Here is a 288,358-nt window from a genome sequence, read left to right as displayed (position 1 = left end):
CTAGTTGGATATTACAGGCATTTCTGAGAGGAAGGCAGAATGGCGAAGAATAAAGTGGGAAAGCCAGTGCCTCACCTGCTGATTGAAATACACCACAGAGAAGGTTTAATGTGTTCAGTATTCCAACTTCTTGTATCATGAATTACTGTTGACAACTACAAGTATTTCCTAGTGGATTGAATAATGTTCAGAAATAAGTGGGGAAAAACCACTGGGTTTCAAAAATATTGTCACAGAACACTTACAATGCATTAGCCTCCTTTCTTGGTTTATTAAATCCGAGAAGGATAGGATGGTCTAAAGCCAAGCAATGGCACTTTGGATTATCTGCTTTTGGAATTCTTAACAATAAAGTACCTGCTTCGAGGAACTATTTTTTTCTTTATAAAACTATGACTATTTTATAAAACATCTTCAGTGTTTTCTCAAAGTGTTTCTAGGTCTGTAGTCTCTAGGATACACGACTAAGTTCAGGATTCGTTTTCAACATGTTATGAACACTGGAAAAGCATAAGTTAAGTAGGAAGAAAAAAATACTGTACTTAGCACTATTTAGATTCTTTTCTTCTATCTTTCCTTCCTTGTCTATTAATGTGTATTCAAATATCAGACCACAAGATGTAGTGATTTGGAGAAATTATCTTGGAATAATATATCCCCTAACAATGCCAATTTTAGCTAGAATCTGGGGCAAGTAATGGAACCTTTCAGAGACTCCAAGGAATGCTAGGCACCTACTTTAGCTCGTTATGATTGTTATCAGAAACAATTATAAGTCTGTGCATTCTCTCTGAATATTTGTAAAGTATCAACTAGATACATGGTGGTAAATATAAACTCCTTGAGGTCAAAACCATGTCTATTTTAAACTTCTCTATATCCACTTGACCAAGCATAGGGTCATTTGTTGTATAAATGAAGCAGTCATCTGGTAGATAGCCTTTCAGTTAAGGGTGTTTTTGTTTTTGTTTTGCAGTACTGGGGCCGTACTCAGGCCGCCACACTTGTGAGACAGGCACTCTACCATGTAAGCCATACTGCCATCATCTTGGTTATTTTCAAGGTAGAGTCTAGCTTTATATCCTGGCCAGCCTGAGCCATGATCATCTGCTTGTGCTTTCCAGTACCGTTGGAGCTCACAAGTATTTGCTACTGTACCCAGCCTCTGTAGTTCCTCTGCAGCTAGTGTGACAGGCTGTAATATCTCACCCAGACATTGGTTGAGAAAGAGTTTTGCAACCTTTCAAGCTTAGGCTGGCCCCAATCAGCAGTTCCTTGATCTCTGCCTTCTAAGTAGCTAGGATTATAAGTACGAGCCAATTCACCCAGCTTGTGGACACCTTATCTCATCACTGGTCCAGTTTTTATACATTCCATTGTGTTTCCTGCTGAGGAAAAACATGGGGCAAGATGCTATCAATTTTCTGCTTCCTTCATTTTCTATATTTTAGTGCGTCTATGTTTGTGTGTATGAGAGAGAGGGGGGAAGGAGAGAGAGAGAGAGGAGAGAGAGAGAGGGAAGGAGGGAGGGAGGGAGGGAGAGAGGGAGGGAGGGAGGGAGGAGAGAAAGGAAGGGGAGAGAGTACTGAGGCTTGGAATCAGGGCCTGGCCATTGTCCCTTATATATTTTACTCAGGGCTGGAGTTGGGCCTCTTGAGCCACACCTCCACTTCCAGATTTTACTGGTTCATTGGAGATAAGAGTCTCGTGGACTTTTCTGCCTGGGCTGGCTTTGAACCATGATCTTCAGATCTTCCTGAGTAGCTAGGATTCCAGGTATTAGTCACAGGTGCCCTGTGACATTGTGCTTTTGAGGGCATTCATCTTTCTGTTTCTTTAGTTACTGAGGCTTTTATGTCATGCTGTGCACTTATCAGGGAACCAGCTATTTCTAGAGGGAATTTTCAATTATCCTGTGCCATAAGTATGCCATCCCATACACTTTCTGTTCTGAACTGGGATTTGAACTTGGGCAGGATTATGGATTTGTCTTTTTCCTGCAGATACCCTGCCAGGTGCCACAACAGCTAGATATGCTTCCATATTCTTCAGTGTCCATATTAAATAATCTTTAGCTGTCCTCTGGAGAGAGCCCAGCCACCCCTCTAAGTTCTACAGTTGTCACTGGAGACATTTTGAATCTATATGATTAAATCACTCGTACACATGTAGTGACCTTGCCTCAACTTCCAAGATAATCTCCCAATCACCACTGTGGGCCCTGGTAGCTCAGAGAACAAATTTAAAAACTATACAGAGAAAGAGCATAGCTATGTGAATGTGCTTTACAAATGAAGCTCACGCTTAAAATAATAATTGAGGATGCTCAAGTCAGAAGATCACATATCCAAGCCAGTCCACGACAGAAAAGTTCATAAAACTCTTATCTCCAATTAATCTGCTAAAAACTAGAAGTGGAACTGTAGCCCAAGTGGTAGAGAGTCAACTTTGAGCAAAAAAAAAGCTGAGGCACAGTGCCTAAGCCCTGATTTCAAGCCCCAGTGCTGGCAAACGATGATGATGATGATGATGATGATGATGAAGCAGAATAAGAATAATTGAGGATTATCTGAGCTACAGGTAGAAGCTAGGCAAGATACATCTCAGAGGAGAAAGTTAGTGAGGATTATCTGAGCTACAGGTAGAAGCTAGGCAAGATACATCTCAGAGGAGAAAGTTAGCTAGCTATTGACCTGTCTTTTGTGTTCATATAGCCTACATTACAAAGGAGGAAGCTACTAAGTTTGTAGATTTTGACTAGTTGCTTATTCCAGTGTTTTGTAGCATCTGTTGCTTTAGGGCCCATTTGGGCAGGCACAGAGCCCAACATTGTTCAAACTTTCAGAAGGTTCGGGTTGGTCTTCTGCAACTCTCCCGTCTTCCTTCGAGCTGACCACCATGGGATGTCACTGTCTTTTCTCAGGCTTTTACAGTGCTGTGTGTGTCCACTGTCTCTCCACTGCATTCCCACTGTCTTGTATGTTGGGTTGCTCCATAAATGCTGACTGGATTATTGTTCAATAAAATTTCAGTTTAATCCATAATGTCAATCACATTTCGTGAGTATTTATTTACTTATCAACAGTAATGGGAGTTGAGTCCACCAAAAGTGGGACCTGTAAGAGGTAATCAGGTCATGAGAGCTTTGCCTTCATGAGTGGATTAATCCATTCATGGATTCATGAAGTTGTGGGTTATCTCAAGAAATGGGTCTGTTATAAAAACCAGTTTGGCCCAGTTTGGCCCATCCGTGGGATTCTTTCCCCCTTACCATATGATGCCCTGAATTGCCTTGAAACCTTGTAGATAGTGCCCATCAGCAACCCTCTTTATAAATTGCCTAGGCTGTGGTATTGAGTTATGGTAGCAAAAAATGCATTAAGATAGTCTAAACAATTATATAGATTAAAAGGAAAAAATAGAAATGAAAATAAGGAGCATAGCTTCTCAATGGACATCTATGATATATTTCAAAGCATGTACTTTGCAGTCAGGTGAGCCTGGATTTGAACTCAACAATTCTCCCTGTGTGCTTTTAAACAGAGGACATTATGTCACTCCGAACTGCATATGGGGATAAAAGTACCTGACATGTGAAGGAAAGGTGAGGCGTATTTTCAGTTATTAGAGTCAAGTCCTTTTCCTAAACTTGTCACCAGAGATGGGCCAGCTGTAAGGATTCCTGAAGTTTAGAGAGATTAACTTCCTTAAGTGCTCCCTGAATTACCAAGGACAATTACCAAAGACCCTTTTCTTGTAATGAACTAGGGAAGAACTTAAGGGTTCTTCACATAAAAGTGGATCAAACCCAATGTTTGGCAATGCCAGTTTTCTAGGAAGAGTTGGAAGGTGATTTTCTGGCCCCACATAAACCCCACAGGAAAGACAGGTTTTCATTCATTCCCTTATTCATTAAACAGCTATGTGCCAGGCTGAGAATAGAAGTATCAGGTTATACCATTTTCCACTATAAAGAACCAGAGATCTTGAGACAAAAAGGCTATGATTATCCCATGGCTTGGGCAAGGAAGGTTCAAATTAAGCCTGGGACATTTTATTGTGCCAGAAAGTAGGCAAACATCAGCGATGTCTGGAAGATACAAGAACCAGCCTAAAGAGGTAGATCTGAGGGATAAATAAGGACTGTAATATTTGATAGTCTATTGAATAAGATAGGAATCCATAAGTGTATTCTATGATGGATAAACAGACAGACAATGGAAGGGGTCTTTCTCACAGTATAATGCCAACTGATAGATGTAGAAGAAGTGGTAGATTTGTAAAGTGATCATCTTGTCTGGATAAGAATTATTAATGTAGTTTCTAGCTGCTCAGGAGACAGACGCAGGAGAATTGCAAGTTTGCCATCAGCCGAGGCAAAAGGTAGTAGGATCCTATCTCAAAAACTAAATTAAAACAAAAGAGTTGGAGGTATGCCTCAAGTGGTAGAGTGCTTTCCTCATTGAGTTCAATTTCCAGTTACACTTCTCCCCTGCCCCCAAATCATCAATAGATGTTAAATATAGAGTTGTTTGATATGGAGCAGTATATTCGTGTAGGTTTAAAGCATCTTCTCATATTACTTAGGTTGAGGGTGGGTGAATGGTAACCATGTAGTACAGAAAATGGACAGCATTTGTTTTTTCCCTTCCCCTCCACAGATTATACCTACCTCAAATACAGTGAAAGCAGGGGTTATACCATGGGAGAGGGACATACAAACCACAAATCGTTTAAATAGGGATACAGGTAAATCCATTGCAACAATGAGATGTACAAGTAAATATGTGGAAAAACGAACTTTACAACTTTGGTGGGGGGGGTAGGAGGGTTGGGTGGGGGGTGGGGGGTGAATGGGAAGGGATGGGAAGGGGAAACAAAGGAGGAGGCTACAATGCTTGATAAGAAATGTACTCATTACCTTGCCTATGTAATTGTAACCCCTCTGTACAGTATTTTCACAATAAAAAAATAAACTAAATAGAAAAAAAAGAAAATGGACAGCATTAGTCCAGGCAATAAGGTTAACATGACCAATGAAAAGCAGACAGATATTGTAAGGCCTACAAGACATCTTGGTCCAGGTATAGAACATTGAAAGGGATACATTGTTGTGTAGTATTTGCCGGGTGTGCAAACCTGAGGCTACTCACAGAAAGGAGGAACATTCTGTATAATTACTGGTCTACATCCTAGACAGGTCCGTGCACAGAAATCAAAGCTGGGCAAGTGTTTCAAGTTTAAAAAGACTACAGACACATGACGACTATATATAGGAAGTGTTTCTGCACTTGGTTTTATGCTGGAGGAGAAAAAAATTTGCAATGATAGACATTGTTGAAAAAACTGGAATGTGACCTTTTGATAAATATATGTTATTGCAAAATACTGCGTATGTATTAAAATTCATTTTGAAGTATTAAGGGCATAATGAAAGCACATTACTTTTCAGTTACAAAGCTGTCACAAAGATGTTGAAATTGACAAATTTGGGTAAAAAGGGTGTATAAAATTTGTGTAGATTCTTCTTACAACTGTCTTATTAGCTTGAAATAATTTCAAAATGGAATGATTTTTTTCTTTATTTTTGTTTTTAGTAGTATCAGGGTGCAGTAAACAAGCACAGCTCAGAAGTCTACCCCTACTTGATTGTCTTATTTTGGTGAAGTTATTGAGCACATTTGATCCTAGATTTCCTTGCCTTTCAAGTGGAGATAACATCAGCCCTTTCATCAGCCTGTGTGATAGGCTTTCTACGTGTCTAGAGCTGTGGACATCTTTAGAGAGGTTTTAATCTGAGCATGTCCACACATCTCAGGTTTTGTAGTGATCGTAAGGCTTTGGTCCCTTCTCAGTGCAGTTGCTTGTGTTTATAAACTTAGAGATAATGAAACAGCTAGTACAACTACTACCAATAATATCTAACACACTGCTCCATACCCTTTGTAGTGCTTTTTGTGTACCAGGCATTTTGCCAGACTCTTCACACCTATATTCTTATTTAATCCTTACTGAGAACCATGTTAGGTAGGTCTAGCCATCCTTCTGTATCTGAGTGGGATTTCTTTCCATCCCACCATGAATTCTAAAATCTGTAGAAAGCACATTACATAACATGGTATAGTATTTGCATCCTTGTATACTCTACTCTTCCCTATATTACTAATAATACCTAATCCGAGGTAAATGATCTATGAATAGTTGTTATCTTGTTTAGGGAATAATGACAAGACCTAAATCTGTACATGTTCAGTACAGACATATTCCTCTCTCCCCCATCTTTCCAGTACAGCTGCATTCCTTGCCCCTGATATTTCCACTCTTAGATTGATTGAATCTGTGGATGAACATTCTACTATATAAAAGCAAACAGAGGTGAGAGGAGGCAGACAAGGATTCATTCCAGCCACTCTGCTCTCAGTTTACATTCTCAATCATAACCCTCTAGTGCATCTGGAAGCTGTGCCCACCCCCTTGCTTGGCACAATCTGGAAAAAGCCTGATAAATGTCTGTGCACGGAATAGTGGGAAAGAGTGTTTTATGAAGTGTGAGGGCTCTGGAACTATCTGGACCTGGCCAAAGATCTTCGCTCCTTCTTGAGGAACTACACCAACCCTTCTGAGCCCAGCTTCAACGTTTGATATAGACAGTCTTAGCCCAGAAGATCTTTTCTTTCTTATCTATCCTTTTGAACATTTCTGTGCGGATAATGTTAATACTATGTTGAACCAGGAGTACTTTCTCCTGCTTCTATTGTGATTTTTACAAACTATTTTTATGGTCATGGTGGTGTCTTATTGTGCTTATTTACTTTCTACCTCCACTTAGCTGAATTGGCTTGAGGGAAAGAGTCAAACCATTTAAGAGTTTGTATCCGTTGCCCAATGCAATGCATAGCCTTTGGAGCAGGGCAGCTGCTAGCTCATGTATCACTTTTGTGAGATTTTGAAAAATGTACTTGCTCTATCCAGATACTGCTCCGCAGTCAGGGTGATTGCTCAGTGGATATCTTTTTTCTGCTCATGTGGTACTGAGGAATTGAACCCAGAGCCTCATACATGCAAGACAAGCACTCTACCAGCTCAGTGGATATCTTTAAAGAAAACTTTTCTTCTCTTGGACAGCCACAGTCCTAGGCAGAGCTATATCCCACCTTCTACTATTCCTTGTAGATAGGCATTTGTACAATTTGAAAACTAAATAATTATGTGCAATAGTCAAGTGTTTGAGCTACTCAGGAAATGTTTGTTGAATGAATAAGCAAACAGAATCCTTCCCAGATTCTTGGCTCTTGACAGCCTCCTGTGGTATTACTATTTATCCAGGAAATTTTCATGAGGCAGCCTGTTACACTGTGGGAATTAGCTCCTCTGTAACAGTCTTTGAACAAAAGCTCCATGGATGTCCAAACCTGAGCCATGCACCAGTACCCAAGCTCCAATTGTTCTTCCCTGATCAGAACAGATGGTCTTGGCATGCATGGTCTTGGCCCTAGCACAGGGCTGTAGGCTTGGCAGCCTTGTCTAGAAGAAACCTATAAGATGCTGGTCAGCGCCCATGAACTCTGCTTAGTCTTCAGACCTCTCTCAAAGCATTCTCCCCAGGCCTAGGTTGAGAAAAAGAGATCATCCGGTTACTGCTGACATTAGCAATGCAGATACTAGGTAATAGCTCTCCTCTGCAGATTAGAGATGGAGCCATATATATCTGGCTGGTCCTATTTGAAGAAAGAATTTGACCTCATCATTCAATTACAGAAAGGGTCATTACCACTTTCACTTGTGATTCGTGATTATTCTTTGTCAGTTAAAATGATCTTGAGATTGCAAAGTGCTAAATATTTGTCACAGAAGTGATTCTAATACAAACAAAAATGAAAGAATATTGTAATCCCACTTAGACATAATCATAACCGATATCTAAGGACATTCTTTCCATCTTTCTCCATACACACACACACACACACACACACACACACACACACACACACAATCTAGTTTCAGTTAGTGCATTTTGGAACAACTTGGAAATTTCAAGATTGATTGATTCCATTTGTAGAAATGCTCAAGTGATCTGAAATGCAAAGTATTATTAATATGATGGTGATGGAGATGAGAGTCTACCTTAAGTTCTACAGATATATGCTTCTAGTCTATCATTCCTGAAATAAACTTGCTGGAATTTGAGCCTTTCTTTGATGCCAAACATACAATACACAAAGAGCCTACTTCCCAGGAGACTGGCTAAACCAAGCACATTGTGTTCCATCTTTATGATGAAATACAGATTTCCCATTAAAAGGAAAATCTCTTCCTTTCAGAAGGTTGAAAAAGATGATACTTAGGAAGAAGGGAGGGAGGACAAAAAGAATCCCAGCTGGTTAAATTTAGGGCGCTGAAAGAGATCCAATTGGCAGATAATCCCTGGCCACTGGCCCACAACATTTTCATTTGATTGTGCATTGGATACATTTTCATTCATTTTAAGCCCTTGCCTTTCAGTATTTTGTTCCTTGGAGACAGGGAAACTAGTATCAATAGCTCTTTTGGCCTCCACCAAATGGCTTGATTTACTTAAATGGTATATTTTGTTATTCCAGTGAGGAGCATCTTGTGTTTGTTGATACATTTCTGAGAATTATTGTGTAAAGAAATGCTACAATTCTGACCCTATTTCTTCCTCTGTGCTCTCACTGGTAACCTTGTCCGAAGCTGAAAGATGTGGAATGAAGTAATGAGCATTATACACCAGGAAGAGGTCGCTGTGGAGCCACAAGCAAGAGACCAGTTCTTCACCCAGTTCTTACATAAACACTGTATAGTGGTACAAGCCATGGCCAAATCTGCCTTGGACCAAGGATCCTCAGATCTCAACTCTTTTTCTCCTAGCAAAGTGGTAAAGGTCAAATGACCTCATTGGGTGGTTCCCAACCTTGGCTGCATATTAGAATTACTCAGTTTGTCACAGTACTCTTTGCTGCATCCGGTCACTCACTGGTGACGGCTGTTGATCCCCTGTAACTCCACATGCTACCAACTGCTGCTTACATGGGCCATTCCATCCTCCCTTCCTGTGCTTATCCTTATTCTAGCAAATATACCTAGCAAGGATTTACTGGTTCTACATTTCTTTGGTCCTTTATTTGATAACTTGGAGCCCTGGCTTCCATATTCTAACCCTTGAAAGGATAGGCCTTACACAGTAACTCTTCTTCCCATATGGGATTAGTGAAGCAAACTTAACCCACATTGGCAATTGCTTTTTATGTAGTGTACTAAGGAGATTTCTTAGCAAAACATGTGGGAAGCTACAGTGAGGAGAGCACTCTAGCTGTAATTTGGTTCTCATGGCAATTCCAGTCCTTCTACTTTGGAAAAGTGGGGAGACCTTAGGCCAGATATGGTAAAGGAGACCATCTTCTTCTTGTTCTGCTCAGACTCTCCACCTTTTGGGACCTTTCTGACATCTTGTGCTTGTGAGAAGGTCTGCATCAGGTACAGAACATTCTCAGCTTCTCTCTCTGCATTCATTAAAAGTATAGCCCAGAGCCATCCTCTGTTACACGTCTTTAGTGACAGTTTCTGTGTGCTGGTGTGTGGGCTCTGGTCAGGTGCTCAAGGCTCATGGTTGGCTCTCAGGACACAATCTGTAATAGTCAATTAATAAAGTACCCACTAGTTCCTTCTCCCTGTAATATTGTTATAAAGTTTAGATGATCTGTAGATATTTGGGCAAGAAGGGAATATCTTCATGGTATAGCTGTTTCTAAAATTTTCCTCCATCTTTTTGTCTGCTTTGCTTGTGAAATATGGCTTTCCACTTTGTTTGACATTGGCATGAAATCCAAAAATATTTTTATTGATAAAAATTGAATATATTTGTGGTTTACAACATGATGTTTTGATAGATATATCATTGTGGGATGGCTGAATCTAATTTCATCATAATAATTGAGCAGAGTTTTTGTTTGTTATTCCTGTTTAACTTCTAAAGCAATCTTTGAAGAGAGATATTATCATTTCCATTATTTTGGGGGACCTAAAATAGGGAAATTATATGGCTACTAAGTATCAGAGGTGGGATTTGAACCTAGATCCTCAGATTCTGAATCATGGCATTCTTGTGTACGAGCTGGCTATGTGTGTTACAACTGTGGTGGTCCTTACTTTTCCAGTAACCAAGATGGTCTGGTAAAGAGGGTACCGTAATGCCAGTCAGGAGCGTGGCAAGGACGGAGGTGGGGTATTACCACCTGACTAGTTGATGGGGTTCTCTATACCTATCACCTAGCTGAAGCTTTACATTGAAGCCCCAGGTTGGCCTAAAGCTACCAACCATGATGAAGCAACAAACCAAATTCTTCCCGGCAGTAGAGACAGAATTAGGCTGGGAAAAGAATCTTGTGGGAAAAATAGATTTACCTCTCCTGACTTGGGCTCTCCAGGGCATTCTGAGTCCTCTCTCAGACCGCCGTCTCGGTTCCATAGCGATAGGCGTCCTGAGTAAATACTCTGATAGACTAAACACACGTTGCCCATGTTGGCCCAGGAGCAGCAGTGCAAAAGCGCGCCCAGTATGGTCCCCTGTGTGGCAGCTCAACTTGTTAATCATTGCATTGGCAGGCTGGCCTGGACAAGGCTATTTAGCTTGGGGCTCATGCAATACCTTCTATGCTAATATGAGCATTCTTAGAACTATAATTTCCATCTGACTTCCATGGACAGTCCTTATAGGGAATACAGACATAAAACAATTCTTAAAATGTCAGGAAGAAATTGCATCTAATGGTGAAGGTACCTCTGCCAAGGAAAACATACTTCAGTTTTAAGGCATTCCCATCTAAACAGGGAAAATTGAAAACTACTCCTGGATCTGTATTGAGCCTAGACAATTTTTCCTGGCCCTTTAAAAATGTATAATGCACATACTAACCAGCTCTATGCAAGCCCCTCTGTACCCCCGGACCCCAATGGCTGCAGAGGGGAGGCAGCCCATAAAGGAAGAACAGAAGATTGGAGGTGACAGCTGAGACTTGTATGAACTGGTACCAGTGACAAACCCTTCCTGGGAGATTTACAATGGGGCAGATAATCATTTACCATAGTCCTACCTGCATCTGTTACCATGGAGAATCAGATCCCCAGTTGGGTCTTGAACTCTTAGCCTCCTTGATATCTGATACCAATGCTTAAAAAGCATGTCCTCAGAGTTTTGAATGTGGAGACACACAATCTGTCTTCTAAAATTGTGCTTTTGAGTAGATACCACTTACAAATAATAATACTACATTGATAATAATTGTAGTCATTTTGCGTGTTTATAATATGCCAAGAATAAGTACTTTTCCTAAATGATCTCATTCTACCCCTCCCAAATACACTGCAAGATGGGTTCTGCTGTTATCTTCATTTACAGAAAGTAGAGCACAGAATGATAACTTGTCCCTGGAATTTGAAAAAAAAAATACTCTAAGGCTCACACAAGGTGATCCACTGGGATAACAAAAAACAAAACAAAACAAAAACACAGAAGAGAGAGTATTAGAATTTATATTTATTTTAGAAATCTCATTCCTCAAATATTTCCTTTTATGTACATGTTTTATAACATATACTATAATGGTATAGAGTGACATATATGTATATTTAAGTTTGGAATATGTCACTATCTTCCTAGGTATCTGTCTACCAAGCATCTGCCTATCCATCCATGCATCCATCCTCCATCCATCCATTTATCCATCTATTATCTATCCATCAAGGATAGAGGTTTGTGGTCAAATATTTCTTATTGATTGGGCAGATTTGGAGAGTACTAAACTTAACTTTTCTTTCAAGTTTCATTGAAAGACGAGACTTAGTGTTTTGCTGAGTAGCTTGAGATTGGTGATATTATGGAAAGTCGAAAGTCTCTAGAGGGCCAAGGTCCTTGGAGGCAGTCTTGCTCACCACTGTTTACTTGAGATAGAGTTAATGCCTAGAAGATATTCAATATGAGAGATGTCAGCCAAGTTTGGAAGCTGATGCACATATGTGACTTTATAAACTGAATGTCTGCATCCCCTCCAAACTCCCATGTTGAGATATGAATTCACAGTATATGGGTCTCTGGTCAGTGATGAGGCAAGGGTGAAATCCTCATAAATAGGATTAGCACCCTTACAAAAGAAGCTGCAGTGAGCTCCTTCCCTCCTTGCCTCATGTGAGGTTTATAATGAGAACAAAACCATCTATGAACCACCACAAGTACACAGGCATCAAACACTACATCTATCAGCAACTTGATTCTAGACATCTGGTCCTCCCGAACTGTGAGAAATAAACTTCCTTGTTTATTAGCCACAAAGTCTTTGAAAGTAGCCCAAACTAAGATACATAGTAAGTCCATAATTGGTATTTCATTTTAACTTATGACATAGTCAGTGACATTGTACCATGTGTTGAATGATCCTCCTTCATGAACAACACATGCTCATTGTGCTGTGCAGAGGGGAAGTGCAGGTGGTAGACTTTCATCATTCCTCACACAAACATCTGGACCATTCCATAGAATGAAGGGCTTTTTATTTATTTATTTTTTAAGAGAAGGAAGAAGTCCAAATATAGTGCCATGAAGTGATTTTTCCTGATGAATCGACAGCTTTCCTTTCTCCACTCCATTCATCAAGAGAAAGGAAAGATTGTGCTTTAGCTGAGGCAACAGGGATTAGGTTCTATCAAATCAAAGTAAGATTTGAGCCTGGCTTTGGTTATCCAATCGGCTAGTCGGAGAGAAGCCACATTATTTGAACAGTGCTTGATCCACAGACTTGAACTTGTTCTGTTCTGTGAAGTAGACTGGTCTTGAAGTGATTCTGCAGTTTTCCCAAGACCACAAAGTGGGCAATTTGCCTATGGGTGCTCCTCTCTTTCTGCCACACTCTAGCCAATCCCCCACCATGTGTTTCCAGCCTATTTAGAGTGTCTGTAATCTTAGCCTGAGCTAAAATTCTTCCAACGCTAGGAGCTTAGTGATTCTCTTTCAGTGGCCTGTCTCCCTCAGAACTAGAAACATTTCACACTAATTACAGAAATGCTTAAGTTTCTGAACGGGGGTTACCTGGGAACTTGAGGACTTCTGCAGTTTTTCTCTGTTTTTGAATGTCCCAGTCTAGCCAGTGCTGTAAGTTGCACAAAGGAAATTGGATTTGTATATTGGAGGTAAAGGGAATAATTTCATTTTTTTCATTTAGCAACACATAAATTTGCTTGTTGGTCCAATTGTTTTGATCTTTGTCTTTCATGATGATGTGAGCTTCTTGGAATCACAGCCATTTCCAAACTTGGCTGTACGTCCAGATCACTCCAGGCCCTTATTCAGACCTGCTGGCCATTGGAGGTTCAGATAAGGACTGAGGGAAAGGCCTCAAAAGTCTGTTTCTGGTAAGCACCACAAATGAATGTGGAGAACAATCAGATTTAGGAACCAGAAGGCTACCCCACACTTTAAACACAAGTGAATAAACAGAGTCCTTCAGGGGTTAAAGCATTTTGAAACCACAGAGAAGGGAGCAGAAATTGGCAGTGAAATTTCATCCAGGCAATAAACCTACGAAGGCAAGATCACTATTCATTATGTATGAGAAAATGTGATGAAATGCCACCAAAAGCCTTTATGTAACAATCTGTCTAAATTTGCTGGGAAGTTGTAGCATCTCCAAGAATAACATGTCAAATAAAGCCTCAAACTTTGCATTCTATGCAAGCAAGAAATTTTCTCTGGAAAGTAGAACGTGGTGGCTCACACCTGTAATCACAGAGTTTGGGAACCTGAGGCAGGAGGCTGGAGAGTTGAAAGCTAATCTGGGCTGCATATGGAGACTGGAGACCCTATCTCAAAAGGAAAAAAGAACACAAAAACAAAAACAAAATAAAACAAAAACTCCAGAAGTCTCTATAGGGATTTCTAGGGGATTTTTAGAGTTAGAAAACAATCTGAAGGAACCCAATGAAGGCTAATAGTGATTCATTGTTTGTGGTCATTAGCAATTGACGAATCATGGATCACTTTTCCAAAGGTCAAGCATAGCAAGAAAAAGAGGCTAGTTAATTTACTGAGTCCCTTTGCCCTGATCCTGTTCATCATTTGGGTTTTCATAGAGCGTGGGAGTGGCCACTGAGCTCTTTGTATTTTGCAGCAAATCTTTTTAAAATTTTTATTTTATTGTAAAGATGCTGTACAGAGGGGTTACAGTTACATGAGTAAAGCAATGAGTATATTTCTCGAGAAGAAATGTACTCAGCGCATCTTTTATAGAGCATGACCATATGACAAACATTGCTCTAGGCATCCTGCACTGTTGAACCAGACAATATCCCTAAAAGTGGCATTCTTGAGGTTAAGACAGACAATAAACAAGTAAATGAAATACTAATAAAGAGCATATCTGTTCATGAAAAGCGATATAAAAGACATGAAGTAGTGTAATGGAGTGGGCTGGGAGAACTCATCTCTGAGACATAATGTATATGGTGTTCTCACCTGGAAGCGGGGAAGAAGAGAGAGGGAGAAAGAGAGAGATGGAATATATGCAGTGTGTAGAAGTGTTTTCCAGGGAGCCACAAACACAATGCCCTTGGCTCAACTTTACACAACTTCTCCAAGGTCCTGAAAAGGGTCTAAGCCTGTTTGAAATTTTTCTTATAAACACATCTCACCCACCTACTCATTTCTGGTTATATAGGTTTCAGGCTCCATAATATTTTAGTCTGCCTTTGGGAACATGAAGTACAAAGGTCCTGAGGTAGCAATGAGCTGTGTATGTCCTGAGACCCCAAAGAAATAAAAGTTAAGAAGTTAAGAGAGGGCTTGGTCAGCCTAGTGTGTGGTGATTCACTCCATCATTCCTTTATTTAGCCAATCTTGGTTTATTGAGTCCAGGCACCACTTTGAAGAAAGTGAATCAAGTTACTGTTCTCATGGAGCTTCTAGTCCAGAAACAAAATAAACACAAATTTAAAGCATCATGTGGTAATGGTGGAAAATAAATGAGATCCCCTTATATGTTTCTTAATTTAAATTTGTCCCAGTGGAAGGTGTTTCTTTCTTGCTACTTCCTGGTAGCAATCTTTGACCTAATCTGGTCAAAGAATTTGTTTGGCTAAACTTCCTGGCAAAAGAACTTCTTTGGGTTTACTAGAAAGCGTTTGTGACCTGCTAGATAATTTTTGTATGGGGCCAGGCTCCATAGGTAATGTAGCCTCTTATCTTCTTTTTAGTGGCAGGGGACACCCCAGATTCATGCCCTCAGATCCACTGCTGTGCCTGTAGAACTGAGTGTAGAGAAAGGCAGGGCATGGACAGTTTGCTGTTGCTTAAGGAATGAACCAAGAAGTTCTCTTAGAAGTTCTAATGGTTCCAGATCTGGAGGAGGCAAGCATGTAGGTCACATGGAGGAAGACTGTATGGGGTAGAGCTAGGTTATGGAGGAATTTTTTTTAAATAAGTCTTTTATTGTGAAAATACTGTACAGAGGGATTACAGTTATATGAGCAAGGTAATGAATACATTGCTTATTAAGCATTGTTGCCTATGCAGGATCTTGATAAGAAATTTGGGTTTTACTTTTAGAACAGTTGGGAACTTTTCAACGATTTCTTTAGAAATTTAAAGAAAACATTGGAGGTCAGAAGCCTGAGCACTGACTTCAAGTTGAGTCTTGAAGGATCCAGTAGAATAGCCAGAGTACTACATAGAAAGAAGATCAAACAGGAGCCCAGGATGGAATGGGAAAAGGCACTTGTCTGGGCATGTTGACAGACAAGTACTGCCTGTAGTCTTAGTCTTTGGGCAAGGATTAAGCATGAAGTTGCAAAGGCCAATTTGCCTGTATCACAGACAGCCTTGAATATTTATAAATGTGAACAAAACCATGGTACCTCTAAAATATTGAGGAGTAGTCCACAATAGTCCACAATGCCTCCAAGCATCTGGAGGGATAGCTATCTTGTTGGAAGTAAGGGTGATGGAGAGGGACAAAGGGATTTGTACAGAACTGGCAAGCAAAAGTTTTTAGCTAGATCGTGCATTTTCTCATGGATGCTTTGAGGGAGGGAATAGTGGTAAGGACCTGAGGTCCTGTCCAAAAGCTACATTACATAGCAAGCACACTGTTTTTACTTGCATGGGTAAGGGGTGTGGGGCAGTGAAAATTATGAGGGCTTTATTCTTGACTCTCTACTGAGGGGATTGAAATTACATAATGAGAGCTGTGATTTAGAAAGGCTCGCAATAATGAGTATGGGGAGGCCTTAATTCATTCACTCATTCATTCATCTTTCTGTGTAATTATGTACTGGATAGTCCAAGGTGCCAAGTGGCAAAATGGAACTTGGATATTCCCGTGTTCAAGCCACATTCCTATTACTTAGTAGTGGTGTGATTTGAGTAAGGTTTTGCTTAATCTCTTAGGCCTGCCGCTTCCTTATCTATAAAACAATATTGTTAATATCTGCCTTCCTGGTGGTTGTGAGTAGAGGTAATGAGCACTTAGTGTTCAAGCCAGTGCTTAGCATGTAGTAGATGCTCAGTAACTGGTGGCAACTACTGGGTCGCAGTAGATAGGGGGCATTGTAGGCAGAAAATGGTTACCATGGCAGTACAGATTTGCCACAATGAAAGCCTTCATTTAATGATGGTGAGATCTGTAGGGGAGGGGACATTTTGAGGGAGGGGACATCATGAAAAGGACTTGGGACCTGAAAGAGAAGGTGGACTAAGAAGTAACATAAAGATTTTAAGCACAGAGAATGTGAAACTAGATGCTCCCCTGCAAACGTAGGGGGAGGGAGATTGGGAAGAAAGTATAGTGGGAAATAAGTCACAGTTAAGGTTGAATCTGGGAGAGCTGCCAAGTAGAGGGAGTCTCTAGATTTGTGGGATACTGTGAATTTCAGTAGGAAGACTTGGGCTAAGCAAACAGATTTAGTATAATCATGACTGTGATGGTGTAATAGTCAGGATATAAATTTGGTTGCTAGAATAAAGACTCCAGACAACAATGATTTATATGAGAAAAGTCAGAGCATAAGCCATCCAGGGCTTTAGCTTGTTATCCTGTAGCTCCATCTTGCCATTTGGTAGGCTTCATGCTAGCAGAGCTGGGATGGTTTGCCACTGTGCTGGCACCCCATTACCAGGTGAAGTGTTCTATCCCACCCTTTTCAGATCTCAAGTCCTATGCAAGGTGTTCTTTCAAGACCACGAACTGTTCTCTGCTCTGCAGATCCCACTGTCATCTGATGATACCCTCCTTGTGGCACATCTGCATTGCCTGGGTCACTGCAGAAAATACAAAGGGAGTTATTGGAGAGCACACTCAGCCCATCTGAGGGCAAACCTGAGTAGCACAAGCATGCTTTGTACATCTCACAGGCCAGGTATGGTTGGAAGGTCATTCCTAGCTGCACGGGAGGCAAAGCAGTGTTTATTTTGCAAAACCACATTCTTAGCTGCAATGATATTATTTTTGGAATAATAATTTTGGAAGAGGGGGACACCTGTGTTCAGAGTAGCTAGCAGTCTGTGCCAGGTAGCGTTAAACAGAAACCTGAGGTTGGGTGAGATCACAGACAAAAAGCTTGTAATTGATGTAATTATACTGGAATAATATGCTGTAATAGGGTTAGGCCCACTCCATAATATAGCAACTCAGGAGGTTGAGACCTGGAGGATCACAGTTCAAAGCCAGCTCAGTCAAAAATGTCTATATGTCTAATATTCAATCTCCAATTAATTAATAAAATACTGGACTGGAGGCATAGGTCAAGTGATAGTATGCCTGATCAAGAAAGTCAAGGGAGAGCAGGAGGCCCCGAGTTCAAGCCTGGGTACAGGCACACAGACAAGAAAAGACTCAGAACTGTCAGGGAATAGCAGTGGGAAGGAGGATTGGCCTGCTGTATCTGATCCTGAAAGTTCTGGTGACCTGGCTCTGGTGTGTAGGAACTTACTGAGAGAAGACTGATCCAGGGTGAACTGCAGAGACAGGGAGTCTGTGTCAAGCTAGGCAGTGGGTGTGTATCACAGTGGAGAGGGTTAGCACACAGAAGACCTTGGAAGGGGTGGAACCCCAGGGTCAGCCAGGATAAGTGAAATGCAGTTCACATGTCTGAAGGGTTTTACAGATATTAATTTTACTTTTTTTAATTGGAAAGAAGCTTTTAAAGCAACAAAAAAAAAAAATCATCTTTAACTGGGAGGAACGAATCCTTTTAGGGAGTTTGCTAATGTGGGCATAAATTTTTTTCTTTGGCAGTTTTTTTTTAATTCCTCTCTCTTTCAGATAATCTTATCTCAATTTTGAATCAGAAATCTTATTTATAGCTTTTCTGAAGAGAATTATTTGAAAGAGGGCAGATTCTTTGCCCTTCGGACTTATTTTCGTTTTAAAAACAGATAAGTTATCCCTCCTTTTTCCTGGGAGAGACAGTTAAAATATTAATTTAAAAACAATGATTGTGAGCTGAAAGGGGGTGTAAATCAAAGCCGGATGAATAAATTCAGCTGCTTCCTGTTTTTGTGGTTTTTCTTTTTCTTCTTTTGGAGGGAATCTAACAATGCTGAACTCCGTGTTTCCCTCAGGACTGGAACGGAGCACAACACTGTTTATATCCTGAGGGAGGGTCAGGGGAAGGTATGTTCTTCTCTCAGTTCTTCTCCTCTCAGCCACTGTGCTGATTATGGAGAACTTGGCCTTCAAGGCTTTTCAAGCCGCTTAGCATATACACTGGTCACAATTAGAAGTCATTGCAAGTACCACTGCCAAACTCATACTGTGTGCATGACATCACATTTTGAGCTTCCTGATTTCCTCTCACCAGCCTCTTTCTGTTAACCATTCATGAAGGAATGGTCCAAGAGTGCTCTCAGCTTGTGGTGCTGAGCATAGACAATACTTATCCAATGCTGCTTTTAAAAAAAATGTCTCATTGACAAAACTTGGTCAGATAGCCACGTCTAGTTGTAGTTAGAATGGTCCTCTACCTTCCTGAGCAAAAGTAAGGAATAAAAGAAGCGTTGATGACTGAGTAGGCTGCCTGCAGTCTCCACTGGTGTGATTTGATTCCTGGTTTAGGTGTTTTATTTCTGTAAGCGCTCACATGTATGTAATGGTACTTGCTTCTCACAACAGAATTGTCAAGAGGTCTTAGTTCATTTACCAACTCTGTCATCTGGGGTTTGACCCCCTTCTTCTTCAGGATCTTCTCATGAACTCATGCTTTCTAAAGGGACAAGGTGTCACAACATACAAAAGTGTTTCAGGCAGTCAGAGTTCCTTTTTCCTTCCAAACTTACCTGTTGTATGTGCTGTCTCCCCTGGGTAAAGTTAGGCTTGTCAATGAGTACACTGCCCCATTTGTTAGGACACAGAAAGACTTGGGAAAAAATTATATTAAGTGAAGTAAGCCAGACCCAAAGAAACATAGGTCCCTTGGTTTCCCTTAACTGCAATAACTAGTATATGTCTAGGACAAGCAGAAAAGGTCAAAAGCTATGTACATATGACCATATAACCGGATGCTAAGCAAAATGAACCCCAAGATAGGGACCTAAGAGATTTTATCTTTCTTGTTTTTTTTTTAATGTACTTATAATGTAGTATGTGATTTTTTTTGTTTCTTTGTATGTTCTTCGCCCATGGTACAACCCCTGTTGTCACTGTATTTGATTCCAGAGTCCTGCATCTTGTATATACATTTTTCTAATTTGGGGAGGGGAAGGGAAATAACAAAATGCTGAAATAAGGATACAGGATGACCCATTATAACAATGAGATGTACAAGACACTATGTTGAAAACGAACTTTACAACTTTGCGGGGGTGAGGGGGAGAGGGGTTGAGGAGGTGGGGAGGAAGAGGATGGCAGGGGAAAAACAAAGGAGGGGTAACAATGCTCCATAGGAAATGTACTCATTACCTTACTCATGTAACTATAACCTCTCTATACAGTATCTTTACCATAATGTATATACATATATATATATATATATATATATATATATATATATTTTTTTTTTTTTTAAATGAGTGTGAACAGAGGGGCTGAGGACTACTGGCTTCACTTTCCGGCTCTGTTGGCCTCTTTGCCCTTACAAGGTGAAGTCTACTAAATCTCCACCCTTGGATTTAAAGTGTGCTTTTGTAGGTCTGGGGAGCATCTCCTTTTGCCTGGAATGCCCTCCTCATCTTCAGGTCACCTCTTCTGCAGAGGCATACTCTAGCATACTCTGCTTATTTTAAGTTGCATCGATCAAGCATCAGCTCACACAGGAACCCTTTTCTGATATCCTCTCCTCTGAGGTCCCAAAGTTCCACCAGTGACTGCCTGACAGCATTTATCACTCTGGGTTATCATTGTTAATGTATGAGTCTGTCTTCTTCCACTCAACATAAGCCCTTTGGAAGACAAGACAGTGAGTTTGCCACCCACTTTTCTCATCCCTAGAAACCATGTTGCTGTGTGTCAAGTGAATATAAATACGACTGAGTACTTGGATGCCCTGTTTAAGAAAGATTTTTCCTGGTAGGGTTATCTTTGTGGGTGTTAGTGGCAGGGGGAGATATCTTTTGGTGATCTTCACCCTGAGTCATATTGTGGGTGAAATGATCGCTTTCTTCATCAATGAGGAAAGCATGCCTGGGATTACTGCTATATTAAAAATTGCAATAACAGTTCTGTGGTCAAGACTGTCAAGAGAGAAGGTTCTGGTTTGTGCAGCTGAAGGCACCACCAACTTGAATAAATGCTGGGCTTTCTCTAATGGTTTATTTTTGAATAGGAATAGGTCCTTGGCGGTAATCCTATTTGAGTCCTAGAGCTCTGTGGAGCAGAAAGATGAGCCAGAGACCTCAAGTTACGTTTGTTGTTGAAGTTTGACCAGACACTTGGGCTAAGTGTGTGTCATGCTTAAGTAATTAACATTCCTGTCAGGCTCCCTTAAAGAGTCCTGTGTTAGAGCCTCTCAAACAGCTAGTTTAGACCTTTGGACTCTCAGGCTTTCCATTCATTGCCAGTTGCTGATATGATGCTGAAGTTTCATTTTTCCAAAGAAATACAAAAAGGATTAGATTTTTCTAGGAGAAATGTTTATTATTAAGAGAACCAACCTTGGATATTAGAGTGATCTCAAAATGAAGAGAGTAATTGTAGAAGTGACATTGGAGAATATTTTTTTTTGTGGAGGGAAACGGTCTAAAAATACTTTTTAAATTAAGAAAATAGAAGACTGAAATGTGAATATGACAGCAGCCGTCAAATAATTGGGGGACTGTCACAGGCAAAGTCATCTGATGCAACGAAGGACTGAACTACTATTTTCTTTTATTTTCTCTCTGTTATTTGTCCTTCCTCCTTTCCTTCGTTCCTTCCAATTTCTGCTTGGTACCTTTAAGAATATAAAGTCTGTCTGAGTTGGAGGTGGGTACTGCTCAAACACTGATCAAGCATCAGTCAGACGAGGGGGTAGAGAGAAGGCCTTGAGTGGCATCACAGATGAGCCAAGGCTGGAGATTATAGCATCATGAACCCCAGCTCTCTTCTGTGTATGGGAAAACTGAACGCAGGCAATAGGGGCCAATGAGAGAAGAGTCACTGGAGGTCATATGATTAGCAGCCCCACTCTATTTTAAATATATAATGGTTATATAATAGGTATTTCTATTATGTCATGACTATATGATACATAATTACAAGAAGTAGATTCTTTCTGGACAGATAGAATGCTGATGTTAAGCAGGAGAACAACTTTGTACCTATATGAAGGTTATCTTTGAGGGCAAAAGATAACTCAGACTAGGTACAATGTTCAGAAGCCCAGATGAAGGCTAAACCATGGATATTTATTGTAGAAGTTGAGTTTAAGAAGTATTAGGGGGTCTGGGAATGTGGCTTAGTGGTGGAGTGCTTGCCTAGCAGGCATGAAGCCCTGGGTTCAATTCCTCAGTACCACATAAACAGAAAAAGCCGGAAGTAGTACTGTGGCTTGAGTGATAGAGCACTAGCCCTGAGCAAAAGAAGCTTGAGGACAGTGCCTAGGTGCTAAGTTCAAGCCCCAGGGCTGGTATAAACAAAGAAAAATAGAGAAATATGAGAGACTAATACTTGAACAGCTTAGTTGACAGTGGGTTTCTCACTAGTAGATTCCATATGTAATCATTAGATCTTCTATGCCTGGGTAATAGCTAATATTTGGCAATGTTTTAATTTTTCTATCTATCTATCTATCTATCTATCTATCTATCTATCTATCTATCTATCTATCTATCTATCTGTCTGTGTCTGTCTGTCTGTCTGTCTGTCTGTCTGTCTGTCCACCCATCCATCTACCTATCTAGTATTTATCTATTTTTATGTTGATACTGGGACTTGAATTTAGGGTCTCACACTTGTGCTTAGCTTTTTTACTCAAGGCTGGTGTTCTACCACTTGAGCCACACCTCTTCATAATTTTTGCTGGTTAATTGGAGATAGGAGTGTCTCATATTTGTCTATCTGGGCTGGCTTCCAACGTCTGTCCTCAGATCTCAGCCTCCTGTGTAGTAAGGATTACAGGAGTGAGCCACCAATTCTGGGCCTAACAAGGTTTTAATTACAGTTGTTTGTCATAGGGAGCATCTAGTTATTAATTATAGTAGCTTACACATCAAATTTTCCAGGGTGCTATATTCTTCTCAATAAAACAGATCTGGCTTGAAGCTTGCCACCATATCTGTCTTAGTTTCTTATAAGGAAGGAATTCACTTTTCTTGAAGCTATTTGCTTTCATTTAAATTTTCCGGCTACATTTAGCTGAGCCTAGTTTTAACTGGATCAGTTAGAGTTTTGATGTATTTGTTTTCATTTGGCTTTAACAGCAACCCCGTAAGATATTATAGTAATCATTATGGGATAGGTGAGGAAACTGTGACTCAGAAGCATTATTTAGTTTCTGTAAGTGAGAACAGATACCTACTAAGTCTTTTGACCTAGGTCAGCACTGTTTTCTACCACATCAGACACACTTTTCTTAGCAAGCAAATGCTGATGAAATTTAATTGATGTAAACTGTGATGTCTTTGTGTATCCATATTGGATTGGGTTTCTTAATATGCGTTCAATGTCTATGGCTTTTCTAGGATAAATACAATTTATCTGTGGTCCATCTTACACACTCACGCACACATGCACGTGCGCACTCGCGCATACACACACACACACACACACATGAATACACATACACACACACACACACACACACACACACACACATGAATACACATACACACAGAGTTAGTTCGCTGGTGTAGATTCAACAGCCAACCATTGATTAAACTAGTAGTCATGTCTATGATTGTTGTGTTTGTATTGAGCATATATAAACTTTCTCATGACATTATACCCTAAATAATACAGGATAATAGCTACTTATATAGCACTTACATTGTATCAGGAAGAATAAGTAATAATAAAGATGATTGAAAGTGTAAGGGAGAATACAGATAGGATATTTGCAAGCATTTTGTGATTTTTTTTTTTTTGTCGGTCGTGGGGCTTGAACTCTGGGCCTGGGCGCTGTCCCTCAGCTCTTCAGCTCAAGGTGAGCGCTCTACCACTTGAGCTACAGCGCCACTTCCGGTTTTCTGGTGGTTTATTGGAGATAGGAGTCTCAGGGTCTTTCCTGCCCGGGCTGGCTTTGAACCGTGATCCTCAGATCTCAGCCTCCTGAGTAGCTAGGATTACAGGCGTGAGCCACCAGCGCCCGGCACATTTTGTGATTTTATATGAGGGCCTTGAGCATCCTTCAATTTTTATAGAGGGTCCTAAGAACTAAACCCCCAAAATACTAGTAGCCATTGATTATGGAAAAACTTACATAGCAGTCTGAATTCACTCAGTTCATCCTATTTATCCATGTCTATTAATGAAATTCTTATGTATATTTAGTGCTGTGCTATGAACACAGGAAATAACTGGAAAATAAAACAGTCCATGCCCCATCAAGAGCTTAAGGTTGACCTATCAGAGTTTAGAAGGAAGAATTTCTGTGCAGTCTTACTTCTGAGATGAGGCCAGCTTATATGAAATGAATTGACCAAATCATTGAGCAGGACAGGTGGAGTAAGATCACTTGACTTTTCAGCACCTGCTCACAACAAGAGTTGCCACTACTGGCAGGTTAGTATCATTACAAACTTCAGTAATATACTTTTCCATATAATATTTTTGTGATATTATACTTGTTTAGGAAAATACCAAACTTGTTAACCTATCCAAACTAAGCAATATTTGTAATATTTTTCTTTCTTTAAAGGAAATAGGTTTCTGAAAGCCCATCTGAACAATGAAAGGGCTGTTTCCACTGGGGACTTGCAGAGTTGTATGGCAAGTCCTCTGAGAATTACAAATGTTAGGAAAGGTTATTTTATTCTATTATATGGCTCTGCCTCATTCAGCACAATCTTGAGTTCTCTTTCCTTGGCCAAGGAGCTTGAACTTAATGAGATCAGATAAATATTGAAAAAGAGTTCCTTTGAGGAGACTTTTCGATGAAAGATTCATTGACCAAACAACAAATTAAACTTGGGCAAAGCTTGGAGTAAATTTGGGAGGCAATAGTTGAAGCAATCCATTCTACAGAGGCTTTGGAGTCGGGTAGATCTGGATTCTGTTGTCATGTCTCTACTACCCATATGGCCTTGGGTAAGTCATTAAATCTCTCTAAGACCATCTTAGTCTTCTTTAAAATGGGGGGATGACTATGACTGATTGTAACCCCTCAAAGGATTACCACGAAGTTTAGACCCTATGCTGAACTTGAGTGTAGTGCTTGACAGCATATACTGAATACGTGTCACTTATGATCCCTTATCATTCTGATCATCATGCTCTGTCATGCAGTGTGCTGGATGTGGGTTAGACTAGTTAGCTCCTTTGGAATTTGTCAAACAGGTAGACAGGTATAAAATGTTGAGCAACTGGAGATGCTGTGATTTTGACTCAGTTACACAGAACTGTCATGTAGCAGCCTGAATCCCTTTCATTGAACATCAATGCCCTGTGTCTCTGACAGCAGGGTATATCCAGCTTGGTATGTTGACTTAGTCATCATCATGGCTTAATTCTCTTCTGTGTTGAAACCATTTGATTTTTGCACCGAAAGTTAACTAGTCTGAGGTCAGTTATTGAAAAGAAATAATACAGAATGACTGGATAATTCTCTTAAGATGTTAAGACCAAATCCTGTACCTCAATTCTTCTTCATGTCACAAAATAATTGTTTTCTCCCATCTCTCCTAATTTAGAGCTGCTGGGATTCTTTCTGTTGTTTGTCTTTTGGTAATGAGTTACTTTTTTGTTCTGATTGGCTGCCTCTGTGAAGTTTATAATTGAGAAATAAATAACATTGCCTCTGGTCAGTCAAACTATTTTTTTCACTTCGAGGAAAAGAATTAGTATGATAAATGGCAAGCCTATTTTTCTTATCTAGAAAATAGCCAAGCATCGAACTAGTTGGTCTGAAAAGTCCTAACTTCAGAACAGTCTGTGGCTCTAGATGGCGTGTCTTGTTTTACAAGGATAATTTTTTATATTTATATCTTTGATATGTATACACATATATTTTGCATACATAAATGTATGTATGTAGACATAAAATGACAGCCCAATATGATTTTTCATTTGCTCCTTCCCATTTTTATGTTTGCAGAGGAAACTCTTATCTGTTCTCCTAAATGCTAGATTGGCTAATGCTGACTTAATGTGCTAACCCTCTCAGAGATGTAGTAACTAATACGCACACTTTGCTATTTAAGTATTGAACACCTTCAACCAGTGCAGTGGTTCTATATTATATATATTGTAAAAATATTGTACAGAGGGGTAACAGTTATATGAGTAGGATAATGAGTACATTTTGTAGCAAGCATTGTTACCTCCTTTGTTTTCCCCTACCATCACTTCCTTCCCCACCTCCCCAACTCCTCCCATCCCCAACCCTGACATTGTAAAGTTCAGTTTTCAGCATAGTGTCCTGAGATCTCGTTGTCACAATGGGTCAGCCTGTATCTCCATTTAAGCATTCCCTAATATCCCTTCCCTTCCCCAAATTGCAAAAACATATATACAAGATACAGAACACCGGCATCAAATCCAGTGAAAACAGGGGTTATACCATGGGGGAAGAACATATATAAAAAAAAAAAAAGAATCACATAGTGCATACAATGATTTTTTATGTTCCCATTTACATGGTTACATTCTCCTCTGATTAGGTGATGCCTCAGCTGACTGGACTCTCTAGACTCTATGAGATGGCCCTATTAAGTTTAGATTTTCTAAAATTAGATCTTAAATAAATTACTCCAAGAAATGGGCATAGAATGTACCTGGCACATAGTAAACCCTCAATAAATGTTAATTATTGCAGTGATAACAACTATTTTAGCCACTTGGGGAAATAAGTTTCCATTCCTTCTTGGCATTTTAAGATCCAAGGTTGAGGAAAAAAAAAACCATCCTGGTTAAGTTGGAAATGGTATATTAAAGATCATATTTTATAGAGAAAAATGAATATCATAATTCTTGTAACTCCTATCAAGTTCTCCTCCATCCCCCTACCACTATCATCAAACAAAAGAGAAAAAAGAAAGAAAACAGAACAGAAACATGGCTGACAAGGCCCTAAGTTTCTAAGTCCAGTACCATCAAAAGTAGTAAAAAATAATACCAAAGAAAGAGGGATATTTGAAATGCTCGAGTATATGTTATTTCCCATTCTACATTTCCAGTATTTGATAGAGTACTAGCATGTAGAAAATGTTCAGTCAGCACTTACTGAAAGTAACCTGTGTAGTTATCATTCTGCCATTTCCCGTTGTGTTACTTTATCACTGAAGTGATGAAATCCGTTTTCCTTTCTGAGCTTGACTCATTCATTCAGAGACTGGAAAGTGTAGTTGGATGATAGGATCTGTCCCTGATACTTTATTCTTCCTTGTAACATTTGGGTATCAGTAAACTGACAGTGTACTGTAACACTATGTGCTAATATTCTGATGAAGATAGCGTATAGTTTCCCACAAGTTTTTTTTTAAATTCTGGCAAATAAATTAGGCAAAAATTTGTTCAGTAACTTCCTCTTGGAAGTTACATTTTGTACTCTTTTTAAGGCTTTTAAAATTGGTAGGAACATATGTGAGTATGTCTTTCTTTTGTATTAAATCTGTACATACTTGTATATCTGTTTGTAATTTACAGACAGATGTCAAAATTTTTTTTATCAGATCCAAGAAAGTTAAATAGTTATGTCTGAGCTAGTAATTTACTCTTAAGAAACTATTACCTAGAATAAATAGCTTAACAGTAGATAACAATTTATGGATACGATTATATTAACAGCAATCTTATTTATAATATTAAAAAACTAGATATAAAATAAATGCAATCTCAGCTCTTTAAAAATGTAAATATAAAAGTAGAGACTTATGAGATGGTTTTCAGCTTATGTTTTCCTCCTTCTGGGGCTTGAGTTCAGGGTCTGGATTCTGTCCCTAAACTTCTTTTGTTCTACCACTTGAGCTGCAGCTCCACTTTCAGCATTTTTGGTAATTTATTGGCGGTAAGAGTGTAACAGACTTTCCTGCTCAGTTTGGCTTCAGACTGTGATCCTCAGATCTCAGCCTCCTGAACAGCTAGGATTACAGCATCTAGCACCCAGCATCAACTATTTTTTAAAATTATCTTTAGCTAGTTGTACAAAGGAACTGCCATTTATCAAGCACTTTAAGAAAGCCATCCATCTTGAGCAATGTCACCTCTTTCAACATTTGCGATACTTTGTTCTTTTGAGGTTTTTTGGATTACTTTTGCAATCACTATCATTTGATTTGTGAGAACATTTTTATTTTAAAATCTTAAACATCTAAAACTGTGCATATTCCTGAAATGAGCACTAGAAACAGCAGTGATGTTTTCTTTGCTGTGTGGGAACTGCCAGGGCAGAAAAGAAGGGGATGAAGTATTCTGTTCCTGAGTTCATTGTATGCACTCACCAATTTCATACTTGGCAGATGGACCTGCTCTGAAAGGTCCTGACTATGGCTTATATCAAGCTCCTTGGCTGAGATTCATGTCCACAGCCCTTGTAGTTTTGGGTGGAAAGAGAAGGTCGCTCTGTAACCATTTGCCAATGAGCATAGGAACACAACCTGTAAGAATTACAGTGCAGACCTAGGAGGTAACTGACTGAACATAACTTCCCATTAGGTGTTTATGATAGAGTATTAAGTAGGGGTTTCCTTGGAATACTATCATCAATGAACTGGTAGAGAACTTTCCCTGTTATCTATTACTCCAAAAGCTGGATGCTCTGGGAGAAATCCTGTTAGGAATTAATCTAGGCTGTGGTGGCTGGACTACTCTCTGATTGTGTGGCCTTGGATAGTACACTCATTCACATGTATTGAATGCCAGGCTCTGGGCCAGACCTGAGAATAAAATAATGAACAAGATGGAGGCCCAGACCTTTGAAGTTTATCATCTTTAATGTTTTGCTTCTTTCCAACTCCTGTTTTCTTTGCTTATCTCATAAATTCTACTTTCCTCATAGTTTGGTCTTGGGCTGTCTTATCCCACATCCAACAATCTCATATGAGATTTACAAAGTGATGACTTTCGATCAGTGCATCCAGCTTAGGTGTCTTCCTGAGCTACAATCTCATATAGCTGTCTAGTCATTTGGGAGTCTTCATCATCAAAGCTTGGCTTGTCCAAAACATTTTGGTGTTATGTACTTCGTCACCCAACCAACTTCATTTCCTTCGTTTCAGATGGATGAGCCCATAGTCCATAGTGTCTGAGCCAGAAATCTCCATTCCTCCTTTTCCTTTCCTGCCTTCTATAGCTAAACCATCTACTTGTGTTGACTCTTTCCTTCTTACTTAAATATTGTTCATCCCAGTCCCCAGCCCTTGCTTCTTCCAGGTTCTCTTGCTGGTGGGCTTATTCCGCCTCTAGTCATTTCTTGATATTGCAGAACTGAACAGATCTCCTTAAACAGAGTGCTGGTTCAACCTTCCATTGCCTAGAGTCTCCTTCAACCGCACCTTGTCCTCTCAGGAAAGTCCACTGTCTATAAGCGAGCTCCAGGATTCCTCCAGTCTCACCATCTGACCCCTTTCCCTAGGTACTTGATAACTACTTTTGTTTCTCTAGATAACATTGAACTGGGCATAAAGATAAGTATAAGACCATAAAACAATAACAACACAATAAGAACAATGACAAAATAATGAATTGTGTTGTTCTCTTGCTCCTTCCTTAGACCAAACCCTGATTTTGACTCTTTCTTCCCTTAGGAAGCTCTCCAGCCTCTCTGACAAACAAACTACAGGTGATTCATTCCCCTGATATATAGGTTATGCCTGGATGTGTATGAATGCTGGAAAAACAAATATGCTGGAATAAAAATTCAGGGATGTTGTGTAATATGATCAGAAAATGGGTAATACGATATGAGATTGGTGACTAACATTTATTGAATACTTCTTAGATGCTACTTTCTAGCTATTTATAAGAATGGTTTTGATCTTCTCACTGACTGTATGAATTATATTTGCCTCTTTTCATTGTACAGATTGAAAACTAAGGTCTAGAGAAGTTACAAGCTTCAAAACATGTGACAACTTCTGGGCATAGGGCAGCATGGTAGAACCAGCTTGGGCTATATAAGTCCAGGTGCCACACACATGCTGCCACACATTCAAAGCTCTTCAGGAATATTTAGTTGGGTCTTTGAACAATTAAGTACTACTCCTGTGAGTCTGGGTCTTCCTCAGACACCAAATCTAGTTGTCCTGGGACCTAGTCCAGATGAATCAGTCCTTATCTGGCAGCCCCAAGATCCTATCCTTATTTCTTAAGTGTTCGCATTCTTTGTGAAAGAAAATGTGGACCCTGACATGGGTACAACAGCTCATAGTTGTAATTCTTACATTGTGGTTTAAGGCCAATCTGGGCAAAAAAGTTGGTGAGACTTCCATTTCTACGATAAATTTCTGGGTGCAGTGGTACACAGTTGTCACTCTAGCTATGCATAAAACACAAATAGTTGTATTGCAGTCCAGGCCAAAACAAATAAGCCAGCAAATAAGTGAGACCTTATTTAAAACAAAAACAAAAAACAATGAAAACCAAAAGGTCTGGGGGCATGACTTCAGAGCCATGACAGAATATCTACCTAGCAAGTACAAGGCCCTGAGTTCAAACTCCAGTACCAAACTGCCACTTACTAGGTAAAAGACCTTAGGCCAGTTGTTTAAACTACTATCTCCACTCCACCCTCCCCCCCCTCCGCTCCACCACAACTCCCATCTATACAATGAGGATAATATTAACAGAATCAGAATTATGCTGTAATGATTAAAGGAGTCAACATATAGAACAGTTAGGAAAAGGCTTGGCATATGGGAAGTTCTAAGTTTACGTTCATATTTTTAAAATTTAAAATAATCCCACTTGTATTTGCTCAACTTCCTGATAAGATGATTTTGATTACTGAAACGCCAGGGTAACTTGGTGACTGAAAGAGTTGTAGAAGCTACGAGTTCTTTCATCTCATTCTGTATAAAATATATTACCCTGGAAGACAAAAACAAATCATCTGCAAAACGGCACTTGGAAGGTTTTCATAAATCTTGGAAAAGTTTGGCCAGATTTAAAGACGGCTGCTCAGATGGGGTTCAAAGCTCCTGTTGTGAGCATTCTGATGGGAAGCTTCTAGAAGTTTCTAGAAGGGGTGGTGTGGCGGTATGTGTGGTCGTTGGAATCAGTCTTTATCTATCTAAAGCATGGAAGGAGCTGGCTCAGGCTCAAGGAAAGTGACTGGGTGAGAAAATACTTGTTGTTCATCTCACTAAGCATGCGGTTGGGAGGGAGCATGTTGTGTGGTGGTGGAGTATGTGGACACTCGCTAGTGGGTTCTTAGTCCTTCAGGTTTCATACTCATTCTGACTGATCCTAACATATACCACTCAACCCTACACTCCTTTTTGTGCTCATACTGTGACCTAAAGCTCCCTTTCTAGCTTTTGCTTGTTAACTGGAGGAGTCTTATGGATTTTCCTACATGGGCTAACTTTGAACCACAATCTTCAGATCTTAGTCTCTAGGGTAGCTAGCATTACAGGCATGTAATGCCTCTTCTACTACTTAGGATCTCCTCAGTAATTTCCTGATTCTGTCTTTTGTCTCAGGTCTCGTTCCTTCTTGAAGCTTTATCCAAGCTCCTGTCAACTGGCTGTATTTTCTTTCTTTGCTACCTCTCATTCTTGCTTTTCACTTTCTATCTTTGGTGTACTCATAGGAAATCTCCCCCCTAGCATGGGCTTTTATCTGCCTTTATTTGTTCACATCTATTCTTTTATCCTTAAAGCATCCTTGTGAAGTAAGAGCTCACATTTCTCCACAAGGAACGAAGAACCCAAGGCTCAGGGTGATGAAGGTTTCTCTAAAGACACAAAGCCAAGTGAGACTGCAGCACTGGGGCTTTAGTGCTTCACCTCCCACGCTGTCCTTGAAGTCAGCTGATACGTCTTGCTCCATTTGGTATCTCTTGGCAGTGCCTAGCACAGCTTTTGGCTCATTAAGTTTCTTTCTTTCTTTCTTCAATTTACATTGATTAAATCAACCAAATGTTACTTAGGTGTTGGACATCCGCATTAAACAAACTTGGATAGTTAATGATGTAGAACAAGGAAAAGAAGGTGATATTTTAATGGCATGTGTGCTTTACTTAGGGAGGTTGTGTGTGACTTACAAGTTAAATGCCAGGTGGGACAGGCAATGTAGAAAGAAGGCTGAGTGTAACCCATTGAGGAAAAGTGTGGGTTCTTGCTACCTGGACATCATCACTCTGTCCAATGGAAATGACCACAATTTACCTTCAGTCAGTTAATGCCATGATGAGACATGGACCTCAGATTAAGAAATGTTCTTTTTTTTAAAACAATATTTAATTTTATCATCAAGGTGATGTACAGAGGGGTTAATTACTTACGTAAGGTAGTGAGTACATTTCTTGAACTTGTTACTTCCTCCCTCATTTTTTCCTACTTTCCCTCCCTCTCAATCCCCCCTCCTTTTTTTTTCCGAGCAAAGCTGGAAATCTAGGGTCAATATAGCCAAAATTCATTAAATGCATACCTGGCAATGTGATGAAGCCCCTTACTACGTACAATTTAATATATGCCAACAAAACATTAAAAATAAATAGGAGGGGCTGGGAAGGTGGCTCAGTGGTAGAGCGCTTGCCTTGCATGCATGAGGCCCTGGGTTTGATTCCTCAGGACCACATAAGCAAAAAGGAAGAAGCCGGAAGTGGCACTATGGCTCAAGTGGTAGAGCACTAGGCCCAGAGTTCAGGCCCCATGACCAGACCCCCCAAAAAATTAAAAAAATAAAAAAATAAAAATAAATAGGAAATCAAGACTTTGCTTATACAGTCCCCCTAGTCAATGCTGGCAACTACTTTAGGTAGATTATTTTGTTTTTTGTTTTTGGCCAATCCTGAGACTTGAACTCAGGGCCTGGGCACTGTCCCTGAGATATTTTGCTCAAGGCTAGCCTCTACCACTTGAGCCACAACTCCATTTCCAGCTTTTTGGTGGTTAATTGGAGAAGAGAGTCTCACAAACTTTACTGGCCAAGCTGGTTTTGAACCATGATCCTCAGATCTCAGTCTCCTGAGTAGCCAGGACTGCAGGCATGAGACACCAGCACCCAGCTTTAGTTTTTCTTAAAAGACTGAATGGCTAAAGAATTCATGACTGATGTTTACCACATGTCACCATGGAGCCATGTGGGAGCTTCTAAGACAGTGCCCAGTACCCAAGGGCAGAGGGCTGCTTTTCCCCTTCCTTGTCCTCAGTAAGCCAGATGCAGGTGTCACTCACCTGCAGGCCTATTCTGGGTTTGCAACAATTACCATAGCTGCTTGCCCTCTGCCCTACTGGCTTGATTTGTTTTCCATCCAGGGCTAGAGAGTGCCCTCTTTCCTCCCTCTGTAGAGATCCCCTGAATTGGATCTTGCTCTCTAATTCAGCTTGCTGTATTTATTGTGATAAATGAGAGTGAGCAGATGACAAGCAGAGATCACTAGGTGGAAGATCAAACGCTCCCTCTGGGCTGCACAGCATATTTACGACTTCACTGTCTCAGAAGCTCCACCCATGATGTGTGGTACTCAAAGTGAACTTCTACCCCCTGGGTACCTCTCACCAGGTCCAGTGGGAAAACAGAGACATGGAAAGGTGCTACCAAAGATCTCCAAAAGCAGAATCCATGGCAACCTGTGGAGAATTTTCCCTTGGGCTTTGTGACTGGGTGTTGACAAATTAATAGCTACAGCCATTTGAAACATTAATGGGGATAGTTGTGTTAAGTATATTGTACCAGTGAGTTGTATAGACCTCAAGATTGGTGCCCAGGATTCCTTGAAATAAGTTTGGCAGACTACCAGCAGTAACTTTGCTGAATATCTGCTAAAAATGTTGGATGTCACCCCTGACCTAGGAGTCTGGGGTCTGGGAACGTTCGTTTTGATGGAATCTTCTGAGATTTTTTTTAAAATTTGATTTTTGAAGTTTAATGTTTGACTTTCATATGGGTCTCCAGTGTCTCAGTAACCCACTAAATTCACAATTTCCTGGCCATTATTGCTTTAGTAATAGCTAAATTTATTTAAATAAATACAGTGTATCAATTTAGAGGGAAAGATTAAGTGAACCATAGTTTTGGTAGCAAAATCTGAGGGTAAAACATGAAGACTGAAGGTTAAAAAACATTTAGATGAATGAAAAAGCTCTGTAGTGAGCCAGAAGATTTGGATGTCAATCTGGAATTAAATCCTTACCAGCTGTGTGCCCTTGAGCAAATCCCTTCACCTCTCTGAGCCTAAGCTGCATTCTCAATAAAATGAAAATAATAAAATCAGCTTTGGCTGGGCTGTATTGGAAAGTATACAAGAAAGCATAAATAAGATAACACATAATAGGTACTAGAATATTGTTGAATATGAACTTTTCTTGAATATTCATAAAAGTTTAATTGACTATGTATCTTTAATGTGGCCATTATTTGGCTTTTCCTTAAAGTCTATTAGAAGTATAAATTCCTATTTCCTCATGCCTTTTTCTGAGCAATGTCTTTACTCTCCTTACTGAATGGTAGAAGGGGAGAGCTTGGAGCTGAGAGTCTGCAAATTTGGGCTTTCTCTTCAACTCTGCCTCTAGATATCTATGGGCTCCACCTCTAGGAAGACAAGTTTTACCTTGTTGCACTCAGTTTTATAACCTATAAAGTGAACTAAATGATTTGCAAGATTTTTCCTAGTCCCAGCACAAAGCTATATTTTTATCATCACAAAAGAAGAGCTCTTGAAATTCACATTTTATATCATTTTAGCCCCAGTAGGTGATTTGTCAGAACTACCCAATTCATCGGGTTCATTTCTCCTGGTTCTTTGGAGGTGCTAATGAATAGAAAAGCAAAGTAACTGGTAGAAGGGAGAGGAAAATGGAAGATACTGAAGCAAGGAACGTGGACTATTCTCAAGCTATAAATACGTATCGAATATCTACCATTCCATAGATTGGCAATGTTATATAGCTTATAATTGAATCATTCTATCAGTGGACTAGAGAACAAAATGAGATGTATCTAGTTCTTCGTGCCTTGAAATAGTATTGAAGTTTAAATTTTTAAAGATTTTTTTAAAAGATATTCAGTCTATAAAAAATTAATAACTTACTAGCCAAGATGGTATAATTAGCTGCTAAGGTAGCTCTCTGAAATCAGCTTTTCTTTTTGGTCAGCTTTATTCTAGTTAAGCAGTTATGCAGACATTTTTCTTTTTCCTGTCCGGAAGTATAAAACAGAAAAATCATGGGATAGTGAAATTGCTGAACACACACGAAGTGGTGCCACAGTGTCCCCACTCCATGCCAAAGCAAATTTCTGAGTGTTATGTAATTTCTCCCTGTCTCTGAGATCCCATGATCCCATCTGAAGCTGACGTGGTACAATGTGCTAGGCTGTATTCTGTCAAACTGTTCCTTGGTGGGTGATATCTTGTCACCATTAGTGACCTGTGACTGGGATTGATAAGAAATGCTCTCATCATTTCTACTCACATTCTGTGACCTGTTGCCTTCCAAAATTCATGCAGGCAATTGCTAAAACAGACAACATTTACTGGCTGAAGAGTAAATCACAACTTGCAAGGATACATTCACTCATTTGGAAAGAATTTTTGATCATTCACTAGGCTAATAGCACCGAGGGGGATTCAAAAAATGTATTTTATATGGTTTTAAAAACAAAATATATGGCAGACTTTTTGCCCTCAAGGAATTTACAGTCCATCAGAGAGGCAAGGAATGCATTTATAAATTAAATAACAACATATATGAAAACTAGACATCCGTGCAATGCACCAGAGGTACCAATGACAGAAGGAACTGTCATGGAGTGGGGGTTCTGGTTGGGTGATCTTGTCTAGTGCTCCTCTGTTCACAATGAAAACCCAAGAGAAGAGAAATAACCAGGACTGACTTGAAACCACTAGAAGAAGGAACTCTACAAACGGTCTCTCACTCTATTAATGTACAATCAGCAATTTCAGAAAAGTGTAGTTGTTTAAATGAGGAAGAGTGGCTCATTTTAAAAAGAAAAAACATCCAGCATTATTTCCAGGCAATGAATAAAATGGTGAAACATAATTTGACTTAGAAACTGCAGTCCACATCTCTCTAGTTAATGCTCACAGTGTGCCAATAATGAAGTAAACACCCTTGTTAACCTGTCTACTGTAAAGCCATCACCAACTTTCCACCATTGGACAGATATTTCTAATAGGAGAACATATATTCCTAGTTCCTCAGTGTCTTCTCTTGTCATCTGAATTTCATCAGCCATTAGATTTATTGTGCATGAGCACCTTTGAAAGGATGTAAAAAAGAAAAGAGAAGATTAAGTTGGGTGCTATTCAGCAGCTCTGGAAAAATATTTTACCTTCATAGAATTTCCTCCCCATCAAAATAGACAAGTACTGGATTGATCTGAGAAGAAATGCCTTTGTGCTGCCTAGAATGGCACCAACCACAAGGCAAGCGCACAACCTATTAGTCTGTCTTCTGTGGTGCTTCCTCTCTGTTAGTTAGCTTCTTGTTATAATCAGGTAGAGATAGTTTTGGAATATCAAGATCAGGTGGCCTCATTTGTTTGTCTGGGTGGTGAGGGCAGGAGTCTATGTTTAGGGAACAAGTCATTTCTCAAGCAGGAAGCAGGAGAAACTCAGAAAGTTCTCACAATTCTTCTCAAAGGGCACACCACTATGACCTAAGAATGTCTCATTAGACACCACTTCCTAAAGGTCCAAAGTACTTCACCATACTGCCAAGCTTGGGAACAGGCCTTTATCTCTGGACCTTTGGGTGACACTCAACAAGATGTTCTGAGTATCTGCTTTACCCTCATCATCGCACACGAGGGAGCCTTGCTTATCCTTGCTTCTGACACACACTACCCTGAAGCTACATAGTTGTGATATGCACACCTATATCAAAATTTTTTACCTTTGTAGAAAGAAAACACATCTTTTCTATGCCTTAGATCTAATTAAGAGTATTTAAGCTCAGCCGCCCCAGAAGTTGCCATTTTTACTCTTATGAGTGCTCTGTACAGATTTCCATGGCACCAAACACTGGGAGTCCCTTAGGGATCATCAGTAGCCACATCCTTTTGCAGATGAGAACACCGAACCATGGAGATGATTTCTATCCATCTGTGGTAGGTGAACACTAGAGGTTTCCTGGTTAGGGGCCAAGGTAAGATTAGAAACCAAGAATCTTGACTTGTTTTGTATCCAGGAAATAGATGAAGAGAATAAATAGTCAGTTCACATTATCTATAGAAAAGTTGATTGGTTAGATGTTTATTGGATGAGTTTTCAGGACATCCTTTATCTTCCTGGCAAAGAATATCCTATAATAGCAAAGTCATCTTGGTTAAGATAGTGAAATCACAAAATTATATTAATGTAGACAATAAGCTGTATAATTTTGGTTTCAAGAATAAGTGTGCTTTTATTGGGCACCAGTTGTGTGCCAGATGCTTTCTAAACTTTGCTGCTGAAAGTCTGACATGGGAAGGGATCAGAGTTATTTTATAACTAATTTTGTCTGTGGTTCCCAAACGTAATAGCTGGCACATGGGAGACCCTCTGTACAATACTAAGATGTGATCATTTTGTTAGAGCATTCTGTTTTATAATGCTAAGGGTTGATTTACCTTATGGCCCAGAAATTTCACTTCTGGATATGTAAACCAAAACAAGTTCACACATGGTCCAGCAAGGGAACATGTATGTGTGCTCCTTATAACGTTGCAGATGGTGGCTGGAATTTAGTCTCTCTGGGTGCTTATGTGGCTTCATCAGGGATTTTCAGAGAGATGAACCAATAATACACATGTGTCTGTGTCGATGTATCTGTGTGTGTGAGATATAAAGACATTTATTACATGGAATTGGCTCTCAGGGTTATGAAGTTGGCAAGTATAAAATCTGCAGGGTGGGCTGGCAGGCTGGAGACCAGGGAAGAGCCAAGGCTGGCATTCAAGTCCAGAGGAGACTGATGCAGTTCAAGTTGGAAGGGGATTTTCTGGCAGAATTCTGGACAGTCTTTGTCTTATTCAAGTCATCAACTGATTGGATGAGGACCACCCACATTATGGATGACAGTGTTCTCTGCTCAAAATCTGCCTGTTTCAATGTTAATTTCATCCAAAAACTGCTTGTTTGAGTACTGTGGCCCAAACAAGCTGACACATAGAATTAATCATCACACTATTTCTGGAAGGTTATATTGTAAAATTTAATGGATTCACATCCTAAGGTACAGTATCAAGTAAGTACTCACTAGGAAAGAGATAGTATCCTCAAAAGAGTTCAAATGAGAGGGGATGTGGCCAAAAGGGAACCCTACTGCACTGTTGATGAGAGTGTAAACTTTTTCAACCACTTGGAAGGCAGTAAGGAGGTCCCTCAAAAGACTACACATAGAGCTCCCCTATGACCCAGCAATCCCACTTTTGGGCATTTGCCCAAATGATCACAAACAAGACCACACTAAAGCTACCAGTACAACTATGTTTTTGGGGTTTTTTTGTCAGTCATAGGGCTTGAACTCTGGGCCTGGGCGCTGTCCCTCAGCTCTTCAGCTCAAGGCGAGCGCTCTACCACTTGAGCTACAGCGCCACTTCCGGTTTTCTGGTGGTTTATTGGAGATAGGAGTCTCACGGTCTCTCCTGCCCGGGCTGGCTTTGAACCGCGATCCTCAGATCTCAGCCTCCTGAGTAGCTAGGATTACAGGCGTGAGCCACCAGCGCCCGGCAATACAACTATGTTTATCACAGCATTATTCACCATAGCTAAGATATGGAACCAACCCAGATATCCCTCAGTAGATGAATGGATCTAATACACACACACACACACACACACACACACACACACACACACACACACACACACACACACACACACACAGAGGAATTCTATGCCTCCATCAGAAAGAATGGCACTGCCCCATTTGTTAGGAAATGGAAAAACTTGGAAAAATTATATTAAGTGAAGTAAGCAAAGTCCAAAGAAACATGGGTCTCATGGTTTCCCTTATTTGTAGTAACTAAGTCACGCATAAAAGGTCAAAAGCTATGTACATATGAACATATAAGATGATGTTAAGTGAAATGAACCCCAAGATAGGGACACAAGAGGTTTTATCTTTCTTCTTGTTGTTTTTAATATATATATATATATATATATATATATATATATATATATATATATATATATAATACTATGTGATTTGTTTCTGCTGCTTTTGTATGTTCTTCCCCCACAGTATAACCCCATTTTCACTGTATTTGATGTTGGTGCCCTGTATTTTGTATATACGTTTTTCTAATTTGGGGAGGGGAAAGGAAATAACAAAATGTTGAAATAAGGATACAGGTTGACCCATTGTAACAATGAGATGTAGAAGACACTATGTTGAAAATGAATTTTACAACTTAGAGGTGGGGAGTTCAGGTGGGGAGGGGAAGAGGAGAGGGAAGAGATGGTAGGGGAAAAACAAAGGAGGAGGTAACAATGCTTGATAGGAAATGTACTCATTACCCTACTCATGTAATGGTAACCCCTCTGTACAGTATCTTTACAGTAAAAATATATACAAAAAGTAAGAATTAATCTAAAAAATAGTTCAAATGAAGAGAATTTAAGGAGGGTAATACTTCCAATGGTGGACTGCATTAAAGAATCAGCAAAGATAAGAATTGGGTACATAAGAAAGTATCACCATGGCTCCAAGTGGTAGAGTGCTAGTTTTGAGCAAAAAAGCTCAAGGACAGTGCCCAGACCCCCAAGTTTTCAAGCCCCATGACTAACTAACAGAAAAGAAAAAAAAATCAGGAACATGAGATTCAGCAACTAGAACTGAAGAATAAGGAGGAGAATGACATTGTTAGGGCCCAGTAAGACATGAGGCATATGATAGCAGCATTCTAGCAGAAGCTGAGGCCATAAAAGCTGGCTGCCAAGTTCGCTGTAAGACAAGGAGGAAGGGAAATGGGGAGTCATAGAGAAAGCATTATAAATTTGGGCAGTTTCTTTCTTTTAAAATATTCTTATTGTAAAGATACTGTACAGAGGGGCACAGTTACATGAGTAAGGCAATGAGTACATTTCCTATCGAGCATTGTTATCTCTTCCTTTGTTTTTCCCCTACTTACTTCTTTCTTTTTTTCCTTCCTTCCTTCCTTCCTTTCTTCGTTTCTTTCTTTCTTTCTTTCTTTCTTTCTTTCTTTCTTTCTTTCTTTTCTTTCTTTCTTTCTTCCTTCCTTCCTTCCTTCCTTCCTTCCTTCCTTCCTTCCTTCCTTCCTTTCTGCTTGAACTGAGGACCTTATGCTTATGCTTTTTTTTTTACTCATAGCTCATGTTTTACTGCTTACACCATGCTTTTAGTCTAGCATTTTGCCGAATCATTGGAGACCTATAGACTTTTCTATCTGGGCTGGCTTCAAACTTCAGTCCCTGTGATCTCAGCCTCCTGAACAGTTAGGATTATAGGCATGAACTACTGCTACCTAGTCCATCCTTATTCTTTTGTTTCATGCTTACTATTAGTCAGATATGCTAGAAGCCAGGGGATAGGGGGCTCTGAGCGATGTATTTGCAGATATCATGAGCACAGAACTGGACAAAGAATGACTGAATGCTCTAGAAAGGTCAACAAAGACCACTAGAAGTGGTATGCAGGAAGTAGTGATAATGAAGTAAATACATTCACTATAATACAAATGAATCTGAAAATGTACTGAATTTTAAAAGAAGTAGACTATTTAAAGAGCTGAAACACAATTCCACCTATAAAAAAGAAATGACACATCAAGCAACAATGCTCATTTAGAAACAAAAACAGATATCAAACTTGGGAATGGCTGCTTGTGGTAGGGGAGAATAGGGATTGAAGGAAATGAATAAAAAGATAAAGAACAGATCTATCTATTCAAGGATCAGTGATGATAATGTGTCACGAATAGAGGAGAACAATTAACTTCCTGTAGAAATGTCTAACTTAGGAGGCTGTGCTGGATGTAGTGGTACACGTCTATAGCCCTAGTTATTTAGAAAGCAGAGATCAGAGGATTCTGGTCTAAGACCAGCAAGGCAAAGGTAGTGTTAGACTCTGTCTGAACAACAAACTAAGCATAAGGCCTGTGGATCTGACTCAGCTGGCAGGAGTGCTTGCATACCTTGCACTGGCAATGTGTAAGGCCCTGAGTTTAATGCCTACTGCTATGAAGAAAGAAAGAGGGGAGAAAAATCGATTTGGTGTTCATTTTTCTGGCTGTGAGTGAGGAAGAAAAGGATGAGAGCTTGAAGTTGGAGGCAGGTGGGCATTCTGTATGTTTAGCCTCTTTCGTTCTACTTCAGTTCTATACTCCACTTCACTGAAACACTTGATCTACACAGCATAGTGATTGAAGACCAGGACCTTTTCTTAAAAAAATCATATTGGGGTTTGAACACAGAGTCTATGCTCTACTATTTGAGCCAGACCTCTAGTCCTTTTTGCTTTAGTTTTTCTTTTCAAATAGAGTCTCACACTTAGGGACTATAATCCTCCTTTTAATACTTTCCTACATAAGTAGGATCCAGCTTTTAATTAGTTGAGGTGAGTCTCACTAATTTTTCTTCACAGACTAGCCTTGAGCCACGATCCTTCCAATATCTATCTCCTGATTTTGGTAGGAGTACAGGACTGAATCACTGTGCTTGGTAGGTCTGAGCCACTATGCTTGGCAGGATTGGACCATTTTTATGTTCTGGCTTGGTGACCAAGAAAGAACATCTCCAAATAGTCATGAACCACTTTCTCAGTTTGAAGACTGACTTTAGGAAAATACTACCTACCGTTGATGTTATACCTAGGCTTAGCTGCAATCTCCATAAATGGTGTCATTTTGAAGACAAGGTAATTGTCAGGTGGGGCCTTTGCTGATATCGTCCTGGCTGTAATCTCCAAGGTTGCTTCAATCTGTTCCTTTACCATCTGTCAACAGGCATCTCACTTGGCTTATGTGTATGCACAGTGGGATTTGGGATTAATCAGAGGGGATGGAGAATGCCTGGCTCTGGAAGAGCAGTGGGTCTGGTGCTTGTTTCTAAGGTTGTCTTTACACTAGCACCATCTTCTCCAATGTACAATGCCTGAGTGAGGCTAGGTAATAAGTGAGTTCACTCAGTGATAAGTGCAGCAGGTAGATCTTGCAAACTAGTCTGATGCTGGCCCCCCTGGTGTCCTGGTACTCAATGGCCAGGCTAGAAGGCTTTCTTGGTCCGCAAGGATAGAAAGATATAAGACGTGAAAGGCAGGTGAAGATCGGGACTGACCGATGAATGGACTTAGGTAAGCTTCTAGTGAGCAAAGGCCCAAGTATAGATGTGAGCACTCCTGGGCTGGCACTTCCTTGTTGTCCATCCCATTGGGGTCCCGCAGTCCCTCCGTTCCTTTGAACCTGTGCCCCAAAATGAATAAAGAAAGCCTCATTTGACTGCTTTTTCTCGGTATTTGGCTTTTTCATCCCTTTTCATTTTTTCTTAATCTGTAAGGATCGTTTGACCAATAGCAAATGAAAATAAAAATGAGCATGAAAACTAATAGTGAAATGATCATATGACAGTATTAATAATTGGTGATCAGCACCATTCCAGTTGCCTCAGTTGATGGTCTGCATAGGTTTATAAATTATTGTCCCCGTTGGCAGACAAAGAAACTGAATGTTGGAAAGGTTAAGAAATGAGCTCAAGGTCACACAACTAAAATGTGGAGGAGCAGGGAACAAAAGAACCCAATCCTGTTTTCTTTCAAAACTGGAGATTCTTTCTACTCAGCCACATTGCCTATAAAATGGGGAGGGCAATGTCAGTTGCCCTGCTTGCTTTGCAAGCCTGTGGTGGGGGATCAAATGAAACTGTAATTGGGAAAGCACTTTGAAAATTGCAAAGTGCTATATAAATATATGGTATTATTCTAATGTATCACTGGCCTACAAAAACACCGCTCAAACATTTCATTTAAGAGAAGACACACCAGGCCATTATTCAATAAGATAACACCACATGTGATCCTTTTATCATTCTAAGAATGTTTATGAAGTCCACAAAACCAAAGCCATTAGGAAGGTTTTGTATTTTGGGTAGGCTCAGCAAACTTGGAGTAAGCTCAAGAAGGCTTTAAGACAGCCAGGAAGTATAACTGAAGAGACTACATTAGGTGTCAGAGAATTAATTGTCTTTCACAGGCTCTGGGAGAGGAACTTGCATACTTCTGATACATTAGACCATTTGTGGGAGTTGTATTCAAGGCTATCATGGGAAACCTCACTGTTACTAAAGAGAGATATAACAGTAATACAAAATGATAGCAGTAATTTCAACCAGTCGAGCAAGGTGGACAGTGTAGGGCATTCAGCCAGAGTTTTTTTTAGTAGATATAACCTGAGCAAATTACTTAATCTTTCTGTGTCATTCTTAGTTTCATATTGGGAAAATGGGAATAATAGTAACACCTACACACAGGCTTGTCCTGGAATCTTTGAAACTGATCTCGGCACATAGTAAGTACTTAATGAAAGTTGCCGCGTGCTCATGCTGTTGTTATGCTTAATTAAACTTACAACATGTTCATAAATAACACAAGGATGGAACGATGATACGAAACTCGGCTGTAATAATTAAAGACCTCTCATATGCAACGCTAATCATCTTAACAACAATCAAATGAGAGTTTATCACACCAAGCCATTTTATAGATGAGGAAACTAAGGTCCAGAGTACTATTGTGTAATAATTTGAATCGCTCAAATGAGAGCAATTATAATTTCTCCAGGCTGATGGCTAATTGCAAGTCCTCTGGATCTGGATCTGATATTGAGAATGGGACAGACAGTTTAGTGTCTTAATCACTGCCTCTGTGTGTGTGCGCATGTGTGCGCCCGCGCGCCCGAGCGTGCATGCACCCATACACACTACTGGTACTTGAACTCTTGGTGCTGTTCCTTAGCTTTGTAGCTCAAGGCTAACACTTTTACCATTTGAACCATAGCTCTAGTTCTTGCTTTTTGGTGATTAGAAATAGGAGTCTCATGGACTTTCATGTACAGGCTGGCTTAAAACCACAATCCTCAGATTTCAGTCTCCTGAGTAGCTAGGATTACAGGCGTGAGCCACTGGCGCTCAGTTTCACCCACACTTCTGAGAGAAGAACAACAGGAAGAAGGGAGTCCCCTCAAGAAACAATTGCTAAGAAAGCTGTGGGTAGCCTGTCAACACCTTTCACAGTTTGTATTGAACTCAGGAAGATTCTTAAAGTTGCTTCGAACTAAATTTTAGTTTAAGACCTGAATATTCAAAATGGATGGATTATGAGGCTGGTAAAGAATGGTCCAGTTTCTAAGTGAGTAGATTAAGGATGATACCACACCAGCGTGCAGCATTAAAACCTCCTTTAGCTCCCCTTATACAAAAGAAGATACTGCTATATTCTTTAACATTATAGTTAAAACATTTAAGAGTTGCTGCTCCAAAATCTTGGTTTTGAATTAAAGTTAATTTCTTAGAACCACATTTTCCTTATCTACTAAATAATGCATCCTTGCTAGCTAATTTTAATGCTCAAGTAAAATAGAAAATGATGAAGTACACCTTGTCTGTGTAGTGAACAGGTTAATAAATCTTAGTTCTCTTCCTTTTTAGCAAGGTACAGATAACTCTTTTTTCCATATATTTTTTAATTGTAAAAATACTGTACAGATGGGTTACAGTTCCATGAATAGGGTAATGAGTACATTTCATATCAAACATTGTTACCTCCTCCTGTGTTTTTCCCTTACCATCCCTTCCCTCCCCACCTTCCTAACTCCCTCCTCCCCTGAAATTGTAAAGTTAATTTTCAACAGTGTCTTGTACATCTCATTGTTACAATGGGTCAACCTGTATCCTTACTTCATCATTTTGTTATATCCCTTCCCCTCCCCAAATTAGAAAAAATATATATACAAGATGCAGGGCACCGGAATCAGATACAGTGAAAATGGGGATTATACTGTGGGGGAAGAACATACAAAAGAAACAAAAGAATCACATAGTGCATTATAAGTGTACGTTAAAAGCAATAGCAAGAAAGAAAAAAAACACTTGTGTCCCTGTCTTGGGGTTCATTTCACTTAACATCATCTTATATGGTCATATGTACATAGCTTTTGACCTTTTATGCTTGTCCTAGACATATACTAGTTACTGCAAATATATATATATATATATATATATATATATATATATATATATATATATATATACATACACATTTTCTTGATCCATTCATCTACTGAGGGGCATCTGGGTTGGTTCCATATCTTAGCTATGGTGAATAATGCTGCAATAAACATGGTTGTGCTGGTAGCTTCGGTATAATCTTGTTTGTGATGCTGGGTCATATGGGAGCTCTTTGTGGAGTTTTTTTGTCTTTTGTTTTTTTGGGTCCGGTCGTGGAGCCTGAACTCTGGGCCTGGGCGCTGTCCCTCAGCTCTTCAGCTCAAGACTAGCACTCTACCACTTGAGCCATAGCACCACTTCCGGCTTTTTTTCTTTTTGCTTATGTGGTGCTGGGGAATCGAACCCAGGGCCTCAGGCATGCAAGGCAAGTGCTCTACCACTAAGCCACCTTCCCAGCCCTCTTTGTGGAGTCTTTTGAGGAACCTCCATACTGCTTTCCTAAGTGCTTGAACAAGTTTACACTCCTACCAACAATACAGTGGGGTTCCCTTTTGGCCACATCCCCTCCAGCATCTGTTGTTATTGGATTTCTTGATTATAGCCATTCTAACTGGGGTGAGGTGGAATCTCAATGTTGTCTTGATTTGCAATTCTTTTATGGCTAGAGAAGATAAGCATTTCTTCATGAGTCTAATGGCCAATCTTATTTCCTCTTCAGAGAAGTTTCTCTTTAAGTCTTTAGCCCACTTATTAATTGGGCATTTGTTTCTTTGAGGATTTGTTGTTGGGGGATTTAATTTTTTGATTCTAAGAATATTTTAGATATCAGACCCTTGTCCATTGTATGGCTAGTGAAGATCTCCCAATCTGTGGGCTTTCGGTTGATCTTGCTAGCTATGTCCTTTGCCATGCAGAAGCTCTGCAGTTTCATGCAATCCCATTTGTCCAACCTTTCTTTGATTTGTACACATAACTCTTTCTAAACAAGCTTCTGTCTACCTATTATATATTTTTTTTCTTTCTCTTTCTGTGTGAGTTTGCAATATAGATCATGAAGATTGAGGTAGGATATTTGCAGACTGGGCCCAGAAATTAAATCATCTTACAGAATTAGCCTAATGGCTGGGATAAAATGGCCTCCAAATATTGTGAAATGAGGGTGACAGGATAGTAAGTGATGGGGGCATTGGTTAATGTCTTCTCCTGCAGGTTCCCCAGACTTCAGCCACAGACAAAGATCTGGGACTGTTAATTGAGTGCATGTTGCCTCCCCAAGCTACTAGTTAGACCACGGAATGCTTGTCCATCCTTGGGGATATATCATATAGAATAGGATTAAATTACATGTGCAGTGATTGCTTTGGGGCTCAGGCAGAGAACTGTCCCCTAATTTGACATTGGATTCTGGTCCTGTGAATGTTACTAGGGTATATAAATTGGTTATCCCTATTGATTTCATGTTATATCTAATATGTTTCTGATGGAGATCTTATGCAGAGGACCACTGAGGGGCTTCACAAGTTGACTTAGGGGTGCATGGAAATTCAGTGTCTCCTAGAATTGCATTCAAGATCCTGAGTTAATGTGCATTTCACTCTGATGTTTCATTTGGACCTTTGCCATGTGCTAAAAATGGACAGAATCAAAATATAAAATCACTTTGGTTTCTATGGTAACATATTGTTTATCTGCCATTGTCAGCTCATTAACTATTTTACCTAAGTGAATTTTCCAACTAAATGAAGCAATACTCATCAAATTCCAAATTCCAAATGTCCTGCTGTCTAATGGAAATCTTTCTTAATATATTGCCCATACCTCTGATGTCTTAGAGAGGACTACCCTCCAGTCACTGTTAGTTTCTGGATGATACTGCCGTCCAGGCCCTGTTATCCATCCACCTAGGGTTTGTTGAAACCTAGACTGATTGCAGAATCCATTAAACATTTTGTCTAAGCTGTTAAGCTTTCTGAATCATTGGGTTTGTTCTCTGCCCTCAGAGTAGTTTCTAGTTTATCTGCCTCCATCTCCTTTCTTGCTCTTGATTTGTTGTGTCTAGTCCAATCAGGCCTGGGAAATCTGATAACTTAGCTTGTGAAAGTGCATACAAAAAGACTCTTGAGTGAAACCTTTTCTGCTTTTCTAAAAGACTGAGAACTTCAGCACACGTCTGCATTAGCTCACCAAAGCAGTGATCATTCCTGTCTTGGACACTATTGTGTCAGGTATTTGTTTGTCTAATCTGCCAAAGTTGAGTTCCACAAACCCATCCCAATGTTGGTGGGAACCTCCTAATTATTGCCACCAAGGAATTACCTGTAAGTGGCATTTTATAAGACTTTAAGAAAGGTTAACCCAATCATTTCTTGTTTATTGCCAGCCTTTGAACAAAGTAAGCACTGGCTGTTTAGAAGGACAGGTCCCTGCCCTTGTGGTGCTAAAGGTTGGATGGGGAAGATATGTGGATAATCCTAATAAAGACAATCACCAGATGAAAGAGCAGAGTGAGTTTCAAATGGCAGCTGTAATTCCCATGTCTGGAATGTGGGTGACAGGGCTATAAAGGATTTACATGTTCTACTAAAGATGTAAGTTTTTCTCATGTCCAAGATGTCCAAGGAAGGTTCTACATGGGAAGTTCTTGGAAAAGCATAGTGGTGGGTGAATTGTGACATGGAAAGTGGTAAGCAAGTGATGAGCCCTTCAGACATAACATTAAAATTTTATATGTAATTTTCAATTTCATCTGTCACCCTTAATCTAAGAGATTCTACCTTAGTTATCCAGACCATCAATGACTGGTCTTTGGTTTATGGTTTCTTTTTCTTTTTGTTTCTTTTCTTTTCTTTCTTTTTTTTAATTAATTAATTTATTTATTTTTTTGTTGGTCATGGGGCTTGAACTCTGGGCCTGGGCACCGTCCTTCAGCTCTTCAGCTCAAGGTGAGCACTCTACCACTTGAGCCACAGCACCACTTCCAGTTTTCTGAGTGGTTTATTGGAGATAAGAGTCTCACAGACTTTTTCCTGCCCAGGCTAGCTTTGAACCCCAATCCTCAGATCTCAGCCTCCTGAGTAGCTAGGATTACAGGCGTGCGCCACGGATGCTGGGCTTCTGGTCTATGGTTTCTGCTTTCTTTCCCCTTTTCTTTTGAGTGTTGTTACAGCTTCAAGCAGTCAGAACCTGTAGAAGGCACTAGAGGCCCAGGAATGGCTAGCAGATGCCGCAGCTAGTGGCATCTATAGCTTTGCTATAGAATGACGGCAATGGAATTAATTAATGACTGAGTTATTCCCCATGATGTACTTTTTTTTTTTTTTTTGTCGGTCATAGGGCTTGAACTCTGGCCGTGAGCTCTTTGGCTCAAGGTGAGCACTCTACCACTTGAGCCACAGCACCACTTCTGGTTTTCTGGTGGTTAATTGGAGATAAGAGTTTCATGGATTTTCCTGTCCTGGTTGGCTTTGAACCCTGATTCTCAGATCTCAGCCTCTTGAGTAGCTAGGATTACAGGCGTGAGCCATCAGCGCCCCGCCTGTACTTTCTGTAACCTATATTATAAGGGTTAGATAAGATAATGAGCGACAGTCAGACCACATTCTTTGGCCTGGCCCCACAGCACTCACCAAACAACAGTTATTTCTAACTATGTCATCTCTACTTTGTCATGCCACCTGACCACTCTTTGCTTTTTCCCAAGGGCTGTGTGCTCTCACCCCCACTGGACTGTTTGTGAGCTCCTCAACCCCAAAGACCTAGAATGTTCATCTCTGTATCACTCTAACTTGGCTTCATCATGTCCTTCTGATCACTAGTGCAGAGACACACATATGCTTTCAAAAAGCAACAGAAACTCAGTTTGTGTGTGTGTGTTTGTGTGTGTGCACACATGCACTCATGTGTATATATGTTCCAGTACTGGGGCTTGAACTCAAGGCCTGGGCATTGCCCCTTAGCATTTTTGCTCAAGGATGGCACTCTACCACTTGAACCACAGCTCTATTTTTTGGCTTTTTGCTGGTTAATTGGAAATAAGAGTCTCTCAGAAATTTCTGCCTGGGCTAGCTTCTAATTGTGACCCTGAGATCTCAACTTCCTGAGTAACTAAGATTACAGACCTGAACCATCAGAACCAAGCAGAAATTCGATTTTAATTCATCATTGCATGTAAGCGGCAAGAAAACCTGAGGATCGTGTTCCCAGAGGTTTTCGGGAGAACAACATTCTCTTTGCATTCTCAGTGTTCCTCGGTCCCACTTGGCTAGAGCCAGTACCTCTGGCTTCAGTTAGCTATTTACATTCTTCTATTTTTATATAAATTGTGCTATATTAGCATATATTTCACACTGTGACTTAGTGTTTTCCAGATCCTTTAAGCTGGGCCATTTGTACATTAGTCAACGTCAACGGAAGTAAAAATCACAAATTGAGTACAGACTATAGCCCTGCTACATTGCCCGTTCTGTCATGCTGAAATGGATCCCTTGTTCTAAGAAGATTTGCTGTGAAATATAGTCTATTTACATTAAGGAGACCTCTGTATATTTAAGGCGTAATTGTTTCAGGGCCTTCATTAATTCTTGAACTCCAAGACCCAGATTTTCTTTTCTTGTATCTTTTCTATAACAGTGGAAGTCAGGGGGTTCCAAAAAAGAAATAACAAATTGGCCTTCATTAAAGTGGAGCTGGAAATGGTTTTCTGGTAATGTGCTTTACAAACAATGAGAGAATCTGATTGTAAATCAACTCCAGGACCCAGCTGTCTCAGGAGCCAGGCTGGGAAGCTCCAGGATGAAAGGTAGTCTGTATTTTTATGGAAAAATAAAACATTTCTTTTTTATTCCTGTAATTGATGAAGTGCTTATCTTGTCATACAAATTTAGAGTTGGAAAAGTTCTCAGAGTTCATTTAATCCAGCCACTTCCCGGAAAAATAATCCCTCCCCCAGTATCTCTGACATATGTGTGTCCAGCCTCTCACTGGATGACTGCTTATGGCCACTAGAAGCTCACTTCTTTAAAAAAAAAAATTGGTTATAGGTACATAGCTATTGAGCTATTGTGATCCTCTGGTATATGGTTATATAAGATGATGCTAATAGAAATGAACTCCAAGATATGGAAACAAGAGGTCTTTCTTTGTTGTTTTTAGTGTACTATGTAAAGTTATTTCTTTTTTTCCCTTTGGTTTATCCCCTGTTGTCACTATATTTGATTTTGGTACCCTGTGTCTTGTATATACATTTATCTGATTTGGGAAAGGGAAGGGGAACAACAAGATGGTGAGACAAAGGGTGAACCAATGCAACAGTGATACAAGATACTATGTTGGAAATGAACTTTACAACTTGGGAGGGGGGAAGTTGGGGGGGGGGGAGGGAAAGTGGGGGAAAATAAGGGAGGGGTAACAATGTTGGACAAGAAATGTACTCATTACCTTACATATGTAACTAACCCCTCTGTACATAACCTTGACAATAAAATTAAATTAAAAAATAAAAATATTGGTTGGACATTACATACATTGACCGTTTTGTTTATTTTAGGTATAAAATTTAGTAACATTAGTGGAGCTTGAACTCAGAGCCTCTTGCTCAGCATTTTCCAAGATCCATGCCTCCATATCATGATTTTGCTGGTTAAACCAGTTAGAGCTATGTGGGTTTGTCTGCTCATACAGGATTGGAGCCATGATTCACAGATCTCAGTTTCCTGAGTAGCTAGGACTATAGCCACCCAATGCCCAACACAGTCTAGTTTTTGAGCAAATGAATTTGGCTACTCTTAGTACCGCATGTAAGTAGAGTCCTCGAATATTTATGCTTTTGTAATTGGTGTATTCATTTAGTGTAATATGTTCAAGGTTCATTTATCTGTGAGAATTCTCTTCTTTTTTAAGGCTGAAAAATAAACTATTGCATGGTTATATTTTACCTTGTCTATACTTCCATCTATCAATATACATTTGGGTTGCCTTCACATTTTGTCAGTTATAAATACTACCAGGGCCATAGTATAAATCGTTGAGTCCCTGCTTTCAACTCTTTTGGGTACATATACCTTAAATCAATTATGGAAGTGGAATTTCTGGGTTGTATGGTATTTTTATATTTCATTTTTTTTCTGGAATTGCCATACTGTTTTTCACAGTGGCTTCACTACTTCGCCTTTTTACATTCTCAAGAACATTGAACAAGGTTTCAAATTTTTCTAGTCTTCTTATTTTTCTACTTTGTTCTTTCTGTATTTTTTTTAAGAACTTAAAATTGGAGGCAGTCCTGAAGATTAGACTCAGAGCCTTCTGCTTGCTAGTTAGGTGAGCCACAATCCCCAACCCTTTTTGCTTTGTTTTATTTTTAAGCTATAGTTTTGTACTTATTTCCCCCAGGCTGATCTCCTCCTGCCTCTCCCTCTCCAGTAGCTGGGATTACAGGTTAACATAATATAATTGCAAAGAGAATGGACTTGCTTTGAGGCCTAGCTCAGCCACTTATTACTAGATGAATTTAAATATTTAGTCTTTCAGAGCCTCAGAAGTTATTATTATTATTATTATTATTTTGGTGCTGGTCCTGTGGCTTAAACTCAGGGCTGGGTGCCAACCCTGAGCTTTGTCGCTCAAAGCTTTGTTGCTACCACTTGAGCAACAGCTTTACTTCTAGCTTGTTTGGGGTGTTTATCTGGTCTCACAGACTTTCTTGCCTGGGCTGCCTTCAAACCATGATCCTCAGATCTCAGTCTCCTCAGTAACTAGGATTATAGGCCACTGGCGCTGGGCTCAGATTTTTTTCTTTTTCTTTTTTTTTCCGTTTGCCGGTTCTGGGCTTGAACTCTGGGCCTGGGTGCTATCCCTGAACTTCTTTTGCACAAGGTAAGCACTCTACCACTTAAGCCACGGAGCCACTTCCAGCTTTTTTGGGTAGTTTATTGGAGATAAGAGTCACAGAGTTTCCTACGCAGGCTGGCTTTGAACCACAATCCTCAGATTCGGCCTCAAGAGTAGCTAGGTTTACAGACGCGAGCTGCTGGTGCCTGGTTTATTTGTTTGCAAATAAAAGTTTGAATAATAAAGGAGATAATATGAATCTTATTATGAAGATGGGATGTGGAATTCGGAATCTAAAAATAGAAGACGATCAGTGAACACGGTTTTGGTCAGTTATGTTTTGGGACATAATCGTTAAGTTATGCTTTAGTATGCTTAAGTTAAGTTATGCTTTAGTATGTTAAGTATGCTTTAGTGTAACTTCTATAACTTGTATAACGGCTCCTTTCAATTCATCCATCTTAATTCTACTCTGTATAATGTCATGGGGTAGATAATATCCCTTTTCTGTGTGTCATATACAAGAAGGTAGCCAACAGTCATTCATTAACCTTCCTTTGTTTTGGTCAGATATTCTGGGTCCGGTCAACTGTTTCTTAAATGGTACAGTTTCTTGATGTGTATCAGCTAGTTCTGAACTGCAGTCTATCTATTGGAATGTGATGAGTAGAAATTCTCCTGTCTTTCTCATTGCTTTAGGATTTCTCTCTAACAGTGATGTCCACAGGAAAGAGCAGATGGGAGGCCTCTGACATGCCCCTGACCCTAATTTCTTCCAACATGTCTTTTTCTTCATTGCCTAGAATGCTTGATATCTGTGGCACTAACTTTTATTCATGTTAGGACTAATATTATATCATTGTAAATTTTCTCCATTTTGATTTCACTCTCAGCTTAGGAGAAACAATGAGCTGCCTGCTCCTATGTGCCTTCTTCCTTTATGGTCTTTCCAGCACCCAGCAGGGACAAAGGTTTTTTGTTTTTTCATGAAATTAATTTGAGTACCTAGACATGGAACAGTCATGGGATCCTCTAGAGGCATCAGTTGGGATCTAAGCCTCTTCCACTGCTCAAGTACACACATCTAAAGACTTGCCCAAGAAGAGCAGGCTGAGGTGGGTATATTTTGGCTGCAGCTTTAAGGAGCACTTTGAACTTAGGTCTTTAGACATGAAAGTCTAAGGAGTGCTTCACTCTACCGTACCCTGTCCTGTAATTCATTGACTGTAATGCCAAGCAAAATTGCCAGTTTCCAAATTTGCCCTTAGGAGAATGAATCGAATGCCTTGCAAATACTAGTGTTGCTTCTGAGTGTTCCCAAGCATTTGAACGAATTCTACTTATTTCTGATTTACATGCCTCACCACGCTAAATGTCTTTTCTTTATGAGCTCTTTGGACATCCAAAGAGACTTTATGGTTTTATTATGAACCCTTTTATTCCTAAAACCAAAAATCTTAAACCTCTTTTCCTGAGAAGGGAAGTTGTAATTTTGTCAATGAAAAGTATTCCAATGGTTCTTTCTATCTCCTCAACTGTGTATTTGAAAACCTAGTTCCTTGTATATTACTCTCTCAAGCACATGTTTATAGAAGAAAAGGTAAAAGCCAGACTCACTTCCTCTCTTTAAAACACACAAGTGCGTGCATGCGCACTTAAATACAAATATAAGTGCGTGCACGCGCGTGCGCGCGCGCACACACACACACACACACACACACACACACACACACGGGATGGGGTGATAATTCACTTTGTTGGCATTTTCATAAGGCACTCTTACAGTTGAAAGGTATGTGAAAGCTGTGTGTAAAATAAAAGCCCTGTTTTAGTAAAGGATTGGTGGATTCCTTTACAGTTGATATACATGAGTTTTATGGGCTCCATGACTTCTACTTTAACCACTCAGAACACTGAAGAACTGTGAGGCTGTAGTTTACAACCCTTTTGAGATCATCTGGGTTGTCAGAAAGCTGACTTCATGGTTCATTATGTGGTCACGTCTTCCTTCGCCTATTTTCTATACGTGTATATAGAGTGATGTCACATTGCCTCATAATGAGCACCTCAGCAAGGCATTATAGTAGTGTACAGTGCATTAATAATATGCTAAATGGCAGAGAATGGAGCAAACACCTGTGTAATATGTGAATTGTATCTTGCAGCCTTCTGCTTAGGGTATTTGTATTTAAAGGGATGGGACCACATACATATCCTAATAAAAAATCTTTAATGTTAGCTTCACTAGAAGGCATTGTAATGCAGGAGAAAGAACCATAAATCCCAGTCTTATGTGGCTCTTTTTTAGCAGTGACATTTGGAGTGTCACTTTGTAATCCTTGGTTTTGTCATCACTAAAGCACAAATAACACTTGCATAAATTTTTGTGAACACAAATAATGTGCTTTACAAGCATCTACCCATGTTCTCCTCTACTTACCAATCACAACTATCAGCAGCCAAAGATGAGGATGTAGCTCAAGGTTTAGAGTATGTATAAACACCAGACCCTGGGCTCAATCCCTAGTACCACACCAAAAAAAGTAGCTTTGCTTACTCAAAGTAAGCAAAAATGGGGTATTGTTCAAATGCACAGTGCTGAGTGAGCTGGTCACTGGTGGCTTTCACCTGTAATCCTAGCTACCCAGGAGGCTGAGATATGAGGATCGTGGTTCAAAGCCAGTCTGTAGAACGTCTGTATGGCTCCTATCTCTACTAATAAACAATTCAGAAAAAAATGGAAATGGCACTATGGCTCGAGTGGTAGAGCTCTAGCCTTGAGTAAAATGAAACTCAGGGACAGCACCCAGGCCTTGAGTTCAAGTCTCAAGACGTGCTCATGTAAGAGCACGCGCACGTGCGCGCACGCGCGCGCGCACACACACACACACACACACACACACACACACACATTGAGTGAGTGCATGAATACCATTACAAAACTATAGTATGAGCAGCAATATATCATGTACTGCTTATGGGTGCCCAAATTCATCTAGTTCTCAGTACAGAAAAGAAAAGCTTTTTTTCTGCCTAGGTGAGTTCTACTTATCTTTCAAAACACACTCCAGGATCAACATCTGCTGCAGACATTTGCAGATCATTTCTGCTTCCTCCCTACAAAGTCTTATGAGGTGCTCTTCCTCGGGTGACCCATCATACCTAAGAACACTTAGGAATTTCACTTTATTTTCCCCATTCTGCTCATGGTATAAAAATTCAAACATATGAAAGGATATACAGTGAAAAGTAAGTATCTTTCATATCTGGCCCAGAATTAATTCCCTTTCTCAGAGGAAGATATTGTTCTTTTTGCAAAACTCTTATGTGCATATTTTATCATATGATATATCCATTCATGTAAAATGTGTATCTGTAATTTACATAGACATGTGTTATATAGAACATACAAGCACACACAATTTTTAACAAAAGTTATTTTTTCTATATATATATATGTATATATATATATAACAATACTGTGCTGTTCTTTTTTAACTAAATGATTTATTTTGGTTAGTTATTGTTCTAAATGAATACATATACAGTTTCCTTATAACAGTTTATAACAGTTGCAATTTATTTGACTGTGGAGTTTGGATCTCCATAATCCATTTAACCAAACCTCTGTTGTTATTTATAGTTAGTATTATTATTGTTGTTGTTGTTGTTGATGGTACTGGTTCTAAAATCATATACCATTTCATTTATGTTAAAGGACATCTATAGGATTCAGCTCCTAGAAGTATAGTTGCTGTTTATAAAATGTTTGCATTTAAATTTTCATATTGCCAAGTTGTACCAACGTTCACTCTTACCAATATGAGTGCTGTTTCTACATATCCTTCTCAAGAGTGAGTTATCAAATATTTTTTATGTCCAATCAAATTGGGGAAAATGACATTTTACTGACATTTTAATTTATAATTCTTATTGTGAGCTTAACATGTTTTCATGTATTGAAAGCCTTCTTGTATTTCCTTATCTAGAAATTGTTGATTCATAGATTTATATCCTTTTGCACATATCCATTTCATTTGTGTATTTTTCATGCCAATACATAGGAACTTTTGATTCATATGTGTTTTTTAGCTAGCTCTTTATATTTTATATATATAGGTTTTTATTATAAAAATACAGTACAGAAGGGTTACAGATACATGAGTTAAGGTAATGAGTACATTTCCTATTGAGCATTGGTACCTCCTCCTTTGTTTTTCCCCTAACATCCCTTACATCCCCAACTCATTTTCAACATAGTGTCTTCTACATCTCATTGTTACAATGGGTCAACCTGTATCCTTATTTCAACATTTTGTTATTTCCCTTCCCCTCCCCAAATTAGGAAAATGTATATACAAGATGCAGGGCACTGACATCAAATACAGTGAAAACAGGGGTTATACCATGGGGGAGGAACATACCAAAGAAATAAAAAAAAATCACATAGTACATTATAAATACATTAAAAACAATACCAAGAAATATAAAACCACTTATGTCCCTATCTTTGGGTTCATTTTGCTTAACATCATCTTATATGGTCATGTGTACATAGCTCTTGACTTTTTCTGCTTGTCCTAGATATATACTAGTTATTGCAAATAAGGGAAACCATGGGACCTATGTTTCTTTGGGCCTGGCTTACTTCACTTAACATAATTTTTTCCAAGTCTTTCCATTTCCTAACAAATGGGGCAATGCCATTCTTTTCGGTGGAGGCATAGAATTCCATTGTGTATATATAGCACATTTTCTTGATCCATTCATCTACTGAGGGGCATCTATATGGCATTTACCATATCTTAACTATGGTAAATAATGCTGCGATAAACATAATTGTGCTGATAGCTTTAGTATGGTCTTATTTGTGATCATTTGGGTAAATGCCCAAAAGTAGGATTGCTAGGTCATAGGGGAGCTCTTTGTGGAGTCTTTTGAGGAACCTCCATACTGCTTTCCTAAGTGGTTGAACAAGTTTACACTCCCACCAACAGTGCAGTAGGGTTCCCTTTTGTTCCCCTCCAGCATCTGTTGTTATTAGATTTCTTGATTATAGCCATTCTAACTGGGGTGAGGTGGAATCTCAATGTTGTTTTGATTTGCATTTCTTTTATGGCTAGATAGGTTGAACATTTCTTCATGTGTCTATTGGCCATTCTTATTTCCTCTTCAGAGAAGTTTCTCTTTAAGTTTTTAGCCCACTTATTAATTGGGCATTTGTTTCTTTTTTTCTTATGTGGTGCTGAGGAATGGAACCCAGGGCCTCGGGCATGCAAGGTAAGCGCTCTACCACTGAGCCATCTTCCCAGCCTGGGCATTTGTTTCTTTGAGGATTTGTTGTTGGGGTATTTAATTTTTTGAGTTCTAAGTATATTTTAGATATGAGACCTTTGTCCATTATATGGCTAGTGAAGATCTTCTCCCTATCTGTGGGCTTTCGGTTTATCTTGCTAGCTATGTCCTTTGCCATGCAGAAGCTCTGCAATTTCATGCAATCCCCTTTGTCCCACCTTTCTTTGATTTGATGTGTTTCTGTGTCTTTATTAAGAAAATTTCGGCCTGTGCCGAGGAGACCTAGGGTTTCTCCTATCCCTTCCTGTAATGTTTTCAGGGTGTCTGCTTTGACTTCGAGGTCTTTGATCCATTTGGAGTTGATTCTGGTGCAGGGTGATGTATAAGGATCTAGCTCTAGTTTTTCTACAGGTGTTTAACCAATTTTGCCAGCGCCATTTACTGAAGAGGCTGTCTTTCTTCCATTATATTTTTTAGGTCCCTTATGGAAGATTAGGTGGCTATAAGTCTGTGGGTTCATTTCTGGGTCTTTTATTGTTCCATATGAATTTTTGAGTTGCTTCTTCTATTTCATTGAAGAATGAGGTTGGAATATTGATAGGTATTGCATTGAATTTGTAGATAGCCTTTGGAAGTATTTCCATTTTCAGGATGTTAATCCTCCCAATCCAGGAGCATGGGAGGTTTTTCCACTTCCTTAGTTCTGCTTTAATTTCCTTTTTCAGGTTTTTTAAAGTTTTTTTATCGTAGAGGTGCTTCACTTGTTTAGTTAACTCCTAGCTATTTTTTTTTTGTGGGCTATTACAAAAGGAGTTGCTTTCCTGACTTCAGCAGTGTTCTTCTCATTGTTGGCATACAGAAAAGCCATTGATTTTATACCCTGCTACTTTGCTAAAGTTTCGAATCAGCTCTAGTAATTTGGGAGTGGAGTCCATGGGGTTCTTTAAATACAAGATCATGTCATCTTTCCCTATTTGGATCTCCTTTATGCTTGTATCTTGTCTTATTGCTATGGCTAGGAATTATAATACAAAATTGAAGAGAAGTAGAGAGAGTGGACATCCTTAAGTATAATGCTGGCTGTAGTTTTGTCATACACAGCCTTTATTGTATTGAGGAATGTTCCATGGATTCCTAGTTTTTCCAGAGCCTTTATCATAAAGGGCTGCTCTTTATCTTTTAAACACATCATTTTTTTTATTCCTAGTTTGTCAGATGTCTTTATTTTTTCTTCTTTTCCCCTTGAACAATCTTTTTTGATGTAGTCTAGTTAGTCATCTTTCTTTTTGTAGCTTTTAGATTTTTATGTCAAGCATTAAAAGGCCTGTTGTTACATAAATTTTTCCCACATGCTGGAAATATAATTACTTGATGTGGAAGCTAGTGCAGAAGATCAGAAAATATATAGCTAGTGTAGAAGGCTTGTCGGAAGAGACCTGCAGAAGAAGAAGTCTTGTTAGTGGACGATCTCACAGTGAGATCACGACTGAACTCAGGGAGAGGCAGAAAAATAAAACGTATCATTCTGCTTTGCTGTCCCAGCGGTTCCACCATCCACAATACATTTCCTCAAATACCTTGGTCATCCCTGACTGAAAATGACCACATTCCACATGGGGAGAGGATACATCTTCAGTGAGTAGAGCAACTACTAAGAGCACTGTCTTATCTGCTGGAGATCAAGTTGCCCACCTTGATAGGTGATGCATGAGCAAACAGCTCACCTCATTCATCATGTGCACAGTAGCATTGGTCGTTCCTGTTCACTGCAGTTGACTAGAAAGGTCTTCTGAAATGCTGACATTTGACAGCTCTGGGAACAGGAAGGGCCCTCCCTTTTCACAGGCCAGTGACTCTTGGATACATCTGAAGCATGGTCTTATGTTTTTGTGAGTTCCCAGGCCTTCATCTCTGCCCCACCTCCTCACCACCCCCTGCAGCTGGTTGGCTTAAAGATGCAGGTAGAACTGAATTTTATTTCAACATCTGGGAACTAAACTCAACATTTTTTTCTACCAGATTCAAAAATTAATTGCATGGAAAAATTATATTTTATGACTATATGTATACTGGGTGAAGGAAAGACCAAATCACCAAATTTGAATAGAAACTGTTATTGGTTAAGTTACTTATTTGTGTATGTGAATTTTTTTCTAGATCTTTGAAAGCGATGCTTTTGGCTCTCTTAAGTTTGACTAGAGTGCTTTTAACAGATTAGGACAACTAGAGTATGCAGCTCTCTTTATGAGCTTCATAGCAAGAAGAGGAAATGCTTCTTCCATGTGTCTTTTGCCGTTAGTTTCTCAATCTTATTTCAGAATTCACAAGAACATTGGACCTTAGGGTTCTTATCTGTGAGTATGTATTACTCACAAATGCCTTTATGTAATAAACATCCCAAAATGTAATGGCTAAAACAAAAAGCATTTGTTTAGTTTGTAAATTAGTAGTTGGGTGACTCTGGGCTGAATCACGGTAATAATCTCCTGTATTCTTGGAATCAAAGCAAGTCACATGGTCAGCTCAGACCTGATGGTAGAAAAATAAACTCCATCCCTTCATTAGAGGAAAGGCTAAAAAGATGTAGGTATATGGGGGACTAAGGTACAAGTACCTGGTATTTAGGTATCACTTTAGGTTGGTACATGGAACAGGCAATATTAGCTAATGACTCTAGGCAGGAAGGATCAAAGTCCATGATAATCATACTTTGCTTGTATTTAAAGAAACCCAGACACAGAGAACTTGCCTAAGGTTGATTTTACAATCTCCCATACTACATTAGAGGAATAAATATGATAACAAATAAAGAATTAGACTATTATACCACCTATGCATTCAGAAAACACTTGTTGGGTGCTGATTATGTGCTTAATGAGAATATCAGTGGATGCTCTGAGTAATGTAGAGATAAATGCAACCTTGTCCTCAGACTCAATAACCATTCAATCTTAGGGGCACAAAAGCACTCAAGAAATTGCAGGTCATTTACGAAGAGTCTTAAGGGAAGAATAGATAAAATACCATCAGATTTTAGAAGAGAATAAGTTAAGTCTCTGGGAAGGAATTCTGGTCTCAGCTTCTGCTTTGCTTAATGTTTCCCTCTATTTAATTCTAATTATTGATCTCCCCAGGCTATCAATAATGACATGGCACAGGAAACCCAGTGCAGACAGATGAAGCATTTTAAACTGTAACAATTTGAGGCAAATTAAGTGTTTGAAAATTGCCAGCCATCTACATTCTACATGCCCAGGCTAATATGGCTGAAGGAAAACCATCTTACTATATTTTGCAGGATAGTACTAACCCTCCTCAATTTACCTCTCTGATTAATATAATTTTCACTAATCCAAGAGGCCCTCAATCCTCTTAACTTAAACACTTGATCTCCAAGGACAGCCAGAAGGTACAAATTAGACTTTCAATAGATTCCCCTCCCCATCCCCTCCGGAAAATAGTACCACCTTCCCTTTTCCTCCTCACATTTTGAAACTTTGAAATGGCTGAATTAACAGTGTGCTAGGAGTGATAAAAACAGAACAGAACAAAATAAAAGCAACCCTAAAACTGGGTAAGGGACCCGAGGAGCAGTGTAGTAGAGAGCCTGAGTGGAGGGAGGCAGGGCTGGGTGAGGAAGGTCATGGTTATGGTCTTCTGGCAGCTGATGACATGTCAAAGGACCTTAGGCAAGTTCCCTGCCTGAGTCTGGGTTTCTTCAAATCTAGCCAGGATCTGATTATCTCAGGCCTTGATCCTTCCCATATGGAGTCATGAGCTAATAATGCCTGTTTTGTGAACCAACTTTCTTGAAAAGAAAAGTGCTACCTAAATACAAGGTATTTGTATTGCTGGAAGGTGCTTGGAATCTTAATAGCTGTCTCAACTGCCTCCAAAGTGAGCTTCACTTTGGAAATGCTTCAAGTGCCTGGGAATCCAAGCTGAAAAGAGGTTTCCTTCGCCCTCCTCTGTGCCTTGTTTTTAGAGTGTGTCCAGTCTGTCCACTTCATGAAACATTGAGCTCTTGCATACCTCAGAGCATGGTCAATACAATGTGGCATGGCTTTTCAAAGGAATGTAATTTTCCATCGTAAAACCCATCTGGTTGAGGCTTAGCCCAATGGTGGAGCAACTGCCTAGCAAACATGAAGCCATGAGTTCAAACCCCAGTACTAAAAAAAAAAGTCATATGATTAAAAATTGATAGCCAACTAATTAAGAGACTCTTTAAATTGAACACCAACATGGCTTTGAAAAACATTCCAAAGTTACCCGCTCTTTCCTTGGTTAATATTCATTGATCTGCTAAATATGAAGGTTCTCCCCACACAGTCTGCTAATTCCCTTTCCCCTAGATTCTTTTATTCTTGTAAAGGTGATAGGCAGAGGGGTTACAGTTACATAAATAAGGTAATAAGTACATTGCTTGTCACATTATTAAACTAATCAGTTTATTTAAAGCTACATGTGCTTTGGTTTCTATTTCTTTGGAGCATGTCATTATTTTCAGTTTTGCCACCACAATCGCATGTAGGTTATTCAAGGCAATGCGTGATATAGGTGTTGTCTAGGGAGCTTGAACAGTTTACAGATGGAGTGTTTGTTTGACATGTTGCCAACTAGATCTGGGAGTCACTGTATTAGACTTCAGGTTATGGCTGAGGTTGGTTTTAAAAACATAATAAGGTCTTTCCTCAACAATGATAAAGGCTACTTTGTTCACCACCACACTCCAGGTCTCCCTACACAGTACCGGTTATGCTCCTTAACAGTTCTGGCAGGTCATTACTGTTATGCCCACTTTGTGAATGAGGAACTAAGGGTTAGAAGTCTGAAGTGTTTTTCCTAAGGCTATATCTAGAAAGTGGCATAGCCAGGATTTGAATGTGTCCATTCAAAACTGATTTTGTTCATCCTTCTACCATCTTTTCTTCCTGCTGTTGAATTCTGTGATCGTCTGAAAGGGTGCATGAGAGGGGGTTCTTGTTCTCAAGATAATTACTTTCTAATCAGAATGAAAGAAAAAAAATGAATGAATAAGAGAGCTATTTTATTCATGACCAACGAAACTTCATTAGAAAATTAGGTTAACTGAATTGTTTTTATTTCAGTTAGCAATAAGCTGAATTTGTTGGGTTTTTTTGTCTGCCAAATTCCATGGTTGCTATTCTGTGATTTAAACATTGGGTGAACTAGAAGTAGTCTATTGTTTGAAGTTCTCACATGAGAAAGATTTCCTTGAGATAAGCATTATGCTCTTTCAAGGAAATGGAATTTGTTCTCCAAAACATTTTACTTTAGCACCTGTCTTCCCAGCCTTTGGAAGACTGCAGTAGGAAGACCATAAATTTGAGGTCAGCCTGAGCAATATAGCAACATCCGGTCGCAAATAAAACAAGCATTCTCTTTGAGAGTTGCAGGTGTAGCTCAGTGGTTCAATGTTTGTCATGCTTAAGTCTCTGGTCTGGAACCCCAACACTGCCATCCCCACCACAAAATCTGTTACGTTGTTGTTGTTTTGGTGCTGGTCCTAGAGCTTGAACTCGGGGCCTGGTTGTTGTTCCTGAACTTTTTTGCTCAAATCCAGCACTCTCGTACTTGAACCACAGCTCCACTACCAGCCTTTTTGGTGGTTAATTGAAGATAAGATTATCATGGACTTTCCTGGCCAGGCTTGTTTCCAACTGCAGTTCTCCGACCTCAGCCTCCTGAGTAGCTAGGATTAGAGATGTGAGCACTTACTACAAAAGCTGCTTTATATATTGTGTTTCATATCTGGTATCTAAGTAAGCAGACTGGAGTTGAAATCATTTAATCTTTCTGTGGTACCATGTTGAATAAGAAATTATTTTCTCTCTTTTAGGAGCAAAGGGCAAAACAGAAAGGGTCTAAACATTTAGAATGCCTAAGCATATTAGAGTAACCGTTTGTTCCCAGCAGATATTTGCATTGCTAGAGGGATAAAAAGCCAAAAAAAGCTGGGCACCAGCTACATAGGAGGCTGAGATATGAGGAATGTGTTTCAAAGCCAGTGAGGGCCGGAAAGTTTGTGAGATTCTTATCTCCAATTAACCAACAAAGAGCCAAAAGTGGAACTGTGGCTTAGGTGGTAGAGCCCTAGTCTTTGAGCGGAAGGTAAGATACAGCCCCAAGACAACAATAAAAATAAATAAATAAATAAGCAAGCCAGCCAGCCAAAAAGAAAAATAAATAAATAAATAACAAATAAATGTCTTTTGAGACCAATCCAGATACGTGATTAGGACAGATGAAGCCAGATCACTGTAGAACATCTACTGTGGTGATAGGAGTCCTTCTCTCAGCTCATTGTTCACCTGTAAAAAAAAAATCCTATTTTGCTCAAAGGAGAAAATTAGATGTTCTGGGCTAGAAATAGCTCTGTGGACTAGAAATCATCCATACTCCTGCCCTCTTTTGTTATTTCCTCCAAAGTTGACACACTATAGAAAGCTATATACCCCTTTTATGTGCTCCACCCTGGCTGCTTGGAAATTCCTTGATTGTCTCCCACAACTTGGCTTTGGGGATAAGATCACATCTTAGAGTTATGGACAGAGGAAACAACTCAGTGAGAAGTTGGCATCTCTTCTTTCCTAAGCCAATTTCTATCTTAGAATGATTAGGATTTTGACAAAAAAAAAAAAAAAACCCACTTTTGTGTTTGACCGTTGTGAGCCTACTCTACATCTATGAATTGAGGAGAATGGAGCATTTTTACCACAGTTGTGGAGGTTTTACTAGTGGAGTTGATCCTGTTGAAGGAGGCTTTAAAGCCATGCTCTCTTCTCTTTTACATCCATAATTCCTCTACCATGTGATTATAATGATACCTCTATGGAAATCCCATGGATTTAAAGAGCATAGTTTGCTAAACCAGTTCAGAGTGTCAGGACTCACCCAAATGCATGTTTCTAGGACTCAGTGACTCTGGTGGAATAGTCGCTTGCTTCTATTGCACCCAGCTTTTGGGGCCAGTGCACTACCACTCATCTCATGAATGTACCCTGTAACCTCCTATATCACTGCGTTAGAGATACAGGATGTGGATGTGCCATGACTAGGTGCTTCTTGGAAGAGCTTCCAGGTCCAGTTAACCTGCCAACAGCTGAGATGAGCCAGTAATCCTATTCTAGCACAGACTTTCATCAATGAAGAAGATTCATGACTTTATCCCACCTCTTTCCTTCCAAATACCACTCTCACTGTTCTGTCTTAAATATCAAAACCTTATGGTTTGCCGAGTCAGTTCCAAGAAGTCAATCATCAGAAAAACTTCAAAGATAATAGCTCCTATTGATCAAATGTGAAGAACAGCTTTGGAAGTTTGCTCTCCTACAGAGGCTGAGAGTGACAAGGGCCAAAGTTTTCTAAACCATACTAGATTTACTTAAATTGGATAAAACCATATATAAACACTTAAGTTCCTAGAGAATTGGTGACCAATTCAGGAAACGCTCATAAAATTAAAAGATTGGCTTAGATTAGGGAGCATGTGAAATAGTTTTTTGTTTGTTTGTTTTAAGAAAGCATGGCAATTGTATTATTTCAAACAGAGACACAGTGCCTAACCAAGTATGTCCATGCAGAGTGTGGCTTCGCTCTGCCTCACTAGGTGGAGGAGGAAACAGACCAGGCATCATACAAGATGCTTTTGTTCAAATAATCACATCAGAACAGTGTTGTAATCTGTCAGGTTGGCCTTTAGAGGTAAAACAACAAAAGTTAAAAGATGTCATCATCACACACTTCATAAATGGCAGAGATTGATCACTTATTTTAGCTGTCTATTTCTTTCCACTATATATTCTTTGTTTGAAAACCCAGCTACTACTTGGGAGGCTGAGGTAGGGGAATTGCAATCTGAGATCTGCTGGGCATAAGCATGACACTCTATCTGAAAAGCAAACTAAAAGAAAAATACCGAGATTAAGGCTCAAGGAGTAGAGTGCTTGCCTAATAAGTCATGAGGACCTGAGTTAAACCCCCAGTACCATTTAAAAAAAGAAAGCCAGAGAGAGACACAGAGAGAGACATAGTGAGAGAGAGACAGAGAGGGAGAGGGAGAGGGAGGGAGGAAGGAAGGAAGAAAAGGAAGGAAGGAAGGAAGGAAGGAAGGAAGGAAGGAAGGAAGGAAGGAAGGAAGGAAGGAAGGAAGGAAGGAAGGAAGGAAGGGAGGGAGGGAGGGAGGAAGGAAGGAAGGAAGGGAGGGAGGGAGGGTAGAAGGAAGGAAGCAAGCAAGCAAGCAAGGGAAAATAACACTTTTCAGAGAGGTTATTATCCATACTTTAAAATATTTTATCTGTATGATCATTTTACCCTAGAGGCTGAACATGTGGTTATCTGAAAGAATGAATATTGAGGCCCAGAACAAAATTCCTCAGAATCAGCACCATCAGTTAATGAGTTTGCATATTGAAATTATCTTTGCCTTTGCCCAAGAACTGAGTGGTAATTAGTGTCCAGGGACACATGGGGAACAATTTCCATGTGAGCAGTGCCAAGATCTAATCATTTGTCATCCATCCCAAATTATATTCAACAATTCAAATTCAGGTTGGGAAAACCACATAACCTATAGCTAACTTTCTCTGAAGTGAATACTGTAAAATGAAACCTGCATTTTTGTGTAGCTATGAGCTGCAGTAAAATGAAGCTATGAAAATACTGAACGAAATGCTGTCAAGGTCTGTCTTAATCCTACTGCTCCCGCTGCCTTCTCCTTCTTACCCAATATATCACCTGTTCTGCTGTACTTCTGGGTCCCAGCTCCCTCAAGTCTGGGTGGTGAAATGCTGCTGCTTCTTTCTTTCATGTCAGCACCAGGGTTTAAACTCGAGGCTTGGACACTGTTCTTTAGCATTATAAGCTCAAGCTGGCTCTCTACTGCTTGAGTCACAGCTCCACGTCTAGTTTTTTCCTGGTTAATCAGAGTAAGAGTCTCATGTATGTTCTAACCTAGACTGACTTTGAACCTCCATCCTGAGATCTTCACCTCCTAGAATTACAGGTGTGAGTTACCACCACCCAGCTGTGGAGTGCTTCTTACAGTGGGGAGCCATCATAGTCTATGAGCAAGGACTGTCGTGATGGAAGGAGCCAGAGTGGGTGGCAGCAGAAAGGGAGTCAGGCAGAGATGCAGTGGAGTTACATGTGACAAGCCCCATAGGTATAGACCTCAGTCACCAGAGTGAAATACTTGTCTATATGACTGGGGCTTGTTAAAAGCACTATCTTCTATTGTGGCTTAAGATTAAGTGCTCTTTTATTTGTATTAAGTATTTTCAGGACCCCCCTACTAACAATCTTTGACTCCAGATAAAAGAAGAGTCTGGGACTTCTGGGGATGGAGTATGTGTCATTTGTCTACTTTCCTTCCCATCTGTTTCTAGAACAGGGAAGCAGATATACCCAGGAGTCAGAAGACTCTGAATAACCCTTTTGTCTCTGCCAAATATGGCAGGTAGACAGACTGGAAGTGGCCCTTACATTCTCAATGGGTGAACATATGTTCCTGGCAAAGACAAGGATATGGGGTGTGTATGGGCATTTGGCAGACAGACGTCATCAGTAAATAAGGAAGTATGCTTATGTTTGTGAAAGGTGATGTCAGAGGTGAGCTGGAAAAGAAATCTAATTTTCCCACTTTGAAAATAAGACAGGATAGCAAGAGCTGCTGCTGCATTGTGTGCTGGTGGCCACGTACATAGACCCAGATGTGAATTCCAAGTTCTTTCCTTACTGAAGTTAAACCTAGATTCCAACTCAGATCCATTTTTAGTGACTTCTAGAAAGCATTGTGTTGAAAAGCCTCAACAGCAGATACCAGGCTTTTAATAGGTGAAAAGAGCCATAATAGATGCATGATGCTTTCACTTGATTGAAGGAGTGGAGAAGGGTGGCATCTTGTGTGTCATGGAACTGATAACCTGGGTCCTCTCTGATTCACTCTGTCACTAATGTTCTAAAGTTCTATTGTGTGTGTGTGTGTGTGTGTGTGTGAGAGAGAGAGAGAGAGAGACAGAGACAGAGACAGAGACAGACAGACAGAGAGAGAGAGAGAGAGTGCTTAGTTTAGGGATACCCTAAAGAGGTGATAACTATATTAAAATATATACGATGTCATGGTTTAAATGTTTAAAGACAACAGCAAAAACATCATTTGTATATGACCGTCTATTAAAAACCCTTAAATCTTCATAATGTTTTGTGTGTTTTGGATCATTAATTTCTACATTGGCTTAAATTGCGGTGATTTTGAAAATGATCATTTAATTTTAAGGTTAGTTTCCTCAAATGGTTTTCTGTGTTGAAATACTTAGTTTATTTATCTTGACCTGACGTGCCAACATGGAGAAATTAGTTCTTGCCAATTTGCAAACAGGACAGATTTAAAAGCAGCCAAGGAAACTTGGTTCATCTTTTCCATGGGAAGACTACTGGGTATATCAAGAAAAAGAAGACCATGTGTTTGCTAATGTGTTATCACTTCTGTTGCTTTGTTTTTGTGTTCAAATATTTGCATTCATTCTTATTATTATCTTTAAACAGTCGCACAAAGGAGTTGCCATTTAACAAAGCAGTTTATGTATACAGTGTATCTTGATCAGTGTCTTACTATTTTCAATTTTAACTTTCAAAGCTAGAGTTTTCAAGTAAAGGTCTTCTGATCTGGCTTATCATTTGTTCATTTGGAGGGTCTCAAAAGTATAAGCAGCTCTGAGTGGCTACTAGGCCATTCCAGTTTAATTAGTCCTGAATTGGCTAGTCTCTCTCTGAAGGCAGACATTTTGCAAGTCTCCTGTAACAATCCTGTTACTATATTGTATTTAATATCATTCTTGTCTTCCCCCTCCCTTCTTTCTCTTTCCAGAAACAGAGTTTTCAGTCACTGCTGAGTTAGTGCCTACCTCATCATGGAACATTTCAAGTGAGCTCGACAAAGGTACATGACTGCAGGAGTTGGGGGCTGGGTTATATATGCATTCACCGTGGGAACAAGGAGAGATGTGTCAAGTTCCCATTTTTAATCTTAGCAGTTTCATCTTTGAAATCAACTACATTTCGGGTCACCAGAAGGAGATGGTGGCCAAAATAAATTCCCAGCTTACTCTGTAATCATTTAACATTTAATTACTTGGAATTCTATTATTTCTGGAGAGGATTTTTTTTTTTGCTTTCCTTTCCCATCTTCCTCTAAAATGTTCCACATGGTGAAAATGATTCAAGATGTGAAATAGGGTTGTTGCTGACCTTCCTGACACTACATCCACTGGATCTTACATAGAAGATTTGATTCAGCCTGAGCCAGGATTGATCAGAGCTGTTTGGGGGATGACCTTATAAGATGAACATTTGATTTGTTTGCTGGGTTCAGGTTGGAGTATTTGGTTATTTGAGATTGCCTGTGCCTGCAGATGGTGGCTTCGAATGTGCACGTGGAAAACATGTCCCTGCTATGGAATTGTTACTTAGCATTAATTAAGCCCTACCATATGCTAAACTTTGGCTATTCTACAGTGATACTATGGCCTGGACACATTCAAAACCACTGTGGTCTAGCTCAACTTGCCTTTCAAGCCTTAGTAGTAGTAGTAGTAGTTTTAGTTTCTCATGTATATCACTCGCCAAATTTTTATTTCTTATTGTAATGCTATTTTTTTTCTGTATGGATTACCCTTTGTTCTTTGCCTATGCCCAGCTTCTCTGTCAAGACTAAGTATGAATTCTATATTGTCCACAGGCTCCTCTCTCTTTCTCTGCAGGAAGTGGTCTTTATCTCTTGGGAGCTTCTAGAGTTCTTTTATATGCCTTTTCTTGATATTTTTTATGTTATAACATGGGAAGTTCAATACCTATTCATTCTTGTTTCTGCTTTATTTTTCATTACCTTCATGTAGTTATACAAAGGATGTGCCGTTTAACCAAGCAGTTTAGGAACACAGTATATCGTGATCAGTGTCACCCTTTTCACCATTCTCGCCGTTCCATGCTTAAGCTTCAAAGTTCCTTGAAGGTAAAACTTTGTAGGTCTTGACTCCCTTTTTCTCCATTGCCATCACACAATCTAACACAGACCCAGGTTCATAAAGATAACCCTCAGTTAGGACATGTGGGATAATGAGCCACACCTTACCTAGTAAGAGATCTACTCCTCATATTTAAACACATAAGCATGGAGGCATCGTTTCTAATCTGGACAAACTTACTGAGTTTCTACTTCCGTTCAAGCATGACTTTGAGTTCTGGCATTCAGTGATTTAAAATAGAAGTTTTAAAGTCCTTTTAATTGCTAACAGATCCACTTGCAGTTGTATTTGTGTCTGAGGAAAGAATATTTTATAAAATAACACTAGCTGCAGTTATTTTGCTGGCTATCCTTTCATTTGGACATTTTAAGGTGAGGAGAGTATCTTTCATCTTAAATCATAGGACATTTATTGTCATTTTTGCCACTGTTGAATTTAATCTGGATATACTGTTGCTAATAAAGGATTAAAACAAGGGATTGCACAGTATTCTTTTCTATCCCAGGTATCAAGCACAATTCCTAGAAAGCAGTAGCTCTCCAGTAATATTTTATGGAATTTTTCCTACATGGTAAGAAGGACATGAAGTGCAATAAATGTTAGTGTCTGTTTTGTGCCAGGCACCGTGCTGGGTGCTTTCAGTATGTACAGTTATTGTGCAAACACTTTTGTTACCAACAAAATAATATCACTATAAACTGCCTATCAGTGATCAGCCTCTAGTGATTGATACAGAAGAGCATTGATTATGTGTTTAGAAAGGTGACAAAGCTACCGGTCAGACCTGAGTCTGCTGGATTTGGAATTTCTACCAGTGCTGTACTTAGCAGCATTCACCCTTTAAGAAGGAAGTGATGTCAGTAATAGTGAGCTTGCTGGCCAGAGGGCAGGATAGCGCCATGCTCCTTTGTTTGGTTAGCATTCCACAGAGTGTGGTAGCTTCTCAGGGATTATTAACATCCTCTTTTTATAAATGATAATTGGATTGTGATCTCTAATTCCCATTTCAAATCACAGAGTAAGCTATCTAATTCATTCATTTATTGATCCAATTCTTACTGATTCTTATCCTGGTCTAGATACTGTGAAGAGCTAGAATCTATAAGATTTGTTAGGAAAGAGTTCCTCTCCTTCCTGAACTCAGAACTTGATTGAAAACACAAACATCTAAATGAATATCAAAGCCTTCTGGTCCCTTGAAATGATGAGCTCTCAGGGGACATTTTCTCTAATTGCAGGGAGACGCTAATTTTTAGAGTTAAACTCTGAGAACCTGACAGCCATAAACATAAAACCACTTCATGAAAATGCCTCAAATCCCAGTGCATGAAGGTCTCCCACATTAAAAAAGGAAAATTCCTACTAATGTTAAGTATGTATGTATATATGTACACATACGTATGTATATACACATACACGTATACATGCATGTATATGTGGTGTGTATGTATATATCATGTATACATGTGCATTCCCACACCTCATATATGTATGTATACATACATGCATGCAGCATGTGGTGGCACAGAAGTCACCATTAACAGTAGTTAGCTGGCAAAGCACACTGAAGAATCCATATGATAGGAACTAAAGACAGCAGGATAACTTGAGAGAGAAGACAGAGAAATCATAGAGAGAATATGGCATAACATGTCAGAAAAGCAGAGTTCAAAAGGACTTAGAAATTCTAGAATATAAAAATAGTTAAGAAACTTAAAAATCTTTCCAATGAGTTAAACAATCTCGTAGTTATATTAAACCTTGGGATAGTTATGAACCATTTGTTTCAAAACCTACCTCTAATTCCCTAAATATACCATCTCTTTCCATTGTCTATACCTTCGTTTGTCCAGTCTCTTCTGGATGGATTATCCTTGGCCCTGTTATTTATTTACTGGTTAATCGGAGATAAGAGTTACACAGACGTTTTTTTCCCTTGGGCTGGCTTTGAACATGATCCTTAAGTCATCAGCACCCAACTTACTGTGTTCTGTTTGATATACTTGAGGGATTATTTTAAACAGCTCCTAATTGAGTATGTTAAGACTCAGGCATAAGTCTTGTCTTCAACAGTCTTGTCACTTAGTAAGAGAGACAAATATGAGACAATGGCCAGCCCATGAGGTAGAGCAGTATACAGACTAAAGGACTTGAGTTCAAATTCAGCCTCTACTTATTACCTCTTTGGGATTGGGGCAAGTTACTTTTTCTTAAATCTTCAAAGTGTAAGTGGTGCAGGCCTTTCTGGAAAGGGTGTGTTAGGATTGAGAGAAGCTATGGAAAGAGCCTGGCACAGACTTGGCATTTGATAGATGACAATTCTTAACATTTAACTATTACAGGTGTGGTACATCTAAGCCCTGGTGCTGTCCCATGGGGACAGGAGTGAGGACATGAGGAGTTTCATGGGGACCTGTATATGCACTGAGCTTTGGAATATGAATAGTATTTGGAAGTGCGACAGAGGCTAGCAGGGGAAAAGAACCTGTAGGTTCAATGAATAGCTAAGCTATGGAAGCAACCCAGACGCCCCTCAGTAGATGAATGGATCAAGAAAATGTGGAAGTCTATGCCTCCATCAGAAAGAATGGCATTGCCCATTCGTAAGGAAATGGAGACTTGGACAAAAACATGATAAGTGAAGTAAGCCAGACCCAAAGAAACATAGGCTCCGTGGTTTCTCTTATTTGTAATAATTAGTATATGTCTAGGGCCATCCTAGCAGAGGACTACAATAGCTCAAATAGCTATGTACGTATGACCATATGAAGTGATACTAATCAAAATGAACTCCAAGATATGAAAATGAGGGTTTTTAAATTTTTTAATATATTGTGTGAAGTTATTTCTTTTTTCTTTCATTTTTTTGCCCTTTGGTTTATCCCCTGTTGTCATTGTTTTTGATTTTGTACCCTGTGTCTTGTAAATATGTTTATCTGATTTAGAGAAGGGAAGGGGAACAACAAAATGGTGAGACAAAGGGCAAACAGTGAACCAATGCAACAGCGATACTCCCAAAACACTATGTTGGAGATGAACTTTACAACTTAGCGGGGGAGCAGCTGAGGGGAGAGAAAGTGGGAGTAGAACAAGTTTGACAAGAAGTTTACTCATTGCCTTACTTATGTAACTAATTCCTTTGTACAACACCTTTACAATAAAATTTTTAAAATTTTTAAAAAAATCTTTACTCTCACATAGTCTTATAAAATAATTCTCTTCTTTTATAGGTGTGAAAATTAAAGTCTAGAAAAGGACTAAAGATGTAAGGTCACATAATTAGTTTACTCTTTTATAAAGAAGCAATTTCCCTCACTCTATAGATATTGAAGCCAACTGCATAAACCATTCTATCAGGAACTCTCAAGAAAGGGGTGGGAATAGTGTTCAGTTTTCTGTTACTGTAATAAAATACCGAGGATAAGCAATTTAAAAGAAGAATATTTTTATTTTGATAAATAGCTTCAGAGTCCGGGGTTAGTTGGCTCCATGTGTTGGGGCCTGGGTCAAGGCAGCACATCATGCATAAGAAGCACATGGCAAGGTGAAGAGATTCACCTCATGGTAGCCAGGAAGCAAAGAAGAAGGTAAGCTAAAGTTTCAATAGTTCCTTCTAAGACCTGCCCCCAATAACCTAAATTCCTCCCAGTAGGCCCCACCTCTTATAGGTTTTACTTCCTCTGAGACAGACTGTGGCCAAGTCTTTAATGCATAGCCTTTGGAGGACATGACTATTACTAATATTGAAGTTTTCTTCCATCTCTAAAATTCCATGACTCAAGAATTTTTAGTGTCTGACATGAATTTAATGGAAACTGACCCATAACATCTTCCTTTTTCCATCATATTGTGGAAGAGATATGTTATAAAACTCTTATCAAGAGTATTTCAAGTTACCATTATATTATTTTATATGTTGTTTTCCTGCCAGTATTTATGAAGTTCTTTGGAAAGCACAGCTTTGGAAATATCTAATTCAATAAAAATTGACTTGGTTCTGGACAATAAGGGCTATTTTTCAACCAAAGGATGCTCTGTCCAGGGAAAAGTAGAAAGTATGCAGGAGTTGTCACTTGATTGTGGAAGTCAGATGGATGGAGTACTTAGCCATGCTATCCTGATGACATTCCATGCTGAAGGTGGGTCCCTGCAGACTGAGCCTCTAGTGTCAGCTCCTGGGGCAGGCAGCCAACATTCTGGAACAGCTGCCATTTTTCTTGGGTGATTCATGTGTGAAAATGTTTCCCGCATAGGAATTAGGGTCATCTTCCCAGAGCCAGACTCTTATCCGACCAGAAGCATGGACTTATTCAAATGGATACCAGTTGGGATGTCTATGAATCTGAAGGATTGTTATCTGGTCTACATAAGCCATTTGATTTGTGCATCTCATAGTTGGGTTCATTGTGTGGTGTGCTTAATAAAATCGGGCCTGAGAATTTGAAGATGGTTGACATTTTTGTAGAACTTTTAAATAATCTAAAAAATGGCTCTTTACCTCTATCTTCTCAGTTGGAATGGTCTAACTTAGTATTCCTATTTACTTTCGTGAAACTTGAATTTGAACAATCTGTATGTGTGTGCGTGTGTGCATGTATAACATTCTAGCATGTACAATGAAATTCCTCTCTATTGAATCCTCAATATTGAATCTGAATTCACTGCCAGCAGCATCCAAAGACAGTTAATGTTTTTTCTTTTCTTTGCCTAGGTAAAAATATCATAAGCATCCTCCTCTTCTTCCATTTTCATTATACAAAATGTTTTGTTTCTAGATGAGAGTCAGGAGAGGAACTGTGGCATTCTTGGTATCTTACAAGGCAGAACACATTCAACTCAAGTACAAAGTTGGTCAAACTTTGGGATCAGCTATCCCAATCTCCTGTGCCCTTAACAGACATGAAAAGACATTCAGTCTCCAAAATCAAGCAGTGCTTTTGTGGCAGAGGGGAGACCTGTCCCCATTCCTCCCTAAGGGCCTTGCTGTACAGCCTTAAATCCTTGCAGCCTTTGGGGTGTATATTTAAACTGTTATCAAGTCTGCATCAGGACTGTGTCTTTGCTTCCCAATTACAGTCATGTTGTAAACCTTAAGGATTTTAGAACCACATAATGAAGTCCTTAATGAACTACCATTGCTGCTTGCACTCAATTTTAATAGACAGGGATACAGGGATAAAAAGGCTAAAAAAAAATGAGGAAGAGATTCATTTTAAAAGCAATAGCTTTTGAACGAAGTACCTAGAATAGTCAAATTCCTAGACAGAAAGCAGAATGGGGTTGCTGGGGATTGGTGGAAGGAGGAAGAGGGTATTGGTGTTGAGCAGATATAGAGTTCTAGATTGAGGTTATGAAAACTTGGTTCCCCAACAATGTAAATGCACTTAAGGTCTCAAAATCATATACTTTAAATGGTTAAAATGGTACAGGTCACTATGAATATCTTACCATAATAAGAAAAAAAAATTACACTATTCTCCATGTGATTTGGAATCTCCACACCTGGAAAACTGCCTCTGATCAGACCAAAGAACAATAATAATGAATTTATTCAAATTTTTATTTGCCTTCTATTTTATTGCGTTCAAAATTGCCTCAAATGCATGATTGACAAACTGGGAGAAAGAAGATGCCAGGTCTCCTTTTCCCTCATGTACAGCTGGCTAGCCCAAAGTTTCCCAGCTGATAATTAAAACTTGGAGTTTCTGGCTTGCATTCTTGGAACCTCGTAGGCAGGATCTCGTATAAATTTAGTGTGTGCATGTGCCAGAACTGGGGCTTGAACTCCAGGCCTGCTCTAGCTTGATATTTTCATACAAGGCTGGTGCTCTACCACTTGAACCATACCTCCACTCTTGACTTTTTTCTGAATAATTAGAGATAAGAGTCTCTCAGACTCTTCAATCTTGACAGGCTTTGAATTGTGCTCCTATGGCCTCAGCCTCCTGAGTAGCTAGGATTATAGGCATGAGCCATCAGCATTTGGCTTGAGTGTAAAACTTTTAAATTGATGTTTAACATTTTATACTTACTGACCCTGGAATAGGTGTTTGAAGGGTTTTCAAGAACTTTGGACACTGATGTAGTTTGGAGATTTTGAACACAAAAATAAGCTGATGTTGTAACTTCATTGTCCAAACATTTTGATTAACTGGGGCTCTATTATATAGCAATGATCATGACAATTTACTATCTGCCAGATACTGTTCTAGGTGCCTTTATTATACTAATTCATTTATCAAAATATATTATTTCTTATGTAAAATTTATAATTCAATTTATTGAGACTAGTATGTGTTAAACATCTTCCTAGGTGTCCTGTCTATTTTAGCTTATTTAATCTACATGATTATTGTGATCAAAGTAACAAGTATTACTAGAGTACAGAGGTCTCAGAAGATACGTCTGCGGACAGTTGAGAGATAATGACCTATCCTAAGTCAGGATTTAAACTTAGATCTGCCTAACTCTTTACTACTACTTAGATAGTATAGTGTACATCTTTCAAATTGCTGTCATCTCTCAATATTAATGATATCATCTCAGGGCTGGGGCAGCATGCGAGCCAGGATGGTAGTTGACTCAGGATTTGCTTCTTGAGGGACTTCTAAGTTTCACTCTGAAATTCTGGCTGGAAATATGATTCAGTTGCTGAAAGCGAAAGAAATACAGCTTTCACGTTCATGCGCAATTTGCTTTTTCATTTTCTTTTATTATCCGGAGACTTACTGTAAATCACCCTCTCCCATCAGTCCTAGGAGTTCTGATTATATTCATGGGGTCCAGCTAAGAGCCAGGGCAGTAAATTATTGCCAGTTTGTTTGAAAATTTTTTTAGCCACAGTACATTAGCTGCTTTTGTTTGTTTTTCCACTGGTGGTGTGCACGTTTTTATTTCTGAATTTGTGTTTCTTGAATGTCTCGTTTGTGAATAATGTAGCTTGCAAGATGAAATGATTAGAGAAAGGAAACTAGGAAAGAGGGTGTCCTGTTTGGTGTCTGTAGAGTTTTAAGGCATTTGTTGTGAAAATGAATTGTGGAATACCTCTCTCTCTCTCTTTCTCTCTTTCACATATACATCTACACATTCTCTGTATTCTTCTGTTTTCTCCCATTTTTTTTTTTTTTACTTAGCAGCTCCCAAAAATTAATTGCTAATGAATGAGTATAGTGACTAATATCAAACAGCTATCAGAAGACACCTTCTTCTGGACTTCTCTTAGTATTTTTGAGATTGTTAGAGCAAAGGGTCAAGGGTCATGTGTTTTATTACAAAGTTCTGATCCAAATTTCTGAGTATTTTTAGTATTAGTAAATAAGCTCTTTAAGATGCAAAAGTGGGTCTAATAAGAATCCAACCCTAAAATGTTTGTCATTGATCTTGAGGTGCCAACCTTTCCAAAGAATTTCCCTAATAGTTTGACCGGCTTCTCCTGTGGACCATCCACAGAGTGACTTCCAAAGTGACACCTGAAGCCTCTGTGACCTTGGAGTTCAGAGGAGACATCTGTTTACATCTTTTGATTAAGTAGGGAGAAAGAAGGTGCTGACACACCCTAATACCCCCCCCCCAGCCTCCTCATGCTGCACGTCTCGGTGCTCACAAGTCCATCCTGCAGGTCAGCACCGTCTCCTAAAGAAACAGGGGCCTTGGCAGTCCCCTACTCATGAAAGTGAAACTTAACTGAAATGTGCCAGAATTTGCTAAAATGGCTCTGAAAGTTAATCAATCCCTATGACAAGGAAGCAGAGTTTTCATCTTTCTTAATAATCCATATATTAAAAGCATTAGTGCATTTTGTTGGACTTTGTATTCACTACCTTTCAGTGGTCTCCTCCTGTAGTCTGATCATTGCTCCTACAACCCATCATAGTGAGCTTTTAGCAGCTATGTTTGAATTAAGTAACCCTGCCCCTGTGGCAAGAGTTGATTGGACTAAGTAGTGGTATGGCATTGGTCCTCAGAGACAGCCCCTTAAAGTTTATGAGTTGCTTGTAGGTTGCTTGTAGATCAACCTGGAACTATGAGATGGTCATTTACTGTCCACTCAGAGAACTAAGAAAGCTTGTTTGCAAAGACTTATTTAGGAGGATTCATAGAATCAGAGGCAGGAGGTGGAGGAAATTCCTGACCGATGCCTCAGCACCTTTTTGGCTGTTTGTTCCTGTTTCTAATTGAAGCCTAGCCAGATTGATTCCTTGCCAGGGTTCTATAAGAAACCATTGATCTTATCTTAAATCTCTACCCACTTCAGTTGCCCCTCTTGAACAGCTTTGACTTAGTTCCTCTTACATGAAATCAAAGGCACATAACAGAGACAATGGATGCTCATACATGTATACCCTAGAAAACTTGAGTTTATTTTTTCAGATAGAGGACTCATGGTTTTTGCCCAGCCAGCCTCAAACCAATATCCTCTTATGGCCTCCTCTCTTATTGCTAGGATTACAGACTGGTACCACCATGCCCAGCCCTAAAGCATTATTGTTTTTTTATTTTATTATAGGTGCGGGTACTGGGGCTTGAACTCAGTTTGCTGTCCCTTAGCTTTTTTACTCGACACTGGTGTTCTACCAGTTGAGCCACACCTCCATACTCAGCTTAGTTTTGCTAGCTACTTAAAGATAGCTCATGGGTTTTTTGTTTTTGTTTTTGTTTGCCCAAGCTGGCTTTGAGCTATAATCCTTAGATCTCAGCCTTCCGAGTTGGTAGAATTACAAGAAAGCCAGCAGCTCCCAGCTATAGTATTATTTTTAATAATGAAAATGTAAGAGAGAATTGAATATTCTGCTAATAAGGAAATTATTTCATTGTGATCCTTGATAGAAATTTGCCTCCGAAATCTGTCTTCTTTCCCTTAGATTTCTAAGGGTGTACTTACCTGGGACACAAAATTAAGACCTCAGTCACGACCTCTCCATTCTATCTCTGACTTCCTGGGAGGGTCAGCTTTAATTCCTGAAGCCAAGCTCTGTGCATGCCGTGTGTAAAAGCTGTGTGTCAGTGGCCAGAGTTTCCTGCTCACTGCTCCTGGTCTTTCCTCAGTCTCTGCCCAGCCTGTCTGTCATGTCTTTTTGTCTGCTTCTCCTTTATCCAGAACCTTCACCCAAACAAGCAGAGATCATTTATCCTCTGTTTCCCTCACAATTCTACAAACACTGACACGTCTTATTCCACAGAGTGTTCTCTTCCCTTCCACCTCCCATAATCAGAGCAAGCTGGAAAGGGAGTAGAGGGAGGACCTGGGAACTTCCATCTTTGCTATAATCTAACAGTGTAAAGTTAACAAAATAGGACTATGATGAAAAGACATATTATGACTAACTTCTCAGTGTGGCTGGACGAGCTGCCATTGTGACATCTATTGAACACATATTTCAAGGTTAACTGCCCTGCATTGGCAGGCAGTCCTATAGGCAATCAAAAACGTCAGTAATGTCTCCCCACAGAGAAACACAGCAAAGTAGGGATGCTATGGGAAGGGCTTGTAAAACAATCGAGAATTACACATGAGACACATCCGAGGGTGACTATGGCTGGCATCTGGCTTGTCTGCCTTGCTTTCCCAAGTACCTGAACAGCTCCTGCCTCTGCCACCACCTCCTCAGCCTTGCTCTCCCTGCCTCCCCAAAGGCTGGCATGCTTACCACTCCTGGGCAGAGAATGGCCTCTTGTCTCTTTTGTTTGTTCTGGTTATGTTTTGTTCCACATATTTTCATAGGTTTATTTGTCATACATACTTTGCGAGGTCCAGGAAAGGTGCGACAGATACCCCTCACTGAGGGGTATGTCTGAGCATTCCAGTAGAGGACAGGAAGCCTGGAGTTTCTCCACTCAGCTCAGGTCTTTCCCTCCTCTGCCTGATGAAAGGCAGAGAACTACCTGGTCCCTGTGCCGCCACCACCCAGGGACCCAGCTGCCTGTATTTCATCTCCCCTTCCCTCTCTCCTAACTCCTTCAGCATTTAACATCTTATCACATACTTGGCTGTTTCTCCCACCCTAACTGTACTTTCCTCTTGGATCCCTGAAGTAGCTATTCCTCCCTTCATGAGCTGAAGCTTTCCTGAAGGATGCAACCCACATCCACATTAGAAAAGCAGACAACCCCTGTCCGCCCCCCCCCCCACACACATACAAAAGTACTTGTTTCCAAGTATGGTGGGCTCTTTTGTAAATCATTTTGACTAGCGAGGTAACAGTGGTTCACACCTGTGAACCTAGCTACTCAAAAGACTGAGATCTGAGGATCATGGTTCAAAGCTAGCCTGGCCATAAAATTTTCTGTGAGACTCTTATCTTTAGTTAACCATTCAAAAATGGTAGCGGAGCTGTGGCTCAAAGTGGTAGAGCGCTAGTCTTGAGCAAAACAGCAGGACAGAGCCCCATAACCAACAAAAGTATCTTTCTGACACCCCCTGGAATAGAAAATGAATCAAGACCCCTTGTGGAAGCTTTCTTTCTTTCTTTTGCTTTGCTTTCTTGCCTTTCCTTTCTTCCTTCCTTCCTTCCTTTTCTTGCTTTCTTGTTTCCTAGTTTTTTAGTACCAGTTTTTGAACCCAGGGCCTCATGCTTGCGAAGCTTACTTGCTCAGCTGGCACTCTACCATTTGAGCAATGACTCTAGCCTGGCTTTTTGCTGGCTATTTTGGAGATGGAATCTCAAGGAGTTTTCTGCTAAGCTAGCTTCAAACTTTAATACTCTAGATCTCAGCCTCCTGGGTAACTAGAATTACAGGCATGATCCCCTAGCACCCAACTTCCATGAATAGTTCTTTATCCCTGAACATACTCACATTACACTTTATCAGGATGATCTCTTTACCTGCCTGACTCTAACTAGGATATGATTTTTTAGTACAGGCACTTGACTTTGTGAGCTCATCAATTTGTGGAACATTTTACAGATCTGTCCTTAACAATCCTGGAGTAGCTATACAGAGCTCTGATGATAAATAAAGCCTAGAAGGACACCCCTTCCCACAAAGTTCACAGTCTTCTGTGTTGAGGTGATTTTGGCTTCTTGCTACTAAGAAATTACTACTGTCTTCTATGTCTTTTTTTACCTCCATATTTTTCATTGCTCTTCTGGTTATTTTGCAAAAGGAGTAGAGCAGCTAAGCTCAAGTTATTGAATATGTTTCAAAATTTGAGAGCAAAGCCACTGCAATTGTAAGAGAGGCCACTCAGGTGATGGCCATTTAACTAATGGCCTACCATGCTAATAAGAGACCTGAGAAGTGGCCAAGTCAGCAGAATCTTTTAAATTTTGAAATACAAATCTTCCCGAGTGAATGAAGATGCAGGGAGGGGAGAATGGCTTGTGTGTTATTTCATGGTCCCAGAAGTTTATGTTCTGTGAAAACCTGAGCCTGGAATGGCAGCCTCAATGGAATCAAGGTGGAATGTTATCTGACACAAAAAGATCAGGTGCTGTGCAGTCAAGATGGGAGTGCAGAGGACCAAAGATGCTCTCTCCAACTGCACAGACCCATAGAAACAAGAATTCATGGGGCAGGAAGCCACCCAGGCTCTACTTGGAGCTATCAAATGCTGGAGAATTTACTGCCTTAGAGTCAGTCCAAGGTAGTGAAACTACTCATTGGCTTTGTCTTTGAAGGTCCTGGATGTGGCTCAGGGCTCCAAGGAAGGCACAAGTGCACATGGGATATTTTGCATGACGATATAAAAGCAGCCTCCATAGAGAGGAGGTGGCACCACCCCAATGTTCAGCTATCTCCTGTGCAAGGTATTGAGGTCTCAGAGATGACTTATGATGTGTTCTGTTTGCATTGGCTCAGAGCCAAAACCAGAAATGTACTCCAGGCTTGGCTTTCCAGATACTATCTCCAGTCATTTAGAAGTTCATTACACAGACCCACTCATCCTGTCCTGCTCTCGTTAAGGTCTGTCAGCAATTTTCAAAGGTTTATAACTCAACCATTCAGGAGAAGTATACAACTTTCAGATGGCAGGAGTCAGGATTTTGCTTTTTTGTTGCTTTTAAGTTAGGGCCTTACTAAGTTATAGTGAAGTAAAATAATGGATGGTAGATTTGCTATTATTATTTGGTTTGGTTTTGCATGATTGGAAAAGTTGCAAGTCATTTGGCAGGGGGGGCGGGCGTAGATGTACTCTATACTTGGAGAATTTTAGGCAGGCCCATGGATTTACTTACTGTCCTCCTATTCAGCTAAAGATAAGGATGTGGTGTTGTTTGTTTGTGTGTGTGTGTGTGTGTGTGTGTGTGTGTGTGTGTGTGTGTGTGTGTGTGTGTGTGTGTGTTACTGTTTGTTAGGATGGGTCAAGTTGCAAAGGTCAAGAATAAGATTGCAAATATTTCTCCAAGACTCAGGAACCAAGTCTTAAGCCAGAAACATTGCATCCAAAATTTCAGTTGGAGTTTGATTATATATCAAAATGAAGATATTTTCCTGGTGCTTAAGTATGTTTCTGCTTATAACTTTTAAATATTCTCATTATTTTTAGATTGAAATGAAGTGTGCACACATGATAAGTATAACTATGTAATGGATAACCGCTGTCATTTAGTTGACAGTTAAATGACATTTAGAGGTCAAATGAATTGGATACTTACAAAAGTATACTGTATTCAGCTGTTCAGGTTGCTGTAGCAAGATTCATAGTTTGGATAGCTTACAAACAACAAAATTATGTGTGTGTATGTGTGTGTGTGTGTGTGTGTGTGTGTGTGTGTGTGTGTGTGTGTGTGTGTGTGTGTGTGTGTCCCACTACTAGGTCTTGAAATCATAGCCTTGTACTCTCCTTTAGCTTCTTTCCTCAAGACTGACACTCTACCACTTGAGTCACACTGCCATTTCCAGCTTTCTCTGGCTAATTGTAGATAAGAGCCTCACAGATTTATCTGCCCATGATTCTCAGATCTCAGCCTTCTGAGCAGCTAGGATTACAGGCAGGAGCCACCAACACCTGGCTTAAACAACAGAAATCTATTTCTTACAACTCTACAGGGCAGAGTCCAGGATCAGAGTGACAACACCATTGGGGTCTAGTGAGGATCCTCTTCCAGACAACTAATCCCTTATATTGTCCTCACATGGTAGGAGAGGCAAAGGAGCTTTATCTGCTTTATAAGGAACACTAGTCACATTAATGAAGGCTCTACTACTGTCACATTGGAGGGGACAGTTTCAACACATGAATTTGGGGACCACAGACATTCAGTCCATCTCATCCACAAAAACTTATAGCTAGAAAAAAATGGCTTGAGTTATCTAGGTAGTGGCCCATGATTCTCTATTTTTTGTTTGTTTGCTTGTTTTTTGTTGGTTGTGGTGCTTGAACTTGGGGCATGGGCACTGTCCTTGAACTCTTTTGCTTAAAATTAGTGTTCTACCACTTTGAGTCACAGGACCACTTCTGGTTTTCTGGTGATTAACTCGAGATAAGAGTCTCATGGACTTTCCTGCCTGGGCTGACTTCAAACTGCGATTCTCTGATCACAGCCTCCTAAGTAACTAAGATTATAGGCATGAACCACCAGTATCCAGCCACCCATGATTCTTTGAGATGACTTGTTCCTGGGAGGGAAATCAAGGCTTAAGCTAAAGACCATATAGGACCATATGGGGAAGAGGTAAGATCTGGATATATTTAAGTCAATTAACAGTGGAAACGTTCCTTTCCAACAGCAAATCATAAAATAAACAGGTTGGGAAGGAACATGTTGGGAGTCTGGGCAAAAGGATGTGTGATAGAAGTGTATTCCAGTCACAGCCATAATGAATCTACCTTTGCAGAAATCTCTGTAAGCCTTACTATATTCCTCAAGATGGGGCTAGGAAAACCTCACAGTATTCTGATGAGGATAAAAGGAAGGAATACATATGAAATGCCTGACAGAATCAGCACTAAAAGCTTGTTTTTCCCTCCTTCTCCCATGTCTATTATAACTGGAGCACAAAGCAGTCAAAGTGCAGAGTACAGCCATTCTTAGTCTGCATAGATCTTAACTTCTTATTAGGAAAAAAGCAGTTTCTCTGAGCTTTTAAGCATCCATTTACATACAATTGGCCTGCTTATAAAAAAATAACCTATTCATTAAAACATGCCTCTAGGTAGCAAAGTTTTCTTAAACTCTTTTGAGCTGTTCTGTGTACTTACTGGACTTCCTAAAGAGAGACCCATAAAAGCTGCTGTCTTTCCCCATTAGTCCAGATTTATAGGAGTTTTGGTCTCAGTGTACATTTGCAGAACCCTTTCTAATGTGTGGGTGTTCCCTCCCCCAAATAAAGCTATATCTCTGGCCATTTGTCACACAAGTCTGCAGTCATCACAGAAGTCCATTGTCACAGCTGGTCCATGGTTGTCACATGAAGATCCTCAGCCCAAACTCAGCTCAATGCATTAGTACTTATGTCCCCAAGAAAATGTGAATGGTAGACCAGGATCCATCCTGACCTTACTTAACTATCATATTCCCTAATCAACAGCAGCTGTGCTCAGCCAGGAAATAGGTCTCTTCACTGTAGCATCTCTGAACCTAACTGAAGATGTTTAGATACTGGCTAGTCTAGACAAAGTCCCAGTTGGAGAGATGGTCTCATTTATTATTGATCTTGTGACTTCGGGTAACTGAAGTCCCCAGCATTGCTTTCTTCTTGTGAATTACTAGTGTAGTGAAGAATCCTTCTGGGAATCGTTGAAGAATAAATTAGTTACTGGACTTAGCAGAAAGTCACGCAAAAACCCTGGCCAGGAAACAGTAGCTATATTGTTGTGTGCTTGTGTTGTCTGCATAGGTGAATCATTCAGTGGATTGTTTTATTTTTGAAATTTTTCTAACTTTGTGGGGTGTGTGTGTGTGTATGTGTCTGTGTGTCTGTGTGTGTCTGTGTGTGTGTGTCTGTGTCTGTGTGTGTGTCTGTGCACATGGCCTGGGTGCTATCCCTTCACAATTTCCTCTTAAGGATGGTGCTCCACCACTTGAGACACAGATTCACTTTCCATATTTTTCTGGTTAGAGATAAAAATCTCATAGACTTTTCTGCTCAGGCTGGCTTTGAACTGAGGTCCTCAGCCTCCTGAGTAGCTAGGACTACAGATATGGCCCACTGGTATCTGGCATTGGTGGGTGGGTTTTTTTTAAATGCACATGCCTAGGCTCCTTGGATTAATTAAATGATGGCTAAGAGGGGAGGCCATATGTCAGCATTTCTCTTGGAACATTTTTAATATAAACCTCATTAAATCTCTATAACATCTGTCCATTTTAGGGTTGAGTAAACTGAGACTTGGCAAGGTTAAGAGACATCAAGTAAGAGGGAGTGCTTAGATTTGAAGCTAAGTAGTCCAAATCAGGGGGCTATGTTCTTAGTTAATGTCTATATTAAAAATACCACCTTCAGCCAGGTGTTGGTGGCTCATATCTATACTCCTTGCTACTCAGGAGGCTGAGATCCAAGGATCACAGTTTGAAACCAGCCCAGGCAGGAAAGTCCATGAGTCTCTTATCTTCAGTTAATAACAGGAAAACCTGGAAGTAGTGCTGTAGCTCAAGTGATAGAGTGCTAGCCTTGAGCTAGGGTCAGTACCTAGGCCCAGAGTTCCAGGCCTAGGCCCAGCCTCTCTCCCCTGCTTCCAAAAAAAAAAAAAATACCACCTTCAATTTGAGTGGCTAATGGGACCTTAGACCTAGTAAGTGGGGTCACCCAGTGGTCCTGTAAGTGGGTCTTCACACTTGGTTTTGCTAAGATACACTTTACTTAGGCCCATGAATTAAATAAAAACAGAATAAAAGACAGGCACTCTGGCCTCCGCTTTGTATCTGTGTCTGTTGCCCTTGGTTTTTCTCTACAGCAGTTAATTTGTAGCTATCATCCACAAAAGACTAGAGCCCCTGCCAGGTATCAATGACCTGACTTCCCAGTGCTCCGTGTCAGATCGCCAGGCTGCTCCCCTCAAATGATAAAGCATAACAACCTCTCTGGAACCCTGCCCCATATAAGGACTAGGATAATGATGACCAGAACACACCTGTGCCTGGGACTGTTTATGAATACTTCTCTCCTCCCATTCCCAATTTCTTTGTCTACTTACATCTATAACTCACATCTATACCAGAAATGGCTAAGGATGAACTAAAGTGCTGTGTTCCCATGGCTACTCATGCCATGTAGTAAATCTCTTTTCCCTGCCCTCCCTTTTTTCCCCCCATGTCTCCTTGGGGAAATGGTCGGACCTGACATCGGAACTCCTGGAGTTTGGGCCTCAGGTCTCAAACCCTAGTTTCAGCTTTAGCTCCCTGGGCACCTTCAACTCACCCACCTCCTGTTCCTCCCACCTATAGCCTTGTATAGCCAGTGCCCCGTGGCAGATAATGAACTGTGCTCACTCAGAAGTCCCCTGCTGCTTTCACTGATTTTTATTAAACGCAGCTTGTGGCTCCAATTCAAGAATGTGCAAGCTGATTTAGATTATGCTTTGCATTGAGTTTATTAAGATAAAAAATATTTCCCGAGATACTGAGTCAGAAGTATTTATGGTGAAGTGTGTTGAAAGTGGATGCAGGTTGATAGCGTGAACAGAATGTTCTCCCAAAGTCAAAATGTGATGACCTAACTGTGTTTGGCAGCCTTCCTTTATGTGTAGCTAAGCATTTGATTTCATGTTGAGAACCTCTCCCTCTCCTATATGACCATGAAGAAGGCTAGAATTTTGGTGTGTGCCTCTTAACACGGAGGCCCAGGCCCTCAGCCTAATCGGGACGGGCTGGGTTACCATGGCAAAGGACTGTTGAACCTTTTTTTATATATATATTGCCGTTTCTCTCACCTGTCAAAATGCAATTGTAACTCTTGGTCCTGCCTCTCTCCCTGTGGAGAGATGCGAAGGCACTTGGAAAATGAAGTCATAAATGTGGAGAGGGATTTGTGAGCTTGTGGATGTGACGTCTTGTCAAGCAGGTTCGTAATAAATGGGGTGTCTCCAAAGCTAATTTGCCTGAAGTTCACATGAGCCTTCCATTTACTTAATCAACCAGCATTTATTAAATGCCTACGAAGTTCACAATAACACATGGAGTGCCAGGACGAATACAAAAAGGCAAAGGAGGAAATAAAAACCTCGATTCCCAGAGAGCTCATAAACTACCTTATTTCTTTCTTGCAGTTCACTTTTTAGGTTGATTAAGACTCAGGATGCAGGATGCCTGGGCTGTGTTTTAGAAGTTCCTTCTTGGTGATGACTTCCAGTTACGTCAGTAGGAACTAGTGGTGATTTACTTGTTTGTAGGACCAGTGGGTATTGTCATGGGCTGAATGGACTCATAAAAGAGGAAAAGAACATTTTTGTAGTCCTAGTTACAGTGGTGGGAAGACTGTAATTTGAGTTGATTGGGAAATGGGATATCAGATAATTATATGGTTTCTGGTTTTCAAAGTCCTGGGTTTGAATCCTGGCCCTTAATATATTTTGGCTGTGTGACTTTGGGCAATTACTTAGCCTCTCTGTGATTCTGCTTCCTTAGCTCTAAAATGAAGGTAATAATAGCTTCTACCTCATGGGATTATTTTCAAGTTTAATAGCTAACATGTGTAAGATGCTCAGACAGTGCCTGGCTCCTTGTAAAAACACTCAAAACATGAGTGAGCTATGATCATCATGGGTAATGGGGGGAAATGGTACTAAAAGGGTATTGGCATTTCCTTTTCCTATATTGTAAAAAAAAAAAGTGAAGAAAACCAAGTTTTTGTTTGTTTTATCCAGGTGCTTGTGGCTCATGTGTGTAATCCCAACTACTCAGGAAACTGAGATCTGAGGTTCATATTTAGCCCAGGAAGGAAAGTTGATGGGACTCTTATTGCCAATTAACCAACAAAGAACAGTTAGTGGTACAGGGCCAGTCTTGAGCAAAAAAGCTCAGGGCTAGTGCCCAAGCCCTGAATTAAAGCCTCAGTACTACCCAGTACTGGCGTGCATGTGCACTCACACACAGTAACAAAAAGATTTAAACATTTGCCTATATCTGACAACTACTTAGGGTTGTTCTAGACCCCTAAATCCCTCCAAACCACTCTCTGCTCTTCTTACAGTTAAGCATTTGTCCCAAAAGTCTCACAGGAGATTGGTATGCAGAGAGCTGGAAAGGTCAGGCATGGTGAGAGGAGCACTGGACATGGAGTCCAAATCTATTATGGTCTCTGGGAGAACTCATTTTGTCCTCTGAGTTGCAGATTACCACCCAGATTGTGCAAAATAATGGTATGCAAAACTGCTGCCATAAAGCCTATCTGGGCAGAACACTGTTCCCTCTAGTGGCTGTCACTTTCTCCATTGCCACCTTGTAACAGTGGAAATGAACAAACGCAAATTATACTTAAGAATGTCTTCTACAGACAGTTAAGTCTTGACCCTTGAGTTGGTATCTTCGATGTTCCCTGTGGTGAAATGGGACCTCTGCCCAAAACTCTCCAGCTGAACACCCAAATTCTAGTGCTCTGAGTGTGTCTCAGAAAAGCCCTTGAGCTCTGAACTGAATTAACCACTTCTCACTTAAAAGAACATCTGGCTCACTGTGGTTAGCTATGCTTGATTATTTTTGAAATTACATCAAACTAGTCTACTAGTTCAAAGAAACAAGAGGTAGTATTGGTTGCCAATAGTCAAGTTTGAATTTGTGTGTGCATGCAAGTGTGTGTGTGTGTGTGTGTGTGTGTGTGTGTGTGTGTATCAATACTGGGACTTCAACTCAGGAACTTGTGCCTTTGCCTGGCTTTTTGTGCTCAAGGATGGTCCTCTACTACTTGAGCTACAGTTACACTTCCAGCATTGTGTGTGTGTGTGTGTGTGTGTGTGTGTGTGTGTGTGTGTGTGTGTGTGTATGTGTGTGTTTTATTGGAGAGTTTTACAGACTTTTCTGCCTGGGCTGACTTTGAACCACAAGCCTTAGATTGCACCCTCCTGAGTAGCTATGAATATAGGCATGAGCTACCAATCCCTGGCTAAAATCAATTTTTTTTTTTTTTGGCCAGCCCTAAGGCTTGGACTCTAGGTCTGGGCCCTGTCCCTAAGCTCCTTTCATTCATGGGCTACTGATCTACCACCTGAGCCACAGCACCACTTCTGGCTTTGTCTGTGATTAATTGGAGATGAGAGACTTACAGACTTTCCTGCCCGGGCTGGCTTTGAGCTGAGATCCTCAGATCTCAGCCTCCTGCATAGCTAAGATCACAGGCATGAGCCACTGGCACCTAACACTAAAAATGAACTTTTGGCCAAAAACAATTTCCAAAAACTTTGAGCCACAACGTGAACTTGACAAAACTGTAATCACTATGATGCATGATACTGTGCTGCGGTGATTTAAATAAATGTAACTTTCCTTATGTAATTAAATGTGTCCACATGGGGACAGTGATGCAAGTCAGGGATCCAATGATTTCCAAGCGGGCAAAACATTGTATTATAAAACCACTTGTGGGCTGAAGATCTAATCAAAGTGCAGTATACATCAATCCTCCTCCTCCTCCCTCTCCCCCTCCCCCTTCCTCTCCCCTCTTCTCCCCCCTCCTCCTCTTCCTCCTTCTCTTCCTCCTCCTCCTTCTTCTTCTTCTTCTTGTTATTAATTTGGTGCCTGTCTTAGGCTTGAACTCAGGGCCTGTGCAAGCTATCTCTGAGCTCTTTTGCTAGGATAATGCTCTACCACTTGAGCCACAGCTCCATTTCTGATTTTGGGGGTGTTTTTTGTTTTTGTTTGACTAATTGGAGTAGAGTCTCACAGATCTTCCTGCTCAGGATGCCTTTTAACCTCAATTCTCAGATCTTGGCTTTCTGAGTAACTAGGATTACAGGCATGAGCCACCAGCAACAGGATTCAATCCTTAATTAACAGATTGTTGACATGGTTTCAAATTTAACATTACAATTTTAGAAACTCCCACTTGGCAGAAAGAGTGATGGAGAGAATGAGATGGATTGGAATAAAGAGTAAATATGTGTGGAGATGGAACAATGAAATCCACCCCCTATGTAACTAATATAAGCTAATAAACATTTGTAAAAAAAATAAATAACTGAGCCTACTCTGGGGAAAAAGGGACCTACCACTTGCTGAAATTTGGTGTAATATAAAGAAAAATGTGCTAAAAATCTGTTAAAATGTCCCTCCCTTTTCCAAATATATGAGGTCAGATTTTCTTCAGTGCAACCTATCTAAATTAACTACAGGCTGAAGCAGGAAAATATGATTGTTCTCTTAAAGCAAATAATAATATGTAACAATATAACTAATTCTACTCATCAATATTGTGTGTAACATATTTTTTCAGTAAAAATATTTTTGTAATGTTACTTTATATGTCATTTTGACTTACTAGGGTTTGAATTGAGAGTATCATACTTGCTATGCTGATATAATACCATTTAGCTATACTTCCAGCCCTGATTTCCAATGTATATTTTAAAATAGGGTCTTGCTTCCTGCCCAAGTGAATGCCTGAGCCTTAGTCTACCTACTTTTAGGCTTTTAAATTATTTTAATTTTATTTTTAATATAACTTTATTATTGTTATGGAGTTGTGCAGAGGGGTTACCATTGCATAGATCAGGTAATGAGTATATTTCATCTGGGTTTTTTTTTGGACAATGTCACTCCTTCCTTCACTTTCCCCTGGTTAGTTCTAGGCTTTTTATCATTCCTGGGATCACCAGCATATGCTACTGTGGACAGGTTGCCTTCTTGGATGGAAACTTGTGGACTTTTATACCTATGCTGGCCTGGTACTGCAGTGTTCCCATTCTCAGCCTTCTACTTAGTTTAAGTTGTGGCAAGTATTACTGCGCTGTGGGTTAAATAGCAGACTCAAAAACACTGTGATCCTCTTGCTATCACCCTTCCAAGAATTCTAGGCATGAGCCATCAGCATCTTGCTTGCTATTATTTTTAAAATTAAACAAATACTTTAAAACTTTCTCTTGATGAGAGAGACAGAGACAGAGAGAGAGAGAGAGAGGGAGAGAGAGAGAGAGAGAGAGAGAGAGAGAGTCCTGAGACCAAAAGTTGGGAGAACTTCCATCCCAGACCTGCCCTCTAGAGCCAAAATAATTTGTTTTATGTCACTCCTACTTACTGTCTGCATGATCATATACATTATTCTTGCCATTTCTGTGCCTTAAGTTTCACTGTGTAAAATGTTCATGACACTTGCTGTGATAATAAGTACCACTTAGGTGTTAGATTTAGCTCCATCGTTATATCATCATCATTACCATTACCATTATCATTGTACTGCCATTGGGATACATAGAACTAGAGCTGGAGTCAGCACTACTGGGGTGTTTTTCTCTCAAGCCAGATTCTGCCCCACTTGCTACTTCACCAGTCTGCCATCCTGTTTGTAGTACAGGGCAAAAAAGGATAAGGAATTTCCCACAGCCCAAGCAGACATTGTCAGAGGCACTAAGTCAATTCACTGAAAAAAAGATGTACTAACAGCCAGAGTCAAATGGTTCTGTCCAGTATTCACGTTCAGTAGGCACCTGCTCTCCAGTGGTTCTATGGCTGCCCAGAAAGAAACAAGCTGTCCGAGGATGGAACCCCAAAGATCCATGTGGTAATCGATAATGAATGCAAAGCTCACAGTGGCAAAGGGACTACCTGTTCCACATGGCAGAAATGAACTGGAGTCTTAGTTCTGTAACAGGCCTTCCTCTGTAGGTGAAATTGAAGCAGAAAGGTATTCACTGAACAAGGAGGCTGTTCAGAACCTGCCCTGGTTATGCCATGTTCTGAGTGGAGACACCAGAGTTGAATCCCTTAGCCTGACCCATGAGGGAGCCACAGAAAGTTCCTAATAGTTCTGGGAAGAGCCCACCCAGGGCTGTTAACAATAAGAAAGATGGAGATGCAGACATACATCTTACTTTATCCAGTCACAGAAAGCCTTTGAGTCACTGAGACACAATGCTGTTCTGATGCTTCTGGTCTTGGCCAAATTGAGGAATAGACCTTTTTTTTTTTTGGGCTCTGTGCACTTGGTAAGCAGCTAGAGATGGCAGCAGATTCACTTCTTCTTCGGAGCAAACTTAAACCCTTATCCCCCACTATGGCAAGACTCTTTGGTCAGTAAATGAAAAGATCTCTCCACATTTCTTTTTTTTATACTTTTTTTTTTATTGTGATAATACTGTACAGAGGGGTTACAGTTACATGAGCAAGGTAATGAGTACATTTCCTATCAAGCATTGTTGCCTCCTCCTTGGTTTTTCCCCTTCCATCCCTTCCTTCCCACCTCCACAACTACCTCCCCTCCTTCCACCCCCACCAAGTTCATTTTCAACATAGTGTCTTGTACGCCTCATTGTTACAATGAGTCATCCTGTATCCCTATTTTGTTTTTAAAGACATGTTCTAATGTAGACTTCTGTAGAGCTGGTCACTTAAGATGCCTCCAGTGTGAACTGAAACCCCAGCTAGAACCATGGCAAATGCTTAGATGCATTCACCACAGTTCTGGAAGTACCCAGGGGCATATGAGTGTTGGAAAGGAATTCCAGCTGCCCCACTCTTTGTGGGCTCACATGGCTGAAGAATCTGACAGAATGGCAAGAAATGTTTGGAAGCCAGTGAGGTGGATTGGACCTCCATGAAACCTAAGACCTAGGACAAGTCACTTAACCACTCGAGTCTAAGTGGAGCAATTATACCCACTCCTTTTTTTTTTAGGATCATCAGGTGGATAAATACAATTGTAAAGCCCTGGCATGTGATTCAAACTTCACAATAGATTGTTATTGCTCCTGTTTTGGCTGGCTTCCTCAGTTGGACTTTGTGGACTGCTTTGGCTCAGCCTGAGGACTAAAGGCCCTGCATTATTGTGAACCTGGGGCAGACCAGTTAAGCTCTAAGTCATGATGTTTCTCATCTGCAGCTGAGAGCCATGGGTAATTAGTTTACCTTTTCTACTTACACAGAAGTTAGGGAATAACAGAAGATGGAAGCCATGATAATAAAGCATTATGCAGAAATAACTTGAAATTCATAGTAGCAGCATTGACACTAGAGTAGATTTTTTGTTACTTGTATTGTTTTTAGTTACTTTGTTTTGATTCAGACCTTGGTCTCAAACTTACGGCCTTTTACCCCACAGACTCGATAGTGATGGGATTACATTAATATTTTTGAGGGCTGGGAAGGTGGCTCAGTGGTAGAGCGCTTGCCTTGCATGCCTGAGGCCCTGGGTTCGATTCCTCAGCACCCCATAAGCAAAAAGAAGAAAGCTGGAAGTGGCGCTGTGGCTCAAGTGGTAGAGCTCTAGCCTTGAGCTGATTGAGCTGAAGAGCTGAGGGACAGTGCCCAGGCCCAGAGTTCAGGCCCCATGACCGGACCCAAATGTGTGTGTGTGTGTGTGTGTGTGTGTGTGTGTGTGTGTGTGTGTGTTTTGAGTACTTACAGTTTAACAAACCATAGTGTCACCAATTTAATTTTAACCTTCCTGTAACAGAACTGTATATATTATTCTGACTTTTCAGTTGTTTAAGCAGTTGGAGAGAGAAGTTAAGGAACTTACTCAAGATCACATAAAAAGAAAGGCAGAAGACCTGAGATTCAAACCCTACAAGCTAAATTCAAGAACCTATTCATGACCAATGTCAGGTTATTTACTATGCTTATTTGGGTATCACATTTTTCTTTTCTTAAGTTTTTGTCTACACAGGCTATCTATTCTCAAGACAGAAGATGGGGCAATAATTTCATAAAGCCACCATTAATTAGTTTCCCTATTTTCTGGGTATTTGTTCAAACGTTTTGGGAACACATGTTATATCCATGTGCAAACATCTTTACAGATTGAGGCTAGATAGGCAATAGAGATAGATAAATAGGTAGATAGGTAGACAGACAGACAGACAGACAGACAGACAGATAGATAATAGAAACACATCCCAAGAGAGAAATTAGAATATAAATCTAAATCAAGACATTAGCAAAACCACTTATGGACCCATACTTCTGCTGGAGAAATCACTTTTCATTGGCTCATTGATGAGATGAACTGTATCATTAGGATGACACAGTGGGTAACAGTCATCCTTCATCTCTTCCATAGCATACACAGGATAAATGCAAGTCACACATATCCTCATACTTGTGTGAGTCTTGTGGAGATGCTAACACTTTAACAATACCTCGTCCCAAAATTGTTGTGTGTATGTTTGTGTGTGTGTGTGTGAGAGAGAGAGAGAGACAGACAGACAGACAGACAGAGAGAGAGAGAGAGAGAGAGTATGTGTAAAACTAAAGCAAATAATCACATATTTATGAACCCATTTGGGGTAGTTAAGTTACCCAGTTAAATGGCTCTCCAAAAGATTTATTTTCCAATAAGAATCCATTAAATTCAATGCATTCAACATTTTCAGTACTGATCAATATAGTAGTCACTTGCTACAGAGGGCTGCTTAAATTAAAAATTCAGCTGGGCGCCAGTAATCCTAGCTACTCAGGAGTCTGAGATCTGAGGATCGGGATTCAAAGTCAGCCCGGGCAGGACCGTCTATGAGACTCTTATCTCCAATAAACCACTTAGAAAACTGGAAGTGGTGCTGTGGCTCAAGTGGTAGAGTGCTAACCTTGAGCTGAAGAGCTGAGGACAGGGCCCAGGCCCAGAGTTCAAGCCCCACAACCGACCAAAAAAAAAAAAATTCAGTTCCTTAGTTGCTCTAGTTGTATTTCACAAGCTCAGTAATTCACATGTAGTTAGTGGCTACCCATCAGTGTAGATAATAATACATATCCATCATTGCAGGAAGTTCTATCCACGCTGTTGCTGGACCATATTATGCACTGAGGTGCAGTAATGCCTCAGATGTTCCCAGGCCTACCCATAGGACTTGTAGACTTGCAATAATAAACTAGTTAGCAAGCTGTCTTGTGTTTGGACTTAGGAAGGACAAAGAGCATCAGGAAGGCATGACAGAATGTGCCCAAGGATGTATGGTCAGAGAAGGAAACAAAACCAAAATCTCCTGGCTGTGTGCCAGGGACTAAAGCCTATAATCCTAGATATTCAGAGGCTAAGATATGAGAATCCTAGTTCAAAACCAGCCCAGGAAGGAAAGTTTCTGAGACTCTTATCTCTGTCTAACCACTCAAAAATTAGAAGTGGTGCTGTGGTTCAGAGTAGTAGAGTGCTAGCCTTGAGCAACAAAAGCTCAGGGACAGCACTTGGGCCCTGAGTTCAAGCCCTGTGACCTAACAAACAAACAAACAAACAAGCACCTTCTGGTACATGAATAGCACAGAGAGGTTTCTTAAGTAAATTAATCTTAATTTTAGAAAATACGCTGAGCATGGTGGTGCATGTCTGAATTTCCAGCTAAAATGTAATTTATTATTAAAAAATTTTAATGCAACAAATTGCAAAAGAAGCCAAATATAAAACTTAATTACGAAATTATTCCCTTACAAGAGATTCTAGGATAGGCAAAATTAATCTAGGATGATAGAAATCAGAACAGTCATGGCCTGGGGGAGGGGTGGGAGGGAGCAAGCACTGACTACAAAGGATTCAGGAGTAGTTTCTGGGATGTTGATGTTCTATCCAGATAGGAGCTTTGGTTATGTGAGATGTGCATTTGTCAATACTTGTGGAACTTTTCAAGATCTGTATGTTACACAGAATATAATCATGGTGTCTTAGTTTAAAACTGTATTTCAAATTGAATTGATAGAAACAGAGACAAAGACAGAGAGACAGAGAGACAGATGAAAGAATTCCCCATGTTAACATAATGACATAGCATTATAGAAATTCCCAGTGCTTTACCCTTTTGTCTGATCAATTGGGCACTCTTCCAAATGGAGTTGTACCATTGAACATAAATGTTATGCTCTTCCTTCCTTTCCTCTTTCTTTTTCCGTCGCTTCCTCCCTCCCCCTCCCTGTCTCTCTTTCTGTCAAAATAATAAACTGGATAAAATGTGTAGCTATTCATCAGAAGGTTGAATGGCATTGTTGTGGGGTAGAACTATTTGAATTTTGCCCCATCACACACTTCTTCACTGTATTATAATTTGTAACAAAGAATGTGTATTATTTTCATTATCTGAAGCGCAAAATCTCATCTTGTCTTGACTTAGAAAGTACATTTATTCATGGGCACCATGCAATTAGGTTTCCTAGTCTGATTAATAACAAATATCACTCCGATAGCAGGCTCTGTGGGGGATGGATTTGTATTTGAGGTCTTGGTGACTGACTACTGTCACTCTGTGTATCTCCTTTGTATGCTGCTCCTCTTCCATCTCCCTGTGACTCGAGATGCTCTGGAGTGTATCTGCACTGTTTAGGGGCTACTGTCTCACTGTCTGCCCCTCCTTTTCCCTGTGCTACAGATTCTTACCTGACTCTTGACGAACCAATGAATAACATCACCACATCCCTGGGGCAGACAGCAGAACTGCACTGCAAAGTGTCTGGAAATCCACCTCCCACCATCCGCTGGTTCAAAAATGATGCACCTGTGGTCCAAGAGCCCCGGAGAATCTCCTTCCGGGCAACCAGCTATGGCTCTCGACTCCGGATTAGAAACCTAGACACCACAGACACTGGCTACTTTCAGTGTGTGGCAACAAACGGCAAGAAGGTGGTCTCTACTACTGGAGTCTTGTTTGTCAAGTTTGGTAAGCAAACTCCTGCTGAGGATGGGTTTTGACCCTCAGCCCCAGCAAAATCCATGAGAGCAAAAAGGGAGGAAATGAGCCCTTCCAGAAAGTGTTTACTAGATGTCCACAACCCATTAATGAGCCTTATACCCATTGCAAAAAGAAGTAATCAAAGACTTAATGGTTACTTACAATGTTCAAGGACAGCAAACAGGCATGGAGGCCAGTTCTGTCTAACCCTACCCTGTCCATTCTATACCATCATACCATTGAGCTCTTCTCAGTGAGGATGCACCCCTGGCCCAGAGACATACACAGCAAACGTATTCCTCTTCTGTCTAGTTCTCTTAAACTGAAGCTCCTGCTGGCTGTTCCAATGGACACTCTGGAGTCTCCAATCACTTAGCTCCTTTGTGGAAACTTCCTGCAGAGTCAGAACCCACTGTGTTGACTTACATTCTAGCACTTAGCATTTTCACAGCCTGAAACGTGGAATACAGACATGGCTCACTGGTATGCTTTTAGTTACTGAGGTGTTTGGGAGGAAAAACTGGTATCAAAACTATAAATTCCAGAAAAATAAATAGCACCTCTTGAGGGAACTTTAATTTGTAATGGATTGATTGTATTCACACCTGCCCTCTAAATTACCCACACTGACTCTTTCTTTTGTTTTTCTTGCATTTCCTCAGGTCCCCCTCCCACTGCAAGTCCAGGATCCTCGTAAGTACTTCCCATCTTTTTTTTTTCTAGTCATTTCTAAGCAGTTTGCCATAGGTTTCTGGGCAAAGACCATATTGTCTTCTGCTTGGGCCAAACCACTGTTTCCAAATGTCATTTCATTGTGTGATTTCTCTGGTATGAAGATTCACTGGAGACCGATACTGGCAATAACTGCAAGCATGGTAATCTTGAATCTGAATGATCAAGGCCAAAATCTTCTTAGACTTACTTTTTTAAATGAAGAGAACATTTAGGAGAAACAACAGATTTGGCAAAATTAAACAAGAAATGATACAGTGCTGGAATCTCTTCTTCCAGCTGCAAGGGTCTGGTTCATATTGTGCCAGCATTCCTATTGCTTTAAATTCTTTAGTAGGGCAACGATTAGGTGATCATTTTTTAAATTCCCTTAAAAGAACTCAGAGACAGGTTTTAAAACTCACACAGGAGAATGAAAGATCCAGATGTGTATTGAGTTACACAGAAGTTGATTCATGCTGAATCCCTTGTTAATAGAATCTAAGGATTGAATTTCTTTAAGTGATGTTATTGTTTATGTATTTATTATTCTGGCTTGGGGATTCTTGTCATTCACTCTAGAATTCTTTACCTAGAGGCAGGTTTTTTTCTCAATGTATGTTTCTTTTGGGGGAAGAAAACTGTTTCAAACTCAACAGAATTCACTGAGTTTACCAGGAGAGCATTGACATGTCTGGCCTAGGCCACACCCAGGGAAAATGTAAGGTAACAGCCATTTAATCTTGCGCTAATCCCCCATATGCCACTTAATTACAGTGTGTGATATTTTAATACATTGCTGTGTGCCTTGAGGCACAGTGGCCCACAATCCGATTAATAAAATAGTTAATTGGGAGAAATAAACATTGGTTTTCACCCACACTGTTCTGCTATTTCATCAGCCAGTTCAAGGCAATTGTAAATAAGTCTTTAAAATCACCAAGTGCTAATTGAATTTTGCTTGCCTAAATAGAAACTGTTGTTTGGTCTTAGAATAGGTGGGAATAGGTCTTAGAAAAAGTGCTAGAATTTGTCAGTCAGATTAGCATTTCTTGAAGTTAATTTTTTTTAATGGTTTCACCTTTGGTTGGTTATATGTGGAATCTTTGCTTTTTGTGGAATCTTTTTGAAGTCTTATTTAAACAAAGGTTAAAACTTATGTTATTTTCTGCATAAATGCATCCTTATATCTTATTTGTTCCTATGTCCCAAATGTGACTGATTATCTTTATCATGTGTTGTTTGTGTTGGCCCACTAATCTGCCTATTAACCCTGAGCTATTAATTTTTTTACCTGTTATATTTGCATCATAGTTACTTTTTAATAATCCAAATTATTTTAAAACATTTATAAGTTCTCATTTCTGAAACTATTTGTTCTTTCTTTCCTGCCATCTTTCTGTTGAATTCAGTCTAATTCACATGGGTTTTCTTTTGTCTTATATAAAGATAGTCTAGCAGTTTTATGAACTGATATCCATAGATATCCAAGGTATTGAGGTCCACAAAGACACCTCAACACAATAAAGGTATTTGTTGGCATCAGATACCTCTGTTTCCATGTTTGCTCTGTTTGTATCTATTCTGTTATTCAGAAATAACATGAAATCTATTGTTGCTATATTTTCTTGGAGGACTTAAGTTAAAATGCAATCCAAAGTGGAAATTCTACAGGGCCTTTCCAGTTCAACCTCCATCTTTCAGCATCCCTCCTTGGCCTTTTTGATACTTTTTGTTTCTTTCCCTTAGAAAGTCATTATGTAGAGCCAGTTACTGGTGGCTCACCCCTGTAATCCTAGCTACTCAGGAGACTGAGATCTGAGGATTGTGGGTCAAAGCCAGCCTGGGCAGGAAAGTCTATGAGACTCTTATCTCCAGTTAACTACCAGAAAACCAGAAGTGGCACTGTGGCTCAAAGTGGTAGGACACTACCCTTGAGCTCAGGGATAGCACCCAGGCCCCAAATTCAAGCTCGAACAAATGACAGAAGAGAAATCATCATGTACCCACTCTCAACTGCCACTACTTATCCTGTCTTTAAGCGTTCCTCACGTCTTAGGACTGACTCTCAAATAGAATGCTGGTTCCTATCCTGATTCTCACAGGTCCCCAGGAATGGAACAGCAAAACCTCCACACAAGGAGGCTCACCAAAGCTAACAAAATGAGTCTTTCCTCCCTCACCCCCACCAACAAGCATCACTACATTAAGGATCCCTTTGAAAACCTTTGTTAAATTGTAACCTTTTCCAAAATAGGAGTGGAGTTATAAATCATCATGACACAGTCAGAACATCCTAATACACCACCCTAATGTTCAGAACACTAGGACAACATGGAGCTTCAGGTACATGGAACCCAGTGGACCCAGGAGAGTTCTCATCATTCCCTTTAAGGGATTGCATCAGGCATTCACATGACGCTTTCAAGACAGTGTTTTAGTTTACAGGAGGAACAAGTCTGAGATGAGGGATTGGATTCTGTTGATAGCTTCAGGCCGTATTTCTGCTGTCATTTCTAGGTCCTGGCCCACCCCTGACAGCTAATGGGCCCAGGGCATAAGTACGAGTGGAGACCTACATACCGTACATCTAAATATTTGAAAGGTATAAATCACACTGACAAAACTGGTAAATGAAATATGTTTCCTCCTCCCACACTGACAAGTACACCTTCATAACGATAACATTTTGAAAAAAAATATGTGAAGTTAGGGTTTTTCTATGACTAAAAGCCTGGAGCTATCTAAAATGACTACTTTAATCATTATTTTGCATGTCTCGGTGTTCTAGTCGTGGGCCAGAAGTATTAAATATAATTTATAGATTGTTATCTATTACTTAAAAGGAAAGATTTTGTGTACGTGTGGATTGCATGTATTGTTCTTAAGAATTTTTTAACCTAGTATGTGTTCAGGTAGATACCATATTAGACAGACTGTCTTCAGGCATTTAATTCTCACCTTTTTTCCCCTCTTAGAATGTGTGTGTGTGCGTGTGTGTGTGTGTGTATTTGTGTATATTTATTTATGTCTGTCTGTATGTATCTCTCTCTTAAAGCACTGTTTATCTGAGATGTTAATATAAACAGATTGGAGTGATGATTTTGGCTAAACAATGGATAGAACTTGGCAGGATTCTTGCCACCAGTGCGAACCCCCTCCCCCACCAGAACATACCAATATTGATGATGAGTGCAGGCCTTTGCATAAAAGTATGGAAAACCTCGTGAATTTGCATTTGTGTTATAGTCAGTGTAATAATTTGTTCACACTACATCATCCCATATGCATATTGTATAACACTCTAAAACATGACAGTAATAGGCAATAGGAACTTTTCTCCCTCCAGCATAATCTTAAAGGGCTACTGTCTACTGTTGTAATAATACATGGTTGATGAACACATCATTATGTGGAGCATCATTATAATATAAATTGCTTTGTTTTTTTTTGTTGTTGGTCATGGGGCCTGAACTCTGGGCCTGAGCGCTGTCCCTCAGCAATTCAGCTCAAGGCTAGCACTCTACCACTTGAGCCACAGCGCCACTTCTGGCTTTTTCTGCTTATGTGGTGCTGAAGAATCAAACTCAGGGCCTCATGCATGCAAGACAAGTACTTTACCACTGAGCTAACTTCCCAGCCCCATAATTATTTTTTTTTAATGGGAATTGAACTCAGGGCTTCATGCTTGCTAGGTACCTGCTCACCATTTGAGTTATACCTGTAGCCCCTTTTTATATTGGTTATTTTGGGAGTGGGGCTTTGCTTTATTCTCTGGTACAACCTGGACTGAGATCCTCCACTTTTATTTGTTTCTCTATGTCACTGGTGATAACAGACTTGTCCCACTGTGTGTTGCCATTGTATTTCCTTAAAGCTAGGAAAATAGGTATGTGTCACTGGGCCACAGCCACTAGTTGAAATGGAGTCTCATGAACCTCTTTTAGCTTGGGCTGGCCTTCCCCAGTCTCTCACTGCTAAATAGCTGGAATTGTAGGCTTGAGCCACTTCATCCACCCAGTTCAATTGCTTTAACTATTTGTTTTCTAAGGCTGCTATGGCAAAATGCTACAAACAAGTTTTTTTTTCTTCCAACTATCATGCTGAGACTATGAAGTTTCCTAATGAGAAACTGCAAATCCAATCAAATAAAAACAAGTGCTGTGAATGCAGCTTTTCCTGAGCACTACTCGGCAGGACAAACCATGCTAGCTCTCTGGCAATAGGGCTTTTTACCTTTTTCTAAACTCACTCTGACTCCTCCAGTGACTGCTGATTCTCAAGGCTATACAGAGGGAGAAGGAATGGGAAAGGTAAAATGCCACAAATCTCTTTTCTTAACAAACTTCAGCTGTTTTTCTATGTACTCCCTCACCTGTCTTATACGATAAGAAATCCTAGGGGGAAGCTTCATAAGTAATTAACAAAGAATGGGTTCTAGTATCATTTATTTCTTTTCTTTCATTCTCTGAGGTCTCTTGCAGAGCTATTTGTAGTCTTTAACATATATACCCCATGAGGATATTGAAAAGATTAGATTAGTCAGTTAGATGTATATATAGTAGGTTGTACTGTAGCTGGTGCGTTGATTAACGTCATCGTCGTTGTCGTCATCATCATTGTCATCATCACCACCGATGTTGAACAAAGATGGTTTGCTTGCTTTCTAGACCAAGGCCTTCTGCCAGACAATATTTCCTGCTGTGATCCCAATCTGAGACCTTGAAGCCTTTATTTCCTTTTCTCTCATTGGACTTTAGCTAAAGTTCTTTTCAACAGAAATAGTGATCAGGCCTTGCTGACTTCTTTCTCTCTTTTATCTATTTCCAACACTCAACTACAGTTAAAAAAAAAAATGTAGCTGACCCAATCCAGGAAGTGATAATATAACTTTCAACCCAAGATAAACTCAAGGATAACTTTCAACACAGCTGCTCAGGCAGTTCGGGGATGAGGCATCATGTAGAGAGGGGACCGGGAAGTCACTCAGCAACTGGGCCAGGCCACAGAGGGCCACTGTTCCGATGAAGCAGCAAACCTCAATGTCTTCATCAACCCTCCTTAGATTTAGCCCTCAGCAGTGCTGAAACAGATGGCGGGAATGTGAAGAGATTAGATAGAAAGGGTTTCTCAATCCCCGGGGAGAAATCCAAAAGTACAAAAGGTTGAGAAGCCAAGCTCTTCTGCCCTAATCCACCCTATCACTCAACGGTCTCAGCTGGACAAGCAGGGGGTGGAAAGATTCCAATTAAAACAATACTTGTGAAGATTGGCAGGGCATCTCTTTGTAAGCAGAACGCATCCACGGAGAGAAGAAGGCGGGTAAGTCCTTGTTTTGTAGCAGCACACTTTCTGAAAGCTTGCCTGCTGAACCATGAGCTGCTCTGTCTAGAGTTAGTTCATGAGAGTCATTTCCTATCTAGCACAGTCCCTCATACATCATAGATGCTCAGCAGATGTGGGCTAAAATGAATAGTGACAGTCTGTGTCCTGAAAGCTTTTCTCCATGTTTAACCAAGTTGCATTAATTTGTTCAACATATTTTTATGAAGCTTGTTTTTTTCTATGTTTCCAGCCTCAGACTAAACTGTTTGTTTTGGTTTTTGTTGGTCATGAGGCTAGACCTTAGGACCTGGGTGCTGTCCCTGAGCTTTTGTGCTCAAGGTTAGTACTCTATCATTTTGAGCCATAGCTCCACTTTTGGTTGTAGGTGGCAAATTGGATATAAGAGTCTCATGGACTTTCCTGCTTGGGTTGGCTTAGAACCAATCCTTAGATTCCAGCCTCCTGCTTAAGCTATTTTTAAGACATAGATGTGGCTGTCAGACAGCAGAATCAATCTAAAAATAGTAATTCTGTATGATTTACACTTCTTCTTCCTGTGATTATGAGTTTCATCATACACTTCTATTGTAAGTTACAGAGCAAGTGATGCTTAAGGAATGGAGAAGATCATCCCTGGCCCTAGGTAAACAGAAAGCTCTAGAGAACTTAGTATGGCTTGAAGCAGTACCTCTTAGATTGAAACATGCATATAAATCATCCAGAGATATTGTTAAATGCAGGGACTCACCCAAACCTAGTGATACACTCCATTTCTGATAACTTCTTAGAGGTTATTGATGCTGCTACTCCATTTACTTTGAGAAAGGTAGGATTTAGAGAGAAAATACCTGGCTGGTTTCTTTTCCTTTCTGTGTCATTCCCTAGCTAATGACTCCACGCCCCTGAAAATTACTTGCCTTCTCTGACCCTCAAGTTTTATTTTGAAAATGAGAAACTCATGCCCAATGTCTTTTGAGATTTCTTCTAATTAAGTCAGATAGCCAATTGAAGCTCGATATGCTAAATGATCCTCTCGTACAGTAAGACCTTGTCAAGATACTAAATTTCATGCAGTTTGTTCATCAGTTCTTTTTCTTTGTCCTGAGATAATAATAGCCATCTCTTATGAGCTCCCATCCTCGCCATTCCAAACAAGATAATGTCCTGTTCTTAGCTAGCCTTCTAAGTGGAATCACTGAGTGAACGATTCAGGCTGTGGAAGTAGGTTCAGAGTGGAACAAAGGCCAAAGTTGAATGGTGTGCTTGCTATTGGCCGAGTTGCTGAGCAAAGCTTTACAGAGGGTGAATGCCCCAAGAAACATGCAGACCCTGTGACATCATGTGTGTTTAACATAGCAACTAATTTTCGAAACATTTTTATCTCTTCTCATCTTGCATCTGTCTTCACAGTTTTGACATGACAGCCTGTTGGTTTAGTTTACTGTGTAGCAAAATGGGAATATGGGTTGATTAGCATGCCTGTGCTATTTCTTATCACAAATACTTTTGAATTATATAGAGGGGTGCTCTGAACAGACTTAAGCATTTATGAACTCTCAGAGGCCAAAAACAGAGACAAGAATAATTGACAGCTTTGTTAGAAAGGCTTTTATTCTATAGGCTATCCATAATTAAAATAATAACGTCTCTGATCATCTGTCTGTCTAAAGATGATTTATAGTTGTCAAAAGATATAAGTCTAACTCTACTAAAACATCGAAACTTTCATTTTTTTTTTTTTTTTGGGTCCTATCGTGGGGCCTGAACTCTGGGCCTGGGCGCTGTCCCTCAGCTCTTCAGCTCAAGGCTAGCACTGTATCACTTGAGCCACAGCGCCACTTCCAGCTTTTTTCTTTTTGCTTATGTGGTGCTGAGGAATCGAACCCAGGGCTTCATGCATGCAAGGCAAGTACTCTACCACTGTGCCACCTTCCCAGCCCCCATCGAAACTTTCTTTTCTGGGACATTTAATCCTGATTTTAGGTGACCAAGTTCATTAATTCTTTTCTTACTATTGAGAGAGAATTATAAAATGATTAAAACAACTGTATGGTTTAAATATCAACTATCCCCCACAGGTTCATATAAAAATCCTAGGGTACTATTCTAGAATATTCTGGAAACTTTGGGAGATGGAGACTAATTAGAGGAAATAGGTCCTTGAGTGAGTTCTACTTTAACGTGAACTGCATTCTTCTACCATGGTACTTGATCTAAAATCATGGGGCCACATGATCATAGACTGAATCCTTTAAAACTGGAAGCCTTTCAAAATACTTCATTCCTTCCTTAGGTTGTTTATGTCCAGTGTTTTGATCACAATGATAAAAGCTAATTGTTATGCTGTGTGTTGGCTGAAAATATCTATTTAATACTGTCACTTTATGATCTTTAATTGTGTGTGTTGTGTGTGTGTGTGTGTGTGTGTGTGAGAGAGAGAGAGAGAGAGACAGAGACAGAGAAAGAGACAGAGAGAGAGACTGTCCAGTAGGCATTCTTCATGAAATTTGGAGCATACTCTATTCCTTTCCCTTTTTTTTGGTATTATTTTTCTATCTCAGGCAGAGAGATTTTCCGTGAATCAAATATTACCAAATGCATAACTTCTCCAAAATAGTATATGTTTGAGTCAGTTTTCTGCTTAGGACTAAAAGTAGAAATTACGTCTAAGAGGATTTCAGAGTAGTTTTCAACAGCCTGTATTTCCTCTTGGTTTACATCTGTGTTTATATAGATACAGGGTGTGTGTGTGTGTGTGTGTGTGTGTGTGTGTGTGTGTGCCTTGTGATTGTTTGGGTGATCATGATTAAAGAGAAAGGGTAAATTGAAAAGAGAAATACAACAGAGTTGCAAAGTACAATGTTATTCCTTTAGATTAGGATTAATTGTCAATCAGTTCACCATGTTAACAAAGAGATACTGCAGAAGTTCATGACAGTGAACCTGGAGGCACACAGCTCAAGCATGTATCTACAGTCTGCACAGCCTACCGCTACCAGTCCAGCCACCAAACAGCTGTGAGTACCTGGCTTTCCTAGGCGACCTTCCTTGCTTTACCAGTGTCATTACTGTTATCATTATTATCATTGTTATTGCTACTCTCAGGAAACACACATAATGTAAAATTTACCAGTTTTGCCATTTTCCAGTGTATACTTGCCATATTCAAGTATATTATTCATTGGCAAGCTAGCATTACCTCTATCTAGTAACAGACCAATCTGCTTCATCCAGAAAGAAACCTTGGACTCATTTCGGTTATTTCTCCCATGCCAACCTGCCTCGCTACCCCCAGCCTCCAGTGACCACTAATCTATTTTCTGTCTCTGTGGATTTGCCTAATCCAAACATTTCATAACTAGCTTGTCTAGGAGAGGAAGGGAAAATCAATACAGGGTAGATCCTGTCTTCTCTTAGCCTCCAGGCTCAGTCTGAAGAGGCTTCCCTTCCTCTGCTCACTTACCACATTGCCCTTCCCTATTTCACATTGTATTATGGTTCATGCTTAGTTCTCACAACAGGAGCTCTCATTCTTGTAACCTCTGCTTGGTACCAAGAGGGTAATTGGTTAACATGTGAACACTGAATGAATGAGCGATTTACTTAAAAAAAAAAACACAAAAAAACACTGGCTGAAAGCACAGAATAACCTGTAAAGTTTTTTTTTTTTTTTGTCTATAAACCTGGGACTAAGCATCTTCTCAGAGGATTGTGAGGATTGTCATTCACTGACCCACAGAAGGTTCTATGTTATTTCTTCTATTAAGGATCTCTTTCTGTGGTTTCCTATGGAGTTGCTGGACCTTTGTGAGCCCTGCATTATAAGGGAACATGGCCAGTCTCCAGGAAAGAAGGGCTCTAGGGCAGTATCTCAATAAGTCATACTACTTCTCAGTCTTGCTAAGGACTTGGAAGGGGAATTAATGAAGTGCCACAGGTTGACTGCCAGTTCATTTCTATCCAGCCTGCTTTCCCACTATTGTGGGCCAGATGAGACATCAGGGATTGTGAATGCAATGGAAAGTGGGAGATTGTTAACTGGGGCCAATATAAATATGTTTGCGGGAGGACAGAACGAAGGCCTAAAGGCCTGATGTTGACAGAAACCATGTTAAGTGTTTAAGGCATGACTTCATCTTTATAAAAATAATAGTTCCTCCAGGCCTGCCAGGGAGTGGGTGAGCCAGGGTTATCTGTACCTACACATGCCTGGAACCTCAGGGTGTGAGCAGCCTGGAGGTGACCCTAACCCAGCCCCTGAATGCCTTCCTGAAGAGGAGAGTGGTCTATGGCCTGTAGAGCCAGAAACAGACAAAGTATTGTGCCTAGCTCTGCTAGGCACCAGCTTTAGCAGAGAGCCTGGATTTCCTCAAATATAAATTCAGATAACTCTACCCCACAGAGTAGCTATGATAAGTAAACAAGATAAATAAGATAAACAAGACTTAAAGGAAGCAGTAAAGAGAGCCTTCAGTTATTTCTACTAACTTCACTTGCTCGTTGGTGCTCTGCCCTTACCCACACCAGAAGCATGTGGTCCAGGTCCATCCCCAGCTTTACCACCTGAGCACCACTTGGTTTAGCTTATTACCTCCTCCATGTAAATCTGTTGAATTCAGAAAGGTATGAAAAGTTGTTTGGCTAAGAGAGGAGAGGATCATGGAATCTCCAAGAAAATACTGTTTTCTTAGGGTCCTAAAGTCTGTTGGCCAGAAGATTCCAGGGGTTCTTGTGCTTGAGTCTTCCTGCTCCCTCTTCTCTCTTTATTCTTCTAAGGTTCTTTATGGCAAATGAAGTGTTGAAGCTTTGAAGGCATAGGGGAACCTCCACATACCCTGCCTGGAGATTCTCATGCAGTCAGTTGAAATACAACTTCAAGTTCATGAACAACAGAACCCAAGAACTAGACTTGATACAGATAGTCACCATCTCCTGGGTTCCTCCCTGGAAAATTTCCATTGGAAATTCCCCAGCTTGGGTTTGAGTGCTTGGCTCTGTAATCTTGGAGACATTCAGTACACACCCCACAATTAAGACACTGCAACCCTATGAAACATCTCTTAATTTAAAAAAAAAAAAGGTTGTTGCAATTAGATCATTTGAAGACGGATTAGCCCTCTGTCTGCACAATATTGGCACATTGGCAAATGACAGGGCCTCTTTGAAGAGCTCTGAAAGAAAGCTGCTAATGAGCTCGCCACTGGGTTTCCCCCATGCACAAAAGGGTTAACCCAATGTGTGGGAATGGAAAACAGTGCCCTATGGGATTGACAATGCCATGTTAAATTTGTGAGCCCCCCCTTTGTAGTTGTGCCTCCAAACCAGGCTCTTGTCACTGAAGAGGAAGTTGATAACTCATTCTGCTGCTGCTCTTTATGGCCTATGAAGTCACAATCTGTCTGGCTGACCACTGAGGGGCAGTTCATATTCAGGTGCTGGGGAATTTGGTTCCAGAACATGAGGAACATCTGTTCTTGTTCACTCAGCCGCCATTTATCCTTTTGACAAGAGCAGCTTGTTTTTCCCTGTGGAAAGGCCACCTCCTGCCTACTCTCAGTCTAGGTGGAGCGGACACATAACAAAATCAGAGTTGCCACATGACCAAGCTGGTCCAATTGGTGGGTTTGGGATCCAACCATGCTCCTAAGCCACTAGAGTCAGTTTCCAGGGCCTAAACACACCTTTGAACAGGTACATTATTTAAAGACTTAAATGTCAAGGCGTATCATTAAGTGGGATAGGAAGTAATTTCTATGGGAGGTCAAGGGAGGGAGAAATTAATGTGGGTGCAGGGCTTTCCAGATGAAGTCCCCAGGACAACGAGAGCTAGGTGACACAGAGTTTAGCAGTCCTCAAGGCTCTGGAGAGCCCAATCTTCCGTCTCCTGTGGGCCAGAGATGTGGAGTGAATTTTGACAGAGAAGTGCTGGAGGGCTTGGAACCCCATGATGAAAAGTTTGAATATACCTGGAGAGTTCTCTAGTGTAGGCTAAGCCCAGGTGGGGGAAGTCCACAGCAGATAGTGTTACCTGTTTAGGCAGGTACATGGCACCAGGTCAGTACAGGCCAGGAGAAGGGCCATGGAAGGATAATAGAGGGTCACTTGACATGTGGGTCTCATTTTTACCCTCAAAACAGAGATAATAATATAAAGGTAAGTATTGTGTTTGTCAGGATGAAATGAGATATTCTATGTGGGAGTGCTCAAGACAGTACCTGGCACAGGGTGATAACAGGAAATGTATCTGCTGAGTGCTCAGCAGTGTCCCCAGGCATGTGTTAAGGTCCTGACATGCATAATCTCATTTAATCTCCCGAAAGCAGGTGCTTAAAATAATGTTTGCTGAATCTGATTGTGGGTAACATTTTCATTCCCATGCTTAATCAAACAATGGTCCTTCTGTCAGAGTTCACGTTCACTGACCGATTTGTCCTATGAATTTTCAGATTCCAATTTGTGAATGTCATCCTACAGTATTTTAAATTTAATATAATCACAGTTTAGAACATTTAGAGAATTTAGAACAGTATGCACTTAACTCCCTTGTCTACAATATGGCCAAGTCTTCTGAATAGAGACAAAGTCTATAGTTAGGTTTCCAATTTCATCACTTAACCACAGAGGGATCTTGAGCAATTTCCTTTAATGCCTCTCAGCCTTAGTTTTATCCAGCATTATGGAGTGTTGCTAGAAGCTTCTTCCTTGAGTTTTTAAGGATTAAATGAGATAATTCATGTTTTATAAAGCACATGACACACAACACACCCTCATATGTTTCTTCCCCCCCCACCCCCATGTTGGGTCTTGAACTCAGGGTGAAGGCACTATCCCTTTTTGTGCTCTAGGCTTGAGCCACAGCACCACTTCCAGCTTTTTCTTAGTAGTTTATTGGAGATAAGAGTCTTGTGGACTTTCCTGCCTGGGCTGGCTTCTAACCATGATCCTCAGATCTCAGCCTCCTGAGTAGCTCTCCCTATGTTACTATGTTATTGTGATAACCACCTCTGTGTAATTGCTTCCTTCTTCTTTCTTTAAACAATTCGCTTTGAATTTTAGGTATTATCCCTAAATAGATAAACTCCAATCATTCATTACTAATGTGTGTATTCTCCAGTATTATCAAATTTTCCCTTATTTTATTTTGCTTTTCCAACACTTGTATATATTCACATGTTTATGCTCTGTCTCTAAGAGTTCCAGTTTCATTGCACCTGTTTCTTTGAGCTCAGAGTAGAGCTCTCACCCTTACCCTTTCAGAAAGAGATGAGAATGAATGATGCCCAAGTGACTCATAGGCTCTGACAAATTGTGGATTGTACTAGTTTCATGGACTGCCACAGGAAAATGATAATCACATCTTCCTGTGATAATCACATTTTCCCATCCGTGCATTTCCTCCCAGGTGCGATGCAGGGTCTCAGCTTTCAGGTGAGTCCTCCTAGTAGCTGGGACTTCCTGCCCTTTGCCCAAGGAGCAAGGAGAATCTCATACCTTTTAGCTGGAAGTTATTCCCTAGTCTTGCTGAGTCTTATCTCTTGGAGTAGCAAGGACTCTGTAAAACAATTCGAGATTGTCTTTCTGTTGCAAATCAAAGCCCCAAAATCTTATTTGGGTCTTAGAGTAAGAGTTCCTGGAGTGCTTTGAAATTGGACCCTCCTAAACACACCTGGAGTCACCCATAAGCCGCCCACAGATCCCCTGGTTGATGGACACACAATGCTAAGGGCAAAGGTGAGCTTTTCATTTCTTCTCCAGGCCCTACAATTCCTTTGAAATCTTTATAATCTGCCCCTTCAGAGATCATGCAAACAGCTTGAGGAAATCCTAAAATTGAAGGCCACCAGGGTAAATGGGTGCAGGCATATGGGCAGGGTTTTGCGAAGTAGTTTGTAAGTAAGTACCAAAGTCCTTCTTGAGGTGTCAGGCCTTAAGACTTGTGAGAAGTGATAAGAATTGCCCATGGCCTGTTCATCAGATTTCCAAAGTCCTTCTCATCAACTATGTGTTCGTACTTATTTTGTTGCAATAAAAGTATAAATTAAAAGTATTTTATTATACTTCTTTGGTTCTGGTTTTGCCTCAGATTAGATCAAGCAAATTTAATTGTTTCATTCTCATTCCAGTTAACAGCTTCAGGTAGCAGGTATATTTTGATATATGTTATATCTTCACATATATTGTTAACTTACATTTTATAAAAATGTTTATTATTTTAAAAGCAATAAGAAAAAAATAAATGACCACTCATGAGTTATTTAGAAGATATATGGTTTAGAATGTTACTCAAATTACTTGAGCCTCCATTTCCTCAAGGATAAAAATAATTTACCCACTTCATGCAGTTGTTAATAAAGAATAGAAAAAACTGTGGCATGAAGAACTCAGAACAAAGAAGCAAAGTGACTGACAATGCATATATATTTTTCCATAACAATCACTGATTTATATAGTAGACAAAAAAATATTTCCAGTCAAATCCTGTGGGCAGGACATCGAAAATTTCCAGAGTGTTCTTATGGTAAAAAGTTTGGTACATGACTCTTGGTTTCTGATTAACAGTGTTACTTAAGATAACTATCAACTCTATCATCAAAATGACTGGTCAGCTAAATTTCATCTCCATTCATAGCTACCCATCTCCATTCATAGCACCTAACATGTCCTTTTTTCCTTAACCTATGTGGCTGAGTGAAATCCAGACTCTGAGGACAAAAGGTGGAATTGAGCCTATCTGGGCAGGAAGAAACTGCAGCTGCTGGCTAGTCTTCTGATCCTTGCCCAGGGGCAGCTCACAGTGGTGGCTTGAGGCTGCCTTTGTTGCACCTGCAGCATCTGGCACAGAGCTGAACCCTGGGGATGGTTGCTGTGCAAGGCACCCCTGGCCTACAGAGCAGGAAACCCCAGACCAAGACAATAGTTCCCTCACACTCAGCATGGCGGTTCCCTCACTGCAGAAGTAGTCTCAGGGAACATTCACAACATTTCCTCTTTGGCATTGTAAGCCATTTCCAATTTTGTGGAGAGAAATCAAAAATTTGAAATATGATATCACTACTGAAACGGTCAGAACCATAAGCCCAGAGCAGAAGGTCCCTGTCAGTTACAGGGCACAGAACCGCCATGTATTCTAACAGTCAGTCACTTGCCCATTCACTGAGAATTTAGATGAAAAGATGATGCTCCTGCCCTTGACTATCTCTTGTGGATTGGTAGAGAAGTTGTTACCTGCTAAAACAAATAGAACATGTCCTAACCAGTACAGTGGTCACCTAGACAGAAAGGAAGAGTCTGCCTAAAGAGCTGACAGTAATCAGAGCACCTAGGGTCAGCATTCACTGTGCCCTGAAGCACAGTGCTCATTGTCTCCTTTAATTCTTAGCGCACACCTGTGGAACAGGTCTGATTCTCTTTGGTTGGTTGGTTGATTGATTGATTGATTGTGCTGGTCCTGGGGCTTGAACTCAAGGCTTGAGTGCTGTCCTTAAGCTTTTGTATTCTAGGCTTACACTCTACCACTTTAGACCACAACACCACTTCTGGCTTTTCCCCAGTAATTTATTGAAGATAAGAACCTCATCACCTTTCCTGCTTGGGCTAACTTCAACCCAGGATCCTCACATCTCAGCCTCCTGAATAAATAGGATTACATGCATGAGCCACCATGAGTTCCTGGCTCTGATTCTCTTCTAAACCTTCTTCCAGAAGGCTTTGCAAAGGAAATGATATTTGAAGATCTTAAAAAGGAAAATAGGGGTTTGCCAACTTGACAAGTTAGGGACATCATTTTAGGCAACACAGGAAATTAAACAGCTCTCTTGGAGACCCGCAGATCCAGTGTGATGTATGGGGCAAAAGGAACATGTAGGGGTCAAGTATGAGAATATCAGTTATGTCTTACATTTTGAGAACCTTTATTGGATTTAATTCAGTTCCATAGCTGTGAAAACAATCTTGGAATGTTTTTAATTTCATGAAGATTTTTGTTAAGATTGGCAGAATCCATGTTATGGTTTGAGAGTAATGTACAGGTTTTAGCTAGCAGAGGGGTATGTGTGTGTGTGTGTGTGTGTAGCAGAGGGGTGTGTGTGTGTGTGTGTGTGTGTGTAGCAGAGGGGTGTGTGTGTGTGTGTGTACTGGTACTGAGGCTTGAACTTAAGGCCTGGGAACTCTCTCTTAGCTTTTTCACTCAAGGCTAATGCTTTATCACTTGAGCCACACCTCTACCTCTGGCTTTTTGGTGGCTAATTGGAGATAAGAGTCTCATGGATTTTCCTGGTTGGGTTGGATTTTAACTGTGATCCTCAGATCTCAGCCTCCTGGGTAGCTAAAACTACAAATGTGAACCACTGGTACCCAGCATCTTCATTTATTTTTGAGTAAGAGCTCACACTGTGTTTAAAAGCTTGGGATGTAGAATTAACCACAAAGGGTTCCTACAGACTTTCTAAGCCATGATAAGAACAAGACAGTGGTAATTACTCAAATGTGACTTTGCCCAGAACTCCCTGACTTGGTCTCCCCTAATATCATGACACCCTAAATATCTCACACACCAGTTAGCCCTCTGTAGCTCCCAGATTCTTCACCTCTGAAGAATCCTGGCCCCATATTGATGGGGCTTTTCCTATAGAAATATAAGATATATTGTCCAAACATATTATAGATAGATAGCATATATATATATAGTACACTATAGTGTTGTCCTATAAAAATAAACCAGGGTGAGATTTCACTTGTATTCCTTATATTTTATAAGCTGAGAAGCCTTAGACTCAAGTTTTTCTCATGCCTGAAAGAAAGACCTCTACCTTTCCCTTTCTGGGAATCTACTCTGAGAATATTCTCCAAAATGCAGACAAACCTATTGACAAAGTGATTAATTTATGGTCATTTATGATGTTATAGTCACATATGATGTTATTTATGGCTTAACTATTTTTTACATTTTGACTATTTTATCTTTTTAATTTTATCATAAAGGTGATGTACAGAGGGGGTATAGTTACTTAAGTAAGATAATAAGTTTATTTCTTTTTGAGCAGTGTTAACACCTTCCCTCATTTTTCTCCCACTTTTCCTCCCTCCCTAGTTTCTCTTCCCACCAACTTATGAAGTTCATTTCTAACATAGTGTCTAATGAGTACTGCTCTTACATTGGTTCACCCTTTGTCCCACCATTTCTGTCCTCAAATCAGATAAGATTATATACATGACTTAACTGTATAATATCATACATTGTATTAGTCCCTTTCCCCTTGCTGTGACAAAATACCTGAGAAAGTCACCTTAAAGGAGGAAAGATTTCTTCTGGCTCATGGTTTCAGAGGTTTTAGCCCATGGGCACTTGGCCTTATTTTTCTGGAGCCTGTAGTGAGAGCGCCTCAAAAGCAGGAAGTGTCATGGGAGCAAACTGTTCCCCTTACAGGGCTAGACAGCATGAAGAAATTAAAGAGGATGAAGCGAGGATCAAATATGCCCTTTGAGAATATGACCTTAGTAACCCACTTCCTCCAATGGAACATCACTTCCTAAAGTTTCCACCACCTCCCATGGCTCATTTATCTGTAACTCATCAATAGATGAGATTAGAGCTCATGAATCAATCGCTTTGCAAAACACACTCCTCCCCCCAAACACTGATGCATTGGGGAACAAGTTTAACAGGAGAGCTTTTGGAGGATAGTTCAGATCCAAACCAAACCATGATAGATGTTATTATATAGTAAATTGTACATATACATTTACCGAATGGAGTTCTATGTGCCCAAAGGTATTTATGAAAAGTATTACTGAATACTAAAAATTCTTTGACCTAATGTCAAGAATAAGATTTAAAATGTAACTTTCCTATACATATATATCTATATATGCATATACACACACACATAATGTGAGCTCACCCATATAAAATATTTGTAGAAAAATCTGGAAGGAAACTAAAGTTTTATCAAGAAGCTTATATTTAGTTTTATGTTACTATGTTATATGTTTGGAACATTTAAATAAGTAATTTATTTAATGCTCAGACGTAAGATATTTTTCCTTTTGAGATCAAAACTCATAATCTTCAACTTTGAGGAACATTTATCTAGAATCCTGCACAGAACTTGGGCTAGAGATAAAAATTTGGGACTCATGAATATTTCAGTAGTGATTAATGAATGAATAAGACCACGTAGGGTGAGCCAGTAGTGTGAGTAGAGAGTGGAGCCAAGGATTCAACCCTGGGAAACTGCAATATTAAAGGAATGATGAAGAAGAAGAGTCAGAGAAGGATATAAGCTTGGCAGCAATTCCATGTGGTTTGGGGAAATGAGGAGAAATGTCAAGCTGAGAATCTCTATAAAGGAGATTAAGAGTCATAAGCTGAGTGTAAGAGATGAGAGAAATGAAAAAACCAAAGGCTACTTGAATTTTTCTGGCCTGGAAAATAGAAGGATGCTGATGCCTAGACAGAGAAGGAATCATTGCAAGGGAAATATGGTCGGAAGTAGGGGGAGAAATGAAGCTGAGTTTTGGCTGAATTGTGTCTGTGATGTCCCAATCTCCTGGTAAGTGTAAACCTCTAAAAGTGCAGTTATCTGGCATCTTCTAACTGCAGGATTTGCCAGAATCTGGGATCACAGGGAGATCCGGGGAGCTCTCAGCCAGAAATCGAGAAATAGAGCTGAGCCCTGCAAGCCCATGGGGGCCTCATCTCAGGCATTCTTGCTGTGAGGCTTCCATATTAGGCTAGCCCATGTCTCAGAGCTACACCACAGTCAGCTAGCCTCTACCCAATCGTCCTTTTTTTCTGTACTTTCTTCTCAGATGCCGTCCCTAGCTCAAGATCCATCATCCTCTCTACATACTTTGCTCTTTACTCACTTTGTGCCTTCCCAAACATTAGCCCAATAAATCCGTTAGATTTTTACCTCCAAGCTGGCATCTTCTTCCCTGAGGACCAGACTCTTTACAGGAGAATTATTTTGGAGGGAAAAGAAAGTGGGATTAGGGGAAAATGGACTCCCAGCCTCCCAGGAAATATAATAAGAGTGATGAATGGAAAACCAGGGCTTGAGCCATAGGTGGTGCTCATAAATGGGAAAAGAGAAGGGGAAAATTAGTGGAAAGGAGAAGTCATGAAGAGAGAGTTTTTCTAGGAACAGGGGACAGTGTGTCAGGCATCTCAGGTGAAAATCTGAGGATGGACTGATGTCATGCAGTTAGAGATTGAAATTGTAGCTAAATAGGAATAGGTAGCCAAATACAGGAACAAAGAAATGTGGTAGGAAATGCCTGGAGGTTTTCATCATGAATAAGAGTAGCAAGCTCATTAGAGGTGTGCTAAGTTTGTGTGTGTGTGTGTGTGTGTGTGTGTGTGTGTGTGTGTGTGTGTGTGTGTGTCTTTCCTGGAACTTGAAGGGAATTTGTATTCAGTGGGTACAAAGGAAGACCTACATACTTAGTATATATGAAAGAGACAAGCCCCACTTCTGAGAGCAAGAGCATGGAATGAGGGAGGAGTATTTACAAGAAATAAAGATCAAGAATAGCTGGTAAGCATACTGTTATCCCCTAATAAATGTGGGCAGAGGAAAATCTTACCCAAAATGCTTGAAATTGGGTGATTGACCTAAATGTGTGTGACTCCAAGCAGCAAGAAAAGACAAATAATAACTGTTGTTTCTTTCACAGTGTTTATTTTCCTAGCGCACTGATAACTTAGTATTCAGAGCAACAGCTCTGAATTCAGTCAAGTGAGCACTACTTGTATCATTATCAAAACTCATAGAAAAAGACCTCGTCTCCAGCCACCCACTTGCTTGCTTTGAGTGGTACTGTCTTTTAGCATAACAGTGGGTGATGAAGAAAGCAAAAATGTCTGAGAAGTGCTGGGCCTTCATGACTCATGCCTGTAATCCTAACTAGTCAGGAGGATGAGATCTGAGTATTATAGTTTAAATCCAGCCTGGGCAGGAAAGTCCATGAAACTCATATCTCCAATTAACCACTAAAAAGCTGAAATTGGAGTTGTGGTTCAAGCAATAGAGAACCAGACTTAAGCAACTAAAGCTAGGAGACAGTTCTCAGGCCCCAAGTTCAAGTCCTAGTACCCACAAAAAAATAAAGTAAAATAAATATAAAATAAAAAGCTGGAAACTACAGAGTTTGTGTCTTATTCAGGGTGATGAAGAAGTCTTGCTACTCCAGGGCAAAGTTTCCATGTGCTTAAAGCCTGGTTCACACTGCGCTGTATAGGATGTATAGATCTCTTTAGATCTTTCTGTGCTTAAAGCTATGAAGAACTCCTCTATTATTGACATTCTTACAGGAAAACACAAAGCCACTCTTATTTCAATGTGCTTAGCTCCCAAATATTTTTCTCATTAAAATAATTGAATAAACCTTTGAAAATTAACCTGCAGCCTTGTGTCATCTTAGGAATGACACTGTAGAGTTAGAAGTAATAGAATAGCCACACCTAAAAGCACCTAATGGCAAATTCCATAACCCCTCTGGCTAGTATGAGCCAGGTTAATTGATAGAGTGGCCTTCCTTACACTGGCATTTTTATAAAGAGAAAAACATCACAATGAGGAGGAATGAGGTAGGCATTTCAGTGTCATCAGAGGTGCCAGTTGATACATCTACAAGTATGACTTGTTCTTGCTAAATGCTCCCAGCATCCTTCAACAAGATGAAGCTCTTCATGCTGATGACTTCAAAGTAGGACTTTGCATGGGGCAGGCCAACTTTTCTTTGCACTGGGCTACGCAGGTGTTCACGTTGCCTTCCAAGCCTGTTTTATTTTTGTACTGGCAAGGTTTGCAGGAATGTTATGAGATTTATACCACTTTCTGATTCCCCCCAGTCTAAATCACTATATGAATAATCTTTCTCATAACCTAGTAGTTGTTCTACAAGTAGTCCTGGCCAAAATCAACCGAGCGAGCAAGCTTAAGGAAATAATTTTCCCCCTTTGTAAGAAATCATTTTGTTGGAATTTTATAAACCTCATAAAAATTAAAGGTAGGCTTGAACTCAAGACTCACTTTATCTGAAGTCATTTGCCAAAAAAGATTTAAATGAGCACATGCTGGATGTCAAAAATACCCAAGAAATAGCATCAGTTATCCATTCTCAAACTTCCAGACTCTCTCATTAAAAAACAGTGTTTTCCTACAGGTGTTAATGGATGCCCATAAAGAGATCAGTGATGTGGGGGTGGGGTTGTGACAGTGGCTGGTGGCTTGGATGCCTGGAACTGTCTGAAGGGCTTCTGACCACAGTCCCCTCTGGGCCCAACAATGGACCTCGTTGTTCTGAGCAAGTGTCAGTCAGAGAGTTACTCTTGCCGAGTAGAGTCCAGCTTTCCATATTCTGATATGACCAGAGGTTTCATCCTGTGCAAATGTGTTTATTCAGCCTAGTAAAAACATTAAAAAGGGAAATAAATCTCTGCTGACCCCAAGATGCTTTTTACCGCAGCTGTAAACCATAAACCATGTAGAAAGGTGAGCGGACTGAAGATAGCAGAGCTCCCTGAGCAGCATAGAGGGCAGATCTGAAGGCGCCCCTGCGAAGACAGCTGTGGGTGTACAGAGCTTCCCCACAAAATCACCAAGAAAAGACAGGCTCTAGAAAGTGCTAAATTATGAGGAGTAGGGTTTGTTTTAGTAAGGGAGGGGAGGTAATAATAAAAAACATGTGCTCAGCAGCCTGCTTGGCCATATAAAATAGAGAGGCCTGTGACTTTAAGTGTTGTAAAAGGGGTTAATTGTCGATTTCTGAATGTGGCAAGTTTATTGATCTTGTTAACAGCATCAGAGCATGTGCCATCGGTTACCACTGCAGGAAAGTAAAATAGCCATCATCCTGTTACTCCATGGACACTGTTACCACTTTGGGGGTCCAAGTTAAGTGACATAGGGCTAAATACAGTGTGAAAGTTCCTTCTTTGGGCTGAAGATGTGGTTCAAGTGGTAGAATACCTTCCTTGCAAGCTCTGGGATCAAAACCCAATGATGTGAAAGTTGCTTCTTTTCACCTGCCTGAGTTAGTTCCCATCCTCAAACTCTACTTTCTTCAACATTGTTTATTCAACATTGTTACTGTCATTTGGGTTTTTTTGTTTGTTTGTTTTTGAGATAAGAGTGTTACTATATAATCCAGGCTGGCCTCAAGTTCTCCATCATTTTGCTTAAGTCTCCTGTAATATAATTTAATAAACCTAAAACAGTGACTCTGTCCTAGGATATAACACTGCAAGCCCCACATACTTCAGTGGAAACTTGTGCTGGGGTAAAAGGAATTGTCACTTTCTACCAGAGAAGGCCTACTTTCAGGATACTGAAAAGCTATTCCTTTTCTAATAAACTTTCCCATCATTTTCACTAAAAATATAAATAAAAGAATGTATTTATGATTATTTTTTAAAAGCTTGTTTAAGATAGGTAAGACCCAGGACTGGAATTCTGACAGTGATTTGATTCAGAGATCTGGTTTCTGTATACAGTGTACTTGGACCTGAGCAGGAAGGGAATCTTTGCCTACTCGAAACACACAGAGGATATCAAAAGACCCCATTATATGGTACCCATGGTAAGCATGGTGAATTCGAGGGTTGGGGTTACTTAGTCTATTAACTAGTAACCAGCCAGTTACATCTTTAGAGCAAAGATCCTTTTATTTCTTGCTTCCACTCTTCATCCTGTTTTCTTCTTAAAAGAGTATTCTTGAACTACCCCACTGCCCTCCCACCCAAGTGAAGTAATTTTAAAGGCATTCCTGTGTTCTTGGAAATGTGGCAAGTTAGATATTGGCTGAAGATGGAGGAAGGTGGTAGGTTCACCTCTGCTTAAGAAATGCTCAACCTAAATAGAATGGAAGAAAAACAGCCTCTTCAGTAAATGATGCTGGCAAAATTGGTTAACTACTTGTAGAAAACTAAAGCTAGATCCTTATATATCACTCTGCACCAGAATCAACTCCAAATGGATCAAAGACCTCGGAGTCAAAGCAGACACTCTGAAAACATTATAGGGGAAAGCATGGGACCTATGTTTCTTTGGGCCTGGCTTACTTCACTTGATATAATTTTTTCCAAGTCTTTCCATTTCCTAACAAATAAGACAATGTCATTCTTTCTGATGGAGGCATAGAATTCCATTGTGTATGCATACCACATAGTTGTGCTGGTAGCTTTAGTATGGTCTTGTTTGTGATCATTTGGGTAAATGCCCAAAGGTCAGATAAGTTGATGTTAGGTGAAATGAACCCCAAGATAAGTATTCAAATGTTTTTTTTTTAAATTTCATGCAATTGTTTCTAACATATTTATAAGATGATCTCTTTGTTGCTTTGTATGTCCCTCCCCCATGGTATAACCCCTGCTTTCACTGTATTTGATGTTGGTATAATTTGTGGAAGGGAAGGGGAAAAACAAATCATATAAATAGGGATACAGGTGGACCCATTGCAACAATGAGATGTACAAATCATTATGTCGAAAAACAGACTTTACAAGTCTGGCGGGGGAGGGGAGTATGGGGGCAGAGAGTAGTTAGGGGCCGGGGGGGAGGGATACGAAGGGATGGGAAGGGGAAACAAAGGAGGAGGCAACAATGCTTGATAAGAAATGTACTTATTATCTTGCCCATGTAATTGTAACCCCTCTGTACGGTATTTTCACAATTTAAAAAAAAAAAAAAAGGTAACATTGTTCAAAAAAAAAGAAAAGAAAAAGAAAGCTGAGTCTTGGGCTGGGAAGGTGGCTCATTCGTAGAGTGCTTGCCTTGCATGTGTGAGGCCCTGGGTTTGATTCCTCAGCACCACATAAGCAGAAAAAGCTGGAAGTGGAGCTGTGGTTCAAGTAGTCGAGCGCTAGCTTTGAGCTGAAGAGCTGAGGGACAGTGCCCAGGCCCAGAGTTCAGGCCCCACAACCAACAAAAAAAAAAAAAAAAAAAAAGCTGGTTCTTCAATGCATAAGCATGTACACAATGCATTCTGATGCGACCATGAACGATACAGCAGAAGGTGGCATTTCTGAGAAAGGACACAGCCAGGGCATGGGTTGACTCTGAAAAGCGCAGTCCAGCTGGAACCAAGGGGGGCCCTGGAAAATATGGAGAGCCTGAGCCTTCCTTTCAATTTTGGTGGCATAGTTTCCGCTTTAGGTAATGTGGGCTTAATCTTCATTTACATCCTTCCATCTACACAGAAATGTATTTATTATTAACTTGTGATAAGCACTGATGTTGATAGAAAGCAGAGCTCCCTAAAGATGCAAGCAGTTTCCAGGGCCTAGATGAAAAGACATGAAAATGTGAGGACAGACCTGCTCTGTGAGAGGGTTTATTAAATGAAAACAAAAAATAAAGCAAGTGAGAAAATGAATCCTAGTGGTTTGGGGAATTTTTATCAATCTATCTGTCAACAAGTAACTGATAATTCCTGAATGTGAAGATTTGTGTGACAAACGAGTTAAATATGTTCTATTTGGTGTCTTTATGTGGATAATGGCTCAACTGGTGAGTCCCTTCAGAAAGCCAAAGGCAGTGGACTGGACTCCTGAGAGCACTTGTTCATTTAATGGAAGCCTACTGCTTTCATTGGGGATTGCTGGAAGAACATGTAAGTTTGCCAACATGCAGTGTCTCCAACTGTGGTTTTGAGTTCATGTGGCTTAAAATTTGTACACCAAAGTTAAATCCATAACCTTGTCATACAGGCACATTTCAGTTCAGTCTTTACTCAAAAGAACTTGACAGCCAGGCATGGTTAGTTCATGCTTGCAATCCTTGCTACTCAAGAAGCTGACATCTGAAGATTGTGGTTCAAAGCCAGCCTAGGGAAGAAAAGTTTGTGAGACTTTTATCTCCAATTAACCAGCAAAATGCCAGAAAGTGGAGATGTGCTCAAGTATTAGGGAACCAGCCTTGAGTGAAAATGCCAGGTAAGAGCTTAAAGCCTGAATTCAAGCCCCAGTGCCTGGACAAAATTCCAACAAACAAATACACAAACAAATAAAATATGCAATGACTGCTTCCATATGCTCACACTTTATGAGCATATAATCTAAGGAATGTTCTAGAAAGGAGGGATCTAGAAGTATTCTACCTTCTGCAGAAGGGAGCATGTATATGTATTGTTTTGTGTGTCCAGAACAGCTATGCTGACTTCTAGAGAGACTCCTTTCTCCACAAGCCTGACCACAGTGCTTCACATTCTTGACTCTGAGTCTGAGCCAAGGCTGACAGACAAACCCACACCAGGCCAATACTAATCCTTCCACAATGTTTCTTTTTAAATTTGGAGTTGTCAAAATTCCTCAGCTGTATTTCTTACATATGTACTTGTAATAGAAATTTGGAAATACCCATGATCATAAAACCAAGATGCTGAAATGGAAAAATAAAATAAAATAAAAAGATTATCTAAATCCTTTACTGAAATTTTCCCCAGTTGGCTCCACACCTTATTTTCTCATGCATTGGCTAATGATCCAACAAATGTTCTATTATTGCTTTAAACTAGATCAACTTGTCCTTTGCAACCAAGCCTCCCAGTTGATATGAGGGAATAGATAACGCACAAAGAATTGAGGCCCTTAGTAATTTGAAAATTTGGAAATAAACCTTAAATTAAATAGCATTTTTTTAAAAAGTGAATGAAAGGCAATACTACCTTAAAACTATAAGAGTTACTTAGAAGTATTTACAAAGAAAAACAGGCTATAATTTTTTTTTGGTTGGTCCTGAAGCTTGAACTCAGGGCCTGGGCACTGTCCCTGAGCTTTTTTGCTCAAGGTTAGCACCGGAACACTTGGAGCCATAGAGCCACTTCCAGTTTTTTGGTGGTTACTTGGAGTTAAGAGTCTCACAGAAGCCGGGCGCTGGTGGCTCAGGCCTTTAATCCTAGCTACTCAGGAGGCTGAGATCTGAGGTTCCCGGTTTAAAGCCAGCCTGGGCAGGAAAGTCTGTGAGACTCTTATCTCCAATAAACCACTTGAAAACCGGAAGTGGCACTGTGGCTCAAGTGTTAGAGTGCTCACCTTGAGCTGAAGAGTGCAGGGAAAGCACCCAGGCCCAGAGTTTAAGCCCCCCAACTGACCAAAAGAAAAAAAAAGAGTCTCACAGAGTTCGCTGCCTAGTCTGGCCTTAAACTGTGATCCTCAGATCTCAACCTCCTGAGTAGCTAGGATCACAAACATGAGCCACCAGCACTCAGCAAGGTGCAACTTTTGTGGGAGAACTGAGCTCCTTTTGACAGAATCAAAGATCTCATTTACTACTAGAGCAGGGCTTTATAATAACAAATTAATATGCTCTGGGAAGAGCACATTTCAGAGCAGTTTTTTACTGTGTTATAAAGCATATTTTTATTATATTTAAATACCTTATAAGACTTTTATTTGGTGTTTTTCAGGAGCATTACTCCAAAAGTAGTAAGAAATCACTGTACTCAAATTTGTTGTATGTTTCACCTTTGACATAATTTTATTTTCTAAGGTAATGGTTACTATTTTAGCTGGTCTTGAGAGTGATAGTTAAGTAATCAAACTAGTACATTAAGATGTATTGATATGGACACACTTGGCTGAGGGACACTAACCAGAGAGTAAGCTGGCTGGACTGCAGAGATGGAACTCATTTTTCATCTACTCTGAAAATGTTAGTAACAACTGAGTTATGTCCCTGTATCTATATCTATACTTCCCATAAGGGAGGAAAATGAAAATCTTGCCAATTCTTAAAAACCTTTGAAGACAGGAAAATATTTGATATCAACAGCTTTCTGCAAATTGGAGAGAAAAGGCCTGTTATGTTGTCACAGTCCACATCCAATTTCATTTAGCCCAAGTCCCAGTGTATCTCATACTTCATCAAGGTCCTGGGACAGGTCTTTGCGGGAGAAACAGGATCACATTGATAAATGTCTATTGGGAGGCAGGGAGAAAGAAACCCTCACATATTATAGAAGTCAGTATAGAAGCTTCTCAGAAAACTAAAAATGGACCTACTCTGGGCCCTGACATACCACTCTTGGGCATATATGGTAGAGTATACATCAACATACAAGAAAGACATCTATATACCCATGTTCATTGCAGCTCTGCTCACAGCAGTCAAGCTATAGAATCAATTGTCCAACAACCAATGAGTGATAAGGAAATTATGGTATGTACATGCATGCGCTTGCACATGCGTGTGCATGCACACACACACACACACACACAGTAGGATATTGCTTGACCAAAAAGAAAAGTGAAATTATGTCATTTTCAGGAAAATGGATGAAACTAGAGATTATTATGTTGACTGAAATAAGTCAAGCTCAGAACTCCAAAATATTTTTAGTGATCTGTGGAACCCAGACTTAAGATGATGAGGAAGAAGAAGGGGGCGGGAGGGTACATGAATGTAAAAAGGATTGTCTGGAAGTGACCAGTGGGAAGGGAAGGAGAAAGCAAAGGAAACTGAGCAGTGAAGAGGATTGAAATATGTTACATATTTACATATGAAGTCAGTATAATGAAACCCACTAACACAGTTTGAAAATGGGGGGGGGGGGAGGGAAGGGGGTACCAGTGAGGGAGTATAGATAAATAATGGAAATAGTAAACTTATTCAAAGTATACTGTACACAATGATAGAATCATCACAGTGAAACCCACCTTGTATTCTGAATGCGTGCTGATAAAAATTTAATAATACTACTACTAATAATAAGGATCACTAAAGCATTTGATTTGGGTAAATCTTAATTGAATCATTAAAGCATTAATTATGCCAAATATCCTATGAATGATTAGCTGCCTTAGTAAAAACTCTGATGCTCTGTTCAGTCAATATTTAAGCCCCTCTCACTATTGTCAAACATTTGTAAAACAATAATTAAAAATGAAAAAATAAATATGCAGGTTATAATATGCTGTTGACAGAATGGAAGGAAATGACCCAGAAGCCCAGTGGTTTACAATTGTTCTCCAAGAAGATATCAGTTTTTTTTAATAGGTTTTTTTTTTATTATTGTGAGAATACTGTACAGAGGAGTTACAATTACATGGGCAAGATAGCCAGTACATTTCTTATCAAGCATTGTTGCCTCCTCTTTGTTTCCCTTCCCATACTTCCCCCACCTCCTCCCACCCGGACCTCCCCCCCCCCAACAAAGTTGTAAAGTTCGTTTTTCGACATAACAGCTTGTACATCTCGTTGCAATGGGTCCACCTGTATCCCTAGTTAAATGATTTGTTTTTGCCCTTCCCCTCCACAAATTATACCAACATCAAATACAGTGAAAGCAGGGGTTATACCGTGGGGGAGGGACATACAAAGCAACATAGAAATCATCTTATAAATACGTTAGAAACAATTGCATGAAAGAAAAAAAACACATTTAAATACTTATCTTGGGGTTCATTCCCCTAACATCAACTTATCTAACCTTTCTGCTTGATTCAGACATATACTAGTTATTGCAAAGAAGGGAAACCATGGGACCTATGTTTCTTTGGGCCTGGCTTACTTCACTTAATATAATTTTTTTTATTGTGAGAATACCATACAGAGGAGTTACAATTACATGGGCAAGATAACGAGTACATTTCTTATCAAGCATTGTTGCCTCCTCTTTGTTTCCCCTTCCCATCCCTTCCCATATTCCCCCCTCCCCCCACCTGGTCCTCCCCCCACCCCCCACCAAAGTTGTAAAGCTCGTTTTTCAACATAACAACTTGAACATCTCATTGTTGCAATGGGTCCACCTGTATCCCTAGTTAAACAATTTGTTTTTTCCCTCCCCCTCCACAAATAAGATATCAGTTTTAACCTACCTTATGTGGCCATTGTTACAGGCCACACCCAGGATTTCCTTGGCACTTGATTTTGCAGAGAAAGAAATTTTTAAAATGTCATCTTGATGAGAAATAATGGCTCAGATGGTTTTCCTGAGTGGCAATCAACTTCTAAGCCTTCAGAAAACACTGTTTAGCCCACCCATAGTACTGAAAGTCCCCTCTGCCCCAATAGATACCTGTGTTCTGATTTCACATTATAGAGAGCTCAGTCCTATCCAGGAACCCTAAAATTACTTTTACCCCTATCTATGCCTATAGAAATAATGGCCATTATGTATAATTCAAGTAATCCTCAAAGGCAGCCCTAATAGTTTGACACCTTTATTACTATCATCCTCAATGGAGAACCGAGGGTTAGAATTCAAATGCTAGTTTGTGGTCTGATGCTCACATTAACCTTTAATCTCAATGTAACATACAATCAACTCACCCACATGCACTTGTTGATTCTGATGCAAGAACGCTTTTTAAAATGCTATAGCTGAGCATGCCTATAATCCCAGCACTTGGGAGGCTGAGACAGGAGGATCATGAGTTCAAAAGGTAGCCTAGGCCACATAATGAAATAAAAATCCATCTTAGCATTCAAGTATGGAACTGTCTCAAGAAGAAAAAGAACATTATTAGGGGTGAGCTGGTGGAGCCTCCTTCACACTCCTAACCAGTCAAACATCAGTATGAGGGGAAAAACTTGGGGAAGGTCTGACTAGAGTATATATACAGATTGTGTTCAGCCAGAAAAAAAGGAAATTCTTTTCACATGTACTGGCCAGATACCATCATACAAGAATTCTTTTTTTTTTTGTGGGGGGGGGGCGGCTTGAACTCTGGGCCTGAGCGCTGTCCCTCAACTCTTCAGCTCAAGGCAAGTACTCTACCACTTGAGCCACAGTGCTATTTCTGGTTTTCTGGTGGTTAGTTGGACATAAGAGTTTCATGGCTTTTCCTGCCCAGGCTGGCTTTGAACCGTGATCCTCAGATCTCAGCCTCATTAATAGCTAGGATTACAGGCATGAGCCATCAGCACCATACAAGAATTCTATACTGTTGGGAGCTCAGTGAAGTCTTTGAAATGGTTTAATGACTCAGTTACTTGTAAGAACATTTTATAAAAGAGGTTGCCAGTGTAGGGGGAAAGGAAATGAGAATCATTGATCACTTTGTACTTTTGATCTCATCTTTTCATCCTGTCTTCCAGTCTGATCTTTAGCATTCCAGAGCATATGTCCCATTTGGCTTGTGGAAATAGGCCTTTTCCATCTAGAATTTCTCCTCATGGACATCAGCTTTTTCTGTCTAGTATTTCTCCTCATGCCTCTCCTGCCTAACCACTACTTACCATTATCACTCTTCTCTCCCCTTTCTCCATTCTCTTCCCTGCCCATCCCATGCAGTTCCTTATCCTTCCCTCCCCCTGTCTCCCTACTTTCTGTCCAATGGAAGGCTTAGCATTCAACCATGCCTCTCCTTTTTTTTTTAAATGCAAGTTCTGGGGCTTGAACTCAGAGTTCTGCTCTCCTGGTTGGCTTTTTCCACTCAAAGCTGCACTCTACCACTTGAGCCACACCTCTGCTTCTGGCTGTTTGCTGATTAACTGCAGATGAAAGACTCTCCATTTTGACTGCCCAGGCTGGTTTTGAACCACAAGCATCAGATCTTAACCAACTGAATAACTAGAATTACAGACTTGAGCACCTGACAAAACTGAGTTACCTTAAAGTCTGGAATTACTCACTTCCATGTTCCAGTAGCAAGGAATGATTACTATGGAACATCTACTAGTTAGATGGATGGATGGATGGTGGATGGATGAGACCTTTGGCCATATAGTTCCTTCGAGATTTATTGGATGAAATTGTTGAATCTATGGATATAGTCATTTGGTAACATCTTTCCCTTTTCAGATTACCACAAATAGTTTCAAATACTTTATTTTCTTTTTTATTATCTTTAAGTAGTTGTGCAAAGGTGTTGCCATTTAGCAAAACAGTTTATGAGTACAATGCATCTTGATCACCCTTGCTCATCCTTTTCAGCATTCTCTTCCACCACCACCACTACCACCTGCTGGTATTTATTTTGTTGAACTTTGACTTTGCCTCTCTAAGGCATTATACTATTTGAGTTTTCTCTTGAATCTACCATATTTCAATTAATATATTTGCATATACTTGCACACCATCCAGTATAGTTAGTTATATGTTTATAAGCTAATTCTAGCTTCCACTTATGTAGGGAAACATGCAAGCTTGTCTCTCTGGGCCTGACTTAACATAAAAATTTTACTTAACATAAAAATTTCCAAGTCTTTCTATTTCTCTACAAATGATACAATATCATTCTTTCTAATGTATGAATAAAATTCCTTTGGGTATCTATACCACATTTTCTTGAACCATTTGTCCATTGAGGGGCATCTGGGCTTGTTCCATAGTCAACAAACTGAAAAGACAGCCTACAGAATGGGAGAAGAATTTTCCAGTGTACATCAGACAGTGGCCTAAAATCCAGAATATTCTGAACACTTAAAAAATTAAACCCTCAAAAACTTAAATCCTCAAACAATAGCCCAATTGATTGATAAATGAGCTAATGAGCTGAAGAGAGATTTATCAAAAGAAGAAGTAAAAATGGCAAATAGACACATGTAGACAAGCGCAACATGTGTGGCCATAAAGGAAATGAAAGTCAAGACAACACTGAGATTCTACCTCATCCCAGTTAGAATGGCCATTATCAAGAAAACAAACAGTAACAGATGCTGGTGAGAAATGTGGCCAAAAGAGAACTCTACTACAGAGTTGTTAAGAATGTCAGCTTGTTTAACCATTCTAGAAAGCAGTATGGATGTTCCTCAAAAAACTAAACATAGAACTACCCTATGATCCAGCAATTCCAATCTTGGGCATTTATTCAAAAGATTACAAACCAAGATACAGTAAAGCCACCAGAACAACCATGTTAATTGCAGCACTATTCACCATAGCCAAGGTATGGAATCAAATACTTTATTTTTTAAGCAAATTATTTATTATAATTAGGCATGAGACTTTACAGAGGGTGTGAATTATCCTTGCTTTTGTGGTTGAGATTTAATTTTTCTGCCTTTCTTCCTTCTTCCTTTCCTTCCTTCCACATATCCTATATTCTTCTTTCATTTTTGTGAAATATTTAGGGGATCAAATTTATTGTCTGATGCATATGCTAAGCAGTCACACTACCCCTTAGCTACATTCTACCCTTCCAGATATTCTTTAGACAAGCCAGACAAGAAATTTCCTTGAGATGTTCAGCAATTTGTATCTGATTTGGGGACTCCTAGGAGATGAACTGCAGATGGGTTCAAATGTCTTGATAGGATGACTCCATATTATACCATGGTGAGACCACTGGACTAGACAGAGGAGGCCGGCTTTTTCCCTGGCCTTCCTTTTCAACACACTCTGTTGGTGTGAGTATCCATTTGTTCAACCACTCTGGATGTTTGGTTTGTTTTTATTTTTTTGGCAGAGCACATGGCCTCTATATGCCTAGATTTGCCATCTATGAATAAGGAAAGCTGGAATAACGGCTGAATTTCAGATTGTTCTAGGAGCATTGAAAGATTCTTGGAGATGGGGAGGGGAGGTGTTAAGATGACACTGTGATAGAAACAGGGATGCTGGCATAAAATAAACAGGGCTGATTCTCCTGTCCTCACTCAATAAATGTTCCAGTAAATCTGTTTTAGCTGTGTCACATTTTCAAGCCTCTGCTAGAAAACTCATTGTAAAAAGAATTTTTTTTCATACACTGATTTATTTTTTAAAAAAAAAGAATTTTTAAAAGTTACTGATTATCTTCAAGATGCCTTCCCATTTATCTGACTTCAATGTATACTTTATCTGTTGTTGATTTTCATTTACAGAGAAAAATTGAGGCTTTTTTTTGTCATGTGGCCCTCAGAATGATTTCTTCATAGGTCCCATGGTTTCCCTTATTTGCAATAACTAGTACATGTGTAGGACAAGTAGAAAAGGTCAAAAGCTATGTATATATGACCATATAAGATGATGTTAAGTGAAATGAACCCCAAGATAGGGACACAAATATTTTTTTCTTTCTTGCCATTGTTTCTAACGTATTTATAATATACCATGTTTTTTTTTTGTTTCTTTGTGTGTTCCTCCCCCACAGTATAACCCCTGTTTTCACTGTATTTGATATTGGTGCCCTGCATCTTGTATATACACCTCTCTAATTTGGGGAGGGGAAGGAAAAAAACAAGATACTTAAATAGGGATACAGGTTGACCCATTGTAACAATGAGATGTACAAGTCACTATGTTGAAAACCAACTTTACAACTTTGGCAGGGGGCAGTTGTGGAGGTGGGAGGGAAGGGGTGGTAGGGACAACAATGCTTAATAGGAAATTTACTCATTACCTTGCTCATGTAACTGTGACCGCTCTGTATAGTGTTTTTATAATAAAAAACGTACAAAAAAAGGAATGAATTTCTTATTAAGAGAATGATCCATTTATCCCATTTCCTATGTGACTAATAGCACAGAACACACAAGTTGGGCCCATTTTCCTAAGTGAATATCTTCAGTGCAGACTTGAGTCATTGCTGGGGCTTGTGTGTCACAGTGTCCACCCAGGGCCAAGTTACTTGGCTAGAGTGACCATTTAAAACAGCTCTGTGCCCTGGAGCTGCTGCCCTCAGTTAAAGCTTGTGACTTTTAAGTCATAATCAGAGCAAAGCACAGGTTGACCATCCACACTGAATGAGCCATCTTTATGATCTCGACAGGTTCTTATGTAATAAGAACATTCCTTTTGAAAGGGAATGTTTGGTTTGTTTTCTGGACAAGTTGGGTAAGTCTTTTGTTGAGCTATGGCCATTTGTAGGGTTTGGTTTTCCTTGCTGATCTGAGGCATAGGAGTTAATGGACTTAACTCCAGGCCTGGTCTTTGTCTCTTAAGTTTTTCACTCAAGAAAGGATGGCCAATAGACACATGAAGAAATGCTCAACTTCCCTAGCCATAAAAAAAAATGCAAATCAAAATAACATTGAGATATCACCTCACTCCAGTTAGAATGGCTAAAATCAAGAATTCTAATAACAACAGATGCTGGAGGGGATGTGGACAGAAGGAAACCTTACTTCATTGTTGGTGGGAGTGTAAACTTGCTCAACCACTTTGGAAAGCAGTATAGAGGTTCCTCAAGAGACTCCACATAGAGCTCCCCTATGACTTAGCAATCCCACTTTTGGGCATTTACCCAAATGCTTACAAACAAGACCGCACTAAAGCTACCAGCACGACTATGTTTATTGCAGCATTATTTACTATAGCTAAGATATGGAACCAACCCAGATGCCCTTCAGTAGATGAATGGATCAAGAAAATGTGGTATATATACACAATGGAATTCTATGCCTCCATCAGAAAGAATGACATTGCCCCATTTGTTAGGAAGTAGAAAGACTTGGAAAAAATTATATTAAGTGAAGTAAGCCAGGCCCAAAGAAACATAGGTCCCATGGTTTCCCTTATTTGCAATATCTAGTATATGTCTGAGTCAAACAGAAAAGGTCAGATAAGTTGATGTTAGGGAAATGAACCCTAAGATATGTATTCAAATGTTTTTTTTTCTTTCATGCGATTGTTTCTAACACATTTATAAGATTATTTCTTTGTTGCTTTGTATGTCCCTCCCCCACAGTATAACCCCTGCTTTCACTGTATTTGATGTTGTTATAAGGAGGGGGAGAAGGGAAGATTGGGGGAAGCAGGGGGAGGATAGGAAGGGATGGGAAGGGGAAACAAAGGAGGAGGCTACAATGCTTGATAAGAAATGTACTCATTATCTTGCCCATGTAATTGTAACCCCTCTGTACAGTATTTTCACACACACACAAAAAATTGCTCTTAGCAGACTAAAAAAAAAAAAAGTTTTTCACTCACAGCTGGTGATTTACCACTTGAGACATACTTCAACTTCTGGCTTTTTGGTTGTTAATTGGAGATAAGAGTCTCATGAATATTCCGGCCTTGGCTGGCTTTGAACCATAATTCTGAAATCTCAGCATCCTGATTAGCTAAGATTGCAGACTTTAGCCACCAGTAGCTGGCTTACCTCACTTTTTCTTTCTTTACTTTTTTTAAATCAGTGGGTTTATTTAGTTATTTATTTGCTATTGTCTTTTGATGCACAAAGGAGTTACCATTCAACATGTAAGTACAACAACATTTAAGTACAATGCGTCTTCATCAATATCATACTCTTTCTTACCTCACTTTTTTTTTTTTTTGTCGGTCATGGGGCTTGAACTCTGGGCCTGGGCGCTGTCCCTCAGCTCTTCAACTCAAGGCTAGCGCTCTACCACTTGAGCCACAGTGCCACTTCCGGTTTTTCTGGTGGTTTATTGGAGATAAGAGTGTCACGGACTGTCCTGCCCTGGCTGGGTTTTGAACCTGGATCCTCAGATCTCAACCTACTGAGTAGCTAGGATTACAGGCATGAGCCACCGGCACCTGGCCTTACCTCACTTTTTAACAGTAGAAAAGAGCAGAAGAATTGTGTGCTAAAAGAATTGGCTATGCTTCATTCTTATAATCCACCATATATATATATATATATATATATATATATATATATATATATATATATATATATATATACATATACATATCCACTTTTATTTCACAGAGTAGATTTATGATGTGAGCCATATTATTACACCCACTTTACAGATGAGGGAAACGGACAAAGAGGTTAAGTAATTTGCCCAATGAAATTGAGCCACGAGTGGCAAAGCTTCAGCTGAAAGCTGATTGCCAGAACTGTGATTTTCTGTTATTCCAGAGGTTAAAGAATTCAGACATTGCTTCTCAATGACTCAGCCTGATTGTTGCCCTTCTGAAATCACCACCACACACCATCCTCTCCAGTTTTCTATGCCTGCCTTTGAGGTGTTTACCAAAGGGTGTTACCCAAACATCCCTTTCTCCTGAAATCATCCTCTTGTCACTCCTTCACTCCGCCCCACTGGGGCTTTAGCAGCCATGTTTTGATGCTTGATATAAGTCAGGTCTTGAATGAGCCAAGATAAGGATGTGAATCAAGAGAGAGTGAGAAGTAAAATCAAGTGGTGTGCTCATCAAGGGTCTGGGCAGTGGATAGAGAACTAAAGAAATGGAGATGAACCTGTGAGGGCTCCCATCTTGGTTCTTTTGCTTAGTGAACCCCTACTGGCCATAAAATATTGTGCACTCTTCCTCCCTGACTCATGTTTCTTTTAAATAGCACAGTTCTACTGACCTTATTACCACATCCAGTGTGGAAGGACTGTGGGGATGGACCTGAGCTGCCTTCCTGTGGCCTCTGTCCTGTTTTTCCATGTATACCTCAAAATGCTGGCATTAAAAAAAGGCCTCAGCAGTTAACAAAAGCAATCAATGGAAGTTTTCCCCTCTAATGTCTGAATTACTAGAAATTAGGCACAAAACTTATTTCTAACAGGCCATGGTTTTCCATTATACAAAACAAGAAGTTTTAAACAACATTCTTAAGACTGAAAAAAGTTTAAGAAAGAAAAATCTAATTCACGCAATTCATGCAATGTTTTTATAGAGAGACTAGAGCAAAACAAATGAATTGAAAAGTTATAAATCATAAAACTTATCATTGGAGAAGCCAAGATTAGTTCATACGTCTTTTAGCCATGTTAATAAAGATATTCTAAGCAAATCTCTTAATTTGCTAAGATCGATTCACTGTGAAGTGTACCTCTCTACTAGAAACAAAGGGTTTGTGGAATAACAATGAACCACATACTCATTGTTTTTATAGAAACTGTCTGATAGCACGTTAAAAAAACCCTGAGATAGCCAGCTGGTTTGGCTTTGGAGAGTTTTGGCAAAATTACATATTGCTGGAAATCTCCTTCCTAATTTGAAAAAGGCCCATGATAGTGATGATGGTGGTGGTGGTAATGGTGGTGGTGGTGGTGTCAGCAGCAGCAGCAAGGACCATGACAGTGAACGTGATGAAGACAGTAGTGTCTACAGGAAGGATGTTAGTTTCCTAACTTGCTAAAGTAGTTTCCAAGTGGCCAAGTTACCACAAAACTTGGTGATTTAAAACAAACTTACCGTATTAGAGTTGTAAAAGTTGTAAGTCCACAATGTGGCTCACAGGGCTAAAATTCAAGTTCGTGTTAGAGGCTCCATTGGAGAATTCATCTATTTTCCTTTCTACCGCATTCCTTAGCTATGGGCCTCTTCCATCACCAGAGTCAACATGTTGACTTTTTTGCATGCATCATCCATATTTAAAGGATATTTAAGATTACTATTGACTCTCTCAGGTGATTCAGAATAATCTACTTATTTTAAGGTCAACAGATTACTGATCTTAATTGTATTTGCAATCCCTTATTTCCCCTTGCCATGTTACCTAATACATTCAAAGTCCCTAGAGATAGGAGTATCCTTGGGACTGCTATTGCATTGATCCCAGATAGGATTGTATTTATGCCTTATTTTTCCTAAATATTTTCATACACATTTTCTTTTTTTAAGCCCTCAAACAATGCTGTGCTTAGAACAACACTGTTCTCTCTAGGTATTATTATTCTGATTTTTATCAAGGAAGGGCAAAGTGAGATTTAAAGTACAGAGAAAGCAGAGCCAAGATCAGAAGCCAAGTTTTCAGACTGACTGCCCACGTCCTTCTCCAAAGGGAAGTGGTATTCCAGATGCAGAACCTTTCAAGGCTGAGCTATGCTGGAAAGTTTAAAATTTTAGGAGGCTTTTCTTTCAAAAGTAAGTATTTGAGATGTATAGGATTGTCAATTGCTGGGCAGTAATTGCTACCATAGGAATGAGTTTTTGAAAAGAGCTTCAATTCTCAGTCAGATGACACACAAGTTGCACTGATCTGTAACGCTTAGCATCTGCCTCATTGTGCCCTGTACTTAATTCTCAGTTAACACTTTGTGCTTGTCTCAAAGCAGTAACTCTCACTCCTAAGGACTTCAACCCTTCCAAATTTGTTTCAGGTAATTTGGGAGACTGCAAAACAATGCTAAAATAAAGTTAAAACTCTTAATTGACTGATTCTGGAGGCAATGTAGTAAATAAGTCCACAAGGCTTTGGTGAAGGTAGAAGACCCTTATTGCCAGCGTGCTGTGCCGCTGCTATTCAGAGGCCCCTGCCAGCTTATTCCCAACTCCTCTGAAATGAAGGCAGGGGGAGAGGGGATGTACAGGATTAGGTGGTATGACTCAAGCAGCTCAAGTTCCTCACTCTCAGGGCATGTACAGTGAGGTGTCCCAGATCTTCCCTGTTGCCTAAGATCTGGTCACAGAAGTTCCACGATCTCTCTAATGCTCTCAGCTGGCCCACTTCTACTGGCCTTCCATGTGCCACAGTTCTTAGACACACTGAGCTTTCATTCAAACTGGGATTCCAGGCTCTGTAAACAGTGTGACACAGAAGAAGTAAAAGCATTTTGCTATGTGCAGGTATAGCTGTGCCTAAGACTGTGTGGTAACTTGTCCAGATCTGTTCCCAAGAAGCACACCTCCATGATGATTAATAGTGTGGATCCAGCACTTGGAAATTCTTCAAGTTCAGTCTATCATACAGCCAGAGTGCACCCCTGCCCTGCCATGAATATGATACAGGCCTTATTTCTGCATCCCAGCTGTTGTAGGCAGGGTGGGGTGGGGGGAGGAGAGAAACCTTTGTAATGTTGTTACAGAACTGAAACAGGCCCTGTTTTACTTCAACATTTTAACGGCCTAAAATAATTTCCTTTCAGTAACACACAGTAAGAATCAATGGAGTTGTGTCTGTTTTACACTTCAAAAAGCACGTTCACATATAAGTTCCACTTCATCTTCTTGGTGGGTCCCAGTGCTGAAGCTATAGCCATAAGTCAAGCAGGTTTTATTCTCAGAGGGTTGACATACTTTCAAGACTACAAAGTTAGCTGGCTGAGGAATGAACCTGTAATCTTACATATCAGAATGGGTATGAGCTCTTCCTCTCCAGTGCATACAATCCCATATACAGCTCTACCTCCACTTGAGAACTAGGAAAATTGGCTCAGCGTGTGTATAATTCTTCCAAAGCCCCACAGATCAATCTTTTAGGTTTTCATGTACTTGCAAGGGCCAGTTTTGTTGTACAGCACAGTGTCTGGCCAATGGGAAGCCCTTGTAACCATTAGGAAGTAATAAGTGCTCGATGAATGACAACCACCATTACTGTTGTGTTTGATTGGGGATGGCCAAGGTTCCTCAGAGCCTCTGAACACAGCTATAGACATGGAAAGAACACATTTGCCTTCTAAGTGCAAATTATAACAGCAAGAGTAAAAGAGTTTACATTTTCTACTTGGCTGTAAATAAAGGAAGATCTAAATAAATTAGTTGTCTGGCCCGATGTTTTAAAGTTTACATATTGAGTAATATTTTTCCTATGATAAATTTAGCAAATAGTCATTTGTAAAATAATTAAGATTTCAAGAAACTCATGTTTCTTTTGCTTAAATAAGTGTTGTTTTGTTGCTGAAAAGAGAGATCAAATAGTTGGATGCTGGTGGCTCATGCCTGTAATGCTAGCTACACAGGAGGCTGAGATCTAGGTTCGAGGTTCAAAGCCAGCCCAGAGAGAAAAGCCAATGAGACTCCAACTAACTACAAAATAAATGAATAAGTAAATAAATAGCCAGAAGTGGAGCTGTTGCTCAAATGGTAGAATGCTAACCTTGAGCACAAAAACTCAGGGACAGCACTCAGGGCCTGAGTTCAGGCCCCAAGACTGGCATGTGTGTGTGTGATATGCACAAGCGCGCGCACACACACACACACACACACACATACACACACACACACACACACACACACACACACACACCACATACAAAGACCAAATAAAATGGTTTTATTGTTTAGCTAATTGGCTAAACAATTCCAAAGGGGTGGAGATAAAACTAAGTGGAGGAACAGGAATGTTCCAGGCCCTGAGTTTAATCCCCAGCACTGCCAATAAATAAATGGATTAAATAAAAAGTTGAAAAGAGATTGCCATGATACATACTTAATCTTCATTAATAACTGAGTTCAATTGAATTCAATTCCATTGACTGTTTTGAATTGCTCATAAAAATAAGTATTAGTAATGCCTCCAAATATTAAAAATTGACTCCTTGATTTGGGGAGAGGTGATATCCAATGACTTCATGTCAACCTCACCTCATTTGGATAAGCAGATGCTCACCAGCTTCATCCTGTTTTTAACTAAAGCTGTAAAATTAATCTGGAAAAATACCAGAACTCGAATGAGTGCAGGCCCTCCAGTGATTAAGACTGCATGTACCTGAATCATAACAAGTCAGAAGGAACAGTAAGTACTGACGATCCACCCTCCACAAGAACATATCTTATTGCCTGGCTAGTGGTAGTTCTCCTCCCCAGCCCAGACACGCCAGAGTCTGTAATTCAACCTCACTGGTGTCTTAGTGCCTGCACCCCAGAGCATGTCACCCTGTAAGATTGTGCATCTCAGGAGACCTGGCTTTTCAGGAGAACTCTACAACTAGGCCAAGTTATTTGGGAAAAACCAGTCACTGTATTTATTTTTACAAGCCAGATGCCGGCGCGTAGTGCATTCTTTTACAAAAATAAAAGCGGTTTGGAAAGAAAGAAAGGTTCAGGGTCACAGATGAAGCTGTAAGGGTATTTTACACAGTTGTAGGGGTAGAAATTGGCCTTCACTTTTACCTTCTGCACTGGCTATGGAAAAAAATAGTTTAGCTGCTCCATGTGTAAAAGGTAGACTTGGGGGAAAGTTTCAAGTCTAAAGTGCAGCAACATTAAATCGACTCTTAGAGAGATTCTGAGCTTATGGGCCACAGAGGGGCTTGGGACTCTGCTCACTGTGATCCTGATCCTATTTCATTCCCATAGTTAGGCTGTTTTGATAAAGACTAAGTGGTAAATAACCAAATGTAGGCATGTGGAGTTGCGTAAGAGAGGAAGGATTCACTAGTCCAGTGAGAAAGTTATCACACACTGTTAGTGTATGTGGGTAGGGGAATTGAATAGTAAATTTCTGACCATGTAAGGCCATGAGACTTTCATTCAGTCCCCAGATATTTACTAAGCACCTATTACAAGCCAGCTGCCATTGTCAGAACTAAAGATGCAACTGTGAAAGACATAAACCAATATCTTGTTCATTGCTTAGGAAGGGACCATTACCTTAGAAGAAATAGAAAGCTGTATAAGGAAATCGAATGACTTAGTATGGCTGCTGCCTTATGTCGGTTGGTCAGGGAGGGCCTTTCTGCTGGGGTAACATTTGGGCAAAGGCATAAATAAGGTGAGGGCACAAAGCTTGTGTATAGTCAAGAGAAATGAGTATTTCAGGCCAGAAGAACAGCTAGCCTGATGGCATCATGATAGATGCATGTTTAGTGGATTCAGAGAGTATCAAGGAATCTTAAGAATGGGTTGGGTAAAGCCTTATGACCAACTGTCATCTCCTACCATCTTAGAACCTTCTCTCTGCTTGCCCTAGAGTTACTGTCCAGACATGAAGAGTTTGTGCACACTGACGGCCATAACATTTCTCAAATTCAGGCCATGAGGAAAAAGGCCCTGTTTCAGGAGGCTCAGAGTAAGGCTGAGTTGGGAGGCTAGTATAGAGAAACTAAAAGTAGGTAGCAGAGTCTGGACCTCCACGTTTCTCCTGTTTGTTTTAACAGCTCTATTTAACAGTACCACAAGAAGGAGTGTAGAAAGTGTGGAATCAGATCTCTTTGTGCAGTTTTTACATTGCAGGAGATTAAGTAAAATGTTAAATGAAACCAAATCTATATTCCTGTCAGTGTGAGGCAAAAAAGGAAAATAAACTCCAAGTCTGAGAATAGACTGGGGAAGAAAGGGCCAGGCAACCTTAGCTCCTTCCCACCCACTCTGTCCAGAGCGGAGGAGTTCTGAGTCACTCAGAGCTGCCATAGTTGGACTTTGGAGCTCTTCTTTCATTCACATGTCTATTTATTTATTTGTTTGTTTGTTTATTTATTTATTTATTTTGGTAGGTCGTGGGGCCTGAACTCTGGGCCTGGGCACTGTCCCTCAGCTCTTCAGCTCAAAGTTAGTGCTCTACCACTTGAGCCACAGGGCCATTTCCAGCATTTTCTGCTTATGTGGTGCTAAGGAATCGAACCCAGGGCCTCATGCATGCAAGGCAAGCGCTCTACCACTGAGCCACCTTCCCAGCCCCTCGTTCACATGTCTTTTATCACACACCCCAGGCGGGCCAACATTGTGCCATTTGTGCAGTGCTGAGAGGGGAATGTGCACAAAGGTCCGGAGTAGCCAGGGAATGACATTCAAGTATCAGATTAGAAAAGACTTTCTGAAGAATAAAACGTGTCTCAAAGCCAGTAAAGTAGGATTCAATGGACCTAACAAAACAGTTTGTTCATTGTTCTGCTAAATTCATGTCAGAGCCATGGTCTAGGGTTTCTCAGTCTTGATATGAAAGGTACTTGAGCCTGTATGGTTCTTGGCTGGAGGGGCTGAGCCTGTGCATTGTAAGGTGTTAATAACAACTCTGGCCTCTATCCAATAGATGCTAGTGATTGCTCTATCCCAAGTCTCAACAACCCAAACTGTCTCCAGATACCACCAGGTATCTCCTAGGGTGCAAATCATCCCCTGTGCAGAATTGCTGGTTGAGAAGAGGAAGTCCCAGCCAGGCCCAGTGTTGCTTACAATCTCCAGTTCTACAAGAATGAGGCTTTCCTTACAAACAGCTGGTCTCACTTCTCAATGAAGCTCAAACAATGGAAAAACAGGCTTGAGATGCAGCAGGAAGAAGTTAGGTTAGCTCTGGGAAAGAATTTCCTGCTTTAAAAGTCAGTAAGAAACCTAAAAACCCCGACTCAACACATAAAATATTCTCCACTTTAGCTATGTGAGTGAGGGGGAAAGAACCAACTTTACTCACATAGACATTCGGGTGGAAAAAGTAAGAAAGTAGCTGGGCAATGGTAGCTCACAAGTATAATTCTTACCACTCAGAAGACTGAGATATGAGAACCAAGGTTCAAAAGTAGCCTAGGAGCAGGGCACTGGTGGCTCATGCCTATAATCTTAGCTACTCAGGAAACTGAGATCTGAGGATCACAGTTCAAAGCCAACCTAGGCAGGAAAGTCCCTAAGACTCTTATCTCCAATAAACCACTCAAAACTGGAAGTGGTGCAGTGGCTCAAGTGGTAGAGCGCTAGCCTTAAGCTGAAGAGCTCAGGGAGCTGCCCCCATGAACAACAACAACAACAAAAAGTCTGGGCATCATATTTTTTTAAAATCCCAAACAGTTGTTTTTTAGTAAGGCAGGTTCAGTGGCACATGCCTGCAGTCTCAACTACTTAAGAAGCTGTCAATAGGATCACAGCATAACTAGACTGCTGGGTGGGGCGGGAGGGGGGGGGCAGGAAGGGGGTAGGAGGTAGGGGGTAGGAAGAAAAGAGAGATTGGTTTTCTTAATAATGTAATTGCCACTTAAGTTATTTTAAATGCAATTACCAGTTCAGTTTTGCTTGAAGTGGTTAGTGGCAGATTTTTTTTGAGGCTTTGATAAGTATATAATATTATTTGTTTTTACTGTGCTAGCTGAATGTAAATGACTTTCATATGAATACTGTATGTGGCTCATTTTCATAACGAGTATACACTGTCTTCTGGATTACTCTGGACAATTTTCCATATTACTGCAAATGTGAACTTCAGTTCTGCCATTATCGGAATTAATGAGGATTCCAAATTAGTTGGGTCTTCCTCAGCCCTCCTTCAAAATGGTTTTATTGAGAAGAGAAAGAGTCAACATTTATTGAGCAACTACAATGTGCCAGGCTTTGGATAAGGTCAGTGGTTCTCCACCAGAGCTGAATTTTTCTTCTCTGGAACACTCTTCAGGTTGTAGAGATATTTTTACCAGAGATGTTGCTCAATATCCCACAAGGCACAGGACAGCCCCCCAACAATGAAGCCGTGTGCTCCCAAGTATCTGTGGCATTGAGGATGAGAAACCCAGGACTGGGCTGTTTATCTGTGCTATCCCCTACAATCCCTGTGATGCTCTGCACCATGTCCTTTGTTATTGTTAACCTCCTATTTCAGAAGAAGAAACTGAGGCTCAGAGAGCCAAAGTAACTTGCTCAGGATTTGACTCGTAAATGGCAGTATCAGGGTTTATAAGATGTGCTAGACCCTATGGTCAGCCATATCTACCACAGCCCTCTGTCCTCTTATAGGTGGTTTTCTATTTATTATTGTTATTATTTTTTACCACATGTGATGGATCTTTAGGCAGACGATGAGTCAAAGTGAAAAACCACAGATTTGGCCGGGCGCTCCTTCCTAAGCAATATAGCATGAAGCTGTACACACCTATCCTCTTGTGGATAATAAATTCCAGGGACAGTCTTTGGTTTCACTCTGTTTTCTTTATTATTTCTGAGGTGCTATTCTGTGCATGCCAAAGCTTTGGAATGCTTGGCCAGGTTAGTCTCCAGAGGGCTAGCCCCCCGTGAGGAGGAACAAATGCTTTGACAGTCACGTTGCCAGGTGAGCTGCAATTCTTGCCTCTGTAAAACAAAAACGGTGATCCTAGGAGAAATTCTTCTTCCATCTCCTTTTATTTCCGCATCTTTGTTTTTGTTTTTGCCAGTCCTTGGGACTGAACTTAGGGCCTAGGCACTATCCCTGAGCTTCTTTTGCTCAAGGCTAACACTCTACCACTTGAGCTACAGCGCCACGTCTGGCTTTTGCTGTGTATGTAGGACTGAGGGATTGAACCCAGGGCTTCATGCATGCAAGGCAAGCACTCTACCACTAAGCCACATTCCTAGCCCTATTTCTTCTTTTTATGCCAACACTAGGTCTTGAACTCTGGGCCTATGCTTTCACTCGGGTTTTTCCTGACTCGTGCTCTGTCACTGTAGCCATGCCTCCAATTCCAGTATTTTATTGGTTGATTGGAGGTAAGACTCATGGATTTCTCTGCCCAGGCTGGTTTCTCACCATGATTCCCAGATCTCAGCCTCCTGAGTAGCTAGGATTACAAGTTTGAGCCACTGATATCCAACTGTGACCATAAGAGAATAATAATAGTTGTCAGAATACTATTATTATTATTATACTATTATACTATTATTTTTGTAGTAGACATTATAGAAAGGACTTTACATATGTTACCTCATTTGATTTATTTTTGGTCAATCACGGGGCTTGAACTCAGGGTCCAGTCACTGTCCCTGGACTCTTGCTCAAGGCTAGTCCTCTATCGCTTTGAGCCACAGCTCCACTATTATTATTGAACAGTTAATTGGAGGTAAGGGTCTCACTGGGACTTTTCTGTTTAGGCTGACTTTGAATCTCAATCCTCAGATCTCAGCTTCTTTAGTAGCTAGGATAACAGGTGTAAGCCACCAGTGCCTGGCAACTTCATTTAATTTGCAGAATAACCTCTACAAGTTCTCTCCTTTGTAGCACTAAGAGAAAAAAAAAGCACAGGAAGCGTATAACTACTCTCACGTGGTTAGTAAGGAGTAGAGCCAGCATTTGAAGAGCGTGTGGGGGGCTCCAAGACCTTCATTCCCTTACCTACAAAATTCTCTGCTGAGAGTTTTTATTTGGGCATCATATTTACACCATCCTTTGATTATTTAGGCTCTTAGCCATAAGCAATAAGTCACAAAACATGAGGTCACCATGATTAGAAAAATCATAAATAACCAGAACATTCAACTAACTGTGTTTGTAGGACAGGGTTAAAGGGAAAAGTCAATGAGGTCTCACGGGTGTCATCTTCTGCATCCTGGATACAGTTTGAGAAGGATGGGAGGATATTGTTTGACAACTAGCATGCAGATGCTTCAGTAATAGAGGTCACCTTACAGGATTATAAGCACCAATAGATTAACTGTTAAAAACTGTATTTTGAGCCAGGCATATCCATGGCTCATGCTTGTGATCCTAGCTACTTAGGAGGTTGACATTGGAAGGATTACAATTTGAAACCAGCCCATGCATACATTACAAGATCCCTTCTCAACCAATAGCTACCCACAGTGGCATGTGCCTAGCATTTTATCTTCATGAGAGACTGAGACTGGGGGGAATTACAGTTCTAGGCAAGCCTGGGCATACCCATAAGATCCCTTCTTAGCAAATAGATAGGTAGCAGTGGCATGGGACTGTCATTATAGCTATATGAAAGAGCAAGATTGGGAGGATCTTGATCTAGAACAGCCTGAGGGAAGAGTCCTCAAGACTCCATGTCAATGGACGAAGTGGGCGTGGTACATGCCTGACACCCAAGGTATAGCAGGAAGCAAAAAACAGGAGGATCGTGGCCCAGGCCCATGGTCCAGGCACATGCCCGTTTGGAAGCCCTATCTCACAAATGACTAGTGCAAAAACACTGAAGATGTGTCTCTGCTGTAGAGTGCCTACCTAGTAAACATGAAGATCAAACCGCAGAAGCTGTCCCCCAAAATAATTTTTTGTATTACATCCTGACTGACCCTACTGAATCCAGATCTCAGGTAGAAAAGTTTGGACTCAATACTTTTTTTTGAGATAGCGTTTCATTATATCTCAACCTTCCCAGTACTGGGGTTACAGACATGTACCACCAACCATGGCTTTAAATTCAAATTCTTTGAAAAGGTCTGGCCTCCAATCCTTACATTGAAGATGTCTTATATAGGATCTTTATGTTTCCTTCACACCTTAGAGCTATAGAAGATTTTATATATGACCTTTATTTCCTTCACACTTTGGATCTCCTTTGAATTATAGAAGGATGTCCCCTAAGTACGTCAAAGCAGGATTATCTCCATCAATGTGAAATGATAGAACTGTATCATCAGGAGACTGAGCTCCTTATTCAGGCTCGATAGTGAACCGTTTGGTGTTGACACTCAGAGATTCTGATTCTTACTTCCATTGGAAACACAGCTATAGGATCTACAATAACCATGGCTAGCAAAGGATAATTCTACTTCATGATTCATTCATTCAATGTAATACTATAAATTGAACCCAAGGCTTTGAGCTTGTTAAGCATATACTCTACCACCACCATGTTCCCAGCCTTTTTCAGTTTTCCTTTTGCTTTTGGCATAAGGTCTTGAGAGTTTTGCCCAAGCTGACTCAAATTTGAGATCCTCCTGTCTTTGCCTCCTGGGTAGCTGGGATTACAAGGCCTGTGCCATCATACCTGGCTGCTGTATTTATTGACTTTATTAATAAAGCAGAAAGTAAAATCCACTGCTAGAACAACAGGTTTTATTTCTGCCATGTTCTATGCATTTTGATAAACACATGGGAGGAGGGAATTCAGTCAGGATCCTACTCTAAAGGCATTATATTCTATCTCCAGGAGATCATAATCAAGTAGAAAGGAGACAAGACATTTTAGAAAAATAAAAAATACATTTAAGCTAATGTTTAACCTAAGCAGTTTCCTTCATTACTCTTACTTCTTTCTAGAAAAGTAATAAACTAGATGCCTCCATTCAGTCATCCATCAGTATTGCACAGTATCTCATGTGAGTAGCATTTCAGTACATACAGACAACCACCCTACCCCAGGACTGAGTCACACACTTAAGCAACAAACTGTTTAGTAGCTTAGGGAATTGTGTGATGTCTTATGAAAGTAACTTCTGAATGGAAAAATGTTTTACCATCCCAAATCTCTGCAGCATTCCACATTTCCCAGTAAGCAAATAGGAAAGAAAGTAAAACTCTAAAAACATTGTAAGAGTCATCACAGGGGAAAGCTTTGTAGAACTTGCCTGACTGTCTTCCTCTCTCCTTCTTTCCCTCCCTTCCTTTGTCTGTCCTTCCCTCCCTCCCTGCCTATATTTCTCCTTTCTTCCTTTCCTCCTCTCCCTTTCTACCTTCTGTTGCTCCTTCCCTTCATTCCCTGCCTTTTCTTCCTTCCTTTCTCCCTTTCTTTCTTCTATTAAGTGGTAAGGTTGTTTTTGAAGGCTCTTAATTACTCCATCCCTGCTAGGCAGTGTAACTCAGACTAGAGCTAACGCTCTTAGTTTAGATGGTTTCTCTGGGAAGCCTTCTTGTCCCTACAGAAGGTCACATGTTCTCCTCCATATTCCTGAGGCTCCCTACATCTATGCATGCTTCATGAGAGTATCCCAGGATGCCTAGTATTTTCCATGTGTACAATAGGAACATAAAATTCTAAGATATGCAAGCACAGTTAGAATCAGAGGGCAATAACTCCTTCTAATATTCAAAGTAATGAAAGCAGTTTAGTTTCTCCTACACATATTATAAATATTGTACTATATTGACTTTCTGCAGAAGTGAGAACTGAACCTCATACCTCTTGTACACCAGACTGGAGCTTTATCACTGGAGCCACACCTCTAGCTCTTTGGTTTATGGTTTGTTTTTGAGACAGGTTCTTGCTACTTCTACCTGGCCTGACCTCAAACTCACAAGCCCCCTGCTTCTGCCTCCCCAGTCATTGGGATTATAAAGCAAATCATGCCTGGCTCATGTTGTCTGTTTTGACCAGGTTTTTTTTGTTTTTGTTGTTGTATAAAAACTTACTGTGATGTAAGAAGAAAGGATACTAGAAGCAAGTCCTTCCTGAAGATCAGAAACAAGAAGTAACCTTTCCAAACTCACACAGGTGTAGAATTGGGATTTAAATCCAGATCTACCTAACTGAACCAGATGCCTGGGTTTAGAACTCAGGTCTTTTCATTCCCATTGTCATCCTCCTCCTCTATGCTCCCTGCCTCCAAAATCCCCAAAGGAGAACTAAGGGTGATTTTATTTATAATTGTGAGTTCACATTGTATCTACTCCAAGAGATTCTTCATGGGAAAATCCTGTCCACTCTCCTTGCGAAGGCTAGGCTTTGGTCACTGCCACATAGCCAAGTGAGAGAAATCAAGGCAAGGTATTGTCCACATTCTCTCTGGCTCTTCAGAGGCAGAGCACAAGAAAGGTTCAGGGAATATGCTAGAAGGAATTCAGTAAAGACTCTTTACTAGAAAGTGTACTTAATTTTTTTTTCACACTATGTTTTTGTGGGCCCAGAGAAAATCCTTTCCTCCAAAATAGCTGGTACGATGCTTGGGAGGCAGAGTTCTTGCGGGGAAAGGAGACGGACAATGATGGCATTCAGAAACTTCTTCTGTGCCCCATCTTCTTCTATCAGGAATCCTCTGTTGCCAGTTCCTGTCATTCCCTAAAGACTTCTTTACCACCAGCCTGCTTGTGTTTTTACTAGAACTTCTCTCCCCCAAGAGAATGTTTTGCTTTTAGGAAACAGACTTAAGAAAGCAAATGAGTGTAAAACTACATTTGGTTGTAATTTTTGTCAACGCCATCATCTGACAGGATTGGAGGATGCTTCCATTTCGGCTGGGATAATAGCTTTGTTATCTGCTGGGATCTGCAAGAGCTAGGACAACACAGGAAGTCTGCAGCTCAGCCCCTGCTCGACATTTAGCTCATGTAGTACCAAAACTGGATTTTCACAAGGAAGATGACTTAGGGCTAATCCAGTTGACTTATAAGTAAATTTAGCTTTCCCGAGTTCCTATTCCCACTAAATGGACTCAAAGACAGCTCGAGTAATTTCTCACACTTCTCTGGGATATTCAGAAGCATGAGTACCTCGGCAGCTGGCCATGGTGGCTGGTGCATTGCAAAGCCTTAAGTGTGGTTCACAGACCAGGATTCTTGCAGCCTTGGCACTCTGTCCATTGCCCATGGTGACATGCTGCAGGCCAGGCCTGGGAGGGGTTCTGAGAAAGTAGCCTGAGGCAGGTCATTGCTCATTCCTTTCTCTCTCCATCTGTAAAACACTGGAAGAAATGAGGTGCCACATGGAGAGGAAAAAGTAGAATCAAATTCTCCAACCCATGAACAGAAACCCTCTGGAATAAAAACCTGTGATTAAAAGTAATCAAATCTTTGTATGTTCTTTCCCCCCCTTTGTTACCATGTTAGATCTGGGATCATTTTCCACAGCTTACAAACTAGTCACATGTGTTGTGTTTCATGATGTATTTCAGTGGTTTACTCAAAGCTCATCAATGAAAAGTCCTTAGATTTTCCAAAACTGGTCAATTTTAAAGCAACAGCCCTAGGTTGTGTGAGTCCCAGGATGTACCTTCCCAGGAATGGCAGCCCTGAACACGAAGCAGTGAGTGTCCTATATGAACAGGAGCCTGGCAGCAGCGTGGAAAGTCTGACCTGACCTGTGGTTCCTCTGTTCAGAGGCCATGAGCTTTCCAAAAAGGGTTCTCTATGGCAAAATTTTCAGTATGTGATAGTTTAGCCTTAATAAGAGCTTTGTTTCAAGTACCCTTGTAAGTGCTACTGTGATGCTTGTAGTGGCTTCTCCTAATCATCTAAGGCAGTACAGGTATTATTCCCAACTGAGGTCCAGAAAGAAAGGTTGGGTTGACCAAGTTACGTAGACATAGCTACTAATGGGAGAGCTGGAATCCTCAGGGGCGAGGAGAATCATTGTAGCTAGTGGCCAGGAATCACCTGGTTAGAGTGATGCCTCAACAAACTCAAAAAAAAAAAATCTCCTTGATCAGACCAGAGCTTTCTTTTCAGTCACCTGCATACTTTGTAAATGGGCTACTACCGATTTCCCTGTCATCATTCACTTTTTTCATTCCTTCTCCATCTGTCTGAGACTATCTTTTTAATGTGCCTTTGCTGGCTTCTCTTCCTGTTTGTGGATTCTTCACCATTTAATATCATCTGTGTACCTGGGCAAGCTCAGAGATGGCGCCATCTCCGGGAGGATGACCAATTTGTCAACCAACACTTCCTCTTTTTCTGAACTTAAGACCTACATCCTGGCCTCCTACTGGACCTAGTCACACTGACCCAGTACCTGGCCCAGTACTCAAGACAAAACATGCCTGGGACAAACAGCTGATAGGTGAGAAATTGCAAAACTAATCAAATAGTTGTGACCTTCCAATTACTCTTTCCTAAGTTACCCTCTGCCATTTTCCTAGATTCTCTTACTTTTCCCTCGGCCCATTGAGTTGTTTTTATTCAGAAGACTTTTCATTTTCCTCTACTTATTAATGGTTATTCATGCTAATACCCTTTCAAGAATGAACACACAGCAAGCCACTGGTGGTTCATGCCTGTAATCCTAGATACTCAGGAGGCTGAGATCTGATGATTGCGGGTCAAAGCCAGCCCTTGCAAGAAAGTCCATGAGACTCTTATCTCTATCTAACAACTTAAAAACTAGACATGTCACTGTGGCCCAAAGTGGTAGAGTGCTAGCCTTAAGTAAAAAAGCTGAGGGACAGCAAGGCCCTGAGTTCAAGCCCCCAACTGATACATACACACACACACACACACACACACACACACACACACACACACACACACACACACACACACACACACATACACATACACACACTAAAAAGGATGTATATTAAGGCAGAGATTTTATTTTCTTCATTTGTATCCACTGAATGGAATTCACAATGGGCTTTCATGTATACATTTCTTTCATTCCACAGTATGTGAAGGAGGTGGAATGTGGAGTCATTAGCCTCATCTCATAGATGAAGCAGCTAAAGGCTAATGTAGTTGGCAATGGTCGAAAGTCTCACTATTTTAAGTCACTGAGCCATTCTTAGTATCCTAAGCTGAAAATAGATTAACCACCTCACCAGTAAAGCCCCTCTCCTTATGTATCCTAGACAGAGAAGTGGGAGGGGAAATGAATGGGGGAGAGAGAAGAGAACTTTGAGGAGAAAGCTTACATTTGGAATAATTACAAATATGCCCAATTTGTTATCTTGGATTCATAACAAGTCACCCCATTCCATGTCACTTCAAGTACCCCAGTGTGCAGCTTGTGAGAGCAACTCACCTACTTCAGACGAGATCTAAGTAGCAAGTTATTCTGGGGAGTTCTGAGTTTGTCTCCAGAATGAAAATACTGAAGCTTAAAAAGATCCAAGGATTTTTCTTTTGGAATCTGACAGGTCTGATTTAGAGGCCCATCTTCAGTGTTTAATAACTACCTTTCCTCCCATTATAAAATGGGAATACCATGACTAACACAAGAAAGTCAACCCATTTTCTTCCTGTGCCCCAATACTGTGCCTTGGCCTTATTATTTCCACATATGGGAATCTGACAGTAAACTTGGCCAAAATGAGTCTCACCTACTTGAGAAAGAGAGGGAAATACCAAATGGATGGCTGAAACTGAGAAATGTGACCTGCTTCTTGCCCAGTCACTGCCCTATTTAAGCAGCTCCGGGCCATCTCCAACTTGTAGTATGATTGCCACACTGTTGGGTCCTTTAGCTCAGACTGTCAGAATTCTTCAGCCTCCCATGCCACTTGTTCTCCAGTTCACCCCCATGTGAGTCTATCTGTGTGAAATGTTGAGAAGAAGCAGCTTAAAGGCTTAGCTTTAGGGGGGAAAGAGCCATTTCCCAAAGAGAAGATGATGGAGAGGAACTTATTCTCTGAAAGTGCAAAGGTGCCTGTGGCTGACTTCCTTAGCTGGCTTGTCCTGAAAGAATGCCCTGCAGCACCCCTGAAGAAAGGGTGAGGGAGGCATGCTTAAGTAGATGTTTCTGCTGTACAGCAGGGCTCAGGGTGTTGACAGTGCTGACAGACCAATTGAGAAGTTGTTTGGAATGACATTAACAAAACTGGCACATTTCCCATTCTGATTGACACAATTCGAATGGGTATCCACTGCCTTTCAGCACCACTGAGAAGTGGTGAATGATGGTAAGCTCATAGAAGTGTCCAAGTGAATTCCTGCAGGAACCATGATTCATCTTCATCTTGTTCCACCTCCTCTTTTCACAGATAGGAAAATCAATGCTCCACATATGTTCAGATGGCTGATGAATTTCCCCATTTCCAGAATATTGGTTAACCAGAATTGCTTGCCTCTTTTAGGCCAGTTTTTGTAAATAGGTGTAACTTAAGTGAAAATAAGATAGTTAGGATTTTTTTAAGTAACGAAGATGTGCACCTTTTTGATCTGGCTCCTTGGTCCATCATTTAGATGAACAGACTGGGGCTTGGACAGATTTTTATACTTCTACTGGTAACAGAGTTTGAATTTAGAGCCTTGTATTACCCAACTTGCTTGCTTGGGTGGAGCTCTACCACTTGAGCCACATCTCTAGCCCAGCTTTTAGCCAGTTATTTTGAAGATGAAGTTTCAAGAATTTTTCTGACAAGGCTAGCTTTGAACTATGATTTCCCAGATCTCAGTCTCCTGAGTAGCAAGGATTACAGGCATGAGCTACTGGTACCTACAATGTTTTATAACTTCTTCTGTGGGTCTCAGTTTAGTAATTGGTGTACAGAAATAAATAGAACTTAACTCTTAGAGTTGATGCAATAATGAAATGAATAAATTACTGTTGTTCTTATCATCCTGTTCTATTCTACCTCTATTTCTGCTTGATAAATATTAAAATTGAGCAGTTTTGTTAACTGAGGATGGCAGTTTGGGCATAGGTATTGTGTGCACCTGGGTGCAAACTTGGGGAAATTGCTTTATTTCTTTAAATCTCCTCTGCTGAATGGAAATAATGATTACTGGTTTTGGTTGTCAACTTGATAGGGTTCAGAAGTGCCTAGGAGATTTGTAAAGCACACCTTTGAGTGAGTCTGTGAGGGAATCCAGAGATGATTGACTATGTGGGGAAGACCAGCTCTGCCCCATAAGCTGAGGGCATGAACGGATTAAGAGGGAAAAGGAGAAAGCTAGTTATCCCAGGTATATTCTCTCTCTCTCTCTTTCTCTCTCTCTCTCTCTCTCTCTCTCTCTCTCTCTCTCTCTCTCTCTCTCTCTCTCTCTTTCCCACCCCTCTCTCTGTGATTTGAGCTACTCTTCCATATCCTACCTTTACAACCATGATAGACTGTGAATGAAGATACAGCCTCCCATCTTGTTTTCTTGAGCATTTTGTTACAGTGATGAAAAACTAACATAAGAATGACAATATGTGTCTCTCATGGTTCCTGTTACTATACAAGTAAGAGTGTAAATAGAGTGCATAACATACATTCATGCCAGTAAATGGTCAACATTATCATGTTTATAATAAGAATTCTCACAGCATGCTGGGTGCTAGCGGTTCACACCTGTAATCTTAGCTACTCAGGTGGCTGAGATCTGAGGATCACAGCTCAAAGTCAGTCCAAGTGAGAGTCCATGAAACTCTTATCTCCAATTAACCACCAAAACATCAGAAGTGCATCTGTGGTTCAAGTGGTAGCATACTAGCCTTGAGCACAACAGCTCAGGGACAGCACCCAGTCCCTGATTTCAAAGTATCAGGATCAGCACCAAAAAGAAAGAGAGAGGAGGGGAGATGGAGGGAAGGTGGAAAGGAGAAGTAGAGGAGGGATGGAGGGAGGGAGAAAAGAAAGAAGGAAGGAAAGAAGGAAAGAAGAAAGAAAGGGATTATCAAATTTTCAAAGCACTAGAAAGTAGGGACTCATAGTGATCATCATTGCTTTTCACTTCTTCAACATTTATCTCTTGATAACTTATTCCATTCCAGACCCAAGTTTGGCACTGGGGACACAGATTTACAGTGTGTAGAAACAAGAGTGTTTCTCATGAACTCTCAATCACTATGGAAACAAGACCATCCCCTTCCACTGCCCTTTCAAGTTAATCCACACTCTCCTGCAGAATCTTGACATTCCAGCAGCAGAGTGGCTGTGTTTCATATCTCTGCAGATCAAAAAGTCTTTCTATGAACAGTGATGTTGGACATTAAGCTGGCTGCCTCAGACTTGAAAGGATGCTGCATTGATTTTGTGTCACAATTTTTAAATGCTATGCCTGGTTTATCTGCACATGGTAGATATAAAGGAGCTTTCAAAAGGGGCATCTTTATTACTTGGGCTTTTAAATTGCCAGGCTACATTTTTGGGAAAGCCACATGAAAGAATGTCTCGCACGCACTCTTTCTTTTAATGAGTATTACCTCCAAAAGAATACTTCTTTTACCAGAGCAGTATGTCATTCGGAAGGGGAGACCTCAGTGTTTTTACTGATACTGTGATGGTCATTCTGACTAGCAGATGATCCAATCCCTTAGCTAAGAAACACTTGCAGATGCCCTCTTTTGTCAGGAATAATACTCAGCAAAAAATGAGAGTTAGTGGCTTATCATCCTAGCTATTTAAGAGGTTAAATCTGAAGTCAGCCCAGGGAGGAAAGTCTATGAAACCCTTAACCTCCAATTAAATACCAAAAAGCTGGGAGTGGTGGTATGGTTCCTGTGATAGAGTTCCATCCTTGAGCAAAAAATTGCTACGGAACAGTACGTCGGCTCTGAGTTCAAACCCCAGTACTGGCAAAAAAAAAAAAAAAAGAGAGAGAGAGAGAGATTAAAGTATTTTTTAAATTTGTAAGATACTTTTGTAAATCTACCATGCTCAGAAAGCCAACCTCTACCCGCAGTGGCATTTTCTTTTTTTTTTTTTTTTTTATTGTAAAGGTGATGTACAGAGGGGTTAGTTACATAACTCAGATAATGAGTACATTTCTTCTTGAACATGGTTTCCTCCTCTCATTTTCTAAGTGTTTTTTTTTTCATTGAGCCTATCCAAGTTAGATTCTGTGCAACATGACAACACATGGCCTCTCTAGTTATTTCAATATTTTGTATCATCTCTCTCCAGAATGCTTATGTGCTACCTGAAGGTAGAGATTAAATTTAATTGTCTTCTAACTGATCAAGATATAGGGCAATGTTGGAAAATATGTCCTTACCCAAGACCTTATCAACGAAGGAGACCAATGTTTAATAAATGATCTTAAATTGTCGTCTGCCAAGACTTTTGAAAGGGCAGGGAATAAAGAGGGTGGGAGACTGGAGAGATTCAACTCAGAAGAGAGTAAAGAAAAAGTTATCAACAGATCTAGTACTGAGTCATCACTTTGTCAATTAATAGCTGGAGTATCAAATAAAGGCTCTGTGATCTCTTCAACCTCATTTTCCTCATTTTCAAAACATCCCAGTATGATCTAAAGAGTCCAATGAGATGATATTTTCCATGCAGGAATTCATTTTGTAATGATATTCATTATTTTAACTTGCAGTTTGGTTTCGGGAAGAAAGAAAGGATATTTTCTTTTTCAAACCACAAAGGGAGGGAAGACATGGTAAAAAGCAACTTTCCCAAATGAATCATGCTTGTGTAAGAAAGTAAGTCTTCAGTGTTGGCACACTTCTCGAACAAACCTGCCCACTGCTTGTCACACTTCAGTGGGTCTTTCACAATCATGTAGGGTTCTGTAGCTCATAACAGCATACATTCCCTTGGTTCAGGCAGTGTAGAGGAACACATTTTTTATTTTACCAGTGAGTAACGGAGACTCTGAGAGGCTGAGAAATGTCCCCAGTTTCCTCTGGGAGGTGGATAGTGCCTAATTCTTCTTTCTTCTCTTCTCACTGGGCCACCTTGACTCTTCGTGTGTACAAATATGTGTCATCATCCTTCATTGCAAACATTTTCACAGCCTGCTCCCTAGTAAAAGAGACATTTCCTAGCATTTTGTCTCCATTAAAATAGTTTAAGCATTTAAGCTGAAATTCCATCCAATTGATGAGTTAATTCCACAACCTGGTAAGACCAGGTACCCAGTGGATGCTGGTTGAATGAAGGCAACAACCAAGTCAGTGGAGGGTATATCCTGTGGCTGTTCCTATCACACACATATCTGGCTCCAATGAGAAGTCAATAAGAATCAGGAAAATGTGATTATATATATGTATATATATATATATGATATATGTATATATATCATATATATATATAATGGAATTCTATGCCTCCATCAGAAAGAATGACACCATCCCATTTGCTAGGAAATGGAAAGATTTGGAAAAAATTATATTAAGTGAAGTAAGCCAGTCTCAAAGAAACATAGGTCCCATGGTTTTCCTTATTTGTAATAACTAGTACACATCTAGGATAATCTTATCAGACAAGCAGCAAAGGTCAAAAGCTATGTACATATGACCACATAAGGTGTTGCTAAGCAAAATGAACCCTAAGATAGGGACACAAGAGGTTTTTTTTTCATTGTCGGTGTTGTTTTTAATGTACTATGTGACTATTTTGTTTCTTTTGTATGTTCTTCCCCCTGGTATAACCCCTGTTTTCATTGTATTTGATTCTGGTGCCCTGCATCTTGTATATACATTTTTCTCATTTTGGGAGAGGAAGGGAAATAACAAACTGCTGAAATAAGGATACAAGTTGACCCATTGTAACAATGAGATGTACAAAGACATTATGTTGAAAATGAACTTTACAACTTGGGGATGGGGAGAAGTTAGGGAGGTAGGGAGGGAAGGGATGGTAGGTGGAAAACAAAGGAGGGGGTAACAATGCTGGATATAAAATGTACTCATTACCTTACTCATGTAACTGTAATCCCTCTGTACAGTAGATTTACAATAAAAAAAATTTTTTTAAAGAAGTCAGTAAGGAATTTTTACCTGATTCTCCCTGTTTTATTAGAACTGAAGGCAAGACTAGCAAGAAGTTATGGGCCAGGTTAAGGAATTTGTATTTTACCTGAAAAGCAATAGGAGCCATCAACAAAGTTTAATAGATGGAACTTTGGAGATATGATTTACTGATGTAAAAATATGAATGAAAAATGCTTAGCCTTTCTGACTTCTACTTTCCCAGTATTTCCCAGTTTTTCAGCCATGCTGAGAGCACCATTGATTTTCTGTCTATCAAATGTTCCTCCTGTGTTCCCATGTTGGTGTTCATTCTTCACCTGATTTGAATGTGCAGCCTGGACGCTGTCCCTGAGCTGTTGTGCTCAAGGCCAGCACTCTACCACTTGAGCCAGAGCTCCACTTCTGGCTTTTTGTTGTCAATTGGAGATAAGAGTCTCATGGATTCTCCTGCCTAGACTGGCTTCTAACCACAATCCTCAGATCTCAGCCTCCTGATAAGTCATAGGCATGAGTCACTGATGCCGGGGCTAAAAATCTAATTCTGACTGACATAGTGTCCTATGTACCAGGATGCTGAAGACAAAAAGAATCTGAAGAGCTTACCTGTCTAATAAAAGACATAGAGTTGTCCTCGTAGTCTTTAAAAAGAATGTTTCCACATTTCCTAGAGCCTACTGTCTGGGCTCACACAAGTAGGCTTGTGTGGTCATGCCTCTCATGGTATGATTTTAGTTTTCTTCTCTGAGTTGGTCTCCTTGTTTTCAGTAAATGGAGTTTAAATTTGCTATTTTCAAGGAGAACTGGAGGTCATTCAAATAATACATGCTATAAAAGTGGTTTTTGGGCTACTGCTTTGTCTCTACAGATATTTAAAGCACAGTTTTCTGTAGATATTTAAATCAAAGACCAAAGAGATGATTGATAATCCTCATGAAGGAGCACAGTCCTCTGTTGTACTGTTATAAATTCTCCCGATTCTATTTTGGTATTCAGTGGATTTATTCTTTGACATGTTGGATTTAGAGACATTATTATTCTTAGAATTTAGAAATCTATGTCACATAGTTGGCATGAGATGAAACTGACTCAGAAACCCCAAATTTGAATTTTATTTTGTCACTTAATTAGCTGTATGCTCTTGGACAAATGATTAAAATCTCAAAATGTTAGCTTCTTCAGAAAACAGGAGTAATGTTAACTGTACAATGGATAGAGAAAATGTACAATATGTGGAAAGAATGTACATAATAACAAATACAAATATTTTACAAACATGTGAACACATAAAAAATTAACTTTACTAAAGATAAAAATGAGGTAGGATCTTTAAAAGTGATAACATTTAGCAGATACTTGTTAGCAGTGAATGTAGAAAATACTCTCTTACACTGAAATATAAATTATAACAATTTTCATGTAAGACTATTTTTTAAAAATTTAAAATTTTGCACACTTTGACTTAAGAATTTAGCCTAGAAAAGCAACCATAAATATATGTAAATATTCATAGTAGGATGTTTACCTCGACAATTTGGTAAATAATGACAAGTTGCATGCAACCTAAATGTTAAATACACCCACTAAAACCCATAGTTTTGAAGAATATTTAATATCATAGAAAACTTATTAAGGAGATATGTCTGGTATAAGTCCAATTTGTTTAAAAAAAAAAGGTAATTTATATGTTAATACAAGTGCACAAAAATACCTTCTACATGTAAACTGTGATTCTTGTGTAAATTCCAGCTATAGGTGATTCTCTCTTCTTTCTGTTTCTCTCTGTTTTTCCAAATTTCTGCAACTATTATTGCTTTTCCAATGGTGTAACAAGAATGCTTTACCTATCTTATAAGAATGTAGTAAAGGATGTCACATAGCTCAGTATGGAGAACTTGCCTTGCATGACTTGGGTCTAATCCCTGCACAGGGATGAAAGCAGGAAACGTGAGAGGGAAGGAAATCTAAATTTAAATTATAATACTACTGTTTATATTTTATTGTTTATTATTTTATTCATTTACTTGTTTAGGTGTTGCACTTGTCTCAAAGTTAGCCTTTTCTTAACACTTCCTCCTTTTTCTCTCTTCTTCCTGCCTGCTCTCCATTACTTTACTCTCTACTTTCCTCTTTCCCTCTCTGCTCTGCTTTATTCCTATTCCTGTCCTGAGCAGTACTGAGGGGCATTGCTCAGCGGCCGCTAGCATGAACAGCAAGCAGTTGCTACCCTGATTTGAAGCTCAGTTGATCCAAACTGAGCAAGCAGTGAACAAGTTTCTTGCATTTCCTTCCAGACCTCTAGTAGCCTTGACATGCATCCTGGACTAATCAAGACTACATGAAGTATACTTCTACCGGTGAGGACTTGAGCTTTTGTCATAGAGGACTGAATTACCAGCTTCTCAAAACGTGCTGGGGCTGGGAAGGGGTTCTTTTCTTCTACACCCCAAGTGTTAGACACCTCTGTCTTCCAACACTACTTGAAAATAGCTTTGTCAAACAAAACATGAACACTAGGAGTTTCCTGACATATTCATAACTATGAGCATGTGATTTGCAGTTCATATTGAATAACGATGTAAGAAATCTGCCAAGAAAGCTCCAAATACTATTTCCAGCACTGGTTCCTAACCAGTTACAGCTGCCTCTCTGTAGGATGTGAACACAATAGACTGCCATGTCCCATGGTTCTGTGGCTTACAAAGTTTGTATTGAGTTACTAGGAGTCACATTCATGGGGGAAGTCACTCTCCTGGAAAGCATTTAAGATGAATAAAGCTAAGGGTTTAATGTACTAATGAAAAAATTTGTCAATATTTAAATCAAACGTGTGAACACTAAGCATTTTTACATGTGCTCACTCTGCAGCTCTCCAGACACAAATGCAGTAGATAGATGCACTGTTAAACTTTCGAACAATGACAAAGAAAAACATGGGGGTAATTGCTTCACTCAAAGCCTGCCAGAAGATTAATTGCCTAAGAGATGTATTTTATGCACTGTCCAAAAGCTGCAGAATCTGTGGGAGTGTCTTGCTTCCACTAGGAAAAACATATGTCACCTCTCACCAAAGATGTTTATGTCTTTTCACAAACCTGTCTTTTTTTTTCAGCCTAAAAACATTCCAACTGGAAATGACTTCAAAGCCAGAAGTTGATAGGTTAGGGGTGTTTAGTAATGCTTAGAGTAATAACTGCACAGAGTCAGATATGATTCTGTACTATGAACCCTACAAATCAGAAATCTGGCCCCCAGGCCTGACTGTAGAGTCTTTGCATTTTGGGTTAAAGAAATCAGTGGGGAAAACAAATTGTTTAAATAGGGATACAGATGGACCCATCGCAACAATGAGATGTTCAAGACGTTATGTTGAAAAACGAATCTTACAACTTTGGCGGGGGTAGAAGGGGTGGACAGGGATGGTAAGGGGAAACAAAGGAGGAGACAACAATGCTTGATAAGAAATGTGCTCATTACCTTGCTTATGTAATTGTAACCCCTCTGTACGGTATTTTCACAATAAAAAAAAACATATTAATAGAGAAAAAATAGAAATCAGTGGGAGGGAACAAAACATAGGTGTCTTATCTTTAACCTGCCAGCTCAGAAAGAATATGTGTGAGGTTGTAAGACTAAAGGTAGAGGGGAGGAATGGGGGTGGGGGGGAATGGAGATTGGAACTGTCATGTTCTACCCTTTGAGGCTATATTCAAATGAGGACTTGCTGAAGGCTGATGGTGTTGGAACCTGCAGAAGTCTGTACAGCTATAACTGAGAAACATAGAGTATAAATTTGTAAGCATTTATTAGGGCCTTCAACAACCAGGTTATATGTACTAGGCTTTGCTCCGAGTAAGATTGAGAATGGATTAGGAGTGCAAAGAAAAATAAGAACAGCTCCTGCTTTTCAAGAACATTCTGCCTGATAGAGGAACAGACCTCTCAACAAATAATCATGGTAGAATGAACTAAGTGTAGGATACTGGAGATTTTCTATCTTCTCATAGAATAGATAGGGGATGATGGTGTGGATCCAGGAAAGCCTCTTAAAGAAGTGGAGATTAAACTAACACTGGAAAGATGAAGGAGAGTGAATTTCCTAGAGGTAAATGGCCAAAGCACAAATATCTGTGACAGCTGCTATGTTAGCACCTGCCAGCTGGTTTTTAACACCAGTGTCTGAAGATTGATGGGAACAATGGCTGGAGACAAAACTTAGTATGGTCAAGGTAGTTCAGGAGCCCTGTGACCTGTGTTAATGTGCCAAGACTGTCTCCAGTAAACGTCATGTGGTAGAGAGTCACTGAACAGTTGTCAGAGAGAGGTGATCTACTCTCTCCATTAGGTAGCTCCTTCTGCTTCAGTTTACAGAGCCAAGAAGGGAGGTACAGAGGCCAATTAAGAGGTTGCTGCAGCCATCTTGGTAGGATGTCGTAAGAGTTTAAACTGGAGTAACCATAAGGCATTCAGCTTGGAAAGAACATTGGAACTGGAAAGAACATAATATAGTTAAAATTCCATAGTATACAAATCGAGTCACTAAGGACAAAAGAGAGTGACCTCACCAAGGTTGTATGGAAATAACCTTGTTGGCAGCCAAAATGAGAGCAAGACCATATAGTCTTCGGGTTTCCAGCCCAGTGACTTTTCCATTCAGGGATGCCAAGTTTGGTCCCAGCATCCTGCTTCACTTAGGTAATGCCCTAGCAAAACTTGAAACTTATTTGGCCAGCATGTTTCCTGTCAATAGCTAGGAAGTAAGAAAAGTCTTTGCTGGAGGTAGGGATCCTGAATCGAGCCAACTTGCCTGGGAGGGTTCTTTTCTATCCATCATCTTTCTACTTTTGCTTCCCTCTTCTCCTCCTTAAAAAAAAAAAAAGACTTTTCCAACTTCTGCTTTCAAATTTCCCACTCTCTCTCCTGTTGAGTTTAAGTAGTGCAGAACTGGAAAGAAGATACCGCACTGTCAACAGTGTACCACCTTTCTCCAGCTTGTTTCTTCAGTTTGTTCTAAATACAGAAACAGTGTTGTGCACTTGGACAGTTTTGAGGATGATATTCAATAAAACTTAACTATTTTCATCTAAATCCCTCCCTCCTCTAAGCACACAGAACCATTGTTCATGGCAATGTTACCTGCAAATACTGTTTCATGCCTCTTTTCCACTACACATGAAGTGTATTCATGTTCCTATATACTGTGGTTAACCTTATAATGGAAACAGCAGGAAATTTGGAGCAAGAACTAATATTTGGGGCATGAGTTTTAATCTCTGAACTCCAATTTCTTCAAGTATAAAATGAGGATTATCTTTCTTACTTTCAGAAGTTCCTGTCACAAGGCAGGAACTCACCATGCTGTAGCCTTGGAATTCCCAGACTCTAAAAGTATAAGAAATTAATCACTGCTTTTTAAATAGATTACCCAGAGAGATGGGGGAAGAGAGAGAGAAGGAAATTTCAAAAATAAAATTTAAGTTATCTCATGTGCATTATGCAGACCAGTGGGTGTTTTGTCTATTTGTGTGATCTGCTGTTTTCCTGCCCTTAATTTTGTGAAAATATGACTCCTCAAAAGCAAGGAAAATAAATGTGCTTCATTTAAGTGGTAAACTAAACATTTTTAATTTCTTGAATGGAGCCGTGTATTTATCGTAAGTTGGGCAGCATTTGGGAAAAATGAATCAGGCATCTGCAGTATACTACTGAACTTCTATATCCTGAGCATTCACATTTTGGGTTTTTTTTTTGTTGTTATTGTTGTTTTTCTCAATGGTAGTCTTATGGAACCATCTGCCCATGGAGAACAAGGGTCATATTCCCTCTGCCCCCTCCTCCCTGCTCCCATGCAAATTGTTTCTCTTTATTTTTATTTTGTATTTTTATATTTTTAGCTCTGCATTCCACATAGGAGATAAAACACCAGTATTTGTCTTTTTCAGTCTGTTTTAACACTGCAACTTCCTGTTCCAAACATTTTCCTGCTCACAGCATGATTTTCTTCATTTATAGTGGAAAATCATGCCAATATACCACTTTTTTTTTATCCATTCATCATTTGTTGAATACCTGAACTGGTTCCATAGCTTGATACTACCACATTGTGAGATAATCCATTCTGAACTGATTTTTGTATGGGATAGGAACTAGGAATCTGATTTCAGTCTTCTACCTGTGGATATCCATTTTTTTTTTACGCCATTTGTTAGAAAAGGCTGTCTCCTCGCGGATGTATATTTTTGTCTTCTTTGTCAGGAATCTGATGTCTGTAGTTTTGTAGGCTTATTTTTGCATCCTCAGTTCTTTTTTTTTTTTTTTTTTTTTGTCGGTCGTGGGGCTTGAACTCTGGGCCTTGGCGCTGTCCCTCAGCTCTTCAGCTCAAGGCAAGCGCTCTACCACTTGAGCTACAGCGCCACTTCCGGTTTTCTGGTGGTTTATTGGAGATAAGAGTCTCACAGTCTCTCCTGCCCGGGCTGGCTTTGAACTGCGATCCTCAGATCTCAGCCTCCTGGGTAGCTAGGATTACAGGCGTGAGCCACCAGCGCCCGGCTGCATCCTCAGTTCTATTCCACTGTTCTACATAAGTTACTGTGGCTCTGTAGTATAATTTGAAGTTGTGAAACCTCCAGCATTGGTCTTTTTGCACTGCATTGCTTTGGGTATTCTGTCTTTTTGGGCTTCTTTACGAATTTCAGTTGATTTTTCTTTAATGCAGATTACATTAAATCTTTAGATCAATTTTGGTACTATAGCCATTTCTACAATATTCAAATTGCTGATCCATGAACATTGCAGGTCTTCCTATCTTCTAATGCCTTCTACATTTTTCTCCTCCCTGTTTAATAGTTTACACAGTAGAGATCATTCACCTTCTTAAGATTATTCCTAGTTACGTTATGGGTTTCTTTTGTTTGTTTTGAGGTTATCATAAATGGAATTATTTTCTTGATTGATTTGTCAATCTGTTTGTTATTGGCATAAAGAAGAGCTACTAGTTTCATATGTTGATTTTATATACTGCTACTTTGCTGGAATTACTTATAAGATCAAAGAGTTCTCTGGTTTAATCTTTAGGACCTTTTTTTTCTTTAGGACCTTTTAGGTGTAGAATATTATCATTTGTAAATAGGGATAATTTGGGTTCTTCCTTTTATATTTGTATCCCCTTTGTGCATTTTTCTTTGTCCAATGTTCTGGCACAAAAACAATCACTGGGTTGATTAAGAGAAGAGAGATTAGGTACCCTTGTTTCATTCCTGATTTTAGAAGAATTTTTTACCCATTAATTTTTGCCTATTTAATACAATGTTTCTATAGACTTTTCGCTTATAGCTGTTTTATGTTTAAGTACATTTCTTCTATTCCTACTTTTCTTCAAGAGTTTTATAATGATGTTAATTTTGTCAAAGCTTTGTCTTCATTTCTGAGATACTGATTTTAATGTCGCATTCCTATTATGTACTGTGTTGTATTTATTAATTTTGCCTCTAGTGAACCATCCTCACATCATTGGAATGAAATTAACTTGCTTGTGGTGTATAATCTTTTTTAATGTGATGCTGAATTCAGTTTGCCAGCATTTTATTAGGAAATTTTGTATCTATGCTTATCAGGGAAACAAGTAGATTCTTTTCTTTCTTTTTGGTTCTTATTTTGTTGTGGTATTGGGTAAGACTAGCTTCATAGAATGAGCTTGGTAGCATTTCTTTTATTTCTGTTTAATGTAGTAGTTTGAAGAACATTAGTCTTAGTCCTTTACAGATCTAGTAGAAATCAGCAATGAGTCCACTCCATCCTGGACGCTTCTTTCTTGAGAGACCCTTTGTTCTGATTGCCTGTTATAGCTCTCTTGGGATTGTTTATGGCTAGAAGTTTATCCATTTCTCATAGAATTTACCAGAATAGACTCCTATCTCTAATTTATTAGAATATACATCTTCAAAATAGTCCTTGATGATTCTTCAGATTTAATTGACAGGTATTTAACATCCCTCTTTTCTACTTCTAATTTATTAACTTGTATTTCACTCTCTTTTGCTTTAGCTAAGGGTTTGTTGATCTTGTTTATCTTTTCAACCAATCAACTCTTGTTTCAATAAATTTTTGTTGTTCTTTTAGGATCCATTTTATTAATTTCCACCCTGATATTCCTTTTTTCTTTCTATCCACTGATTTGGAGTTTGACTTGATCTTGGTTTCTAAAAAGCTTGAGGTGCATTGTTATTAATTTGAGCTGTCAATGGGTTTTTAATGTTGGCATCGATGGCTGGAAAACACCTTCGAACTGCCTTTGCATCCTAGTAGTTCTATTTTTCTACTATTGTAGTTTCATTTTCATTTTCTCAATTTCCTTTGTGATTTCTTCAGTAACCCACTGATCATTCAGAAGTGTATTACTGTTTAAGTTGCATGTGCTTATATAGTTTTTATGCTTTTTCTATCTAATTTTATTCCATTATGATCTGATAAGAGAAACTATTTCAATTATCTTGTATTTGTTAAGACTTCCATTATGGCCTAAAATGTGATCTATTTTAGAGAAAGTTTCACAGTCTTAAGTAGATAACGCTTCCTTAAGTCTCAAGCACTGGGTTTTAGTAAAACCATGGGCTGAAAAAGAGAAATGGAAAAGGGAAGTGAGGAAAGAGAGGAGGAATGAAGAGAGATTATTCCATCACACATTTCTCCCCTGCTTATGCAGATATTGCACAGCGGATGTTTGAATGCTAGGATATACGGCCTCCCTTTTCTGGCTCTGCACTTTCCCTCTCTAGTCAAAGTCCTTAATCTACTCCTACTTCTCATTTTGCCATTTTGGATTTCACAATTCTGTCCCAGAGACCTCTTCTTAATCCATGCCCTAACATTCCTATTCCACGTATCCCATATTAACCCTTATTTTCATGTTCATTTCTATCTTTACAGTCTTTCAAATTGTGAGATTCTAAATTTGATGCAGATATCTCTGTTGTCTTTGAGGAGTCTGGGAGTTGGAGTAGGGATATCTACGTGGGGGTTCGGAGATTAGGGTGGGTGTCTTGTATAGGCTAGGGTTAGGAGGCTGGGGTTGGGGTGGGGTTTGGTGTCTCTATTGTCTTGAGATGCTAGGGGTGGGTTGGGAGAGGCTGATTAGAGGTTAAGGGCTGAGGATTGGAGTAAGGCACCTCTGTATTGTCATTTGAGGACTGGGAGTTGGGGTGGGAGGGTCTCTGTTTAGGTTTAGGGTAGGGATCTCTATTGTCTTTTAAGGAGATAAAGTGGGTATCTCTATTTAAAGACTGGGGGATTGAAGATTAGAGTGGGAAATTTCTGAATTTTGTGGGGGGGGGCTAGAGGGCAGGGAATCTCTGTTTAGAGGTTGGAGGTTGGGGGTTGGGGTGGGGATTTCTGTCTTCTCTTTTCTATACTAGGATTTGGGGTGGAGGGTCTGTGTATAGGAGCTGGAAGTCTTTTGTAGACACCATGTGCAGGAGTGGAAGACAAAGATGGGGTGAAACAGAAGAGCAAGAATTGGGGATTAGGTTTCATCCCACTTCTGAGTAGTTAGATGAAATCAAGACTCTCCTAAGAAGTCCCCACATTCCATGTACCACTCTTGCCACAAACCTTCTCTTTTTTCAATCCATGGCCAAAGGCATAAAAGGAAAATAGAAGAAAAAAATCAAAGCATTTGTGGCAGAAAATCTATCCAGATTGGTATGTGTGAGTTTCATTTTATTTCAAAGTCCCATTATTCTCAATGGGAAAATTTAGGGGGTGGTTTGAATGCCTGATATTTGGAGAACTGCCAAAGCACATCCTCAGGGTTTCTGATGAGGAGTTGGGGGCTCTGACTGTCACTGCACCCTCTCTGCATCAGCTGACCTGAGGGAGCAGAGCCGGCTCTTTAACATCAGGGAAAGTAAAAACATCCCAGGCATTTTTAGAAGGTGCCAGGCCACTCCTATCACAAAAACCTCAGCAAATTGAAGCAGGCAAAAATCACTCATTCCATTTATTAGCAATCTTTCCTCTTCCTATAAATACCATTCTAGTGCAGTCCTATCATTGCAAGTATGTTTTTAAAAAGGAATAAAATATATTACGTGCCTGATTTTCCTTCAAATTACATTTGTGAGATATAAGTCTGGGTCATTGGGCTCTTCTTCTTTTTTCATTTTTTCTTTTCCCAAACGCAATGCAACCCTTGTGTTCCCCAGCATCACCACGAAGCTAAGCCAACACCTTCCCTTCGCTAAGTTGGACACAAATAACTGTTATGTGCTGCTGTGGAAACTATGACAGAATGTTATTTATCTGTTTGTTTTAATGGTTCCTGGCCATAGAGGCGGGGGGGGGGGGGCGGGGAGTGCGGGGGGAAGGAGAGAAGGGTGAGGGATGGAGAAAACCTTGAAATTTGATTGATTTTTTTTAAAAGAACAAAAAATATGGAACACAGAGTAAAGAACTTTTTAGGTAAGGGGGTCAGTGTTCTCAGGTGTCTGTGTCCAGCTGTGGGAACCACAGGAGCTACGAGCTACGTGACACAGTTACTTCAAAATCACTTGTGCTTACAAAGGCATTCCAGTGAAAGACAAAGGGATATTAGGGTGAGTGGAATCCTCAGTCTCATAGATTTAAGTCTTCTCTGTGAGTCATTGCTCCTCTGGATTGACATGCTTTGATTGGCTCGCTTTGAAAATTGACCTTACAGGTCAAGTATGCTAACACGTTGCCCTCTTTGATGCCCGCTTTCCAATTGGTCTTTAGAAAACAGTCTGTGAGTTAACATTGGGATCACATATTTCACCTGTAATCACATCACCACATCCAGCCTGAGGCAAAGTCAGCTTCAGGTGTTTCCCCACAGCTCCCCACCCAACTGGCTCTTTCCATGCACCTCTCTGTACCTGTCCGGGTGCAACTTTACCAGAGTGCCTCATTCTGAGATGAGTCCAGTTAAAGATGCTAAGCCTCAAAAGATGTTCTTTCTCCTGGTTGCCAGTTAGCTGAGGATACTTCTAGGCTCAAGAAAGGTGTCAGGAAAAAGATCGCTTTGGATATTTGGTAAACTCTTGAGACCACATCTGATTATGATTTCTTATCTACATCTTGGTATCCTTGATGATGTTCTATGTATGTTGGGATAATTATGGACCCTTGGGGTTTATCATGTATCCTCCTTTGAATAATTGTTTTACTGATACATAATAATTATACATATTTACAAGATACACTATTTTGGAGGGGGGTTCGGTCGTAGGGCCTGAACTCTGGGCCTGGGCGCTGTCCCTCAGCTCTTCAGCTCAAAGCTAGCACTCTAAAGTACACTATTCTTTCAACACATGTATATCATGTGCAATGGTCAAATCAGAATTTGTGTGTTGACAATATTCAAAATCCTTTCTTAAGCCAGCGCCAGTGGCTCCCACCTGTAATCTTACCTGCACAGGAGGCTGAGATCTGAGGATCATTGTTTCAAACCAGCTCAGGAAAGTCTGTGAGACTCTTATTTCCAGGTAACCACCTAAGACTAGAAGTAGAGGTATCTGCAAGTGGTAGTGTGCCAGCATTGAGTAAAATGTTAAGCAGGAAGCCCCGAGTTCAAGTCTCAGTACCAGTGCATGTAAGTATGGGAGTGCATGCACTAGTGTGCATGAGTGCATGAGCATGTGTGTGCGTGCGCGCACACACACACACACACACACACACACACACACACACAGCCTTTCTTCTAGCTATTTTGAGTTATACTGTAAATTAACTGTAGTCATCCTACTGTTCAGTGCAACAAAACTTATTCCTTCTATGCAACTGTGGTTTGTACCCATGGCCCTCCCCTGTCTGTCATCCACTATATCCTACTCTCTACTCCATGAGATGACCTCATTTAAGCTCCCTCAAAGAATGTGCCTGTCTTTTATTTAACAGTGTGTCTTTCATTTCTCTCCAGCTTGCCACAAATGTTAATATTTGATTCCTTTTTCGTGTGTGCGCAAATAATATTTGGATGTGCATATACATCACCTTTCCTTTATTCATACAACAGTGAACAGCTGGTTAATTCTGCATCCTGGCTATCTTTATCTTGGCACTCTTTATCTGCAGCATAGTGTTTCCTCTTCTTTGGTTATATACCCAGTTGTGGAACTTCTGGATCATGTTATTTCTATCTTTTGTTTCTTGAGTAACCTCCATGTTATTTTCACAATGTGGAATGTGTGTTCTAATTTACATTCTCACCAACACTATAAAAATCTTTGTGTCTCTCTGCTTCCTTGATAGCATTTGGCATTTTTTGTTTTTGGTTTTTGGTTTGGTTTGATTTGTGATGGTCCTAGGGATTGAACTCAGGGCCTAGGCACTGTCCCTGAGTTTTTTGCTCAAGGCTAGCACTTTACTATTTGATCCACAGCTCCACTATTGGCTTTTTTTAAACTATTTGATTGTAGATAAAAGGCTCTTGTGTGGGATCCTTTTTTGTTTTCTGTCGGTCGTGGGGCTTGAACTCAGTGCCATGATCTTTCTTGCTTAAGACTAGTATTCTACCACTTGAGCCACAGCTCCATTTCTGGCTCTTTTGGTGATTAACTGGAGATATGAGTGTCACAGACTTTCTTGCCTGGGCTGGAGATCCTCGGATCTCAGCCTCATGAGAGGCTAGGATTACAGGTGTAAGCCACTGGCACATGGCTATTTTTCTTTTTTATGGTTGCCATTCTGACTGAGGTGGGATGATATGTCATAAAAATTTTCATTTGCATTTCCCTGATGTTCAACATTTTTCATTAGCCACTTAATGTCATTTTTAAAAGAAATAGCTATATGTACCATTAATCAGATTATCTGTGTTTTGCCAAGGGGTTGTTTTGAGCTCCTTATATATTCTGGATACTAATCCCCTGTGGGATGAATATTTTACAAATGTTTTCTCCCATTCTGCAGATTTTCTCTTTATTCTGGTTTCTTGGCTGTGCCAAAGGTTTCAGTTTGACCAAATCCATTTGTCTATCATCATCTCTTTTTGTGATAGCTGTTTTTCACCTCCAAGTGATTTGACTGCACCTCCCTGGGTGACGAGGGGAGGAGGGGGGAACCTGCCGCTCAGCTGGGAGGCTTCACACCTCTCCTGAGGTTTTCAAAGCTTCCATGTGGCTTTGCTTTTAACCAGAGTGGCAAATAGGTGGCTTGTTTTCACATTTTTATAAAGGATTACTTTCCATCTATTTGTGGTCATGAGGGTCTTTTGGGAAGCAACTGGCAAGTTATTTTGCTTGGGTAAGGAGAGATTGCTGCCCTCACACAAGGAAGCAAGCCTCATTGTGAATGGCTCCAGGAGCACCGTTACAGACTCTCTAGCTCTTTGAGCTGGATGGTGAAATTCCTTCCAGGGTTTAGGCCAGGTATCTTGATACAGTTACATCTCTTGGCCTCCTCGAGTGTGGTAGCAGGTCCATTCAGAGGCACTGGGTTCTTTAGCTGACTTTTCCATTAGGTGCGGTGGGTTTAGGGAGTCACTCTGTCCGGCAATCCACAGGAAGAGCCATGAGAATCAAATCAAAGATATTTGCTGATACTCCACAAATCATCAATACTTATATCATACTAATCTGTAGGAAAGGACCTACAGGGCTGGGCCCATATCCTGCCCCAACTTCAAGGCTTGAAATTCAAGCCATTGGCCCTCTCTGAGGCAGAGTCCCTCTACCTTGGCCCTTGGGTATAAATGTGTTTTGTTTTAATAGAGGTGAAATTCACATAACACAATTAACCATTCTAAAGTGAATGGTTCAGTAGTACAACCACAAAGGTATACACTGACTGCCTCTCCAATTAATCACTTTCTTCCCCTCCCCAGCCAATTTTCCATCACTAAAAGGTTACATGTTCTGAATATTCCAACTAAATGAGCCAAACACGTTTTCATGGCCATCCTATTTCACTTGGCATAATGGTTTTGATGTTCATTTACATTGTATCAGGTTTTGATACCTCATCCCTTTTAATGGCTGAATAATATTCCACCTTCTGTATCTGGAATTCCTTACCTATCCTCATCTGTTAATGGCCATTGAATTGTTTCCACCTTTGGCTATGGTGAATAGCGTGTCCATGAATGTCTGTGCACAAATACTTGTTTGAGGACCTGTTCTCAATCCTTTGGCTTAAGTTTTATAGTTAATAATTCTCTTCTCACTAAGGAGAGGCATACATTTTAACATTATTATTCTAAAGGGAATATTTAGGGCCAAAATCATCATGAGTTAGTTCAGCTGATTATGTCTAGTAGATGGGCTTGTGTCTTGTGTTATTCTGATGAGGACAAACATGGTTTCCAGGCTGGGGAGCATTTCTGGTATAGTGGGCAAGCTAGGGCAGTCTCTGCAGTCTGTTACAGTCCTGATGATCAGTCAGTGAAAGGGAGAGTGAGACACAAAAAGACAGCGTGCAGTCAGAAACCTGTGTGGGTGTTCTGATGTGAGTGGACACTTTTCTGGGGGAGTATAGAGCACCTGGATCCATCTTAAAGAGGAGAAGAAAGCCATGATGGCTTACACCTGTAATCTTTGCTCTTTTGGAGGCAGAGATCAGGATGATCAAGGTTCCAAACCACCTCAAGCAAAAATATTTGCAAGACTACATTTTCATCAATTTAAAAAAAAGATGGGTATGGTGGCAGATGTCTGTTATCCTAGGTACACAGAAAGCCTAAAATAGTAGGATCACAGTCCGAGCAAAAATGTGAGACCCTCTTTGAAAACTGACAGAAGCGTTAGGGATGTGGCTCCAACAGTAGAGCACTTGCTTTGGCAAGTGGGCAGTCCTGAGTTCAACCCCCAATGGCTCCAGGAAGGAAACAGAAAAAGGAAAGACAAGACGATAAAGAGGGTGGGTCATATTCCAGGCCTCAAGAATAACATGGTCTAAATATGGAAACATCCAGGACTTGCAAGTCGAGTATCAGAAGGTTCCCAGGCTTCCCCAGCAAGGAAAGAAACAGGAAACACTGGCAGGCAGTGGATGAGGAAATCCCTCAGAAGAGCCCTCTCTTCCCTCGCTCTCCAAAACTTCCTGCAGGGAATCTTCCTAGGGCCACATGGTTCTGGTCCACCATCTTTCAGGCCAGTTCCAGCCTCCTTCTTCAGCTTCTCACCTAGGGGAAAGAGAGGCTGTAGAGCTGGTGGACAAAACTGTATCTGGTTTTCCCAATCCCACCACAGAATCAGGAAGGTTGTAGAGGCTGGCCACGTGGTAACTTAATTACGAGAAGTTTATGAGAAACAGGCTTGCCGATCACAAAGCACCCTGCACCTTGACATCACGATGAGGTGGCTGGCGCAGGCTGGTGCCAGCTGCTGTGATGAATGGCTGGAGTTGCTTTGCCATAGGATGCAGCCTCAAGCACTCTTGGTGCAAGAGTCCTTGTACTTTTGCAGCCGTGCTGTTTCATGTTTTCAATTTATGAAGCATGCAGCAAGACAGGAAGACATCCATGATGAAAGAAGTGTGAACTGGAAAAAAGCACAAAGCTGATTGACTCCGGGAGCCGGCATGGGCATTTGCTCTCCTCCCGCCTGCACAAGCAGGAAAAGGAATGGAAAGAAAGGTGACTGTGACTTTACCTTTAAAAGAAACCCTCTGGACACCGAGTGTACTTCAAAGAAACTTCCTTCTCCAGACCATGTGGAGGCGAGCTACAGGAGAGGAAACAGCCATTCTAGGTCTGTTTGTTCTGCGACTCTGGACAGTTCTTCATGGTTCCCGACCCTCAGTTTTCTCATCATTACACTACCACCTTCTTTCTTTCTCTTTTCCTTTTCTTTTTGGTCCCAGTACTTTGGACTTGAACTCAAGGCCTGGACCCAATCCTTTAGGTTTTTTTTCCACTCAAGGCTGATGTTCTACCTCTTGAACCACACCTCAATTTCCAAGTTTTCAATGGTTAACTGGAGATTTGAATCTCATGGATTTTTCTTCCTAGACTGGCTTTGAACCATAATCCTCAAATCCCTGACTTCTGAGTAGTTAGGATTACGGGTGTGAGCCACCAGAGCTCAGCACCATCACCTTCTTTACAAGACTGCTGTCAGTATTAAGTTATTCGATGCTGTTTTATAAATCTATGAAACTCAACAGAGTAGAGGCTTCTTATGAAGTCTCTTGTTTCCGATTAGGCTAATTAACAGCAGTGTTGAGGAACAGAACATCATTACTGATCTAACTACATAGTATAGTGCCTGAGTTTGCATTTTCACTTTACTCACTGGGTTTTGTTGTTATTGTTTTGGTTTTGATGGGGATTTTTTTTTTTTTTTGTTAATTTGAGCAAGTTACTTAATTTCTCTGAACTGGGGCATTTACCTTTGTAAGCTAAAGATGAGAAAAATACCTCATGAGGAGATGCTTTAAGAAAGTACCAAAAGCCAGGCAAGGTGGTATATACCTGTAATCCTAGCTACTTTGAAGGTGGAGGTAGGAAGATCATGGTTTGAGGCTAGTAAGACAAATGCACAAACTCTTATTGCACAAATAAAGCAAAGCAACAGAAAGGGCTAGGAACATGACATAAGTGTAGAGCACTTGTCTAACAAGCATAAGGTGCTGGGTTCAATCCTCAGTACAAAGTAAGGAAAGGAAGAGGAGGGGAGGGGAGGAAGATGTGGGGAGGGAGGCAAAACAAATCCAACATGGCACCCAGCATAGACAGAGGGAGGAAGGACCTAACACAGCACCTAGCACAGAACAAAGGTACTTATTGTTTGTTTCAATGCTGTGGTTCTCAACCCACATTTAACTTACATGAGAGTTTTTTCATGAATGAATACCTGGGTCTGCCCCCTCCCCTAACCCCCCCCCCCCCCAGTATGAGTCAACAGGTCCAGGTGAGACCCAAGCCCTGGAATTTTTGAAAGCTTCCCAAAGAGATACTTACAAGCAGCCAGGGCTGAGAACTACTCATGAGCAGATGACATTACATACTTGTTTGTTTTTCAGTTTGAGGTTTTTAAATATATCTGTCCCTAAGAGACTGGTCAGAATAGCAAGAATTTTAGACATCATCAAAAATTCAATACACCTGCAGCTCCTAAGCCTTTCATAAGAAATGGGCAGCCAAGGAACTGCATTCCATTTTATTCTGAAGAAAAAAAAAATTATTCAGTCTTCGTTTTTTAGAGTCTTGAACTGGAAAGGTGGTAAGAAGTTTAACCTAAGCCTCACACATAAAATATGGGAACTCCCAGTAGATTAGGGATTTATATCTGGGGGTAATTCCAGGGTTTTGTCCTCCCAAGAGATATAAATTGAGGTCTTGCGAGTTTAATGTTGGGGAGGAAGAAGTGTTCTCATAATGACACGTTAAACATCAGGGCTCTTGTAATGCTGAGGGATTGAAAAGCGCCGTCCAGAGTAGCAGCGGGTGGTGTGGGAGTTGAGTCAACGCTCCCAATTTAGGTTTCCAAGCATCCAAGGCTAGGTCATTGAGAACCTTCTTTTTCCCTATAGGTTTATGGTATTAGTTACCCAATAAAAGTTGGGTTAATTTTACAACCCAAGTAAAATTTAAGCCAAAAAGAATTCCACATTGCTGTAGGATTTATGAAAGTAAACATATGGAGTGCTTGCAGGATTGGGCAACGTTGAAATTTCAATGTCTTTATGTCAGGTATATGATATATTCATTTAGATGTGAACTGAAAGGTTAACTTTAAAAAGAAAGAAAGAAAGAAAAAGAGCTTTGCAATAGAGGCTATTTTCAAGGCTAAGCTTGAAGATCCTTTTCCCATCGCCACCTTTATATGCCTGTCCAGAAAGGGCAGAGTTGAAAGCTACAGAAAACTAGCGCCCCATAAGACATTTTTCATTTTGGTTTGCTGCCTTCCTGGACTTTCTAGACACTATACACTGAGATTCCTACACTGCAATCCCAGTAGGGAAGTACAACACCAGAGCTCAACCACAGTCTATGTTACAGAGTAAGAGCTTCGTAACTAGCTTTTCAATAATTGCATTCTTGGATCAAATTCTTTGGAAACAATCATATGCTATCTCTGCCATGAAAAACAGTTTTCATAGCAGTCAGGCATGATGACATCTGATTGTGATCTAGCCACTCAAGAGGCTGAGGCTGGAGGCTTCTGAGTTGGAGGCCACTGTAGTAAACATGGTTGAGATCATGTTTTAAAATTAAATAAATAGTGTCTAGGTACTGGTGGCTCGCACCTATGATCCTAGCCATTCTGGGGGCTAAGATCTGAGGATTGTGGTTTGAAGCCAACCTGAGCAAGTAAGTCTATGAGCCAGATGTGGGACTATGGCTCAGGTAATCGAGTGCCAGCAAAAAAGCTAAGGCAGAGAACTCAGGCCCTAAATTTGAGCCCCAGTAGCAGCACTAAATAAATAAATAGGCTAGGGGTGTAACACAATGGCAGAGAACTTGCCTAGCATGTAGGAGGCCCTGGGTCTTATCCCAAACACTCGTAAATAAGTAAATAGGTTTTAAATATGATAGAATCCTCATGGTTTCTACTTGTAAGCATGCTAGCCAATTACTACCTCAGTTTTTTAGGTAAAACACACACCACTGTAAGCCTAGCAACTCAGGAAGGCAAGACCTAAAGTTCTCACGTCAAAGCTAATCCAGGCAGACAAATCCACTCTTACCTTCAATTAAACAACAACAATAAAAACCTGAAGGATACCTGGCATAGCACTATGTCGGAGCAAAAAAAGCCCAGTTAGAACACCAGGCCTTGAGTTCAAATCCTAGTACCAACACGCACACGCATGTGCGCATGCGTGTGCGTGTACGGAGGCATCAATGGCTCAGGAGTTGACAGCTTACCTGAGTATATAAACACAAGAAGGGAATTTTGTTCTCCAGACTTTGAGGGACTGTGGGGGATGTCTCTGAGGTTTTTTGGCTCAAGGCTAGCACTCTACCACTTGAGTCACAGCTTCACTTCTGGATTTTTGGTGGTTAATTGGAGATAAGAGTCTCACAGACTTTCCTGCCTGCTTGCACTGCTTTGAGCAAAAATGATCAGCTCTCAGCCTCCTGAGTATCTAGGATTACAGGTGTGACCTACTGGTACCCAACTTCTCCTCATGTGTTTTTTTGTTTTTTACCAGTCTTGGGGCTTGAACTCAGGGCATTAGCACTCTACCACTTGAGCCACTCTGCCACTTCCAGCTTTTTCTAGTAGTTTATTGGAGATAAGAGTCTCATGGACTTTCTGCCCTGGGTTGGCTTTGAACCGCAATCCTCAGGTCTCAGCCTCCTGAGTAGCTAGGATTACAGGCGTGAGCCACTGGCGCCCAGCATTCTCACCTTTCACTGAGAAGAAAGCACCCCCTTACATGGGGTGAGCAGCCCTGGCGCAGCGATGGCCTGCCCTGGGGGCAGCGCAGTGTTCTGGACTCCACATCTTGGGCCGATCAATGGCTCCTAGGTGAGGTCACAGTATCCCAGCATCCCATGGGAGGTTAAGGGAATGGGCATAGCTTCTTTCCCTCCTGTTGAATCTCAACAACTTGGATCCTGAACTCTACAGTTTCCAGCCCTGGCTATTCAGTCACTAAGCATGTCCTTGATTCCTTCTGTCTCCAAGTTCAAAACCACTTTCCTGTTACTTATTATTGTCATTTGAAGCAGCAGAATTTTAAGGAGGCTGTTTTTAAAACTTTTAGGAGGCCAAGAAGGCAAGGTTATAGTTCCTCAGTGTTTCTAGATGTCCTGGGTTTAGTGACTCATCTAAACTCTCACCTGTGGTTTTCCCTGGCCATCTTTCCACAGGGGAGAGGTGGTAGTTGGTAACTAATGGGGGAGGGGCTGCATGATCCAGCTGCCCTCTGGCTCTTCCCAGTGGTAACTGGCTTCTTACCTCGTGCTCCTGTTAATTGTCATGTCAATCTGAGTAAATCGTGGGGCTAATGTACCCATGCTTTTGTAGTAAATGAAGCAGAAATAATCTGTGCTTAAAAAACAAAAACTGTACAACATGTGCCCAGATTTCCAACTCATTTCCTCTTTACTCTTACAGCCAAATCATCTTCCAGCCCACCACCAGCTGCGAAAATAAAAGCGTTTTTTCCCCCATATTTCAGGATGATTTTGTGCTTCAGGATGACTTTCCGGGGGTGTAGGAAACTTGACCAATGTAACCAACAGATGTTTTAAGTGATGTTTTGGGCAACGAGCAAAAAAAGCTATATTCTTTAATATAGGGTACCCAACTGCGCCTCCTAGTGAGAGTTTGGGGTACTGCTCATAGTGGAATATGATGCCTCTGCTAACAGCTCTGCTTTGCTCTGCTTTGCTTTTAGAGATGAGTATGAAGAAGATGGATTCTGTCAGCCATACCGAGGGATTGCATGTGCTCGATTTATTGGCAACCGTACCGTTTATATGGAGTCTTTGCACATGCAAGGGGAAATAGAAAATCAGATCACAGGTGGGTGACATCGATGAGAATTATACATTTCCCCCCGAATGACTTATTCTCACACAAACTTTTACTGAGCTGCATCTCTCTTGACAAAGGATTAGGCTAAGCATGAAGGTGGAGATCAGGACAGTGAAAAAGCATGAGTTGTAATCTCTGTGCTCTGGAATTAACATTAAAATAATTCATTGAAGGTTGCTCTGAGGGAACAGGGAAGCTTTGAGAAATCTCACGTTCATTCAAACACTCAATAAATATTTTGGAGTGCTTTTTGATGTGCCAGGAACTGCTGTGCACTGGGGATGCAATGGTTGGTAAATAGGCCAGGTTTGTTTCTGCCCCCCCTGGAGCGTACTGTGTGAAAGCAGCTTGATATGGATTGAAATGATTTTCAAGTCCAGAAGGCAGGACTCTCATCCCTGTCCTCATAGTTACCATGTCTTCAGGGAAATAGTTTACTCGGCAAGAAAATCCCATCTTTACTTGGGACCTGAGTGATGACACTGCTGATCCTATGTCTCTTCCTGCTGTGCCTTGTGTTATTTTACCATTTGTTTTCCTTATTTGAAAGTGGATTTCTTTTGAAGAAAATCTCCTAGTGTAACACCATCTAGCATGCATAAGTAAGGGAAATATAGGATATCTTGGGCCCTTTTCATAAAGAAATATGTTTATTGTGTCATTTGCCACCTGCATTAAAGCGGCCTTCATGGGATTCTAATGCAGTGTCCAGATTCAGCAACTACAAATACAGGAGACCCTGTTACATCTAACAGAAGCAATGAGTGTGTTTTTCTTATCCTGAAATTTAATGTAGCTCCTTATAGTTTATCTGATAACTTAAGGAACCCAGGACAACAAAAGATCCAGAACCTATGTCCTCTGTGGAATTTGAAGGAACTGAGGGCGGCAACCATTTCACCAAAAAAAGCAGCTAGGAAAGATGTCCATTGCCATTTGCTGAAGCCCTTAGTCTTTCAAGAATAATAAGACTGAAATTTCCAAGGTTCCACACAGGACTGGTGGCGAGGAGCTGTTGAAGTCACGTCTCAAGCTAAGAACATTTTAATGTGCTTTTTCTAAGAGTGCACATAATTAAATGGTGTTCTGATAAAACAAAATTTGCTAACCCAATTATAATAATCCTCTCTTCAGTCTGGTCATTCGGCACCAGCTTACTGGAAAGTACTACAGTCTTTATTTTTAGTTTAATTTTTTTTTTTATCCATTTAGCTAGTGTTTCTCAAGCCTGATTGGCTGGGTAATCTTAGTTTCTCAAGTGCTGTGAATAGTCTACAGGATTAATATCCTAAGGAACATACTTTGGGAAACTGGGACCAACCTCCCACGTTGCTCTGGGATGCCCATGCTCTATGTACAGATACCCTCATTGGATAAGAGGCTCATAAGCTGAAGGGCCATTCATATTTCATGATATATCCTGGGACAATTGAATTGAGGTCTCTGAGAACTTCCAACTGGGCTGCCTCATTGTCAGAAGATGATGCAGAAAGTATTCAGGCCACAAAGAAATTGAGCAAGTTACCCAAAGCCATCCAGCAGCCTCTGCCATCTGGCAAGAGACAGAATTAAATGTGCTGGGTCTCAGCCACTGCCTAAAGGCAAGTTCTGCCCTGGGCTGTCTCAATGTCTCAGAAACCTCACCAAACTAATAAAAAGGACCGGATGAAACATGAAGTTCTATTGTGTGGTAGTTTAAAAAAAAAGAAAGAAAAGAAAAATATATTGTCCTTTAACCTAATTAATTCTTTTTTATTAGGAAATAGCACATATGTAATTTAATCCTGTTTTTTTAACTTTGTAGTCAAAATGTTTTTTGTTTGTTTTTTTTTTCTCAATCCAGTGAAAGTAAAGCTGCTGAGACATCTGAACTGAATCTCCTTCACTTGGCTGTGCCTGAATCAGGCCAGCAGATTCCTTCCCGAGTGTGTTTAGATCTGATCTCTGTTGACTAGATAACTGAGCAGATAAACCCTGGCCTCCGGGAGTTAATGACTGTGTTTGCTTTGCAGCTGCCTTCACCATGATTGGCACCTCCAGTCACTTATCTGATAAGTGTTCCCAGTTTGCCATTCCTTCCCTGTGCCACTACGCCTTCCCCTACTGTGACGAGACCTCATCCATCCCCAAGCCCCGCGACTTGTGTCGAGATGAATGTGAGATCCTGGAGAATGTCCTGTGTCAAACAGAGTACATTTTTGCAAGATCCAATCCTATGATTTTGATGAGGTTAAAACTACCAAACTGTGAGGATCTTCCTCAGCCAGAGAGCCCAGAAGCTGCAAACTGTATCCGGATTGGAATTCCCATGGCAGATCCTATAAATAAAAGTAAGTGGTAACCCTGAACTTCTGTACTGCCCTTGGGGCCTGCAACCCCTTGGCACAGGGAAGACTGGACGTTGATGCGTGGTCATTCTTCACATCGGTGCAGTTTCCATGGGAAGTCAGTCTGCCTTCCAATGGGCCACAGTGAAGATTGGTGATGGGTGGGGAAAGGTTCCCTGTATCTAGTGTAACTATTTAAAAATATAGACAATGGCTTCTCAGTAACTGCAACACAGAATTACCATGTTGCCTAGCAACTCCATTCCTGAGTATGTAAACACACACTCAAGCAAAAACTCATATAAGATTGTCCACGATCCACTATTTACAATAGCCAACCAAAGGGGAATAAAATAGGAAACACACCAAATGTCCATCCATCCATAAGTGGATGAAAATCATGGTATATCCACAAAACGAAATAATATTAGCCCATTTCAAAGGAAGGAAAGGCAGATACATGATACAGCTCAGATGAAACCTAAAAATATTATAGTACATGGAAGAAGCCAAACACCTCTGCATAATTCCATGTTAGGCGAAATTTCCAGAACAGACAAACTCGTTGTGACTGACAGGGGTAGGTGCTAGGGACTGTATGGGTAACTGTTGAATGGGTATGGAGCTTCATTTCAAGATGACAGAAGTTCAAGAGCCTAATAGTAATCAAGTAAAGCAACAGGGGCAAGAATTTGTGGCATATATACTGTTGTACAATTCACACATATATATATATATATATGAAGCCTTGCCTACATCTTTTACCCTTTCAGCACTGTCAAACCAAAAACAGACCCTCTGCACATTGTTTTTCACAAATAACCTTCCTTGTTGGTGGTTAATACTATTTTATTAGTGAAATGAATGATTGCACCTGAAATGCTCAGAACTCTGCTCAGTGCATAGTAGCCATTTGATAACATTACTATTACTGTGACCGTGATTCCTGTGTTTAATTGCAAGGGCTACTTCAGAGGACCTGCTTCTCCCAAGTGTCCAGCCCATCATCACAAAGTGCTCTTAACCCCTACTAGAAGCCCAGAAAGCACTGCCCCTAATAAACATTCTCTGTGAATTACCCACTAGATTCTTTATCCCATGATTCATGTCCAAAGCTATCAGTCAGAATGGAGGGAAGAGTTTGGTTTGAACCTTCTTTGAACCATTCACAAGGAAATTACTCCTGGGCCCCTAGGTCCTGCCCCAGTTCTGATTTCTTCTGTGCTCAATATTAAGAGTCCTTGTAGAAGACTGCTTTCATTCCTGAAGCCTAAGCTTTAAATCCTCCCAGGAATGTAACGGCAAGGCAAGCCATGTGTCCTGGCCCAGCAAGCAGGGAATCTGACCATCAGGCTAGCTTGGCCTCAAGGTGAAAGGCCTTTCCTCTCCTCCATGAACTGCTAGCTTCCAGCACCGACATCACCTCTGTTTCTTTCTGGCAGTCTGAGTTTTTCTTTTGTTCTTCAGATCACAAGTGTTATAACAGCACAGGTGTTGACTACCGGGGAACCGTCAGTGTGACAAAATCGGGGCGCCAGTGCCAACCATGGAATTCCCAGTACCCTCACATGCACACCTTCACTGCCCTGCGCTTCCCAGAGCTGAATGGAGGCCACTCCTACTGCCGCAACCCAGGGAATCAGAAGGAAGCTCCCTGGTGCTTTACCTTGGATGAAAACTTTAAGTCTGACCTGTGTGACATCCCCGAATGTGGTGAGTAGAAGTCATTGCCTCTAAGGGACCCAGTCACATTGCAAAGTATCTCTATCCCACCGCATTCACTTTGGAGAATCCTAAAGAGAAGGTGGAATGTGATTGATGGTATTTGCTTGATCTCTAACCATTTCTAGAGTAGTCATAGGATTTTTTAAAGGATGACTTTGGCACCAGGGTTGAGATTAGACTCTAGGAAGGATGTCATAGCAGACCATTGGAAGCTACTGTGATCATCAAAGGGGAAGATGTGAGAATTTAATGGGAGGAGGAGGAGTAGAAGCTCGAGTCAATGGACAGATTCAGGTTATATTTTGAAACTGGAGCTAACGGGTTACTGGTGAATCTAATATGAGATATAAAAGAAGGGACTCCAGAATGACTTCAGATTGGGAACTTAGATTACCTTTTGCTGAGATGAAGAAATACATAAGGAAAGAAGTTCTGTGGGAACTGAACCAAAGAATAAATGCATTGTTCACTCCCCTGGGCCAACAACACTGCCCTTTGGGTGACTTCTGACCCTTAGTTTTCAGCTAATGCCCTGCAGAAGTAGGTAATTTCCCTACACATTGGAAGACTTGATAATCTGATCAAATGAGTGAAGCTCTATTATAATTAGTTTAAGTAAAACTTAGGCATTATATATAAAAGGTGTTAATTTTCACTTCAGTGGCCTTTCTGAAGCATTCTTAGTAAACTGATGGATGGGGGGAAAAAGCCATGAAACGTTTTCAGACTGGATAGAAACAGACTGTGTACATCTACAAAATACCTATGTGTAGGTAGACACAGACAGACAGACAGATAGGTAGACAGATATCAATCTTCCATTTCACAATGAGGTGATTGGTGCTTACCATATTCATCTCCATTCAGAACTTAAAACCATGTTTTGAGCTAGTTTCAGATGTGTTTCAGAGCTAATGTGTTTATCTGAACACATTAGCTCTATTGAAGCGTAGGGCTAGAAGACAGATATGTAAGTGACAGAGCTATCCACCATGGGGGTAGACCTCGAGCCCCCATCTCTCAGCATACAGCTCTGACCAAAGGGTCATGAGTTTGTAGAGAGCTGCAAGAGGCCGCACCTGGAAGCCGGCGCCATCTTCCAGGTGCGGCTGCACGCAGCTCTCTACATGAGTTTAGCAAACATAGCTCTCATTTACAGATTCTAAAATGAATGCAAGAAAAATATAAGAACTGCCATAGCCTCAACCTCTAGATTTCACCATGCTAGCTTCCCTTAGATAATATGATATCAGAAATATGTCTCTGCAGGTACTGGTGGCTCTCTCCTATAATCTTAGCTATTCAGGAGGCTGAGATCTGAGAAGAAAGGCTCAAAACCAGACAAATCTGTGATCTTTTTTTTATTTCCAGTTACCAGGAAAAAAAAAAAGCCAGAAATGAAGGCATGGATTACACAGCAGAAGCTATTTGTAATCTAAAAAGAGTCAAGCTATACAGTGAAGCCATGAGTTCAAATATATACATGCATGCCTGAGCACACATGCATGCACATGTACACACACACACACACACACACACACACACACACGCAGTTCCTTTGCTAATGAAGAAATCTATCGTAGTATTACTCAGTATGTTATTAATTATTATTATTATTATTGGATTAATCAATTCAATAGTATTAGAAATGCTCAGAATATTCCTTCCTCCATACTAATCTGCTGAGAACACAGTTAAAATTTCAAGGACCAGTTAATTCCAGTCATTTGAGCAATATATTTAAATATAAGTTAAATCTAGAGATGACAGGGCAGTGTTTACCACTGAAGATTATTATTATTTTGAGGGGGATCCGGTCATAGGGCCTGAACTCTGGGCCTGGGCGCTGTCCCTCAGCTCTTCAGCTCAAGGCTAGCACTCTACCACTTGAGCCACAGCTCCACTTCCGGCTTTTTTCCTCTTTGCTTATGTGGTGCTGAGGAATCGAACCCAGGACCTCATGCATGTAAGGCAAGCGCTCTACCACTCAGCCATCTTCCCAGCCCCTGAAGATTATTTTTAAAAAGAACATTTTCATTTCATTTAGAAAGAAAATAGTTCATCACTAAAGGAACAGGGAATTCTTGACTTGTGATCTACAAGAAGCTGCTGAGAGGCCAGTGCCCGCCCTCCACCCCCTCCCGCAGTGGGAAAGTGTGAGAAGAGAGCAGTTAGTGTCTGCTCTTGGCACTCTCAGCTTCTCAGAGTCACCCCTCAACAGCTCACCTCTGACAAAACTGCCATAGTGGAATTATGCTTTTATAACTTCTACAGGTGTTTGGTTTCATTCTTCTCCTTTTGTTGCCGCTCAAACTATGAGAAGTAGGAATCTGCAGTGCTATTTTACCAGTGAAGAATACCAAAGCCCTGAGCAATGCTGGGACCCACTTCCCATCATCATGTAGTTTAAGGCCTCCACCATGAGGACCACAGTTTTTTCCTCAGTACCATTGCTTCCCAACTAGCAGCACTGTTCCCCTCCAGGCTAACACTGGCAATATGACACAGAAAGATTGGAAAATGCCATTAGATATGTGAAATGCCGTTAAATATTCAGAACACGCAGAAAGGGATTACCCCACCCAAAGTATCTATAATGCCAGGGATGAATGACTCTTTTCTATACTACACAATTATAGACTGTAAAATAACAATAATTTTAAGCAGTAATTATCATTTATTGTGTTCTTATAGTAGGTCACAAATGATGCTGAGAATATTATGCATTAGTGCATGATTTTATGCCCCCATGAACAGGGTTATATTATACCTAAGAGTGAAAAGTGCAACATAGAGAGGTTAAGTACCTAGTCCAAGGTTATATGGTTGGTAAGAAGCCAACCCAGGACTCAAACCTATAACTTGCCTTTCAAACTGTGATTTATTTATTTTTAGTTTTTTTGTAATTATACATATATATTAATTATTGTAAAGACACTGTACAAAGGAGTTACAGTTATATGAGTAAGGTAATAAGTACATTTCCTATCAAGCATTGTTACCCCCTCTTTTGTTTTTCCCCTACCATCCCTTCCTTTCCCAATTCCCCAACTCTTCCCTCCCTCCCCCCCCCCCCCCAGAAGTTGTAAAGTTCGTTTTCAAGATAGTGTCTTGTATATCTCATTGTTACGATGGGTCAACCTGTATCCTTATTTCAGCATTTTGTCATTTCCCTTCCCCTTCCCAAATTAGAAAAATGTATATACAAGATGCAGGACACCAGCATCAAATACCAGTGAAAACAGGGGTTATACCATGGAGGAAGAACATACAAAAGAAACAAAAAAACCACATAGTCCATTATAAATACATTAAAAACAACAGCAAGAAAGATAAAACCACTGTGTCTCTATCTTGGGGTTCCTTTTGCTTAGCATCAGGTTATATGGACATATGTACATAGTTTTTGACCTTTTCTATGGTGTAAAGTTGTCAATGTGCTGAAGGCAACAAATGCCGCCAAGAATTTTTTTTGGTGGTTGTGGGCCTTGAACTCTGGGTCTGAGCGCTGTCCCTCAGCTCTTCAGCTCAAGGCTAGTGCTCTACCACTTGAGCTACAGCACCACTTCCTTTTAACCTTTTCTGTTTGTGCTAGACATATACTAGTTATTGCAAATAAGGGAAACCAAGGGACCTATGTTTCTTTGGGCCTGGCTTACTTCACTTAATATAATTTTTTTCCAAGTCTTTCCATTTCCTAACAAATGGGGTGATGTCATTCTTTCCGATGGAGGCATAGAATTCATATATATATATACCATATTTTCTTGATCCATTCATCTACTGAGGGGCATCTGGGTTGGTTCCATATCTTAGCTATTGAAAATAATGCTGCAATACTGGCAGCTTTAGTATGGTCTTGTCTGTGGTCATTCGGGTAAATGCCCAAAAGTGGGATTGCTGGGTCATAGGGGAGCTCTATGTGGAGTCTTTTGAGGAACCTCCATACTGCTTTCCAAAGTGGCTGAACAAGTTTACACTCCCACCAACAATGCAGTAGGGTTCCCTTTTGGCCACATCCCCTCCAGCATCTGTGTTACTACATTTCTTGATTATAGCCATTCTAACTGGGGTGAGATAGAATCTCAATGTTGTTTTGATTTGCATTTCTTTTATGGCTAAAGAAGTTAAGCACTTCTTCATGTGTCTATTGGCCATTCTTATTTCCTCTTCAGAGAATTTTCTCTTTAAGTCTACCCCACTTACTTATTGGGCATTTGTTTCTTTGAGGATTTGTTGTTGGAGGATTTAATTTTTTGAGTTCTAAGGATATTTTAGATATCAGACCCTATCTGTTGTATGGCTAGTGCAGATCTTCTCCCAATCCGTGGGCTTTCTATTTATCTTGCTAGCTATGTCCTTTGCCATGCAGAAGCTCTGCAGTTTCATGCAATCCCATTTGTCCAACCTTTCTTTGATTTGTTGTTTCTTGGTCTGACCCAAGGAGCCCTAGAGTTTCTCCTAACCCTTCCTGTAATGCTTTCAGGGTGTCTGCTTTGACTTCGAGGTCTTTGATCCATTTGGAGTTGATTCTGGTGCAGGGTGATATATAAAGATCTAGCTTTAGGAAGTGTCACTGTAGCTCAAGTGGTAGAGCGCTAGCCTTGAGCTGAAGAGCTGAGGGACAGCTCTCAGGCCCAGAGTTCAAGACAAAAAAAAAAAAAAAAAAAAAGATCTAGCTTTAGTTTTCTTCAGGTGTTTAACCAGTTTTGCCAGCACCATTTACTGAAGAGGCTGTCTTTCTTCCATTCTATTTTTTTAGCTCCCTTATGGAAGATTAGGTGGCTATAGGTCGGTGGGTTCATTTCTGGGTCTTCAGTTCTATTCCATTGGTTGTGAGGTCTGTTCTTGTGCCAGTACCAAGCTGTTTTGATTACTATGGCTTTGTAGTAGAGTTTGAAATTTGGTATTAATATTCCTCTAGCACTGTTCTTTCTGCTAAGGATTGTTTTTGCTATTCAGGGTTTATAAATAGCCTTTGGAAGTATTTCCATTTTCACGATGTTAATCCTCCCAATCCAGGAGCCTGGCAGGTTTTTCCTCTTCCTTAGTTCTGCTTTAATTTCATTTTTCAGGTTTTTAAACTTTTCATCATAGAGGCCCTTCACTTCCTTAGTTAAATTAACTCCTAGATATTTTATTTTTTGTGGGGCTATTACAAAAGGAGTTGCTTTCCTGATTTCAGCTGTACTCTTCTTGGTATTGGCATACAGAAAAGCCATTGACTTTTGAGGGTTAATTTTATACTCTGCTACTTTGGGAAAGTTTTGGATCATCTCAAGTAACTTGGGAGTGGAGTCCATGGAGTTCTTTAAATACAAGATCATGTCATCTACAAAGAGGGAGAGTTTTACCTCATCTTTCCCTATTTGGATCCCCTTTATATTTGTATCTTGTTTTATTGCTGTAGCTAGGCATTCTAATAGTAGATTGAAGAGAAGTAGAGAGAGTGGACACCCTTGTCTCGTTCCTGAGTTAAGAGGAAATGGCTTTCGTTTTTCACCATTAAGTATAATGCTGGCTGTAGGTTTGTCATACACAGCCTTTATTATATTGAGGAATGTTTCATGGATTCCTAATTTTTCCAGAGCTTTCATCATAAAGGGGTGTTGGATCTTGTCAAATGCTTTTTCTGCATTCGTTAAGATAATCATGTGGTTCTTATCCTTGCTCTTGTTGATATGATGAATTATATTAATTGATTTGCATATATTAAACCAGCTTTGCATCCCTGAAATGAATCCTGTTTGATCATGGTGTATGATTTTTTTGATGAGTTGTTGAAGCCAATTGGCCAAAATTTTGTTGAGAAGTTTTACATCAATGTTCATCAAAGAAATGGGTCTATAGTTTTCTTTCTTTGATGAGTCCCTGCCTGTTTTGGGGATGAGAGTTGTGATGGCTTCATAGAAGGAGTTTGGTAGTGAACTTTCACTTTCGATTTCATTGAAGAGTTGGAGAAGTATTAGTGTGAGTTCTACTTTGAAGGACTGGTAGAATTCAGCTGTAAATCCGTCCTGTATTAATCTTTGGTTAGCGTCATCACACTCATGCATTTCCCTATCAGACTCACACAGTCTTTTTCAGGCTTTCAATCTTTTCATTCAGCATGTTTAGTAGTAGTGTTTGTAGAGCATTTTGGGAACTCTCCTTTGGACTATTTATTAGCTGCTTTGTTGCCTGATTATCATGAGCAGGAGTTGAAATACCTGGACTTGCCATTTTTCCTGTGTTTCTCCGGCTTGTTCTGCCCATTTGGGTATGAAAGCAAAATGAATTCTACACTAGAACACTATTTTAAGACAAGCATCAACCAGAGCCCTGTAGTGGCACAGATTGTTTGACATAGTCAAAATGAGTACACATGCAATCTAGTTCAACAGATACAATCTAGTTCAACAACAAACAACTAGGGATAAATGGGCTAAGAAAATCAAAGAAGGAGTTAGCAAACCCAAAATGCATAGGTTTAGGGAGACTTGTGAGGAGAAATAATATTAGAGGAATGTGGGGAGGAAAAGGGAGAGAGGGAATATAGCCAAAACCTAAATTCAGATAGAGGAAAAGTATAGAAGGAAAGGAGAAGAGAGATAAAGAAAAAAGAAAAAGAAATTTAAATGAAACACAAAAATTATATAAATATAAAGAAATAATACTCAATTAGAGGAGTTAAGGCTAGGAGTTTGTGAATTGAGTATCAATATCTAAATTAAGTATGCACACAATGAAGAATAAGGTCTAATAATTGAAGATGGATATATATCTTTGGATGAACAGAACAGCAATTAAGTAAAGCAAACAAAACAAAAAGGACCAAATGGGAAAAGAGTAAAAAGAGAATTAAAAAATAAAATAAAATGATTTTAAAAAATAGAAAACTTTTTTTTTAATTTTAAAAAATTAGGTCAAGGGCTGGGTGGCTTAGTGGTAGAGCACTTGCCTTGCATGCATGAGGCCTGGGTTCGATTCCTCAGCACCACATAAGCAAAAAGAAAAAAGCCAGAAGTGATGCTGTGGCTCAAGTGGTAGAGTGCTAGCCTTGAGCTGAAGGGCTGAGGGACAGTGCCCAGGCCCAGAGTTCAGGCCCCACGACCGGACCCCTCAAAAAAAAAGGTCAAAAAAAGAGTTCTTCGATTTGGGAGGGGAGAGTGGGGGCGGCACAGATCTTGTGTCTCCCCTGTGTCAGTAACCAATCTCTTGGTGGAGTCTCTGGTATGCTTGTGGTGTTTGGTTTTTCTGTGGCTTGATTTATTTCTTAAATCAGTTTGTTTGAGCAGGCAGAAGGTAGCTCTGCCTTACCAGGGACTTCATGACCCTCCTTCCAGGCCAGTTCAGAGGGAGGGTGATCTGCTTTCAGTATCACAAAAGAGGGAGATGGCTGTTTCCTCTAGCCTGGAGTTGTTGTGATGGGGCTAGGTTCTGGGTAGGGTTGAGGCCTGTCAGCAATCAGTAGCTTTTCCTGAAGGGGCTTACTCCTAAGACACTCACACAGCCCAGCTTGGAGCCATTCTCAGGATTTATGTTAACTGAATTTCCAAATGTTTTTCTTTTACCCTCAAACAGCTAGGTCTGCTGCCTGTACTTCAGTGGGGTGGGGCAGTCTCTGGCTTTGTTTACCCAGTGAAGAAAGTCACTCCTCCATGGGCAGGGCTTTCTCTGCCTGGGAAAGGCAACTTTCCCCAGGATTGTTGTTGAACACTGCAGGTCAGGTTCCTTTGACCTGTTGAATGGCTCCTATCATCTTCTTCCAAGGACTGAGTTATGTGCTAGCTGCTCTGGCCTGATCTTTGTCAGTATCAACGATGGAGTTCTTCTCTGTTGGTGGGAGAAGGGCTACCTTCCCACCTCTGGTCCCTGAGAAGGAGTGAGGATGTCTTGTGGGGTACTCACACCTTTCCATTGGTTTATGGGCCATCCACAGTCTGCAACTATCTGTGGTCAGATGAGGATTTCCGCTCCTTGTCAGTTCTTGCTGTCAGTGCATAGAATCCTCTTGCACACTGCCTCTGGCACCATTTTTCCAGGCTCTCTCTGTTGATATGGTGGCCACAGACACTGGTGAGTGCTTGAATCTGTCTCCTTAACCAAGCTGCCAACATTTTTCCTCTCTGGCCAAACTCTCTGTACTATGGTGGCACACTTGGTGTAACTCTCTAGCCTTGTACTTTTCACTGGAATGCTAAAACTGGTATGTATGTAAGAGTTTGTTTAGCCCTCAGCTTTTCCTCTGCCATCTTCCCCTGGCTCAAACTGTGATTTAGGTGTACATGTGACTTAATTGGAGGATTTTTTTGGGGGGGGGGTCTGGTCATGGGGCCTGAACTCTGGGCCTGGGCGCTGTCCCTCAGCTCTTCAGGTCAAGGCTAGCGCTCTACCACTTGAGCAACAGTGGAGGATACTTTTTCATCTCACAATGAGTCATCTTCTAATGGGACAGATTTAAATTGAGTCCTTTGCTTTCTCCATCCCAAGTGAGACTATAATGTTCGTGTGTGTGTATGTGTGTGTGTGTGTGTGTGTGTGTGTGTGTGTGTGTGTGTGTTGGGCATACACCTTTAACTTGAGGCCTGGGTTCTGTTCCTGAGTTTTTTTACTCAAAGCTAGTTCTCTACCACTTGAGCCACAGAGCCACTTCTGGCTTTTTCTGAGTAGTTTATTGGAGATAAGAGTCTCATAGACTTTCTTAACCAGGCTGGCTTTGAACTGGCTTTGAACTCAGATCTCAGCTTCTTGAGTAGCTAGTATTATAGGTGTGAGGCAATGGCACTCAGCTTCCTACATTCTTTAGTTAGGTCAAAGTTAAGGAAATTTCTAAATTATTGTGTGGTTTCTCATTGTCAGTACTAATTTTGTTTTAACTTCAATTAAGTAAGGCTAAAAGGTTATGTTTAATAGAAAATGTGAATGTTATACTTTTTAGTATTATAGCGCTTGGAAAACAATCAGTTACAGGCTTGTTTAATCTGAACTCTAGAACAGAATAAAGACATAAGTAAAACAAAATATGGCTGCTGTGAATTCTGAAAATTAATCGACTAGGATCATGTGCAAAGACCCAGAATATGCTTTGAGGAAGCAGAAAAAAGATAGAAGAGAAAAGATAATTTGTGCAACTCATGTCCTCTTCACCTCCTTCTCTCTCTCTTACAGCCTGGGCATCTGATAATGAGAATTATTTGTTTATTTATTCACTCATTCACCAAATCAAACATTATGTTGACCTTGTACTCTTTCAGACTGTATGAATTAGCTAGATTAAACCAGGCCTCACAGAGTTCACAGACTAGTGAGAGAACTCAGCGTACAAAGGCCAAATCACATTAAGTACTGCCAAATAGCTTATTGAATGTAGTGCTAAATTTTTGTACCAGTGTCTGGCCTAGGACATAGTCAGTGCTCAATAAAATGTATTGAATGAACTGAATCCTCACAGTACTCGTAAGATCGCCATATTGTTTCATGATGAAGAAGCAGCACATTTGTGCATTGACTAAAGTCAAGATTCAAACTAGTTCATAGAACTCTAGTTTTCACTCTGTCCACAGTGCTAGACCTGTTTTCAGATCAAATTCTGGCTTATGTCAGAGAAATGAACATTCCTTTTTCATTTTCTCTTTTTTATTTCTTTTTAATTCACCATTTAAACTCTCTGGGTCTCTGGTATGCTACCCATGGATTTTCTTATTCAGCATTTCAGGGAGGCAGGAAAGGAGCCTCTAGTTACAAAGACATCTTGAGAGGCTCCAGGATGCTCCATTTACTCAACCCTAACGTGGTCCAGCTCTATCCAGATCTCACTGTTTGCTCTCTTCCTTTTTGTCCCATCTCCCCTCCCTTCCTGACAGCCTTACATCTCTAGTCCTCAAAGATAGCTATCTTTTCAGAGATCTTGACTGCAAAGCTTACTGTTATGCATTCACCTCTGCTCCTTGGTCATCCTCTGAGCTGTGACCTTAGACTGGATGGAAACTCAATTGAGACAGAAACAGTGTACAAATTTTCTTTTTATCTGGCATGCAGGCATACCTCCGAAGTTTTCCATTTCACTGTAGCTTTTATTAATGCTCTTCTACCCAGCTCTGGGTCTGGAGCTCCTTTTGCAATGCCCTGGCCATTTTACTCTATGTTTTGCTCACACGATTTATGCCCCCAATCTTCCACTAACTGAGTTCCCAAATAGAGGCAAAATCCTGTATTTTGATTTTCAAAACTTGGCCCTTTATTTTAGTTGAGCAGGTTTTATGGTCATGTTTCTTCTAGCCATGCCAAGGTTATCTGTTCTTTTCTTTAAGTAAAAGTTCATCCTCTACTAAACAATCAAAATTCCCAAGCAGCAGTATTGCTTTTATTCCTAAACCAGCTTCACCAGAGTTCCCACTGAAAAGTAGGAAACCATTTGGCTCCATTTGGAGTTTTTATACCTTGCCTTTATATTGCCTTTCAAGACTTTGCCTTGCAACGATTTGCCAAAGGGCACATTGCCCACTTCTGTGCCCGAATAGCCTTGACTTGTCCCAAAACTTTACAAACAACCCCCCCACTCTGGGTTGTGCTTTGCCACAGACCATTTTCTACAATGTGGTAGTTTACAGTTTGGGGCAAAGCAGATGTTTTCCAGATTACCAACACTACAGTTTTCAACTCACCCTGTCAGCAGTCTTCTCCGATATTTCATAGCAGACCTGTTGTAAGGCAATTCGTTTTTTAGCCATTTCTTCAAACCAAAATTGAACATTACAGTGAGTTGGATGGTGGCAAGAGGAAGGAAGAAATCGAGCAGTACTTTGGATAGCTTGAAGTTTTCCAGAAGAGTTTTTATGCTACAGATATCTCTAAGATGTATTTTAATTTGTTTTCAGCAAGGGAAAGAACAATAATTACTTATAGCTAAGTCATATCCTATGAACATTTTTAACTATGAATTTTTCTCAATGTTTTCCTTTTCTTAATTTTTTTTCTGGCTCCAGAATATATTCTGTCATTTCCCCCATGTGTCAGCTGTTCTTTAGACATGCCACCACATGAATAGGAAATGCTCACCCTTAGGTGACAGAATTCTGATATGACACCACAATGAATGTTGCTCTTGGCTCTGTTCAAGAAACCAGTGGCACAAGCAAAAAGACTAAGAGGGATTTTCGGAAGAGGTTGTTTATGAAGATGTTTTTAGGGGCACTAATAAGGAAAAAGACAAGTCATATGGCTAGCCAGAATGAAAGGTCTTAACACCTAGATTAGTAACTTTAGTTACCATAGTAACTTGACCCCACAGAGTTTAGCTAAGGTATGCTGCCGCTTTGGTAGAGGAACGCAGCCAACCCTCAGCAACCCTGTAAGGAAGAAGCAAAAGAAACAAACATGTCAGCCATACTCTTCCTGTTTCCATCTCCTGCCAGTGGCTCCCAGCAGCTAAGCTTAACTAGAAGCCAGCAGTCAAGTGCTCACTGATGCTATCCATAGTGGTCAGACTCAACATTGAGCCAGAGAGAAGACTGAACAAGCAAATGTGGTGGGCTGAGAGACTCTTGGGAAAATATCACTGACTTTATTATCTTGCATAAGAGAAACAGAAGTTTCATAGAGGCCTAAATAAATATATTGTGTAAGTTTATTAAATTATCAATTCACATTTCAGTTTCAGCTTTTATGAATTTGTCTCTTTCAAATTTCCTATGTTAGTAAATTCAATGAACCATGTGTCTTTTGTGACTGGCTTAGTCCCTTAACATCATATTTTCAAGGTTCATCAGGTGGTGCACATGACAGGACTTATTTCTTTTTGAAAACTGAGTAATATTCCATGGTATGCATATCCCATGTTTTCTTCATCCATCTTATAGCTTCTAAGTATTTATCCAAAAGAATTGGAAACAGAATGTTAAAGAACTATTTTCATGCCCATGTTCATTGAAACATAATTCACAAGGCTCAATGTGGAATCAACCCAAGTAGTCATGAATGCCAGGACTGAGGAGAGTTGTTCGATGGATATGACTCTCAATTTTGCAAGACCAAACCCTGAAGCTCCTTACATAATCATGTGAATGTATGAGATATAAATTATATGTTTTTTTTGGTGGCAGTCCTGGGGCTTGAATTCAGGGCCTGGGTACTTTTTGGTGCTTAGAGATAAGAGTTTCACAGACTTTCCTGCCAAGGCTGGCTTCAACCTGTGATCCTCAGATCTCAAACTCCTAAGTAAGATTATAGGCATGAGTCACCAGTACCTGGCTTATGATATATTTTTAAAGTTATTATGTTTTTTATGATTTTTTAAAATCAGCATCTGTTAGTTGTACAAGGTGTGGGGAAAGGGGTATTTTGGCATTACTATATATATATATATATATATATATATATATATATATATATATATATACACCAAGCATCTTTTTTTGGTATTAAAATTTGTGATTTTTATTTTTTTTTTAATTTTAATTTTAATTTTTTGTGAGCATACTGTACAGAGGGGTTACAATTACATGGGCAAGATAATGAGTACATTTCTTATCAAGCATTGCAGCCTCCTCCTTTGTTTACCCTTCACCAAGCATCTTGATCAGAGTCACCCCCTCTGTCATTCCCTCTCCTCTCCTCTCTTCTTTACAAGAACAGTCTCTGGGAGCTTTGTTACCCTCTTTTCCCACAAACTATTTTGGTTGTTTTGTTTTAATGGCAGTATTAGGGCTTGAACTCAGGTCCTTGCACATTGGTTGGCCTTTTGCTTAAGGCTGGCACTCTACCACTTGAGCCACACCTCCACTTTTGGCTTTTTGCTGGTGAATTAAAGATAAAAGGATCTTGGATTTGTCTGTGTAGGCTGGCTTCAAACTGCAGTACTTAGATCCCAGCCTCCTGAGTAGCTATGATCACAGGTGTGAGCCACTAGCTCACACCAGTTCTGTGTTTCTTATCATTAAATATCTCTCTAATTATTTTTTTAAGATTTGTCTAATTTTAATGAAATCATGTAGATTCCAGTTCCTAAGATTTTTCTCTCAAGTGCTCACAATGGCTTACTTCCCCTAACATTAAAACTGAGACATTTTCTGCGGAGAAAAAAAATTGTATTGCCAGCATGGTCTATTCAACATTTTTTGAAGGAATTCATTTGAGACTAAGCAATAGATATTAGAAATCTACTTCATATTTTCTTCAGCAAGTCAAGAGAATGAATGGCAAGACTTAGCATGCCAACCAAAGGCCTAATTCTACCCTTTCTCCTTGGGCTTTAGTAAATGTGCTTAAATATCATTGGTCCAGACTAATGTGGGCTACAGACCCACTTATTTTAGTTCTTATATAATAAATGGTGGTGGTTCCTGTTCTCTTTGGTTTCACTTTTTTTCCAGACAAGATCGTAATTTAAACTTGTTTCATTTCCTTGGAATTCTAAGGTTCTGTAAGATTCTTTCCCACCTTTGGCATATTTAATATCAGAGCATTTTCTTGTTTTAACTCAAAGTAATATCCCAGATGATGTTTCACTTTACAAAAGTACCCCTTGAATAAGAAATCATGTTTACCTTCCTTTAAGCCCCAGGGTAAAAAAGAGTATTTTTGCTCCATTATATTTAATTACTAATCAAAGTATTGAATATCATTGTAAAAATAAAATAGGAATGTCAGATGTGAACTGTGATACCAAATTGTTGATTTTTAAAAGGAAACGAATCATGTGATCTGGACTAAATTGTTGGTTTCAAAAATCCCATGTATTGAACTTGATATAACTAATAGGCACGTTTAACTTTTAAACAGTTATTCTGTATAAGAAAAAGAAACTCTTCCCTATTCTAATTTCAGCCAATTTTCTGTGCAATGCACTGAAGATTTCCTTTCCCCTCTCAAGTGAGTAGTACCACAGTGTCCATTGTGCCCATGTGCCATTCTCATATAGTGTGAGCCTCTGGATAGTAGTGCTCATTGAAAAGAACCTTGGATTTTAAGGAGAATGAGGAAAAACATGTTTATGCACTCTTTTGTGATCATTCTTTATTAGGAATATAATTTTAAAAGCATGGAAGACGCTTTAAAGGAAGACAGGTTTACATTGAACCTGGGCTTGCTTCTGTCTTGCTTTGCCATGTCCCTTATCCCTTCTCAGCCTTAATTTCTCCATGTGTAAAGCTGAGATAAAGTGCTAGTCTCAAACAAGGAAAATGCTTGAGTGTTTAAAAGGGACTTGGCAGGAATTGGTTTTCTACTTTTTCATAAGGCTAGTTGTTCTATGAAACATCTTTTTTCAAAAAGATTGTGCCCTTTCTGGCCAAGCACAGGAAAGAGCCTTGTTATAAGGAAAGAGACCCAGAATAGGCTTAAATTTGCTTTCTGTCACTTCTAACTTGACTTCACATTATCCCACTTCATTATTTCACTTGACAGGAAGACATTATGTCTGTTGTCCTCCTTTGCATATCCTATGTGTAAGCAAAAGGGGCTGAGTTTGTGTGTTTAAAGGATTTAGCTTCTTGAAGTTTCTTCTCCCACAGATCCACAGGGGGATTTGTCCCAGAGCGCCCTTTTACAATAAAAGGCCTTCCATGGATAATCTGATAGGGAATGAATTCAGAATAGAGGCCTTTGTTTGCCAGACAGGTGAGACCTTACCTTCTGTTGTTGCTAAAATTCTAGGCTGAAAAAAATGACTAGCGTTACATTAGTCTTAAATTAGCGTCATTCCTTCTGTAATCATTACACTCATAATGATTTCACAGAAAAATCCAAGGATAACAAGAGATTTATCCCATACTGAGAAATTCTATCATGTTAATAATATATCATCCAACAAGCAGATAGTAATTTTTGATTATCCAAGGTTCTTTCATGAATTTGATCTCATTTGATTCTCCTATGAGCCACGTAAGATTGAAAGAGTAGGTATTATTCCTGTTGAATAAAGGAGGAAATGGAGATCAGAGAGCATTTCTTGCTTTAGGTGTTTTACTAGCTTCAACTCCAGACGTGGCAACAGGTATGAGAATAGACACATTCCATGTCTCCTTGCTTATTGCTTGCAACAATTCCACAAAATAGGTATTATCATTATTTCTTCTTTGTAGACCAGTTTACATGGAGTGGCTAGGTACTGGCCCATGTTCACATAGATAATGACAAAGGCAAAATTCAGTGGTTTCTGACTTTAAAATGTATATCACATTGTCTCTAACATAGGGGTATGTGTTTGTATATGTATCCTGATGTTTGTATGCTTGTGTGTGTGTTCTTACATAAGTGCTTATATGTGTGTGGGGGTGTTGTATGTGTGTGTGCTTGTATATTGCTTTTGTGTATGTGTGTATACATTTCTATACTAACCCTTGGCCTCAGGGAAGACATTCTTACACATACAATTCTTTCCTATCTAACCCCAGACATTCAAATACATTCATTACTAGAGAAACATGCCATGATTAGTATGGTCTCCAGAGATGCCTGGGTTAGAAAGTTCTCTGCCATGGTAGATACAGTGGGAGTTTAAAGCATCATTGTCTTTCATAGCTTCAATGTTACTCTCTACCTTTCAGACCTACCTCATCATCCCTATTCAATACATGACATCTCCAAGGAGAGCATAGATACAAAGTAGCAAGTGGTCTTCAATTGCTGGCAATGCTGGAACAGTAGCCAAAGCAGGAGGCATGGAGCAAGACTGACTTGGGAAATTGCAGGGTTTAATTTACTAGCTTAACCTTAACCATGGTCTCCCTCTAACATTTCACTGTTTAAAAATGAGGATAAGGGCCAGATGTCCCACAGCTGTAATCCTAGCTACTCAGGAGGCCGAGATCCGAGGATCATGGTTTGAAGCCAGCTGGAACAGATAAATCCAAGAGACTTACTCCAGTTAACCACCAAAAAGCCAGAAGTAAAGCTGTGACTCAAGTAGTAGAGCATCAGCCTTGAGCAAAAAAGCTAAAGGACAGAGCCTAAGCCTTGAGTTCAAGCCCCAGGACTAGCACTAAGAGAGAGAGGGGTGGGGGAGAAGTATGTCACCTCCTAATCTCAGGTTAAAATTAGGTCATTATGAAAAGCACCCGGTCTCTATAATAAGGATAGCAAACATGACTTTGTGCTAGTAGATTAAATTATATATATACATATTATATATGTGTATATATGTATATATATATACACACACACACACAGTCAGTCGTGGGGCTTGAACTCAGGGCCTGGATGCTGTCCCTGAGCTCTTTTGCTCAAGGCTCTCAGTCTCTACCACTTTGAGTCACCACATCAGTTCTTTCTACTGGGTTTTTTTGAGATATGAATTTCACAGACTTTCCTGCCCAGGCTGGCTTTGAACTGTAGTACTTGAATCTCAGCTTCCTGAGAAGCTAGGATTACAGCACCCAGCTTCAAATAATAATTATTTTTATTATACCAATAACCAGATTTAACCCCCACCAATGCCCTGTGAGGATTAACCTAGAGTACTCCTTCTTAATGTATTCAGAGTCTGTTTTGTGAGAAAAAGGTAAAAATATGACTTATTATAGCTATATTCTAGCAGAAATGGAGATTCAAGGAAGGTAGATATAAGTAAACATTATTTCCATTTACATGTACTTAGGAACCCATTCAAAGGAACTGTAACTTTAGGTACTCTATTTAATGGAACTTTGGGGGTCTTTTCATCATTCTGTTCATACTTCCCTTGTAGCATTTAAAACATATTGCAACCATGTTTTCCCTCAATTTCCTTACAAGCTCCTTAAAGGCAGGGAACATATCATGATTAATTTTTCATTCTCACTACTGCGAATAGTGCTTAGCCCTTAGTAGCTTTTGTTTACTGACTTGCCGAGGGACTTAGAAGGGTAACTTAATAGATGCATGCTAATTTTTTGCAAAGTAAATAATCATCTCTAAATTTTGTGCCCATCTAAATTTTCACACATTTCAGTTTCCTGAAAATGGCTGATCTTGCTGGTCAGAGAATGTCATCATATAACCCCTCTAATTACCATCCTATAATTCTTGTGTTTGTTTTACCAGTTGAATGATTTATTAATGATAATACATGTTTTAAAGTGGTGGGCTTTAACAGTCAGACTCAAACCTATAAAAACAAAAGCATACCTCATGCCCTTCTACACGTATTATATTCTTTGCCAAGCAATGGTAAAGTGGGTGGATAAGATTTCAAAAATATACTTCAAAGTGTTAGCACTCATGATTATTAGGTTCATATGAAACCATTTAAGAAGAATTCTGGGGTTTCAAACAAGTGTCAAGTTATACAGAACTTCCGTGCTAGAGGGAATTGTAGACACCATCCAGAATATTCGTTTACTTCTACACATGAGAAGTGTTCAGAACACACAGATCATCAGCATTTGACCTGATGCTGGCTTCAGGTCCCTTTATTCTCAGGCCAGTGGCTTTTGGGACACTGGACCCAGGATTCTTTAGCCACATTTTATCTGGAAGGTGTAGAACTGGACCCATAAATCTACTCCATCCAAAACAAGCACATCATTTGTGGAATGCCATGTTGTGGTGGGTGACTTGGGCCAGCAGCAGATAGAAGAAGAGTCCTGTGGTCCGTATTAAAGGTCTTGGATGTATACAGTCCATTCTCGTGGTGTTTAACTTTTAAGGTGTTAGAGAAATAAAGGTCTGCTAATAAAGAGAGGAAATATCAGAGTATCCCACACACATACAAAACCTTCTCAATTTTTAAACATTTGAACTTTAAACTTTTAAACTTCAATAAATTATCTATAGAATTTGTAATAAGCAATGGATTCTTTTTTATCATAGATTTATGTATATTGGGGAAAAGAAGGTTACTTTATACTCGGTAATGTAATATTATGGAGGTTATTTTAACAAGTATAATTCTTGCTATTTTCCTTGTCTGTATCCAGATTCAAAGGATTCCAAGGAGAAAAATAAAATGGAAATTTTGTACATTCTGGTGCCAAGTGTAGCCATTCCCCTGGCTATTGCTTTCCTCTTCTTCTTCATCTGTGTCTGCCGCAATAACCAGAAGTCCTCGTCACCACCAGTCCAGAGGCAACCAAAACATGTCAGAGGCCAAAATGTAGAGATGTCGATGCTGAATGCATATAAACCCAAGGTAAGCGAGAGATGCCAAACTGCAATGACTCTGGGACTTCAGGTTAAAGTGAAACATTATAGCCCTCCCAAACTTAGAAAACAAATTATATCAAATCATGTTTTATACATACTAGACTTTGTTTTCAACAAATGCAAAGACTAACCACCTATCTCAACCTTTACCTGAGGCAGCATAAACATGTTTTCATAGGGTGTCCTGTCCAGGGGGGCTGGCTGGGGTAGAGGAAAGATCAGGAGCCAGATCATATGCTTGCCTTACAATTGTTGGCCTAGAAAGTATCCTTAGGAGATCATCTCAGTCAGGCCTGGAGGGATCAGAATGTGAGATTTTGTTCCCTTTTTTTTTTCTTCTTAATTTAAAAGGATGGAGTTAAGCCAGGTGCTGGTGGCTCACATCTGTATCCTAGCTACTCAGAAGATTGAGATCTGAGGATCCTGGTTTGAAGCCAACTTGGGCAGGAAAGTCTGTGAGACTATTGTCTCCAATTAATCATCCAAAAGCCAGAAGGGGAGCTCTTACTCAAATGGTAGAGCACTAATCTTGAGCAAAAACTGTGAGCAAAAACAAGAACAGTGTCTAGGCCCTGAATTCAAGCCCTAGGAAAAGGTGAAATATGGCTTGTTTGTTTTTTTTAGCTGCAATTAAAAAATTAACCCTTGGTTGGATATAGTCACTCATGTTTATAATCCCAGCTACTTGGGAAGTAGAGATATGGAAGATTACAGTTTAAGGCCAGCCCAGGAGAAGTTATCAAGATCCCATCTCAAGCAATAGCTGGATGTACTGCTGTATGCTTGACATCTCTCTCCTCTTACACAGAAAGCCTAAACAGGAGGTTCGGCATCTTGATCAGCCCAGGCTAAACACAAGACACTAACTCTCAAATAACTAAGGAAAAAAAAAAATAGAACCTGGTTCAAGGCTCAAATGGTAGAGTGCCTTTCTTGTGAACATATGGCCCTGTGTTCAGCTTGAGTGCCAATTAAGAACAAGATCTTTTTCAGGCTTGACTTCAATCCCTTTTGCTTTGTTTTTAATATATTGTAAGAGAAGCACTGTTGTAGCAGTCTTTGAATGTTGTTTTATGATATCCCACCTGACCTGTCTCTCCAAATCCTACCCCCAACCCACCCCACCAAATCAACCTGCCTCCTTTTGCTTTTCTTCCACATCTTTCAACATTTGGGTGCTTAAAGTCCTGGCACAGAACCCGGGGTCATGGCCTTACTTTGAATGCAGCTCCCCTACTACATCTTGAGCTGAAGCCCAACAAGGGCTCTCTCTCAGGAAAGCCAGCTGCTTTGTCCCAGGTGTCTCTGCAGAGAGATTCATTTCAGTCATTTAGGATTCTTGCTTCCAAAAGCTTGTTCCAATGTAAGAAGACTATATTGATTCAACAAATATCTCTCTTCTCTGTGGGCTAGTCACCAGATTATTCTTATCTCCGATTTGAGGGGGAAAATATAATGTCTTCACACTCAAATTAACTAATCTTCTTGCCTAACAAATGAATACAATAATTGGGAGTATTGACCCTCATTTTATTGGTTTGCTGTTTACGTGTTTAAAAAAATTACTTCAAGTATCTTGAAAATATTTTTGCTATTACGAAGTCCTGTTTTGGTTTTGGGCCTCTTTAAATGATAAAAAAAATTAATCTTCTGTCTCACATGAAACAAATATTCCCTTGCTAAATGTGATTGTTTTTTAACCATAAAATCAAAAACCCTTACAGCTTGAAGATATTAGAATTCATTCAGTTTATATGATTAAGGGATAAGAGAGTGTTCCCATTTTTTTTAAATCTTAGCTCTGCCTCGCTGATTTACATGAATTATAGCATTTTATGTATTGTCATTGTCAGACCTTATATTTTATATTGTATTTTATAACATGGAATATGTTATTTAGATTATTCTATTACAAAGACGAAGAAGAGAAGACAGGTAATATTACTGCACATTCACAAGGAAACACTTGTTGGCCTTAAAGCTACCTTTACATAGTCCATGACTTTAAGCTTCTAGCACAATAGTGGTTGTTTGGGAGATTCTTTCCCCATTGTTTCTGTTGGTAAATGTTGGGGTGGCTGAGTGGGAGAAAGAGCAGAGTGGTATACTTACAGCAGTCATGCCATGAAGCTGCCAATGTCCTGGGGAATCATTTCCATTCTGCAAGTAGGTTCTTATTTTTCTTTTTCTTTTCTTTTTTTTTTTGTCAGTCCAGGGGCTTGAACTGTCCCTGGGCTCCTTTTGCTCAGGCCTAGCACTCTACCACTTAAGCCACTGTGCCACTTCCAGTTTTTTCTGTGATTCATTGGAAATAAGAGTCTCATGGACTTTCTTGCCCAGGCTGGCTTCAAATTGCAATCCTCAGATTTCCTGAGTAGCAAGGATTATAGGCATGAGCCACTGGAGTCCAGCCTTAATTCCATTTTTTAAATTTTATTTTTATCTTTAAGTAGTTGTACAAAGGAATTCCCATTCAACAAAGTAGTATATGACCACAGTGATCAATTGATCAATGTGACCCATGCATCATTCTCCTCCCAACCTCACTCCTTTCTTCAATTTTCTTAATTATGTAGACTATCCACTGAATTTATAACTGTATTTCCCCCCATTAATTCTGTTTTTAATGCAGACTTGTTTTGTAACACATATCATCCAACAGGCATGGAGTTTAAAATTAGCACTTTTTTCAAAGGAAGACCTGAGAGCATTCACAGAGAGAAAGCCAGTGTACAGTGACTAATACAAATTGCTAACGAGAAAACAGGAGCTTTTGTAACTGTTTTCTCATTTAATCTTTATAGTTATTATGTAAAATCAATATTGTCACTGCTGTACAAGCAGGGTAACTGAGACACCCGACAGATTGTTATCTTGTTGAAGATCAAAGAACTAAGAACTGGTAGCAATCAAATATAAATATAGGTTTTTTTCACTTCTAAATAATGCAATGTTTTCACAAAATAACTCACATAGAAAAGTGGAAAAGGGGTCAGGTAAAAAAAAAAAAAATAGCCAGTCTGCCAGAGCACAGTCATCCTCATGGCTTTTGATAAAAACCTTTCACTGGCGTGGATGACAGTCACAAGCCTGAGGGATACAGCCCTGGCCTTGCCAGGAACTTGTAAAACTTGGCCAGAGTAATAACAGTTCCCCATTATCCCAGACCAAAGAGACAAATGTCAAATATCCTAGCTGATACTTAATGAAACAGATGTCATTGTCATAGTTTCTGGCTTATTTCTGAGGTGTGTCTCACAAAGCCTCCCAGTGGGAAGATTTCTCTTTCTAGGACATAAAGAACTTAGCTTTAACTGAAGCTCACAAGCCCTTCTGAACCCAGCCTGGAAAAGTAGGAATTGCTCGACTATTTGGCTCCATCGTTTGGAGGGGGTGGAGGTTGAGGGCGGAGGAGAGGAAACAACAAAAACAAATGCTAAGTCTTCCCTGCCCCCTATCCTTCTCTCCTAAGAGATTTGGCTCTGATCAAATTTGAGTTATTCAGTTGTTTGTTTTGGTTCTTACTGAGTGCCTTTCCTGGAAAAAGCACAAAGGACTTTGTAGACCTTAAAGAAAATTCCTAAATGTAAACAGTCAATCTCTAAAACTGCTTTGAAAGGTTACTGCCGCATAAATATTACATGTACCTATAAAATCTAAAAGGAAGGGACGCACAGAAGAAAGAAAGGGAAAAGCCTTGAAAACAAACATTCTCCCAGAATGAAATCAAAAGGATGTTTGGAAGTAAAAGGAGTGAAGGATGGAAGCTGGCCTCCCCTTGCCTTATTCTTACTTTTCCTTGTCCTATTCAAAACCCCCAGACTCCAGGGTTCTTATTTATCCAAATGAATATGCCCTTCAGAGTTGAAACTATCTGTTTCCATCTTTCTTCACTTGCTGAGCCACTCGCATTCCCCTGAGTGTTTGGATTAAGAAGAAGCTCCTCTGAGAGATTAGAAACTGATACCCTTCCTAGAGGACAATAGGCAAACGGCTGCAGACAGACTGGCTGCAGAGGCCTGGCTTGGGCCCCCTGAGAGGTAGTATATATATGGTGCACTTGAAAAAAAAAGACTTTTGATAAGGCCCCAGTGGACCCAGGATGTGGAACCAGTGGATCAGAGAGGCAGTTTAGCACAGAGCCACAGATAGACAGGAGATGGGGCCATTCTCTCTGGCTCTCCCTCAGACTGACTGCTCGGTGATTCTGAGAAGCCATCTAGCCTTTCACCATTCAGTTCTCAGCTGTTCAGAGAAAGAAGTAGACTATATCCACGTAAAGGACTGTTTGTGTATTTCCCTTTTATTTTGTTCAGCAAAAAAAAAAAAAAGCCAAGCTATTTAATGCTCTAATGAGTACTCCAGTGATGATTAAGGGAAAGTTTTCTACATCCCATTAAGAAAATTTTAGCATTTCACTAGGGTTTTTAATACTGTGAAAATGAACCTTTTCAGAGGAGCCTAGAATCCTAATTTCTCCTCCCTCCTTTGCTTCTCTTTCCCTGCCTCTACCTCTCTAAATCATCTTGACCCTGCAAAACTAAGCATTCTTACATGTGTTGGGGTGAGAGAGAAAGGGTCTGGTATCTGCCCCTTAGGAAGGTAGAAGAAGAAGACTATTCCCTCCGAAGTATAGGGTGAGGTCCAACCTCCCCCTTTACCTAGGTCTAAAGTACCCAGAAAAACTATGGGATGGAGGAGTTTAAGAATCATGACAAGAGACAGCAGCAGGCCGGGCAGATAGACTGTAACCAGACTTGACCCAGCCCTGTGGTTCTAACCTCTGCAATTCCATGCTGATATGACCAGATTTCAGGATGGTTGGTTTGGGGAGAGCAGGATTGCCTCGCTCTCCATATTTTATTTCTCATTTTACCCTCATATCTTGCCAGTTTCTTTGTTTGTTCCTTTCTGGGTAATTCTCTCATTTTGCCTTTCTAGTCAAGTCATTGCTGAATGTACTGAAACTTGTTCATATTTTTAGAACCACTTCCTCTTTGTCCAAAATACACTTTCATCTTAAAAGATTCTATTGCGAAGCTGGATGCTGATGGCCGGATGCTGGATGCTGTACTCCTAGCTACTCAAGAGGCTAAGATCTGAATATTGTGGTTAAAATCCAGCCTGGGCAAGGAAAGGAAGCTTATAAGACTCTTATATCTAATTAACCACTAAAAAGCCAAAAGTGGAGCTTTAGCTCAGGTGGTAGAGCACTAGTCTTGAGCCCAAAAAGCTCAGGGATAGTGCTCAGGCCCTGAGTTCAAGCCCAAAACTAGGGGGAAAAAAAATCTACTACCCATTTTGAATACCCATCCTTACCAAATGTTATCACATTTCATTGTTAATGTTCTCGATTAATTTTCTACTTCTTAAACCTGTTGTGTTCCAAAGCTTCAAAGTTCATAATTGCAATGACATAGGCCTCTTGGAACTCACTGATGATGACATTTAATCCAGTGACCTTTTCCAAGTCTTCAGCCTCTTTCAGTTTTCTGGAGTATTTGGTATTCTCCCCATCTTGAAATTCTATTTCCCTTGGCTTTCTTCCGATCTCACATTTCCTTCCCTACATCTTATTGAAATTCCCTACATGGGAAGCACCCTCTCTTGCTGGTTTCATCTTCTGGCATCCATTCAGAGTCCCTACTTTGAATATAAGAATTCCCCAACTTGGAAGAAACTATCTCAAATGACAAACTTCCTTGCAGCACCCAAGTGTCTGGGCCTAACTTACCTTTTCAGCCACATTTTTCTCTTAGTCTATTTCTAGGAGGCAGTTTGATCATCTTCAAAGAGCTAGGATTTAGAGGTAGAAAGGTAGGATTACAAGTCTTGGCTCCATTGTCTACTGGCATGAGATCTTAAGCAAATAGCTTTCTTAACTCATCTAAACCTTTATTTTCTCACCTGTGAAGACAGGATAAAAATAATACTTAAGAGGGATATTTTTGACACTTTTGAGATAGTATATCTGACACCTCACCCATACTCAATAGCTAGAAATTACTATTATTTTTGTTCTGGCAATGATCATATATCTTTTAATAAAGCCAAATGCTGGGAATAGAATAATAAGGGGTGAAGAGGAAGCTGTAGGATCCAGCAGCCCATGCAATTAACTGGAGTGGAAACAGAGGCAAGAGAATCTTAGCCAATCTTAGCGTAAGTACTCTTAATCCACAGCCTACTCACACCCTGGATAAAGTCCACCAAGGTAGAGAGGTAGATGGTTGGGATAGCACCTGGTACATTGTCTGAGATTACACCCATCTATAAAAAGCAAGTCTTATAAATGGGTGAATGGACTGGTATGCTTCACTATTATGATAATGCTTCATTAGCTCAAATGGATCACTAAAATAACCTATGAAGTCACTACTAATCGAAGCCTGAAATTTTTTGGAGTAAGGAAAAACCCTCATGGCCTGGGATTAAGATTTGCCCCATTCCGTAGGTAGTTGGAGGCACAACAAAAACTCAAGCTCAGGTCTGCTCAGGTCCAGAGCTCATGAACATCCTCTTTGACTACTGCCTTAATTTCAGGCTGGCTAAAAACAGGAGCCCAAGTTAGAAGGACATGGTGGCCCATCAAAATCACTGGCATCTGCACTGTCTGTTTCCAAGCAGAAAAGAGCCCCTCCCACAGACCTTATACAGAAACTCCATCACAGAATGAGCCCTGATCACCACTAAACATTCACAAAGAGAAATGAAATGTTTCTAAAGCTAAATCATTTCCAGAGAAGTACAGATGAACTCTGAGCAAATGTGGTAACATATGGATTAAAACTCCATCTAGCATTGGACTTCATAAGCCAGAAGGATATAGTCTTTAACTTCCCAAAATAAAATGGCTGTGGTCACTAAAGCATTTAAAATGAAGTCATTTCTGGTTATGGGAATAGTCAGTTGGTTTACCAATCTAACACTGCTTACCTGAAAACCAGTGAAAGGCACAAGAAAAGAACTCGGGTTTTCCAATTAAGCAGATTCATGACAGCCGTCAAATTTACATAGTAAGAAATCTCACATTCACATAGTCTCATGTCCAAACGAGAGAAAGGGGCCATTGTTAGATTTGTTAACTCAGCCAGCAACTAACATAATTGTTAACTTGAGTAAGATCTATCAGAACGTTCTTCAACCTTGAACATTCCTCTTGCACCCTAGAGCTCCTCATGCTTTTAAACAAGGAACCTTTTGGGTAGCAAATTGAAACTGCACCTCTTCTCAGAAAAGTGCTCTAACATTTGGATCAGACACACTTGTATTGAATCTTTGCATCATCCTTTATGTTTTTAAGACAACTTACTTCACTAATAAATGCCTTAATATCTTGATCCATAAAAAGGAGAAATTATACCATGTCTCTAAGGATTTTGGGGAGGAGTAAATCAGTCTGTGAGCAAGTACTTATATCAGAGAGCAAAGGGAGAACATGGCACAGTCATTAGCAAGACAAGTTTAGGGGACAGAATTGAGTATCAGCTTAAGACCACTTAACCAATTTGTCCCTGGGGATCGCTATCTAGGGGGCTAGTTATAGTTACATGGGGTTACCCCATTTCATACGTAGGGTTATTGTGAGCATGGCAGGGGTTAGTATATGCAAAGTATTTATAGCCTAACAGATTAGCATTATATATATATTCATATATACATATGATAAATCATAATCATTATGATCAGTGTTTCTGCATGGCAAGTATTCTGTATATGGCAGCTATCAGAGTAGGTTCATGTTACAAACATCTGGGCAGGTGTTGTGGCTTTTCTTCATGGTTCCTCACACACACTACCATGTATGTATTCTCTTCAGCATATAGCAAGTACAGGACTAGTTGACCATTTGATGCAATCTGCTATTACAATGAATCTAGCATGCCTAGATCTCCCTAAAAAATGATGGTATAGCTTAAGCAATAGAGGTCTATTTCAGAACTTTGAGTCTCACTAATACAGTGAGTGCAGAAAATAAACTCTACCAGCCAATGATCCTTGCACTTTTCTTCAACCTGACATTTCTGAAGCACCTCTTTAGGCAGAGTCTTACTTTTATGTACAGCAAGGCTCTTTAGACTGTAGGCCTTCGTCCTACATGGATCAGGGTTCCAAATGCTAAGTAGCTACTTGATCCAGAAAGACAGTTCCATTTATATCAGAAGTTTTCAAAGTGCAGACTTCATGCCAGGAACCTCCCACTCACCTGATGGCAGAAATGGAGAATTTCAGACCTACAGTGTCAAAAACTATGGAGGTGGAGGTTGGAAGTGTTCCACTCTGCTGGTCAGTACTTGAGATCCAGAGACAAGTCAGTCTCCAGTGAGTACAAATTTCCAAGGAACTCTGCTTGGAGATATGTGGGGCCTGGTGATTCCCTCCTTCCACATCATGCTGCCAAAAATACTCTTCTCATTTCAGTAGGGCCATGTTCTCTCTCATTGGTCTTCTGATAAGTGGGAACACATGGCAAAACACTGAACTGGCTCTTCTGCAGACACTTGTGTCCAGCTAGAATTTGCTTCCAAAGAAAAGCACAGGAAATTTACTTTGGATTTTTTTTTGGGGGGGGGGGGGAGGGGGAGCAGTTGTTTGTTTTATCAGTCATGGGGCTTGAACGCTGGGCCTGTGCACTGTCCCTCAGCTTTTCAGCCAAAGGCTAGTTCTCTACCACTTGAGCCACAGCACCACTTCCAGCTTTTTCTGTTTATGTGATGCTGAGGAATCGAACCCAGAGCCTCATGTATGCGAGGCAAGTGCTCTACCACTGAACCACCTTCCTAGCCCCTGTTTTTGTTTTTTTTTAAGTCACAGTCAGCCTGGTCACCAGAACATGGAAAATGACCTGACCTTGAGTGAAAGGACCTGCTGGGGGAGTTTAAGGGACCCTGTGAACATGAACTTCTTCTTTTCAGCATGTGCTGTTAGAGCACCCTTCCTATTCCAGAGAACAAAGCCGGGCCCCACTTCCCCACCAGAATGTAGTTTTTTACGGTCATGAGGCTTGAACTCTGGGCTTGGACGCTGTCCCTCAGCTCTTCAGCTCAAGGCTAGCACTCTACCACTTGAGCCACAGCACCACTTTTCTGGTGGTTAATTGGAGATATGAGTCTCACAGACTTTCCTGCACAGGCTGGCTTTGAACCATGATTCTAGATCGCAGCCTCCTGAGTAGCTAGGATTACAGGCGTGAGCCACCTGTGCCCTGCTAGCTTTGCTTTTTATCAGTGCATTTACTTCAAGTTGGATCCTAAAGTAGAACCGTCTTTCCCATTCAGGGGTAGAGGTGAAAAGTGTATAAGAAATCTTCATGGTGTATGCAAATGTTGGTGGCAGTCACAGAATATACACCTCATCTCTTAGGGTAATCACTTATATACAGTGAGCAGAAAAAAGTAAGTCAATAGATAGCTGCTGGATTGGATGCTCATTTCAAATGTGCCACCTGAGGTATAACTTTGCTAAGGTAGAGAGAAAATGCATCCTGTTGATCCTTCAACTCCATCTATAGCCACTTCCATCCTTAAAAATATTTCAAATGCTACTTATGGTTCACTGACCATATCTAAAGCTAAGATCGGAAAGGGCTTGCCATCCCCTGTTTAGTGCTCGTTGCCCAGGTGAAAGGCCACCAATACCATCCTGGCTTCTCTATCTGCAGTTATCCACCCTCCTTCCCCACTCAAGGCTCTCTTGCATCTAAGTGACACATCAGAAATGTTTTTCCTTGACTTATCTTCCTTATAGAAGGAGAACATTTAATACTGTAATGCAAGCCTGGTACTGGAGGATCACAATTATAATCCTAACTATTCAGGAGGGAGATCTGAGGATCACAGTTCAAAGCCAGACTGGGCAGAAAAGTCTGTGACACTCTTAGTTCCAAATAACCAACCAAACTAGAAGTGGAGGTGTGGCTCACATGGTAAGCACCAGCCTGGAGTAGAAAAGGCCAAAGGCTCTGAGTTCAAGCCTCTGTATCAGCACACATAGAAAAAGTAATGAATTAATTACATTAAAAATCAAATAAATGCAAGTGAAGTTGCTTCTATGAGAAGAGGCACCATCAGATCTCTGACCAGCATATCAACTTCTAATATCAACTTTTGTGCCCCTCCCCATCAAAAATTATATCATTTTTAGAAACTGTACTGCGGCAGATGTGTGTTTACTTTGAGAAGTAAAAATGTTAACATTTAAACTGAAAGCCTGTTTCAGCTTTAAGGTACTTAATTGCCTTACAGCATATAATAAACGGAGTCCATCTTGTCATTCAACTAATGGAAGCAGTGATAAAGAGATAGGAGCCTGGGACCCTATTCATCCCACTGTGCCTTTGTACTTGGTTTATGTTGGCAATGTGCCTTGTGTGTATTTTACACTTCTTTACATTTTGTACATCCCTGTATGACAAATACTTGTCAAACAAAAACTAAACAGATTTATAACCCCTTCACTTGAAATGAGCCAAAATTGAACTGCCAAAACTTTATGACTTCATTCTCTTTCATACTTTTCCACTGCATTGGTTCAAACAGACAAACCCCACTCAAGGTCAAGCAGAGGTCATTTCACTTTCATTACTAAAATATAATTTACAATATGCCAGACCTAAACAAGTTTAGCCTAAAGGGTTTGTATAATGTAAACCATCTGTTCCTCAACAATACAGCTAATTTCCTGCCACACGGTACAGTCTACTGACTGCTTCTTTAAGAGGTTTTATGATTTTTTAACTAGTTCAGGATTTATGTAAAATTTGAAAATGAGTCTGTTGTTAAGACTCATTTGTCCCAAGTAGCTTGAACATTTTAAAAATGCAAATTATAGAGTCAATGGCTCCCCTGAAACCAAGCCCTGAGCAGGCTTTTCCCCTCTCCTTGGTGTTTCTGCCCCTGCTCCTGCACAGGTGTTCAAAAGAAAGAGTTTGGTAAAATCCTGACATTTTCAATGCTTTCTGTAGGCCTTCTCAAATACCCTCCCAAATTTGGTTTTGAGTAGCTCTAGAAAACTTTACCTTCTATAGGTTGGAGAAGACCTGGGGTCTATGCTATTTGGTCTCTGGGTGTTACTAAGATAGAGTAAGACATACTTCATGTGAGTGTGAACAGGGTGGGGGGAAAAGCATTCTAATTGCACTGTATGACCACACCCTGGAGGCTGACCTCATACTTCTTCAAGGTATAAGGCCCCCTCCCCCCTCCTCAGCCTCCAAAGACCTACATCCATTTAGGCTTGCTGGCCAGCATCTTTCTCGGGTTTCAAGTGGAGTGGTGCAGCCCAGACCACCAGATCTTACAGATACATGTGAAGCTCATTGGGCTCTCTTGAAAATTCTCCATTTTAGCCTCTTTCTCCATCTGTAAGATGAAAAAAGGTAGAATTCCTCTTCTAAAAGCAAATATAAGAAAACTAATTGGCTTACCTCAGTGAAGGGGAATGCAGCCAGCTCCAAAGACCCCAGACCATATGTCAGACTGGTGCCAAGGTTCTGTCCACCCCTTCTCCACTTCCCAATCCCAGAAGATTGGCCGGTTGTCTCTGTTCTGTCTGCTACATCCAATATTCCATGTGATTCTTTCTGCCTCCATCCAAATCTCCTGGAATTCTCAGAGTAGAGACCAGAGGCCACTCAACTTGTCACCCACCCTCAAGGCTCCAAAAAAATTCTTTATCGTGTTTTAGGAATTTAAAGAGAAAGGAAGGGAGGGAGAGAAAGAAGGAGAGAGAGAAAAGAACGAAAGAGAAAGAAAAGAAAGGGAAGAATGAGAGAAGAAAGAAAAGAATGAGAGAAAAGAAAGAAAAAAGAGAAAGGGAAGAATGAGAGAAGAAAGAAAGAAAGGAAAGAAGGAAGGAAGGAAGGAAAGAAGAGAAGGAGGGAGGGAGGGAGGGAAATCAAAAAGATTAACAGGAAGAAATGTAATCATATTTCTTAAAAACAGGGAATTAGAAGGGGTGACACTGGACAAGATTGTATTCATATGTGACTTGTTGAATTGATTAAAATAAATTTTAAAAGAAGACGTACAAGACTATCTAGAACTACTTAAGGCTGTGAATGTATCTAAATCATTTGTGTTTGCTTCCCTTCCTGGATGGCTTCCCTTACATGGACAATTGAGAATGATTTAAAGAGCACTTATTAAGTGGAAATTATACATTGAGATTGATACATTGCTATATGTAGTTCTACTGCAACTGTCCAAACTGAGTATTATATTATTGCATAGATTTAGAGAAACTAAAAATTCACTCAAGGCCAGTAACTTATATAATAGCTCTCTCTACCAGGTTGTTAAATGAGTTAATATTTGCTAAGTGCTTAGAGCAGTGTCCAGCACAAATGCTGTTATTATATGCAACTATTAATAATAGAAGAGAGCAGTTCCAAGATGCCAATCCAGATTTGTATGACTCCAAAGCTCACTTGGTTTTAATTATACCATACTGTTTATGGCTTCATTTCAAACAGTGGAAGAGGTGGTGTTGGCTTTCTAACTCATTTTATCAATCTAATATACTGCGGGTTTATTTCTTAATTCCAGTCTTCCCAAATGAAGTCTCCTAACCTTTCCTATCATCAAAAGCCTGGGTATTTCATAGTGCTGTTCAGGAGATCATCACTTCCACTAGATTCATGTACATCATTGGCAGACATTATTATTGAAATCCATGATCTTAACATCATGCAGATAAAAATTCACCTGGGGTTACTCTTGCCAGCAAAGGTAAAATCATCCAAGTGCTACCAGAAAAAAGCATCAGTTCAACTGGTTGCCTTTCTTATACCCCAAACCCAGAAGAATCCAGACCCTGGGCTATAGCTCAGTAATAAAGCATTTGCTTAGCATACATGTAGCTATGAGTTCATTTCCCACCACCAATATTAATATTCAGCATAATAATAATAATACAGACCCTGTTAAAAAAAGAAAATAATGGATGGACCTATAGTTTTTGAAACTTCCTGGTTAGTCATATGGGAAGATTGACCTTGTATTTTTATAATTTAATTATTTGGTTTTATTAAATTTTTATTTATTTATTATTGTGAAAATACTGTACAGAGGGGTTACAATTGCATGGGCAAGATAATGAGTACATTTCTTATCAAGCATTGTAGCCTCCTCCTTTGTTTCCCCTTCCCATCCCTTCCCAGAATTAATAATAAATATATTAATCTAGTACAAACACTGCAAAATATAAAAAGGCAGCCAAGTGCAAGTAGCTGTCTCCTGTAATCCTGGCTACTTTGGAGGCTGAGATCTGAGGATCTTGGTTCAATGCCAACCCTGTCAGAAAAGTCTGGGAGACTCTCATCTCCAATTAAACACCAAAACACAAGAAGTGGAGCTGTGGCTTAAGTAGTAAAGCTGTAGTGGTAAAGCTCTAGCCTTGAATGAAAAAGTTAAGGGCCAATGCCCAGTTAAAGCCAGGCCTTAAGTTCAAGCACCAGTACTGGCACCAAAGAGAAAGTAAAGTATACAAAAACATGATAGGAAAACTCTCTAGCTCTGTTTTCTTCTAATTCCTACTCCCATACTTTCAATAGCCACTGTTGTCTCTCTCATTGCCCTTTATTTCCCAAGTTTACTTATAAATGTGTAAAATATGGATGTATTTATCATTTTTCTTCTATACACAGGTAGCATAAGCACTAAGTGTCTTTCTACTTTATGTTTAACTGCAAAATAAGGTTTTGAAGACTTTTCCATATCAGTATACAGAAAAGCTTGTTTGTTCTTTATAATAGGATATCCTATTTACTAGTTCTGATGTTTCATATATTCCTTCAGCCATTCATTCTTTCTGGGAGGTTGAATCCAGATATTATGCATGGGCAAATATTCTATGACTGAACTATAGTCCCAGTTCTTGGTTTTGTCAGACTGGCTTTTAACTCATGATTCTCTCTCCCTCCAGGTGTTAGGATTCCAAACATGCTCCATCACACTGGTCTCCACCATAATTTTTATTCTTTGGTTTTTGAGGGTTTCACACACATACACACACACACACACACACACACACACACACACACACACACACACACACACCATAACTTTTTACTCAGTTTCCCCTAGAGGAAACGTTTAGGTCATTTCAGTACTACATACAATGAATAGGAAAAAAATTAACCAGCGTGGACCTACAGAAATATATAAAGAAACAAATTACGATTACTCTAGATGGAATAAATATTCTATCTCTTAATAGAGCCTTTTCGCCCTGCCTGACTCCTTTCCTATGCCTGGATGTCTCACCTAAAATATTTTAAGCTATACTTTCCCTTTCTTTCATACAGAGCAAAGCTAAAGAGCTGCCACTGTCTGCTGTACGGTTTATGGAAGAGTTGGGTGAATGCACCTTTGGAAAAATCTATAAGGGCCATCTCTATCTCCCAGGCATGGACCATGCACAGCTGGTTGCTATCAAGACCTTGAAAGACTATAACAACCCCCAACAATGGACAGAATTTCAACAGGAAGCCTCCCTGATGGCTGAACTGCACCACCCTAATATCGTCTGCCTTCTGGGTGCTGTCACTCAGGAACAACCCGTGTGTATGCTTTTTGAGTATATGAATCAGGGGGATCTCCACGAGTTCCTCATCATGCGATCACCACACTCGGATGTGGGCTGTAGCAGCGACGAGGATGGGACTGTAAAGTCCAGCTTGGATCATGGAGATTTCCTGCACATTGCGATTCAGATCGCAGCTGGCATGGAATACTTGTCTAGCCATTTCTTTGTGCACAAAGACCTTGCAGCTCGCAATATATTAATAGGAGAGCAACTTCATGTGAAGATTTCAGACCTTGGGCTATCCAGAGAAATTTACTCTGCTGATTACTATCGGGTACAGAGTAAGTCCTTGCTGCCCATTCGTTGGATGCCACCTGAGGCCATCATGTATGGCAAATTCTCTTCGGATTCCGATATCTGGTCCTTTGGGGTGGTCTTGTGGGAGATTTTCAGCTTTGGACTCCAGCCATACTATGGATTTAGTAACCAGGAAGTGATCGAGATGGTGAGGAAGCGACAGCTCTTACCGTGCTCGGAAGACTGCCCGCCCCGAATGTACAGCCTCATGACCGAATGCTGGAATGAGATCCCTTCCAGGAGACCGAGATTTAAAGATATTCACATCCGCCTTCGGTCCTGGGAGGGTCTCTCCAGTCACACCAGCTCTACTACTCCTTCAGGGGGAAACGCCACCACGCAGACAACCTCCCTCAGCGCCAGCCCAGTGAGTAATCTCAGCAACCCCAGATTTCCCAATTACATGTTCCCGAGCCAGGGTATTCCACCGCAGGGCCAGATCGCTGGTTTCATTGGCCCACCAATACCTCAGAACCAGCGCTTCATCCCTATCAACGGATACCCAATACCTCCAGGATATGCAGCTTTTCCAGCCGCCCATTACCAGCCAGCAGGTCCTCCCAGGGTGATTCAGCATTGTCCTCCTCCTAAGAGCCGGTCACCCAGCAGTGCCAGTGGGTCAACCAGCACTGGTCACGTGACCAGCTTGCCCTCATCAGGCTCCAACCAGGAAGCAAACATCCCGTTATTACCACATATGTCAATTCCAAATCATCCTGGTGGAATGGGTATCACTGTCTTTGGCAACAAATCTCAAAAACCCTACAAAGTAGACTCAAAGCAACCATCCTTGCTAGGAGACTCTAATATTCATGGGCACACTGAATCTATGATTTCTGCAGAATTGTAGAAGGTGCAACTTGTACAAATTTGGTAGACAGAACAGGTTGGAGAACCGTAGAAAAGATTTATATGCAGTTTTTTTTATTATTAAAGTAAGGTTCTCACTTAGACATTACAACAGTATCTTCTGTGAAGTTTAACTGTGCAAGCAAGAAGAGACACCAGACAGGATAAGAACACACCATGGGGTGCATTGGGATCAGCACTAAAAACTGCAAACCAGTGAAAAAGAAAAGAACCTTGTGATTAACTATCAAACCAAAAAGAAAAATCAAATGGTGCATTGTGTATTTGCCTTTGGTCACCATGACTGTTTTTCCCCCCTAAAATGTATATACCGTAGCATTTGTCTACCTGCTGTCTTTTTCTTCAGGACAAATGTTCAGGAATTAATGTTGATTCCATTGAGACTCTATGCATGTATGAATGGAAGTGATGTTCAAGGAAGATACTTTAGGCCAAATTTGAACTCTTGGATGGAAATGAGCCATACATAGGACATATACCACATCCTGAGACGTCTTCTCCATTGTGAGGCTTCTTTGGGAAGGTGTACAATGTGCCTCTTGGTGAACCTCCTCTTCTGATCGTGAAGGCCTTTTCCACATTTCTCTTTTTACAATGTGTTTACACAAACCCTTAGAAGAGTACATGGCATAGGATCCTAAGAAAGCAGATGCGGATACTGAACATGATTGTTGCTTGATGATTCGCCTTGACGCATTAGGAATGAGGTGCCCAAGGAAGCACAGCCAAGAAAGTGGTCCCTCAGCCTAGTCCAGCATCCATAAGAGGGGAACAAGGTTCTCATGGTTATAGCCTCCACAGGAGCTTCCTTAGGCCATGAATAGTGACAAATAGAGGTGGGGCTGCAAAGAGCACCACCCTGGCCTTGCAGCCTTGTTTCTAAGTGGTCCAAGAACACTTAATATCAGTGGACTGTAGTCAGGTAGGAACCCCTGTGTCGATACCAACAGTTAGTAAACTTTGAAGTCTATTCTTTCTCTCTCTCCTTTCTCTACCTCTTTTCTTTCCTCCCCTCCTCTCTCCTTTCCCTTCTTCCTTCATTCCTTCCTTCGTTCCTTCCTTCCTTCGTTCCTTCCTTCCTTCCTACCTTTTTTCTCCTCTCTCTTCTTTTTTTTCCTTCTATACTGGAGATGTTCACAGATTGTTCTAGCCCCAAGAATTATAACAATTTATTCATAGAGCTAGTTGAAATCCAAAGACAATGCATTCAGTTTTGCAAAACATTACAGCCTTTCCAAAACCTAGTACTGAGTTTTCATTTCAGTGGTTATGGAGAACTGAATTCTGTAAGTTGGCAAACATGGAACACGAGCCTTTCTGCTCTCCCTAGAAGGAGATACCAAATCCATCTCTCCTGGCCTGGCCTGGCATTTACCTGCTAAACATCTTTGCCAACTTCAGAATACTTAGGAGTTTCCAGTTCTATATACAAGAGATTTTTATATTTGATTTTTCTCTTGTTAAAAAAATAACTCCTTTTAGTCTAAGAACAGTGTCTCTACATCTCTTTTTTATGTTAAAGCTTATGTGGCTTATAGACTTACAGGACATCACACAAATCCTGGAAATATTTCATGAAGGGAATGTAAGAGAATTAGAAACACCTTGATGTTTCTGTTTTTGAAAATACAATAAGCATAAGAAATCAGGAAATCTGAGAAATCACCAAAATATGCTGCAAATATCTCAAACCCAAGTCTTCAAACAATAAGCGTGCACACTTCTAGGTACTGTGAACTCAAAGAATTGGCTGTGTTCAGATATACTGGGTAATAAATGTAGTCATATTTTTGTGGCATGATTAAGCTGATTCAAATGGTACATTTTTTAAACTTTAGGTAGAGGAGAATATTTGTAACCTTTTGTTGCTATGCAACTGTTTAATGATGACACTTCAAACCACAATTTTGTATATCATATGACAATCATTTTTTCCAAGAATATTTATTATTTTAAGTAAACACAATTTCAGTGAATCTGGATTTTTTTTGTAGGAGTCCCTTAAAGGGAACTTAGCATTCCATGAGCCAGTAAAATACCTTCTCTGGAAAAAACATTAATACAGTTAAAAAATAAATTCAAGTTAGTTTTTTATAAAGAACTGTAACATTTGTTTTAAACATTTTGTAATAATGAATCAATTTAGGTGAGCAAGCTAAATCTCAAACCACTTGTAATTGTGTATTTTATAATAGTACTGTGATATTACGTAATGCAGCCCCTTTTGAATTAAATAGTATTTTTTCACAAACTGAGAAATACCTTTTGCTTTGTTGACAATGTTTTGTAAGATGACTTTATTTCAGATTTCTCTTTGCACAAAACTGTGTTTATGGTTTGTATCACAAAAATATATCTCTGCATTTTTATATCTGATCTGTTTTCTTGTTTCCTTTGTCTTTAACTCGATCTAGATTTTCTTTGAATATATAGTGGCAATATTCAGATAGCTCATTTTAACCATATTTCCCTTATTTTCACTGCATGCATTTAATCACTGTATTACTTTATGTTTGATTTGTTATAGGCATTTCAAATAGAAAACCATGGGCTTGTAATGACCAAGAGATGATTTTTATATGGAAGATATGTGCATTTGTATTTCACACACCAGAGATGATATTAAACACTGATTATCTTATGCTGCTGTTTATTAAAAATGTTTACTATGAACTATTATTTCCTGAATATTGCTCTCATGCAGGTATTTGGGAATTTTGATATTATTTCTTATTTTGATTGGCATCTTATACCAAGAGGACTAACAACTTTTGTTCTTGCTTCACGGAAATGATTTTTAAACTAGACTATTAAAATAAGCTTGGGTCTGGGAGTGTAGCTAGTGGTAGAGCACTTACCTACCATTCAGGTACCAAACCCGGGGTTTGGTACCCTCCACTGAAAGGTAAAGTAAAACAGTCTTAGATATTCTTTTGTAAGTGACCATAACTGGAAGGAAGAATACCACTGATTTCATAGCCAAATACTATATTCCTATGTAAGGCAAGCTTTGATGATTAAAATAAAAACAATATATTGAATAATTACTTTACAATCAATGCAATGTAAAAAGAAATAGAAATGTGATTGAATGCATTATTTTCTGCCTTAATGTTCTCATATGAGTTTAGATAGCAACTCCCATCTTTTAAAGTCCTAAGGGGGAAAAATGCTTAGATTCCAACTTAGATTCCAACCATAGTGATAAGAGAAATGGAGTCATTTTTAATTGTCATGGCTTATCTTTATGACTTCATTTGCTCAAAAGAAAAGAGGTTTCCATCTGGCAATTAATATACACTGTCAAGGAAAATGAATATCATTATCGAAGTTCAAAGAACTTGTCCATTTCTGCTATTTAATACAGAAGAGAATACAATAAAACCTTCAGGGTCTTATCCATCTGTTTTAGGTACAGCTCTTGTCACCACCTCAACGATCAAACTCAATAAAGCAATCACTCCACCTGGTAGTGAGATCCCTGTCAGGTTGGGTTTCTTCCTCTTGCTTGACTTCCTCAATCTGCCCTTCACTCCCATTTCCTTCTTACTTCTCTCCAGGCTCCTGACCCTCCCACTATCCCTAAAGCTTTCAACTGTGAGATTCTCTTGACTCCCTTAATTCCCTAATCACCAACATCTGTAAGCTCCCGGCATCACTCTCTCATATTGTCTACATGTAGTCACTGATACTGAACAGAGAAGAGTTCTCATGTCCATCTACCTGCAGGGGTGATTACCAAGGATGATTACCTAGCTCGATATTTCTCAAATGAAGTTCCTAAAGCAAGGTCCCAGCGGCACACAGGAATTGGTTAGAAATGCAAATTATCAAGACTCTACCAAGTATTAAATCAGAAAATCTTGGCGTGGGGCCCAGCAATTTGTGTTTTAAGAAGTCTTCCAGGTGATTATGACACCAAAGATAAAGAACCAACTGAATTTAAAGACACAGCTGGGGTGGGTAAATCATCACATCCATAGTCATGTAATTAATATACATGTATAAGCATTTAATAGCATTTTGTTTGCTTTATTCTCTTTAAAAACTGAGCAATAAAAACTACTCCTTGTTTAATAATTGGTTATATTCTGGGCCAGGCTGGGATGTAGCTCAGTGGTAGAGTGCTAGCCTTCTCCATCCGAAGGAAGAAAGGAAGGAAGGAAGGAAGGGAGGGAGGGAAGGAGGGGGGGAAGAAGGGAGGGTGGGGAGGGGGAAAGAAGAGCAAGATTGAGATTGTTCTCTCCTTTCTCTGACATTGCTGTTTGGGCTGCCTTCCTCCTGCCATTTAGACATAGCCCTTGGCAAGCAGCTTTCTCTGACAATACCCTGATTCTCATACTGGGAGGGAGGGAGGGAGGGAGGAAAACAGACAGTACATCAAGAATATACCTCTTAAGAAATTCCAAAGTAGTGCTAATGTACAGATTGTCACTAAATGTATCTATGGTAGGAGACTAAAGATTGCAACTATTTTTCCTGTTTAAGAAGAACAAAGACTGGTTGATTCTTGTTGGATTCAATTCCTTTGCTGTAAACAAGGACCAAACTAGTAAGCTTATTTGTTCTGTTAAAAAAAAAAAAAAAAGAATATGCATGTTCTACCTCTAGCTCACTCAGTGCCCACAACCTTGAATAGCTACAAGTAGTTGGATATGGACAAACTCAGAAAGGCAAGTGTCTTAATACACCTTTCTTTTTGACTCGAACTGATGTGTAACCAAACCCAAAGAATCCTTCTCAGTGTTGCACCTTCACAGAGTTATTCTTCCTCTGCAGAGACTTGGGAAGCTTCACAGGGACTCCTCTTGCTGCAAGTCCTGGGGCTTGAGCTTCCTGCTACCAGATACACTCAGTGAATCCATCCTCAGCTGGCAGAGAGCGAGCACTTCTCTATGCAGGCCTGGCTCCCCATGCCTCTCCAGGGATGATAGTGCAGAGGGAGAACAGCAATGGAAATGTAGGGAGATACGAGGGTGAAGCTCATACTCTTTTTAATTTATAGTGGGTTTTCCCCCCCAGCCACTCAAATACTAAGCAGGAAGTGTTACATTAGACAAGCAGAAGGGCAAAGGAACATACATAAGAAAGGGTTTGTTTTGTTTTGCTTTTTTGCAGCCAAAGTAGTGCTGCACCGAAGCTTGTTAGGGAAATGCCAAGAGTATTAAGACGCTGTGAACTCCAGGGAGTGGAGGTTGGAGTGAGGGGGAGCTTTACAAAGCATCAAAGCACTCAAGGTCACTGTAATTCTCTGGGAAATTTGACTGGGAGAGCTTTAACACGTGGGGATGTACAGGGAGGAGGTCTGCTGACATATTTATGACTAGTTGAATCCTAAGCACCCATGAATTGCTTATTCAGAAATAAGTGCCGTAATAATGGCAGACCAGGCATGGCAAGATGTAGATGCTAATCTATGTGAAGGGATATTCTCATCCAAAAACAGCTGAGGTAGAAGAATGATCCTACGTTCAAACTACATAGGGTATTGCTTAGACTTTTAAAGATCATAGCACGAAAGACTGAAAACAAACAAACAAATAAATAAATAACTCAAGAATATTCATCTGGAGGAAAAGAGTCTAAGTGTCAGTTGAGGGGGGAGTTGTTTTGGAGGGTTTTTTTGTTTTTGTTTTTGTTAGTTGTGGGGGCTGAACTCTGGGCCTGGGCACTGTCCCTCAGCTCTTCAGCTCAAGGCTAGCACCCTACCACTTGAGCCACAGGGCCACTTCCTGTTTTTTTCTGCTTATGTGGTACTGAGTAATTGAATTCAGGGCCTCATGCGTGCGAGGCAAGCACTCTATCACTGAGCCAACTTCCCAGCCCCTAAATGTTTTGTAATCTATGGTCTTGAATGTAAAGCAAGAGAACTAGCTGCACAGAACTGTAGATTGATGCCCAAGCTCTGCTAGTCTTAGAAGCCTGAGGACCTTGCATCAGAAATAGATTGCGCTCGTGTCTGTCAGCAGAGAGGGGGCTGGATGGCTATCCTGCTTTAGGCTCTCTGAAGGATAAGCATGAAGAAAAGAGTAAGAGGCAGACCTGAAACACAACTGCTCATTGTCAGGCATTGGTGACTTCAGAAGTGGCGCTGTGGCTCAAGCGATAGAGTGCTAGCCTTGAGCACAAAAGCTTGAGGACAGGGACCAGGCCCTGAGTTCAAGCCCCAGGAGTCTCTCAGTCCTAGTCTCTCAGTCAACACAAATTCTGAGCTATATCTGACTATAAGACATGGATGTAGTTCTCTCTACCTGTTAGAAGGCATGGTAAGTCATGGGTGGGACTCTTGGCAGAGATTACTCATTGTTGTTCCCAGAGAAGCTCAGAATTAGCCCTAAAATTGTCAACATAAGTACCTGCACTGCCTTTGACTCAATCATTGCTCAATGATTGCTCCAGAGCAATCATTAACAAACTTGACTGTTATCACAGCTGTCTGAAAAATTATAACTTCTTAGGACCATCCTTGGAATGTACCAGAAAGTCTCTTAAGATCTCTTATAAATTGCTCAGACATAGCAATACAACACAGCATCTACCCCACCCCACCCCTTTCCTGGGATCTGGATGAAAGAATAGATGTATACAGCACATATTCTTTTTTTTTAATTTAATTTTATTTTATTTGTGAACATACTGTACAGAGGGGTTACAATTACATGGGCAGGATAATGCGTACATTTCTTACCAAGCATTGCAGCCTCCTCCTTTGTTTACCCTTCACCTCCCTTCCCAGCCTCCCCCCTCCCCCCCATCCCAATCCTTCTCCTTCCCCCCCTTCCCACACTCCCTCCCCCCCCCCCCGCACCAAAAATCAAGAACTCTAACAACAACAGATGCTGGAGGGGATGTGGACAGAAAGGAACCTTACTTCACTGTTGGTGGGAATGTAAACTTGTTCAACCACTTTGGAAAGCAGTATGGAGGTTCCTCAAAAGACTTCACATAGAACTCCCCTATGACCCAGCAATCCCACTTTTGGGCATTTACCCAAATGTTTACAAACAAGACCACACTAAAGCTACCAGCACAAGTATGTTTATTGCAGCATTATTTACCATAGCTAAGATATGGAACCAACCCAGATGCCCCTCAGTAGATGAATGGATCAAGAAAATGTGGTATATATACACAATGGAATTCTATGCCTCCATCAGAAAGAATGACATTGCCCCATTTGTTAGGAAATGGAAAAACTTGGAAAAAATTATTAAGTGAAGTAAGCCAGGCCCAAAGAAACATAGGTCCCATGGTTTCCCTTATTTGCAATATCTAGTACAGCACATATTCTTTTTTTTTTTAATTTTATTTTATTTTATTTGAGAACATAGTGTACAGAGGGGTTACAATTACATGGGCAGGATAATGCATACATTTCTTACCAAGCATTGCGGCCTCCTCCTTTGTTTACCCTTCACCTCCCTTCCCAGCCTCCCCCCTCCCCCCCACCCAATCATACCCCCCCACACACACCGACATTGTAAAGCTGGTTTTGACATGACATTTTGTACTTCTCATTGTTGCAACAGGTCCACCTGAATCTTTAAACGACTTGTTTGTCCCCGTCTCCTCCACATGTTATACTGACATCAAATATAGTAAAAGCGGGGTTACACTGTGGGGGAGGGACATACAAAGCAACAAAGAAATAATCTTATAAATGCGTTAGAAACACATGCATGAAAGAAACAAAAACATAAAAATACATATTTGAGGGTTCGTTTTCCTAACATCACATTATCTGACTTTTTCCGCTTGACTCATACCTATACTAGATATTGCAAATAAGGGAAACCATGGGACCTATGTTTCTTTGGGCCTGGCTTACTTCACTTAATATAATTTTTTCCAAGCCTTTCCATTTCCTAACAAATGAGGAAATGTCATTCTTTCTGATGGAGGCATAGAATTCCATTGTGTATGTATACCACATTTTCTTGATCCATTCATCTACTGAGGGGCATCTGGATCTTTACAAAAAAGACCACACTAAAGGTACCAGCACGACTATGCTTATTGCAGCATTATTTACCATAGCTAAGATATGGAACCAGCACATATTCTTTTGGCTGCACTGGTACATGAGCTGGCTGACTTGAGTATGTGAGCCAAATTCTATTTCCTTATCTATCACATGGTGGAAATGATAGCTTTGTGGTTAAAAGTAAGGGTTCTGGGCTGGAGATAGAACCCAGTGGTAAATTATGTGCTTAGCTTGTGCCTAAGGCCTGGGGTTTGATTCCCACCACTACCAAAAAGGATTTTTTTTAAGTAAGCTTTCTAATATCAGACAGTTGAAGCTTAAATCTCTGCTTTACTCCTTGGCAGCCATAGGAACTTACTAAATAACTGTTTCTTCACCTGAACAAGTAACTATTCCATAGAATTACTATGAGATTTAAATGAACTAATTCATGTTAACTGCAGAGAAAAGTACCAGGTACCAGGTTCTCAGAACATACAGACTATACCATTTCATGACTGTTCACTAATACCAGTCTCTCAAATTTAGAAAGAGTAAAGAATGAAATATATATGTGTAAATACATATATATGTATATATTTACATTTACAAATACACAATAGTAGCACCTCATATTTGTTCAAAAAGTAACATTGCAATTTGTTGTGTTTCAAACCATTTTTATAAAGGGATGCATTATTTTTTAGTGTGGTAAACAGCACAAAATAGTCTTATTTAATCATTCATGCGTGTGCCATAATGGAGAACATTCGGTACTGTGCCCCAAAAGTGGGAGTGGGCTTAGCTCCTCAATAACTTCCATCATCTCCCTTCAAACCACCCCTACGAACTGCACACTAAGTAAAAACAGCTTCAAGACATCCCTAAACCATATGTCATCTTTTACACCCCTTCCAAGCTGATTGCCACCCCAAAGCCTCTCCCACATCCAATTTCTAAAATTCCCCCTGGGGCAACTGAGCTCCACGAGAAGGTACATTGAGCTGATAGATATACAAGAAACCTGGAGTAATTACTCCTCTAAACACCCATCCACACACATTTAACAAGTCACAAGTGGACTTAGATAACACAAATGCAGTATTTCTCAACCCATGGTGTTTTCTTGTGGGGAAATGAAGTGAAAGAGATCTGGTTCTCCCTAAACACTTCAGCAAGCGTGAAGTTCCCAGGCAGACACTGCATTCCCTCATCACAGACACCTCAAGCATCTTCTCATATGATTCTGCACATGACTTTTCATAACTTTGACGATGGGGGTTGGGCATCAGCCTGCCATGGAAAACAAACTGGATGCCTTTCAACAGCCATGCTCCAAATGCAAGTAAAACAGCTTTTACCAAATCATTCTACAATTCCCACTTTGGTCCTCGGTACCAAAATTACGGTGACCAACTGTCTCTATTTGCAAGGGACTATCCCATAGCGTTAACAATGAAAGGCCCTTTGTCCAAGGCATTACTGGAGCTTTTGTTTACCAAAATTAACACAAAGATAGTAGCTGGATGCTGATGGCTCACACCTGTAATCTTTGCTACTTGGGAGGCTGAGATCTGAGGATTGCAGTTTGAAGCCAAGCCAGGACAGAAAAGTCTGTGAAACTTTTACTTCCAATTTACCAAGAAAAAAACAAAAGTGACTCAAGTGGTAGAGCACCAGCCTTGATCTGTAAAGGTTAAGGACCAGCAGCCAGGCCCTGAGTTCAAGCCCCAGTGTTGGCACAAAAACACATAAGATAGTGAAATAAAAGCTAAAAGGTATTGATCCTGAGTTCTTCAGTATTGCTTAGGCACAAATAGAGATAGTGATTAAGTGGTCCTGTATCTCAAGTACTTTCTAGGGCTTGAGATTTTATAGTTTTATTTTAGAAAGAACACAATCCTGAAATCTAGAGAAGCACATGGCTTCACCCTTTAAAAAAAGATGAATCGAGTATTTCTTGAGCTAAGGCTTTTCTAGATGAAAATAACAATTTTTAAATGAGAAATTTCAGGAATTCAAGTCACTGAACTATACTGCCCACCTCTTTCTTCCTGTTTGATCTTTGAAGATTACCATTCAGTATTTTCCATGACATTTATATTGAGGAAGGAATATAAGATTATTAAAAGCAGAGAAACTCAATATTGAGAAAGCACATCAAAAGGTCTTCAAGACAAGAGATCATATGATTTGAAACCAAAGTTACTAGAAGCATGTGGGCTGCCCTTCATTTTCTAGTTAACAGCGTGGCATACGTCAAAATGGGCTTTAAAACACTTCTCACAGTGGAGCTGACATTTGGTGAGCCTCCACCTTCGTTTGCTCTTGAGGATGGGAGTTCAAATCCAAATGAGGTTAACACTTTGTACTGGAACATATTCCTGGTGGAGGAGGAAAACAGTCTTTTAGTAAGTAAAATGAAAACATCTGTTGGGAGTCCTGAGGGAAAGAATTATTTTTAAGAGAGTGGAGAGGGGATGCATAGTTTGAAAGCTAGAGACAGGCAATTACACCCTCCACTGTGCTCCTTAACAAGGAAGGTGAAAGTTTATATGTAAGTGTTAGTTTGATCTTTAATTTTAAAGATTTCGTACCCTGGCATACACCTTCACCCTGTCTAAATCCATATGCTAATAACCAGAAACATGATCTAAAAATCATAGAACCAGTCTTTGGACTAGTTTGCTCCAAACTAATTTTCCCTTGTGATAGATGTTACATGTATGTGTTTGTAAATATGTAGATATGTGTATATCAATACCTATATCTATAGATAGTTGATAGACAGATAGATAGATAGATCTATTTCCAAATCTGGGTAAACTGAGACCAGTAAGTAGTCAACTTTCTGCCACACAACTTTCCTTGGTCAAAGTTATATACTCTGGATAAGAACTTGAATTAAGCTGGGTGCCAGTGGCTCACACATGGAATCCTAGCTACTTAGGAGGTTGAGATCTGAGGATCAAAGTTCAAAGCCAGCTGGGGCAGGAAAGTTCATGAGACTCTTATCTCCAATTGACCATTAGAAAACTGGAAATAGAGGTATGTCTCGAAGTAGTAGAGTGCTAGCCTTGAGCAAAAGAACTCAGGGATAGCACCTAGGCCCTAATTTTAAGCCCCATGACTGACAAAAAAAAAAAGAGTTGTATTATGTTGGGGCACAGCGGCTCATACCTATAATCCTAGCTACTTGAGAGATAGAGACTAGGAGAATTCTGGTCAAAGGTCAAGCCTAAAGAAAAAAATTTATGAGACTCGTGCACACTGGTATTTCCAGTTGTGCCTTTAAAGTACAAATAGCAAGATTGCAGTTCAGGCCTGGGCCTATTAGAAAACTAAAGGCCGGTTCAGTATGGCCCAGACATGGCCTGATGAAACTTTCTGCTCAATGCCTCACAGCTTGTCAGCTGTTTTGAACAGGAATTCTGGTCCTCTTCAAAGCTCATGTGCATATGGCAATGGTTGGACTGAGGCTCTGGCATTCTTCTTACCCTCAGCCAGTTGCTGCTCTCTGCATCTGATGACTATCTATACTTTACCATACTGGTTTTCATTTTCAGAGAATCTTTCCCTTACCTGGAGTACCACACACACACACACACACACACACACACACACACACACACACACCTTGAACCTCTGCCTTCCTGAGGAACCCAGACACATCCTGATGAAGTGAGATGCAGTCTGGAAAAATCTTTCCTCTAAAAATATACCATAGAACTCAATCACATAAACAAAATCCAACATATTCACAGTCTGGAGGATTATACAAGGTTTACAGACCCTGAAGTTTAGTTTAGAATTCTGCCTCCTCTGCAAGTATACTGCAACATCTCTGTTTTCAAATCTCCAGGCCATAGTTTTAGGGAGAAAGACCATGAGCTAAAGCCCAACAGGCAACTAGACTTACTGAAACTGCCTCTCCATTTGAAGGCACAAAAGTACTAAAAATCAACATAAAGCAATTGTTTACTAGTTAGTAATATTTTTGGACAAATTACAGAGTAAAATAACTAAATAAATTGCAAAACTCAGAGACAGCTTTTAATGAATGACTTAAGGTAGAAGAGAAGATTTGGTATATGTTTAGTTAATAAGTATGTAGACAGACACTGTCTTATATAACACAATCTGGCTTTAATGGATTAACCCTGTGAGATTCAGACAGAACAGATAACAAAATCCCCAGACAATTACCATCAACTACTGAGACTCACAGTAATCTATATCAGAAGGCCTGGGTGTTCACTTCATACAATGTAAGACACTTGTGAGGCTGTATAGCCTAGTGGTTGAAACACTAGCTCTGCAGATCCATATCTTGGGTTTGCATTTAGTCTCTGCTACATCCCATAAGCTGTGTGACTTCAAGCAAAAGCCTATTGTCTTTGGGCCTCAGTTTCCTAATCTGTAAATTAGACCCATGAGAGTCCTTAGATCCTAGAGTTGTTTTATGAGGATGAAGTTAATTTCCATGAATCACCTAAAACAATATCTAGCACATGAAAAATGTTGGCTGTCGTAACTCAATGCTAGTCAGTGATTAAGCCTTTGGCAGATGTTATTCCTTTTTATTCTCACAACGATCCCATAAGTATCATCATTGTTTCACAAAAACAGATGAGGAAAAAATTGTAGTCATTGGAAATCTAAATAACTTCTTCAGGACTATGCACATAAGCTACTAAGACATAGCTATGCTAAAATACAAGCCAGATTTGTCTTGAGAGTACCTGCTTTTTACCACCAGATAGTAAATTAACATAGAAGTACTACAGGTAGGAATTTATTTATTTTCCAGATTCTTCTGGTTTATCCAAAAAACAGCCATGCACCCTAACAAATCTGATGAACAGGCAGATCAGGACATGGTTTAGGAATGGAGCATGGTAAGATTGTGACATCAATAATATATTGGAAACATTTGTAAAACTATCATTTGCGAAAGGTGATTCCATGCAGACAAATATATTTTTGGCTAGGCCTCTACTTATAAATTTCACATTTCAAGTGATTCACCTATCTGAACAGCTGATGCTATTAATCAAAGAAAGTAAACTTACCTAGATGCTACATGTACACCAGATGCTATGCACACACAAACACTCCCTCTCTCTCTCCCTCTCATTCTCCCTCTTTCTCTTACTCATTCATTGCCTCTTGCTTCCTCTTCTCACCAAAGCCTTGGTCCCATTTCCAGCTTAGGAACCTCCAGAACTAAAGCACATCTCCCATAAGCCAAGAGCTGAGGTAAATGCTAGCCAGCCAGTGAGTACAACTGTACTCACCCTTATCCGCACTTCCAAACACTACAGTGTCAGCCTGCCAGGCAGCGTTGCCTCTCCCAAACATTCCAGGTGTTCGAACTTTTCAGTCTCCTCAGTTACACCAGTGATGGGGGGTCTTAATTTATTTTCATTTCGGTGTCCTCGGGGTTTGGGTTATAATCTATTTCCTAATTGCAGCTCTGAAGCTTCTCTGCTTTGGTGGCTCTTGCTCTTAACCAGAGTCTTTCTGCCTCACGGCAGGCTGTCTGTCATTCTCCTTCAGACTGGAATCCTCCATATGCCTTGGGGCTTGTTAAGCTCCCATAGATCTCACATTTCTCCATATTACTGTATTGTCTAGTTCCTTTGCTTATGCCTTATTCTCTGATGGAACGTTACTCATCTGACTCTAGAACTATTTTTTCCTGCTTAGGTCCCTTCAATCAGCTGGCATTGATGTCAGGTGCTTGGGACTGGAATGTCCTGACAAGTCATGATGCCCTTGGCCATTTATGTTCCAGTGGGAAAATTACACAGACAATTTCAAAGTTATATGGGAATAATATACAAAGATAAGCCCAGGTTAAACTAGAACACAACCCATCCAGATGGTTCAGGAAAGCTTCAAAGAAGAATTTATGTGTTTCAGATGTGTAAGAGTTGACAATCAGATAAGAAAGAAGAAAGAAGCCAGGCTCGTAATTCTAGACACTCTGAAGGTATAGGTAGGAAGGTTCATCATTTGAAGCCAGCTCTGGCAAAGTTGTCAAGATCCCATTTGAAAAAAGAAAGAAAGAAAAAAAGAAATGGGCTGGGTAGGTGGCTCAGTGGTAGCGTGCTTGCCTCGCATGCATGAGGCCCTGGGTTCGATTCTTCAGCACCACATAAGCAGAAAAAGGTGGAAGTCGTGCTGTGGCTCAAGTGGTAGAGCGCTAGCCTTGAGCTGAAAACCTGAGGGAAAGCGTGCGGGCCCAGAGTTCAAGCCCCATGACCAACAACAACAACAACAACAAAAAAGAAACTAAAAGCAAAAGTACTGTGGACATGATTCAAGTAGTAGAGCATTTGCCTAGGAAGCTTGAGGTCCTGAGTGCAGTCCCCAGTAACACCAAGAAGGAGGTGGCAGGAGGAGGAGGTGGCAGGAGGAGGACGTGGAGGAGGGAGAGTCCGGGAGTCAAGGCAGAAAAGATAGCTGGAGCTAGACAAGACCGTACACTTATGAAAAGGCATGTGGCTCAATGCTGTAGTCCCTCAAGTCTGAGGCTGAATGGGCCTCAATAAGTAAGAGAAAGAGGAACAGCATAGAAAAGGCTCTGCCTTACCATGCTAAGCAGCTCAGTTTTAAGTCTTTACAGCATGATTTCTTAAGCTTTTTGCCAATGCATAGTATTAAAATTAGTGAATTTCATAGATTCTAATCCAAAACTAATGTGTGCCTATGAGCACATACATAATCATACAAATGCACACATGTAAATTTGCCCGTGATTTCACTCACTGTACCTATACATCCCTAGAAGTCAACCCATATTTAAAAGGTGGAAGATGGAAATAGGCTGAGAGGTAAAAGGAAACCCTTGAAGTGTTTACGCAGAGAATTAGATGAGCACATATTTGTTTAAGTGCAATTCTACAACAGGCAGGAAACACGGTGCAAAGACATTCTGTAGCTTGACAAGTGATGACAAAGTTGTGATCTGAGTGCTGAAGAAATGTTATATAGGCTACGTGTCATGGTGAGTGGTAGAAGGTAGAAGTGACGAAAAAGAGAAGGAGACAAATGATTTCAGGTGTCCATTTTAGAAGACTGTTAGTCGGGTAGGAAGGACTTTAAAAATAAAAATAAAAAAAGAAGAAGAAGAAGGGTAAAAGCCAAAAAAGAGATCATCTCCCAGTGTTACTTCATGTGAAAGTATCTGTGTCCCACATCCTGGGACCTGGGGCTCCACCGCAGACCCTCCACACGAGGAGACCACGTAGAGACCACGGGGGTGGACTGAGAAGAGGCGGGGCGGAGGGGGGGGGAGGGAGGGATGGGAGGATGGGGTCTTGTCCTGAACACCATCTGTATTGGCCTTTCAAAGTGAAACTGCTCATCGATTGGCTGTGGCGGTAACCAAGGCCCGCATCCCGCCACTGATTGGACGAGAGATGGCCACACCCCTACCTTCTTTCTCCTTTCCCACGGAAGTCTGTTGCCAGGCAACGAGTTTGCTTTCCCCAGTTAAAAAAGTCCGCTTTACACCTGCGAAGGAGGCCCGACCACCTGCCAGCGCTTAGACTTTTCACGCCCTCTCCACGCAGCAACAGCTCGGGAGTGTCTCCGTTGCGCACCGAGGCTTCTCGGAGGAGTATGGACTGGCACTGCAGTGACTGCTGCGCCACAGATGAGTTAAGACCCCTAATTTCCTCCTAGAAAAAAGAAGAGGAAAATTGCTCCAAACTCAGAAGTTATTCATCTCAAGAGCATTTTAGGTTGACATCTAGTTAACTGGGTGACGGAAGGTAACTCGAAATCAGCAAGACCTGAAGCATTGGCGTCCAGGTGACGACCCCGCTGCTTTAGTATGTACTGTGAAACTTACATCTTGCTGGAAAGAGACTTCAGAGAGCTGAGGCAGAACAATTTCGTGGTAGGTACTCTGGAGGTGGGAGGATTTGTTTCATGAGCTAAGATTTTTTAAGAAGTAGCTTAAAGCCATGCTTCTTAAAATCACCTAATGGAGTCTAATTTGCTATTACTGTATTGTTACTTGATGAATCGGGGTCATAATAATCATTACTACAGAGCTAGGCATTGAAGGCTCACGTCTATAATACTAGCTGTGCAGGAGGCTGAGATCTGAGGATCCGGGTTGGAAGCCAACCCCGGGTAGAAAAATCCATGAGACTCTTATCTCCAATTAACCACCAAAAAAAGCTGAAAGTGCAGCTGTGGCTCAAGTGGTAAGAGCACTAGCCTTGAGCAAAAAGCTCAGACACAGATTCAGGCCCCAGTAACACACACATACAAATAAATATGAATTCAAGATAATGACTAACAGTATTGAGCACCTTTGAAGTTAAGTCTTGAGTTTCATGCTCTGTCACATACTAAGTGCAAGATTGTTCTCAATGATAAATACCACTATGAACTAAATAGTATTTCATTTTATCCAACCGAAAACCTAAGGCTACAAAAATTTCCATAAAGATTTGGCCCTAGGACTCCATTGGAAGGTTTTTCTGACTCTCAACCTTTTCTCTTGTGTTCTGTTACTTGCTGTAACAAGTATATATATATATATATATATACATATATATATATATATATATATATATATTCTGGTATAAAGGCACTACCTTTATACCAGAATAACAAATAAAACCCTCTCTCTTGCAACATTTACACAGAGGAAGGCAATTCCCTTTTGTTCCAAAAGACAGCAAAGAAGTTTTGGTGACCGTTGGTGCCATAGCTGAGTTATAGAAGAGAGTGAAAGAGGGGAAGGTACTCAAAGCAAAGAACAGGAGAAAAGGCATACACAGAACGAGGGTGTAGAATGCAGATGCTCTGAACAGGTGCACTCTGAGTTCAGTAGTGGTGTTTTCACTTCTACTATAAGAGGTTAAAAAGAAAGAAGGCCAGGCATCAGTGGCTTATCCTGTAATCCTACCTACTCAAGAGGCTGAGGTCTGAGGATCCAGGTTCAAGACCAGCCTAGGAGCATTATTTACCATAGCTAAGATATGGAACCAACCCAGATGCCCCACAGGAGATAAATGGATTAAGAAAATATGGTATGTATATGTATATGTATATATATATGCCATATATATGATATATATGTATATATGCCATATATACCATATATGCCATATATGGTATACATATACATATATATACCATATATGCCATATATACATATACATATATATACCATATATATGGTATATGCCTTCTATGCCTCCATCAGAAATATAGACATATAACCATCAGATATACAGCAATTCCCACATCAACAAAAAAGTAAGTAATCAAGAAAAATGTTAGGGTTTTTGAAATTCAAAGTAACCTGGTAACTGATTTTCAAAACTATAATAAATAATTTGTCTTCTTTGGTTTTGTTTTTAAATTAAAGGGTATTTCTGCCTCTCCTGTAAGTGATGATATGTTGAAATGGGAAGCTGAAATTGAAGGTTTACAGGATTCAATGTGGCAAGGTATTTGTTTTCAAAACTAATCTATTCCTTTTTTATTTGTATACCATTAATATCTTGTATTAATATAATGTGTGTAATTATATATTATATTTATTTAATATTATCTATATAATTATGTGTATGTTACATTACAGTACATAACTTTTGGAATTCTTTAAATGTGTAAGTTTACATCATATCAGTTCTCTAGAAGTATTCAGATATTATTTTCTCTAGAAGTTTAAAAGTACTCAGATATTATTTGCCATTTGCCAACACATTGAAATTTTTAAGTGTTTGCCTATATGTCAAATTTTAATGGTATGTGTATGCATGTGAGGTGGGGGGGTATTAAAAACCAAACCCAGGGCAACACACATTCTAGATAAGTACTCTACCACTGAGCCACATGCCTGGGATCCAATGTTATTACATTTCTAAGAAGCAAACACAATAAAGAACATCAAGCAAGAATATCTTGTAACATTCTTCCAAGAGATCAAAAAATAAAAATTCCTATTGGTTTTGAGATCCTACAGTTACTTTCTTCTCATTTTCCCCTCTATGATTTTCCCCCAGATTGCCTCAAGGAAAGTTCTCGGAAAAGACTGTCTGGCTATAAACTGTAGTGACCATGTGTTATGTCATCTGCAGATTAAAAAGATAGATTCCTGAGTGAGATAGGGAGACTAGCTGATAATGACAATAACATATAATATGTATTACTATGAATTTTGACTACCATTTTGAATATATATATATATATATAGAAAGAGAGAGTGGTTAGTTATAATGGCAGACATCAAGAAGGACTTTACAAGGAAGTACCATTTAAGTTGAATACTGAAGAATATGTAAGAGTTTGCCAAGTTCACAAGAAGGCAAGCAGATTTACAGGTGCAAGAGGGTGCAGCAGAGTCTGGGAAGGCTGAGTTTAGTCAATATGAGATAGCTACATGGAGGCAGCATTAGAGGGCTCAGGTAGTGGATGGAAAGAGCTGGGAGGAAAAAGACCAAAATGAATGCTATTAGGCTGTAAGGTGTCACTTCTACTATTCACAGGGGTCTATGCACTATAAAGCAACTTACCTAAGACAATCATGGAAAGGCTTTACTATAGCAGAACCTCTAGTATTAATCAGGTTAGAGGTAAATCATATGATATTTTGGTAAACCTATATTTCTGTATCACAGGATTGCGTTTCCAATTGGTATTAACTTTTTCATCAGAATATAACCATGTGCCTCCAGTTGTAAAATTTGCCTCCATTCCTTTTCATCCAAATGGTAAGGACCAAATGAGATTATTTTCCATGTTTTAAAAAAAAATCTTTACATTGTTTTACCAAGGGAGTTGTTTCAATACACCTCATTTTTCAATGCATTTTGAATGTTGTCAACCCGGCCTTTTCTCCCCCCATCTACCCCAACACCACCCATTCCCTCAGTTTACCTAGTTTCATTTTCATTTATATACATTGAGTATTATAATTGTATTTTCCCACTATTCCTCTCTCCATTCATCCTCTCCCTTTCCCTTAACCCTTGCTTTCCTCAGACTAAATGTGTTTTACCTTCCTGATAGTCATTTTGTTAAACTGTTAATCATTCAAAGGTGTTGCACCTTGGAAATCCACCCCAGAGAACACCATACTTTAAACAGTTTGATTATATATATATGCATATGATCCTCTATGCTTTTTTGTTTTTGAACTCCCATCCTCAAATCACAGCCTCCTGAGTAGCTAGGATTAAAGGCGTGAGCCACCAGCGCCTGGCTTCTCTGTGTTTTTATATGTATTTTTACATCTAACTTCTACATATGAGAGAAAACATGTAGATTTTTCATAACCAAGGCTAAGTTTTTCTAGTGCTAGTATTTACTAATCATGTTTCTTTGTAACAACTGGATTGTAATTATAAAAGTGGGGTTGTCATTGAGGAAAATAAGGCAGAAGTGACAGTCACCTTGAAGCCTAATTCAACATTTTGCCGTTTCCTTTTTTCTCTATACATTTTTCATGTAGTTGGGATATTACATATAAGGTTTTGCATCTCATCTTTTTATTTAAAATTATACAAGCATTTTTCCTGCACCATTAAACATTCTTCAAAAGTCATTTCAAATAGCTCAATAATCATGCACTTAATCATCCTTGTACCATTCACTATTTTAGTTGGATCTGATTTTTCATTATCCTAAAAAAGTGGTACACTAAACAAATTGAAATTTTAGAAAAAAAAAAACAAGAAAGATGTCTGCACTAAGTTATATACAAAGTGATTTCTTGAAGGATCACAAATCAAAATTTTTAATGCTCAGAAAGAAGACCATCTAATATAATTTTTATGGGCTTGTTGAGGAAGGTCCTTCTAAGCATGATAAAATCCAGAAACTATTGGAAAAGCATGCCATCGTAAACTTCATAAACTTTTAAAACCCTCTGTAGCCAAGCAGAGATTTGAAAAATTGACTTTTGCAAATGGAGTAGAAAATATTTTTATTATCTTTAAATTAGCATAGGTTAATAACATGTAGGATTTTTTTTCACTGCAGTCATTCCAGAGATGTGTTCAGTGTGTTTTAAACAAGATCACTCTTTCATGTGGTTGAATCCACATTTGTGAGACCCCCAAGTGTAAGCAAGCTATTACTCTCCATCTTCATTAGGATAGAGTTTTTAAGTGAAATAACCTACATGATATGTATTGCCTGTAAACAGAATAAGGAAATCTCTGAAAGCTAGACTTTTGGGTAATTTCTATATCCCTTGAATATTTATTGCAGGGCACACAACAGGTTCTCAGATCTCTGTGGATAAGTTAAGACGTTGGCAATGTATTGTTGAATGAAAAACCATTCTGAACAACAAAACATAAAATATTCATATAATAAACACCCTGTATGAATATGGTTATTTATATGTACATGTGTTCATTTAGACCACTTGGTAATAGCTAAAGAGGAGCAGGCAGGGAAGCATTTATATTTTACTTTATATTCTCTTGTGTTTTAATGTAGTTTCCAAGAATACATTATTATTTTCTGTAATTTGTATGTGTGTGAGCATGCACACACACACACACACACACACACACACACACACACACACACACACACACACACACATGCATGCATGCCATTATGGGGACTTGAGAACTCATGGTCTGAGTGCTGTCCTTTAGCTTTTCCACTCAAGGCTAGAGCTCTACTATGTGAGCCACAATTCTACTTCCAGCATTTTTTGCTGATTAATTGAAGATAAAAGTCTTTCAGACTTTACTGCCCAAGATGGCTTTGAACAGTGGTTCTCAGATCTCAGTCCTCTGAGTACTTGGAGTTATATAGATTTGAGCTATGAGTATCCAGCTTAAAACTTATTTTGACACAATACAAAATTACCTATGAGGGGCTGGGAAGGTGGCTCAGTGGTAGAGTACTTGCCTTGTATGCATGAGGCCCTGGGTTTGATTCCTCAGCACCACATAGACAAAACGAAAAATCCGGAAGTGGCACTGTGGCTCAAATGGTAGAGCGCTAGCCTTGAGCTGAAGAGCTGAGGGACAGTGCCCAGGCCCAGAGTTCAGCCCCCACGACTGAATCCAAAAAAAAAAAAAAAGACAAAATTACCTATGAAACAGCTAAAACTACAAGATAGAAGCACTGGGACAAGCATAGTGTTTCTTACTAGAGAGAAGAAATAAAAGAAAGAATACATGCAATATTTACCTTAATTTATTAGTTTTATTTTTAAATAAGTCTTAAATAATAACTTCATTACGTGTATATATTGATAATAAGTCAATATATTATTTTAATACAGTGGACCCAAATACTGGTCGGCCCAGTATAGATTTTTTGGATAACCCTGCTAGATGGAATCCAAGCTATACACTGAGCAGCGTCTTACTTGCACTACAGGTAAGTATAGATTTTTAAGGCTTACATATTTGTGTTTGTGTATATATTTGCATGTGTGTATATATTGTGTTATGTATTGTTTATGTGTGTGTGAGAGAGACAGACAGACAAGACAGAGAGACAGATACTGATAATTTTTATTTTTAAGACATAGTCTCATTATATAACCCAAAATGGCTTGACCTCTCAATTTTCCCATCTCTGCCTGCTGGGATTTTAGTTGCCTGCCACCATGCTCCTTTTTTTCCTTTCCTTTTTCCCTTTCACTTTCTCATCCTTACTTCCTTTGTTGTTGTTGATGATGATGACGATGATTGTGGGCCTTGAACTCAAGACCTAGGTGCTGTCCCTAAGCATTTTCTGCTCAAGGTTAATGCTCTACCACTTGGAGGCACAGCACCACTTCAGGTTTTCTGGTGGCTACTTGGAGATAGGAGACTTTCCTGAGTAACTAGGATTACAGGCATGAGCCACCAGCAACTGGTTTACAATCTTAATTTATTTGAAAACTTGTATCTCCCTGTACAGTGCAAATGTAAATATCAACACCCATCCATAGAATGACTGCTGAAGCAAAAGCTGTTCTTAACTGGATATTATAAAATGCCAGTCTGGCTTTGAACCAAGATCCTTGGATGTCAGCCTCCTGAGTAGTGAGGATTATAGGTGTAAACCACCAGCACCTAACTTCTTCCTTTTTTGTAATAGTATTGGGGCTTGAACTCAGGGTCTGGACATTGTTTCTTAGCTTAAGGCTGGCACTCTACACTTGAGTTGCAGCTCCATGTCTGGCTTTTTGGTTGTTAATCGAAGGTAAGAATCCCAAAAACTTTCCTGCCCTGGCTGTCTATGAATTGTGATCCTCAGCTCCCTGAGTAGTTAGGAGTAGGGATGTGAGCCACTGGCACTTGGAATTCATTCTTTAGTCCTTTGAAATATTCTAGATATTCTACTCACAAAGATTAAAATGTGCAATGTATACTTAAATGTTTAAAGAATAAAACCATTATTTTACATTAACATGGATAGTTAAGGCCTTTCACAACCAAATATACATTTTTTCAAAGAAGAGAATAATTGTATGGTTTGGGTTATAGATTGTCTTAAGCTTTCTTTGGCTTTTGACCTTACTTGTTGAAGGTACCTTCCCTTCACTCACGGATCTTGCCTTTCTTGCAGGCAAATTGAGTGATCACAACTTAAAATGTTCAACTTTTTCCAGTGTTTCCAACAGTGCTAGTTAGCAGCATTGTCTTATGAGAGTTCATAGCAAACCAAGGGAATAATTAAACCAGGGACTATCTTCTCTCCTGAGATAGATTCCTATTTCCCAAATGCATCCTTTGCCTGTGTGATTGTGGTCCTTAGACACATACCCTCATCCTGTCTTCTATCTTACCCTTAATGCTCTAGTTTCTATTAGGGGCTAAAATTAATTGTTTTAGTGGTGATTGCTTTAACTACTTGAATTAGGCTTAGCAATCTATCTAGGGGCCTACTTATCATCAAAAGATCTGGAAATAAATTATTGCATTTGATCGATTAGAACATTTGAGGAATAAACATTTGACTTAATTAAATAAATTTTCTCATGGAAATTATGATACAAAGTCTATTCCTTATTATGAATGATAAATAAAATAATAGTTAAATTTCTGGCTAGTTATATTAATATAGTGAGTAAAATATACTCTTTTAAAAATATGCAACTCATTCATTCCTTCTACAAACATGTACTTAGTATCTGCCTGTATGTAGTTGTGTTCTGGTAAAGAGACATTCTGAGCAAAACCTTTAAGGAAATGAGTAAGTATGGTATGAAGATATCTGGGGTGGACTTTTTTGGATACCTTTGGAGACACATTTCTATGTCTTCCACCTGAACTGAAGTCTTCCCTAAGAACATTAAAAACAGAATGATCCCCAAATCTAATACATAGGGACAATCTGGAATAAACTGGTCATGTTTTTGAGCTGTAGAATAATTGAATATAATGAAAATTGGGAGCTCTGAGATTAGATTTGTTCTCTTCTTCTCTCAGTTCTTTCTCTTGACATCGCTGGATATGTTTCTTCATCTCTCAATATCTCAATTCTTTAGCAATGAAACATGGGTAGCTATTTCATGTGATTTGTGAGGTTGACATTAATTAATAAATGTAAAGTGCTTAGAAGTATGTTTGGTCCAAGAAAAGCACTCAGCAGTTAACAGTTAATAGCGTTGTTGTTTTTACTGTTAATCACTAATAAAATGACTGCAAAGCATTGTCAAATATAACATGAAAAATATAACATGAAATATAACACAATTTTTCTTTTTTTAATATATTAATGAAACAAATATACCCACATCACAGAAGATTTTTAAGATTCTGTTAAAGACAATCATTAATAATAATAAAGAAAAACCCTAACTCTACTGTTATTTCCTTCTAATCTGTGTGTGTGTGTGTGTGTGTGTGTGTGTGTGTGTGTGTGTGTGTGTGTGTGTGTGTGTGTGTGTGTGTGTGTGTGTGTGTGTGTGTGTGTGTGTGTGTGTGTGTGCCAGTGTCAGTCCAGGAGCTTGAACTCAGGGCCTGGGCGCTGAGCTTCTTTTGCTCAAGGCTAGTGCTCTACCACATGAGCCACAGTTTCAATTCTGACATTTTTGAGTAATTTATTGGAGATAAGAGTCTCACAGAGTTTCCTGCCTGGGCTGGCTTCAAAATGCGATCCTCAGATCTCGGCCTCCTGAGTGACTAGGTTTACAGGCAGGAGCCTGTAATCTTAATTTCTTTGAAAGCTTATATTTCCCTGTACAGTGCAAATGTAAACATCAACACCCATCCATAGAACGAGTGCTAAAGCATAAGCTGTTCTTAACTGGATGTAACTATTGGTACAGCTGTTCACAGAAGAATTCAATTTTTCTGTTTCTCTTTTTCTCTTGGAGAACTTTTTACTACTTTATACCCATACTTAGATAATTTAAAAATTGGGTCTCTTTTTTAAAAAACTATTTTGGCAAGGTATCTGGTTTATCCATTTTAATATGCACTCGTGTACTAGCTCTCCAAATCATTAAATACATTTAATGGCTCTGTATACATCATAGGTGTAGGTCTTAGGCACAGTGGCTAATGAGAAGAGTACTGAATAAACCTTACCAGATGTGCTCTCTGCCTAAGATTATCTCTCCAGCAAAAAATTAAAAGCTTGCTCCTGAAGATAAGTTTCATCTGGTTCTTGCCTACTTGGAAAGATAAAATGCAATCCCCAATGAATCCTTATTTAAGCAATCACAATATTCTTGGACGTATGGCCCAAATGGGTTTTCCAAACAGGAAAACTCAAGTACCAGCAGAAAATTCTTGTTGCCTATAAATACCAGATGTTAGATGATTATTCTCATTAGCAAAAGCCTACTATCATTTCCATAACTTAGTTTTTTTATGTTTTCTTTTGTTTGAAGACAAAGTCTCCCTACGCAGGCCAGTCTCATCTCAATCTCACAATCCTCCCTGCCTCTGCTTCCCCAAGCGCTGGGATCATAAGTATGCATCGCCATGCCCAGTTTCTCCGTAACTTCGAAGTCACCGTTAGCACTCTGGCCGGCAACTACATTTAGATATTTGAGTAGTAGTACTTATAGTAGTTGTAACTTTATCCATAGTTTATTCTATAGTCAGCATGTTCTTACATAAACTGTTTAAACCCTGACTTACTGAATAAATATTTGCAACGGGGGCAGGAAACTTTTGAGGTGCCTGATCAAGAAACTGTGGCCTAGCAAAACAACTCTTTGTTGCCTGTGGTCACCTGTGCAGTCCAGTTGTACAGACAGTGTAGTAGGCAGAAATTTGCATGTGTGTATGTGATGGTACTGGAGGTTGAACTCAGGGCCTGAGCACTGTCCCTTAGCTTTGTCTGCTCAAGGCTAGCATTCTGTCACTTGAGCCATAGTTCCACTTCTGGCTTTTGGGGAGTTAACTGCAGATGAGTCCCACCGACTTACTTGCCTGGGTGAACTGGCTTCCAACCATGATCCTCAGATCCCAGCCTCCTGAGTAGCTAGGATTACAGGTTTGAGCTACCTGTGCTCAACAGTAGTCAGAATTTTAAGAATTTTCCCCTAGATTTCCATCCTCCAGTTGTTAGTGCAAACACTAATCTAGGTACTACTGTGCAAGGACTTACAGAATTGAAGTGATTAATTAGCTCATCTTAAAATAAGAATGTTGTTGGGGATTATACAAAGGAGCCGTGAACTCCTCAGATGAAAGCAGGGAAAGTCAGAGAAGATAAGGAGGAAAAGGAATGAGGCAGAAGGGGAGGTCGAAGAGTTTTCAAGCATAAGAAGTTTTATCTCACTGTAACTGCTCTGAGATCATAAGAGTGTGGTATGAAGACTGGAGATAAGCCTGGGGAAGCTGAGGCTGACAAGATACCTAGCTAAAAGCCAGCAAGAAAAGGGGACCTCAGCCCTAAAACTACAAGGAACTAACTTCCTCCAACCCCTGTATGAAGCTTAGAAGCAGAAACTCCCTGCCAGAACCTCCTGATAAAAACCCAGCCAGCTGACACCTGGACTATTGACTTGTTAGTTCTGGAAAAGAGACACTAATCCAACCATCCTGGATTTTCCGCTGCAGAAATATAAGATAATAAATTTGCATTTTTCCAAATCAAAACAACTCTAAGATATCATCTTACCCCAGTTAGATTGGCCAACATCTTGAATTCTAACAACAAATATTGGTGGGGATGTGGGGGAAAGGGAACCCTACTGCACTGCTGTGGGGATGTAAACTAGTACAGACACTCTGGAAAGCAGTCTGGAGGCTCCTCAAAAAACTTCATATAGATCTTCCCTACGCCATACTACTCCTTGACATCTATTCCGAGTCTCATGAGCCAGGATACAATAAGGACACCTGCGCACTCATGTTCATTGCCATACTATGCATAATAGCCAAGATATGAAAATAGCCCACATGTCCTATAATAGATGAATGGATCCAAAAACACTGTGGTGTGGTTCCTATATACAATTGAATTATATACAGCCATTAGAAAGAATAAGATAACATCATTTGAAGGGAAATGGATGGAACTAGAACAAATCATATTAAGTGAGGTAAGCCAAGTTCAGAGAGACAAACGGCTCATGTTTTCCCTGATATGCAGAAGTTAGCTATAAAACCCACTGGGGTGTGACAAATTACACAGAACAGTGAAACCAAAAGAGGATAATCTTGGGAGAGAATCACAAAGATGCAATGACCAAGCACCTCTTCATGTGTGTATAATATAATATACACACTGAAATGAACTCCAAAGATATGGAAATCAACCAACTTTTTTCTTAATTTGTTTTTTCCTTTTTCTGATGACTCTGTATTTTTTTATCTTATATACAGTGTATTCATGTGTACATCTATGTGAGTGTAGGAGGAGGGCACAGAATCAGAGGGAAAAGGGTGAGAAAGTACAGCAGTAGAGCTCATTGGACACTGATGAAAGTGAACTATGCAACTTATGGGTAGAGATGGGAGGGAGGGAATGGGAGAGAATGAGGGAACAGATGACACTATGCAAAAGAAAACGTACTTATTACCTGATTATGTAAATATAACCTTGCTGTATATCACCTCTAAAGCAACAATAAAGTACATTAAAAATAAATACATTTGCATTTTCTTAAGCTGCTAAATTTGTGCTAAGTGATTGCAGCAGTAATAGAAGACGGCTATGAATACTAAATTATCATTTAATGATTGTGAAGAGTGCAAGCCTCCATACATGTGTTGTTTATCTATGATCTGATGTGGTCTTTTGTTAAGATGAACAGATTTTATTTTTTACCCTATGCAATGGAAATGTTTCAGCGTTCCTTAGTGTTTAGTTCCTCTTCCATAAAAATGCAATTAATATTTATGTGATAGGAACAAATGGTACCAGAAAGAACATTTACTTTGATCCTAGTGTTTGGTTCATGAGTATACAATATTAGAACCACGATAGATTGAGAGTTTATTGGGAGTAGCGACTATGTTATGTCTATCTCCAGCTCAATACATAAGAGTCATTTTGTAAATACTTGTAGGGAGTTGTATATGTTGGTTTGCATTTTCTTCCAAGACAGACCTGAACAAGTGCCTGTTGTATGCTTTCTTTTAGGTTATGCTTTCTAACCCAATGCTAGAAAATCCAGTAAATTTGGAAGCATCCCAAACTCTGGTTAAAAATGAATATTTGTACAGAAAAATAATTCATACACTTTCCCAGGAGCCAGGACAAGGTAAGAAGTGTTGTTCCTTGGCAATTACACATTACACAGTGTTCTTTTAGCATTTATACATTAAACATTAGTTCTTACATTATACATGAAGTATTATGTATTGTTGTTCTTGGCAATTATACATTAAGTATCATTCTGTAACATTTATACATTAAACATTTATACAAATAAGTGATTTAGCAAATAATTATTTTTTATAAGGAAATATTTAATTACATTCTGTTTGGGCTTTTTTTTTTTTCCAGTACTGGGTTTGAACTCAGGGGCTTGTTCTTGCTAGGTTCTACCACTTGATCCACTCTACCAGCTGTTTTTGCCATAGTTATCTTTCAGGCAGAGTCTTATGTTTGTGCCCAGACCAGCCTGGACTATGGTCCCTCTATGCTTTCATGTATCTACATTGACAGGCATGTACCACTGTGCTAGGTTATTTGTTAATTGAGATAGGATCTTTTTGCCCTAGCTGACCTCAAATCATAATCCTTTCATCTCTATCATATGAGTAGCTATGACTAAAATCTCTATCCATTTCAGCAATTAAATACTATTAAAATCTTCCCTACTGTAATTATCAAACCAATCAGTGTGTTCCTTTAATTAAAGATCATCAGAGATTATTTATTTGTTTGTTTATGCTAGTCCTGGGGCTTAAATTCAGGGCCTCAGCATTGTCCCTGAGCCACTTTTTGCTCAAGGTTAGCACTTTATCACTTGAGTCACAGCACCACTTCCATTATGTTTTTCTGAGTAGTTTATTGGAGATAAGAGTCTCACAGACTTTCCTGCCACAGCTGGCTTTGAACCATGATCTTAAGATCTCAGCCTCCTGAGTAGCTAGGATTACAGGAGTGAGCCTGGATCATCAGAAATCTTAAATTCAGTATTTTTATATGTTATCTTTTATGTTCTGGATGGATGGCACCATTGGAGACTCGACCACACATCATAATAAGACATGAAATTTCAACTCTTATGTCCATAGTGGATATTTCCTAGACTTCACACATGTTACTAATCTTGGGCCTATCCCCCTCTTAGTTAGCAAAATATCCAGCATTTTCTTCTGGAAAGTTCCTCCCCAGGTATGCTTTCTAATGATTCCTGTGGAAATGGCACTCAAAGCTCTCCAGTCTTCTGCTTTATTGTCTGATTTTTTTTGGATACCCTTGGCATTCAACTAATGACACCCTTGTGAATCTTTTTTTTCTTGTTATTATTACTAACTTATATTAATTGTACAAAGGGACTTCATTATGATATTCCTATAATGTGCTTTGGTCACATCTACTCCCTCTACTACTCTTTCTGATTTCCTTGATGAGCTCTTGTGGATACACAAACCCATCAATAGCTCTCAGCCTTGCTTACCATCTTGTCTAGGCTGGGAGCGGGTGCCTAGGGCACCATGAAGACACTGATTGTTCCATCACTTGATGTGGAAGGATGCCCAGATGTGGCAGAGACAGATGCTTTGCATCAGGAGTGAAAAAGTGGCAGAAAGCTTGTTTGTTCTTAATTGCATAGTAGTACTTCTACAGGGAATTGTATGAAAAAAAAAAAAGCACAACAGGAATAAATTAACCACTTGGAAGAGGCCTCTGCTAGGATACTCCAAGAATCTCTCTCACATCCATTTTAAATACTTATTAAAAGAATCTAGGAAATTCACAGGCAGAATTGTTGTCATATTTTTAGACAACTCAAATCTGAAACAGATAATTCATTGTATAAACAACAAGCACAAGGCAGCTAATGAGATCATCTCTGGAGACATTCATTATAGCTAGAAACATGTCCTCAGAGTCTGACAGGAGGTGCCTGACAGGACGTATTGAATGAAAACTAGTAGAATGACGGAAGGAGGAATAAAACATAAATTGAGATCTAGACTTTACCTCGCCATTTACTTAGAAATAGAATCAACATCTGGTCCCCACAGCCTCTTCCTTAGTGAGGACTTCAAGGAGGAGGTGATAAGCAAGGATCCTGCCCACTCTTCCAAGTTTAATAGGATGAACAGAGACAGTCCTCTAGGGTCAACAAATTTAAGACTTGCAATACATAGTGAAAGGCTAACTTGACAGCAGAACCTCCAATTAGTTTAGTACTTTTAAAAATCCTCCTAACAGTATACCAATTTTAAAAGAAATTTGTGTCTACAAATGAGCTAAGGGATGTCTCATAAAATGTAAGGGCCCCATATGTTTTTTTTTCTTTCTAGAAGGAATACTTTTTCTGGTTAGGTATAGATATATCCCCCCCCCAGATATATATACATATATGTATATGTATGTGTACATATACATATATATATGCTAAATATCAGGAAAAGAAGAAATTTAGTCCAGTAGCATGCCCCACTTAGGAAAAAACAGAGATTTAACACCATCATTGTAAACCAGCAATCCCAACACTGCTGTAAATATCCTGTTACTTGCCAAAATCACAAGGTTTGGAAAGCTTGAGTTTAACAGGGTGGTATAGCATATAGGTGCATTTGCTGAGGTTACACATCTTTCTTTTCCTATTTGTATTTTGGTGCACCTGATAGCCCAGAGACTTTTTAGCCAAGTCTCTAGGTTGCTAGCTTTAACTAAAAATGCTATCAGCTGGGTGCAGGTGGCTCACTCCTGTAATCTTAGCTACTTAGGAGGCTGAGATCTGAGGATCATGGTTCAAAGCCAGCCTGGGCAGGAAAGTCCATGAGACTCTTATCTCCAATAAAGCACTCAGAAAACCAGAAGTGGCTCAGTGGCTCAAGTGGTAGAGTGCTCAACTTGAGCTGAAGAGCTGAGGGACAGCGTTCAAGCCCAGAGTTCAAGCTCCATGACCAACAAAATTAATTAATTAATTAATTAATTAAGATGCTACCCAAAAAAACACATTCATAACTTTGAAGGACACAAAGTGGGAATCCTTTTTTTATTTTAAATGTATCTTTTTTACTGTAAAGATACTGTACAGGGGGATTACAGTTATATGATCTTGGTAATGAGTCCATTTCCTACTGAGCATTGTTACTTCCTCCTTTGTTTTTCCCCTACCATCCCTTTCCTCCCCACCTCCCCAACTCCTCCCTCTCCCCACAACGTTTGTAAAGTTTGTTTTCTTTTTTTATATTTTTTATTGTAAAAATAGGGTACAGAGGGGTTACAGTTACATGAATAAGGTAATGATTACATTTCCTATCAAGCATTGTTACCTCCTCCTTTGTTTTTCCCCTACCCTCCCTTCCTTCCCCACATCCCCAACTCCCCCTCCCAGTCCCAAGTTGTAAAGTTCATTTTCTTGTACATCTCATTGTTACAATGGGTCAAATTGTATCCTTGTTTCAGCATTTTGTTATTTCCCTTCCCCTCTCCGAATTAGAAAAATGTATATACAACATGCAGGACACCAGAATCAAATACAGTGAAAACAGAGGTTGTACCATGGAGGAACAACATACAAAGAAACAAAAAAAAAATCACATAGTACATTATAAGTACATTAAAAAGAACAAGAAGTTGCTGGTGCTGGTGGCTCATGCCTATAATCCTAGCTACTCAGGAGGCTGAGATCTGAGGATTGCAGTTCAAAGCCAGCCTGGGCAGGAAAGTCTGTGAGACTCTTATCTCCAATAAACCACTAGAAAACTGGAAGTGGTGCTGTGGCTCAAGCGGTAGAGCACTCACCTTGAGCTGAAGAGCACAGGGACAGTGCCTAAGCCCAGAGTTCAAGCCCAATGACCAACCAAAAATAAAGAAATAAATATATAAAATAAAATAAAATAAAAAGAACAGCAAGAAAGATAAAATCTCTTGTGTCCCTATCTTGGGGTTCATTTCTCATCAGATTATATGGTCATATGTACATAGCTTTTGAACTCTTCTGCTTGTCATAAACATATACTAGTTATTGCAAATAAGGGAACTGTTTGTCCTAAACATATACTAGTTATTGCAAATAAGGGAAACCATGGGACCTATGTTTCTTTTGAGTCTGGCTTACTTCACTTAATATAATTTTTTCCAAGCCTTTCCATTTCCTAACAAATGGGGCAATGTCATTCTTTCTGATGGAGGCATAGAATTCACATATATATATACATATATATATACATATATATGTATGTATATATACATATATATATATATATGTATATATATATATTCATCTACTGAGGGGCATCTGGGTTGGTTCCATATCTTAGCTATGGTAAATAATGCTGAGATAAACATAGTTGTGCTGGTAGCTTTAGTATGGCATTGTTTGTGATCATTTGGGTAAATGCCTAAAAGTAGGATTACTGGATCATAGGGGAGCTCTATGTGTAGTCTATGTGTAGTACTGCTTTCCAAAGTGATTGAATAAGTTTACATTCCCACCAACAATGAAATCCATTTTTATTGGAGTCAAACAGACCTTCTTTTATCCCTAAGCTTATCCCTAAGCTCAGCACAGTTATCTGTTTCTTCTGGCATTTACCTACCATTGTATTTCTAAGCGTACTCTGTGCTAGTGGCATCTGAGACTTTTCAGTTTAGATATTATTCACAGATTTCATTGTATGAGATACAAAGACTTATCTCTTATGCTTCCATTTGCACCCACATTGTCTCTCCTTCCACCTAACAAAGTTTGGTTACATTAATATGACTGTAAATATTCATCTCAGGGTGACATTGTCCAAAAAGAATTATACTCACAGCAGGGTTCTGGTGGCTCACACCTGTAATCCTAGCTACTCAGGAGAGTGAGATCTGAGGATCACGATTTGAAGATATCCCTGACAGAAAAGTCCCTGCAACTCTTATCTCCTATTAGTCACTCAAAAGTGGAAATAGAGTCATGGCTCCAAATGATAGAGCACTAGCCTTGAGCACAAAAGCTCAGGAACAGAGCCCAGTCCCCTCCTCCCACCCCAGTTCAAGTCTGATGACTGAAAAAAAGAAACAGAAAAAGAAAAAGGATGATATTCATTATGTGACTTATGAAATGGTAATCCCTCTATACAACACCTTCATAATAACAAAAATTATATTTAAAATAACAAATTATATATTTAAGATCTTCCTTCTGATCATATAAAATAATATTTATCAAAATGAATTCCAGGAAATGTAAAAAAAAATATTCATCTCAAGTCATGAATGATTATCTTGATTTTTTTCTTGTACAGATGTCTTGTTCTCTTATTTTTATAAAGAGACTGTCTATTCTCTCCTTAAACTTTTTTGACCAAGCTGTGAAACAGCTGCCAAGTATTTGATCAGTATTTGTTTCCTTTCCCCCCCTTGAACGCTACTCTTCTTTGGCACTCTGGCCATGCTTCAGTTCTGGCTGGCATTTTTTTTCCCCTGGGATATCCCTCTGTCTGCCCTCTGGAGCCCTGCTTCTGCCCCCATTTTCCTCTCATTAGCTTATGCCTTCATGTTGTTGGAGCACATCTTGAAGGAGCTTCCTCGCACAGGAGGCTTGGCATACAGTACTTCCAAATATAATGAGTCTACTCTTTTGCTCACGGCTTAGCCAAATTTTAGCTAGGAAATGGTTTTCCCTCAGAAATGTAAAAAATATTACCTTCTAGTATCGAGTTCTGCTTTTGAAAAGTATGATGTTATCTAGGTGTCTTGTCTTTACATGTCACTTATTCTCTCCCTTTTCTATTTCAAAAAATACTATTTTTATTGCTGGTGAGGTAATTTATTTTAGTGCCTGTCTTGGGGCTTGAACTCAAGGCCTCATGCTCTCACTTGGCTTTTTTCCCTTCAAAAAAAAGCTGATGCTCTACCACTTAAGCCATAGTTACACTTCTGGCTTTTTACTGGTTAATTAGACAAAGGAGTCTCTTGGGCTTTTCTGGCAAGGCTGGCTTCAAACCATGATCCTCAGATCTCAGCCTTCTGAGTAGCTAGGATTACAGGAATGAGCAACAGTGCCTGTGCTAACATTTCTTGATAATGTGACATGGTGTGTTTTTGTTCTTGTTTTATCCCCGCATTCATCATGTTAAGCATTTGATAAGCTATTGAAATGTCAAAGCTTTTCCTTCAGCTCCAGGAAATTCTCCTATATAGTTTCTTTTATGAGTTTTTCCCGTCTACTTTCCTGTTGTCTTCTTGACCACTATGATTTGAATGTTGGGTCTATACCTCTGGTCCTCTAATTTTAACTCCAAATATTTTTTGTTATCTATCTCTTTGTTGTTGTAGTAATTCTGGGAGGATTTTTTAGATAAGAAAAAAATCTTTTTACATTTTTTTCTCATTTTTGGGGTGTTTGGCTTTCATGACACTATTTTTGTCTAGTGACCTTTGACTCACAGGATAACTATATTATAAAATGAACTATGAAAAATGATTGAAAGTTCTGAGGAAAGCTAGGTTTCTTGATGGTTTTGTTTCATTCTTGAGTTGGTTGGTTTATTTTTTGCTGATCCTGGGCTTGAACTCAGGGCCTGTTCTCTGTCCCTGAGCCTCTTTGTGCTCAAGGCTAGTGCTCTACCACTTGAGGTACAGTGCCACTTCCAGTTTTTTCTGAGAAGTTTATTGGATATAAGAGTCTCATGGACTTTTCTGTCTGGGCTGGCTTTGAACCGTGATCCTCAGATCTCAGCCTCTGAGTAGCTAGGATTGCAGTCTTGAGCCACCGGTGTCTGGCTCATTCTTGAATTTTTAAGTAAGAATCTAGCCAATTTTCTTGGCTTGGATTTTTTTTATCCTGTGAGAAATTTCAACCTTATGGAAAAGATGGTGGGGAAGGAGAAAGAGAAAGATTGATTTTCTGAAAGGTACACAAGGGATAAGGGTCAGAAATATTTCTGATCAGTGTGACTTATTTCGTTTATTCACTATGTTCTGTCCCTTACTATACTCTTGTCCTGTGTCCAATACCTTCTAGTCCTAGATCTCTCAGGCTGTTTCTCTAGAGGTAATGCATGCTCCATCTTGCCTGGCACAAAGACCATCTGATTGCAAAGGTGAGGGTGTAAGTTGGGGTCTATGATCTGCCTCTCATGGCTCCTTCCGTTGCTGAGTTGTTTTATTGGCTTCCCACATCATGCAGTTAGGTTTCAAATTTCTAGGGCTTCCTATGACAGTTACTACTTGACATCTGCTTTCTACCTTGAAATTTTTTCTTGTCATCTTTCTTTTGCTCTCTTTGCAATTTTATTCCTTATTTTTATTTCTTTATTAGCATTTTATTGAGGCTTTGGAAAGAGTGCATTTAAAACCATATAGCCAATCTTCATGAAAACCAGGAGCACTTTATATTTTCTTTTTACAGTGGAAGATAAAAGCCAAGAATTATCTACAAAGTCCTATACATTGAGGTAAGTTTTCTTTTATTTACTGTCTATAAATTTATTTACTAAAAGGAATATTGATTTAAATTTTTCTATAATAATAACTTCTTTAATTTATCAAAGGAAATGGATATTTGTATCTCTTACAGTGCCTTTTTACAATGTTTTTAGGAAGAATGTGGGAAATTATTAAATATCTTCTATTGAATTGAAATTAAATATATCTATATAGACTATATAGCCTATTCCTCTCTTTCTCTCCTCTCTCTCTTTCTCTCCCCATCTCGCTCTCTGTCTCTGTCTCTGTCTGTCTGTCTGTCTCTCTCTCTGTATGTGTGTGTGTTTATTGGTAGAGGGGCTTACACTTGAGGCCTGGGCACTATCCCTTGGTTTTTTTACTCAAGACTAGTGTTCTACCCCTTGAACTGCTGATCTAATTCCAGCTTTTATCTGAGCTAGTTTTGAACCATGATCCTCAGAAGCTAGATCTTGAGTAGTTAGGATTACAACTGTGAGCCACTGGTGCCTGGCCTGTTTTGAGTATTGAAAAAAAATGTACTATCATTAGAATGAGCACAACTTGTTTTATATAGCAAACATCTAAACAATGTAGGAGGAGGAGATGAGATCCCACAGGAAAACTGTAAACATCTGGATAGAAGCCATCACCCAACACTGTGGCCTTGGTCTTGAATTCCTTGACCAAGGTATAAGTCTGGAGTCTCAGGTATGGTTTTGCAGCATTTATCTCCTTCAACTTTCCCATCGGCATCATTTTGATAGCCAGTCACATGTAGAAAACCAAACTAGGGTCAAAAATACAGCTTGATTTAGTTCAGGTTACCTTGATTGATCTTGTATGAAAGAGGAGCAGAACTAGACAACCTTAGGGGCTCCTGTGGGTAAAACAGCACTGGAAATGAAGTGAAGGGCCCGTGTGGGTAGGATCCAGTAGAGGCATTGTCACTTAAATGTGTTGTTAATGTAGCACAAAGCACTTCACGGGCAGAAAACAGGCCTGTGATAGATGCCCAGGACACAAACACCATTTTATCACCTGTAAAACATGAATGTTCCAGAAATATCAGAAGTTGGTCCTATGTGTGGTACAATTATTTGCATCCCATAAGGTGACAGTGCCAGCATTCGCTGAGAAGGCAGTGGGAACGGACTGGAAGAGGGTCTATAGTCCCAGCTTCAGCGGGTCCTCTGAACCAAACCAAGAAGAAATGACACCGAAATGAGGTGTGGTGGACGGTGTTCACCTTGTGCTGCTAACCTGACTTCCCTAGTGAAGCCTTCCAAGAAACTCAGGCAGAGAAATATTGTCTAGACAATAACAATCTATTTCTAAGGGTACCTATGGCTACAATTTGCTGTGTATCTGTGAATTTCAATGATACATTTGTCCTGAAATACAGCTCAGGTACATCTAGGTTTTTGGTTTGCACTCACAGCGGATTCTTGGGAAATAATTCAAAGCAAGATAATGCTCTGGAGTTTGTGGCAGTCTATTGCCACCAGCTTAGAACTTTGCATTAACGTCAGGAGCTGGAAGGACTAAACTGGCGATAGAACTGTATTCCAGGCAGAGCCAGACAGTTAAAATCCTGTTTCCAATAGGACACAAAACACAGATGGAGTCCTTTCAGTGGGGTAGAATAGAACCAGGAGACTCAATTGATGCTCAGTCATTGAAGATGCTAGGAACGTGTACTAATCGGCTGGTATGTCTGCCATGGTCTACAGGACACCAGTTACAGTGATGAGCGGGTTTTTATTTCTTGGGAAACAGTATTTATGTATTTAAGGCTCCATAAATAAACATCCACTTGTAACATATGATCTGAGCTGAACATTGTGACTCAATGTTGGAGACTTAACTGGGTAATAGCTGTTCCCAACCTCATGAGATTTACACTCTTCTGAAAGGAAGACAGTATAGGGAACAGGACTGACTGTTGGTCCCTGAGCACTAATAGAGGGAGCATCTTCCAACAGAGGGTACAGCTGAAATGTCACAGAAGAAATTTGAGGAATGCTAAGGTCAGATCACAATGAAAGCAGAAACTTCTTCCCCTGTGGTTCTAATGTTGCCTTAGAGGCTTCCTTTAAAAGCCTTAACTTTTTCACCAAGTTCTCTATCTATGAACTTCTTTCCCCTCCCTCCCTCCCTTCTTCCCCCACTTTCTTCCTTCCTTCCTTCCTTCCTCCTTCTTCCAGACAATGCAATGCTGAGGTTTGAACTCAGAATCTTGTGCTTTCTAGACAGATGCTCTACCGTTTGAGAAACATGCACCCAGCCCTTTTTGCTTTAGTTATTTTTCAGAGAGGGTCTCAACATTTTTTGCCGGGGGCAAAAAAAAAACCTGTGTTTTAGAATGACAGACACACACACCAGGCTTATTTGTTAAGTTCATGTTGATGCATTTTGCTAACTTGTATGCTCAGGCTGGCTTGGAGCCATAATCCTCCCAGTCTCCACCTCCTGTGTAGCTGGGATTACAGAAATGAAGCACTGTATCAAGTCTTAGAATCCCTTTTTTAAAATGTCTTATTAAGCCATATCTGTTTATTGCTTCTATGTTATTTTTGAATAGGATATCGTAAGCGCTATGCAAAGTTAAGATCAGAGATACTGAGGGAATATAGAGGCAGAAATGGCTTCCTAAGGCTTGGAAGGGAGTTGGGAGGGGAGTGGAGAGTAGAGTCGGTGGGCAGAGACTTCTAGGAGAGGGAAACACACATGTGAAAGTGTGGAGAGACCCGAAGATGTGTTTTCCACATCCTGTTCAGACAGATATCCCCGCTTATTGGCCAGGCTTATGTTTCAAGACCACTAACCAAAGCCTCAGCTAGCCTCCAACCCCACATGTGTCTATGCATTCCTATACATCTGGATGATAAAGTTTCACTTACAAATTCAGCATGGTAGCACATTCATACCAATAAATTATTACTCAGGACAAAATACTATATAGTAAGTTATGTGAATATTGTTTCTCTCCTCTCTCTCATTCCCTCATTCTCTATCTCAAGCTTTTTTTTTGTCCTTTTGTATTGAATTCATTTTTTTATTGTGAAAATACCGTACAGAGAGGTTACAATTACATGAGCAAAGTAATGAGTACATTTCTTATCAAGCATTGTAGCCTCCTCCTTTGTTTCCCCTTCCCATCCCTTCCCATCTTCCCTGAATTTATTTTAAAGGTATGATATCAACCTATCATTAAATATCTACAATATGAGAGGAAAAAAGTCAATAATTAAGATCCAAATAATGTGCTTAAGAGGCAGAGAAGATGAGGGTTCCAAGGTGGGAAGCTTCTGGCCTGTGCCAAGACTTTGTCCTCATGCTCCCGAGAGTCTTTGTTGCTTTGGCACAAGAAAAAAAAAGCTCTTTCACTCTTTTATTTTACCTTTAAAAATCTTTTTTTTTTGAGACAGGATCATACTCTCTAGCCAGGTTATTCTCTCTCTTTTTTTAAATTGTAATTTTGCTTTCATTTTAATGAGTTCTGGGTCTTTAAAGTAGTACTTTCACATGAATAAACCCTAAGAGAGAAAAACCAGAGCCAATGACAGCATAGACTTGCTCCTTTGTGACCTCTAGCCTCCAGTTTTTCTTTATTAAAGTTTAAATGTACCATTAGACATGTAAAATGAGTACATTTGTGTATCTTCATTGAACACAATAACAAAATGCATTCTTCTCTGCAACTTTGTTTTATCCTAGAGGTATTTAATTGCACATATTAACAAACCTTATTATAAAGATAGTTGCATAATATTTTCTCTAAATAATACAACTAAATATTTTATCATCCATCCATTAATGGACATTTTTAAGTTGTTTTTGTGCCTGATTGAGATAGAATATGGAACAGTAGATACAGGTTGAGTACTAATGGCTCACATCTGTAATCTTAACTACTCAAGAGGCTGAGATATGAGGATCATATTCAAAGTCAGCCTAGGCAAGAAAGTCTGCAAGATTTTATCTCCAGTAAACTACTCAGAAAAGGCCAGAAGTGGCACGGTGGCTCAAGTGTAGAGTGCTAGCCTTGAGCACAAAAAGATTCAGGGATCGTGCCCAGGCTCTGAGTTCAAGTCCCAGGACTGGCCAAAAAAAAAAAAAAAATGCAAAGGAATGCATTCACGAAGAACAAAAAACAATGACACTTGAGATAGCAAGGTACTGTAATGAGGAGCTACAAGAAACTTTGCTCTGGTTCAATTTTTTTTTTTTTTTTGGTGGTGGGCATCAGGGTAGTCATGGTGTTTGAACTCGGTGTGAGGGCCTGGGCACTGTCCTTGAGCTCTTTGGGCTCAAAGCTAGAGCTCTACCACTTTGAGCCACAGCCCCACTTCTGGTTTTCTGGTGATTAATTGGAGATAAGAGTCTCACAGACTTTCCTCCTGTGGCTGGCTTTGAATTAGATCTCAGCCTCCTGAGTAGCTAGGAGTACAAGCATGAGCCACCAGCGCCCTGCTGGATTCAGTCTTTTAAAGTCAAGTTTCCATTCCTTGAATGGACACCATGCTGTGGCAACCCCAGAGCCCATCAGTCTGTCACTTAGAGCTGTGAGGGGACCAATCTTAGATTGCATGCCACCTGACAGTGATATGACACCAGCCACCAGTGTCCACTAGGACCAGCTTCATAGTGTTCCTGGACTCAAATTTGATGAGAAAGAATTTGACCAGCAGAGAAGAGAAAAGGCTGTCTAAAGAAACATACCTGCACAGAAATGGAAGTATAATATTATGGTATAATACTATAATATAATAATTGAAATAAGCCAAGAATTCCATGTGATGGAGGTTCTGCAAAGAGGGATGAGACTGCTGAAGGAAAGGCTGGAAATGGAGAAATAATGAAGAGCCTCAGGTTCCATTTGCAGGTGTCCACGTAATCCTATAGAATTAGGTAGCCAATGGGCTTTCTAGCAGAGGTATAGCAAGCTGGAACTGGGTGAGAACGCGATCAGGAGGCTGACTAGAGTTAGCAGGAGGCTGACTAGAGTTAGCAGGAGAGAAACGCTGAAGCTAACAGCTGACAGCTAAGTTAAGCCTGGCTCTGCTCATGTGAGATTCCCTGGAATGCTCAGACAGCTGTGTGAGAAGGTTCCATCTCCTCCAGAGATGAGGAAACTAGTGTGGAGATGTTGGGTAACTTGTTCAGAGTCACACAGCCAGGAAATAAGAAGGCTAGAGAGTTCTTTTTTTCTCTTTTCTTTTTTAGTTTAGTTTTAAAATACAGGCCAGCTGAGTCTAGATCCTGCCATTGCCACTGAGATACCAAGGCCTAAGCCATGATGTCAAGAGGGGTCCTAACAGAATTGTAGATGCGTTTAACTGCTCCCCTCCCCCGATGCATACACATGCTCACACCAGGCTCCTTTGGCTGCCACGTTGCTTCCATAAAATAGCATGACTGTTCTTTTCTTTTTCCTTTCACGAACCCTTCTTTTTCTCACTGGCTCCCTTTAACTGGGAGGCGGTGTCCTCACTTTCTTTTCTAAACACTCTTTTCAAGGTGGTTTTCCCCTGAGGCCTCCTCTATCAGCCTTCATGTCGATTTGACCCAAATCTCTCCTTCCCATTCCCCATTTCTCAATCACACCCCTGAAGGTCATTTTGACTTGTCACGTAAGGCCCCGTGCCTAAAATTAAACTCATATTTTACTTCAGACCCTCCTGATGCTTTCTATTACCAGTGAACCTAGTCTTCGGAATTGAGAAGATGGTTTGGCCTGAACTGCCTTTGCCTTCACACCCTGTCAGGTGTAGATTCTTCAGCATTGTCTTAGATTCATTTCCTCCCCTGTCCCATCCATTCTTCCCCGCCCCTTCCACTCACTCCAGTTCCTCTATATTGAACTCCCCACTCTGGTCAACTACCTCACCCTCTTCATCCCTTCCCCAGCACACACAAACACTCGTGCACACATGTTCACACCTGACTCCTTCCCACCTATGGTGTGTTGATGCTGGGTCCCCTACCTAGGTTGGGCTTGAACTCAGGGCCTGAACACTGACTCTGAGCTCCTTTTGCTCAAGGCTAGTACTCTGCCACTTGAACCACAGCTCCACTTCCAGCTCTTTCTGAGTAGTTTATTAGAGAGAAGAGACTCACAGACTTTCCTCCACAGGCTGGCTTCGAACCTTGATCCTCAGATCTCAGCCTCCTGAGTAGCTCGGATTACAGGCTTGAGCCACCAGTGCCTGGTTCCTCCTTTTATTTTCAGACTTTTACCTTAGTGACTGTTTCCTTGCTGGCTTCCAGATAGAGGTTAGAAAATATTTCCCTTCTCCAATGTTTTTTTGTTTATTGTCACTATGGAAGAAGTGTCTGCTAATGTGTTATATTCTCAAAATATTAAACCATGTAACACTTTATTGTTTTAATATAAACACTCTTCTATCCATAAGTCTAGGTATATATTTTCCCAACAGGGTAAGTTCTAATATTCACTTATAAATTATGTCTTATATGTTTTCCTATTCAGAACATCAGTGATAACATTCAATAAATCCTTGTTAATGGTTGATGCTACAAACACTTGGATTTTATACTAGATATGTCCCTATAGGCTTAATTGTTCAACAGAATATTATTTATAATATTAGTATTCTGAACACTATTCTTTTAAAAGTCTGCTTCCTTGATAGAATCAAAAATACAAATACTCTGCTGTGTATATTCAAGCTAACTAAAGTTATTATACCTTGTATGGTAATATTTTTAATTATTCTGGAAGAAAGAAAAGAAAGCCCCTGAAGGCTAACAGTTTGAAATTGAACAGGACACCCCTGGGAAAGGAGAAGGGTCATGGGTCATAGTCAAACAGACAAAAAACAATGAGGACGATTGTGCCTGAAGATGGTGTTGGTTGTTTTTTTTTTTTTTTTTCTGGAGACAGTGTGTTGACAGTTTCCTTCCTCTAGGGTTATTGTTGTATGCCAAATGACCTGTGACAGCAAATTGATCACAAGCTTTTTCATGCAGGAGATATAATGTAGCCTTTCATACTGTTACCTGAATTGCCAAATGCAGAAACTTCTCAATGGCAAATTAATGTTAGTTTAGTATGTCATTTAGTAGTGTGAAACACCACAGGCAGTTCTGGAAGCAATAATAGTATGATTCATTGATCTTCATGAAGTTTCAGGTCTCTCCTTAAGTGTGATTGAAAAAAGCAATAACAGATTTGAAAAATGTTAGTCTTAAAATTAAGTGTTTAATTGTTATTTAAATAAATGAGTGTATTGACACACTTGGGTTTTGCTAAATTTGTTTCAAAATTAAGTCAAATGTTTACCCTAAGGTACCTTTGGTTATAAAAATTAATGCTAATATACTTACTCTAACTGAGAAATGATCTGTTCTTCCAAAGAGAAAAAAACCTAAATTGGAGAAAACATGTAAGGCCCATTATATTTGATGTGTAAGCATCTGTTTAAACCAGTTAACTGGTGATTTCATGTGTCTAAAAAAATATCTCTTAAGTAATCTTTTGTTTATTGAATGTTGAAAATCTCTGTGTTAAAAAAATGTGGTAAAAAATACTTTCCAGTGAATTTAAGAGACTAGAATTTCTCTTTTTTATTTTTAAGTGTTTATTCAGTTGTTTATTTTGTGTGCATGCTAGTACTTAGACTTGAACTCAGGGCCTGAACTCGGGAGCTTTTTTTTTAATTATTAAGGCTAGCACCCTATTACCTGAGCCACAGCTCTACTTACAGCTTTATGCTGGTTGATTGGAGATAAGAGTCTCCTGGATTTTCTGCGCATGCTGGCTTTGAACAATTATCCTCTGATCTCAGCCTGCTAAGTAACTAAGATTACAAGATTGAGTCACTGTCTCATTTTTTAATGCTTTATAATAAATTTTGTTTTATTAGTTATTACATAGGAATAGCAGTAAAGAGAAGGAAATGTGGGAGTAGGGATATTAGAAAAGAGTTATTTTTCATTCTCATACTTTTATTCTCTCCTAATAAGAAAGAAAAAGTGTAATACTATAAAATTGACAGGAAATGCAAGGAAATCATTCATTATAGAATGAGGAAATTTATACACATAATGCTTAGCTTAACATTCTTTTCAGATGTTGGTCATTAGAGATAGACATCCTAAATGTATATTTCTTTTCAATATTCACATAGAAGAGTATTTAACTTTATTATTGAAAAAATTGATTGGGCAGGTTTTCTTTCTTTGATTTGTATTCATCAGTGGTGAATTTTATGTTGGATTCACTTATTAGAAGAGTATTAAAGCCTACAAGCATGATGGCTCACGCTTGCAATCCTAGCTACCCAGGGGGCTGAGATTGAAGGATCACAGATGGAAGTCAGACTGGGCAGAAAAGTCTTCCAGACTCCACCTCCAATTAATCAGCAAAAATACCAGACAGGTGCCATGCCTTGAACAGTAGAGCACCAGCCATGAGCAAAAATGCTGAATTAACTTATTAATAAAATAAATAACAATAAAAATAAAAAATAAAAAAATGTCGAATGAGAGCATGGCACCTTGAGCTCAAGCCATAGTACCTGCAAAAAAAAAAAAAAGCGTGTGTTGGAATTTGTGGTCAGTGTAATGTTTCATGACAAGATATTATCTGAATAGACCATTCTAAAATGATTTTTAAAAGCAACAAAGTACCTATTGTCTGATTTTTGTTTATATTTTCAGAAACAAGGCACCGGTCACATTTAGTGAATACTACAAGGCATGGTCTGAAATCGCCACATCGAAAACCACAGAGCAATACAGAAATTCATGTAAGCTGACCTAGCCATAATCTATGTGCTTTTAGTGTACATTAATCTGTGCAATATCCTCAGCTTCTGTTGCTTTCGAAGACTATAGACACATATCTGTTATTTAAGAGGGGTAAACATCTCTGTTGACTCTATGTACTAGTCATTCAACAACTAGTAATTTAGTTCCTCTTTAGGGGACTAGACTGAAATCTGATTAAAAGCCAGAAAGGGGATAGGCAATGGGAAAAATAAAAGGTGAGTTTCTGCTATTCCTAAGGTTTACTTAACTCCCTTTACTCTGTAAAGGAGACTTTGTGGCTGAAGGAAACTTCAGTTCTAAACAAAGTTGCCTTCTGAGCCAGAAAATGTATTAAGTAGAGAATAAGAGCCTAGGGCTGTTCAGTCATATAGCTCTAAAGGGAAATCAGTCATTACCATTGTGTGGTAAACACTCAGAAACTATGAAGACAGAATGGCAGAGTGGACAGCTTGCTGGTTGCACTGACGTGGATCTGTAGAATACAGTTTCATTATGCGGATCAAAGGAGGCTATGCTGAAGTGTGCTTTTGCCTGAGCCAGCCTGTGAACATGGTGCGTCTGGAAGTGAGCCGTTACTTTGTGGTTCCCATGTTCAGTGATGACTGCACAGTCCTTTCACTTTGATTGTCTATGTTCTTCTTGACTTACATGATACTCTACAGCCATGATTTTTCTTCTCTCCTAAACACTCTTTTGCCTCTGAACGAGAACTTCTTCCTTCAATCCTTTCTACCCACTGCCATGTGACTGCTAAGGGCACTTTTGTAGCCAGATGACTCTTCAGAACTCTACACGCACATATTACAACTGCACATTGGAAATCTTACCTATATATATTAGAGGCATGTCATATTGAAGGTGTCCCCAAATGAATAGGTCACTATCTTGGCATTGTCTTTATGAGGCCAACCCTTCAGAAGTTTTCTATCCCTTTAAATCTCTCTCTCTCTCTTTCTCTCTCTCTCTCTCTTCCCCCTTCTCTCTCTCCCTCCCTCCCTCTCTCCCTCTCTCTCTCTCTCTCTCTCTCTCTCTCTCTCTCTCTCTCTCTCCCTCCCTCCCTCCCTCCCTCCCATTCCCTCTCCTACTCCCTCTCTCTCATCAGTTGTGGGCCTTGAACTCTGGGCCTGGGCACTGTCCCTGAGCTCTTCAGCTCAAGGTGAATGCTCTACCACTTGAGCCACAGTGCCACTTCCAGTTTTCTGTTGGTTACTTGGAGATAAGAGTCTCACAGACTTTCCTTGCTTGAGCTGGCTTCAAACCATGATCCTCAGATCTCAGCCTCCTGAGTAGTTAGGATTACAGGCATGAGCCACCAGCTCCTGGCCTTTAATCTCTCTCTTTAAGCTTTCTTTACTCACAATATTATGAATACTTTTCTCCTCTTCTATTTTGTATGGTTAATGTACATTAATAAAGAAATGTCATATTCTTTCAGGAAGTCAATTATGAATTTATGATTATACGTATGCTTGTAATCCTAGCTACTCAGGAGGCTGAGATGTGAAGGTCTGTGGCTTAAGGGAAAAGAAGTCTATGAGACTTGACCACCAAAATTAATCAGCAAAAATCAGGGTGAAAGGCATAGCCCAGGTGGTACAGCACCCACTTAGCAAACATGAGGCCTTGAGTTCAAACCCCAGTGTTACCCATAACAGTTGTGTGTGTGTGTGTGTGTGTGTGTGTGTTAGGTACACAGATTTTAGCAACTATTTCAGTATGAAGAATTTCTTTCTTTCTGATCTGAGTATATATGAATGTTTTAATTTCAAAGATATATGATGGGCAAAGCTTAGTCCATTCAGCAAACACATTTCAACACCTGCTATAATGGAGGCATTGGAGGCTCCGTGGTCCCAGGCCAGTACCCCCTCAATGCACAAACACGGTGACATCACTGGGCACACTTTAGGGACTGAGTCAGACAAACTCCTTCAAGTGCCAAAAAGTTATAGGTTGGCATTTGTTGGAATAATGCAGGGGCACTTAGATACTCTGAATTCATAGAGAAAAAAATAATTATAAAAACATTGCCTAAAAGTAAGGAGATTTGGAGTGATTGTCTTACTATTCAGAGCAATTAAAAATGAAAGGAAATAATGATGATCATGAATGATAGTTTCTTTCTCATGAGAGTGTGATCCCCAAAGCCTTTCATTTTGTTGCTTCTGTATCTGCTACTCACCTAGTATGCAGCTTACCCCTCTCCATGAAGACAACAGGTTGGTAATGGTTATTTCCAGCCAAGAGTTTCTTTTTTTAATACGTTTTATTGTAAAAATACTGTACAGAGGGGTTACAGTTACATGAGTACATGAGCAAGGTGATGAGTACATTTCCTATCAAGCATTGTTACCTCCTTTGTTTTTCTCCTACCATCTCTTCCCTCCCACCTCCACAACTATACTCCCCCCCCCCACCTAAATTGTAAAGTTCGTTTTCAACATAGTGTCTTGTACATCTCATTGTTACAATGGGTCAACCTGTATCCCCATTTAAGCATTTTGTTTTTTCCCTTCCCTTCCTTGAATTAGAGAAGTGTGTATACAAGATGTAGGGTATCGACATCAAATACAGTGAAAACAGGAGTTATCCCATGGGAAGGAACATATAAAGAAATAAAAAGATCACATGGTACATTATAAATATGTTAGAAACAATAGCAAGAAAGAAAAAACCACTTGTGTCCCTATCTTGGGGTTCATTTTGCTTAACATCATCTTATCTGTTCATATGTACATAGCTTTTGACCTTTTCTGCTCGTCCCAGACAAATCAAATAAAGACTGGACAAATAGGATTGCATAAAGCTGTAGAGCTTCTGCATGGCAAAAAACATAGCTAGCAAGATCAACAGAAAGCCCACGGATTGGGAGAAGATCTTTACTAGCCATACAACAGATAAGGGTCTCATATCTAAAACATACTTGGAACTCAAAAAATTAAATCCCCCCACAAAAAATCTTCAAAGAAACCACTGCCTGATAAGTAAGTGGGCTAAAGACTTAAAGAGAAAGTTCTCTGAAGAGGAAATAAGGAAATAAGAATGGCCAATAGACACATGAAGAAATGCTCAACCTCTCCAGCCATAAAAGAAATGCAAATCAAAACAACAGTGAGATTCCACCTCACCCCAGTTAGAATGGCTATAATCAAGAAATCTAATAACAACAGATGCTGGAGGGGATGTGGACAGAAGGGAACCCTACTGCATTGTTGGTGGGAGTGTAAACTTGTTCAACCACTCTGGAAAGCAGTATGGAGGTTCCTCAAAAGACTCCACATAGAGCTCCCCTATGACCCAGCAATCCCACTTTTGGGCATTTACCCAAAAGATCACAAACAAGGCTATACTAAAGGTACCAGCACAACTATGTTTATTGCAGCATTATTTACCATAGCTAAGCTATGGAACCAACCAAGATTCCCCTCAGTAGATGAATGGATCATATACAGTGGAATTCTGTGTCTCCATCAGAAAGAATGGCATTGCCACATTTGTTAGGAAATGGAAAGACTTGGAAAAAATTATATTAAGTGAAGTAAGCCAGGCCCAGAGAAACATAGGTCCCATGGTTTCCCTTATTTGCAATATCCAGCCAAGAATTTCTGAGATTTGGAATCTTTGTGCCAGATTTCACAACCTCTGTCCCATTCTTTCCTTGGAATTGCTATGAGAATGTTTTGAAAGTTTTACTTCAATAATAACCAATACTTAATTCAAAAAAAATAAGTGTAAACTTCACATGTGCTGCTGGCCATTTTGTCTTTTGATAGTTCAGCTGGATGAGATCTAACACTATCTTTTTTAGTGGCCTAATTTCCTGGCAATAATAAAGATGAAGCTTTTAGATTGTAGAATTCTTCAACAACTCAGAAACGAAAAAGAAAACTTCCAATAACTTCATTTTCTATGGTTACATTCTGATTTGGTAAGGTTTATTAAAGTCAATATGCATATTTTTAAATTATTATTATTATTTACTGGCTCTGGGGCTTGAACTCAGGACCTAGGCATTGTGCTGAAGGCTAGTGCTCTACAACTTGACTCATAGCATCACTTCTGGTTTCTGGTAGTTAATTGGAGATAAGCGTCTCATGGACATTCCTGCCCAGGTTGGCTTTGAACTGCAATACTCAGATCTCAGCCTCCTGAGTAGCTGGGATTACAGGTGAGCTACTACACCTGGCTCAAAATCATTATCTTTTATGAACAGTTAATAAAAATATTTGATTTGGGTTAAAAACCCTTTTGATATCTTTGTATGTGATCATACTTAGGGTTTTTTTTATTTTTTGGCAGGGGGTATTGTTTCATGGTGCCAGTCCTGGGACTTGAACTCAGAGCTTTGATGCTGTCCTCAAGCTTTTTTGTTCAAGACTAGCACTCTGCTTCTTGAGCCACAGCTCTATTTTTGGCTCTTGGGTGGTTAATTGGAGATAAGAGGCTCATGGACTTTCCTGCCTGGGCTCGCTTTGAATCAAAATCCCCAGATCTCAGCTTCCTGAGTAGCTAAGATTACAGGCATGAGCCACCCGTGCCTAGCTTGGTGATACTTTTATTTATCCACTGTTATTTAGTGAACACATAATGTATCTTGTGCACAGTAGTATATTAATCCTGTGACATGGGCATTAGTAATATTGCCGTAGTTTACAGAAAGGAAAACAAAGAATAAGGATTGCTATGTAGTTTACATGTGAGGGAGAGTATCATACACTAGTAAGAAAATAACTTCCACATCCAGATTACTGGAGCTCAATCCTGGCTCTGACATTTACAATCCATGTGACATGTTTGGGGCCTATATTTGAATTTTCTACTGCTTGAGCTGTACTCTCAGCTCTTTGGACTTTAGTTATTTTTTACATAGTGTCTACCGTTTTTGCCTGGGTTAAACTAGACTGTGATCATCCTATGTAAGCCTTCCATATAGCTGGGATTGCAGGCACATTTCACCATACTTGCTTTACTGAGATTGAGTCTCACTTTCTTTTTGCCCAGGTTAGCTGCAAATCATAATCCTCTTAAACTTTTCCTTCCAAGTAGCTGGAATTATAGGTGTACCACCAATGCTTGGCTATGAGGTAAGTTTCCTAACCTCTCTGTGACCCAATTTTCTCATCTATAAGAGGCAAGTAGAATCACAACACATACCTCTTAGAGTTGGTGCACTTAGAACATAACCTAGCACATAGAGCTCAAGAAATACATCAGTTCTTAATTTTTTTTTTTTTTTTTGTCGGTCGTGGGGCTTGAACTCTGGGCCTGGGTGCTGTCCCTCAGCTCTTCAGCTCAAGGCGAGCACTCTACACTTGAGCTACAGCGCCACTTCCGGTTTTCTGGTGGTTTATTGGAGATAGAAGTCTCACGGTCTCTCCTGCCCGGGCTGGCTTTGAACCGCGATCCTCAGATCTCAGCCTCCTGAGTAGCTAGGATTACAGGCGTGAGCCACCAGCACTCGGCCAGTTCTTAATTTTTAAAAACTGTGGTCCAGGGACATGAGCCAGATCCTTTAACTCAACATTTGTTACTCTATCATTCTATCTTGCCTTTATAATTTAACAGCAAATTATCTCAGCATAGTGTGCAATTCACATTCAGAGTCTGAAGTTTGCACAGGCAATCCATTTATCAATGATTTTTTTGGTTCACAAGCATAGGCCCTCCTGTGGGGAAGCACACCATTAATGCACTACTCTCTGTCCATCACTGAAGAATGTCAAGTAAAAAGGTTTGGCAGGGAAGAAACAAATGCATATGGTTGTGGGAATGGCTCCTTCACAACTCATAAGGAAATGTTTATGTGAGAGGAAGAGAGTCCCTCAGACCCGTGTGCTCTACAGGACTGAGCGCAGGCTTCCTTGTGTTTGTCTGCTGTCATTAGGAAAAGCCAGACAGCCTGAAGCATCATGGGGATGCTTGCTTTCACCCTAGGAGACTTTTCATTCTGCAACAACTTGAGCCGGAAGCCAGGGCAAGTGTCTCGCACATGCACTGAGAGGCAGGAGGCTGTGTGTCTGTCTCCTCTGAAGTGCTCTCAATCTTGACTGCCATTAGAACCACCTGATGACCTGGTAAGAATCCCCCTTCTTCCCCCGCCTCCCCTGCCCCATAAGGGCTCATGGCAGACCATTTCCCTCAGGATCTCTGGGCAGAGGACCAGATAGTCATAGGTTTTTGTTGTTTTGTTTTTTATTGGTTGTGGGGCTTGAACTCTGGGCCTGGTTGCTGTCCTTCTGCTCTTCAGCTCTACCACTTGAGCCACAGTGCCATTTCCAGTTTTCTGGTGGTTTATTGGAGATAAGAGTCTCACGAACTTTCCTGCCCAGTCTGGCTTTTAACTGCGATCCTCTGATCTCAGCCTCCTGAGTAGCTAGGATTACAGGCGTGAGCACCAGTGCCTGGCTTCAGTCATGGTTCTAAAAGCTCCCCCCCCCTCCCCCCCATGATCACAACATGAAGCCACAGTTGGGCAAGCTCAAATGGGAAGAAGATGATATAGGAAGTTAGCAATTCCTCAGCCCTGTAACTAGTGAGATTACACACTTAACTCTGTATCTCATCTTTCCATTGTATTAATGGGCAAAGCTCTTCTCTACATTAAGTTGCTCAGTGATTAGCATGAGAGAAAAGGTGTGAAAAGAAAAGATTACATTTTCAGTCTTGTCGAGCATGATGGAGACTGCCAATGAAGACATGCTGAGACCAGTTGGTGCTATGGAAAGTCCAGCAAGGGTGGAGGTGAAGGGTGATCTCAGGCCAACTTCCAGAGATGTGTGTCCCCAAAACAACATGCAAGGTCTGGGGTTTGATCCCCAGCACCACAAAAACTAATAATATCAACAAAACTCAGAGCGGAAAGGCATGCCTGATAATCTTCAAAACAAACAGCAGACAAAGAAGAACCACATATTCAAGAAATGAGAGAACAATTTTATACTCCCACAGATTATAAAACAAACAAGGACAAGCTTTGTAGTGATAAAAGAATTTCAACTTCCAGGGATTGGGAATGTGGCTTAGTGGTAAAGTGTTTGCCTAACATGCATGAAGCCCTGGGTTCAATTCCTCAGTACTGCATAAACAGAAAAGGCCAGAAATGGCGCTGTGACTCAAGTGGTAGAGTGTTGCCTTGAGCAAAAGAAGCTCAAGGACAGTGTCCAGGCCCTGAGTTCAAGCCCCAGGACTAGCAAAAAAGGAAAAAAGAAAAAGAATTTCAGCTTCTAGAAACTCAGCTAAAATTTCACTGGTCCTCCTCCCTTCTATATAATCCCTCCAATTAACATTCATTGAGCATCTGGACCTAAACAATTGTCCCTAATTATTGTGTTGGTAACATGAAGACGTGGAAAGCTTCTTGACTAGGTTGGAGACAAATGAGTAAAAAACAAATAGAATAAAATATGAAATTATATAAATACTGTGGGTTTTTTCATCTCAGATGGCAGAGAAAGCATGAGTCCATGATGTCCGACAATGGGACTACTCAGGAGCAATGATTGTGACACTTTGGGTTCATACTTTGGGTACAAGGAAGAGGTGGCCTGGTATACATACTCAAATATTAGATATAAGAAAGGCAATCCCTCAGGGCTGGGAATGTGGCTTAGTGGTAGAATGCTTGCCTAGCGTACATGAAGCCCTGGATTCAATTCCCCAGTACCACATAGACAGAAAAAAGCCAGAAGTGCTGCTGTGGCTCAAGTGGTAGAGCTAGCCTTGAGCAAAAGAAACTTAGGGACAGTGCCCAGCCTCAGAACTCAAGCCGCAGAACTGGTACACACACACACACACACACACACACACACACACACACACACACACACACGCAATTCCAAAATAATTAAGGAAATAAAACGAAGGATCCTTGAATAGAAAACTCAAAAAGAAATCACAGTCACAAAATATTATATTTTACATTTTTAGCCCAGCACAGTGGAGATTCCCATGTTTCTGTGTACACTGGGTGAAAACTTATTTCACTTGTGTTAAGCATGTAGTAAGGATTCACCTAATGTTAGTTATGATAATAATCTAAAGGATATAATGATCCATCACAAAGAACCCAAGGATCTCACATTTGCTTTTGTAATGTATTCCTTTATCATATTAAGCCTATAAGAATATACTCTTGCCAGGCACCAGTTGCTCACACCCATAATTCTAGCTACTCAGGAGGCTGAGATCTGAGGGCTGTGATTTGAAGCCAGCTGGGGCAGAAAATCCCCCTGAGACTCCAATCTCCAGTTAATCACTCAAAAACTGGAAGTGGCTCAGGGACAGCACCCAGGCTCTGAGTTCAAGCCTCATGACCATTTTTTCATTCATTTATTCATTTTTTGTATGTGTATATGTATGTGTGTATTGGTATTGGAGCTTTAATTCACCCCTATTCAGGCTAGGTACTATCTCTGAGCTTTTTCTTTCAAGGCTAGTAGTACTTTACCACTTGACTCACATCTCCATTTCCTACATATTAGTAGTTAATTGGAAAAAAGAGTCTCACAGACATTCCTGCCCAGACTGGCTTCAAACCACAATCCCCAGATCTCAGCCTCTTGAGTAGCTAGGACATAGGCATAAGCCATTGGAACCTGGCTCTATTCATTTTTCCCAGCTCTATCTATCTATGTATCTATCTATCTATCACCTTTTTTGGAGGGGGGTTGGGTGATGGGGCCTGAATTCTGGGCCTGGGCGCTGTCCCTCAGCTCTTCAGCTCAAGGCTAGCGCTCTACCACTTGAGCCACAGCACCACTTCCGGCTTTTTTCTTTTTTGCTTATGTGACACTGAGGAATCAAACCCAGGGCCTCAAGCATGCAAGGCAAGTGCCCTACCACTGAACCACCTTCCCAGCCCCTCACCTATTTTTAAATGTTTTTATTATTATTATAAAGATGATGTACATGAAGGATTACAGTTACATAAGTTAGGTAAAGAGCACATTTATTTTGGACAATGTCACCCCTTCCCTCACTCTTTCCCAGTTTTTCCCTCCCATCTCCACCCACAAGTTGCATAGTTCATTTTCAACATAGCATCATAGAGTCTAGTGGGTACCATTCCTGCATTTGTTCACCCTTTGTCCCTCCATTTCTGTGCCCTTCCTTGCCCTCTTAAAGACATATAAATGAACAGAAGAGAAAACAGTAAAAAAAGAAGAAAGCCTCTTGTTCTCCCTTCCTGGAGTCCATTTTGATAAATATTGTTTTGTGTGATCAGATACACATAGGCATTGTGTCTTTCTGTTGCTCTCCTAAGAGTGTCCTTTCGTCTCACTGTGTGAGAATGCCTGGAGACCCGTATATACATATCCTTATATACCTGTTTGTGTATGTATGTATGTGTTTGTGTACATATGTTTGTTTATGTGTGTTTGAGGCAAGAGAAAAGGACCGGGAGGAACATTTCCAATGAAAATCATTTAATAGAAGAAAATAACTTTCTAGATTTTTCTCTCTATGGCAAGTGCCATTAAGTTGAAAGGAAAAATTAGTCATTGATAAGAAGAAAGCTCCAGGCAAGATTAGTGAAGAATATCTAGCTCAAACAGTTTGTCTTGAAACTCTGAACAATTGTAATTAATAGATAACTAGATAAAGGATAGACTGATTTAATGTATGTCACATTGACATTGCCAATGCCTGGAGCAGAGGAAAAATTTGGCTGGAGGCATAAGGTTCATAATGAAACACAAGCTCAGGAGACAGTGATGTAATCCTAATACAGATCTAAGCTGAGTGGATAGAAGTGTAGTGTGCAAATCAAAAGAGGTAATGACTCCACTTACATCCTTGCTGTCAAAGATGGAGATCTGAAATATCACTAGGCATGTAAGTGAGTAATAAGAGTGCTTGCCTCAGATGTATATGGCCCTGGGATTATCCTCAGAAAAGAAAAAAGAAGAGGAAATCTGTGATGTTACTTTCAGTCCCAAAATATGTTTTTCCTACTTGAAGAGCTAAATGAGAAAATTGTTGAATGATAATGCCTGTTTTTTGTTTTTGTCTTTTTTTTTTGTCCATTGTGGGGCTTGAACTCTGGGCCTTGGCACTGGCCCTGAGCTCTTTAGCTCAAGGCTAGCTAGCACTCTACTGCCTGAGCCACAACACCACTTCCGGTTTTCTTGTGGTTAATTGGAGATAAGACTCTCATGGAGGGGCTGGGAAGGTGGCTCAGTGGTAGAGCACTTGCCTTGCATGCCTGTGGCCCTGGGTTCGATTCCTCAGCCACATAAGCAGAAAGAAAAAAGCCAGAAGTGGTGCTGTGGCTCAAGTGGTAGAGCTCTAGCCTTGAGCTGAAGAGCTGAGGGACAGCGCCCAGGCCCAAAGTTCAGGCCTCATGACCAGACCCCCCCCCCCAAAAAAAAGACTCTCATGGATTCTCCTGCCTGGGCTGGCTTTGAACTATAATCCTCCCATTTCAGCCTCCTGAGTAGCTAGGATTACAGGTGTGAGCCACCATGCATATGTTATATAAAATATAAGTTATCTGAAAACTTTATCACTATTTGATAAAGCAAAAAAAACCCACAAAAACCTTGATATATTTAAAGATCTAGTTGACTTTAATGGACAGTTCTTGAATTGGGTATAGCATGTCACTTAAAGCATAAGTAAGTGTTCCTCTGGGTGTGACACTGTATTCAGTCTTAGCGCTAGTTACATGGTAGCTGGAAGAGGAACAAGGAAACAAAATGCAGTCCAGAGTTAAGTCAACCTCAGTTACTTCTGGTTACTTTTTTTTGAAAGATTAAAACAGAGAGGATTTTCTCATCTCCCTACAGGTTCAGCTTCACTAGGCCCCTTCTAATGGGTTGCTATGAATTTCCTATATTGGGAGAAATGGGTCTGCTTAGACATTTCCCTGCTTCCTTAAGGTGTCTACTTGACTTTCTGGCATTTAGCATGATTGACTCCATTTTGGTTTGGTCTATTTAGACCAAAAAGAGCTCAATCTCAAACAGTGGTTTCCCATAAATGTTATCTAATAACATAAATGATATATAAATAAATGTCATTATAATGAAAACAATTTCCAAATCATAGTCTACTTATTTCAACCAACATTGAATATTACAAAGTTTCAATAAAAAATAAGAAATTTGTAAAGTCTCTGTACACTATATCATGACTTAAACGATATAGTTTATGTGATTGCCATATGTCTGACTTAATAAAAAGTGAATTGTTTTTTATCTCTGAGTTGTTAAGGAATGATTTATAGCTTCTTTGCTAAATATTTTAATTTCAGTGTTTGAAGATCCAAATTTTATTGGAAAGTATTACAGATGGAGGAAAATGGATCTGCAGTGTTATAAAGAATGGAAGTTAAAGTAAGAAATCCCAGATTCTTGATTCCATTATTTTGAAATGCTTGTTGTTCCTCTTTCTAGTAGCTAACTGAACCACAGGAAGTAATTCTTGGAAATAATAAGGTATACTTTTTACTTAAAGTTTTTTCTTGGTGTTAACTGTAGTTAACTGTAGGCCTCAATCTTGCTTAGGAAGGTGCTCTATCAATTGATCCAGGCCCTTGATTCTCTTTATTACCTTATTGTTCAGGTGGTGTCATGAGTTTTTGCCCACAGATGGCCACAAACCTAAATCCTCCTACTTATGCATCTAACTGGAATTTGGGGTTATGGTTGCATACTCCCATGCCCTGCTTTTTTGTTGAGATGCAGGTATCAGTAGTTTTTTTGGTCCATTCCTGGCCTTGAACGGTGAACTTCTCCATTGCCACCTCTTAAGTAGTTGACATTAAACATATGAGCTATGGTGCCTAACCCACCTAACCCACTTAGGTTTTTTCCTAATAGTGAGATTTGAACTCAAGGCCTTGAGCTTCATTTGCTGCTCAGCTGGTGCTTTGTGGAAAAGTCACTCTTAAAATAGATTTGCCTACCCTTTAACATACAACTTCAGCTTTGGTGCTTCAGTTGGTTGCTTTTATTTTTACTTCTGCAACTTTTTATTTATTTATTTGTTTATTTATTTAACTTATTGTGTATGTGTGTGTATGTGTGTGTGTGTTGATGTATTGATACAGGGGTCTGAACTCCAGGCCTCATACTTTTACTTGGGTTTTTCACTCAATGGCTAGCACTCCATTACTTGAACCACAGCTCCACTTCCATCTTTTTGCTGTTAATTGGACATAAGGGTCTCATAGACTCTTCTTCTGGCTTTGAACTGCAACCCTCATATCTCAACGTTCTGAGTTGCTAAGATTTCACGTACAAACCACTGGTGCCCAGCTACAATCTTTTTTTGTTTTGTTTTTGTTATTTATTTGCCAATGCTGCTAGGCTTGAAATCATGGCCTGGGTGTTGTTCCTGTGCCTCTTTGTGTTCAAGGCTAGCACTCTACACTTGAGCCTTAAGGCTTTTTCTGAGTAGTTTATTGGAGATAAAGAGTCTCATGAACACGTTCCTGCCCAAACTGTTATCCTCAGATCTCAACCTCCTGAGTAGCTAGGATCATGGACACAAGACACCAAATCCCTGGCTTGTTTTATTTTTTTAAAGACAAAGTAGAAAACAGCTTTTTCATGAGATAATTTTATGCTTTCAGAATAAATTATAGGCAGACAAAAAGTTTTTTATTAAGCAAGATTTAAAGGAATACAAGCACTTGGTTTTCTCTTTGGAAGGCCAGGTTTCAAGTTTCTTTTAGAGTTTAAGAAGCCTACTTAGAATGTAAGGTTAATTTTTCCTTGACGTGACTTCCTTTTTTATTCCCTTTAACAGAACTGCTTTGTTTTGTTTGTTTGATCATTGATGTATTATGTAATGCCAGCGTCCCGCAGAACCCAAAGATTTAGAGAAAGCAGAGCCATGTCATTTTCAACTTATCTACCACTTCTACATCTGACTAAAATAATTACGAGTGGCTTGAGTGCAAGAGCATGTTTCCGAAGACATTATTTTGAAGTTGTAGGTCAAATTATCATGTGCGCAGCAATCCTGCCAGAACAAACCGCTCACACCTTATGCCATCTGGTGGCTGACAAGAATATATTTGGTTCAAATGATGCTTCTTGTGAATTGTGGAGTTGATTTAGTCAAAAATATATTTTAAATAGGGTTTAGAGAATGTGTGCGTTTATTTGCATTTTCTTGTGGCATAATTATTTGAGTATAAATAAAATAAATAGGTGGAAGTATAATTTAAAAATTCATAGAAGAAGAAAATCTAAAATGTTTTCTGATAATTATCAAAATTGCTGTGTTTGTCAACAAAGGTGCTTGATAAAGTAGTAAGTTTGGGGACTCAAGTAGAATATACTTAAGAATCTTAATAAGCAAGTAATTGTCTGCATGTGTCTGCTATATAATGCCACTATCTTTCCTTCTTTCCTTCCTTCTTTTTCTTGCCTACCTGCCTGCCTGCCTAGTGCTCAGGCCTCAGGTATAGCACATGCTATGCAAGCCTTGAACTATATCTCCAACCCTTGGCTTTTTGTGGTCCTTTCTATATAGTTCAGGTGGCCTTAAATGTACTGTGTAATTCTGGCTGGTCTCAAACTCTTGATGCTCCTGCCACTCTCAAATGCAGGGATTATAGGAATGTCCCACCATGCCTAACACATTTGTTATTAATCCATGTTTGAAGTTGCGTGCTTACAGCATCTGTTCAACAAAATCAGAAAATGCACATTAAGAACACGATTTGTGTTTTTAAAAACACTATTTGTCCTCCACCACTGACCCATGGCTTCTCCTACTGTCTTTCCAGTTCTTTGCTCTCATCAGCCACTTCTTAATCCATGTTGATTTTTTTCCCTCTAATATGTAGAGGCTTAAGATCTCTTCCCTACTTGTGCCTTTTTTATTATATATTTTTATTGTAAAGATACTGTACAGAGGGGTTACAGTTACATGAGTAAGTTAATGAGTCTATTTCCTATCAAGCATTGTTACCCGCTCCTTTGTTTTTTCCCTACCATCCCTTCCCTCCCCATCTCCCAACTCCTCCCTCCCTCCCCCAAAAGTTGTAAAGTTCGTTTTTCAATGTAGTGTCTTGCACATCTCATTGTTACAATTGGTCAACCTATAAGCTTATTCCAGCATTTTATCTGCCATGTCTTTGTTAACTGGGCCTTGGCTGGTAGAACAGAGTTGGGATTTGGTCTGAGTTAAGAGATGGACTCTAGGGGCTGGGAAGTTGACTCAGTGGTAAAGCGCTTGCCTTGCATGCCTGAGGCCCTGGGTTCGATTCCTCAGCACCACATAAGCAAAAAGAAAAAAGCCGGAAGTGGCGCTGTGGCTCAAGTGGTAGAGCGCTAGCCTTGAGCTGAAGAGCTGAGGGACAGCACCCAGGCCCAGAGTTCAGGCCCCGCGACCGGACCCAAAAAAAAAAAAAAGAGATGGACTCCAGAAGACTTACAGTCAGGAGCCTGAAGCCCGACCACCTAGATCTGAATCCTAGTCTGGTCAGTGATGATTCTGTGAGATGGTTATTTGAAAAGTGACACTTAATGAGAAAGAGAATCAGGGAGGGGGCCAAGATGGCCATGGAATAGTAGGGAAACACCGCAGGTCTCTCCAACCAAGTAGAGAGTTCGGATTTCAATACTCTTTTTCTTCAAAAGACTGACAACAACAAAAAGGCGATTACTCAGAGAGATACAGGAAGTGAAAAAAAAAGGAAAAAGGAAAAACTCCAGAACCTACACAAAGACGGTGAAGTCTTGCTGCCTGCGGCCGGCTCAGGACCCAGCAAGGACTACAGAGCCTCCAAGCGTCCCAAGATTCCCAAGAGCCAGTGCCCACCCGGAGAATACAAACAGAAAACTCGGAGTGCAGAACCCCCAGGAAGACACCCTTCCCCCCAGGGCGCAGTGCCTGGGTCCGGCCTGCGCAAACAGCCCAGCCCAGCCCTGAGCAGCAGCCAGCAGCGGCGGTGGTGATGAACCACCCCAGACGCGCAGCACACAGCCTCTCCACATCAGCCTGCGTGGAGACAGCCCAGCCCAGCCCGGAGCAGAGGCCACCGCAGTGGCAGCAGCAAACAAGCCCAGGCTCCCAGCACCTTTCTGCAGCAGCCCTGGTAAGTATCGGGCCCAGCCTGGGGCGACCCCAGGCTCCCCGCGGGGCACCGCGCCTCCCTGCACCGGCCTGCATAAGCGCCCAACCCAGCCTGGGGTGGTACAACGCCCGCTGTGGTGGAGCAGCAGCAGCAGCAGCAGGGGCGGGGGCAAATGACCCTAGGCCCCTGGCGCCTCTCCTTCCTCAACCCCCCCCCCCCCCCCCCCCCCAGTCCATGGAAGCAACCCAACCCAGCTCGGGATAGCGGTGAATGCAGTGGTGCCAGCGAATGACCCCAGGCGTGCGGTGCTGTGTGGTGCCTCTCTACACAGGACCATGTAAGCAACCCAGCCTGGAACAGCAGTGGTGGCTTAGGTGGCGGCAGCGGAAACAAAGGACCAGACTCACAGAGCGACCCTGTGCCTCCCTGCGCTGGCCCGCCGAAGCAGTCTAGCCCAGAGCAGGGTGGCAGCGGAGAGGAACCCCAGGCCCGTGACACCAAATGGGACAGCATAAGCAGTAGTAAAGACCGTGAAACAGACCCAGCCTGCACCACCATCCAGTATGGCCCATAGTCAATGAACTGGGAACATGGAGTTGAACAGCAACCTACAGCACACAAACCAGCCATCTGCCACAGCACCGCTGGATAGCTCCCAAACAGTACCAGGATAAGCAGGAACCCTAGCCATCTTAACTGCCTGCCCCTGACTGGTCAGGATCTGAGTGCGCACCTCAGCAGAGGGCAAAGTGTGTCTGCCCACAACAAAGTTAACAGGAGTAAGCCCTACGTGAGTCAGACCAACAGCTGGAAAGCAGCCCCTCCCACAACAGCACCTTGGACCAGGTAAAATACTCTCAACCAGCCCAGAGCTGAGAGCAAGCTACATCAATAGATTCAGGAACAAATCCAGAACCAAGCAAAGGTAGCCACCTAGTGACCAAAACAATCAGGGCCTGGAATTGGTCTCCAACAATCCCTGAATCCACATGCGAAAATCACAGCAAATAATTGCAAAATTCATCAACAGCCAAGACAGTAAACCAGACTCAAAGGCCAGCAACCACACGCCAGTGGGAGCGAAAAAGAAATGGAAGACAAATGCTACATCCAAGAGATGATAGAGGCAATGACTCAAGAATTAAAATGAGAAATAAATCAGAAACTTAAAGAACAAAAGAATGAGCTATCAAAAGAGATCTAGGCCTTCAAATAAGAAATACACACAAAAATACAGTACACACCTTGCTAAAAGATGAGATTAGTTCTTTAAGGAACAACATAGAAATTATAAATGGCTCAATCTCCTTCATGCAAAATTCAATTTCCTCCATGCAAACCACAATGTAGGCCACAGTTAATAGAATAAATGAAGTGGAAATAGAATATCAGATACTGACGACAAAGTGCAGGCACTAGAAAAAAAAGTTACAGATATGGAAAAAACACCCAAAACATGCCAAAGGGAAGCCCCAAAACAAGCAAACAGTGCCAAGAAATTTAACCTTCATATAATTGGAGTGGGTGAAGGGGAGGAATACCAGAATAAAGGAATGCAACACTTATTCAATAAGATCATCATTGAAAACTTCCCCAGTCTTAAAAGAGAAAATCTTACCTACATAACAGAGGCCTACAGAACACCTAACAAGCAAGATCCCAGGAGGAACACTGCAAGGCACATTTTAGTAAAACTGCTAGATTTTAGCAATAAAGAAGCAATCTTGCACGCAGCAAAAGCAAAGAAGAAGCTATACTACAATAAGGGAAAAATTAGAATCACTCCACACAGACTCTGAATGCAAGAAAAGCCTGGGAAAGTACCATCCAAGCCCTGAGAACCAACAACTGCCAGCCCAGACTGGTATATACAGCAAAGCTACCATTCACATTCAAGGGAGAAACTAAAATTTATAATAGTAAAGAAAAATTAAATGAATTCATAAACAATGAGCCAGCATTACAAAGAATATTAAGAGTAGGAATACAACCTGAAGAAACCATTAAAGAACAGGAATATCCAGACCTGACAGATATTGTTAGGAGACCAAGTTAGTAAACACAGGAGGGAAGGAAAGAAGAAAAACTTAGGAAAGTATAAAATGACAGGAAATACAATATACCTCTCTATAATAATCATAAATATTAATGGACTCAGCTCACCAATCAAAAGAAAAAGAACCGCAGATTGGATCAGAAAACAAGATCCATCAATTTGCTGTCTTCAAGAGACCCACCCTCACAGCCAAAGATAAAAGCAAACTCCAAGTAAAGGGATGGAGAAAGATCTACCATGCAAATGCCCCCAGCAAGAAAGCAGGAGTTGCCATTATGATATCTGATAGAATAAATTTTACACTAAAATCACTACAAAAAGACAAAGGAGGTCACTATTTAATAATACAGGGAACAATCCAAGAAAAGGACATCACCATTGTCAGTCTATATGCCCCAAACATCGGTGCACCCAAATATGTTAAGCAAATACTCTCAGATTTACAGGAAATGATGGATCCAAATACAATAATACTAGGAGACTTTAATACTCCACTCTCACGGAAGGACAGGTCCACCAACCAAAGAATTGGCAAAGAAGTCTCTGAATTAAATAAAGTCATATCTCAAACAGACTTAACTGACATATACCAAGTTTTCCACCCAACAACAACCCAGTACACATTCTTCTCAGCAGCCCGTGGAACTTTTTCTAAAATAGATCATATATTAGTTCATACAAAGAATTTAAGCAAACACAAGAAAATTGACATAATCCCCTGTATTTTATCTGACCATAGTGGAATCAAACTAGTTTTCAATAACAAGGCATACAGTAGAAAAAACTCAAACACATGGAAATTAAACAGCACACTGCTGAGCAACACATGGGTCACAGAAGAAATTAAAGAAGAAATTAAAAAGTTCCTACAATTCAATGAAAATGAAGACACATCACAAAGAAACCTATGGGACACAGCAAAAGCATTCCTGAGGGGCAAGTTTATTGCTCTCAGTGTGCACATCAAGAAAACAGAGACAGACCAAATAAACAATCTCATGATGCAACTAAAGCTGCTAGAGACACACAAAAAAGTTAAACCTAAAGTCGCTAGATGGCACGAGATAACCAAAATCAAAGCTGAAATTAACAAAATAGAGACTAAGAAAACTATAAATAAAGGTAATAAAACAAAAGGCTGGTTTTTGAAAAAAATCAAAATTGATGGACCTTTGGCAAGATTAACTAAAAACAGAAGAAAGGAGACCCAAATCAATAAGATCAAAGATACCACAGGAACAATTATAAAGAAATATTTCCCGACTGTATACTCACAAAGGAAGGAAAACCTAGCAGAAATGTATGAATTCCTAGAGAAACATAAATTGCCCAAACTGAACCAAGAAAAAAATTAAATCAAATATACCAATTACCTACAATGAGCTAGAGGAAGCAATCAGAAACCTTCCAACAAGGGAAAGCCCAGGACCAGATGGATTCACTATGGAATTCTATAAGACCTTTACAAAGGAACTAATACCCTAACTCCTCCAGCTCTTTAGAGAAATAGAAGCAGAGGGAGTAATCTCAAACTCATTCTATGAAGATAATATCACACTCATCCCCAAACCAGGCAAAGACCCAACAACAAAAGAGAACTACAGACCAATCTCTTTGATGAACACAGATGCAAAGCTCCTCAATAAAATTCTAGCCAACAGAATCCAGAAACATATAAAAAAAATCATACATTATGACCAAGTAGGCTTCATCCCAGAGATGCAGGGATGGTTTAACGTACGTAAGTCAATAAATGTAATCCATCACATCAACAGATCCAAGGTCAAGAACCACATGATTATCTCCATTGACACAAAAAAGGTTTTTGATAAAATACAACATTCATTCATGTTAGAAGCTCTGGAAAAAATTGGAATAGAAGGAACATTCCTTATACCAATAAAAGCCTTATATGACAGACCAACAGCCAATATCATACTTAATGGGGGAAAACTACAACCAATTCCCCTAAAAACAGGAACAAGGCAAAGATGCCCACTCTCTCCACTCCTATTCAGTATAGTTCTGGAATCCTTAGCCAGAGCAATAATGCAAGAAAAAGACATTAACGGGATCCTCATAGGGGAGGAAGAAGTTGAACTATCTCTTTTGCAGATGACATGATTTTATACCCTACTGATCCCAAAGGTTCCATCCCCAAAATCTTAGAGCTTATAAACCACTTTAGCAAAGTAGCAGGATACAAAATTAACTCACAAAAAATCAGTCATCTTTCTGTACACCAACAATGTACAAGCTGAAAGGGAAATCAAGGAAACAACCCCATTCATAATAATTTCAAAAAAAAGTATCTAGGAATTAACCTTACCAAAGATATAAAGGTTCTATTTCATGAAAACTATAAAAGCCTAAAAAAAGGAATCATAGAGGATACCAGGAAATGGAAAGATCTCCCATGTTCCTGGATAGGCAGAATTAACATAGTGAAAATGGCTATACCGCCAAAATTGATATACACATTCAATGCAATTCTCATTAAAATTCCAATGACGTACTTTACTGAAATAGAGAAAACAGTCCAAAAGTTCATATGGAACAACAAAAGGCCTAGAATAGCCAAAGCAATTCTAAGCAAAAGAAACAACACAGGAGGGATCACGATACTGAATTTTGAGCTCTACTATAGAGCCATAATAACAAAGACAGCTTAGTACTGGTACAAAGAGACCCAAAGACCAATGGAACAGACTAGAGGACCCAGAAATAAAGCCACATATGTACAGTCAGTTGATATTTGACAAAGGAGCCAAAGACATACAGTGGAAGAATCATAACCTCTTCAGCTAGTGGGGCTGGGAAAACTCGGTAGCCACATGTAGAAAAATGAAAGTGGACTCTAGCCTATCACCATGCACTAACATCTACATCAATTCAAAATGGATTAAAGGCCTTAACATTAAACCTGATACTCTGAAACTACTGCTGGACAGAGTAGGAGAGACACTTGAACTTAAAGGCACAGGCAGGAACTTCCTGAGCAGAGTCCCAGGGTCACAACAAATTGGAGAGAGACTGGACAAATGGGACTACCTTAAAATAAAAAGTTTCTGCACAGACAAAGAAATAGCAACCAATCTAGAAAGACAGCCAACTAATTGGGAAAAAATATTTACCAACATTATACAGAGAACTCAAGGAACTAACCTCTCACAAATCTAACAAACCAATCATGAAATAGGCAAGAGAACTAAAGAGAGACTTCTCAGAAGAAGAGATAAAAATGGCAAAGAAATACATGATCATCCCTGGCTGTAAAGGAAATGCAAATAAAAACAACACTGAGTATAACCTTACCCCAGTCAGAATGGCCCACATCCTAAAGTCAGCCAACGACAAATGCTGGAGGGGATGTGGAGAAAAAGGAACCCTACTGCATTGCTGGTGGGATTGTATACCAATACAACCACTTTGGAAAGCAGTCTGAAGATACCTCAGAAAGCTAAATATAGACCTCCCCTATGACACAGCCATACCACTCCTAGGCATCTACTCTGAGCAACAGGAACCAATATACAAAGACACATGGACCTCCATGTTTATTGCAGCACTGTTCACAATAGCCAAGATTTGGAAACAACCCAGATGCCCCACTACTGATGAGTGGATCCAAAAATTGTGGTACCTATATACAATGGAATATTATGCAGCCATTAGAAAGGACAAAATAATGGCATTTGGAGGGAAATGGATGGAACTAGAAGAAATCATGTTGAGCGAGGTAAGCCAAGAGCAAAGAGACTAATGGCACATGGTCTCCCTGATATGTGGATGCTAAAGCTAAAATACAAGACGATATGGCAAACAGAACTCAATAAACAAAGGACAGCCACACATTTTGTCATATCATTGCTAGATGACTCCATGTTCTGGACCATACATATGGTAGATATATGCATGCAACAGAGGAAAGCCAGGAGGAGGAACAGAATAAGTGGGAACAGCCCACACTAAGCAAAAGGAAAGAAATGTAAACATCACCTGATGTGGAAAAAGTAACTTGTATTGTCAAAGCTCATAGAATTCACAAACTGTATAGACATGATAATGACAAACACATTAAAATGTGTGTGTGACTCTAAGTATCCTATTCCACAATAGTATGAAAAATGTGAAAGTTATGTAATCACCTAATCTCAATTAAAGAAAAAAAGTAAGAGAAGGGATGGGTTAAGAGAGGTGGGTGACAGTGTGGTCAGACACTTTGTAATCATATACTGTTTTGTAGAATGGGAGCTTCTTTGTAAAACTACTTAAAGATAATTTTAAAAATTTAGAAATGGCACTTAATAAGCACATCTACCTACCAAAGAGGTTGTGAGCATTCAAAAATCCAAATAGCAGGCTAGGAATGTGGCTTAGTGGTAGAGTGCATGCCTAGCATGCATGAAGCCCTGGGTTCGATTCCTCATTACCACATATACAGAAAAAGCTGGAAGTGGTGCTTTGGCTCAAGTGGTAGAGTGCTAGCCTTAAGCAAAAGAAGCTCAGGGACAGTGCCTAGGCTCTGAATTTAAGTCCCAGGACTGGCACAAAAAAAATCCAAATAGATAAGGTGCTTAATAGGGTGTCTAGCATATAGCAAGTCCCCACAGGAATTGCTGTAAATCATGTGTTTTCTACTGTGGCCCTCAGTCGATCTACAGATTGAAAACCTTTCTTGGAAAAGGCCTTACAAAGAAGCTGGGGCTTCAGAATCGGAGGTCTTGGAGGAGTTCTTACCCTCTCCAAATGTTTTTGCTCATCTGTCCAACAGAGATATTACCTACCTTGCAAAGTTGCATGACATTGAATCTCATGAGTAAGATCATATATTTAAAAGCACATGATTTTTGCACATAGCATTCAACAAATATTAAGGAGAGGGAAGGTGAGAGTTCATACTCCCCAACTTTCAGAGGTTGAAATATCTTTTTAAAAAAATGTATAATTGCCTTGGCTGAAAAATACCATCCTCCTTGACCACATGTATTTTATTCCAATTGTGCTGATGTTTCTTTTTTCTTCTCCATCCCCATGTGTCCAAGCATCTCAGTTCTGGAGTTGCTTCTTCCTGTAGTTTTCTGTTCTGTCATCCTGTGTTCTTAGTCCTGCTCCTGTATTCCTCTTGTCCTGCAGTCCTCTGCTCCTATCTCTCGTAGAACCTATGATGTGGAAATTTTTCTATTTGTGCAAGTGGCAAGGGCATTAGTATAGCTCTTCATTCTTCACCCTTTGCATAGTCCCTGGTAAATAGTAGGCATTGAGTTAATGCTCATTGAAAATACAGACCTACCATCTTTCCTCATTTAAGAAGAGATTAAATGCAAAAGCAGGTGATTTCTGGAAAAGGACTAACTACAATCATTTAAGATCCATTCTTTCTTTGACACAGAGTTTCACTATATAGCCTCGGCTGGCCTTGAAGTCATTATTTTCCTACTTCAGCTTCCTGAGTGCTGGCATTACAAAAGTGTACCATCACACCTGGCTCAGATCTGTTCTCATGTAGGAATTTTTTTTCTGTATTAAGAATTCTAAGATGTAGTAAGAATAACGATTGAAAGCTGGAAATATAAATGACTATCATGAATATTTTATGCAAATTCTTGAATTTGGCACATCTTAGTTACTAATAATAGAAATCCACTGTCACCATAATAGCTCATAAATATTCATTAACCAATCATTTGGTTTTAGTGTTTATTTCTAAGGCCTCTTTTTCTTTCATATTGTTCTGATTAGGAGTTCATGCAAATGCTTTATTTTTGAGATATGGGAAAATATATATCTAGAATTGAATCAATAGTTTACATTTATTTTCTCTAGATAGTGAAAGATTTAAATTAGAAAGTAATGAAAGCTGTTCTTTTCAGTGTTCTTGTTCATGCACATGTAAAACTATGTGTCATACTCCATGGTGAATGATTTGTTATATGATAACAGAAAAATATGTATAAGTAGTCTAAATTCTGGCAGCAAGAATGTTTCCTAAAGTTATTAATTCTGGTGAACCTGTCTATTCAATGTAATCTTAAAAAGAATATTTCTAGCTGGGTGTTGGTGGTTCACATCTGTAATCCTAGTGACTCAGGAGGCTGAAATCTGAGGATCGTGATTTAAAGCTAGCCAAGGCAGGACTGTCTGTGACACTCCTATCTCCAATCAACGACCAACACCACAGTAGCACTGTGGCTCAAAATGGTAGAGTGCTAGCCTTGAGTAGAAAAAGCTCAGGGTCAGCACCCAGGTCCTGAGTTCAAGCCCCATGATCTACCAAAAAGAAAATTATCTTCTTCATACATAGCAGGTTGTTATAACCTGGGTTTTAAGTGTCCCTCAGAAGACCATGTGCTCAAGGCTTATCATCAAGGCTGGTGCTATTGGAAAGTGGTAGAACCTTTAAGAAATGAAGCCTAGTAGAAGAAAGTAAGATCATTAGGGCATGTTTTTGAAAGGGACATCAGGCAACTCTGCCCCTTCCTTTCTGCCTCTTACAACCTGGCTACCATGAGATTAGAAGTGCTCTACACTGGGCTGAGTATGTGATTTAGTGGTATATTGCCTGCCTACCAGGCATGAAGCCCTAGGTTTGATTCCTCAGTACCACATACACCGAAAAAGCCAGTAGTGGCACTGTGGCTCAAGTGGTAGAATGCTAGCCTTGAGCAAAAGAAGCTCAGGGACAGTGCCCAGGCCCTAAGTTCAAGCCCCAGGACTAGAAAAACAAAAATGTGACCTACACTCATGATGTTCTATTGCCTTGCCATAGGTCCAAAACGTTGGTACCAAGAGACAATCCAGTGAAACTCTAAAACTATGAGCAAAACAAACCTTTCTTCCTTATAAACTGCATACCTGTCACAGTGACAGAGAGCTGGCTGACAGAGATACATAGAAAGTACCATCCATGCCTCCAGACATCCTCCATTCCCAAGGTACTGCCGGCTACCTGCGGCATAACACACAAAAGTATCCATTAGCTGTCTTCAGAGCCACACCTAATCCAACTCCATGCCACATCACCCCACTTAGCTAGCCTTGCTGGCACAGCCTCAAGACCAGCTCCTTGCTTCCTTGCTCCCTGGCTCACCTCCTCTGACATTACCCATTAGGAGATTTTTATAGACCTGGAAAGAGATACCATCTCTGGTTGGCCAATAAACAGTGCAGAAGCACAAAAAAGATTAACCAGTTTGCCCAAAGTCATTGAGGATAAACAAGTTTTTCCTACTTACCTACTAGTTTGTACAAAATGTGCAAAATGAAGGTGAGTGTAGACATTTCGTCCACATAGCTGTAAGTACACATCAAGTCTACCTTTCAGGGATGAATTTGTTTGTTTGTGTCAACACTAAATTTTGTTACTAAACAATCTTCTTTTCTCCTTTGTAAAAAAAATCTGTTCTCTATCATATACTAATATAAAACTTTGTTGTATTTGGAAAATGTAATTTGGTTTTAATTGTCCTTGGGGGAGGGGGGTTGTTTGTTTGTTTTTGTCAGTCCTGGGGCTTGAACTCAGGGCCTGGTTGCTGTTCTCAAGCTCTTTTTGCTCAAGGCTAGTGCTCTACCACTTGGAGCCACAGCTTTACTTTCTGCTTTCTGGTGGTTAATTGGAGATAAGAATCTCAAGAACTTTCCTTTGAACAGCAATCCTTAGATCTCAGCCTCCTAATTAGCTAGTATTATGGGCATAAGTTACCACCAGCCAGCTATCCTGTCTTTTACATTAGGAAGTTGGTACATATTATTTCTAAGATGCTTTAGTGTTGATTCTGTGTTTTTAGATCACAAAAATTATGAGTAATCTTTATCTTAATGTGTTTGCCTATTTTCCAGTTACATAGAAAATGTTCACCTGACTACATTCACTTAATGTTATATCTGTGTTACCCTTTCAGGGTAATTTAATCCAAACATTGTTTTCATAGGTTTGTATAATTACATATCTTTAGACAAAGTCTAGCTTTTTAATTCTCCAAAGATTAACCTTGAGTGCCATCTTGTGGTCAAAGGAAGCACTAGCATTAGAAGTTTCTCCTATCGATGTATGATAGGAGAAACAATAGGAAAAAAAAAAGATAGGAGAAACAATATAAACAGAAGTTTTAAGAATCCCTTTTAAGGTAATTTCTGGCTGAGGGTGTCTCCATGCTAGAACATATGTCTAGAATTCACAAAGCTCTGAAAAAGTAAATCATGATAAGCAAATAAGAATAATTCTGCCAGGCAATTCATTTTGTCTCTGCTTGGATATTAGAGGCAGAGAGCTTGGAACTTCAAGAAGTGCTCAAATAGTCAGGCACCAGTAACTCACGCCTGTAATCCTAGCAACTCCGGAGGCTGAGATCTGAGGATCGCATCTGAAGCCATCCCTGACAGGAAAGTTTGTGAGACTTTTATCTCCTATTCACCACCACCACCAACACCCCTAAAAAAAAAAAAAAAAAAAAAAAGCCAGAAGTGGAGCTGTGGCTCAAAGCTCAGGGACAGCACCCAGGCCCTGAGTTCAAGCCTCAGGACCAGCACACACACACACACAAAGTATTCAGATAGCTCTAAAAGCCCTCTCTTTAGCTTACATGTTATGCTTATGGTAGCCAGCCATTCCAAATTTCTTCCATTTGTAAGCAAAACTGTCCAGAAAATGAGAGATTATCTCCATTTTATAAGGAAGGTATGCAGAAAAATTTAGATAATAAAAATTAAATTCCTCAAGGTTACACATTTATGAAGAAAGCTGCAATTCAAACTCAGGCCTGCCAGGTGGTCTGCAGGCCTCTGGAAGGCTTTGGGGCGGGGAGAGGGCAAGTCAGAGGATTGTGGGGGGCGCAGAGAGATGCTGGTGATTGGTACACAGGTGCACAGGGCTGGGGTGGGGGTAGGGAGGGTGTATGGGGACATAAATAGGACTGCTCTGGCTTGGGGAACTGCCCGTTCAGTCTCAGAAAGTATATCTCCCACTAAGTTTTCAGTTCTTTGGACTTAAAAGAAAAACAAAACACTGTTCGATTTTGGTCTTTATTTGTGGGTATTTACTTAATCCACTTCTTTCTCTAACTAGCTCTAAAATTCACTTTTAGAGTTGTTGCAGCATAGACTTCGGTGGATCCTGGTATGTTACAGACACCATAGCTTAAGGCAGCTTCCCCTGTATTGCTCCAGAAATAGAGCGGTTTTGATATGAGTCAAAAGATGCATATGGGCCTTTTTTTTTTTAATCTATGAAAATGGATTCCCCCTTCCCTCTCTCTTTCTCTTCCTCCTCCCTTACCACTCCACCCGTCCTTTCCCTGTCCACCTTCCCCTCCCCTCTTCTTGCTTCCTCTCCTTTTCCTTTTTCTCCTTCACCCCCATTCCTCTTCCCTCACTGCCAGAGAAGTATGAGGTGTGGGTTGGTTTAGGCCTTGTCCATTTCCTCCCTAAGGGGAGAGGTCGAGGGGGGCTATATCCCCAAGGGGGCTATATCCCCAAGGGCATATTAGATCATCATTTGCCAGAAGAAAGAAGGAAGCCCTGAAGTCCCAGTGGGACTCAGTTCCCAGTCCTGGGTTACTAATGGGCGGGCACAGCAAGAGACAGGAAGTTGTGTGACTCCTGCTCTGTTCTCTGCTACTTTGCAAGAGCACAGTGTTATTTACAATGTCATCATAGCCAAGAACTGAGAACTGAGCATTAGAGTTTCCCATTGTATTTTTTTTTTTCAGCTTTTTCTGCTTATGTGGTGCTGAGGAATCGAACCCAGGGCCTCACTCATGCGAGGCAAGCACATTACCACGGAGCCACCTTCCCAGCCCAGATATTTTCCTTTTCCTTTTAAGAATGTCCGTGGAAATTTGATAGATTTTATGGATTCTATGGAACATTTTTCAGTAATATAGTCATTTTCACAACATAGATTCTATCAATCCAGGAATATGGGAAGTTTTCTATCTTCTGGTGTTTGCCTCAGTGTCTTTTTCCAGTGTTTCATAGTTTTTATTGTATAAGTCTTTCACCTCCTTGGTTAAGTTTATTCCTCAATATGTATTCATCTATGTTTTTAGACTATTGTGAGTGACATTGTTTCACTTATTTCTTTCTCAGGATATTTCTTACTGGTATAAAAACTACTGGATTTTGCCCAAACAGGCTTCTACTTGTAAAGATTATATAAGAAGCTGGGCGCTGGTGGCTCATGCCTGTAATCCTAGCTACTCAGGAGGCTGAGATCTGAGTATCACGGTTCAAAGCCAGCCCGGGCAGGAGAGACCGTGAGACTCCTATCTCCAGAAAACCACCAGAAAACTGGAAGTGGCGCTGTAGCTCAAGTGGTAGAGCGCTTGCCTTGAGCTGAAGAGCTGAGGGACAGTGCCCAGGCCCAGAGTTCAAGCCCCATGACTGACAAAAAAAAAAAAAAAGATTATACAAGAATGTGTTTTTTATTGTAGTGTTCCTGTTAACAAGTTAAACAGTGATTCAGATGACAAAAAAAAATTCTGTGTTTTGGGTCAAGCTTTTAGGGTTTTTCAAGTATAGGATTATATCATCTGCAAATAGTAATAATTTAATTCCTTCCTTTCTTTTTAGTATTGCCTTTTATTTCTTTTTCTTGCCTTATTACTCTGGCTAAGAATTCAAGTACTATATTGAACAAGAGTGGAAAGAGTTGACACTCTTGTCTCATTCCCAGTTTTAGAGGAAAAGCTTTTAGTTTTCCATATATATATATATATATATATATATATATATATATATCCTTGATTTAACGTATATATATATATATATATATATATAATATTTCTGTATCCTCATCAGCTGATGCCCTTCTTGTTGCAATAAAAAATATATTCTAGGCTGGGAAGGTGGCTCAGTGGTAGAGTGCTTTCCTTGCATGCACGAGGCCCCAGGTTTGATTCCTCAGCACTACATAAACAGAAGAAGCCAGAAGTAGTGCTGTGGCTCAAGTGGTAAAGCGCTAGTCTTGAGCTGAAGAGCTGAGAGATAGTGCCCAGACCCAGAGTTCAAGCCCTATGACCAACAAAAGACAAAACAAATAACAACAACAAAAAAAATTCTTACAGTCCTCTTGCCTTCACATTAAAAAAAAAAAAAGCTTAGATTCTCTCCATGAGAGGGAACATTCAATATTTGTCTTTCTGTTTGTCTAATTTCACTTAATGTAATAATCTCCGGTTAGTAATATATGTATATATTACTATTTACTCATAGGTTTGTCATGTATAGTCTTTATTATGATGAAACATGATCTTTCTATTCCTAGTTTCCTTTGGACTTTTATCATGAAGGGATGTTGACTTTAGTCAAAAGCCTTTCTGTATCTATTCAGAGGATCATGAGATTTTTGTCCTGGATTTTGATTTGAATATGTTGAACTATCCTTACATTCCTTGCATGCCTGGAATAACACTAACTTGATCATGGTGTTTTATCCTTTTAATGTATTATGAAATTTAGTTTGCAAGTATTTTATTGAGAAATTTTACATCTATGTTCATCAGAAAAATTGGTCTGTAGTTTTCTTTTTCTGTTGTATCTTTATCTGGTTTTGTAATCAAGCTAATACTGGCTTCATAAAATGAGTTTTATAGCTGAGTGCTGATGGCTTATGCCTGTAATCCTAGCTAGTCAAGAGGCTGAGTTCAAAGTCAGCCCAGCATGGAAAACTGGAAGTGGTGCTGTGGTAGAGTGCTATCCTTGAGTAAAAAAACAAGGCTAGCACTCAAGCCCTAAAATCAAGCCTCACAACTGACAACAAAAAATGAGAAGAGGTTCATAGCATTCTTTCCTTTTACCTTTTGTGGAATCCTTTTACCTTTTAAGAAGCCTTACTTGGGGCTGAGAAGGTGGCTCAGTGGTAGAGTGCTTGCCTTGCATGGGTTTGATTCCCCAGCACCACATAAGCAAAAAGAAAAAAAGCTGGTAGTGGCGCTGTGGCTCAAGTGGTAGAATGCTAGCCTTGAGCTGAAGAGCTGAGGGACAGTGCCCAGGCCCAGAGTTCAAGCTCCAGGACTGGCAAAAAAAAAAAAAAAGAAGCCTTACTGTTAGTTCTTTAAAACCGTGCTAGAATTCAGCATGAAATCCATATAGTCTGATTTTCTGCATTAAGAGATTCTTTAATATTGTTTTAATCTCACTAGAGATATAGTTGTTTATATCTTCTTGATAGTAGGCCATATATGTTCAAATTTAACCTTTTCTCAATTTTCCAATTTATTACAATATGTTTTCAAAATATTCCCTAGTAAACCTCTGGATTTCAGTGGCATTTCTTATAATTATCTTTCTTTTAAAAAAATTAATTTGGGATTTGGGTCTTCTCTTTCTTTTGTGTAATTTGGCCAAGGTTTTATCACCTTGTTTTATCTTTCCAAAGAACCTACTATTTGTTTCATTGATCCTTTATATTCTTTTAGTGTTTATTTTACTAATTTCCATCCTTATCTTTATTATTTCTATTCATCACTATTTAGGAGTTTTGCTTGTTCTTGTTTTTAAAAAAATCAGATATATTATTAGGTCATTTGAAATGTTTCATCATTTTGTTTTATTTTGTTTTTGTGCTGACATTGGGGCTTGACCTCCAGGCCTTATATTCTCCCTTAGTTTTGTCATTCAAAGCCACACCTTCACTTCTGGCTTTTTGCTGGTTAACTGGAAATACTGATCTCTTGTATTTAACTACTTTGATTGGCTTTATTCAAGTCACAAGTCACAAGTCTTCAAATCTCTAGGATTATAGGTGTTAGACACCAGTGCCTGGCCTCTACATTTTTAATGTTGGCACTCACATCTCTAGCCTTCTCTCTTGAAACTGCCTTTTCTGAATCCCAAGGTTCTGGTAAGTTGTGTTTCCTTTAAATTTGGTTCTAGGATTTCTAAAGATATCCTCCCTGATCCCTTAAAAGTGTATCATTCAATAGCCATGTATTTATGTATCTTCTCTTGCTACCGATTTCCAATTTATTCTATATGAGCTAATGATGCTCAAGATATTATTTCAATTTCTTAATATTTGTTAAAGTTTGCTTTTTGTCCTAAAATATGATCTCTTTTGAAGAAATTTCCCTGGGTTGCTTTTTGCTTTCTTGATTACTATTCTTTGGGGAAGTACATGTTAAACTAGTATCTACCTGTTACCTAATATTGAGCAATCAGAAATGTACCGTGTTTAAAACCCATCATTCAAAGCCCATATTCTACTTATCTTTTCCATTTAATTTACTTGATTTATTTTTCTCACTTTTATTTATTTTGTGCACTTCCCAAAACATACTTCCCAAAATTCTTTTGGGAATTAAGATGCTTTCTTCTTGCTTTCTTTGCAGGTTTGCTACCACGAAATGTCGGCTTGCTAGAGAAAATAGAATGCCTCATGAAGTCAACTATAGAGCTGAAAGTATCTCTGCCTGCCCATCTCTAAGTAAATTAGCTTCAGATTGTTTGAGGGTTGTTTTTGTGTGTGTGGTTGCTGTTTGTTTAGAACTAAATTATGATTCATAACAATAAGTTGAAGTTTTCATTCAGCTAAATATGTTTGAATGTGGGAGTCTTAAAGTATGTGTTCTCCTTCAATGCTTTCTTCAACTTTTTCTATCAAAATTAATTTAGTAAACCACTCACATCAGAGTTGAAGCTCCTAAAAATTGGGTCTCTTATACTTTTAAGTATACTACCCTTTTTAATTGGTTAAAATGCAACTTAAAATTTAAAACTAAGTTCCAAAATGTTAAAAATAATAATAATGAGTAGCTCTATGTATGTATATGTATTAGTGCCTGACTGACTTCCCAGTCCATCTGAGTGAATCAGTCTAATGCAGGTGCTAATAGATTTTAGACTCCCAGACCTGTAGCTTTCCAGACCCTCTTTTCCTGAGTCCACTTACCTATCACACCTGAATAATTTTTAGTTTCTCTAGTAAATCCCTCACTTTTTTTTCTTTTTGGTTGTACAGGGGGTTTGAACTCAGGACCTTGCACTTGCTAGGCAGGTAATTCTGCAACTAAGCCATGCCTTGGTCTCTTAAAAATCTCTTGATTTTGTTACTTATTAGGCTCTGTTTGCCTAACTGAGCACAAACTAGTAAACAGGTATGACTAGAAAGAAATTCTTTGGCAGTACCCAGATCATATAAATCAAGACAAAATTTATTATTACTTTTTACTATCCAAATTATTCTAAGATTAAAATCAAACAAATTCTAAAGTAGAGACTCTGTATGATACAACTTGAGTAAGACCTAGAAAATAGGCAATTAGATGGTGAACCCTTATAATTCATTTTGTTAAAACAACATCGAAGCCCCTGCCTTTTTACTGTTATGCTTCACGGACATCTTTCCCTAAAATAAAAGTCAGTGAGTATGTGGCAGATATAAATCAAATGAATGAATTAGCTAAGAATGAAAAGATTCAGCAGAAAGTGACATTGAAATTTTTCTCAGTGGTTACTTGAATTTCTCAAGGTTACTTGAAATCACTTAGATGATTGTCAGCATTCCAAGACCAGTGCTTAACCACATCACTTTCCATCATTTTTCCTGCTAAATCCATTCACTTTCTCTTTTATTCTATTTCCCACCACAGATTCTTCTACATTGGAATCAGCTAGTGACATTAAGTCTTCTGACACAGGGGAGCAAGAGACTAAAAATGACTTGGAAGACTTTGATGAGACATGGGAAGAGGAAGTACAGAATCTTGTTGACTGGAGTGCTGCTCTAGATGCGGGTTCTTTAGATTGAGAATGGAAGTCCAGGATATAAAAAACAAACAGTTCTAACCACAGCTCAGCTTCTTGTAGCAACTTGGATTCTTGTTTTAAGTTGGTCTTACCTTGATTTAAGAAAAATACAAGTATACATCAGTACATATGTTGCTCTGCTTTTGTTGTTGTTGTTGTTGTTGTCATGGGGCTTGAACTCAGGGCCTAGTGGGCACTGTCCCTGTCCCTGAGCCTCTTTGTGCTCAAGGCTAGCACTCCACCACTTGAGTTACAGCTCCACTTCTAGTGTTTGAGTGGCTAATTGGAGAGAAGAGTCTCAGGGGGGGACTTTTCTGCTCAGGCTGCCTTTGAACAACGATTTTCAAATCTCAGCCTCCTGAGTAGGATTTACAGGCATGAGCTACTTAGTACCGGGCTGCTCTGTGCAATTTTTTGAAGTCTAAATCATTTGTTTGGAACTCAGCCCAGCTAGGGGTAGTTGCTGTTGCACCCCCACTGGTGGTATTATTATTATTATTATTATTATTATTATTATTATTATATACTCCCTCAGTCGCTTGGCAGCAGGAGAGTTGGGAGGAGGCCGTGTCAAAAGAGTGCTGGGCCAGAAGGGAGTTGAGGGTTGGGTCAAGAGGGGAGCATGTGAGTTCAGCGCTCCTAACCAAGCACAGGGTTCTGTACATTTATCTATCCCTGCCTGTCCTCATCTCTTCCATACTACAGGGAGGAGACACTGCCATCCACTAATGTTTCCTTGACCTTGACCAGCTCTGCCCTCATATGCTTACAGCTTTATCACCTCCCTGCTCCCAATGAACCCTCAGACTCAGCCTGCCAACATCTCTTCGGCAGTATGACTCCGCCTTTGGCCCCGAGGCTCTGCTTCTGTCCACACTATATGTCACTCATATTTCCCCAGGTTCATTTATTAATATCCAACCGTCATTTGCCCTCTACTTCTTTAGTCTGCTTTGCTTTCGTACCCATGCTATTCATATTCCATGAACACTTGCTAGGATTAGCAAGAAGTGCCATGTTGTCCCAACTCAACTAGACTGTTGTCCATCTCACACTAGAATTATTTATTTCTATGCCCCCAGAGAGATTTAGGCCTTTCTGCCCATAGATATACCCTAATAAATACCATACATGCCTACAGACATGACTGTAGATCTAGAAATGGGTATCTCATTTCTAGACTAACAGATTTGAGCTTAGGTGAAAGAAGGAAAGAAAGAAAGAG

At 40.0% G+C, this 288,358-nt stretch overlaps 2 protein-coding genes across 6 annotated transcripts; both read left to right on the top strand.

Annotated features, from left to right (window-relative positions):
* The first annotated feature begins 67,931 nt into the window (after positions 1 to 67,931).
* Positions 67,932 to 212,597, top strand: Ror1 (receptor tyrosine kinase like orphan receptor 1). Its single transcript, XM_042681183.1, has 8 exons — positions 67,932 to 67,999; positions 95,458 to 95,745; positions 96,420 to 96,450; positions 173,526 to 173,653; positions 175,678 to 175,995; positions 177,460 to 177,705; positions 195,594 to 195,805; positions 210,125 to 212,597. Exons 2-8 carry the CDS (start codon positions 95,484 to 95,486, stop codon positions 211,550 to 211,552), a joined length of 2,625 nt encoding a protein of 874 aa, XP_042537117.1. The 5' UTR covers positions 67,932 to 67,999; positions 95,458 to 95,483; the 3' UTR covers positions 211,553 to 212,597.
* A 14,439-nt stretch (positions 212,598 to 227,036) lies between these two features.
* Positions 227,037 to 287,261, top strand: Ube2u (ubiquitin conjugating enzyme E2 U). Of its 5 annotated transcripts, none has more exons than XM_042682387.1 (10): positions 227,037 to 227,444; positions 228,933 to 229,014; positions 230,224 to 230,280; positions 232,818 to 232,915; positions 239,075 to 239,195; positions 246,465 to 246,510; positions 255,188 to 255,276; positions 266,553 to 266,634; positions 285,717 to 285,811; positions 286,977 to 287,261. In XM_042682387.1, exons 1-10 carry the CDS (start codon positions 227,379 to 227,381, stop codon positions 287,132 to 287,134), a joined length of 894 nt encoding a protein of 297 aa, XP_042538321.1. In that variant the 5' UTR covers positions 227,037 to 227,378; the 3' UTR covers positions 287,135 to 287,261. The 5 variants fall into 5 exon arrangements, with proteins under 5 accessions (XP_042538321.1, XP_042538320.1, XP_042538323.1 ...); XM_042682386.1 differs by having other exon boundaries at positions 230,188 to 230,280; XM_042682389.1 differs by lacking the exon at positions 230,224 to 230,280.
* The last annotated feature ends 1,097 nt before the right edge of the window (positions 287,262 to 288,358 follow it).

This window comes from Dipodomys spectabilis, unplaced genomic scaffold, assembly GCF_019054845.1.
Source record: "Dipodomys spectabilis isolate Male_0828 unplaced genomic scaffold, ASM1905484v1 ptg000002l, whole genome shotgun sequence".
Taxonomy (NCBI): Eukaryota; Metazoa; Chordata; class Mammalia; order Rodentia; family Heteromyidae; genus Dipodomys; species Dipodomys spectabilis.
The sequence above is the reverse complement of the archived record's forward strand: the minus strand, read 5'-3'. Positions and strand labels throughout refer to the sequence as shown.

Coding starts and splice junctions, on each gene's coding strand:
- Ube2u (XM_042682386.1), top strand. CDS start 227,379: ATGTACTGTGAAACTTACATCTTGCTGGAAAGAGACTTCAGAGAGCTG. Junction 229,015..230,187: donor ACAGGATTCAATGTGGCAAG/GTATTTGTTTTC, acceptor TCTGTATCACAG/GATTGCGTTTCCAATTGGTA. Junction 266,635..285,716: donor TATAAAGAATGGAAGTTAAA/GTAAGAAATCCC, acceptor CTTTCTTTGCAG/GTTTGCTACCACGAAATGTC.
- Ror1 (XM_042681183.1), top strand. CDS start 95,484: ATGAATAACATCACCACATCCCTGGGGCAGACAGCAGAACTGCACTGC. Junction 175,996..177,459: donor GGCAGATCCTATAAATAAAA/GTAAGTGGTAAC, acceptor TTTGTTCTTCAG/ATCACAAGTGTTATAACAGC. Junction 177,706..195,593: donor GTGTGACATCCCCGAATGTG/GTGAGTAGAAGT, acceptor GTCTGTATCCAG/ATTCAAAGGATTCCAAGGAG.